This window comes from Mobula birostris, chromosome 12, assembly GCF_030028105.1.
Source record: "Mobula birostris isolate sMobBir1 chromosome 12, sMobBir1.hap1, whole genome shotgun sequence".
In the NCBI taxonomy this organism is placed as follows: Eukaryota; Metazoa; Chordata; class Chondrichthyes; order Myliobatiformes; family Myliobatidae; genus Mobula; species Mobula birostris.
In genome coordinates this window covers 69,941,840-70,230,197 of record NC_092381.1, presented here as the reverse complement: position 1 = coordinate 70,230,197, position 288,358 = coordinate 69,941,840, and the positions used below count along the sequence as shown (strand labels likewise).

The window sequence follows — 288,358 nt, the reverse complement described above, 5'->3', positions numbered from 1 at the left end:
TGCTAGCAAAGTTATTATGAAGGTGGCAAGTCAGATAGCAGCTGGAATCTCCAGCCAATCTTACAAACTAGCTCCTACCCAGAACCACACATACAAAATGCTGGAGGAATTCAGCAGGTCAAATAACATGTTAGGATGTAGAGTGACTTTGGTATGGATGTATGTAGTCCAGTTCTCTTCAGACTCCTCAGAAAGTAGAGGCATTGGTGAGCTTTCCTGACTGTGTAGGATGTGTTCGGGACCATGAAATGTTATGCATTTGCAGGAGTTTGAAACTTTGGAAAGCATCCTCTCCACCCTTTTATTCTCCTCTTATAAACTCAAGTGGCTTTAATGTTCTGAGCATATCAACCTACTTTCCAGCTGGCTACATTTCATAAGCTATTTGTTGTCTGGTCATCTGTAGCAATGGTGTTTCCTGAAGCTAGCAGTGGTGATAGCGATGAACTGCCTTGTGGTGATAAATTTGTAGCACACACTACGAGCTGGAGGAACACAGCAGGTCAGGCAACATCAGGCTGGTACCCTTCATCAGAACAGGAAAGGAAGGGAGAGTGTTGAAGCTTAAAAAAAGATGAGAGGTGGGGAGGAATAGAAGTGTGCTGGTGATAGGTGAGACTGGACCAGGGAGAAGGTGGGTCTGTGCGTGGGGGAGGGGGGGAATGATGTGAGAAGCTGGGAGGTGACAGGTGGAAGAGGTAGAGGATAGGTTAGGAGGTGGGGAACCAGAGGGAGGTGATGGGCAGCTCATGAGAGTGGGGTGGGGGGGGGGAGAGGAGAAGGGATGAGAGAATGGGGAATCAAAAGAAAAAAAGAGGTGGAAGGAGTGGAGTCATTACCAGAAGTTGAAAAAATTGATATTCATACTATCAGGTTGGAGGCTACACAGTTGGAATATGAGCTGCTGCCCCTCCAATGTGCATTTGTCCTCATTGTGACAGTGGAGGAGGCCATGTTGGAATGGAAGTCAAATTAAAATGGATGGGCACCAGGAGATGCTGCCTTTTGTGGCAGACAGCAAAGGTTCTTGACACATCTGCTTCAGGTCTCACCAATGTCGATGAGGCTACGCTGGGAGCACCAGAAATAATAAATGACCCTGATAGACAGTGGTGCTTCACCTGTGAACCTGATGATGTGCTGGTTATGGATGCTTGGTGGTGAGGACAAAGGTAAGGGTTAAGGGGGGTGGAAATGAAGAAGATACAGGTGAGGACAGCTTCTATAGTGGAGGAAGGGAAACCTTGTTTTCTAAAAAAGTGGCATCTCGGGTGTTCTCGAATGGAAAGCCTCATCTTGAGAACAGATGTAGAGGAAATAAGAGAAGGGAATAGTCTTCTTACAAGTGACAGGTGAGAAGGGGCATAGTCTAGATAACTGAGGGTCAGTGGGTTTGTAAAGGGTGTCCGTAGATAACCTCCAGAGGTAGAGACAGAACACTTAAGAAAGGGGAGAGAAGAGTAAAAGAGAGGTGTCAGCGATGGACCAAGTAAATTTGAGGGCAGGGCGAAAGTTGGAGGCAGCATTGATGAAATGAAAGAGCTCAGCATGGGTGCAGGAAGCAGCATCAATGCAGTCATCAGAAAGAGTTGGGGAGTGTTATCAGTGTAGGCTTGAAACATTTGCTGTTCCACGTAACCAATTGAAAAGGCAGGCATAGTTCAGGCCCAGGCGAGTGCCCATGGCTACACCTTGGGTTTGGACAAAGTGTGAGGAGCCAAAACAGTGATTGCTGAGGATAAGTACCCATTCCTCTACTCTACTGCCACAGGGAAACCAAACTCAGATTGGGGAAAGAACACCTCATATTCCATCTGGGTAGTCTCCAACCTGATGGTATTAACATCAATTTTTCAAACTTCTGGTAAGCACCCCCCACTTTCTTGTTTTCCCCCTTCTGATGGCCCTCTCACCCCTTCTCCCATCTCCCTTGACCTGCCCTTCACCTCCCTCCAATTCCTCACCCCCTTCCCTTTACTCCACTGGCCTCTCCTATCAGATTCCTTCTTCCTCGGCCTCTTCAACCTATGACCTCTGAGCTCCTCAGATCGTCCCCCTTTTCCCCAGCCGCCCAGCTTCCCCCTCAGCTGGCCTCGCCTATCACCTGCCAGCTTGCAGTCCTCTACTTCCTCCCACCTCCTTATTCTGGTTTCTACCCACTTCCTTTCCAGTCCTGATGAAGGGTCTCAGCCTGAAGCATTGACTCTTTATTCCTCTCCTTAGATGCCGCTTGCCCTGCTGAGCTGCTCCATTATTTTGTGTGTGGTGCCCACGAATTCCAGCATCTTCGGAATCTTTTATGTCTAGAGCCTGCCCAGGAAGTGTGAAGGTGGGGCATAGGGTGCCATATCATTATTTTACTCTCAAATCCTTCCTTATGTCTTCTTAGACAGAGAATTCTTAAGTTGAATTGTAAACATAGTGGCAATTTAACTTTATTTGATAATGTATTGCAGTAGTAAATAAGCTGAATGCATTTATCCTGATATCAGGCAGTTTATGTGCATTTTCCAAGGAATGGGTTCATGAATAAAATAATCTAATCAAGCCCACTATTGAGATCAATTGATTCCGGTTTCCCTGCTGATTTGTTTATTATTCATTTGTCTGCTGTTTTATGAAAAAAACGATCAAGGAGTTTTCAAGTTGGGATCTTCTTTTGGTCTTTTTCGCACCACATACCCGTACTGTACCCATTGCTTTTAGGGCATGGTCGTACTGGGTATGGCTACCTCCTCCATCTTTAAAGGCCCACCATTGTTTAAAACGTCTGGATGCAGTCAGTGGTTTTTCACTGTGAAAATCTATACAATTCTTTTTTATATATAAAGTGTCTGCACCATTTAGGGCTCATCACATGCATCTGTTGTTTAGACCATCTTAAATCCAAATTTACAAATGGATGTTTCATCGTTTGGTTTCTGGTAAACTGCTCTGTGGCATAATCAATAAACTGGCTGTTTGCTAATGACAAAAATGGAAACATTTTAAAGAACAATTTCAGATCAAGTTTAAAAGAAGTCTATACAATGGTTTCTTCCAACTTCATGGAATAATTTGTAGCAGATGTTACTATGCATCTATCTACCCTTAATCATCTGCAGCAAGAACAAAGAGAAAGTGCTTGTTCTTGCCCTTAAAACATCTACTTTTGCTGAAGTCGAGGTTCAGTTCTCTGATTTGTTCTTTCTTGGGACCTCAAAGCTGAAAACTCGATTTGCTATCTTTCTCCTTGGGACTTCTGATCTCGGGCTTGGTACTCCCACTCACTGGCTTCCAAATTTACCTCGCCTTCTGTTCTGGTTCAGTCCTGCTTCCTTCCTTCTTTTCTAAGCCTTCTTTCACTGCATGTACATTGCAGTGTGTCATGCTGTGTAAGTGACCGGGGTTGATGTGAGCCCCAAAGGTTTCAAAGAGGCTTGATTGAAATTCCGCATTCATGAAGCAAACACACTCAGACTCTTTTCTTTCCCGTGTGGTGCAGATAAAGTTACGTGCCCACCGGACACATTTGGCTGTTCCAGAAACAGATGTATCCCACTTTCGTGGCAGTGTGACGGTCAGAAGGACTGTGGAAATGGAACCGACGAGTTGCATTGTGCAGATGGTGAGTGTGTGAATTTCCTTTGGGGGATTTAGGTACAGCTCAAGCTCTAAACTTAATCCTAGCTTGGACGACCCCCCAAATGTGACTTTGAGTGAGCCAGAGCTGTAAATGTTAAAGGCCTTTGTTCAGCACAAATAAACAGTCAGGTGGAGACCTCCTTGGAAGCTTTTTCTCCTGGGAGAATTACCTTCTAGAATCTTTCTGAACTCAGAATACATCAAGGTTTTATGCTCTTAAAGAAGACAGGTAACAACAGGTGATTGTGTAAATTTCAGTAATTACAACTTCACTATCTTGGGTACATACTGATTGTTCCATTAAATTGTATATTTACAAAGAGAATAAGTCTGAAGTAATGCCACCATCGTACAACTTTGAGATGAAAGGTATTCACGTGAATGGTCCCAAGAGGTTCTGAGGGCAAACACACAAAATTAGTGTTGTATGGTTTAACACTCTGGGTACACAAGTATCCTGATTATTAGTTGATGGAGAAAATATGCAGATTACCATATTTGTTGCACCAATTGTCAAATAACTAGTGCGAAGCCTTATCTTCTTCACAATGCTGTGAAATTGTTTTGTTGAAAATGTTCGATGTAGGCCAGTTAACATAGTTCCATTATTTCGTGTTTAGCAAATGTGTACGAGAACGTCTTGAGCAGCCTCCAGCTGTGAATTCATAGCCAGCTCTCTCCAGGCAGTGCTGCTTTTTCATGCTATTGTGCTTTTGATTTTAAAGCTAATTACTGCTTGTAGCTCACATTTTGTAATAGCTAAATAAAATTGGTTCTCATTTGTATTAATGGCCGCCACCTCCATAACTCCTAAAGGATACCTCCCACCTAACAATCCCAAACAGAGAAGGTGAGTGTGTGACCATCTTTCGGGTGAGTTTTGGGTATGGCTCCAGCTGTAGCCTTAACCTTTGCCATCTGATTTCCCCCAAGGTTCAGCAAGAGAAGTGAACTATCACCCTGCGTAGCTCTGACTGATATACATCTCAAGTTTCCATGTTCCATCGCAGGGTGGTGCTGTGAAACCCATCTTGGCAGAGAGCATTGCAGCTTAGCTAGGAGATGCCAGAGAGGGCATTAAAAGCCACAGTTCTTCCTTCTGATCACTATCACTGACCAGCTGGAAAATAAAAATATATCGATATCTGCTGATGGGATTTGTTTTGGCTGGGGATGTCTTTTGACAAGCAAGCATCAGGCTCTGATGTAAATATCACCAAAGCCAGAGCTGCTGCTTTTCTAAAGGCAAGAATCTATTTTTAAATGACAATTGCTGCAAATAATGCCTCTGGCCTCTGTGAAGCCTTTCCTAACAATTGAACACATACTGACTTTGTCCAAGGCTGAACAGATGGCCGATCAGTTTGTTGCAGTTCCTACAGTTGTCACGGTTTTACCTTGGAGATCACGTTTCTTGAGCAAAAGCAGGATGCCAGCGCTCACAGGGGAAAGCCAGCTCATTTTGAAACCCCCCCCACACATGTTGATGACGCCAAACTTCACTTTTGAATCGTCCTCTGAAGGAAAGTAATTTGTAAAATTAATTAGCTTTGATTAATTGACTGCTCTGTGAACGTGTCATTTTAAAGTTCCCACACAATTTCTGTCTTTGACATTGTGGATTTCCTGGCGGACTTAACCAGCATAGTCTGGACGTTAGTAAACTGAATTGAGATGCAGGTGCTCATGTGGAGTGATGTTGGCCAACTGCAGCTGGGCACCGTAATTGGATTTGGCTGTCCCCAGGGAGAGGGGTGATTCCCTACCGGTAACTCTGCTGGAGAGTGCACATGCAGTGAATAAGGGATTATGTTCGGGTGTAACGGTCCATCTGCTGAATGACCTGCCAACGCTCTGTTCCAACTTTCACGTGCGCTTGCAACTGCTGGGCCCGATATTCAGCATCAGTCAGTGCATTCAGACATGGTAAAGAGATGTTTGAAGCATGGATTGATGAAAAGAGGGAAATAATTGTTTTTTTTTAATTGAGTGCAAGATTTTATCAATTCGTTTGTAATAGTGGCTCTTCCCACATTCCACAGATAAGAAGACCTGCTCGGCCAGTGAATTCTTATGTGATAATGATAAGTGCATCACCATGCTGTTTGTTTGCGATGGGGACGACGACTGTGGCGATGGCACAGAGGAGCGAGACTGCTCTCCACCTACCTGTGGAGCCCATGAGTTCCAGTGCAACAGCTCCACCTGCATCTCCGAGCTGTGGGCCTGCGACGGCGACGTGGACTGTCCCGACGGCTCGGACGAGAGCGTGGAGCGTTGCGGCCATTCGGTATCTCCGAAGCCGACGAGCGCTTGCTCAGTCAGCGAGTTTCGGTGCACAAATGGCGAGTGCATCCACTTCAACTGGAAATGTGACGGAAGCGTAGACTGCAAGGACAGATCAGATGAAACTGGCTGTCGTAAGTTCTCTTATCTCTAAGTTTATCAGACTGGGAGTGTGCCATTTCAGGGCGTTCTCTGTGGTGTGCATGTAGTGAGGCACTTAATTCATGTGTAGCAGGTTCAGAGACTATGATCTCTTCCGCTCTGTGCTAAGTTAACTGACTACAGTTTAAATTGACAACGTGCTGAAATAACCAGCTGTAATGAAAAAGTATTACACGTAAAAGCAAATAGAATTTTTAAGCATTTCTCACCTCAACCCCCAAAGAAAACCTGGAATGCTTACTGAATCTGGTTCTTTAGGTGTCGGGTGCCTTGCATTAGATTATCCAGTTAGCTGGTGTGTGTGTGTGTGTGTGTGTGTGTGTTTGTGTGTTTGTTTATTGGCAGGATACACTCTCAGAGCATTAGCAAACAGAATATGACAGCAGTCCATGTAAGGATATATCAGCAAAATAGAAATAAAACTCAGTGAGAGATAGATTTTATGGAGCGTTTTAAAGGAGTAGAAAGAGATTGAGAAACTCAGGGAAGTAATTCCAGAGTTGAAGAGCCTGCAGGCATGGACAAGCAGTTAAAATATGCAGGAATCAGCATTGGAGAAGTTCAAGGAGACCTGAAAAACTGGGTCTTAAAATCTGAAAGATGCTGGATTTACACGCAACAGTAAGCATTGGTTTGATGAGTGAACAGGATTTGTGCCAATTAGGATATAGACAATGCGATGAATTTATGGAGCGTAAAATGAAACTTGGAGAACCGTGGAGAATATCAGGCAGCTGTACCATCAGGTCCAAAGTGTCTATGATGCTGACTTGTAGAATGCCTCGTGTTAATTCGGACCTCTGTCTCTAAGTTTCTGGTTGAATTTGCTCTCACTATTCTCCACAGAATTTGGAGGCTTGACTCCCAGGAAGTACATACACAAAGTATTTTTAGTAGAAAAGGACAACAGTTACCTCACAAAAGTAAATGCAAGATCTGACCAAAGTACGAATATCCATTAATCCCACAGTGCAACTCATTCAGGGTGGTGGAATGCAATGATGGTAACAAGTGACCATTGAACCCCTCAAGCCTGTTCTGCATGCCTGATAGCAACAGTGGCATTTACAAATAACAATAGGCATGACAGGTACTGTGACTGATTTTTGAGCCTACAGTCTTGTCAATAACCAGTCAGACTTTTGGGTTTGCAGGCTGATATACCTTTATCTCTGGGAAGTTCCATGGTTGAGAAAGAAAATGAGGTAAAAGGATAGAATGGTACTTTCCCTGACCTTGGAATATCTTTTGACACTTAAGACCGTCTTCAAGTTTAGCTGTCTGCCTGTGTGTTCAGTTTTATCCTGGTGGCTTTTGAAACATTAAGATTTTTTGATGTTTTAATAATCTTTCTCCTGAATAACAATAAAAATGGGAACATTTAAAAACAAAGCACGTCTTTTTTTTTCTTAAAGCAAAGGTAACTTGCCAGCCCGATGAATTCCAGTGTGGCGATGGGAGTTGCATTCATGGCTCCAAGCAGTGTAACCAAGTCTTTGACTGTCCAGACCGCATCGATGAGCTAGACTGCAAAACTGGTTAGTGCTGTTTACTGAGTGACGTGTTTCCAAGTAAGTGATGGCGGCCCTTGAGATCTAATAATGTTGTTCTTGGTGTCAAACAGTGAGCCCCTGTAAAGGACATTCAAAGTTTCTGTGTGGAAGTGGAGAGTGCATTGATTCAAAGAAAGTCTGTGACTCTCACAAGGACTGCAAAGACTGGTCAGATGAACCACTTAAAGAATGTGGTAAGATGGATTCAGTGTGCCAGGTGCTTTCTATCAGCATTACAACTCCCAGGTATTCTCCTTCCTGTTTTCCAAGCAAGCAGTAGTGATGAGGGAGTGGAATGTTTCAGGAGGGTAGGCTAGGGCTGAAGTGAAGATTCCTTTGTGTTTCTTGGTATTGCTGTTTTGTTTCAATCTAACAATCCCTTTCTGCCTTGTCCTTTGAATTCTGTGATAATTGAAATGAAGCACAGAGTCTTATTGCCTCTCGGTATTTGCATTGTGAGAAGTGTAGTACTGTTTACAAGGTCAGAACTACTTCTGAAGTAGAGTCATTGATGCAAGGAATAAGTCACCGGTATGCACATCATGAGGTCTCTCAAACAGCCCTGGGATAGCAGTCAGGTGGAAATTGTATATGGTTAAAATGCTCGACAAGATGAGGAGGAAAAATCCACTCTTTCTCTCAAACCGATAGACATTTAATGTAGGAGCTTTGATTGTACATACACTGTTCTGAATTAGAGGTGAGATTTCTACCCAGGGATTAAGGCTGGCACAGAGCTTGAACTGAATAGAACTTTTGCTGCAGACCACAGACTGCACTGGACAGATCAGAGGATGGATGGTTTTCAGTTTATGCTTTCCCAGTTATTCATCCAGTTAAAGGCACCTGTCATTCCTATTAGGAATTTTATAAAACAAACAAGTTACTTTTTATATGAATCACTTATAATATCTCATCCAACCTTTTATCTCAGATAGCTGTTAACTTGTCTTTCTGACTGCTATTCAATCTAGAAACCTGCTCATCCAATAGCAGTTGTGTTTCTATCTGCTGAGGCCTACTGTCTGGAATCTTCACCGCCTCTCCAACTCTATCTTTCTTTCGTACCTACAAATGCCATTTAAAACGTGCCCATTTCATGAAGCTTTTGGTTATCTTCCTTAATATCCTGTAGCTCAGTAGTTCTGTATACTTGAAAACAATCACAAACCATCTTCGGATTTGTTTTTGCAGTGTTGAGGTGTCTAATGGAGGTGAATCGTGCACTGATTAAGTCATTTTCTCAAAAATAGAACATTTTAATCAGGCCTCAACATGTCCTGAGTAACTATTAATTTATAACTGATGTTTACAAAACTTAGTAACTGTCTAAACTCCACTTCTATCCCTCATTTCCCAACCCTCCCCCCCCCAACCTCACTGTTGATTTTGTGATTGAAGAATTGTAATGTTTAACATTTTGGTGAATACCCTTTTAAGTTCATTGTTAGTGCCCTGTTGGCTATGTTTAGTGTATGTGGATTTACTCAACCGCTCCATTGCATAGATCTGGAAAAACAGTCAGCCGTTCCTCACTGATGCTCTGTAATTTATTCCGTCAATGTGTTGATTTTTGTTTTGGTGCCAGGATTGAATGAGTGCCTGACCAACAATGGTGGCTGCTCCCACACGTGTAGAGACTTGAAGGTCGGATATGAATGTGAATGCCCAGCCGGATACACACTGCTAGACTCAAAGACATGTGGAGGTAATTAAAATGCAAGGCAGATCCTCCCCTCAGTCATTTTCGAACAAAGAGCAGACTGAAACGAAGCACACGTTTCAATAATCAGCACTGTTGCACAAATGGCATAGAATTCAGCCAGTTGATTGACTAGTTGAAATGGTTCTTTCAGATATAAATGAATGCGAAGATCTAGACCGATGCAGCCAGATCTGCACTAACATTAAAGGAGGGTACAAGTGCACCTGCTTCCAAGGTTATGAGATGGATCCAATGACCGAGAGTTGTAAAGCAGTGGGTAAGGCAGTCTGCTTCATTTTTGTCCTCTACGAAAGGAGATGACTGCTGGGAAAATTTCTGCTGGTAATTTGCCCATGATCTCAGGTGGTAGGTGGTTTTGGGCACAAATTCCTTTTATCAGTCTTTTCTCCTAGATATTAACATGATCTGTGAAACCTTTTTAATCACTGATGCCACTGCATTGGCCGGTGAGGTGGAGGTAGAGGTGTGACTCTCAGCAGTCTGCTGCTCAACGTAGAGTTGATTTATACAGTTAAAGCAAGGAAGAAACTGACAGCACCAAAACGGCACCTTTGGAAACTGAGCTTCAGGAAGGTAGCTTCTGTGCGGAGGTGAGACGGAGGGTGATGGGTGCTGGGTGGAATCAGATGAGATGATTGACAGGTGGAGGAGGGGAGGGTAGAGATAGAGGGTGACGATGAGGGAGGGATGATGAGCAAATGGAACCAGATAAGGAGGGAGAAGGGATAGGAAAGGTGAACCAAGGGAGAAGAAGCTCGGGATAAGTATGTGGGTGATGGACATGCTGGGGGGTAGGGGGTGGAGAGCAGATAGTGTGATGTTTCTTGGTCATGATGAGGAAGTGGAGGGATGAAGAGAGGAACAAAGGAAAAAGGGAACTGGAGTGGACTGGAAAGAGCGGGGAACAGAGCACAAGGGGAGTCGGATTTACTGAAATTAGAAAATTCACTGTTCACACCATCTGGTTGTAAACTACCCAAGTGGAATACAAGGTGCTGTTCTTCCAGCCTGTTTAGCCTCATTGTGACAGTGGGGAAGGCCAAAGGGCTGAGGCAATGGGAAAGCCGGGTGGGGTGGGGGGTTTGGGGGGAGGTTGAATTACATGCAACCCATTGGCATCATCATTGCAATTTGAAGATTTTTTACTGTCCCCTACCTCGTTCCACCTTCCCATTAGCCTTCCCTTACCTGGTACCAACAATCACCTACCAGCCTCCGTCTCATCACTCCTCTGATTTCTATACAAGGGCTATATTCCCTCCACAGGCTCAGTCCTAATGCACTCAACTCAAAATGTCAATCATTCCTTTGCAGAAGCTGCTTGATCTACTGTGTTCTTCCAACATTTATTTCTTGCCTCAAATTCCAGCATATGCAGTCTCCTGAGTGTCCAGACCTCTCCAGAATACTGTGGTAACTGAAAGATTGTTGCAAATTAAATGCAAGGATAAAATCAGTCTCACTTACAACAGTGAGTTACTGAACTAGACTGGGGTGATCCCCAATCACTTCTATTCCAAGGAGGGATTCGAGCCAATTTGTGCAGCCTCTCTTATACTGTTGCATATTGGGATCAGGAAGTGCTGCATGCCTCCAAGCCAGGTGGTGGCAGTACTTACCAAGAATCAAATGCTGAGCTCCAACGACTAATTCTCATTGCTGATGTGCTCCCCATTCTTGTCCAGTGTTCTGCGGTTATATCCAGTCAAAACTTCTAAAATTAAACACTTTAAAATCACAGTTTTCCTTTTGCCTCTGCCTGTTTGTATATTGAGCATTTACACTAGGAATGAAGGTTCAGTGCAGCCAATGCCATTGCATATTTTTGTACCACAGTTAATCCTTATCCTTATCTCTGATCGTAAGACTTCCCTGACACCTACTTAGATAACAAGACCATTAGACATAGGAGCAAAATTAGGCCATTCAGCCCATCACATCTTCTCTGCCATTCCATCATGGCTGATTTAACATCCCTCTCAACCCCATTCTCCTCTCTTCTTCCTGTAACCTTTGACGTCCTTTCTCAGACAAGGGCCCCAAAACTGCACACAATACTCCAAATGCATTCTGACCAATAAAGCCTCAGTATTACATCCTTTCTTTTTTCCTCAAAATGAACGCTAGCATTACATTTGCCTTCCTTACCACTGACTCAACACAGACTCCCAAATCCCTTTGCACCTCTGATTTCTGAATTTTCTGCCTGTTTAGAAAATGGTCTGTGTCTATATTCCTTCTACCAGAGTGCATGACCATACACTTCCCTAGGTTATATTCCATCTGCCACTTCTTTTCCCGTTTGCCTAATCTGTCTAATTCCTTCTGCACATTCCATTTCCTCAAAACTCCTGCCCCTCCACCTATCTTTGTATCACCTGCAAACTTGGCCACAAAACCATCAGCGCCACTGATTTTTATTGTACGTTGGCAGATTCAAGACATTAACTTGACAAGTTATTTTGTATCACTTACTGAAGTAAAGTGAGTGCCATTTGATGAAGCAACCTTGGTTAGGGGAATTGATTACATATATGATCAAAGAGATGGTTTTGCTGAGCGTTTGATATGAAAATAGTATACAGTGGATTCCAAGCTATTAAATTATTGATCGATGACTCTACAGTTTTAAGATGTGGCAGGGGGAGTGGAGAATGCAATGAAGGCCAGAAAGGGGAAAACCACAGGTAACACACTGAATTTATGATTGGAGAAATGTGTAATCTTCAGTAAGCAGTCTGTGTTCAATTTCTTTTGTAGTTTCATTGCAAATAAATCAGTAGTTGCAGTAAGACCTGAATAACATTTGGGTTTGGGCAAGTGAATAGCCAGACTCTGGTCTGACCTTCAACTCATGAGATCTGAAATAAGGAGCTAAAGAAGTTAGAAAATCTGGGCATGGTAAACTTGTTACAGGGTAGGATGATCTTGAGTTTGTGGTGAGCAGGTCATGGGTGAAGAGAGTAAGGCAATTTTGCAGTCTCTTGTGCGTTAAAAAGGCCATTTGGGAACAATGTGCCTACTTTGAACAGACTAGAATTCGCCAGTTATTATTTCATCTATCCAGTTTTGTCTCAAAAAGGATTTTACTTTTAAAAATTTAATCTTGTTTTCAAATTCCTTTCTGACCCCATCCCTCCCTAGCCTTGAAAAGATGTATGCACCTCTGGAAAGGAGAACACAGCCCCAAGATCTAAATTCTTAAATTCACTCCTTAAACCTGATTCCTTCCCACTGATTCTAACTAAAAAGGAATTTTATTTTATTTTGATATCTGAGATTTGGAAACTTAACACAATGTTGAATTTTGAGTTGTCCTTACTGTAATGCTACTGTGACACTGTAATTTCCTTTGGGATCAATAAAGTGTCTATCTAATGTAAATATTTTGTACATATTTCCACTTTCTCTTGTCCTATAAACAAAACTTACCTTCAGGAGTATGTGTTTTTCTATTCACTGCCTCCTTTCGATACCTAGGTCTTCTGATGGCCCACTAAAACCTGGTGTGGTGCTATGTAATTAGATTTTCCTCATAAAGAATGCGGCGACCAGTCACACAAGATCAGACTAGCATTACACAGGTGTTAATTGAACAATTTCATCCTTCAGGAAACATCTTATGACTTGTTTTCTTTTACCAGGTTATTACTTGTTTGAGCTGTGGCTTTCTTGTGGTTTAGTTACAAATTTTCTTTCATAATGTGGCTGTGAAACAAGTGGGACTTATTTTTTATTTGTCAGTCTGGGCATCACTGGCAAGAACAGCATTTATTGCCTTTCACCAATAGATTTCCCGGCTCTTTACTTCATCTCTTTCCCCCCCCCACCTCCCCACCTCCCACTTCTCGGTTTCACCTGTCACCTGCTACCTTGTACTTCTTCCTCCCCTTCTTACTTTGACTCATCTATTTTCTACAGTTCTGATGAAGGGTCTTGGCCTGAAATGCCGACTGTACTTTTTTCCATAGACGCTGCCTGGCCTGCTGAGTTCCTCCAGCATTTTGTGTGTATTGCTCGGATTTCCAGCATCCGCAGATTTTATCTTGTGTATTACCCATCCTTGACTGACCGTGAGAAAGTGCTGAGCCAGTGCCTTGAACTACTTCTCCTGATGAAGGTGCCCCCACAGTCCGTGTGGATGGAGCTCCAAGATTTAGACTCAGTGACAGTGAGGAAATGACACTATAGTTCCAAGTCGAGATGGTGTGTGCTAGGATACAAAACTACAGGGGTTAGAGGTCAGGATTTTGAGAGGTGTTGTTGGAATAGCCTGATGAGTAACAGTGTACTTTGAACACACTGTAAGTTAGTGTGGGATGAAATAAATGTTTAGGATGATTAATGGGGTGCCAATCCACTGAACTGCTTTGTCCCAGATAGTGTTAAGCATCTTGAGACTTGTTTGCACTAATTTATCGGACTCCTGACTTGTGCTATGTATAGCAGATGGTGGTAAGCTCTCGTAGTGTCAGCGTACAAGTCATTTGCTGCCGGATATCCAGCCTTGGAAATTTTTCCAGCAGCCATAACTCTCATGTGGTATATCCAGCTATGTTTCCGATCGGTGATAATCCTCAGTATATTGATGGTGTATGTGATGATGATGATGATAATGACTAATGATTGTGAATATGGTAATGAAAAACAAACAGAATGTGAGGAGAATGAGCCCATGTTTATAATAGTCAGTTAATGGAAAACCTGTTTAAGCTCTTTTAGGTTATGGCAGATCACTGTCATTTTTTAAGAAAAGTCTTGCTCCTGCCTTTGGTGTTGACTACAGTCACCAGACACTTGTCCAATGTTTCCATGGTGACTGGAAGTCTGGGCCACTGGCAGAGCTCGCTGTTGAGCTGAGTGACCACAAGTATTTGATGAAAGTGGGAGTACTGCAAAAACTACCATTTGACATGCTTCTGGTGAGCGATAGGGTCTGCTAGGAGATCACACTGGACAAGAGTAAGTACAGAGCTATTACTGAAGATATCATTTTGTGGATATTGAGATTTTTTCACTATTTTCACTAATTTTAAGTTTGATTTTTGATGCACCTAATAAAGATCTTTGCACTAAAGTGCTAAGCGACTCCAATCGTGTTGTCTTGGTAAAGTTAAAGGTCATAACCCATGTTTTTAACATATGATGGCGGCAGTGGGACGGCCAGTCACAAAGGGATGTGTTTTAGTGGTGATGGTGTCTCATCAGTAATGTATCCTGTATTTTGATGGGATGCATTTAAAAGGAATGCCATTTTTGCAAAGACATTCTGTGGAAAATTACCCTTTATTTGCATGGGACTCAATAAAAGGAGTGGTATTTCTTGCAAATGGTATAATTTTAATGCCCCAGCTGCTTGTGTGCTGCTCACTTTTGAAAAGGGAGGCAGAAGAGAGAAAGAGCAACTAATGTCTTTCTGAAGCAAAATAGAAATTGCTGGAAGAACTCCGTGGGTCAAGCAGCATCTGTGGAGGCAAGAGGGTACCAGGCAGGTTGAGGCCATATATCTGTGATGGACACTGTTCTACTCTAAAACCCTAATTTCCAGCTCAGAATGTACTCTTGCAGCATTTCACAGGGGTCCAACAACTTGTTTGTTAGTAAAGTACTTGCAGTGCATGTTATGTTGCCTGTGGCATATGGCAATATAAACAGAGCTGACAATTGTGTTTTATTTTCTCTCAGTTCCTCAAGTAAATTTCTCATTCTCTTGATAGGTCAAAGCCCTTCTGTTCTCTTCACCAACAACCATGATATCAGAATGATTAATTTGTTGAAGAAAGAATACACTCGTCTTGTCTCCACATTAAAGAATGCAGTCTCCCTAGATGTGGATGTTGAAGAAAATAAAATATATTGGATTGACCTGTACTACAAAGTGATCTATAGGTAAATGACTTCTTTTTTTATATAATGATTGTCAGAATCTGAATCGAAGTTTAGTATCACCGGCATATGTGATGAAATTTGTTGTTTTGCCACATCCGTATATTGCGATATTGGATGTCAGGTCACTCGTCTGAGTGCTGCTGGTACCATGTAACCCAGTACTACCCGTCGCATGGTCGGGTGGTCAGCAACTAAACCGGTTCCCCCACCAGGCTTGCCTGCTGAGGAGGGTGGCTAGACACACTGCAGGACGAAAAACGCGACCTGTCAAAGGGCGGATGAACCCTCTCGGAGGGTCAACGGCCATCAAGCAAACACGTGCCGTGAGCGCGGAAAGGGCATCCCTTGCATCGAAGCTTGGTCTGGCCTTTCACTGCAACAGAACTTCCTCCAGCCGTCTTGGACCCCACCATGCCGCTGGATCCGGGAGGGGATGTCGAGAGGGTGGGTCTGGACCTGTGCAACCCCCTACTCACCTAAAATCTATTCACGCACACGCTGTTCCTTCCTGAGAGTGGGGTCAACCCCACTAACTGACTGAAAGGAACCATCATCATCCTATGGGATGGATAGCCAGAGAGAGATATTGCAATACGTAATAATAAAACACTGTACCTTGCATAAAGAAGTGTGTATGTATGTGTATAATCTGAGGTCCCCTAATCTGAGGAAAGACATTCTTGCCATAGAGGGAGTACAAAGAAGGTTCACCAGATTGATTCCTGGGATGGCAGGACTTTCATATGATGAAAGACTGGATTGACTAGGCTTATACTCGCTGGAATTTAGAAGATTGAAGGGAGATCTTATTAAAACTTATAAATTCCTGAAGGGATTGGACAGGCTAGATGCAGGAAGATTGTTCCCGATGTTGGGGAAGTCTAGAACGAAGAGTCACAGTTTAAGGATAAAGGGGAAACCTTTTAGGACTGAGATGAGGAAAAACTTCTTCACACAGAGGGTGGTGAATCTGTGGAATTCTCTGCCACAGGAAACAGTTGAGGCCAGTTCATTGGCTATATTTAAGAGGGAGTTAGATATGGCCCTTGTGGCTAAAGGGATCAGGAGGTATGGAGGGAAGGCTGGTACAGGGTTCTGAGTTGGATGATTAGCCATGATCATACTGAATGGCGGTGCAGGCTCGAAGGGCTGAATGGCCTATTCCTGCACCTATTTTCTGTGTTTCTATAAATATAAAATAAATTATATAGTGCAAAAAGAGAGCAAAAAAAAGTGAGGTACATAGTGTGTTCATGGGTTCATTGTCCATTCAGAAATTTGATGGTGGAGGGGAAGAAGCTGTTCCTGAAACATTGAGTGTGTGGCTCTGTACTTACTCCTTGATGGTCACAAGGAGAAGAGGGGATGTCCTTGATGATGGATGCCACCTTTTTGAGGCGCCACCTTTTGAAAGTATTCTCGACGCTGGAGAGGCCAATGCCCATGATGGAGCTGACTGAGTTTACAACTATCTGCAGCTTTTTCCGATCATGCAGTGCCCCACCCACCACCCACCACCCCCCAGACCAGATGGTGGTGCAGCCAGTTAGAATCTTTCCTCGGTACATCTGCAGAAATTTGCGAGAGTCGCCGATGACATGCCGGGTCATCACAAGCCTATAATGAAATATAGCTGCTGTTGTGTCTTCATTGTAATTGCATCAATATGTTGGGCCCAGGATAGATCTTCAGAAATGTTGACACCCAGGAACTTGAAACTGCTCGTCCTTTCCGCTGCTGATTCCTTGATGAGGACTGGTGTGTGTTCTTTGGATTTTGCTTTCCTGAAGTCCACAATCAATTCCTTGGACCTACTGACATTGAGTTCAAGGGTGTTGTTGCAACACCACTCAACCGACTGATGTATCTCTCCCTGGTCCTGTATATCATATTCAGAACATAGAGAAATATTTTGCAGCATTGTGTGCATGCATTATTAGGCTAGTGATGCAACCTGTTTAAACTGCTGGATAAAGCTACCTTATCTCTTGGGTACTTCCAACATATTTTTCCACCTAGACAAGTCATTGTATTCTACTTGGCTGTTCCATTAAAGTGAAGTACGTTCTCTTGTGTCAGGTAGACATTACGTCCCAGTATTATTTTAAAAGGGAAATTTTGCTTTGTAACCTGGGAATTTTGTTGTATATGTTAGCTGTTGTATTTTTTACATTCTGAATCTTTAGCTGCAAAACGTGTTCTGAAAGAGGCATTAAAGGTGTTTAATGTCTACCAGGTTGTATCTGGGAAAGGGATTTCCCGTTACTGATTTGGAATTCTATTTTATACCTTAACTGCCAAGTTAACAGTGAGATTGATTCTCATTTTACACTGATCCTAAGTGATATGGTGCCTTAAATATTTTAATTATTCTTTCCATTTGGGGACTGGAGGGCTGATGATAATGCGTGATAAGCTATGTCATGTGGGTATAGTAGGCTGCAAAGGAATAATTCTGACTTTCATATTCTGTATCTTGAATGATCTACTCAACATGTATCACTGAAATTCTTGTTCCTCTCCATGCCTTGTGGCGCATCGGGTGGCAACCTTACTGTTTCTTTAGCACTTTGTCTTGTTTTTTTTTAACGAGGCCGAGTTGCTAGATCGAAGCTCAACCCAGCAGAGGTGAAAAGTGAGAAAGTAGCCAGCCTCAAAGTCTAGTGTGAGTGCCACTACACCACCAGCTGGCTAGACATAGAAAGACTGGGATGAAATTACAGAGAATAATATTAACACCATCTCTTAGATTGTCAGTATGTTTTAAGGTATAAAAACAGAGGACAGTAGGTTAAGGGGAGAGGGGAAAGATTTAAAGGGAACCCTAGTGGTATGTTTTTCACAGAGGGCTTAGGGTATATGACATTAGGAGCCAGAGAAAGTGATAGTGGCAGGTACAATTACGACACTTAGAAGATATTTGGACGGTACATGGATTGGAAATGTTTCGAGGGATATGGCCCAAATGCAGGCATCTGGGACTAACTCAGGAATACACCTTGGTCAGCACGGACAAGTTGGGCCAAGGGACCTTTTTCAATGCCAACAGTTTCAATATTTCAGTGTATTTGATAAATATTGTGCAAAAATCGTGACGTTACTTCATAAGATGGTAGTCAGCAGCCATAAGTGATTTCCATCAGAGTGAATAGATAGTATGCAGGTGAAGCAGGAATTTCAATCTGTTGTCCCAAATATCTTATGTCCATTATCATTAACCTCTCACTCATAACTACATTCCCAGTCTCTGAAATTATTTAATGTCATTGGTCACATATTTAAAATCAGTTCAGAAATAGAGCATAAATACTCCAATTCCCCTTTGCCTTACATTGGACAGCACTAAGTGAAGCTTTTGTTACCCGATCTGTTTTGCAGTGCACCTTTGGATAAAGGTAGTGATCCTGGCCAACATATCCGTCTGATTGACCAAGACCTCCAAATTCCTGAATGCCTAGCAATAGACTGGATTCACAAAAATATATATTGGACAGACTCTGGCTCCAGCTCTATCTCTGTGGCCACCACAGATGGAACCAAAAGAAAGACGCTTATCAATACCGAGCTTGAGAATCCCCGAGCAATCGCAGTTGACCCAGTTCGAGGGTAAGTAATGGTAAAGCTGTTAATTCCATCTTTATCTTACCACTGTTCTTGTTCTCTCATACCTTTTGACTCTTGTTTAATCAGGTTCATGTATTGGTCTGACTGGGGCAGCCCTGCAAAGATCGAGAAAGCTGGACTAAATGGGGTTGATCGTCAGTCTCTAGTCAAGGAGAATATTGAATGGCCAAATGGAATCACATTAGGTAGGTGGTACCACAGCAATATTTTACATTTTGGTGAAATTATGGGGATAAGGCAGGAACTGGATACTGATAGTAGATGATCAGCCATGATCACAGGGAATGGCGGTGCTGGCTTGAAGGGCCGAATGGCCTACTCCTGCACCTATTGTCTATTGAAAAGCAAAGATAAGTCCCAACAATTCATAATCTACATTGAATGAGTTTTCACATGACCCAAAAATTAAGGATGCAAATAGGTTCAAGGGGATGTAGATGAAATAGATGATTGTACGATTTCTATCATGTTGCGCGATTCAGGAACATTGTAGAAAATTCAGTGGAGAGAAATTAAAAATGTTGAATTGAAAAATGTTCATAGGGACTTGGATATTCTTGTACACAATTTACTGAAAATAAATGTACAGCCACAGCAAGTGGTTAGGATGACAAATAGTATAAGACCATAAGACATAGGAGCAGAATTAGGCCATTTGGCCCATTGAGTCTGCTCCACCATTCAATCATGGTTGGTCCTTTTTTTTTTCTCATCCTCAGCCCTATTTCCTGGCCTTCTCCCCGTAACCTTTGATGCTATGTCCAATCAAGAACCAATCAATCTCTGCCTTAGATACGCCCAACGACCTGGCCTCCACAGCTGTATGTGGCAACAAATTCCACAGATTCACCACCCTCTGGCTAAAGAAATTTCTCCGCACCTCTGTTTCGAATGGACGCCTTTCTATCCTGAGGTTATGCCCTCTTGTCCTAGACTCTCCCACCATGGGAAACACCCTTTCCACATCTACTCTGTCTAGGCCTTTCAACATTCGAAAGGTTTCAGTGAGATTTCCCTCATTCTTCTGAATTCCAGAGAGTACAGACCCAGAGCCATCAAATGTTCCTCAAATGAAAACCCTTTCATTCCTGGAATCATCCTTGTGAACCCCCTGTGGACCCTCTCCAATGCCAGCACATCAGCACAAGATGAGGAGCCCAAAACTGTCCACAATACTCTAGTTGAGGCCTCACCAGTGCCTGATAAAGCTTCAGCATCACATCCCTGCTCTTATATTCTAGGCCTCTTGAAATGAATGCTAACATTGCATTTGCCTTCCTCAACACTGACTCAACCTGCAAGTTAACCTTCAGGATGTTCTGCACAAGGACCTCCAAGTCCCTTTGCATCCCAGATTTTTGGATTTTCTTCCCGTTTAGAAAATGGTCCACATTCTTATTTCTACTACCGAAGTGCATGACCATGCATTTTCTAACATTGTATTTCATTTGCCACTTTCTTGCCTATTCTCCTAATCTGTCTCAGTCCTTCTGCAGCCTTCCTGTTTCCTCAGCACTACCTGCCTCTCCGCCATTAATCATATTATCTGCAAACTTGGCAACAAAGCCATCTATTTCATCATTTAAATCATTGATATACAGCATAAAAAGAAGTGGTCCCAACACTGACCCCTGCGGAACACCACTAGTCACTGGCAGCGAACCAGACACGGATCCTTTTATTCCCACTCGCTGCCTCCTTTCAATCAGCTAATGCTTTAACCATGTTAGTAACTTTCCTGTAATACCATGGGCTCTTAACTTGGTAAGCAGCCTCATGTGTAGCACCTTGTCAGAGGCCTTCTGAGAGTCCAAATATACAACATCCACTGCATCCCCTTTATCTATCCTGCTTGTAATCTCCTCAAAGAATTCCAACAGGTTCAACAGGCAGGATTTTCCCTGAAGGAAACCATGCTGACTTTGTACCATCTTGTCCTGTGTCACCAAGTATTCCATCACCTCGTCCTTAACAATTGACTCAAACATCTTCCCAACCACTGAGGTCAGGTTAGCTGGTCTATAATTTCCTTTCCGCTGCCTTCCTCCTTTCTTGGAGTGGAGTGACATTTGCAATTTTCCTTAAGCTCCCTAATTGTCTCCGGTTCATCACATAACACCCAATCCAGTTTAACTGATCCTAGTATGGTATACTTCACTGCAAAATGATTGAGTAGAAAATTAAGTATGTCTCTGCACTTCAGTAGGATGTTGGTGAGAGAGACCTGGAAGCTTTGTGCAGCTTTGAAGAAATATATAGGTACAATAAATAGAGTGATTCAGAGATTCTCCATACTATATCCTGGGATGGTTGGCCTGCATGTGAGGAGAGATTGAGTAGACTAGGTCTCTGTTCAAAAAATGAAATGACTGCATAGAAATGTATAAAATTCTGAGAGAGCTTATCGGGATAAATACAGGAAGGGTGTTTACACTAGCTAAGGAGTTTTGAACTGTTACATCTCAAAATAAAGGGCAGGCCATTTACGACTGAAACAAGGAGGAACTGTTGTCCACCTAAAAGGTTAGTTAATATTTAGGACTGTCCATGCAGACTTGTGCAGAGCTCAGTCATTAAATTCAAAATAGTAAACAATAGATTCCTAGACTTGTAAAAACTAACGAAGTTAGATTCGTAGATAATCTGAAGAAACTTGAGACATACTGAATTGTGTACATAGTGGGCAGTTAATCTGAGGTTGTCTATTCTATATCAAAAGCTGGATAATATTTTTTCCAATATTCGTTATTAAATTTCGGATTGAAAATAGCTCTAAGTGCTGTCGAAAGGAGCTGAGAAATCTGTAGTAACTGGAGGATGGTATCTACTTGTAGATTTACTGAACCAACGGTTGTATTGGGTTGACTCCAAACTGCACCAGCTGTCCAGCGTTGACCTGAATGGTGGCAACAGAAAAACATTGCTGTTCTCAGAAGAATACTTGACTCACCCATCTGCACTTGCTGTGTTTGAGGTAAAACTTGTACCTCCTGTGTCATTTTAATCTCGTAGCTAGCATCAAAGCCGAAAGGTCACTAGTTTATTTTCTTTAATCTTCATTCAATACCAAAGCACAGTATTTTTGAATTGGACTTTGCTTATATGTTGTCAGTTTCTTTAGGCCTTACTGGGTTTAAATATAATTACAGCTCGCACAGATTTGCTGTAATTCTGATCAGCAAGACTTTAGCCAATGGAAGTAATGGACTTTATTCAGTCTTGTCTGATTGCCCCACTGGCAATCAACACTGGTGCACCTCAAGGATGTGTGCCCAGCACACTGCCCTACTCTCTCTACACGTGAGTGTGTGGCCTGGCCCAGCTCAGTGCCATCTATCCATTTACTGATGGCACAACTATTACCAGAATTTCAAATGGTGACGAGGAAGGAGGTGTTCAGGAGTGAGGTGGATCATCTAGTTGAGTGGTGCCACAACAACAACTTTGCATTTAACATCAGTAAGATCAAGGAATTGCTTGAGGCCTTTAGGAAAGGGAAGCCTAGGGAGCTCACACCAGTCCTTATCGAGGGATCAGCAGTGAAAAAGGTGAACCGTTTCAAATTCTTGGGTGTCCAGATCTCTGAAGATCAATCCGGGATGAACATATTGATGCAATTATTAAGAAGGAATGACGTGTCTATATTTCATTCGAAGTTTGAGGAAACTTGCTATGTCATCAAAGACTCTAGCAAATTTCTACAGATGTACAGTACAGAGCATTCTAACTGGTTGTATCATTGTCTGGTATGGAGGGGCCACTGCAGAGGATCAGAAAAAGCTGCAGAAAGTTGCAAACTCAGCTGGCTCTATCATGGGCACCAGCCTCCCAGCATCAAGGACATCTTCAAAAGGCGATGCCTCAAAAAGGTAGTGTCCATCATTAAGGACCCCATCACCCAGGACGTGCCTTCTTCTCATTGCTACCATCAAGGAGGAAGGAGAGGAGCCTGAAGAGAGACACTCGATGTTTAAGGAACAGTTTCTTCCCTTCTGCCGTTAGATTTCTGAATGGACAATGAGCCCATGAACACTGCCTCAGTATTTGTTTTTCTTTTCATGTCATATGCCAGTAATATCAATCCTGATTCCAGATTTTAGTTTCTCTGTCCATCTTTTCCTATCTGTAAGATAATGACTGGCTGAGGATTTCAGTAAGGTTTCAGAATTTCATTAGTATTGTTGAGAATTTCACAGCCAAATCCTCTCCTCTGCTGTTTGGAGGGGTACAGTTTGAAGCAAGTGACACTTGATAGGTTGACAGGTTTTCCTGCTTGGTTCCTATTTCTTCCTATCTTCGATTCAGAGACAGTTTTTAAGAGCCACAATGTCTTGGGTTTTTACTTTGGTTACTATATTGGCTGTTTTAATTTTGCATCATGATTTGGTGATGTGGTTTTCTGATTCTAGAACAATATTTTTATTTGTGCTGTTTTTGCATATCTCAAAATAATAACAGCTCATAACCGGGATCAACACAGAAACAATTCTAATTTAAAGTTATGCTTGACACAGCATTTGAATTGCATTTGAAATGCGAATGCAAGATGTAACTGCTGCAGTTGGTGGCCCGAAGATCGCAAGGATTCTGCACGGTTTGATCTTTCAACCTTTCAGATCAATGTAGTGGAAGACGTTAATATTAAAGAAAGAGAATAAACTACAGCCACTAGTTATTAATGAGGGAAGGCACCTCAGCATTGCAGATGACTGGAGCAGCATTGTACGAGATCCAAGAAAAATGTGCCAATATTGAAACGTGTTTGATGTTTCGTTCCCATGCCCACTTATTTTGACTGCTTTTTACTACATCACCTTTCTGTTACAGGACAAGATTTACTGGACTGACAATGAGCATGACTCTATCTACTGTGCAAATAGACTGAATGGGGAAGATATTATGTTACTTGCAAATAACCTGAACAATGTACACGACGTCGTCATTCTTCATGAACTAAAACAACCCAAAGGTAACTCCAGTCAGAATCTGCTTCATCAAAATGTTATGCAGGCAGCCACCACATTGTGATGTTGTGTTCCCAGAAAACACTCTGTTTCTTGACTTCCTGCAACACAAAATCTCATCATCTGCACAAATCAAGAAATATGAGTTGAAACACAAATCTCTGTTAATTAATTTCCCCTCTGGTTTCTCCTTCAACATATATTTCATAAGAGCGAATTTTTATTCCATTTCCCAGACTTCCTGGTATTTCCAAATTTTGTGAATTACATAAGGGTTAATTTCAGTAACTGAAACTGCTGCATTGTGGTGGTTGCCTATACAATCTTATGGAGCATTTTTTTTCCAAATTTTGTCTATTTTTTTTAACCTCAACATCTTTCTATGCTTAACCAGCTGTAAACTTCTGTGTACATGGCAGTACGACTAAGGGAGGGTGCCAGTATCTGTGTTTGCCTGCTCCCCAAATCAGCAACCACTCTCCAAAGTACACGTGTGCCTGCCCTGACGATATGGAACTTGGGCACGATATGAGAAAGTGTTACAGAGGTATGTGTATCTTTTCTGCTCATTTTAATTATGCCTTTTTTTCAGCTTTTAAGGATGGAGTGCCTTCACAGGCTAAAGCCCTTCAGGATTCTTTAGGTTTATTAAAGGGTTTGAATAAGGTACTCACTAATAAATGCAATAAAGAATTCATAAACAGCTTTAGGAAGGAGATGTCGAGGGGACCCACACTGGCCCTCATTGAGGGGTCAGCAGTGGAAAGGGTGAGCACTTTTAAGTTCTTGGTTGTCAGCATCTCTGAGGATCTATCCTGGGCCCAACATACATGTAATTCCCTGGTTAAAATTGTATTTCTACCACTATGCTGTTAGACATTTTATTTTGGCAGTTTTCTGCAAACAAGAGCGTGCTCTGTTAGTTAAGCTTCATAGACTACTGTTTTGGCTTCAGCTGAGATGAGGAGCCATTTGCTCAACTTGGGAATGTTGTGTCAGCCAATTCCGTTTCTCTTGGTAACATGTTGTAACATTCTCCCAGTGGGATGGTATGGATCATTCGAGAGAGCTGAACGGCAACAGGTTGCTGAAGGACAGCAGTCTGGTTTTGGTCTTTTGGGTTGGGAGGTGTTGGAAGAGAAGGAGGTGTGGAGCGGAGCACAAGGGAAGATGCTTGCGGAATGCCACTCGAAGGAGAGTCCCCCTTGTCAGGAGTGCTTTGCGCAGACGAATGGTTCCCAGTAAGGAGTGCCAATACTCCTGAATTAGCCAGTTTTTTGGGAATGGTCTTCGAGGAAAGTTCGAACTGTGGCTGGTATCCTGCTGGCAGAACATGGGGTCAGTGTATGAGTAATCAAAGCAAAGTACCTGACTGCTCCAAAAATGAGCTCCAATGTTTATGTGCACGTTTAGTCTGGTTTACCTGTGCTGGGTCCTTGACATTTTCTTGCCCATTAACTGTTAAAGTTGAAATATCTGTAAGTATTCTTCAGAAAAAATCTTCAGAAGTTGTAAACTCAACCAGCTCCATCTTGGGCACTAGCTTCCTCACCATCAATGACATCTTCAAAAGATGATGCCTCAGAAGGCAGCATTCACCTTAAAGACCCTCATCACTCTGGAAATGTCTGCATCTCATTATTACCGTCAGAGGGGAGGTACAGAATCCTGAAGAGACACACTCAACATTTTAGGAACAGCTTCTTCCCTGCTGCCATCAGATTTCTGAATGGATATCAAATCCATGAACACCTCCTTACTTTTTTTGCACTCTTTTTGCACTAATTTAACTTTTAAAATATATTTCTTATTATAATTTACAGTGTATTTATATATTGTACTTACTGCTGCAAAGCAACAGATTTCATGACCTTTCAATAATAGTAAACCTGTATCTGATTAATTAAGGAATGGTTAGAACTTTGCCACTGGGAAGGTTAAGGCACCTTGCACCTTCCCATTTAAGAGAAAGCTTGAAACCAGCAATCAGGAGGTTGTATGAATAAAGGGCTAGATGAAGAGTAACAGAAAATGATTTGTGCAAATCACTGACCTGTTTGCATTGTTATACATTCTATATAATTCATATTGCTTGCAAACCCGACTTGCCTTGTGTAGTTGCTTTGAGCTGTTAACATTGAATTTGAGGTTTCACAGTCTATAGTTCTGTCTACCTTTATCTTATAATAGTTGGAGGGCTTCCCTCAGTGACCAGCAACAAGTCAACTCCAAAATCTGACGCGCCTTTCTCCAGTGTCTGGGGTCCTGCAGATACAACTACAATGCCTGGTGCAGTGGTTCTGAACAGTGTCACAGGAGGCCCTCAGTGGCCTTTTCCTTTTGAGGCAAACAGCACTGACGCAGACAGCTTGATCCGCAGTAACAGTTCCTCACCGTTATGTAAGTCCTATTGGTATAAATCTCTTCCAATTTGCTGCTCATATCATACACTGAGGTGAAGCATGCAACTTGATTTCACACTCCATTCAACTTGGCCACCTGCTTTCTGCCTGTGCAAAGAAGGGGCTGAGGATTGACATCAGCACGTTCCATTTTGGTAGTCTGCTTAATCATGTAGGATATCATTTGGAGTAATAACATCTAGTGTGCGTGTGAGGCAGGCCTGATTTTTAGCATCTATTCCTTCTCAAATCCACTATTTTATTCTTTTAATGGGAAACTGAATTTCTCATCTCCCTTCCCCTCCCCTCCCCTCCACATGTGACTTTTGTTTCTTCAGATAATCTACCATTTCCGCTCCCATATCTTGGAGCTGGTACAAGTCATCCCTCTCAATTTCCCTGTCATGTTCCAAACTGAGCTTTTAAGATCAAAGCTTGATGTTGCCTCACCACTACTTGATCTGCTTCCACTCTCGCTCTTGACAGCTTTTCCAGCACTTTCCAAAAATATTGCAAAACTAAAGCAGTGTCTGCACTTGCATAGGCCTTGCAATTGTTCCTTCTGCACTAGTGTTCATGTACCAACATTCAAATACCCGTTGGCATAGACCTTTTCTCTGCCCAAAACATGGACCTTTTATTCCTCTCCTTAGATGCTGCCTGACCTGCTGAGTTCCTCCAGCACTTTGTGTGTGCTAACTTTTTTTTCCCTTTTCTCACCAGCAGCCAACCAGGGAAAAGACAAGAAGTCAACTTCAACCAATGCTATTGTGGGAATTGTCACTCCTATAGGTGGGTAATTATGATGTACTGCTTCTTGTTTGTTGAATGATCTCTTTCTTGTCTTGCTGAAGAGGAATACAGATTTTAACTTGGTGCACCTAATGTGTCTGTCAGACGCCACTAGGTAGAGACAAAATGAAGCCTTATATATGCCCTATTTCACAGATAACCTTGCAACAACTGCCATCAAATTCAGGTCACAAAGATAAAAGACTTGTCACCAGCTCCCTGTATCATCGAGTCCCTATGATGGAGCAGGAAGTATTCTTTCCCTGAAAACTGAGAATTCCTGTGTAGTGCTAAATGCAGCCATATCAGCTGAGCTACAGCAGTCTGTGGAGGATTAAAAGATTGTGACCATTTTTGTATTCCTTTCTACATCTCCACTGGAATGATAGCACTTCATGTCAACTATTTCGCTTCGCCGGCACATATACTAAAGTTGGAACTATACAGAGAAGGTTAGCATGGCCCCTGCATAAAGATGACGTGCAGATTTGTGAAGCATTCCATATTTTTCATTTACCTTATGAATTACAGGAAGCACGGTTAGTGCAGTGGTTAGCGTCGGCAGTAAGTTGGGGATTGGATTCCCATCACTGTAAGGAGTTTGTACATTTCCCCTGCTGCTGCCTGGGTTTCTTTCGGGTGTTCCAGTTTCAAAGGCGTATGGGTTAGTGTTATTACGATGTAGACGTGCTTTGCTGGTGCTGTAAGCGACACTTCTGAACAGCCCAGCACAATTCTTGCCTATTTGATTTGATGCAAATGACATAGATGTGACAGATAATCTTCATTCTTCACACTAATCTGCGATCTGTCATGCTCTTGGTGATACTTCAGCTGAATGGAAGATGGAATGGCTCATCAAGTAACTGAGTAACTGAGGAGTTGTCTTGTGATTTGAACAAGATGCCCTATACTCAAAGATGGTTTCACTGAATCAGGAAATTCTAAGCACAATTGACAAGAGTGATGACGCAAAGATGTTTCCCTTGGTAGTCAATCTAGGCTAGGGTTACAGATCTTTGAAGTTCTCTGTTCCAGAGATATATGGATGCTGAGTAATTGAATATTTCAAAGATTGAGATAACTTTCTAAACAAGAGAATTGTGGGTTTCAGGGAGCAGGTAGAAAAATGGGGCTGAGACCATAGATCTGATCAGTTTTAATATAGAATGGTGGAGCAAATCTCAAGGGCCTTCTACCCTGCTCCTGGTGCTTATGTGACAGTTGATTAGCTGTGCCTAAACAGTAACTGTTAGAAGAGACTTGTTTGACAACCAGTGCCTTGAAAAGATTCAGAAACCCATATAATCCCAATTAATTTGTGCTGATAATATTGGCCAAGGATAATTTTACTTTTGCCTTCTGTTCATGCCAGATTATCTGCCTCTTTTGTGATGTTATGAGGTACTGATCAAAAAAGTCAAAGTATCAAAATCAAGGGTCTTGATTGCATAAATATAGAGATGGATAACCCAAACATAGTAAATTTAAGCTCATGACTAATAATTTCAGTGGGGAACTATGGGGAGGGGTGGAAATGCAAGTGTGGTTAAAATGTGGAACTACGTGGATAATGTTGGCAAATTACACAAATTCATTTGTGGTGAAGCCAGATTGCACAACAGAGGATGGAACATATGACAGTGGGATTAGCTAAAGTGGTAATGGGAGCAGAGACGTGGAACAAAATGTAGCCGTTTGGTCAAGTGGCTAGATTTGGTGCTGTTAATTTAATGCACATTCTTTCTATGGATTATTTTTCTGATCAAATAAAAACATTCAGATGAATAGAATCAGAAATGTATGCGGGGCATAATGAATGCAAACCTTTGACCCATAACATTACAGCAGGTACTTAAAAGAAGTAGAAGTGTCAGCTAATGTAATATCAAGTGATGGATGTGCAGTGATAATATTTTTGGATATATGATGCCTTGATACTTCAAAATATTGGGATGTCCTGGTAAAATTAACAACTACATTATGTGCAAGTGTTCAAAAATCAAAAATACCAGAATCCATCTTGATATTTTCTCCATATATAGCTGCCCGTAATGGGGGGGAAAAGATCGAACGTGATGTCATATTGAACTATGGTGTGATCACCAAGTGCAAATGATGCATGGGAGGCATTAACATTAAACCATCAGTTTTACAACCTGAGGTCACTCCATTCCTTTTTAGTGTCAACACTTCTTCCTTAATTTTCAATTTAGCTGAAGTTCCTACTGGAATTAAACAGAACCCATTTTAAGTTTTAGATTAGAGGTTGTGACCCACTGACATTTAATGACTTGCATGGATATTAACAGTTAAACTAAGGAAGAAGGTATAGACTTGCTTGAAGGTGCCACAGTTTTTTATTAAATAAAACTACATCTGAAGAATCCTTATGGTTATAACCAGCTCTTTCCCACACCAGCTACCCGCCTCCCCTTCTCTCCTTACCCTGGCTGGACTCCTTTTCTGATTGTGTATCAATGCTGGATCCCATCCATGATCAAAGTGAGATCACAGAAATGAGAGGGTAGTGGCCTACCAGTCTGATTAACTATTTTGTAAAAAGTTGATTGTACTTTCAATTAGTCTGAGTAGATGTATTGAGCCAATCATTTATATTAATCAGTGACACATCTAAGCTTTGAATTTTGTTCTCATCATTGGCTGATCAATTCTATATGTAGTGCTTCAAGGTTTCAAAGGTACATTTAATGTCAGAAAAATGTATACAATATGCATCCTGAAATGCTTTTTCTTCACAAACATCCAAGAAAACAGAGAGGTGCCCCCAAAGACTGAATGACAGTTTAAATGTTAGAACCCCAAAGTTCACCCCCCCAAATCCTCTCCCTCCTGCACGTAAGGGGCAGCAAGCTACGATCCTTAATAAGAAACGATTGCCTAATGTTTCTGACGAAGGGTCTCGGCCCGAAACATCGAATATACCTCTTCCTAGAGATGCTGCCTCGCCTGCTGCGTTCACCAGCAACTTTGATGTGTGTTGCTTAATCTTTCTTCTGTGTTTTGACTGATAAATTGTACTGATCAACTAAATTGTAATTTCTATCGCTCTTTTCAGTGATCATTAGTTTGGTTTGCCTGGGAGGCTTCCTGATATGGAGGAACTGGAGAAAGAAGAACACTAAAAGTATGAACTTTGACAATCCAGTCTATAGAAAAACAACAGAAGAGGAAGAAATAGAGGAGACCCAAATTGGAAGGAATGGGCAGATTGGCCACGTGTACCCTGCAGTAAGTTTTCCCCACCTCTTAAACATCTGGCCATACTGCACCAAACAGACTAGATCTGCTGTTGGACTGCAAAACACTCAGGAAACTAGTTGCATATTTCTTCTTAGTAGAGGCCTACTCATGAAACATCTAAACACAGACACTTCAAACATGTTTCAATCTGAAATCCAAGACTGTGCTTTGTATGATAAACATGTATCTAATGTTTTACTACTTTAAGTTTGAATTTTATTATCCTTCCCAAAGTCATTTAATAGGTTGCCAGCTAGAATGCTCAGTAATTGCTTACGTTCCTCTCTGCAGAATGGCATCTTCTGCAAATGTTCTAAGGAACTTCTATGTTCATTTCAGATGAAGCAAACTCTCTTCTTGATTCCTTCTTAATGCAGCTTTGTATTTTGAGGTTTAACAGCTGTGGTCTAAAACCTGAGTGCAACTTTGCTGGATTTAGCTGGATTTTGCTGACATTGGTTCTGATCTTGGGCAAGAATGTGTTCAATGTGGTTGGCAGTGCCAAGTTCTGGAAAGAAGTAATACTGTGTCTGCCTGAGGTGAGGAAGGTCCCTTTGGTGCTGACAGATGCTGAGGGTGAATAAGGCTCTTTGAATGATGCAGAGTGAAGGTGAAAGAGCACCAATTAATGCCCAGTATCTGGAAGAGGGCAAGCAGTAAATATAAAATCAAAATGCTGCTATTAATTCTACTGAGTTTTACAAGAAGGTAGGATAGTGAGACAAATGAGGCCATGCTGGGATACCTAGTGAGTTATACATACACATTTTCTTTAACTAAAAAATCACCGGAGATAGCAGTTTTCTTGCCATTTTCCTCACCATTTTAAATAGAAAATATACAATGGCCCAGTCTTTGATAAAAAGTCTTTGAAAAATCTGGGGGTATTGCAAAGATGTAACTTTGGCTTTCTCACTTAGTTAGGTTGATCTGTGTGCTTTTTCTAGTTCATTAATATTAGCTGTTTAGCTTTCTGCCTGCTCGGTCTTCGAAGCAGCTTTATAGATCAGTCTGTCTTTTGGTTGCCTGCAGCAGCCAATGTAAGTACAATAGTCTTTGTTTTGATGAAGTGTCTACATTACAGAAGCAAGTGTACCGGGAGATAACTCCATTGTAATAGCTGTATAGAAGCATATGTAATATCCCAAACTTTGACTAAGTTCCCCACCTGCCCCATAGCAGCTGGGGAATTTAAATACAAGGAATTACACACATATTGAATTAAAAAAAATAACCTGGGTATCAACTATCCAGAAACTGACAGTTGTTATCAACTATAACACCCTTCAGGGAAAGGTATCGGTCATCCTTACCCAGGTGCGCAGACAGGCCTCCTGCCACACCAGTGTGATTAGATATGAACTGACCTCATAAATGGCCCAGCAGAGGCAGCTGGAGATGGAGAGTTTGCAGTTTTCTCACTGTGCAAATACCTTTTTAAAAAACCTAATTGCACTTACTAGCCCACAGCTTTATTACAAGACCTGCCGTAGCATTCTTATTGATAGTTTGCCTAAAAAAAGGAGCAGCAATCTGTAAGGGCAAGCCTTCGAGTGAATATGAAAGTAACTACTGTGCTAAACTTAAGGCCACCATGTGCTTCTCACAGTGTATCAACGGAATAAGCTTATCTGTATTTCTGCATAGAAAAGAGATATTCAATACCATTATAGCATAGGATCTTTACACCATAATCTTCAAGAAGATTAAATCTTTGATTTAAACATACCAGGCCCAATTTCAAGATTTCCATATGATGGAAAATATGCAGAGTTTACAAAACTTACAAAAGTTCTGTAAAGAAAAGCTTGGTGATCAGATTAGTGCTGTAGGTGGATATTCAAGGTTCAGTGTTGAGAAGAAAGAGGTGAGGAGAGACCACATAAGCTAATTATTGTTGTTGTAAAGAAGTATGAAGAGAGAATTATTAAGGCCAAGTTAGTAAAGCATATAGAGTGCTGGGTTTTATAAATAAAGAAAGGCACAGTTGTTTGTTAAACCTCTAGTAATCTAATGCTAGGAAGTATATGAAGATTAAGTAGAGGGTACAGTTGACTTTCAGCGATGAGGAATTGGAGTTATTTGGACAAGCTAGGGTTATTCTCCTTATGGTACAAAGATAGAAAATTTGAAGAGAAGTTGAAAAATGAGGATGGGTTTATATGCAGTAAATAAAGCACAGTTTTGTGATTGAAGGGCCAAAAACTAGAGAGCATAAATTTAGGTTAATTGACAAAAGAGCCAGAGATGTTATGAGAAGTCTTAACTCACAATAAATGTAACCATATAACGATTACAGCACAGAAACAGGCCATCTTGGCCCTTCTAGTCCGTGCCGAACTCTTACTCTCACCTAGTCCCACCGACCTACAGTTAGCCCATAACCCTCCATTCCTTTCCTTTCCTGTCCATATAGCTATCCAATTTAAATTTAAATGACAATATCGAACCTGCCTCAACCACTTCTGCTGGAAGCTTGTTCCACACAGCTACCACTCTCTGAGTGCGGTGTTTTCAGGCAAAAAGCAAAGAGTGAAATGAACTGAATTGCCCTTTGATAAAACTAGAGTGGACTTGGCTGCACAACCTCATTGATAACCTATTACTACGGCAACTATGATTTTGCTCAACTTTTCCCAGGAAGCATAGGTTTCTTTTTCTTTCCCGTTTCTCCCTGTGGTGTCAGAACCACATCATGGACTGCATGTTGCCTTCTGCAGTCATCAAACAAGATCTTCAGTCCTAAATGTTATGTTTTGTAAATCCAAAACATAAAGCTAATCAAAAGAAAGACAGGGAAAAAGTGCACGCTTTATTTTTACTTCTAGTGAAGCACGCTCATATGATGTGGTGGCACAGTGACGTATGCCATTTACGTACTTTTACATATAACCCGTAATGAATTATGTAAACAACAAAGAATGCTTAATCAAACAATATATTTACAATATTACTCAAATACTAAATGCTCTTCATTCCTCCCTGATTAGCTATAAAGTCTAACTCAATATAGAATACAGTTCAACAGTATACACAGTATACTATATAATGTTATATATTATATAATGTATAACTATTATATAGTATATAGTAGTAAATTTTAAATTGCCCCATTCAGGCCTAAAGATTTAATTGCTGTGGAAAATTTTTTACTCTTGTGGGAAACTGTCTTTCCTGAAAAGGCCGGGGGTCACGCTGCTTGGTGGGTGAGACTTTGCCGCCTCCATGGTGGTTGTAGGAATTGACTCTGGATCTGCAGGAATTAGTTTTGACACCTCTAGACACCTTTCTTCTGGGCGTGTCGACTTGTGAACAGTGCATGGCGATCTGCTGGTCCATACAGGCCACCAGACAAAGCTTCAAGCCAATGCTTTTGTTTTGACTATGCTGCCTGGATGACCAGCGTGCAACTCCCCCAACACCGTAGCTCATTATGGCAGAAGGGGAGGCTATGGGCCAACATGTCGGAATGGGAATGGGGATTGAAATTAAAATGGAGCCACCAGGAAATCCTGTTTTTTGCAGATAGAGTGAAGGTGTTCAACGCAGCAGTGCCCAATCTACGTTGGGTCTCACCAACGTAGGGTAGCCTGCATCGGGAGCACTGGATACAGTGGCAACCCCAACAGATTCACAAGTGAAGTGTTTCCTCACCTGGAAGGACAGTTTGGGGTCCTGAATGAAGGAGCAGGAGGAGGTGAATGGACAAGTGTAGCTCTTCTGCTTGTGGAGATCAGTCCTACACACTTCCTTGGCTCTGCACTGTTTTCTTTTCATTTCAGCTTAATTTAAATTCCCTTTAGAAACATAGAAAACCTACAGCACAATACAGGCCCTTCGGCCCACAAAGCTGTGCTGAACATGACCTTACCCTAGAAATTACCTAGCGTTACCCAAAGCCCTCTATTTTTCTGAGCTCCATGTACCTGTCCAGGAGTCTCTTAAAAGACCCTATTGTATCCGCCTCCACCACAGTTGCCGGCAGCCCATTCCACGCACTCACCACTCTCTGCGTTTTTTAAACAAAAAACTTACCCCTGACATCTCCTCTGTACCTACTTCTAAGCACCTTAAAACTGTGCCCTCTCACGCCAGCCATTTCAGCCCTGGGAAAAAGCCTCTGACTATCCACATGATCAATGTCTCTCATCATCTTATACGTCTCTATCAGGTAATCTCCCATCCTCTGTCACTCCAAGGAAAAAAGGCCGAGTTCACTCAACCTATTCTCATAAGGCATGCTCCCCAATTCAGGCAACATCCTTGTAAATCTCCTCTGCACCCTTTCTATGGCTTCCACATCCTTCCTGTAGTGAGGCGACCAGAACTGAGCACAGTACTCCAAATGGGGTCTGACCAGGGTCCTATATAGCTGCAACATTACCTCTTGGCTCCTAAACTCAATCCCACGATTGATGAAGGCCAATGCACCGTATGCTTTCTTAACTACAGAGTTAACCTGTGCAAACACGAGGAAATCTGCAGATGCTGGAATTTCAAGCAACACACATAAAAGTTGCTGGCGAACGCAGCAGGCCAGGCAGCATCTCTAGGAAGAGGTACAGTCGACGTTTCGGGCCGAGACCCTTCGTCAGGAAACGTTGACTGTACCTCTTCCTAGAGATGCTGCCTGGCCTGCTGTGTTCACCAGCAACTTTTATGTGTATTGAGTTAACCTGTGCAGCAGCTTTGAGTGTCCTATGGACTCAGACCCCAAGATTCCTCTGATCCACCACACTGCCAAGAGTCTTACCATTAATACTATATACTGCCATCATATTTGACCTACCAAAATGAACCACCTCACACTTATCTGTGTTGAAGTCCATCTGCCACTTCCTAGCCCAGTTCTGCATCCTATCAATGTCCCGCTGTAACCTCTGACAACCCTCCACACTATACACAAAACCTCCAACCTTTGCGTCATCAGCAAATTTGCTAACCCATCCCTCCACGTCTTCATCCAGGTCATTTATAAAAATCACCAAGATTAGGGGTCGCAGAAGAGATCCCTGAGGCACACCACTGGTCACTGACCTCCATGCAGAATATGACCCGTCTACAACTACACTTTGCCTTCTGTGGGCAAGCCAGTTCTGGATCCACAAAGCAATGTCTCCTTGGATCCCATGCCTCCTTACTTTCTTGATAAGCCTTGCATGGGGTACCTTATGAAAAGCCTTGCGGAAATCCATATAGGCTTTACCTTCATCAATGTGTTTAGTCACATCCTCAAAACTTTTCATTTCATTTTCTCTACAAAGGGAAAACTGTATATCCCCATTTTGTATAATATCTAATAAATGGATGTTTTTCTTTAAATCTGAGCTACGAGCCAGATTTTCTATTTTCTTGTTATAAGCTTTTAACTTTTGAGAAAAATGGAGAAGGAAGTGGTACCCTCTGGTTGCTAGCCTCACAGTGTAACTCAGAACTGTGTCCCCTGAAAATACTGGAAATACGCCATGTGACACTCTGAGCCTGAGGCTCCATTCAATGAGATATTCGCTTTAATGTTCTCTTTTGCATAATCTACCTTGTAATAAAGAACAGCAGAAAAGGTGCGATGGCTTATAAGGTCCTTTTATTTCTGCTGTTTCATTCAATGCTTCTGTGTGCTTGAGGGCTTCATATTAACTTGAATGTGACAGTTAATCAGAATCAGCTTTCTTTAGGTCATATTTATAATGGAGGTTAATAAAATCATGATGGGAATGAGGCAACCGGCTTAACAAATACAGGAAAAAATATAATTTTGCCCTATTCCTGCAATTGAATAAAATTGGGCATTCTTAATTTTGCTGCTTTAGACTGAAAAGAGGTGAGAAGGAGATCACCTCTTCAGGTAGAATTTGAATTAATTGTCTTTATTTAAAAAATGACTTTGTTTTCCATTGACAGCGTGTTGCTCTCAGTATGGAGGACGATGGATTACCCTGAGACAAATCGTGTCGCATCTACTTGACCTGCAGATTCCCCACATAAAACGATGCAGCAGCTGTACCAGTCAAGATTGGATGCCCAGTCACCAGAGAGAAAATTTCTAACATCTAAATGATGTGTATTTTTGTACTAGCAGATCATTTTTATACTATAAATGAAACACAAAAAAGGGACTTTTTTTTTTGCACTGATTGAACAGCAGAAAGAAATGACACTGGCTATTAAGTGTCAACTCCAATTCCTTACATTTGTATAGAATAATGCTGCACTTGCACGCAGAACCTCTTCAGAGCTATATTTCTATCTTTTTGTAAATAGTCTTAACAGTACTTGTTGCAGTTTGAAGTTTTGCTGAGAGCTTAATTTGTTGAAGCTCCCCATTGGCATAAACTACACAGGATTGAAAAAAAAACAGGTATTTATTTATGGATTTACTTCCTGGACAGACATGGTTATGTACATATGAAATGAAATAGAAAATATTTTACTGCTGCTGCATTTTGCCTTTTCTGTACAGTGGAGCCTTATTTGCATATGTTTATACAAAAGGAGAATGTATTTATAAAATTGGGAAATGTGTGGATGCTTGCTTCTTTATGTATTTGTCTGACTCAAGCAGAGCAAATTTCTTTGAAGGGACAAACTGGAATGTCCAATTAACTATAAGTGAATGCTCGCTGCATATTTGCTCTGCTATAAATTTAATTTTGTTTTCAAATCTCTGCAATTTTTTGTAGTTCAGTTGTTAAAAGTTTTTCATTTCATAACTTAAATGTAGCTGTTCTGATACTTGAATGGAGAATGGAATAACCTGGTAATGAGCGTACAGAGCATTGGCTAATGCCCCTTTAGGAGGAGAAAGGAGAGGTAAAAAGCAATCAGTCGTAATGCATTCACAGTGAGTACTGTCAGAAATTTCAGATGTGGAACTTGTGCAGCTTACAGTTCTACCTGTGATAAGGGTCATGGGTGAGAAATGGAAATGTGGTAGAAGGGCTATGGGTGATCTCTCAGTACCCTCAAGGGATGTTTGAAGAGCGAGAAGGGTGATGTCAGGAGGAAACACATTTAGTATAAAATGTACATATTGGATCTGCAGTACAGATCAAGTAAAAGTCTGCCTTTTGAGTAACTTTAAGACTGATTTCCTTAAAATAGCCAAAGGTTTTGTAAGAGATGCATTAAAATGGTTTTCTTTTCTAAACCTGATACAATATTTTTCTGAGGTGAGGTGGAAATCTATCAAATTTGTATCTGGTTTCCCTGTATATTTGCATATTTGTAATATTTGATCTGTATTGATGTTGAGAGGGGAATTTTGGTTGTGTTTTTACCTTGATCAGGATATCTTGTAAAGCAGATTTCTATGGCTTGTATTTGTATTAAATTTGAAGTTGGTAACCCAAAATTAAGAACATTAAAGTAGTCACCTAGAACAAGCCTGGCTAAACTCTTTTTTTGGTGTAGTAGCTCATAAGAAGAGCAACTCCTAGGAAGTGCATGTTGCTCATCTCTGTACTAAAGGAGAAGGGGAAATTACAGCCTCTTGGATATATCATCAAAGTACGTTTTCTCCTTGGGTACAAAATCCGCAATAACAGAACCAATCATAATTTAAATCCAGCAAGATCTAACAAATATGATCAGACTTCGATTAGTTACCAGCCCAATTACTCAGCATAACCTGTGATTTACAACGTAACCACTAATGTTCTAAGCAGTATATTATTTCTTATCTGTGCTTGTCTATATTATTAGACACGGGTTGCAGAATTATGCCACTCAGCCCATCAGTTCTGTTCCGCTATCTAATTGATCATGGCTGATTTATTATCCCTCTCAACCCTATGCTCCTACTTTCTCACCGGTAAGACATTATAAAGTAGATGCACTTACTTTGATATCTAGTTTTTCTATCAGCAGGCAAGTGTAATAAATCAACTCGCTGAGGGCCAAGCTATGGCCCTCTTCGCACTAATTACAATGCATCATTTCAAAAATGAGCCACTCTTTCCTGTCTATTTAAAATCCTCACTTCCAGATAATAAGCTCCATAGTCCCATGAAGGCTAACTTTGGATTGTACGTTTTGTTTGCAGCTTCTTATTGAACGCTACTTGAAAGCCCAAACTGTATTCATTGCGTCCTGGAGCAACACAGCATGGGTACAGGTCCTGCCGTCCAATGATTGCATGCCAGCCATGTTGCCCACCCATAGAGTCCCAAATTCCTGCATCGGCCCATATCCCTCTAAGCCCTGCCACTGCATGTACCTATCCAAGTGGTCCTTAAATGATACAATTGTACCTCCCTCATCCGACAGCTCATTCTATATACTCACCACCCTCCATGTGGGAAAACTTGCCCGGCAAGTCCCTTTTCCACCTTACCGCAAATCTACCTCCCCTAGTGTTGGACTCCTCTGCCCAGAGGTAAAGGTTGATATCATTCGCCTTATTTAGGCCTTTCATTATTTAAGATCACCCCTCATTTTCCTGTGCTTCAAGGAATAAAGATCTAGCCTGGCCAACCTCTCAGACCCTCTAGTCCTGGCAACATCCTTGTAAGTCCTTGCGGCAAAGCTGTTTCCCATGATGGGGGAGTCTAATACGAAAGGGCATGACCTAAGGATTGAAGGGTGCCCATTCAGAACAGAAATGAGAAGAAATTTTTTTAGTCAGGGGGTGGTGAATCTATGGAATTTGTTGCCATGGGCAGCAGTGGAGGCCAAGTCATTGGGTGTATTTAAGGCAGAGATTGATAGGTATCTGAGTAGCCAGGACATCAAAGGTTATGGTGAGAAGGCTGGGGAGTGGGACTAAATGGGAGAATGGATCAGCTCATGATAAAATGGTGGAGCAGACTCGATGGACCGAATGGCTGACTTCTGCTCCTTTGTCTTATGGTCTAAATCATTTCTGCCCTCTTTCCAGTTTAACCAAGTCTTTTCTAAAACAGTGTGACCAAAGCTGTACACTGTGCAACTTCACCAACGGCTTGTACAACAGAAATACAATGTCCCAACTCCTCTGCTCAACAGCCTGACTGATTGAAGTGAGAGTGCTAAATGGCTTTTTCAGCACACTGCAGAGTTTGCTTTCAATGACCTACGCATTTGTACTCTCGGGTCCCTCTGTTCCATTACACTTCCCGGTCATTTCTGCACTGGTTTTATGCTAACTCTTCACTCCAGCTTAGACATAACTTTATGAAACTCAATTTTGTTGTATTGAACTTTTACTGAGAAATCTGTGACTCGTTCCTAATAACACATTAATAATAAACTATAGGAAAGTTGTAAACCCAAAATACTCTGCAGATGCTGGGGTCAAAGCAACACTCACAACACGCTGGAGGAACTCAGCAGGTCAGGCAGCATCAGTGGAAAAGATCGGTCGACGTTTCAGGCCGGAACCCTCTGTCAGGACTGTAGAGGGAAGGGGCAGAGGCCCTATAAAGAAGGTGGGGGGAGGGTGGGAAGGAGAAGGCTGGTAGGTTCCAGGTGAAAAACCAGTAAGGGGAAAGATAAAGGGGTGGGGGAGGGGAAGCAGGGAGGTGATAGGCAGGAAAGGTGAAGGAGGAGTAGGGGAAAACAATGGGTAGTAGAAGGAGGTGGAACCATGAGGGAGGTGATAGGCAGCTGGGGGAGGGGGCAGAGTGAAATAGGGATAGGGGAAGGGGGGGGGAGGGAATTACCGGAAGTTGGAGAATTCTATGTTCATATCAAGGGGCTGGAGACTACCTAGTCGGTATATGAGGTGTTGTTCCTCCAACCTGAGTTTAGCCTCATCATGGCAGTAGAGGAGGCCACGTATGAACATATCTGAATGGGAATGGGAAGCATTGTTGAAGTGGGTGGCTACTGGGAGATCCTGTCTGTCGTGGCGGACGGAGTGGAGGTGCTCGACGAAGCGGTCCCCCAATCTGCGTCGGGTTTCACCGATGCAGAGGAGGCCGCACCGGGAGCACCGGATGCAATAGATGACCCCAACAGACTCACAAATGAAGTGTTGCCTCACTTGGAAGGACTTAGAAGTGCTGGAAAGTTGTCCTGCCTTCTCTCTTTGGAAAATTAAGGTTGCATTTGTTACTTTTAATGGGTATAGTAACTCAAAATTATTTATAATTTTTATAATATACCTGCTATTTCCTTACAAAATGTATGCAGTTTATTCTCAATCCTAAAATATACAGCATTTTAAAGAGCAAAACAACGTAATTATCTCCTGTACTAGTTTCTTCTAAAGTTCTATGGGTTAGGACGTGAGAATTTAATTTAATCCTAATAATTAATTTAGTATCACTTATGAACCGCTATTAAATTCTTAATTTTCTACAGATCGTTGATTCCTTTCTGTACTTTGTTACTTCTGTACTGATGAGAATTTTGAAGTAAAACATAATTGAAATAAATCTTTCCACATTTTTTAGGATCATTTTAAAGATACAAAATCCTTAAGGCAATATTGGCAAATAACTAACCAAACAAAGAATTTTAAGGTAAACATATGGTGTAATGAGAGACCAGACCAGATTAATGTTCATTGTAACTGTAACCTTTTAGTAAAGAGTATTTTGTACACCGAAATTAGAAATGTCTATTTAAGGACACAAATCATATTTCAAAGTACAATAGATGATTAAGTGTTGAAAATAATTTATGCAGAAAGTTTCAAACAAGGTTATATCAATGGTCATGAGTTTTTTTTTTGGTTATATACAGACCTTATGATTATTGCCCCAAAAGCAGCACCAGCAAAGTGTATGGTTAATAATTCACTAGTTACACACTAGGCAGTTCATGGAACTGGGGAATAATGAAGCTACTTTATCATCTACCAGTATTATGTATGGTCATTAAAAGGAACATGCTCAGCAAGGCCAAAAACTTACACAATACATCTCTGTGAGAGGTTAATAAACCTAGGCAAAATTCAATCAAAACATAATTTTGGAGGAATATAATAAAAACAAATCATTTCTCCATAAGCATTTACTGTAATACTCAGAAATGAACACTACTCTTTCAGAAGCTCCTTGGAGACTTTGTCACTAATCTTCATTGTCACTGATACTGGAGTCTGTGGGATGGTGCAGCTGCCAGATGGTAACAAAAGTAACTCCTTTGCCTTGGTTTCTTCTGCTCTCGATTTCCCTTTCTTCCACAAAGGACCACCTACATGACAAATTCACATTTTACCAGAAGCATTTTGAATATTTCCCCTACAATTACTTTTTTTTTACCACCACTTTTAATTTCCTCCACAAATTAAAGATCATTGCCTGGTTATAAATCAGGTAGTCCCCCCAGCTGTTCCAAACTGTGTTTAAAACACTTTTTTAAAACTATAAACAGAAAAGGCACTTGGGCAAGTTCAGGCATCCTTCTTTGACAAAAGGCTCTTTAACCTTGTTCTACAAACAACAGGAATTCTGCAGATGCTGGAAATTCAAGCAACACAAATAAAAGTCGCTGGTGAACGCAGCGGGCCAGGCAGCATCTCTAGGAAGAGGTGCAGTCGACATTTCAGGCCGAGACCCTTTGGCCTGAAACGTCGACTGCACCCCTTCCTACTTAACCTTGTTCTTGTTGTTTACCTGATCTTCCAGATCAAGGTCTCACAGCCAGGGAGTGTTATTAAATTTCAGTCAGCATAGCCATACAGCATGATGCTTACCCAGACTGCCCTATGTTTAGATGTGAGCATCAGTAAACATAACCTGTTTGTGATGTGGATTGAAATTCAGACATTGGGGGCAACCACTCTGTTCATTCTCAACTGCTGCATTGGGATTTCTGGAGGGCAACACTCAACACAAAATATGGAATTTCAGACGGTTACATTCCCCAGTTATAACATTAATGTGCGAGTAGAAGGGTTTACTTTAACTAGGTGTGATTATCTGAGTTAGTTTAGCACATCATCACGAGCCAAAGGGCCTGTTCCTTTGCTACACTGTTCCATGTTCTAATGCATCTGTCTTGTTTACATGCTCCTATTTCTGATTCAGAGGCTCCCACTGGGTCAAGAATAATAGATTTGAATCACTATGGGTTGATGTTTATCCTAAAGGACTTAAGCCTTTTGTGTTCTGCACAGATTAATATTATGTGTCTCATTTTCAAGCTGCTGGCCACATCACAAAAATTAAACATTCTTATTCTTCTCAACCTTTGCACCTTTTCCCCAATCATTCTCCAGTTGTCCAGCTGAGTAAACCCACTTTCTCTCGATATTACTTTTCTTTATCCAGTCTTGGCAAAGATTGCCTCCTCTAGGTCTTGGCTCAATCCTACACTATTATATATGATTTCTGCTGGGCCTCCCTCATTACTCATTTGGTCAAGATCATCCTGCAAAAACAGTGCCCATTTCTGCATTTACATTACCATCACCCAATCTTGCCTCCTCACCCCCCCCCCCCAACCTCAATTTCTCCTCCACTACAGAAAATTTCTCTGGCTCTCTCTTCCACCCAAAACCAGATGAACAAAAAAAATTCTGCCAGTGCTATTAGGTATCCCTTTCCGAGATTACATTTTCCAATGTTCTATAGATTCAGGATCAGTTCCTGTGGATTGGAGGGTAGCTAATGTTATCCCACTTTTTAAGAAAGGAGGGAGAGAGAAAACAGGCAATTATAGACCAGTTAGCCTGACATCAGTGGTGGGGAAGATGCTGGAATCAATTATAAAAGATGTAATAGCGGCATATTTGGATAGCAGTAGCAGAATAGGTCCGAATCAGCATGGATTTACGAAGGGGAAATCATGCTTGACTAATCTTCTGGAGTTTTTTGAGGATGTAATTATGAAAATGGACATGGGAAAGCCAGTGGATGTAGTGTACCTGGACTTTCAGAAAGCCTTTGCTAAGGTCCCACATAGGAGGTTAGTGTGCAAAATTAGAGCAAATGGTATTGGGGGTAGGGTACTGACATGGATAGAAAATTGGTTGGCAGACAGGAAACAAAGAGTAGGGATTAACAGGTCCTTTTCGGAATGGCAGGCAGTGACTAGTGGGGTACCGCAAGGCTCGGTGCTGGGACTGCAGCTATTTACAATATACATTAATGATTTAGATGAAGGGATTAAAAGTAACATTAGCAAATTTGCAGATGACACAAAGCTGGGTGACAGTGTGAAATGTGAGGAGGATGTTAGGAGAATATAGGGTGACTTGGACAGTTTGGGTGAGTGGGCAAATGTAGTTTAATGTGGATAAATGTGAGGTTATCCACTTTGGTGGCAAGAACAGGAAGGCAGATTACTATCTGAATGGTGTCAAGTTAGGAAAAGGGGAAGTACAACAAGATCTGGGTGTCCTTGTTCATCAGTCACTGAAAGTAAGCATACAGGTACAGCAGGCAGTGAAGAAAACTAATGGCATGTTGGCCTTCATAACAAGGGGAATTGAGTATAGGAGCAAAGAGGTCCTTCTGCAGTTGTACAAGGCCCTGGTGAGAACCCAACTGGAGTATTGTGTGCAGTTTTGGTCTCAAAATTTGAGGAAGGATATTATTGCTATGGAGGGAATGCAGCTTAGGTTCACTGGGTTAATTCCAGGGATGGCGGGAATGTCATATGTTGAAAGATTGGAGCGATTGGACTTGTATACACTGGAATTTAGAAGGTTGAGAGGGGATCTGATTGAAACATATAATATTATTAAGGGATTGGACACGCTAGAGGCAGGAAGCATGTTCCCGATGTTGAGGGAGTCCAGAACCAGAGGTCACAGTTTAAGAATAAGGGGTAGACCATTTAGAATGGAGTTGAGGAAAAACTTTTTCACACAGAAGGTTGTGGCTCTGTGGAATGCTCTGCCTCAGAAGGCAGTGAGGCCAATTCTCTGGATTCTTTCAAGAAAGAGTTAGATAGAGCTCTTAATGATAGCAGAGTCGAGGGATATGGGAAGAAGGCAGAAACAAGGTACTGATAGTGGATGATCAGCCATGATTACAGTGAATGGCGGTGCTGGCTCGAAGGGCCGAATGGCCTTCTCCTGCACCTATTGTCTGTTGTCTACTACAGGCAACTCTCTCAGATCTGATTGGTCAAGCCTGATGAGGTCACAAACAACACGAGTTCTAAACTATATTTCTGTACTATCATGGAGATTGTACAATTGCATCTCTAGATCTTGCCTTTGCCTCAGCTTATCTGTAGCTGGAACCCTCACTCATGCCGATATTACTTGTAGATCAGTATTCCAATGCATGTTTGATGACCTCTGTTTTATCGTCCTTAAAACTGGTGTATAACCTTGTCATAACCTTATGTCCATTGGCTCATCACACTGATACTCACTGGCCCTGACTTTCTTCAAATTAATCAATATTTGACATCAAGTTTCCAAGACTTGCTTTTAAATCCCTACATAGCCTTAACTAATCCTATTGCTATAATCATCTCCACCCCTTTAATTATTCAAGATTTCTATTCCATTTGGACACCTGAAACTTCTCTGCATTTGACATACTGTCATTGATAGCTATGCCTTAAATCTATAAAGACTAAAGCCATCGAATTATTCCCTTAATCTGTTTATCTACGCTTCTTTTCACGCACCATTTTAAATCTTTCTCTTTTACATTGTTCTCTGTTAGTTTCTTCTATTTCTCAGTATTCAATTTTATTTGGGGTTATTTTTAATTTCAATCATTGAAGCTAATTAGTTGCAAAAGATAAAATCTGGGGAAGGTTGAGATTAATTTGAAAATGGAGTCTCAAAGAAACAATTCTCAATGAGTTGATTATTAAAGTATGAAACGTTTTAAAACAAGAGCAAGTAATTTCAATACATTACCTACACATAAGCCTAGTCTACAAAGAAGCAAATCTAATAAGCAACAAGGTTATATTTACCAGAAGGATATCAACAGGAGCAATGACAGATGGAAACACACACACATAATGCTGGATGAACTCAGCAGGCCAGGCAGCATCAATGGAAAAGAGTTCAGTCGATGTTTCGGAACAAGACCCGATGAAGGTTCTTTTCTGTACTCATTTTCCATAGGTGCTGCCTAGCCTGCTGAGATCCTCCAGCTTTCTGTGTGTATTACTTGGATTTCCAGCATCTACAGATTTTCTCTTGTTACAGATGGAAACACTTTAGTCCAATCTTACCACACAGCTCTGTTATTCCAAGGATAACAAGTGATATGAACATCAAACATACCTGACTTGTTCAAAGCTGTACCTTATAACTAGAATCACTCACTCTGCTGATTAAATAAAGTTCCCAGTTTACACAATGATGCATATTTTTAAAAAATATTATGAACCTCAATGCAAATCATATTTGAAATAATAGATTAATTATTTTATAAATACAAATATTATTAGATCTATTAATGAAGCAGTAAATTCATAAATATGCAACTTTTCTTGTTGGTCTGGCAAAAGAAATTAATGCACTTTGTTATGTTAGGCATTCTAATTTACCTGATATATACATAATAATTTAACATAGGTCAGGCATTTAGTAAAAGAAACTCAGAGCAGGTAAATTTCAACCCCTGCTTTGTACTGTGGAATGAAGGAAAGGTTCATAAGGTTCCCTTTCCAGCACAACCCATAGAATAAAATATCTGCTGGTCCCAAATTAATTTACGATTTACCTCCCAGAATTATTGTCAGCACTACTCATTAATGGCTGAGCTGAGCTGAAGAGCTTATGCAAACAATCCAGGGCTGCTTTGCTCCCATGACTAAATTGATTTAAATATTTTTAAAAATAAAATTCTTCAATGGTAGGAATTATAATTAACCTAAGTAATCTTGGGGATGCAAAGGTGAAAATAAGGGCAGCTGATTTTTATGTAGCAAATAGTAATGTCACAATGAGGCAGATAATCTATTTTTATGATGTTCAATTGCAGGATAAAAATTGGCTAGGGCATCAGGCATAAATAATTTCCCTCATTTTTTTTTTGTCTTTGGTTTCCCTTCTTTGCCTGTGAAAGTAGTTGAGGCCTCTATTCACCGTTTTATCCAATAATATATCTCCCTCAGTGATGTACTGTACCTAGATGAAGAAATGGATCGCAAACTTCCCACTTGGCTATTTTATGAGACCACATCACTTTGAATCAGAACTGTGAAGAATGAGGAAAGGAAGACTGCAAAAGAAAATTAACAGTTTCCTCTTTGCATGCCTGGCCTCCCATCACCCACTGCTCCCATTTTCTTCTGTAGTTCAGCCAAGTCCATCCCATTCCAACATGAAATAAACTGTTCACTTACTGTTTTCTGAGTTCTTGAAACCTTTGATGCAAATTGCTCCTCTTCCACTTCTCTGAGATGATGACAACCAAACCTTTTGATTGCACGACACCAGACAAGCGTGCTAGCCAAGCTGGCAGATAAAGAAGGTAGCTTTTCAATAAAATGTTAGCAACACTCAACACCGCCATGTCCTGAAACAAACGCTATTTGATTGTGAAGCAACAGGGAGTGACGAAGAGACTTCCATATTCAATTATGAAGTGCACAAGTCAATAAACCTGGTGTAAAATATTTTAAACGATCTATAATAGATAAGTTGGAAGTCCAAGTTACTTCTTCTTGAAACACTTCAACAAATGCTCTCACAAACTCCCAATACCGTATTTTTGCCCATTTCATTAAGCAGTTTTTGCAACAAAATTTTTCCTTGGTCTTAAACTCCAAATCCACTACCCCACTCCTTGGATCCCCATTGTGGTGGAGTCGATATTTATGGCAAGGTCCTTCACTGCAGCTTATTTCAAAATGCAGATTTCATTCCTTTCTGTCTTTGCTTTGCAAATGACAGGCTTTTAAAATTCAAGCCTATGGCATCTGGTTGTCAGTTGCTGTTTATTTTTCTCCAATGCCCTTTTCATTCTCAATGATGTCTTTAGTTCTCTAACGAGACTTGTCAAAATATAAAACAAAAAGAGAACTTTAGCAATACCTTCAAGAATTTAAAGGTGAGTACTTTTGTGAAAAAGGACTTGATAATCATTCCCTCATTTGCCTTTGATAGAATGACATGTCATCCCTGAATGGACCAATAAAGCACAAAAAGGCAACCCATGGCAACTCTAATTCTCCTCAAAAAGAGTATTTCAATCACCTTTTCATGAAATAGGATAAACCATGAATTATGTTGGAACTCTCAGCACAGAAGTAGATTATTCTACCAAATTGGTCCAAGCTGCTGGGGAGGCCCCTGAAGAGTCCGACAATATCCTCCTTCATTTTACCCTCTTATCATATCTCTAAAAAATAACCTCTACAAATATACTCCTTTTTCATATTTATCAAGATTCCCCTTTAAGTTTATCTCAATTATTCAATGTGATATCAAGAACCATGTTCCTGCTTCTCCCTGGACAGAGGAGAGCCTGATCGCCTTATTAGTGACCGTCTGTAAGGGATTTCCTAACATGTTCTAACCTCACAATGGCATCTCATTTTCATATTTTAAACACCTCTTAAAAAGTCATTCCAGCCTTCTCCTTGCTAATGAAAAATTGAGTTATTTGATTTTTTTGGTTCATTTCTAGAAGAGCCTAGAAAATAAAACTGAAATGGAGTCAATCAAATATTCAGATTATTACTTAACTTTAAGGTATTCATCATCAATAAGAAACTTGAAAAACAAAGAATCTTGTTTATGAAGAAAAAAATCTAATCAGCTCATAGGAAATTAATGCAAATGATAAAGGGGATCTTATTCAGTTAAATTTCCTTAATGGAGGGAGATGACAACACAATCATTGTTTTTCGTAGACTCTTGCACTGCTCTGTTTAATGTCACCAATAGGCATTGGCTGAAAGTAGACATGATATGAAAAATTTCATTCTCCTGTGACATGAAGGGCTTCTCCCATCCTGTCATTCTCCAGTTGTTGTCTCTTATCAGGTCGGAGTAACTGAACTGTGAATACATTTTCCCATATATCATCCACAGATAAAAATGTTCAATCATGTGTGCTTATATCATTGTTAATTCCTCAACTGCCATTTATAATATCAAAAACTAACAGACAATTCATTGGAATTATGTCCATGACTAAATTCTTTGATTCACATTATTACTTTTGATGTTATACCATAAAATATTAAGCAGTTGTCTTTTTTACTATTTAAAGGGGACACTGCCTTAATGAACAAGTGGCAAATGTATTTTCAAAACATTTAAATTATAATGTGTTGGTGACAGAAACTGCAGTAAAATGCAGATCATGTTATGCAAGATTGACTCTTCAAAATGAAGACTCATTTATTGATTTTATTTCTCCTTCCTTCCCATCTCAGGAAAAACCTTGTTGCAAATTAAATTGTCCATTAATTTCCAGAACAATAGTGCAACCATTATAAAGACATCTTACACACATCACAACACAGATCAAATACACAGACGAAACTTATTTAAAGGGGAAGGAAGTGCAGTGGATTAGCACTCTCTGAAGCAGATTATATTTGTGGGTATTCTCAATTTGAATTCCAAGTTGTTGCAAATTCATGACACAACAGATATGTCTATTGATAACAGTGTGTATCCTTTTCTCATCTTTGGAGATACAAGTGACTGCAGATGCCGGAATATGGAGCCAGATAAACACACTGCCAAAGGAAATTTGCATCTGTGGAGGCAAAGGACAGGTGATATTATTGGTCAACACCCTCCATCAGGACTGAGATTGTGAAGCGGAGAGCTGAGGCAGGAGATGTCAAGTAATAGGTGGATCCAGGTGAGGTTGGACGGGTGGGATAGGGAGGGATGAAGATACTGACCAAGATTGGACAGGTGGGATAGGGAGGGATAAAGATACTGATTGAGGTTGGACAGCTGGGATAGGGAGGGATGTAGATACTGACTGAAGTTGGACAGATGGGATAGGGAGGGATGAAGATACTGACCGAGGTTGGACAGGTGGGATGGGGAGGGATGAAGATGCTGACAGAGATTGGACAGATGGGGTAGAAAGGAATGAAGATGCTGACAGAGGTTGGACAGATGGGATAGGGAGGGATGAAGGTACTGACTGAGGTTGGGCAGATGGGATAGGGAGGGATGAAGATACTGACTGAGGTTGGAGAGATGGGATAGGTATGGATGAAGATACTGACCGAGGTTGGACAGATGGGGTAGGGAGGGATGAAGATGCTGACAGAGGTTGGGAAGTGATACCTGGAGGTGACAATGGGCTGCAGATTATGGAATTTGATAAGAAAAGGAAGTGATGAGTGACATCAGATAAGAAAGGGTTGGTAGGCAGAAGACACAGTAGGGAAGGTAATAGGGGATCAACTGGGCTGATAGTCAGATGGAAGCAGGTGTGAGAGTGGAAAGAAACTGCGTAACAGGGCTGGAAGGAATGGTTTGTGTAACAGGATGTGGGTCAGTCAGAACAGAGAAAGGAACAGATGGACTGTAAGTTACCTGAAATTGGAGAATTCATTGTCTATGCCATTTGGTTGTGGACTACCATGGTGGAATAGGAGATGGTCACCTAGCACAGCATCCAATTGTAGTGGTTTTTTGATTAGGATTTTTATGTAGTTGACTGAGAACAATCTCAATGTTTTAGGCAGAAATGCTTCATATTTCTTTACCCTGCAAATGCCATCTCATCTCCACATTCAATTTGCAGCAGCTCAGATCCCAAAATAATGGTTCTATTGACTAAATACTTAGGCAGCTGAGGTAAAAATAATGAGGCATTGAAATAACATCTTCTTACTTTCTTTACTTTGCAGTCTTTTTAAATAAATAAATTAATAAATTTATTACATCATTACATCAGAAATTAATACATCAAGAAGGGTCCTGATGAAGGGTCTCGGCCTGAAACGTCGACTGTACCTCTTCCTAGAGATGCTGCCTGGCCTGCTGCATTCCCCGGCAACTTAGATGTGTGCTGGTTGGTAAGAACTCCCGTTCCATTCCCTAGTGTTTCTGGGACTGTTGCAACTGTTCTGATGACCACATCGTCTACATTGATGCTTCCTTAAATATGTCAGGGCTCTCAGCTGTATCCACTCAGTTACCTCTACTGTTACTCTCACCCCACTTCTCCCATGTAAATATTGAACCTTCTACCCCTCTAACCCCGATATTCAATAGATCCTATGCAATTTCCACTACACCTATATGTTGGCTCCCCAAACAAATCTTCCTCTCCTGTCCCCTACAGCATTCCTAAAGGTTCAACTACTCTAATGCTCTGATTCACTCTTCTGTCTCCAGCTGAGCCCTCTCCCCAGAGCATCTTTCCTATGCAATCTCACAAGAGTCAACATTGCCCTTTGCCTCTTCCTTTTCCACAATCCAGGAAGACAAAAGGTCCTTCCAGGTGAAGAAGTCATCTACTTGTATTAATTCCAATCTGGTGTGCTGCATTCAGAATCAGGTTTAATATCACTGGTATATGTCGTGAAATTTGTTAGCTTTGTGGCAGTACAATGCAACACATAACAACAGAGAGAAAACTGTTCACACTGTTGTCCCCCCATAAAGAAGAAACCTCTGACAGATTTGGTGACCAGTGTGAAGAACACCCCTATTCAGTTGGCAAGAGCAACCTTGAGGTTCCAGTTGCCTGTCAGTTTCATTCTCTATAATGCTCCCACCCTGAGTTCTCTGTCATTGGCCTTTTCAGCTTAACGAAAGCCAACATTTTAGCCCCAGCAACAGCATCTCACCTTCTAACAAGGCAGAACGCAGCCCTCAGGATTCAACACTGATAACAATCTCAGATAACCAGATTACTCAGTTGTGTCACAATTTACTGGTTATTAATGAAAGGTCATCCTGTAATTTTATCTCAGATTTATAGTGTTTTGTGTCCCACAGTTCCAGTTTTGCTTTTTCTCCTTAGCTTTTTCTCAATCATTTCCCTCTATTTACATTTCCACCAGAGCAATCAGCTGTGATTACCCACTTTTATCAACTCCCCTCTGATAACACTGACACCACTCTTACCATCTGTCTCTCGTGATCTCGACTTTATTCTACACAGCTTGCTCTCTTCTTTCTCTGCAGTTTTAAACCTGTTTATTTCCAATTCTTCTTGGTTCTGATGACAAGTCATCAACGACAGGTGCTAATTCTATTTCACTCTCCCCAGCTGCCTAATCTGCCAAGTATTTCCATCATTTGCAGTTTATAATGTCTTGTTTACTTTGTGAAGATGCATTCAAATAGTACAGCAAAGCTCTGAATAACACAGACACATGGAGAAAATAACTTTCTGCTGGGACTTGCAGGGAAGATAACTCTGCTGGGACTTGCAGGGAAGATAACTCTCTGCTGGGACTTGCAGGGAAGGTAACTCTCTGCTGGGACTTGCAGGGAAGATAAATCTCTGCTGGGACTTGCAGGGAAGATAAATCTCTGCTGGGACTTGCACGGAAGATAGGTCAAACTCAAAATGACTTTACAGTTTTATGGAAGAATTGAGAGGGCTTGACAAATTCTGTGAAAAGGAAAGAAAACATTAAGCAAAATGTGAAGACAAATTTCGGAGACCAACACGCTGTTCTAAAATGAAGAATCAGAAACAATCAGTAAATCAAAACATTTCTAAATCTTTCACATCCATTGCAAGGTTTGTTACCAACTTGTGTGATCTCCATTAACATTCATTACTTTTCAAGAGTTTGTCTGAGTGATTTGCTTTCATTCCAGGCAATTTTACTTTGTTGCTTTAAGTATTTTCCTGGTGTGAGCTCACACAGTAAACACAGACAGAATGGTAGCAGAGAGACATGGGTGTAAATTAATGAAACTGCAGGTCACAGTTAGAAAAACATGGGATCCTGGGATTCTAAATAGAAGCATAGAGTACAAACAAATGGGTATAATGAAATCTCAGGTGCAGATATATAGAATATATTTTGTTTTCTTTCTTAACTCCTTCTCTTGTGAAGACACAGTGCCAAAGACTGTCACACCACGAAGCAGACCTCTCAGTAGCTGCCTTCATTGGTTACCTTGCATGTGTGGGGTTCAGACATTAATCGAAAAAGTTCTTACAAGCTTAAAAAGACATGCTAAACCAGCGCTAGCAAATATTAGGGCAGTCAATTTCTATTCTGCAGACACAAGTTTTATAAACTATACTGGTCCACCCAGTGGTAAATTTTTAATGCTTTATGATTTTACTAGATCCCAATTGGATTATAATTTTAGCAACTACTAAGATATTGAATGCAATAGATCTAATAACAGTGCCAGTTTAGCACCATAATTAGCATATCCTTTTATTGAGTACAGATCTGAGAGACCATTTTCAGTTTTGCCTGAATCTCTGGTTTGTGAACAATGTCCTCTTTATGGTTCATACTGTATGCTCTAATTAGCAATTATAATAAGACTTGTGCCAAGCCTTGACAAAGGATACCTTCAGCAGTGCACAGTCTTGTAACTAACGTACCTTAAGTTATACTTGAGGCTTTATGAAATTGACTTCTAGCCTCTACATGGAATAATTCTCTGGAATTAGCCTCCAGTAAAAGTTATTTATGTTTACTGCATTTGGAAGCTCACTCCTGAAGACAATGCTAAACAGATTACAACATTGTGTGAGTATATTATAAATGCCTCAAGATTTCGAGACGGAATGAATGTGTCCACACAATTATAAGTATATTTGGCAACACCACAGGGGTTGAAGTTCTTGACACTAATGGGGAATGGGATTAATTGTAGCACCCACTTTTCCATAAATTGCAGGTGGTAGTGGAGGAACTTTATGTGAAAACAAAGCAAGTTTCAAAATATCAGTGTATTAAAGTGTAATAAATATTATGTTGCATACAGAATAAGTAATCTGTCTAAAAGTCTACCACATACAGTCTGGTATCACTGCTTGCTAAAATGCAGTGTTTCCATAGAGTAATACAGCACAAAAACCGGCCTTTTGGCTCATCTAGTCCACACTAACCAAGATTTGCATTTAAGCTTTGTTATTGTCCCATTGACAATGCTTGGTCCACATTCTTCTAAGCCTTTCCTATCCATGTAACTGTCCAAATGTTTTTAAAATGTTGTTATTGCTTACAAGGTCAAAGTTGGTCCTTGTTCTGAAATGACATTCCACTTTTTAAAAACGTTCTTAGCTTTACGAATACTGAGTGTTTAAGATTGGTTCATTAAATATCGCTTCTCCTCTTGTGAGTGGCCACTTCATTAAGTACAGCTGTACACCTGCTCATTAATGCAAATTTATAATTGGCTAATTGTGTGGCAGCAACTCAATGCATAAAAGCATGCAGACATGGCCAAGACGTTCAGGTATTGTTCAGTTCAAATAAAATGTGGCCGTGGGATGATTGCTGGTGCCAGGCATAGTAATTTAAGTATCTCAGAGACCTCCTGGAATTTTCATACACAATAGTCTCGAGAGATTACAGAGAACGGTGTGAAAAGCAAGAAAAAGTCCGGTGAGCAGCAGTTCCGTGGGTGAAAACACCTCGTTGTGAGATTGGTCAGAGGAGAATGGCCAAAATGGTTCAAGCTGACAGGAAGGCGACAGTAACTTAAATAACCATGCGTTACAACGGTGATGTGCAGAAGAGCATCTCTGAACACACAACACACAAATTTTGAAGTGGATGTGTGACAGCCGCAGAAGGCCACACTGGTTTCACTGGGTGTATCTAATAAGGTAGCCACTGGGTGTATATCCTAATGGATCCAGTCAGCATCCTCAGAGCTAAAGGAAGACCTGCAGTTAGAAATGCTGAGACTGCAAGTTCTGCTTCTGAGACAGAGGGGACATTTGCTGTCAACTTTTAACAGCAGAGGAACTCAAAACGCACAGCAGAAACCTTATATATTTTTGTACTGTTTTTGAAATGACAGAATTTCAAGCTTCAAAAGACCTTTCAGAACTCATGGAAATAAGCAATCTATTAAAACAGTTTTCTCCAGAGGTGGCAGAGTTGGATGATCTTTGATTTGGCAATCTGTTAAATTAATAAATTATGCTTAACATTATGTATTACATCATTAAGATAACATTAGCACTGTCCTAATCATGGCTTGTATAAAAATTCAGTAAATCTTACCTGAGGGATTGAGGGTACGATCAAGGAAATCAAGAAGTATAAAACTATGATGTCCAACTTCATTAGGAATCCAAGTAAGCTGAAAAATCAAGAGTCCTTCCATTAATATCCTAATTGTGCTAATTATCAATAAGCTGCCTCCGTGAGAGTACTGAAGCAACTAGAAAAAAATAAGGTTAAACTGAGGAGCCAAAAAAGGTCACTTTGTCCCTTGCTGTCATGACTAGCATGTGATACAACAACTATGCAAATGTGGACATTCAAAGCATTCGACCTCTATCAACTAATCCATAACTAACCTATGAGATTGGTGAGGAAGAACACTACATGGTGAACCATAGGTCCAAGGTCATCTGTTCCTCCCACTCATGCTGCAAGGGAGTTCTCCGGAATTGACCTGGTCTCTATTAATTAATGTAAATGAATTGGGGCTCTAGGGACTTTGGAATCAAGTACGGGTCATTTCATAGAGCACTACATTTACCTGGTTGCCTAATTGAAGGAGTTCTAAGGCATGTACATGTCATGTCTCCAATTACTCATGCGCTGCATTAAAAATGTAACAAATTTGCATATAAATGGCTCTGGAGCCCCCTAGGGAGTCTGTCTCATAGATCGAGCTACCCACTGAATTCCTTGTTACACACTGAGGCCACTGCAGTCAGGCTAGACAGGGTGACACATAGAAGACAAATTGTTCTCCAGTGCAAAGGATACAAAAAACAGGAAATGTTGCAGCACAGATCAGTGGAGTTGTGATAAATCCAAAAGGAAATGTCAAAAGTGAAAGCCAACAGAATGGGGGACATGGGTTTGTGGAGTGGGCAATCACATAGTCCTACTGTAAAAATAGATTGACTTCCATGTGTATATCAATAAGAATAACACAAAATAGATGTGGAGCGAACACTCATAGTGTCACTGTTTAAAACATAAAGAGTTCCAGTTTAAGACAGAGTTGAAGCTAAATTTCATCCCCCAGAGAGTTGAGGACCATTGGAATTTTGTTTCTCAAAGGGCAGTGGATTGTTTTTTCAGTCAGAGACAGAAGGGGTGAAAGGTTGAGTGGGCAGGCAGAAATTCAGAGTTGAGGAGATAGTTAGATGTACCATGATTCTATTGAAGTGCGGAGAGGCTTTCAGGAGTCAAGGAACAATTCTCTGCTCCGCGATTGTACACTAGATACGTACTTTTATATAAACAATGTTTGCAACACTCAAGATGTTTACCTGTTTGAACATCACCTTGTCTCTGTCCAAGTACTCTGGAACCTTGATCTCAGTATTCCAGTGCCCCGTTTGCTTTAGCTGCTGGGCAGCATCAATGAACCTTCCATTGTAGTCTATTCCAATGACCTATGAAAGAAACATTTTAAATAATCTATGTAAAGAATGGTGTTGCTGGGTACTCAGAATTGGACAGTTCATGATGAGGAAACATTCCTGGCTCATAGGCTTACTCATGTTGAAAGACTAGGATGGTCAGGGTTTCCAAAACCGGCAATCAAGTTGTATAAATGTTCTTTATAAACACGTTTGGAAGTTTATCACATTACATGCACAAATGTAATTTTTCCCATTATTTCCTTCAGTTGTTCATCACAATGTTCATCACGATGAGAGGCATTGATTGTGTGGATAGTCAGAGGCTTTTCCCCAGGGCTGAAATGGCTAACATGAGAGGTAATCAGAAGTAAGTACAGAGGAGATGTCAGGGGTAAGTTTTTTTTTACGCAGAGAGTGGTGAGCGCGTGGAATGGGCTGCCGGCGACGATGGTGGAGGCGGATACAATAGGGTCTTTTAAGAGACTCCTGGACATTACATGGAGCTTAGAAAAATAGAGGGCTATGGGTAACCTTAGGTAATTTCTAAGGTAAGGACATGTTCGGCACAGCTTTGTAGGCGGCAGGGCCTGTATTGTGCTGTAGGTTTTCTATGTTTCTACAGTGGTCCAGCTTGAAGAATGAAGAAAATTGCTCCCCACCTATGAGAGTTGGCATTCATGCTGAGAAGGGCTGTAGCTGAGAACAGTGGCAGTCCCGGATTCAGTCTCTGATCTACAAACAACCGGCTGCCCCTCATTGGCCGGTGTTTATCAGGCCATAGCGTAAGGATTAATGATGGGGAAAAAGCTTTCTGTTCTGTGGAAAACTGCAATTTCATTGAACACAAACCCCCACCTTCTAGAATAATTACTTGGGTTCAGATAACCACTAATAATGGGATGAGCCTCAGTAACTTCATCACAGGATTGAAATGGAAAGAAACAATTTATTTGTAATTCTAATAAATAAAGTCAATTCAAACAGCACCTTATGAAGCAGCTGTGTCAACATGAACGACAAGAGCCCATTTCCACTGCCCAGGACAAGGCCTGTTGTCCCAAATAGCTGATGTTCCCTGATCACCTGCTTGCACACTCCAAACACCTGGCTGCAGTAACCACTTTCACTCAGGCCTCCGTATTCCAAATCCAACTGTTCCTGAGTAAACCAGACAAAATAGTAAGGTTTTCAGAACTTCCTAGACTAAAATTTCACAAATGTTCAGCAACAGCAGTATAACAGGCTCAGACCCCCTTCTGAGCCTTCCTTGGCATCAGGAATGAAGTATTAAACAAGGAATGAATATTATCACTGACCAAGATTCAGTGAAGCCTCAGACTGACGCCAAAATGGGCAGATTGTAAAAAGGATTAATTTATGATTGTGCTAAATCGTATCCTCCCTATGAATCACTGTTCTGGAAATATATCCACCGATCTTGGTTGGCTTCAAGAACCTTTGTTGAGAATTAATTTCAAAGGTCATAGTTATTCCTCCCTGGACTGAAAAATCTCTACCTTTTCTTTTCTCCTAAACCCCATTTCTAATTTCGGCAAATGAGCTCATTGTAAGAAATGAAATGTGTTTGTGTGGTGAGCATGTGATTCAGCTGGTGTTAAGAACAGGCTTGTTGGGGGAAGCAGTACTATGCTGGACATTACTAGCATTCTCTGCTGGATCATTACAGAGTGGGGATTTGCTCTACTTTGTGCCCAACCGCCCAATGACTCGGCTGCCCACGTGATTATACATGAAGCGTAATTGTGAGATGAAATATGATCAGAGCAAAACCTGCACAAAATTTCTGGTTATGAGGCCTGAAAATATGATAAGAATTTGAAGAAAACTGGTCCTGGAGTAAAACTCAAAAACTTTTAAATGATCTAAATAACATCTTCATGACTTGCTGGACTAAAATTTAGGGTTTGCAGGGCATTTACAGCACTGACCCTGTCAAGTGGTTGGCTTTACACAAGGATATAAGTACAAAGTTAACAATAAGCATTTGAGAGCAAAAGAAGGTATGCTAAACCTTTTTTGCTTCTTGTTTATTAAAGTCAGAGTTGTTTGTTGCTGGTAACCCTCAGATCAGGTACCAGTGCAAGGGAGAGAGGAATGCCCAGTCCCACCCCAACCACAGCTCCTCCTACAGAAATGTGACACCCCATTGTCTCTCCGAGCCGGAATTAATTTAGCTGCAGTTCTATGCCAATCTCCATTAGGTGTTAAGTGTAGTAGCAAAATCATTTCATAATTTAGTTAGCACATTAATGAAATATAATAAAACTATTTACTTTCTCTCATTTTTTCCATCTGGTTTTAAGGTAATGACAAAAAAATTGCTGTTTCATGGTGACTAAATGGAGAATCAGCTCTCTACCAGCATTGACCTCAAGTGCTGTTGTATGTCTCCCTGATGATAATACACACGTGCTTACAGTCACACCATCTCCAGCTCTTCAAAGACTGGACTGGAATTTATGTGAAGGAAGCTTGCACTGATTCTGATACAACGGCCAAGTGGAAGATGCTGCTGTTGGGTTGTGTGATCTTCCTCACCCTTTCCAAGGCTGACAGTAGCACGCAGCTCTTTCTCGGGGTTCATTATTTCATGAAACTCCGAACCAGAACTAAAGGATTTCACTTGCCCAAAGAGTCGGAGAAAGAATGTTGTCTTTCCTTCACAAAGAAAACCCTACCACGCTGATGAAAATGCTAACCGATGATGAGATTCTGAGTTCACTGATTAGGGTTGCGGCTCCTCGAACTCAAGTGAGTATGATACCACTGATTTTATCTGGGGCATCTGTAGGTGACAGTATGAATGGTCTTATACCCCAGGGCTAAGAACAGGAAAATGAGCCAAGTTCACGCGATTGCAGACAATATATATAGTGAGTGAGAATGCAGCTGGGTCTCGGCCACACTCACCCCACTCCTTCTCCCATGAAATAATAGCCTGGCCACAGAGTGAAGCAATAGCTAATGTAGCTTGGTGTTTGATGGGGAGGGTGGATCTGATTATGTGGAGTTTTACATGGGTGTGCCACACTTCAGTGAAAGGAATAAAAGAAAATTTGAGGTAACGGCAGAATATTTTCGTGTCATTTTCTAGTGGTTCAATGAAAGGATTACAGTGAGCTTTGCCTGAAGCATTCCTTCAAAGGGAAAAAGAAACTTGGAATTCAAATACTATGGAATCAATATGCAAAACTTTTTGTTTCCCACTTGGGATTTAGTGTTACAATTATATATGGTTGTTCTACATGGTGCCAAAAGACTTATTACTAACACTCTTAACATTAAACCAGTTCTGTTCAGGACTGTTTGAAGTGAGGGTATTTAATTCATCTCACACAGAAAGCTTGTAAAAGATTTATCTTCAGAGCATCTGGCTATTTTAACTTGTATCAAATGACCTTGTGGACTGTTTTTCCTCATAAGCATGCATGATTGACCTACCTGCACAGCAACATCTGTCTCGTAGTTCAATTGAGTGTTACTGCTGGGAACTGGTATCAGTTGTATGGTCTCCTTGGGGAGAGCGATGGAGTTATCTGCAGAAAACACAAGCTCCTTCAGTGGAAATCTTGTTACTGAGGAAAATGCCAAGTAATTGTAATTCAAAGCGTAAAGGATTCTTTTCTCTGCTAGCTACTTCTTATTTCATAAACTATTAGTACTACCTGTCAGAAATGCTAATCACATTGCTTAACATTTGCACAGTTAAAGGAACACTGAACCATATCAGTATTATTTGAATAAAGTCTACAGTCAAAGGTGCAATGAAGGACATGATAGTCTCAATTTATTGATGATCATTATCATCTGCTGAAGCAACTACCACCAAAACAAACCATAATGTGATCATGTCCTTACACTTCCCATTATCAAATGCAACTTCTTATACCTCTCAAATGATACATAAAGCCTTGATACGAATTGAAGTTAAATGATTGTGGCCAGATTGGTTCCAGTGATGCTCTGTTCAGTGACTTTCTTGTTGTGACTCAGGCACTTACATGGAAAAAAAAGTTTCTCTTGTTTTATGCAAGCAAAAATCATATATCTAATGATTCTTTGCCCTTGAAATTTCAGGTAACCAGGAGAGATGTTTTAATGGTCTTAATAGTTTCTGGATATCAAGACTCAACCTGAGCTGAAATTGTATTTGTTATGCTTTATACAAACATGATGCATTAGAATCATCAAGGGAAGCCGTGGGAAGTGCTTAGAGTGATGAGAGACCTGATTTACTCTGGAGAAATTCAGTAGGTCAGATAGCATCTATGGAAAAGAATAAAGATCTTTTTGAGCCAAGTTCTTTCATTAGGAATGGTGAAGAGTTTTAGCCCAAAACATTGACATTTTATTCCTTTCCATAGATGTTCCCTGACCGGCTGAGCTTCTCCAGCATTTAATGTGTGCTACTTTGGATTTCCAGTATCTGCAGAATCCCTTGTGCTTATGATTACTGTGTGCTTTTACCTGCCATCCCTGGAGCAAATCCTTCAACATTCACCACTGTGACTGGAGTCCGTAACCCATGGCAGGTTCTGGCCAAGCGGAAGCCCAAGTCCTGGAAAAAATGCCTTCTAAAAGCAAATCTCGCAAATCTTGAAGCCTCATCACCTGTTGAAATCCAAGATCCACCCTATGAATACAGAAATAAAATTAGAGAGAATAATGGTACTATGATACGATAAATATTGCAGCATTCAAGGTTACCTCACAAAATCAGAAATCACTAAAACAGTCATTGAAATATTTATGAAGTGTGGACACTTATAGTGGAGGAAAATACTGGAGGAACTCAGTGGACCAGGCAGCAACTGTGCAGGGAAAGAAACAGTTGTCATTTTGCGCTGAGGCTGTTCATCAGGACCAGAAAGGAAGAGTACAGAATCGGAATAATAATATAGGGGGAGGGGGTCTTGGCCCAAAATGTTGACTGCCCATTTCTCTCTATAGATGTTGCTGACTTCCTCCAACATTTTGTGTGGGTTGCTAAAGATTTCAAACCTGCACAGAATTTAAAGACAAGTTTATTTCTGTTCTTTTAATTACTCCATTGTATTTTTTGCCTGCGTTAAGGAAGGAACAAGTCTAATTTGTCAGCAACTTGACAAACACAAAAAATGTAAGCATGGGAAAAGGAAACATGACACTGTTGAGAATGTTTTAGTTGTTCTAGTGCTTGAGGTGAGATTGTGTGCAAAGAGCCTTTATGCACCAGGAAGAACTTGAGGCTACTACTCAATACAATGAAAAATACTTCCCCTCCCAAAACATATCTGTAACCTTAGTGACACTGGTTAATTAGTCTTATCCCTGAGGCATCAACTCAGCAGCACAACTCTGTAAGCAAGGCAGTGTTGGCTTTGATGTTGTGTACGAGACCTGAACCAATTACTTCAGCTGATTCTTGAGATGGTGGTAACATTAAAAACAGGAATATTATAATTATGTAAAGGATCAACAACTCCCCTCTTAAAATGTTTCCCTACCAAATTCAAACTGTCTTTACTTTTAAAGAGGGAAAGAAATGTCAAATCAGATGTAATCTGCTTCATCTTAATTGTCAAATCAAACAATTACACATTTAATCATTTTCTAAACTTCTCCACTTAACCCTTGCCTGCACCACTTGATAGAAAATCCTTCTCTGACCATGCTGCTCAAGACCATATTTGACCGCATCCCACCAACACCTAGTTCCAAAGCGTTTAGCGCATTGAAATGATTTACTTGTTCAGGGAAACATCAGCCTCATGTACTTCATTATGATGAAATGTGAGACCATCTGCAACATTTCTTTCCAGAGAATTTTGTCATATGAACTTTAGTTGTGTTTGAAATCAGCTGTCACCCAGGTGGTACTCAACAAGAGGGAGGGTCAGTTCATCAGGGTCTTTCAAATAAACGTCCAGGATGTTGCATGTGAATTGGTGCAGATTGCCAGGAACTTAAGCCCAGATAGACGACGGAGTCTGTAAAATGTTTTTTTCAGGAATTTCCATACACCTTCAGCCAAAATAATTACAGACATAACTCAAAAATTGGTGCACTTGTGGATAAGAAGGAAGGTTTTCAAAGGATAGTGAATTGTAGATATGAGCAAAGACATGGCAAACGGAGTTTAATCTGGGCGAGTGCGAGGTACTGCATTTTGGGAGGTGAAGTATAGAGGTAACGTACACTTTAATTATAAGAGCTCTTAAAAGAATTGTTGTATATAGGGATCTTGGTGTCCAAGTCCATAGTTCCCTGAAAATCCACAGCACACACAGGTTAGGGAGTAAAGAAAACATACAGTATATTTGCTTACATTGGCTGGGGCAATGACTACAAGAATCAGGGAATTGTGTTGTAGCTGTACAAAATGTTAGGCTTAAATTGGAGTAGAGTTCAGCTCCTATTGTCCCATTACAGGTAGAATGTTAAAGTTTTAGAGAGGTTCACCAGAATGCTGCCTAGATTAGAGAGTATCAGCTATACGGAGAGATTGAACGGACTTAGATTATTTTGTTGGCTCATTGGAGGCTGAGGTTGACCCATAGAGGTTCATAAAATTATGAGAAGCATAGATAGGGTATATAGTCAGAGTCTTTTTCACAGAATAGAAATACCAAATACATGATAGCATAGTTATAAGAGAGGCGGATCGTTTATGATTTTTTTTTTAACACATTGAGACTGGTAAATGCCTGGAACACGTTGCCAGAAATGGTGATGGAATTGAGATCAACACATGAACATGAGGGGAATGGAAGGATATAAACCACGTGCAGGTGAGAATAGAGGGAGTAGTTTCATTTGGCATCATGTCACAGCAGCCACGTTAGATCAAAGGGCTCTGCTGTTCCATGTTCTACTGTCACACCATGTTCATGTGGTGTGGGAAGCCACAGAGGGACAGGTGAGGTTTGTTATATTTTACAACCTCAAAACATTAAACTCATTGCAAGAAAAAGATGGAAGCCCAGGAGATAACATACCTAACTTTGTGTTTACTTTAAGCCAGGTGCGCACGTATCGTGATAACATCATGATGTGTGCCAATCACTTATTTTTACATATAACCCAAAATCAATTATTTAAGCAAAGACCCATAAAATATCACTCTATGCTGATGACTTACTTTTATATATTTCTAATCCCCAAAAATCCATCCCTGCTGTTTTAGAGCTATTAGCACAATTTGGTCTTTTTTCAGGTTATAAATTAAATCTTAGTAAGAGTGAACTTTTCCCGATTAATAAACAACTTCCCTTATATCATAACTTTCCATTTAAATTGATTAATAATTATTTTTCATATCTTGGGATTAAAATTACTTGTAAATACAAAGATTTATTTAAGATTAACTTTTTACCCTTAATTGACCATATTATTCAACTTTCATCTAAATGGTTTCCTTTATATTTAACTTTGATTGGTCGTATTAATGCAGTTAAGATGTTTTTCTGCCAAAATTTTTATATATATTTCAGGCATTACCAATTTTTGTTCCAAAATCTTTTTTTGATAAAGTTGACTCCAAAATTTCTTCATTTATTTAGCAAAATAAAAACCCGAGACTGGGTAAAATACATTTACAGAAAGCTAAGAGAGATGGAGGCTTAGCATTACCTAACTTTAGATTTTATTATTGGGCAATTAATATTCAACATATGAAATTTTGGTTACTTGACCAGGATATACTATCCATTCCTAAATGGGTAGCATTGGAATTACAATCTGTTCAGGGCTATACACTTGGTTCTATTTTAGGTTCCTCTCTTCCTTTTGATTTGAAACGCCTTAAACAGGTGTCTAACCCGACAGTTAAATATACCTTACGTATTTGGTTTCAATTCAGAAAATTTTTTGATCTTAACCAATTTGGGCTAGCGATTCCTATTTTAGGTAACATATTTTTTCCTCCCTCCTTTACGGATCGTGCTTTTCAAATTTGGAAGACTAAGGGTATTTCACGGTTTTTGGATTTATTTTTAGATGGTTCCCTTATGTCTTTTGAACAATTATCTAATAAATATAATTTATCAAGAATACATTTTTTTAGATATATACAAGTTAGAAATTTCCTAAGTACTATACTTTCTTCCTTTCCAATGCTTCCTCCTACATACATTTTAGATACTATAATTAACCTTAATCCATGTCAGAAAGGTGCATCGGCTATGATTTATAATATTATTATGAAACTTAGGAAAGCTCCATTTGATAAGATTAGGTCAGATTGGGAACAAGAATTGGGATCTATTATTTCTGTGGATGACTGGAGGCAGATTTTACAATTAGTCAATACTTCCTCCATCTGTGCTAAACATTCCCTAATTCAATTTAAAGTTGTTCATAGAGCACATATGTCCAAAGATAAATTAGCTCGCTTTTATTCTCATATTAATCCTTTTTGTGATAGATGTCCGGGGCAGATATCCTCTTTAACTCATATGTTTTGGTCTTGTCCTACTCTGGAAACTTTTTGGAGAGACATTTTTAATATTATCTCAAAGGTATTGAATATAGATATCTCTCCTCACCCTATTACTGCTATCTTTGGACTACCTAAAATTTCCAGTAATCTTTCTCCTTCAGCCCGTAGAATGATTGCATTTCTTACTTTAATGGCGAAAAGATGTATCTTACAACATTGGAAAGAGCTTAATGCTCCAACTACCTTTTTTTGGTTTTCTCAGACGATATTATGCTTGAATTTGGAGAAAATTAGAAGCAATCTTTATGACTCCTCATTTAAATTTGAACAGACCTGGAGATCTTTTATCCAATATTTTCATTTAATGTAATATATACCCTTCTTGTTTTTTTTTACTGTTTTTAATGGAGGTCGGGATTGAGGACATGATTTTAAGTTTTTAAACTCTGCTTGGTTCCAAGTTAGCCCATTGCTTTGCTTTTAGTTAGTTGCACAGTGGTTTTTTTTGGGGTTTTTTTTTTCCTTTTCTCTATTGATATATATATAAAAATTAGTATACTATTATGTTACCTTAGTATGTTATGTTTAAATTACATTGTTTGTATCATTTTTTTTGTATTAATATCTCCTGTAATTTAATTATATTCTAACAGTGTATTAGTGCCTATATGGCTTATCTTTTTGTATACTTATTCAATAAAAAGATTTAAAAAGAAAGAATTATTTAAGCAAAGAATTCTTAATCAACACTGTATTTACAATGTTACTCAAATATTACTGAAATACTAAATGCAGAGCACTCTTTCCTGCTTAACTATAAACTCTAACTCTGTGAGGTAATTTTACAGCTATATAAGACTTTAGTTAGACTCTACTTGGAATACTGTGTTCAGTTCCGGTCACCTCATTACAGGAAGGATGTGGATACTATAGAGAGAGTGCAGAGGAGACTTACAAGGATATTGGCTGGATTGGGAAGCATGCCTTATGAGAATAGGTTGAATGAACTCGGCCTTTTCTCCTTGGAGTGATGGAGGATGAGAGGTGATCTGATAGAGGTGTATAAAATGATGAGAGGCATCGATCGTGTGGATAGCCAAAGGCTTTTTCTTAGGCTGAAGTGGCTAACATGAGGGGGCATAGTTTTAAGGTGCTTGGAAGTAGGTACAGGAGGAATGTCAGAGGTAAGTTTTTCACACAGAGAGGGTGGGTGTGTGGAATGCACTGCCAACGAAGGTGGTAGAGGCGGATGCAGTAGAGTCTTTTAAGAGCCTCTTAGATAGGTGGAGCTTAGAAAAATAGAGGGCTATGCGGTAGGACAGTTCTAGGCAGTTTCTAGAGTAGGTTATATGGTCGGCGCAACATTGTGGGCCGAAGGGCCTGGAATGTGCTGTAGATTCTATGTTCTATGTTCTAACTCAATATAGAATGCATCTCAACTTATATACTATATAATATAACTACTATATACAGACATCCACAGCATTGTAAATTTTAAATTGTCCCATTCAGGCTTAAAGATTAATCACTGTGGAGGGTTTTGTTACTTTTGTGGGATAACATCTTTCCTGACAAGGAGAATTACTCTGCTTGGCAGGTGAGACTTGTGGCCTTGAAATATTCTCAGCTACTGAGGCCGCCTCCATGGTGATTGTAGGATTTGTGCCATGAATATTTAGTATTTGACAAAACCCTAAAAAGAACCACAAATGTGATACATCCTTTGGTCTTAGGGCATCCACCACTGCTTGAATTTTCTCAGCACACTTGTAGAGTCCTTGTGTGTTGATGGTGTGACCATAATAAGAATTAAGGAATTCTCACTTATTGCATTGTGCTCTGAGCCCATAATCTTCTAATCTTTTTAATACCGTCTTGAGATTTTGGAGATGTTCCTTGTCATCCTCACTGGTAACAATGATGTTATCGGGGTAGCACTGAGTGCCTGGACAACCTTGTAGTACCTGTCCATAGCTTGCTGTCAGAGTGCAGGTGCAGGTGCTACTCCAAAAATATGCCATTATAGTGATAAAGCCCTTTGTGAGTGTTTAGTGGTGAGAAACACGTTGGACTATTCTGTAGGTAGGCCTCAGCTAAATCAACTTTACTCAAGTGTTTTCCTACAGAAAGGTTTGCAAAGATATCATCTATGCTGAGCAGAGGGTATTGATCTACTTTCACTACTGGGTTGACAGTGACCTTAAAATCATCACAGATCCTGACAGACACATTCTTCTTGGCTACTGGGACCACTGGTGTTGCCTATGGACTCCACTCAACCTTGGACAGAATCCCCTCTGTCTCCATGCAATCTAGCTCACTGGCTATGGAGAACCAGACAGGCTTTGTAGAACTCGGGTGTGGCATTTTCTTTTAACGCAATGTTACCCTTGATATACACACAAAATGCTGGAGGAACTCAGCAGGCCAGGCAGCATCCATAAAAAAAAGTACAGTCTTCATTTCAGGCTGAAGCCCTTCGGCAGGACTGGAGAAAAAAAGCTGAGGAGTAGATTTGAAAGGTGGGGGGCAGGGGAGAGAGAAACGGCAGGCGATAGGTGAAACTTGGAGGGAGAGGGATGAAGCAAAGAGCTGGGAAGTTGATTGGTGAAAGAGACAGAAGGCCATGGAAGAAAGAAGAAGGGTGGGTGGAGGAGCACCAGACGGAGGCGATGGGCAGGCAAGGACATAACATGACAGGGACAAGGGGATGGGAAATGGTGAAGGGCGGGGTGGGGTGTGGCGTGGGTGGAGGTATTACTGGAAGTTTGAGAAATCAATGTTCATGCCATCAGTTGGGGGCTACCCAAAAGGAAAACAAGGTGTTGTTCCTCCAACCCAGGTATGGCCTTATACTGACAGTGGAGGAGGACATAGATGGACATATTGGAATGGAAGTGGGAAGTGGAATTAAAATGGGTGGCCACTGGGAGATCCCGCTTGTTCTGGTGGACGGAGCATGGATTCTTGGTGAAACAGTCTCCTATCTACATTGGGTCACACCGATATACAAGAGGCTGCACCGAGAGCACCGAACACAGTAAATGACCCCAACAAACTCACAGGTGAAGTTTTGCCTCACCTGGAAGGACTGTTTGGGGCCCTGAATGGTAGTGAGGGAGGTGGTGTAGGGGCAGATGAAGCACTTGTTCTGCTCCCAAGGGTAAGTGCCAGAAGGGAGATCAGTAGGGAGGAACAAATGGGCAAGGAGGTCGCGTAGGGAGCGATCCCCGCGGAAAGTGGGTGGAGGGAGGGAAAGATGTGTTTGGTGGTGGGATCCAATTGGAGGTGATGGAATTTTTGGAGAATTATGTGCTGGACAGGGAGGCTGGTTGGGTGGTAGGTAAGGACAAAAGAAACCCTATCCCTGTTGGTGAGGATATGTTTAAGTTTTCCATTGCCACCCTTGAGCACTGCTGTGGTCCTATCCAGTACCTTTCTTAATTTGCTTTCAGCTGATGCTTTTGCAGGGGATGTGGCATGGAAATTGTGTATGGATCAGCCAATCACACCCTACATTGTTGCACCTCATGTGGTATGTGGTATTTTTACCACATACAAGCCCAATGTGGCTTGTTGGTTATAGTATCTCACTGTTACGAATGCCATTCTCAGAGAGGTTATCTATTCTCCTTTGTAAATTCTTAGTTGGATACTTGCAGGCTTCAGTTCAATATCTTTGAAATGCTGTTCTAATTCACTTTGTAGAATGACTGAAACAGCTGAGCCAGTGCCCAACTTAATTTGAATTAATTTGCCTTTCATTTCTGGTGTAACTTATCGCTTGTCTATTGTTGGTTTTCACTTTGTAAATCTCAAGGCTACATAGTCTGTGTCATTCTCATCATTATCAGATTTTTCATTAGCAGCATGCTGATTAGTGCTCTTTTTGAAACTGCAACTTAACTTTCTATCTTTATCTCTTCCCCGGGCAGTCCATTTACTTTCGTTTGTCCAATATGCTTTTCGTATGTGTCCTACTTTGTTGCATTTTCTGAAAGTTTTAACTTTAAACCTGTATTGTTCTGGTGTATGTGAGGCCCTGCCACAACGGTAACACAATTTGCTTGGCTGGGCAGGTTTCTGTTTAGACATTTCAGTTTTGTTCATGCACACTTTCATTCCTGACTACAGCTCAATTACACTTCTTTCTACTGTTTCCATTACTACAGCAATTTCAAATGCTCCTTTTAAAGTAAGTTGTACTTCAGTTAGGAGCCATTTTTAAATGCTTTCTTGTAAGATTCAACAAACTAAACAATCTCTCAGTGCATCATTAAGCTCATTACTGAACTGACAAAGCTCAGACAATCCCTTCAACTCAGCACATACGTTGAAATTGGCTCCTCTTCCTTTTGATTCTACTTATGAAACCTAAAGCACTCTGCCACATCCACCATCAAGTTGCTGAAGATGCTCGGGATCCATGGTCAGACTCTACAGCAAACCATCAGAGCCACATCAGAGGCGTGGAAAGAAGCAGTCAATGGCTTTGGATCAAAGCGAAAGATTCTCTCCTGGGCTCCAAGATTACATCAAGAGTCGGAAGACATAACAGGAGGTGACTCTAGGATGCCAGAAGTCATCATCGAGCCCTTCAGAGACATAGTGGGCTAATTGAGGAAGGAGGATGACTACTTGAAAACCCCTGCATGTCAACCCTTCGTCAGGACTCATCTATAGGACGAAGTACAGTTGATGAAAGGTCTCGGCCCAAAACGTCGACCGTACTTCTTCCTATAGATGCTGCCTGGCCTGCTGCATTCACCAGCATTTTGTGTGTGTTGCTCAGTACTAAATGTTTCTGCTTTAATTTTACAATATCAGCAAAGCTCATTTCTGCTGGTTAGTTAGAGTAGTTAAACTCCTAAGCAAACTGTATGCCTTTAAATCCAATGCATTCAGCAAAATTGGTACTTGCTTCTCATTGGCTATCCTATTTGCTTTAAAATACTGTTCAATTTACTCCGTATACAATATCCAGTTATCTGTTACGTGTTATGTAATGATGATGTAATGTAGCCAGCCATTTCTGCTATTTTAAATTGATTACTATCAGCCAATACTCATTGTTTATGAACCCATGAACCCTTCAGTTTTCTGCCTTACTTTTTGTAAACTTGACCGTATCTTCTCTTCTGAAGAACAAGTGCTCCGCTGCTTTTTATTAACTTGAGCATTTCAGTTTCATTTTAAAAATGTCTTGTCATCACTGTTACGTTTTGTAGCTGCAGAACGTTAAAGTAATTGCACAAAAAAGAAGGGAGGCCAAGAGATAACATATCTAACTCTGTGGTTACTTTAATTGAGGTACCAACATATCACGTGTTGCATCATGACTTATGCAATTCATTTATTTTTATATATGACCTGAAATTAATTACTTAAACAAACAAAGGATTCTTAATCAACAACAGATTTACAATATTACTCAAATATTGTTGAAATATTGAATACACAACGGGGCTGGGCAGGCATGCTTGGGAGAATGTTGCACCTTACCTTTTGCACACTTGCTCATCCTAGTTCATCCAAATGACAGTTTTCTGTCTGAGCATGGGTGCAGATCTGATTCTGCCGATCAGGAATGCCACAATAGGTCTTCCTGAATCCCTGGCGAAAACTTCAATCAAAGTTCTATTGTCACAATGAGATCCTAATAGGCATAATTTTAGGTGAATCTGCCTGCCTTGGGAAGGAATCTCATTTACCACAAGCACGCAATTAATGGGAGTGATCCAGTTTTGAACAATTATGCAGCCTATTTATTTTGAACCTAGTTATTTTCTGCTTTTATTTCACAGGTCCAGCACTGGCAGTTTTTTTCCCTCCCCATTTTCGCACACAACCTCATGGTTTCTGTGATGCAATGGTGAGTTATAATGAATCCTTCAGAGATGATTTATGTAACAATGAACCCACCAGAATTATCGTATGCTTGCCGTCCAAACAGGGGGTGGAGAAGTCATCGTACAGGTATGTAGTTTCGAAGCCTGGAAGCCCATTAAAATGATCTTCTGTCCATTCCCAGACATTACCAAACACATCATGAAAGCCTGTCTCGTTGGGTGGATACATAGTCACAGGCTGCAGGGTAACAGAAGAAAGAACGTCAACCACACACTGAATCTCCACTACAGGAAGGATGTCAAAGCACTGAAGTGAATAAGCACACCATTAGTGAATTTGAAGCTGCTGAATCTTTGGATGAACCTTCATCTCTAATGCATCACGAATCTTCTTGAGGGTTAGTAAAAAATAATTGCATACTCACGATAATACTTAACTGGTGAATCTCATTTCTCTCAGGCAGATAGCAATGTATGCTTGGTGGTAATCTTCTTTTGCCTGTTACACCGCTGGCCTTTAGGGCAGCAATGAAGGGCCTCCATCTCTGACGGTGTTCACGGCTTCCTTCATCATGTCAGTAGGTTCCTCTCAGTTTACTGTCAGCCATGCAAGTCCCGGGTGGAGGCTTGGGAATTCCATGGCACATAAATATACAAGGATTCTTCATTGCTGTTTCTGTGACAGCTTTGTTTGACCAGTCAGCGTTGTTAGCCCTAAGCTGAACCCCCGAACATGGAGGATCGGTGGATCACCCCTAGTCTGGCCTCTGCACTTTGACCTGTTGGCATGGGTGACCCTACCAAGAGCCAAAGCATAAAGCCGTGACTCCAGTCAGCATAGCTCTTCAGGTCATTGAGGCATGCAAGCCTCCAAACCCAGTGACAAGTTTGTGTCCTCTTGGAGGACTTGCTTGTATAACTTGCAACTATTAGCACTGAAAATCTCAAATTTTCCTAAAAATTAATCTTATGACTATTTAGTGTTTAGTTTCATAAAGTATTGAGAAGAAAATAATCTACAACTCACTATTTCCAAGGGATGTAGTGATAGGTGGGTTAGGAGAAAAGTTTTACCTACCGTTGGTGATCCAAAAGTCAGGTTGATGTTGTGTTTCTCCTTTACATTATCACAAAATATTGGATCAGAAGTAACATCACCTCCCAAAGGCTTCTATGAAGAGTGTGTGGGAATGCTATTAGGATAATTGTCTGTATTTTGGCTTTGTACAAATAGAAATTAAAACTCCATACATAAAAGGACAAATGGAATAACTTTGAGCTTGATACAAAAGCGCCAAACGACTAAGGTTAAGGCCTGTTTTACATCATCACCCTTGGCACAATTACCACAATGAGGTTAATTTGAAGTTATTCAGTCAGCCAGCCACAGAGAACAACATCAGTCATTGAAAACAAAGCCTGATATTCATGGCAATGCAAGCATTATATCCTGAGTCCACAGAAAGACTTGATTACCAGTACTATTCAATGTGACAATGAACATTTGAAACGGGGAAAGCTGAGAGTTCAAGCCCTGGTCAGTTAGCTATCCCACGACTTTACACTGTAGATACCTTTTGTAATAGATTAAAAATTGCTATCGACTGATGAACAGCCAGAGAGAAAACTAGACTTTTGTTACTACCCTCTTGCATATATTTAATCTCCTGATAAATTCCTTTCATTTGGTAGAATATTTGACTCCTGCATAGTCCACATAGAGAATGTGCATTTACAAAAGGGAATTACAGGACTTCCAAGATGTAGTGCATGGAAAATGGCCCTAAATGGTTTCCTACATGGAGCCCTCCATCAGAACATAGAACAGTACAGTTCAGGAACAGGTCTTTTAGGCATTCTCCCCATGTCTGTGCAGAGCTCAACGCAAAATTAAACTGATCCCTTCTGCCTGCACATGATCCATATCCCTCCATTCCCTACAAGCCTCTTAAATGCCACTCTTGTTCCTGCTTCCACTACCACTCCAGCATCACATTCTAGGCACCTACCACTGAGTAAAATAACTCAGCCAGCACATGACCTTTGATCTTCACTCTTTCACCCTAAAGCTATGCCCTCTAGTGGTAGAACCTTAGTCCAGCAGAATTGGCGCCACCGTCCATGAATTTGCAGAGATGCTCAACGCAAACACACAGATGAGAAGGAGACATGATAAACCTTGATCTGAAGCAGCCAGAAATACTCGGAAATATTGTCCTTCAACTTGAGAGTGAAATCACAGGGAAAAATCTACGAGAAGCAAATGACCTGGCAGCCATATTTCAGTTAAAGTTTGGACTGCAATACAAGAATCCACATTGGGCCTTGTTTGTGAATGGAAAGAAGTTCTCGAAAGAAATGAGTTGAGAACTAAGTGTTTAATTGTCCAGAATTACATAAAGAGTCATGGTGCAGGGTGAGCTGAGGTTTGGTAGTGTAGGCACGTGTGAGGATGTGAGGATTCGGGGGTGGTGGTGGTCAAGCAGTGGCGATGTGGAGTTGCTGTTTATAAGAAGCATCAACAGGTGATACCATGAACTCTTCAGATTCCAAGCAAGTGACCTTCAGTTCACCCACAGGGCATTTATGTCCAGAACATGAACCAGAAAAATGAATACCTGTACAAGTGAATATTAATGAACTGGGATTGGGAGAAGTTGCATAAAGTACCCAATAGGAGAGAAGTAGCAGATGGAATCACCCGGTAACAGGAACAGGAGGAGGGGAAAAGGAAGGAATGAATGAGAAGGCCGAGAGGTAAAAGCAGTAATAAAAAATCTCAGATCAGGCTCGTGCAGACAGATGGATACATAAAGAATTAGGTTTGCATACTTCAGCAGTAGACTAGAAAACAGGGGATCTCGTATCATAAAACAGCATTGTTATACTTAGTACACGTAGTTCCCTAATATTACAATAAAATGTTACACTGTCTTCACTCAGCTCCCAGGCAACAGGTGCAAAGATTACTGGATCAAAAACCTTTCTGAACACTGATCTCCTCCAGACGGTGTGACTTGCACACTCCCTGCCATCTTTCCATGACCCACTAATTCGCAGGATTAGTTGGTATCTTTACCATCTTCTGCCCTGACCCAAGTATCTGATGGAGTACTTCTGGTGGAGGACACTACTTTCCATACAGTTGTTTTGGAGGCCAGATATTTGAAGCCAGAATCCCAGCAGATAATTTTCTTCCTCAGCAGGTTGGTTGCTGTGGTTTACTGCAACTAGTTTGGATCACTAAATTCTAGGCAGGGCCTGAACTCCAGGGCCTCCCGAAATCTCAATGACTCAATATCTAACACACACTATATTTTCAAGCTGGGCCACAAGGGGAACTGAACTGACAGCTTAAATCTTAACAGTATTAGGCGAACTTCTTTTAACTTTCTAAACCATGATAGCTCCTAGACCTTGGTCTCAATACCTCCTTGTGCAATTGGATCCTCGATTTCCTCACTTGCAGATATCACTCAGTTTGGATTGGCAACAATATCTCTTCCACAATCTCCATCATCATAGGTGCACCACAAGGCTGGGTGCTTAGCCCCTGCTCTACTCACTTTACACTTAATGCTGTGTGGCTAAGCACAGCTCCAATGCCATATTCAGGTTTGCTGATGACACCACTGTCATAGGCCGAATCAAAGGTTGTGAAGAATCAGCATATGGGAGGGAGATTGAAAGCTGAGTGGTGACATAATAACAACCTCTCACTCAAAATGTCAGCAAGACCAAGGAGCTGATTATTGACTTCAGGAGAAGGAAACCAGAAGTCAATGAGTCAGTCCTCATCACGGATCAGAGGTGTAGAGGGTCAGCGACTTTAAATTCCTTGGTGTTATTATTTCAGAGGGTCTGTCCTGGGCCCAGCATGCAGGTGCAATTATGAAGAAATCACAGCAGCGCCTCTACTTCCTTAGGAGTTTGCCAAGATTCAGCATGACATCCAAAACTTTGACAAACTTCTATAGATGTGTGGTGGAGAGTATATTGACTGGCTGCATTACAGTCTAGTATGGAAACACCAATACCCTTGAATGGACAGTCCTGCAAAAAGTAGCAGATACAGCTCAGTCCATTGCGGGTAAAGCCTTCTGCACTGTTAAGCACATCTACATGAAAGCAGATTTCCTGTTGTCACAGGAAAGCAACATTTATTATCAGGGACCTCCACCACCCAGGACATGCTCTCTTTTTGCTGCTGTCATCAGAAAGCAGGTACAGAGCCCCAGGACTCACACCATCAGGATCAGGAACAGTTATTACCCCTCAACCATGAAATTCTGGAACCAAAGGGGACGACTTCTCTCAACTTCACTCGCCCCATCATTGAAATAAGGAGGGGGAGGGGGAGATCCAAAGTGATAGGAGAAGACAGGAGGGGGAGGGATAGAGCCAAGAACTGGACAGGTGATTGACAAAAGGGATATGAGAGGATCATGGGGCAGGAGGCCCAGGGAGAAGGAAAGGGAGAGGGGGGGAAAACACAGAGGATGGGCAAGGGGTATAGTCAGAGGGACAGAAGGAGAAAAGGGAGAGAGAGAGAAAGAATGTGTGTATATAAATAAATAACGGATGGGGTACAAGGGGGAGGTGGGGCATTAGCGGAAGTTAGAGAAGTCAATGTTCATGCCATCAGGTTGGAAGCTACCCAGACGGAATATGAGGTGTTGTTCCTCCAGCCTGATTGTGGCTTCATCTTTACAGTAGAGGAGGCCATGGATAGACATGTCAGAATGGGAGTGGGATGTGGAATTAAAATGTGTGGCCACTGGGAGATCCTGCTTTCTCTGGCGGACTGAGTGTAGGTGTTCAGCGAAATGATCTCCCAGTCTGCGTCGGGTCTCGCCAATATATAGAAGGCCACATCGGGAGCACCGGGCGCAGTATATCACCCCAGCCAACTCACAGGTGAAGCGTCACCTCACCTGGAAGGACTGTCTGGGGCCCTGAATGGTGGTAAGGGAGGAAGTATAAGGGCATGTGTAGCACTTGTTCCGCTTACAAGGATAAGTGCCAGGAGGGAGATCAGTGGGGAGGGATGGGGGGACGAATGGACAAGGGAGTCACGTAGGGAGCGATCCCTGTGGAAAGCAGAGCGGGGGGAAGGAAAGATGTGCTTAGTGGTGGGATCCAGTTGGAGGTGGCGGAAGTTACGGAGAATAATCTGTTGGACCCGGAGGCTGGTGGGATGGTAGGTGAGGACCAGGGGAACCCTATTCCTAGTGGGGTGATGGGAGGATGGAGTGAGAGCAGATGTGCATGAAATGGGGGAGATGTGTTTGAGAGCAGAGTTGATGGTGGAGGAAGGGAAGCCCCTTTCTTTAAAAAATGAAGACATCTCCCTTGTCCTGGAATGAAAAGTCTCATCCTGAGAGCAGATGCGGCGGAGATGGAGGAATTGCGAGAAGGGGATGGCATTTTTGCAAGCGACAGGATGAGAAGAGGAATAATCCAGATAGCTGTGAGAGTTAGTAGGCTTATAGTAGACATCAGTAGATAAGCTGTCTCCAGAGAAAGAGACAGAGAGATCTAGAAAGGGGAGGAAGGTGTCAGAAATGGACCAGGTAAACTTGAGGGCAGGGTGAAAGTTGCAGGCAAAGTTAATGAAGTCAACGAGCTCAGCATGCGTGCAGGGATCTAGAGATAGAGACAGAGAGATCTAGAAAGGGGAGGGAGGTGTTGGAATCTCAGGGTTGGATATGGTGACATATATTACTTTTGATAATAAATTTAATTTGACCTTTGCACCCTTCCCCAAGCCCAACAACAAACAGGTGAAGAAGATTTTATCCGAAGATAAATCCCCTGATTCTTCGATTAAAAAAATTTATCTGAAGACACAAGGAAGGCTTTTGAAATGTGAAGACCCAGAATGGCTGAAGTTTGCAAACAGTGGATAAAATGAAGGCATTATTGGATTAAATTTTATGTGCAGTATCTCCCTTTGTATTTACAGTGACAGCAAATCCTTTATGAAGTCACAAACACAAAAAAGTGCATGGTTATTTTGCATATATTCAACTCCTCAGAAAACTCGATTGCGTACCTGACTGTCAGATCGAATCCGATGATGTTCAGCTTCAGTGAGGAGGCGATATCCATTGCCTTTCCACTTACAAAAGGCCTTTGCTTCGTGATAGTTGACTTCCACTGGCCAATCCCAGGGCATTGGGAGGATATCAAACAAAGCTCTATACCTGTAGAAGTTAACGGGCTTCTCAACTTCTGACACCAGTTTAACATAGTCTTCCCAAAGTTTCTCCCTTCCCACCAAGGAAATGCATACTTGGTCCAGAGTTCGCCAGGTCTCTATACCTCGTTCAAATAGGTGTCCTTTCAACAACAATTAGTAGAAACATTGCCTGATTCTAGTCTGCTCCAGAAGGGAGGTAAAAGGGATACTGCTGAACATGCTAATGAGGATAAAAATTGAGGCATCCCAAACACCTGTTGCCTTACAATCTATCCCTGAGGTGGCCAAGCAGGTATCTTCTAAAATCCTACCGACTTGCAGGAAGGGTTCCTACAAACAGGGTGCAGCAAATGTGATGCACTATCTATGAAAGGATGAAGAGAGAAAGAAGGGAACCAGCAACCTGTCAGCCTGACATTGGTTGTCAGGAAATGCTGGTTATAAAGGACAGAATACGGTGTGTGGAGACTTGGAAAAGAATGACATGATTGAACAGAGTCAGTATGGGTTTGTGAAAAGGAAACCATGCTTGATAAATCCACTTGAATTTTTTGAGGATATATCTAGTAGATGGGAGGGGTGGGGGAACCAGTGACGTGCTGTATTTGAATTTTCAAACAGTTTTTAAATATATCTTCACAAAAAGTTGTTGATCAAGACGGGTGTACATGAAAGTGGGAGGAAATATAGAAGCATGGGTTGGGAGCTGTTTACCAGTGAACAAACAAAGTGAAGGCATGAACGGACATTCTCAGACTGGCAAGCTGGGACTAGTGTGGTACCACAGATCAATGCCTAGGTACTAACTGTATGTACATCAGGAAAGAGTTGAGTAGGATGGGTCTGCGTTCTCCACAAAGGAATAAAAGTTGACCCAATTGAGACATAACAATATATCTGGAAGGCTTGACAGGATTAATGTGAGGAGGATGTTTCCTCTGATTAAGGAATTTTGAACTGGAGGCTACAGTCTCAAAATATGGATTAGGTCATTTAGGACTGAAAAGGGAGCCTTCTTCATTTGGAGATGAACAGGCTTTGGAGTTCTCAACCTGGAGATCTAAGGTTTAGTCACTGACTGCATTCAAACTAGTTGTTGATAAATTCTCTGATTGTGCAATGAATCACAGAATCTTGGGTAGGGTAGGAAAATGGTGTTGGGGTAAAAGACTAACATTTTCAAATCAAATCAAGTTTAAATATCATTCAAACCATACATAGATACAGAGAAACGAGACAGTGTTCCTGAGGGGCCAAAGTGCAAAACATTCAAAATAGCAAGCAAACTTCAAAATAGCTAGTAACATGCAAAATAACGACTAACATAATAGAAGCATACTCAAAAACTAAAACATATATATAGTCCAAGATCTGGAGCGACAATATCTGACAATCGATGGTACAATGTGCAGACAATCCAGCCTGTCATCCCACCACTCCAACACGGGAAGGCAGCACTGAGAGGAGAGGTCCGGCCCGAGCTGAGCACGGACACCTCACTTTAGTGCTTCCGTGTCTCTCACTTGGCCTGCAGCAACAGGCAAGCCCGAGACTTGAATGGAAAAGCAACTAGAGGGGCTGAATGGCTTTCTCCCACTCCATTTCTTATGCAGATTTCATTGCTGTTACTATAACATGTCATTGTTGATGGGCTGGACAAATTAATCAATTAATTATTTAGTCACTTTTAATTGCTCTTCCTCTAATCCTTTCTGCTGTTCACTAACCAGATTCGGGCTCGAGAAGGATTCAAGCTGTGCCCCCACCTCCATAAACCAATGACCTCATGCAGGCACTGTAATTATTACGAGTGCTTGGGGAAATCTGTGGCACAGAGCTTATCCATTACTGACAAGGAACCCACAGGAAAGTAGCTCTTGCATGGGACACTCACAGTTACCAACACTAGCAATCACAAACATGAAATAAATGCAAGGTGGAGACCATTCCATCAAAACAACTAGGAGATAATTGAATGAATAGTCTATGTTTTGTGGCAATGCTGACAGGAGCTTTAGACTTAGAGGAACTTGTGATAATTAATTGCATTCCATGGTAACTACCTGTACTCTGGCAATTCTTCTCCGTTCCAGTTCTTTTCGATACCATTCCAGTGTCCATTTAGACTGTCGCTGTGAGGTTCATCTGTGCGAACAGCTTTAACGTTAGCTTTATCTGGCTGACAATGAGAGTAACCTGCAAGGCTACCACCACAGCCAGACTTGCATCCTATTGAAAAATGAAGTTAAAACATTGTCTGCATTGTAGAAAAGAATGGCCAAATCCAAATCTTTTTTCCCCCTTTTCTGAAGGTGATAATTCATGAAGTGACTGACAAAGACTGTTCACAATTAGTCACATGACTGCTTGTTTTGCAAACATTGACAGAGAACGTTGCTGAGCTATTCCAACATGAGAGGTGACACTGACACTGGCTTCCTCCTTACAAAGGCCTACCCAGGAACCACCGCACTACAGCTTCTGCGAACCCTGCGACACTGCTCCTTCAAGAGGCAAATTATCATCCTCTAAGTTCCAACCTCACTGAGATCAGTTAAGGGTTAATCTTGATATATATATGGCTTGGTACATTTAGTACAGGCAGCATCTATGGAAAAGAGTACAGTCAACATTTCAGGCTAAACCCCTTCAGCAGGACTGGAGAAAAAAAGCTGAGGGGTAGATTTAAAGGTAGGGGAAGGGGAAAGAGAAACACAAGATGATACGTGAAACTTAAAGGGGGAGGGATGAATGTCCCCACCCCCTCTCCTTCACTATTTTCTATCCTCTTTTCCCTCTCTCACCTCATCTCCTTGCCTGCCCATCGCCTCCCTCTGGTGCTCCTCCCCCCTTTTCTTTCTTCCATGGTCTTCTGTCTCTTTCACCAATCAACTTCCCAGCTTTTAACTTCATCTCTGCCCCCTCCAGGTTTCACCTATCACCTTGTGCTTCTCTCTCCCCTCCCCTCACCTTTTAAATCTACTCCTCAGCTTTTTTTCTCCAGTCCTGCTGAAGGGTCTCTGCCCAAAACATCAACTGTATTCTTTTCCATAGATGCTGCCTGGCCTGTTGAGTTCCTCCAGCATTCTGTGTGTGTTGCTTGGATTTCCAGCATCTGCAGATTTTCTCTTGTCTGGGTTAAGCTGTATGGGTCCTAATGCCCTTCCCTTGGACAACATTGGTGTCGTGGAGAGGGGAGATTTGGAGCATGGGCAATTGTTGGTCTTCCACACAACCTTGCCCAGGCCTGCACCCTGGAGAGAGAGTGAAGGCTTTCCAGGTGCAGATCCATGGTCTCGCAAAACTGGAATTCTACATTGTACAGGAAATACTTAACAATGGTCCAGTCATTGCCAGTACTTTCAGTTGCTTCTGAAATTCCACAGGAGACATTCGAGACTATGAGTTACTGACGTTACCTACACTAGATAAGGAAGCTTGCACTTGCATGTTTGCTCACGAACGTAAATTTTATCACTTTAATATGCCAGGTATTTTTAGAATAAAGGGCTTTTAGAGGACAGGAGGGAATAGTGTCTACCTGAAACACAATTTATGAACTTGTACTTAAATAATAAAAATAAATTAGTAATTAAGCATGCACAATGATCTTCTCCATCAACTTCCCAACATATTTTATGCAATGGACTGATACCATTAAGCAAGGGGTCGGTGGACCCTAGGCTGGGAGATCCTGCCCTACAAGGACTATGGATCAACTAATTAGAGTTGTAATGCTAAAGTTAGCACTTTCAAACCTAACTCCATTATATGCGCATTTTCCACAGGGATTGAGGGATCATGGACTAAATTCTGATAAACCAAGTTGCTCAATTAACACACTGTCTAAGTTATTAGTCAGTTATATCCGTTTTATTTTCAAAGTGCCATCCCAGGTGAGTGAATTGCCTGGCGTGGAACTAGGTTGATTAGCTCATTTAAAAACAAACGGCTACCTGGTTGGTGTAGATAGTAATTTTGAATATGGAAGCTGCAAGTAAATTTTTTGTGAAAGATTCCAAAATCTTCCAATTACCTATTGATTCAGAGGCGGTTGATATGGTAAAAATGAATGGGACATGTGGACTAAGTAATCTGAAGTAATAAATACTGATCCAAAACTGCAAATGAGAATTGGGGCACATGTAAAATTATACTCTGAGAATGTTCCCTGCACAATAAACTTTAGGAATATTTAAATTACATTTAAGACCATAAGACATAGGAGCAGAATTTGGCCATTCAAGTCCATTGAGTTTGTTCCACATTCCACCATGGCTGATCTTGGATCCCACTCAACCCCATATACCTGCCTTCTAGCCATATCCTTTGATGCCCTGACCAATCAAGAAACTATCAATTTCCACTTTAAATATACCCCCAGAGGGCCTCCACTGCAGTCTGTAGCAGAGCATTCCACAGATTCACCACTCTCTGGCTAAAAAAAATTCCTCCTTACCTCTGTTCTAAAAGTTCATCCCTCAATTTTGAGGCTGTGCCCTTCAGTTCTGGATAGCCCCACCATAGGAAACATCCTCTTCACATCCACTTTATCTAATCCTTTCAGCATTCAGTAGGTTTCAATGAGATTCCCCCACATTCTTCTAAATTCCAGTGAGTACAGGCCCAAAGCTGCCAAATGCTTCTCATATGTTAATCCCTTCATTGTCAGAATCATCCTCGTGAACCTCCTCTGGACTCTCTCCAATGACAATGAAATAAGGGGCCCAAAAATATTGACAAAACTCTGAGTGCAGACTGACTAGTGTCTTACAAAGGCTCAGCGTTATCTCCTTGTTTTTATATTCCATTCCCCTTGAAATAAATGCCAGCATTGCATTTGCCACCTTTACCACAGACTCAACCTGTAAATTACCCTTCTGGGAGTCTTGCATGAGGACTCCCAAGTCCCTTTGCACCTCCGATGTTTGAATTTTTTCCCCATTTAGGTAATAGTCTCCACGATAGTTCATTTTACCAAACTGCATTATCGTACATTTCCTAACACTGTATTCCATCTGCCTCTTTTTACCCAATCTTTCAACTTGCCTAAGTCCTGCTGCAATTGCTTTAGTTCCTCAGCACTACCTACCCCTCCACCCATCTTTGTTTCATCCTCAAACTTTGCCTCAAAGCCATCAATTCCATTATCTAAATCATTGACAAAGATTGTGAAAAGTAACGGTCCCAATACTGGCCCCTGAGGAACACCACTAGTCACTGGCAGCCAACCAGAAAAGGCCAGTCACTGCCTCCTGCCTGTCAGTCATTCCTCTATGCATTTCAGTATCTTTCCTGTAACAACATAGGAGTTTATCTTGTTAAGCAGCCTTATGCGTGGCGCCTTATCAAATGCCTTCTGAAAATCCAAGTAAATGAAATCTACTGCCTGTCCTTTGCCCACCCAGCTTGTTACTTCCTCGAAGAACTCTAACAGATTTGTCAGGCAGGATTTCCCTTTACAGAAGCCATGCTGACTTTGTTATCATTAGTCTCTAAGTACCCCAAAACCTCATCCTCAATAATAGATTCCAACACTTTCCCAACCACTGAGCACCACACATAAAAGTTACTGGTGAACGCAGCAGGCCAGGCAGCATCTCTAGGAAGAGGTACAGTCGACGTTTCAGGCCGAGACCCTTCGTCAGGACTAACTGAAGGAAGAGCTAGTAAGAGATTTGAAAGTGGGAGGGGGAGGGGGAGATCCGAAATGATAGGAGAAGACAGGAGGGGGAGGGATGGAGCCAAGAGCTGGACAGGTGATTGGCAAAAGGGATATGAGAGGATCATGGGACGGGAGGCCTAGGGAGAAAGAAAAGGGGGAGGGGGGGAAACTCAGAGGATGGGCAAGGGGTATAGTGAGAGGGACAGAGGGAGAAAAAGAAGAGAGAGAAAAAGAATGTGTGTATATAAATAAATAACGGCTGGGGTACGAGGGGGAGGTGGGGCATTAGCGGAAGTTAAAGAAGTCAATGTTCATGCCATCAGGTTGGAGGCTACCCAGATGGAATATAAGGTGTTGTTCCTCCAACCTGAGTGTGGCTTCATCTTTACAGTAGAGGAGGCCGTGGATAGACATATCAGAATGGGAATGGGACGTGGAATTAAAATGTGTAGCCACTGGGAGATCCTGCTTTCTCTGGCGGACAGAGTGTAGGTGGTCAGCGAAACGATCTCCCAGTCTGCGTCGGGTCTCGCCAATATATAGAAGGCCACATTGGGATCACCGGACGCAGTATATCTCCCTAGCCGACTCACAGGTGAAGTGTTGCCTCACCTGGAAGGACTGCCTGGGGCCCTGAATGATGGTAAGGGAGGAAGTGTAAGGGCATGTGTAGCACTTGTTCCACTTACAAGGATAAGTGCCAGGAGGGAGATCAGTGGGGAGGGATGGGGGGGACGAATGGACAAGGGAGTCGCGTAGCAAGTGATCCCTGCGGAAAGCAGGGGGGGGGGAAGGCAAGGATGTGCTTAGTGGTGGGATCCCGTTGGAGTTGGTGGAAGTTACGGAGAATTATATGTTGGACCCGGAGGCTGGTGGGGTGGTAGGTGAGGACAAGGGGAACCCTATTCCTAGCGGGGTGGCGGGAGGATGGAGTGAGAGCAGATGTGCATGAAATGAGGGAGATGCATTTGACAGCAGAGTTGATGGTGGAGGAAGGGAAGCCCCTTTCTTTAAAAAAGGAGGACATCTTTCAAATCTCTCACTAGCTCTTCTTTCAGTTAGTCCTGACGAAGGGCCTTGGCCTGAAACATCGACTGTACCTCTTCCTAGAGATACTGCCTGGTCTGCTGCGTTCACCAGAAACTTTTATGTGTGTTGCTTGAAATTCCAGCATCTGCAGATTTCCTTGTGTTTGCCCAGCCACTGAGGTTAGGTTAACTGGCCATAATTTCCTTTCTTTTGCTCTCTCCCCTTCTTAAAGAGTGGAGTGACATTTGCAAATTTCCAGTCCTCTGGGACCACACCAGATTCAAGTGATTCTTGAAAGATCATGACTAATGCATCCATTATCTCTCCAACAACCTCTCTCAGGACTCTGGGACATAGTCCATCTGGCCCAGGTGACTTATCCACCTTAAGGCCTTTCAGTTTGCCTGGAACTTCTTCTTTTGTATAGCAATGGCACTCACTCCTGCTCCCTGTCACTTACGAACCTTTGGCACACTGCTAGTGTCTTCCACAGTCAAAGTAAAGTACTCATTAAGTTCATCTGCCATTTCTTTGCCCCCATTACTACCTTACCAGCATCATTTTCCAGTGGTCCAATATCAACTCTCACTTCCCTTTTACTCTTTATATAACTGAAAAACTTCTAGTATCTTGCTTTATATTATTGGCTCGTTTGCCCTCATATTTCCATTTTTCCCTTCTTGAATAGCTTGTTTAGTTGCCTTTTGTTGGATTTTAAAAGCTTCCCAATCATCACTCACTTTTGTTACATTACAAGAACATAAGAAATAGGAGCAGGAGTCGGCTATCTGGCCTGTTGAGCTTGTTCTACTATTCAATAAGATCATGGCTGATCTGGCCATTGCCTCATCTCTGCCTACCTGCCTTTTCCCCTTAAACCTTAATTCTTCTACTATGCATAAGTCTATCCAACTTAGCCTTAAATATATTTACTGAGGTAGCATCCACTGCTGCATTGGGAAGAGAATTCCACTGATTCACCTCTCTTTGGGAAAAGCAGTTCCTCCACATCTCCACCTAAATCTACTCCCCCAAATCTTGAGGCTATGTCCCTTAGCTCCAGTCTCATCTACCAGTGGAAACAACTTTCTTGCCTCTATCTTATCTGTCCCTTTCTTAATTTTATATGTTTCTATAAGATCTCCTCTCATCCTTCTGAATTCCAGAGAGTACAGTCCCAGGCGACACAATCTCTCCTCGTAGTCTAACCCCCTCATCTCTGGAAACAACCTGACAAACCTTCTCTGCACTGCCTCCAAAGCCAGTACATCCTCCCTCAAGTAAGGAGACCAAAGCTACACACAGTATTCCAGGTGTAGCCACACCAGACCCCTGTACAGTTGCAGTATAATCTCCCTGCTCTTAAATTCAATCCCTTTAGCAATGAAGGCCAACATTTCATTTGCCTTCTTGATAGCCTGCTGCACCTGTAAACCAACCTTTTGTGATTCATGCACAAGCACTCCCAAGTCCCTCTGCACAGCAGCATGCTGCAATTTTTTTACTATTTAAATAATAATCTGCTCTTCCATTTTTCCTTCAAAAGTGGATGATCTCGCATTTACCAACATTGTACTCCATCTACCAGACCCTTGCCCACTCACTTAACCTATCCATATCTCTCTGCAGACTCTCCGTATCTTTGCTTTTTGCTTTTCTTCTCAATTTAGTATCATCAGCAAACTTAGATACACTACACAGTCCCTTTGTTAGTGTATATCATGAACAGTTGCGGACCCAGCACCGACCCCTGCAGCACACCGCTCACCACTGAATGCCAACCAGAGTAACACCCATGTATCCCAACTCTCTGCTTTCTATCAGTTAACCAATCCTCTATCCATGCTAATACATCACCCCCAACTCTATGCGTCCTTATCTTATGGATAAGCCTTTTATGTGGCACCTTATCGAATGCCTTCTGGAAATCCAAGTAAATAACATTCATCTGTGCCCCTCTATCCACTTTGCTCATTATATAGAAACATAGAAACATAGAAAATAGGTGCAGGAGTAGGCCATTCGGCCCTTCGAGCCTGCACCGCCATTTATTATGATCATGGCTGATCATCCAACTCAGAACCCTGCACCAGCCTTCCCTCCATACCCCCTGATCCCCGTAGCCACAAGGGCCATATCTAACTCCCTCTTAAATATAGCCAATGTACCGGCCTCAACTGCTTCCTGTGGCAGAGAATTCCACAGATTCACCACTCTCTGAGTGAAGAAGTTTTTCCTAATCTCGGTCCTAAAAGGCTTCCCCTTTATCCTCAAACTGTGACCCCTTGTTCTGGACTTCCCCAACATTGGGAACAATTTTCCTGCATCTAGCCTGTCCAATCCCTTTAGGATTTTATATGTTTCAATCAGATCCCCCCTCAATCTTCTAAATTCCAATGAGTACAAGCCCAGTTCATCCAGTCTTTCTTCATATGAAAGTCCTGCCATCCCAGGAATCAATCTGGTGAACCTTCTTTGTACTCCCTCTATGGCAAGGATGTCTTTCCTCAGATTAGGGGACCAAAACTGCCCACAATACTCCAAGTGTGGTCTCACCAAGGCCTTGTACAACTGCAGTAGTACCTCCCTGCTCCTGTACTCAAATCCTCTCGCTATAAATGCCAGCATACCATTCGCCTTTTTCACCATCTGCTGTACCTGCATGCCCACTTTCAATGACTGGTGTATAATGACACCCAGGTCTCATTGCACCTCCCCTTTTCCTAATCGGCCACGATTCAGATAATAATCTGTTTTCCTATTTTTGCTACCAAAGTAGATAACTTCACATTTATCCACATTAAATTGCATCTGCCATGAATTTGCCCACTCACCCAACCTATCCAAGTCACTCTGCATCCTCTTAGCATCCTCCTCACAGCTAACACTGCCACCCAGCTTCGTGTCATCCGCAAACTTGGAGATGCTGCATTTAATTCCCTCATCCAAGTCATTAATATATATTGTAAACAACTGGGGTCCCAGCACTGAGCCTTGCGGTACCCCACTAGTCACCGCCTGCCATTCTGAAAAGGTCCCGTTTATTCCCACTCTTTGCTTCCTGTCTGCTAACCAATTCTCCATCCACATCAATACCTTACCCCCAATACCATGTGCTTTAAGTTTGCACATTAATCTCCTGTGTGGGACCTTGTCAAAAGCCTTTTGAAAATCCAAATATATCACATCCACTGGTTCTCCCCTATCCACTCTACTAGTTACATCCTCAAAAAATTCAATGAGATTCGTCAGACATGATTTTCCCTTCACAAATCCATGCTGACTTTGTCCGATGAGTTCACCGCTTTCCTCAAGGAACTCCATTAAGTTTGTCATACAAGACCTGCCTTTGCTGAATCCATGCTGCGTCTGCCTGATGGATTCATTTCTTTCCGGATGCCTCACTATTTCTTCTTTAATGATAGCTTCAAGCATTTCCCCATCTACAGATGTTAAACTAACTGGCCTATAGTTACCTGCCTTTTGCCTACATCCTTTTTGGAACAGTGGTATGGCGTGATATTTGCCGTCTTCCAATCCCCTGGAACATGCCCAGAGTCCAGAGAATCTTGGTAAATTATCACCAAACCCTTGACTGTAACTTCTGTCATTTCCTGCAGTACCCTGAGATACATTCAATCAGGACCAGGGGACTGATCTATCTTCAGGCCTACAAGTTTGCTCAGCATTACCCCTTTATTGATAATCAGATGAGGGAGGATTTGGCTAGTGTAGACTGGGAACACAAGCTATATGGTAGGACAGCTGAGGAACAGTGGAAGACTTTCGAAGAGATTTTTCACGGTGTGAAAACTTCTGTCATTTCTTTCAGTACCTTAGGATGCATTTCATCAGGACCAGGGGAATAATCTATCTTCAGGTCCATAAGTTTGCTCAGCACTATCTCTTTAGTAATAGCTATTGTATCAAGGTCCTCGCCTCCCATCGCATCCACAACATCTCTCTTTGGTATGTTTGACGTGTCCTCTACCCTGAAGGCCAACACAAAATAGTCATTCAAAGCCTCTGAAAATTCCTCATTACCCAATATCACTTCCCCCTTCTCGTCCACCAAGGTACCCATATCTACTTTAGCCACCTTTTTCTGCTTTATATAATTATAAAAACTTTTACTGTCTGTTTTAATATTTCGTGCTACTTTATTTTCATATTCCAGCTTTCCTTTCATTATTGCTCGCTTTATTAGTGCTTTTTAAAGTCTTCCCAATCTTCCAGTTTCCCACTACTCTTGGTGACTGTACACACAAGCTTTTAGTTTGATGCCTTTGTTTATTTCCTTAGTTACCCATGTCTGGCTCTCCCCACTCTTACTGTCCTTGCTTTTTACTGGAATATACTTTTGTTGAGCACTGCGAAAAATCTCTTTGAAAGTCTTGCACTGTTCCTCAACCATCCCACCATATAGCCTGAGTTTCCAGTCCACACTAGCCAAATCCTCCCTCATCCCATTGTAGTTTCCATTATTAAGGCATAATACACTGGTTTTAGATTGAACTATTGAACCCTATTGAAACTATTGCACCCTGCATTTGTATGAGAAACTCAATTATACTGTCCCCTTTATTTGCCCCTTCCTTGGCTTTTATGCAGTCCTTAATTTCCCTTGTCAGCCACGGTTAACTATCCCCGCCATTTGAGAACTACTTCTTCCGTGGGGTATATCCATCTTGTGCCTTGTGAACTATTCCCAGAAACTTCAGCCGCCTCTGCTCTGCCGTCATCCTCGCCAATATCCTCCCCCAATTCACCTGGGAAAGCTCCTCTCTCATGCCTCTGTAATTCCCTTTATTCCACTGCAATACTGCTACATATATCTTGTGCTTCCCCCTCTCAAATTGCAGTATGAATTCAATCATATTATGATCACTGCTCCTAAGGGTTCCTTTACGTTAAGCTCCCTAATAAGTTCTGGGTTATTACATAACACCCAGTCTAAGATAGCCTTTCACCTAGTAGACTCAAGCACAAGCTGCTCTAAAAAGCCATCTTGTAGGCATTCAACAAATTCCCTCTCTTGCGATCTGACACCAACCTGATTTTCCCAATCCCATTTGCATATTGAAGTCCCCCATTACAACTGTGACACTACCCTTATTACATGCCTTTTCCAGCTCCCTTTGCAATCACAACCCCACATCTTGGGTACTATTTGGAGGCCTAAATGTGATTCCCATAATGTTTTTTTTCACTCTTGCAGTTTCTTAACTCCACTCACAAAGATTCAACATTCTCTGACCCTATGTCACCTCTTTCTAAAGATGTAATTCCATCTCTTAGCAACCGAGCCACACCACCGCCTATGCCTTCCTGCCTGTCCTTTCAATACAAAGTATATCCTTTGATGTTAAACTCCCACCTATGGCCTTCTTTTAGCTACGACTCAGCGATACCCACAACATCATAACAACCAATCTATACTTGCACAAGTTCATCCACCTTATTGTGAATGCTATGCACGTTTAAATACAGCACTCTCAGTCCTCCAGTCTTCACCCTTTTGAGCTTTGCCTTTTTGGCATGTGTTAACTTGAGGATAGCAATGCATCAGCTTTTGTCATTGTGCATGAAACCATAGAAACCATAGAAAAACTACAGCACAGAATAAGGCCTTTTGGCCCTTCTTGGCTGTGCTGAACCATTTTCTGCCTAGTCCCACTAACCTGCACACGGACCATATCCCTCCATACACCTCACATCCATGTATCTGTCCAATTTATTCTTAAATGTTAAAAAAGAACCCGCATTTACCACCCCGTCTGGCAGCTCATTCCATACTCCCACCACTCTCTGTGTGAAGAAGCCCCCCCCAATGTTCCCTTTAAACTATTCCCCCCTCACCCTTAACCCATGTCCTCTGCTTTTTTTCTCCCTTTGCCTCAGTGGAAAAAGCCTGCTTGCATTCACTCTATCTATACCCATCATAATTTTATATACCTCTATCAAATCTCCCCTCATTCTTCTACGCTCCAGGGAATAAAGTCCTAACCTATTCAACCTTTCTCTGTAACTGAGTTTCTCAAGTCCCGGCAACATCCTTGTAAACCTTCTCTGCGCTCTTTCAACCTTATTAATATCCTTCCTGTAATTTGGTAACCAAAACTGAACACAATACTCCAGATTCGGCCTCACCAATGCCTTATACAACCTCATCATAACATTCCAACTCTTATACTCAATACTTTAATTAATAAAGGCCAATGTACCAAAAGCTCTCTTTATGACCCTATCTACCTGTGACGCCACTTTTAGGGAATTTTGTATCTGTATTCCCAGATCCCTCTGTTCCACTGCACTCCTCAGTGCCTTACCATTTACCCTATATGTTCTACCTTGGTTTGTCCTTCCAAAGTGCAATGCCTCATACTTGTCTGTATTAAACTCCATCTGCCATTTTTCAGCCCATTTTTCCAGCCGGTCCAAGTCCCTCTGCAAGCTTTGAAAACCTTCCTCACTGTCCACTACACCTCCAATCTTTGTATCATCAGCAAATTTGCTGATCCAATTTACCACATTATCATCCAGATCATTGATGTAGATGACAAATAACAATGGACCCAGCACTGATCCCTGTGGCACACCACTAGTCACAGGCCTCCACTCTGACAAGTAATTCTCTACTACCACTCTTTGGCTTCTTCTATTGAGCCAATGTCTAACCCAATTTACCACCTCTCCATGTATACCTAGCGACTGAATTTTCCTAACTAACCTCCCATGCGGAACCTTGTCAAAGGCCTTACTGAAGTCCACGTAGACAACATCCACCGCCTTCCCTTCATCCACTTTCCTGGTAACCTCCTCGAAAAACTCCAATGGATTGGTCAAACATGACCTACCACGCACAAAGACATGTTGACTCTCCCTAATAAGTCCCTGTCTATCCAAATGCTTGTGGATTCTGTCTCTTAGTACTCCCTCCAATAACTTACCCACTACCGACGTTAAACTTACCAACCTATAATTTCCCGGATTACTTTTCGATCCTTTTTTAAACAACGGAACAACATGAGCCATTCTCCAATCCTCCAGCACCTCACCCGTAGACACTGACATTTTAAATATATCTGCCAGGGCCCCTACAATTTCAACACTAGTCTCCTTCAAGGTCTGAAGGAATACCCTGTCAGGTCCTGGGGATTTATCCACTTTAATTCGCCTCAAGATAACAAACACCTCCTCCTTTTCAATCTGTACAGTTTCCATGATCTCACTACTTGTTTCCCTTAACTCCATAGACTTCATGCCAGTTTCCCTAGTAAATACAGACAGAAAAAACCCATTTAAGATCTCCCCCATTTCTTTTGGTTCCACACATAGCCGACCACTCTGATCTTCAAGAGGACCAATTTTATCCCTTACAATCCTTTTACTCTTAAAATACCTGTAAAAGCTCTTTGGATTATCCTTCAATAGACAATAGACAATAGACAATAGGTGCAGGAGTAGGCCATTCGGCCCTTTGAGCCAGCACCTCCATTCACTGTGATCATGGCTGATCATCCACTATCAGTATCCAGGTCATGCCTTATCCCCATAACCTTTGATTCTGTTATCTTTAAGAGCTCTATCCATCTCTTTTTTGAAAGCATCCAGAGACCTGGCCTCCACAGCCTTCTGGGGCAGAGCATTCCATATATCCACCACTCTCTGGGTGAAAAAGTTTTTCCTTAACTCCATTCTAAATGGCCTACCCCTAATTCTTACACTGTGGCCTCTGGTTCTGGACTCACCCATCAGCGGGAACATGCTTCCTGCCTGCAGTGTGTCCAATCCCTTAATAATCTTATATGTTTCAATAAGATCCCCTCTCAGCCTTCTAAATTCCAGAGTATACACGCCCAGTCGCTCCAATCTTTCGACATATGACAGTCCCGCCATCCCAGGAATTAATCTTGTGAACCTACGCTGCACTCCCTCAATAGCAAGAATGTCCTTCCTCAAATTTGGAGACCAAAACTGCACACAGTACTCCAGGTGTGGTCTCACCAGGGCCCTGTACAGCTGCAGAAAGACCTCTTTGCTCTTATACTCAATTCCCCTTGTTATGAAGGCCAGCATGCCATTAACTTTCTTCACTGCCTGCTGTATTTGCATGCTTGCTTTCAGTGACTGACGTACAAGAACACCTAGATCTCGTTGTGCTTCCCCTTTTCCTAACTTGACTCCATTTAGATAATAATCTGCCTTCCTGTTCTTACCACCAAAGTGGATAACCTCACATTTATCCACATTAAACTGCATCTGCCATGCATCTGCCCACTCACCCAGCCTGTCCAAGTCACATGGATTCTCATAACATCCTCCTCACATTTCACACTGCCACCCAGCTTTGTGTCATCGGCAAATTTGACTGCCAAGGCAACCTCATGTCTTCTTTTAACCCTCCTGATTTCCTTCTTAAGTATTTTCTTGCACTTTTTATACTCCTCAAGCACCTTATTTGTTCTCTGTTTCCTACACATGTCATACAACTCTCTCTTCTTCTTTATCAGAGTTGCAATATCCCTTGAGAACCAAGGTTCCTTATTCCTATTCACTTTGCCTTTAATCCTGACAGGAACATACAAGCTCTGCACTCTCAAAATTTCTCCTTTGAAGGCTTCCCACTTACTGATCACATCCTTGCCAGAGAACAACCTGTCCCAAACCACGCTTTTTAGATCCTTTCTCATTTCTTCAAATTTGACCTTCTTCCAGTTCAGAACCTCAACCCTAGGACCAGATCTATCCTTGTCCATGATCAAGTTGAACCTAATGGTGTTATGATCACTGGAACCAAAGTGCTCCCCTACACACACTTCCATCACTTGTCCTAACTCGTTTCCTAACAGGAGATCCAATATTGCATCCCCTCTAGTTGGTACCTCTATATATTGATTTATAAAACTTTCCTGAACACATTTTACAAACTCTAAACCATCTAGACCCCTAACAGTATGGAAGTCCCAATCAACATGTGGGAAATTAAAATCCCCTACCACCACAACTTCTTGTTTCCTGCAGTTGTCTGCTATCTCTCTGCAGATTTGCTCCTCCAATTCTCGCTGACTATTGAGTGGTCTATAATACAACCCCATTAATGTGGCCATACCTTTCCTGTTTCTCAGCTCCACCCATAAGGACTCAGTAGACAAGCCCTCTAATCTGTCCTGCCTGAGCACTGCTGTAACATTTTCCCTGACAAGCAATGCTACACCCCACTGCCTCTATCACATCTGAAATATCGGAACCCTGGAATATTAAGCTGCCAGTCCTGCCCCTCCTGTAGCCAAGTTTCACTAATTGCTATAACGTCATAATTCCACGTGTCAATCCACGCCCTCAACCAGTCTGCCTTCCTTGCAATACTCCTAGCATTGAAATATATACACCTCAGAAGATTTTTACCACCACTCACAACCTTTCTATCAGCGGATTTGCTTAAACTTTCAATATCATTTATTTTCACCCCAGCCACACTGTCAGCTCTGGCACCCTGGTTCCCATCCTCCTGCAAATCTAGTTTAAAGCCATCCCAACAGCACTAAAAAACCTCCCTGAAAGGATATTGGTCCCCTTGTAGTTCAAGTGTAACCCGTCTCTCTTGTACAGGTCTCACCTGCCCCAGAAGAGGTCCCAATGATCCTGAAATCTGAAACCCTGCCCCCTACACCAGTTCTTCAGCCACTTGTTCATCCTCCAGAGCATTCTATTCCTACCCTCACTGGCATGTAGCACAGGTAGCAATCCTGAGATTACCACCCTCGAGGACCTGCTTTTCAACTTCCTACCAAGCTCTCTATACTCACTCTCCAGGACCTCCTCACTCTTCCTTGCTATGTCATTGGTACCAATGTGCACCACGACATCTGGCTGATCACCCTTCCACTTCAGAATGTCATACAAGCGATCGGAGACATCCTTGACCCTGGCACCCGGGAGGCAACAAACCATTCTGGATTCTCTGTCATGACCACAGAACCTCCTATCTGCACCTCTAACTATCGAGTCCCCTATCACTACCGGTCTCCTCTTTTTCCACCCTCCCTTCTGCACTGCAGAACCAGACTCAGTGCCAGAGATCCGGCTACTGCAGCTTGTCCCAGGTAAGTCATCCCCCCCAACAGTATCCAATGCGGTATACTTGTTGTTGAGGGGAATGTCCACAGGGGAACCCTGCTCTGCCTGCCCTTTCCTCTTCCCTCGCCTGACAGTGACCCAATTTCCTGTGCTCTGCTCTTTTGGTGTAACTACCTCCCTGTAGCTACTATCTATAATCTCCTCATTCTCCCGAATGATCCGCAGGTCATCCAGCTCCTGCTCCAGTTCCCTAACGCATGCTTAATTACTAATTCCTTTTATTGTCAAAATACTGACTTACTTTGGTTTCATTTCAAATATTTCTTTTGCTAATATATTTTTTACCATTTGCTCCACAAGGTTCAATGTCAGGTAATGAAGGAAAGAGTACAATTTCTGAACTATTGTTCTAACTCTTCTGGAGTTGGAGAATCCAACTGATTCGTACCTTTAGTACAGACCCAGAACGTAGGGTGCTGAGCCTGACGAAACTTCCTCCACTCCCAGCCTTCCTTAGTCCAGTAGTTTTCCTTTACATATCCTCCATCCTGCATAAACTTCCAATATTCTCCATTTGTTATCAGGTACTTGCTAGCTTGAAACTCCGGCACACTACAGGAATGTATTTAGAACAGTTAAAGAGAAATATTTGCATGCATATTGCATACACAATAACTGACCCCTTCCCACCTCACTCATCCTTCTGGAGGACAGAGTCAGACAGCCAGTCAGTCAAGTCTACATGGTCTAAAGAGCAATCCCATTCCTTCATTTATTTTCTCATTTATCTCTTACAGTCGTAGAATACTATAGCATAGAAACAGACTGCTGGCGGTTTGATGTTTATCTTTAGAAGCTTTTTGTATGATGCATGGCTTCGGGGTTGAACACCTAATGGGGGTTTTGTTCTCACTTTTCCTTGCTTAGTAAGGTTTTTTTTTTCTTTTTTGTCACCAAAATTTTTTCAATCTTTAAAATAATGTTTTTTTTCTTGAGACATTGTAAGTGCTGTCTACTTCGATGTACTCTTGTTAATTTTGGATAATAATAATAAAAAGATTTGAAAAGAAAGAAAGCATAGAAACAGACCCTTCAGCCCATTAACATGCCGACCTGGTCTCCTGCCGAGTCCCATCTACCTGCACCTGGACCATATTCCTTCAATCTCCTCTCATCTATGTACCTATCCTGCACCTGGACCATATTCCTCCAATCTCCTCTCATCTATGTACCTATCCTGCACCTGCTACTTCCGCTAGCAGCTCGTTCCAGATTCGCACCATCTTCTGAATGAAGAAGTTTCTCTCCAGAATTCCCTCTGAATATTTCACCTTTCGCGCTAAACCTATGGTCTCTAGTTCTACTCTCACCCAGCCTGAGAGGAGAAGCACCAGTCCTTACCTCTCATAACTTTGTACACAGTACCTCCATAAGACTTCCCCTCATTCTTCTGCGATCCAGGCAATAAAGTCCTAACTGATTCAACCTTTCCCCATAACTCAAGTCTTCAAGTCCAGCAACAGCCTGTAATTTTCTCAGCACTCGTTCAAGCTTATTGATGTTTTCCCTGCAGATAGGTGACCAAAACTGCACAGAATACTGAAAACTCTGCCTCAGCAACATCTTGTACAATGTCAGCATTAACAGCCCAACTCCCGTACTCAACGCACTGCTTTATAAAGGCCAATATGTCAAAAGCGTTTTGACCCTATCTACCTGTGATACCACATCAAAGAATTATGGATCTGTATTCCCAGGTCCTTTTTGTATGTCCATCATCCACGACCTCAACTCCCCTCAGGTCCTACTAGTCACCTGTGCTCTGGAGGCAACTTACATCCATAAGGAACACAGGGCACCAGGAGGAAAACCAAGCAGGCACAGGGAAAACATGCAAATTCAGAAGACAGCACTGGAGGCCGGGATTGAACCTGGGTTGCTGGGACTGTGAATCTGCAGCTCCACAGTTAAGTGCTTTTGGGATGTAGTTTACTTGAGGAAATCAGCGCACAATTTGTTTGCAGCATGCTCCCACAAAGAGGAATAACATTAATTTTATTCACAATGTTTTCTGGTGCAATCAAATTCTGGTGCAGCATAGAGGGATCAGAAGTGGAGAGAGTGAGCAATTTCAAGTTCCTGGCTGTCAAGATCTCTGAGGCTCTAATTTGGTCTCAACATATCAATGCATCTATAAAGAAGGCAAGACAGTGGCTATATTTCATTAGGAGTTTGAAGAGATTTGGTTTTTCACCTAAAACACTCAAAAACTTCTACAGATGTACCATGGAGAGCATTCTGACAGGCTGCATCACTGTCTGGTGTGGGGGTAGGTGGGGGTGTTGGAGGGCTACTGCACAGGACCAAAAGCAGCTACAGAAAGTTATAAAATTAGTCAGCTCCGTCTTGGGTACTATTCCCTGTAGTATCCAAGACATCTTCAAGGAGTGGTGCCTTAGAAAGGCGCTGTCCATTATTAAGGACCCCTGTCACCCAGGACATGCCCTCTTCTCATTGCTACTATCAGGAAGGAGGTACAGAAGCCTCAGTGATTCAGAAACAGATTCTTCCCCTCTGCCATATGATTCCTAAATGGACATTGAACCTGTGAACACTAACTCACTTTTTTTAAAACACATATAGATACACACTTACTGTAATTGAATTATTTATTATTTTTGTTTCTATATTATCATGTTCAACTGCTGCTGCAAAGTTAACTAATTTCACGACACATGCCCATTACAATAAACCTGGCTCTGGTTCTGATTCTGATTAAAATGTGTCCTTTAGGCACAACATGATAATGTTACTATTGTTGCAGCCAGTCCACTTTTAGACAGAAAATGGGCTGTATATGTGGACTGGTTATTCAGAGCTCTTACTAAATCCAGAACCAGTAGATATAATAGTGTCTTTATTATTGATTTATTATGAACTCTGATTCTACACCATAGATGTTGGTTCTTTACTGACCTCCAAACAGACCTGGCAAGTTACTGCAGTTCATCAAACTGACCATTGGTTCCACAGGAACATACCCTGTTACTTAACAATCAAAGAAATAAATCATCTACTTCTCTTGAAAGCTTTATTCATTTGCATGTTTGGCTGCTTGTGCGCACATCTATAACTTCTGGGAAAGGGTTACTCCCAATTACTAGATTCTCACTATATTTAAAACTGTTCCTGAGTCTGCTACTCCTATTCAAAGGCAATCAGTCAATTCACTTTTGTCTCTAACAGGTTTTTCTGATTTCCTTTCTTTGTCCATTTCTTGGCTAAGCATATTGCGTGTGTGTGTGTGTGTGTGTGTGTGTGTGTGTTTAATGCAATTTGACTGTGCAAAGGCATTCTGTGCTATCTAATAGGAAGTTTGCATACATACTCTAGAATCTTTTGTCCATATTCATTGTCCCAGCCATAAGATGGGAAATTCCTTGGTTTTCCAAAAGTAACTCTGGAAGCTGAGACTTTGATGAGGGGGTTGGCCAATGACTGGAAACCTACAGGTGAGAATGAAGATGTAAATCAAAAAAAATTGATGATTGCTACGGGAACACTCATTTCCTTTCTGCTTAAAATAATGACATGTAATGAAAACAAAAGCATTACTGTATATCCAAATCTGTGCAACTTTTAAACTGTTATATTTGAGTTCCTTCTGCCCTCTCTTTCCTTTGATCCTCCCAGAGCACAAAGCGTTTGAAGCCATCTGGCCCCTGCCAGTCTGTTTCTAAAACAGTCCACAGGAAAATGCTTCCTGATTCCTTACTGTTTCTGCCTTGATCTCACCTGAACTGATGCCAAATCATGGGGGAGGCACTCCTTGCATTGTCTAAAGCAACTTGGTCATTGCTTTCGTCACTAACTCGGACAGTGGTTTATACAATCTCATCACCCTTCAGTCCTGTCCTCAGACATGGATGTATTTGTTCAGTTCTTTTTGTTAGTAGAAATGTTCCATTCCTCTTTCTGCAACAATATCACTGTGGATTCCACACACCTTTTTGAACCATCAAATTCTAATTTAACAAAAACATTAAAAAATGTTTTCTTTCCATACATCCTATTATATTTCGCTCATTGGTTTTCCGGTAGAACCAGGCCAAGACTATACATTTCTATTTCAACTGCTGTGATACTACTTATGCATTTAGTCAACATTGCAGTTCAACTATAATGCTGTCTTTCTTGCCAAAAGGCAGTTATTCACATGTGAATCCGCAGTTATTTATTGCATCCGGTGCTCCTCTGTATTGGTGAGACTGTAGGATTTTGCAGCTAAAACATGCGAGAGTCATCTTATGTGCTTAACAAAAGCTGCAGAACTTTACTTCCATTATGAACAAACCAAAAACAGTCACCTTCCTCTGACATCATTACGTCAGACACCGTCTCTTGAAGTGAAATGACTGTGTTTGTGAATTATGTGGAACAGTTTCTATGACTAACAATATGTGTCATCGGTCACCCATTACATTACCCTACAAGACCTGATGCAGATTGGAGGATCACTTCATTCAGCACCTTCGTTCCACCTGTCAGGATCTCCCTGAGCTAGCGCTTTAAATTTTACTTCCCATTCCCACACTGACATATCTGTCTACTACCAGGCTGAGGCTGGACACAGATTTGTAGAACAACACCTCATATTCCACCTTGGTCATCTTCAACGTGACAGCATCAACATCAACTCCTCTAATTTCAGGTAACTACTCCCCTCTGACACTTTTTTTTGCCCCTTGTCTCACTAGCCCCCATTATCCATTCTCTTTCCCCCTCCCCTGTTCTCTTGATCTGCCATCATTCACACATTCCTCCCACTGGTTCCCCTCTTCATATCCTTCCCTTTATCCACAGTCTACTATCAGATTCCATCTTCTTCCGTCCTTTGTCACTTTACTTTGTCACTGTGCTCATCCACCATCATCTCAGTTGGACTTTGCAGCTTCTTCAGAACAATTTCCTTTACCTCCTTTTTATTTATCCTCTCTGGGCTTGGGCACTGATCACTCTAACTTTATGACCAACTCACTAATGTGTCCAGTGTGGTCACAAAATGTAAGACACGAGAGGCCACTTCCAATCACACAAGAGCATAGTGCCAGCCTAGGGAGATATTTTTGCCATCTAGGAATGCTACACTGTGAATATGAGAAATCCACTGACCACTCTTTGACGGGGCATATTTCCAGTTTAGAGGACTCTGAACCAGGTGAATTGGCAGCTGACGAATTAGCACAGATGAAGTTTCCAAATGAATTCGCTCATGTTCAAATCCCATGAAAATTGCCCACTGGAAAAAAAAAGATAAAAATGAGCTGGCTTTCATTTTGTTATTGTCCTTACAAGAAAAGTATTGCAATGCACTGCAGTCTTTGGGAAACAATCTGAAAAAATGCAATAGGTTTATTTTTGCAATTCACTTGGAAGTTCAGTCAGGTTTTAATCCCAAGTGTCACAAACCGGCTCGTCTCAGCATAGCTGGTGGTTTGGACGCTGAAGAAGATCTTAGACCTGCTATATATTGATGCCTGATGTTGTAGTGTGTGAAGGAAGAGAAGTGAATGCAGTTACTGTTACAAGAGAGAAGATGCTCAAAAAGCTGAAAGACCTAAAGGTACATAAGTCACCCGGACCAGATGAACTGCACCCTAGGGTTCTGAAAGAGGTAGCATTAGAGATTGTGGTGGAAGTAGAACTGATCTTTCAAAACCCATTGGACTCTGGCATGGTGCCAGAGGACTGGAAAATTGCAAATGTCACTCCACTCTTTAAGAAAGGAGGAAGGCAGCAGAAAGGAAATTATAGACCAGTTAGACAGACTTCAGTGGTTGGGAAGATGTTCGAGTCAATTGTTAAGGATGAGGTGATGGAGTACTTGGTGACACAGGACAAGATAGTACAAAGCTAGCATGATTTCCTTCAGGGAAAATCTTGCCTGACAAACCTGTTGGAATTCTTTGAGGAGATTACAAGTAGGATAGATAAAGGGGATGTAGTGGATGTTGTATATTTGGATTTTCAGAAGGCCTTTGATAACGTGCCACACATAAGGCTGCTTACTAAGTTAAGAGCCCATGGTGTTGCAGGAAAGTTACTAACATGGCTAGAACATTGGCTGATCGGTAGGAGGCAGCAGGTGGAAATAAAAGGAACCTTTTCTGTTTGGCTGCCGGTAACTAGAGGTGTTCTGCAGGGGTCAGTGTTGGCAGCCCTTCTTTTTATGCTGTATATAAATGATTTAGTTGATGTAATAGATAGCTTTGTTGCCAAGTTGCAGATGATACAAAAATTGGTGGAGGGGCAGGTAGTGTTGACAAAACAGGTAGGATGCAGAAGGACTTAGACAGATTAGGAGAATGGGCAAGAAAGTGGCAAATGAAATACAATGTTGGAAAATGCATGGTTATGCACTTTGGTAGTAGAAATAAATGTGCGGACTATTTTCTAAATGGGGAGAAAATCCAGGAATCTGAGATGCAGAGGGACTTGGGATTCCTTGTGCAGAACACCCTGAAGGTTAACTTGCAGGTTGAGTCGGTGGTGAGGAAGGCAAATGCCATATTAGCATTCATTTCAAGAAGTCCGGAATACAAGAGCAAGGATGTGATGCTGAGGCTTTATAAGGCACTGGTGAGGCCTCACCTTGAGTATTGTGAACAGTTTTGGGCTCCTCATCTTAGAAGAGATGTGCTGGCATTGGAGAGGGTCCAGAGGAGGTTCACAAGGATGATTCCAGGAATGAAAGGGTTATCACATGAGGAATGTTTGATGCTTCTGGGTCTGTACTTGCTGAAATTTAGAAGGATGAGGGGGAATCTCATTGAAATCTTTCGAATGTTGAAAGGCCTAGACAGAGTAGATGTGGAAAGGATGGTGGGAGAGTAGGACAAGTGGGCACAGCCTCAGGATAGAGGGGTGTCCTTTCAAAACAGAGATACAGAGAAATTTCTTTAGCCAAAGGGTGGTGAATTTGTGGTATTTGTTGCCACATGCAGCTGTGGAGGCCAGGTCATTGGGTGTATTTAAGGTAGAGATTGATAAGTTCTTGATTGGACATGGCATCAAAGGTTACGGGGAGAAGGCTGGGAACTGGGGTTGTGGAGGAGATAGAAAAAAAGATCAGCCATGATTGAATGGCAGAGCAGACTCGATGGGCCAAATGGCCTAATCCTGCTCCTATGTCTTATAGTCTTATAGTCTTATTTAAGAAAAGGAGAAGGTTCATCACAGAGATGTCCCTTCTAAGAGCTGAGCTGAACTCTGGGTTAAGGGACATAAAAACGTGCAAAATTACAGCACAGGAAAAGGCCCTTCAAACCTCGAAGTTGTGCCTTTGCTGAAATTTCACATTTGATTAGGTTCATTTTACAAGAAACAAACAACTTGTTTAGTCACAAAAAAAAACTCCCATCCAGCAGCTTTTATTGTTGATTACATCATTGTTAGTGTCCAGAGCCTTTAAAGTGAGGTCATTAGTGTGGGGAATGGAACAGGGTTTTATTTCAGGTACCCCATGCTAGCATAGAAGAATGCCGGTACAAGTCTCCTTTCCCATCCTGTGTCAAACACCCAAGTCAGATATTGCATGGATCAGGTGAAAATCAAGCCTCCTTTTACATTTGTACATCAGACCTTCTCAGGCTATGAAATAAGGTGCAATTAAAGTTGCCTCTATATTGTCCATTGAAGCACTCTCCACCCTGGGGAAGGCTTATTATTAGTAATAAAGTTAATATATAATATTATTAATTATTATTAGTAAAGTTCACTAAGGTATGCCACCAACATAACGTCACCTGGAATTTCCCTGACTTCAGCCTAACTTCCATATTGCTTTATTTTTGTTAATAGTAGCAGAGAGTTTGAATGAGGGATGAACAGAGTTGACTAAACAGTACATTTTCCTCCACCATAGAACTCTTTGTATCTTAAATCAAATAGAAGAATATTTATCTCCTTACCCAAGGACTGTCCATTGTTATTGGAAGCTCTAGTACAGTCTCCTGAATGACTTTACGAACTACATACCGTATCTTCTTCCGGTACTCAACACATTCTTTAACGTAGGCCAGTTGAAACTTCCCCCCAGTCGACAATTCTCCTGATGATATTGAAACAGCTTTTGACAAACTTCAAAGTTATGAAGCATTTGAAAAGGCAATTTGTGCACTTATACTAACTACCAGGCCTCAAAGGAAGGCATATCATCTGAGAGCTGAAACAACTGGATGGCCAGCCTCTGACCTGAGTGATTTGAGATCACCAGGAGAGTGGCGACAACATTGGCAGAGATCTAAAACCAGCCATCGATGCACCCTTTCAGTGTAATTTGGAAATCTTAAGCAGAAAGTGGATGACAGGCAAGGATAGGGTCGGATTTGACTTGATGAACTGCTGTCAATAGAATAGGTGGCCAAGACTGCCTGGATGCACATGGAAAATGCTCATCGAGCTCACTGAAGGTGGAAATATATTTAAACTACATCCTAAACACAAGGGATTCTTCAGACACTGGGAACCTTGAGCAATACACACACAATGCTGGAGGAACTAAGCAGGTCAGGCAACATTTACAGTACATAGGGGAAAAAAAGCAGTTGATGCTTCAGGCTGAGAACCTTCATGAAGATTGGAAAGGAAGGGGGCAGAAGCCAGGACAGGAAGATGGGAGGACAGGAAGTAGTGCAAGCTGGCAGATGATAGGTGAGACCAGGCGAGAGGAAGGTAAATGAATTAAGATGCTGGGAGACGATGTGGAAGAGGTAAAGGGCTGATGAAGAAGGCATCTAATTGGAGAGGAAAGTGGACCAAAGAAGAAAGGGAAGGAGGAGAAGAACCAAAAGGTGGCAATGGGCAGGCGAGGAGAAGAGAAGGGGTGAGAGGGTAACCAGAATGGGGAATGGAAGAAGAAGAAAGGGATTACTGGGATTATTTGAGAGCCCCAAAGTATATCTTCAGGTCAAAATGTTTGGTTTTAAACATTGTCATATCTGAACATTTAACTTTAGAAAAGGAAATTGTTGCTTTACTTATGCACAACTATATTCAGCAGAAGAGATCAGTTTTGCTATCCCTTGGGGAAGCTGCTCACTGATTGATGGTTTGAAGACTAGAAGATAATGACCTGTAGAAGGATGGACTCTGTATTTTATGCCCTACCATTTGGCATAGTCATGACTGGTCAGCCCCAGGCCTCAGCTACCCTTCAGTGCCCGATTGCCATAGCTTTCACTACATCATTTTTTCAAAATATTAGCCATTCCATCTATAAATGCTTCCAGTGCTCCTTCCTCCATGATGTGCTGGTGTAGAGAATTCCAGAGATTCACCACCCTCTGTGAGAAGAAACTCCCGTGGACCTCAGTTTTAAATAACCACTCCTTATAATGCAATGACGTTTCCTCATCTGAGACTCTACCACTAGTGAAAACATCTCAACAACAACAGTACATTGTCACCACCACCTCCTGCCCCCACCCCTTGTATCAATTAGATTATCCTTCAGTTTCTTAAACCCCAAAGAATCCAATATAAATGGTTTATAGATCAAACCATATTTCAGAAATTAGCCCAGGAAATCTAATGTTACTTTTCTTTTACAGTTCTTTATTCACTCCAGAATTACTATTCTCTACTAGTTCTGGGAATTTTTATGTCTTCTACATTTGTTTAATTTCCCAGTGAATTCTTCATTCACTGATACAGTTTTTTCCTCTTTCAACCCGTAAGTGATTCACATTAGTTCTTGCTAATCATTTCCTTTCTCCACAAACATTTGAGTCTGTTTTAAAGCTTCTCACTCGTCTACTCATATTATTCTTCCTATTTTCTTACCAATGCCATGGCATTCCCTTTGCTGAATTCTGAAAAATTTCCAATCCTCATGCTACTGCTCCTTTGAGTATCCACACTGGAACCCAGTCAATAAACTGTAAATAAATACAACTTGACATTTGAAACTTCTGCACCCCAATCCCCGCCCACTATTGAAAATATTTTACGCACCGTGTCATCCCAGGACATCTCATCCACTCCTGCCTCAAAGAGAGCTTCAAAGCTGGGTTCTACTTGCTCCTGTGGACGACAAAACAAACAGCAAATTGTATAACCACGATGTACATCTTCTCATGTTTAAGCATCGAAAAGTACAGCACAGGATGAAACCTTTGACCCATGTTGTTCCGATGCAAGCAATTGCTTGTTCGAATGAAGCAATGAGAGATTTAAAAAGAGCTCAGGGTCCTTTGGGACTTTTTGATGGGCTTCAGTCATAGTGATCTATTAGGCATTTGGTAAACGTCAATAAGAAATTGGGTTTAAGCGGAATGGCCATTGTGGGAGTGATCATAGCTGGAGTTGATCAGTGTTAGAGTGTTTAGTTTTAGGCTTAGGCTCAAGAGGCTTGGGCGAGAAGAGGCAAAGGCCAAGCTAAGTTTACATCTTTCTTTGTACATTACTACATACCTAGTGCCGTGGCAATGAATCCAGGGTCAGTGGTATGTACTTTATGTGAGATGTGGGAACTCTGGGAAACCTCCAGTCTCCCTGATAACTACATCTGCACGAGGTGTATCCAGCTGTAGCTCCTTACAAACCATGTCAAGGAACAGGAGCTGCAGCTGGCCAACGTTTGGCTTTCACTGGAGAATGAAGAGGTGATAGATAGGAGCAATAGGGTGGTAGCAACCTCTAAGTTGCAGGAGGCAGATAGCAAGGTTACTGTCAGGAGAGGGAAAGGGAATAGGCAGTTCTGGATTGGATGTTATGTAATGATCCAGATTTGATTAGGGAGTTTAAGGCAAAGGAACCCTTAGAGCAGTGATTACAATATTCACCCTTTACCTTGAGAGGGAGAAGCTAAACTCAGATGTATGAGCTTACAGTGTAGTAAAAGTGATTACAGAGGCACAAGAGAGGAGGTGGCCAAAGTCGATTGGAAGGGAACACTAATAAGGATGGTTACAGAACAGCAATGGTTGGAGTTTCTGGGAGCAGCTGGAATGTTTCAGCAGGACTGGAAAATTACATATGCCACTCCCCTCTTTAAGAAGCGAGGGAGGCAAAAGACAGGAAATTATAGGCTGGTTAGCCTGACTTCAGTTGTTGGGAAGATGTTGGAGTGCTGTATTAAATATGAGGATTCAGGGTACTTGGGGCGCATGATAAAAATAGGCTGAAGTTTGCATGGTTTCCTTAAGGGAAAATCTTGTCTGAAAAATCTGTTGAAATTCTTTGTGGAAATAACAGGCAGGATAAATAAAAGAGAGTCTGTGGATGTTATTTACTTGGATTTTCAGAAGTACTTTGGCAAGGCCACAGACGAGGCTGCTAAACAAAATAAGAGTCCATGTTATCACAAAAGAGATACTGGCATGGATAGAAGATTGGCTGCCTAGCAGGAGGCAAAGGGTGGGAATAAGGGGGGCCTTCTCTGTTTGGCTGCTGGTGACTAGTGTTGTTCCGCACAGGGCAGGACAGAAAGTGTAAGTATGTGTGTATACTGCATGTATGTAATTATATGATTATACACTTTCATGTCATCTGGTTTATATACATAATTTGAACCACTTCATGTTATTTGTCAATGATTTGGGTGGTAGAATTGATAGGCTTTGTCATCAGGTTTGTAGATGATACAAAGATAGGTGGAGGGGCAGGTAGTGTTGAGGAAGCAGGAAGTCTGCAGGAAGGACTTGGATAGATTAGGAGAACAGGCAAAGTGGCAAATGGAATAGATTGGAAGGAAGGGTGTGGTCCTGCCGTTTGGTAAAAGGAAAAAAGGCATAGACTATTTTCTAAATGGGGGAAAAATTCAGAAATCAGAAGAGCAAGGGGACTTGGAAGTCCTAGTTCTTTATATTCTGAGAATGAAAGTCAAATTTGGAAGGTGTTTTATCCAGATGCACTCTAGTATAACCATGCTCACACACTTCAATCAGCACAAAGATGGACCATCAGGAAAAGAAAGTATTGCCAAATGGATGGACTAGGCTGATAGGCAGTAGGTGGCACAGGTAAGTAATTTTGTTGGTGCCTGGCTGAAACCAAAAGTAGACAACTGGAACTGTCAGCCCCCTCACCACCAGCCTTTCAGTTAAAGACTTGATCAGGCAGAGGTCTTGACCCTATTAATTTGCAACCTGATCTTTTATTGTTGATGCTCTAGAATGAGAAGGCAACCTTTGTTCCACATTTTATTTTTGGTGTGAACTTTGGCTCTGTTGACTGCATATTTTACTCTGAATGTAAATCAGAGTTCAGTGTCCCATTTCAGAGGCCTGAAACCAAAATCAATACTGAAGCTCAAGTCGAAGGCATGGTCGTGCAGACAAAATGCCAAAACATTTCAATGGATGTAAAACAAAATCCCTTTGAGATTTATTCAAAAAAGTAGGACTGTTCTCCTTGGTTGACAAACTAATTTTATACCTCAGGTGACAATTCACAGATTATTCTGTCATTATTACACTTCTTTTTTGTGAGGTTCACTGTGGCTGTGCTTCAGAAAAGTTCTGAGTTGCCTGTTAGGAGTCCTGGGCATCCGGGAATTGCGGTAATGCAACACTTTTCATTTTTATGTAATGCCATTTTCAAACTAAAACCAACTACTGGTGAATGACACATCAAATCAAAATTAAAGCTCACTCAAATTGTCCCCTGGAATTGTCCCTGGAAGCAGTTAATATGAACCATGAACATTTGACTATCGTCTTCTTTCCAAATGGTTCTCTGCTAATGGCAGGATCAGATTTTACAGTGATATTTCTTCTATATTGCATTCATAGAGCTGGATCATTTAGGGGAAAAATTACCACTGGGACGATGGGAGAGTCAGCACAATCAGACCTTGACTGCAGGCATTGCCTTGAGAAAACAAGAGGGAGAATATTCAAAAGAAATGTCAAGTTCTCTCACTGACAGCACCATGCAACATTATTAATATTTCAGGACTTTGATTATTCATGTCAACCTAGCAATCACATTAAGCACAAGGGATTGGACAATATAAATAAAAAGATGCAATACTATTTCTTTCCTTGACCTGATTTTAAATGTGTTTGTCCAAGATTAATGCCATATAGAGCATTTATTCTAGTTTTCCAGGAGGTGATCTGTAATAATCATGGATTTCTGTCACTTTTACCTTAATGAGGCCAGAGAGCAACAGTTTATTGATGTAAAACACGGAAGGATGGCAGAAGTAGAAGATGAGAGGTAGCCGTAGTTGGTCTGGGCACAGGCTGAAGCTGGACTTACCTGGAAGAATAAACAAAACAAAATATTAATAATTCACTGCATATCCTACATCTACACTGGAAAAAAACAGATGTTTCAAGTATTTTTTGAAATACATTTGCTCTTCCAAGAAAATAAAAGGGATCACTTTTAACCAACAATAGGTGGGATTGGCTCAGGTGGTTAACACAGAAGAGGGACATCATAGTAAGTTTAAAACTAGTGAACAAAAGTGAAGAGAAACAAATCAAACTGCAGATTAAAACTGAGTACAGAATTAAATCATTGAATGACAGAAAAATAACCGGAGACCAGGTCTCTATTGTGAAACAGGATTATCCACTGCATTCTTTTTGGACCACAACCAGTAAAACCTCTAATCTCACCCAAATCATCCGACAATTGGTTTATTGTCATCTAGTGCTGTGACTCTTAGAGGGGAAACCAAGGTTATGCACCTTGCCTCTCGGGTGTGTCTCAGCAAACAATTTCTAACACAGTACCAAGAATGGAATCAAAGATGCAACCAAAATAGTTTCAGACCCATGCTTGAGAGGCAGTTTAACTACACCTATAACCTTGTGGTTGAATGGGTCGGTCTGGGTCTAATCTCGTTGGATCTGGCTTGTTGACTATGGTCCCCACCCACTTGCCCTTACCTGGGGGGGTGGGTGGAGCCTCTACACCTGTGAAGGGTGTTGAGACCTCAATGATGACAAGCCACAGTGGGCATGCCTTGAAAGTCCTGCTCCTGCAATCTTTAACAAAGGAGAGGGGGAGAGGGGGAGGGTCGGTGGGAGGGGGGGAGTGTAGACTTGTATACTGTAAGTAAGACTACTTGGTAGTGTTTAAATATCTTTGACATTCACAGGCATTTAAAAATATAAAATTAATGCAACTGGTTAAGAAAAATATCAAAATGAAGTTAACTAAATCACATTAAAACATTTGCAAACCAGTAAAAATATTGAACCTGAGTAAACTAATTCCTTTTCTGTGGACTAAGAATTCTCATTAAAATGATCTTTCCTCAGGTCTAACTGGCACAACGCTGGGGAATCCCAATCAGATTGGACTCTGTTTTTGAGTGGAGTTGCCATGTAGGGTTCAGCAATAGTACAGAGTGAGAGCTGGGAGCATTTGCTACTTAGTCAGTCGTGGATATGAGTAGGAAATAATTCAATGCTTGCTGCTCCCAACATGCATTGAACAGATACAAGCTCAAGCTTAGCCTTTCCTTCCACTGTTCTTTCCAGTGGGAAAAGGCAGGCTGCTCTGAGATTAGTGACTCTGCCACTTCACAATTGCATTGCGTGCTAGAATTTAAACAATCAGACCCAAAAGCGACAATGACAAGTCACTGTTAAATGTAGATAGAGCGACGAAGAAACAGTGCTGTGAAACTGGAACCATCCGCTCATGTTATGCACAATTCCCAAATAAATTAGCTTTCTGCAAGTCAAATCACGCAACCATTCATTTCCCTTCAGTTCAGCACCTTTCAGGAGCCTGGCCTGGTCATGTCTGTTCATGAAGCCCCTGAGTTCACCCACTGACAACATCTCATGCATGTGTTATTGTGCATTAAGGTGCAACTCACAACCTTTGTTTATTTAAGCACAAAAAATACAAAGACTAGACCTTGCAGCAGAGAGGTTCTTGGGATGGCTTTGTACTTGCTTGGTCTAGTTGCTGAAGCATGTTTATGTTCCTTCAAAGAATGTAGCATTGCACATCCCTCAGACTTACACAGTGGATGGGAGGGCTGTGAGGTGTGCAATAAGGTAAAGGGACCTGGGAATACAGATCCACAATTCCTTGAAAGTGGTATCGCAGGTAGGTAGGTTTATAAAGAGAGCTTCTACCGCACTGGGTTTCATTGGAAAGTTCTGTTGAAATTGTATAGGATAGTGATGAGGCTGCATTTGGGGATTGTGTGCAGTTCTTATCATCTACCTCCTAGAAAGCTATTAATAAGATTAAAAGATGCAGAGAAAAATTACAAGGATGCTCCTGGAGGCAAGTTTGAATAGGTTAGGACTTTATTCTTTGGATCACAGAAAAATGAGGGGCGATCTTTTGGAGGGATATAAAGTTATGAGAGGAGCAGTTTAGATAGGGTGAATGCACGCAGGCTGCTTGTTCTCAGGTCGGCTGAAACTAGAACGAGAGGTTATTGGCAAGGTGAAAGGTGAAATATTTAAGGGCAACCTGAGGGGAAGCTTCTTCACTTAGAGAGTGGTGCGAGTGTGGAATGGGCTGCCACCAGAAGTGGAGGATGTGGGTTCAATTGCAGCATTTAAGAGAACTTTGGATAAGTACATGGATGAGAAGGCTTGGAAGGATTATGGTCTGGGTGCACTTATATGGGACTAGGCAGAAGACCAGAACAGCATGGATGGGATGCGCCAAAGGGCCTTTTTCTGTGCTGTGGTGCGCTATGACTCTGTGACTCAGTGCGAAATGCTGCAACATCAGCCATACCTGACAGCGGTGTGGGACCAAACAGCGTACAGGACTGCATTGGCAGTGGCTTCACTCAAGATAGCTGCTTCCTCCCTGATCTATTTTCCCTCATCTCCTTCTGCAGCTGCTCAGTGGCAAGGAGAGAGGTATTTTAAGTTCTTTTCAATGGTCTGTACAGCAATAATGGAGCAACTGAGCATTCCGTCAGGGTGTGCAATATAGAGTCAGCACAGAAGTAAGGCCCTTTGGTCCATAAGTGTCCATTCTGACCAAACAGAAGCTTCATGGCTAATCCCAATTCCCAACACTTGGCTCATATGCCTCAACACTCTTATCTCCCATATACTTCGTAGTGACTGACTAAATCACTGGAGAAGTTGTAGATATGAAAGTCTGTATTCATCACAACAAACAGACATTCTCATAAAGACCCTCAGAATCAGATTTAATATCACTGGTATATCATGAAATTTATTGTTGTATGGCAGCCTGTACATTGCGAAACATAATATTAAGAACAGCAAATTACGGTAAGTTTATATATATTTAAAAAGTTAAATTAAATAAGTAGCACAAAAAGAAAACGAAGTAGTGAGGTAGTATTCATGGGTCCAATGTCCATTCAGAAACCTGATGGCAGAGAGGAAGAAGCTATTCCTGAATCATTGAGTGTGCTCCTTCAGGCTCCTGTACCTTCGGCCTGATGGTATCAATGTGAGGTGGGGATGTCCAGGATGACTGGGATCCTTAATAATGGATGCCATCTTTCTGAGGCATCACTGCTTGAAGATGTCCTAGGGATGCCGAGAGAGGAGTGCCTATGGTGGAGCTGAATGATTTTACAACTTTCTGCAGCTTATTTTGATCCTGTGCCGTGCACCGCCCCCCCATACCCAACGGTGTTGTAGCCAGTTAGAATGATCTCCATGATACATCTGTAGAAATCTGTGAGTTTCTCTGGTGACATACCAAATCTCTTCAAACTCCTAATGAAATATAACCACTGTAGTGCCTTCTTTGTGAATAAGGATAGATCCTCACAGATGTTGACACCCAGGAACTTGAAATTGCTCACACTTTCCACTTTTGACTGCTCAGTGAGGATTGGTGTGTTCCCTCTTCTTACTCTTTCTGAAGTCCACGACTCTCCTGGTAGTTCTTTAAAATCAAAGGCACATCACATTTTAATACTGTATCCTTAAGATCAAAGGTAACAGCTGGTGATTTAATACAATCTCAATAGTTACAATGACATTGTTTACTTCTATACTTTGCATTGACAAATTGTTCCTCTGAGGTATATATTTACAGTGGAAGTACTTTGTAATTGATAAGACACATCTGAAGTTCAAAAGCCCTGTCTGGGAGAAATTAACTAACACAAATATTCAAAAAAAAACTTCTGACAACAGAGAGCCAGATACCCACTGACTCTCACAGCTATCTGGACTATTTCTCTTCCCACCCTGTCTCTTGCAAAAATGCCATCTCCTTCTCGCAATTCCTCCGTCTCCGCCGCATCTGCTCTCAGGATGAGGCTTTTCATTCCAGGACGAGGGAGATGTCCTCCTTTTTTAAAAGAAAGGGGCTTCCCTTCCTCCACCATCAACTCTGCTCTCAAACGCATCTCCCCCATTTCACGCACATCTGCTCTCACTCCAGCCTCCCGTCACCCAACTAGGAATAAGGTTCCCCTTGTCCTCACCTACCACCCCACCAGCCTTCGGGTCCAACAGATTATTCTCCGTAACTTCCGCCACCTCCAACGGGATCCCACCACTAAGCACATCTTTCCCTGCCCCCCTCTCTCTGCATTCCGCAGGGATCGCTCCCTACGCAACTCCCTTGTCCATTCGTCCGCCCCATCCCTCCCCACTGATCTCCCTCCTGGCACTTATCCTTGTAAGCGGAACAAGTGCTACACATGCCCTTACACTTCCTCCCTTACCACCATTCAGGGCCCCAAACAGTCCTTCCAGGTGAGGCAACACTTCACCTGTGAGTCGACTGGGGTGATATACTGCGTCCGGTGCTCCTGATGTGGCCTTCTATATATTGGTGAGACCTGACGCAGACTGGGAGATCATTTTGCTGAACACCTACGCTCTGTCCGCCAGAGAAAGCAGGATCTCCCAGTGGCCACACATTTTAATTCCACATCCCATTCCCATTCTGACATGTCTATCCACGGCCTCCTCTACTGTAAAGATGAAGCCACACTCAGGTTGGAGGAACAACACCTTATATTCCGTCTGGGTAGCCTCCAACCTGATGGCATGAACATTGACTTCTCTAACTTCCGCTAATGCCCCATCTCCCCCTCGTACCCCATCCGTTATTTATTTATATACACACATTCTTTCTCTCTCTCTCTCTCCTTTTTCTCCCTTTGTCCCGCTGACTATACCCCTTAGCCCTTGCCCATCCTCTGGGTTTTCACCCCTTCCTCTTTCCCTTCTCCCTGGGCCTCCAGTCCCATGATCCTCTCATATCTCTTTTGCCAATCACCTGTCCCGCTCTTGGCTCCATCCCTCCGCCTCCTGTCTTCTCCTATCATTTTGGATCTCCCCTCCCCCTCCCACTTTCAAATCTCTTACTAGCTCTTCCTTCAGTTAGTCCTGATGAAGGGTCTCGGCCCGAAACATCGAATGTACCTCTTCCTAGAGATGCTGCCTGGCCTGCTGCGTTCACCAGCAACTTCGATGTGTGTTGCTTGAATTTCCAGCATCTGCAGAATTCCTTGTGTTTACCCAACATTAATGTTGTCAATGCTGTTTCCGAATAAACAAATGTTCTAAGTACAGAAAAATATTGATTGCCTATACCCGTGACCATGTTTGATATGCTAATTGACAACATCAGTCTGGTCTGCCAACTGGAACTCAAGTCACGATGCAGATAACTTAGCCCATGTTGCCTGGTTTGATGCAGGGCAATTAACACAACCCCATTGTCTTAATGTTTCGCTGATGAAAATACAAACATCTCATGGTCACCATTTTGCAAACCATCTCTCTTACGGACAGGATTGTTTATTTGCAAAGCTGTGCTTTTAACCTCAATTTACTGCTTGCAATTTACAATTCACGTTAAGAACTGAATATTGGTTCTTGCTGGATTTTAATATCTGCTACATTCACATAAATACAGGATATTCCCTAACAAACCTGACCACATACTTTTTAAATGTATGTCAGCAGGTATACATTTGCCTCAACCACTTCTTCTAGCAGCTGGTTCATCACTGTGTAAAAAATCTACCCCTCAGGATCATATTAAACCTTTCACCCCTGACCTTAAAACTAACACTCACAACATGCTGGAGGAACGCAGCAGGTCAGGCAGCATCTGTGGAAACGATCAGTCAATGAAAAACTACCTTTAAAACTATGTTTTCGAGTTTTTGACTCACTAACCCTGGAAATAGGTTCACCACCCCTATCTATGCTCCTAATAATTTAATACACCTCAATGAGATCATCCCTCAGTCTCTTGTTCATCAAGGAGGAAGGGCCAGCCTGTGTAACTTCAGTTCCTTGACTCCTGGCAACATTCTTGTAAGTCTTAGCTTTGACTCTTTCCAGTCTAATCACTTCCTTCCTATAACAGTGTAACCAAAACTGAACACAGTACTCTGTATGGTCTCACCAACGCCTTGCACAACCATAACAATCTCCCAAATCTACATTCAGAGCCCTGACTGACGAAGGCAAGCACGCTAAAGGCCTTCTTCACTGCTTTGTTGACCTGTGACTCCACTTGGAGGGAACAATGTACCAAGCTTGGTTCAAGGCTCCTCTGTTCTATGTACAACAATAAGCAGTGCTCTTCTGTTCAATGTCCAACCTTGATTTGACCTTCTGAAATATAATACTTCACGTTTATATGAAAAGTGCCATTCTTCAGCCAATATACCCAACCAATCAAGATGCCAGCGCAATTCCTGATACTCCTTATGACCGTCTATGACACCACCTATTTTAGTATCTATCATCTGAAAACTATTCCTTGTATATTCTCCTACATCCAAGAGTCCCTGCATAGATCTTCATATAGCACCTCCAGGAGAATGTTATTGAAGTGAGGTGGATTCCTTGAATGTCTAGATACTCTCTTCATTGTCTCCTCAGCTCTAGAACGCATCAAATTACACGATGAGAATGTATCTGTAGGTTCTGGAGTTGAAGTCAACTGGTGATCAACTGTGTTTGCTCAACCTAGTGCAAATGGTCAGACAAGCTGGAATTGAGTTAGATGGGTTGAGGACCTACTGACATTTCCTGGATTTCCATCTACCACTGTCCTTCAGCTCCCAAAAAGTCAGTACTTGAGATTCAGTCTATGCAGCCTACCTCCCGAAATATAGATTCAGTCTACATTCTTATTTATGTTTCTCAAGGTCCACCAACCTGCATCATATAGACCTATATCTTTGTCGAATGTGGATTCTGAAATTTTCCTTGGGATTAATAAAGTATATCTATCTATTTTCCAAAATATTAGCAATTAGAATAGAGAAGATACTACCACAAATTGTCTCAGAAGATCAGACAGGATTTATTAAAAATCGTTACTCACATTTTAATGTTAGGAGGCTAATGAACATTGTGTACACTACGTCAGTTAAAACTCCAGAATATGTTATTTCGCTTGACGCCGAGAAGGCATTTGACAGACTTGAATGGGAACATTTATTTGATATACTTGAGAAATTTAATTTCAGCTCAAAATTTATATCCTGGATTCAATTGATATATCGTACACCTCTGGCTGCTGTATTTACCAATAATCAGAGATCCCCATTTTTTAGGCTTTTTCGAGGTACTAGACAGGGCTGTCCTCTAAGCCCTTTACTTTTTCATATTGCCCTGGAGCCTTTGGCAATTGCTATTCATGATTCACCTAATATATTTGGCATTTTTTGTGGGAATGGGATGCATAAAGTATCACTATATGCAGATGACCTGTTACTATATATCTCTAAACCAGAGAAATACATTCCTGCAGTAATAACACTATTTGCTCAGTTTAGTAGTTTTTCTGGTTGTAAACTGAACCTTGATAAGAGTGTGCTTTTCCCATTAAATATGCAAGTTCAAATTTATAGACAATCGCCATTTAGATTTGTTACTGATTATTTTACTTATTTGGGTGTTAAGATTACTAAGAAGCATAAGGATCTATTTAAAGTTAATTTTTTACCCTTAATGATCATGTTAAACAACTGTTTACTAATTGGTCCCCATTGTCCTTATCTTTTATTGGTCGAATTAATACCATTAAGATGATTATTTTACCTAAATTTCTGTATCTATTTCAGGTGGTAGCAATTTTTTATCCCTAAATCTTTTTTTGGTATTATTGATTCTAAAATTTCTTCATAGATATGGCAGATTAAGTAAGAAATATTTACAGAAATCAAAAAAAGAAGGTGGTTTGGCTTTGCCGAATCTTAGGTTTTACTACTGGTCAAATAACATTCGATATTTAACGTTTTGGACACAAGAATTGGACGAAACTCAAATGTCCACGATGGATGAACCTCGAGCGGGAGTCTGTACAGGGTTTTTCGCTGGCTTCTATTCTAGGAACTGCGATTCCCTTAGCACTTACTAAATTGAATAAACAAATGATAAATCCAATAATTAAACATACAATACGAATATGGTTTCAATTTCGTAAATTCTTTGGATTGAACAAATTTATCCTGTCAAGTTCTATTTTTTCTTTCAACCATCTAGAATTGATCAAGCTTTTCTTCTATGGAAAACAAAGGGAATAACATGTTTTCGTGATTAATTCATAGATGATGAATAAACTCAGACTCAGCAGAAAGCAGCTGATTGGGCAGTCGAGGTCAGGTGACCAAACATTTTGAAAAGCTCAAACAGATAAATAGAGGGGTAGCTCAAGCGAAGCGGCCAGAGCGTGAGTGGGCCAGTGAAGGAGTGGAACTTTGAGGCTTTGACTCGAGAGGCTTCGACGAGAAGAGGCGGAGGACAAGCTAGCTCGCAGTTCGTTTTTACAATGTCCCCTGAGACGGTGATGTGCCTCTCATGTGAGATGTGGCAGTCTTGGGGGAATGCCCCTCTCCCGCAGAGTCACATCTGCCAGAAGTGCATACGGCTGGGCGATCTGGAAGACCGTGTAAGGAATCTGGAGCAGCAGCTGGATGACCTTCGACTCATAACGGAGAATGAGGCAGTCATAAATGAGAGCTACAGGGAGGTAGTCACACCTAGGCTGTTGGAAGCAGATTGTTGGGTGACAGTCAGCGGGTGGAAAGCGAAGGTGAGCAGACAGGTTGTGCAGAGCACCCCTGTAGCCATTCCCCTGAATAATAAGTTTACCGTCCTGGATACTGTTGGCGGGGATGACCGACCAGGTGTGAGCCACAGTGGCAGGGCCTCCGGCACTGATTCTGACCCGGTGGTGTTGAAGGGTGGGACGGAGAAGAGGAGAGCTGTCGTCATTGGAGACTCTATAGTCAGGGGAGCAGAGGGGAGATTTTGCGGACGTGAGAAGGACACCCGCATTGTTTGTTGCCTCCCGGGTGTCAGGGTCCGGGATATCTCTGACTGGTTGCACGACATCCTGGTATGAGAGGGAAAGCAACCAGAAGTTGTGATACATGTAGGGACCAACGACATAGGCAGGAAGAGGGATGAGGTCCTGAAGTGTGAGTTTCGGGAACTAGGCAGAAGGCTGAAGAACAGGACCTCAAGGGTGGCGTTCTCAGGATTGCTGCCAGTGCTACGTGACAGTGATGGTAAGAATTGGAGGAGATGGCAGTTGAATGCATGGCTGAGGAGTTGGTGCAGGGAGCAGGGTTTTAGATTTTTGGATCATTGGGATCTCTCCTGGGGAAGGTGGGACCTGTACAGATTGGATGGGTTGCACCTGAACTTGAGGGGGAGCAATATCCTTGCAGGTAGGTTTGCTAGCATGGTTCGGGAGGGTTTAGACTAATTTGCAAGGGGGATGGGACCCAGGGTGATAGAGCAGTGAAAGAAGTGCATGGAGTAAATAGAGAAGATTTGAGGAAAGAGAAGCAGAATAAATGGTGTAAAGACAGTAAGGGAGAAGGGCTGAAGTGTGTGTACCTCAATGCAAGAAGCAACAGGAACAAAGGTGATGAACTGAGAGCTTGGATACATACATGGAATTATGATATAATGGCCATTACAGAGACTTGGCTGGCACCGGGGCAGGAATGGATTCTCAATATTCCTGGATTTCAGTGCTTTAAAAGGGATAGAGAGGGCGGGAAAAGGGGAGAAGGGGTGGCATTACTGGTCAAGGATACTATTACAGCTACAGAAAGGGTGGGTAATGTAGCAGGATCCTCTTTTGAGTCAGTATGGGTGAAAGTCAGGAACAGGAATGGAGCAGTTACTCCATAGGGGGTATTCTATAGGCCCCCTGGTAGCAGCAGAGATACAGAGGAGCAGATTGGGAGGCAGATTTTGGAAAGGTGCAAAAATAACAGGGTTGTTATCATGGGTGACTTTAACTTCCCTAATATTGATTGGCACCTGATTAGTTCCAAGGGTTTAGATGGGGCAGAGTTTGTTAAGTGTGTCCAGGATGGATTCCTGTCACAGTATGTGGACAGGTCGACCAGGGGGAATGCCATACTAGATCTAGTACTAGGTAATGAACCGGGTCAGGTCACAGATCTCTCAGTGGGTGAGCATCTGGGGGACAGTGACCACTGCTCCCTGGCCTTTAGCATTATCATGGAAAAGGATAGAATCAGAGAGGACAGGAAAATTTTTAATTGGGGAAGGGCAAGTTATGAGGTTATAAGGCTAGAACTTGCGGGTGTGAATTGGGATGATGTTTTTGCAGGGAAATGTACTATGGACATGTGGTCGATGTTTAGGGAACTCTTGCAGGATGTAACAGATAAATTTGTCCCGGTGAGGAAGATAAAGAACGGTAGGGTGAAGGAACCATGGGTGACAAGTGAGGTGGAAAATCTAGTCAGGTGGAAGAAGGCAGCATACATGAGGTTTAGGAAGCAAGGATCAGCTGGGTGTATTGAGGAATATAGGGAAGCAAGAAAGGAGCTTAAGAAGGGGCTGAGAAGAGCAAGAAGGGGGCATGAGAAGGCCTTAGTGAGTAGGGTAAAGGAAAACCCCAAGGCATTCTTCAATTATGTGAAGAAAAAAGGATGACAGGAGTGGAGGTAGGACTGATTAGAGATAAAGGTGGGAAGATGTGCCTGGAGGCTGTGGAAGAGAGTGAGGTCCTCAATGAATACTTCTCTTCGATATTCACCAATGAGGGAACTTGATGATGGTGAGGACAATATGAGTGAGGTTGATGTTCTGGAGCATGTTGATATTAAGGGAGAGGAGGTGTTGGAGTTGTTAAAATACATTAGGATGGATAAGTCCCTGGGGCCTGATGGAATATTCCCCAGGCTGCTCCACGAGGCGAGGGAAGAGATTGCTGAGCCTCTGGTTAGGATCTTTACGTCCTCGTTGTCCACGGGAATGGTACCGAAGGATTGGAGGGAGGCAAATATTGTTCCCTTGTTCAAAAAAGGTAGTAGGGATAGTCCGGGTAATTATAGACCAGTGAGCCTTACATCTATGGTGGGAAAGCTGTTGGAAAAGATTCTTAGAGATAGGATCTCTGGGCATTTAGAGAATCATGGTCTGATCAGGGACAGTCAGCATGGCTTTGTGAAGGGCAGATCGTGTTTAACAAGCCTGATAGAGTTCTTTGAGGAGGTGACCAGGCATATAGATGAGGGTAGTGCAGTGGATGTGATCTATACGGATTTTAGTAAGGCATTTAACAAGGTTCCACATGGTAGGCTTATTCAGAAAGTCAGAAGGCATGAGATCCAGGGAAGTTTGGCCAGGTGGATTCAGAATTGGCTTGCCTGCAGAAGGCAGAGGGTGGTGGTGGAGGGATTACATTCAGATTGGAGGATTGTGACTAGTGGTGTCCCACAAGGATCTGTTCTGGGTCCTCGACTTTTCGTGATTTTTATTAACAACCTGGATGTGGGGGTAGAAGGGTGGGTTGGCAAGTTTGCAGATGACACAAAGGTTGGTGGTGTTGTAGATAGTGTAGATGATTGTCAAAGATTGCAGAGAGACATTGATAGGATGCAGAAGTGGGCTGAGAAGTGGCAGATGGAGTTCAACCCAGAGAAGTGTGAGGTGGTACACTTCGGAAGGACAAACTCCAAGGCAAAGTACAAAGTAAATGGCAAGATACTTGGTAGTGTGGAGGAGCAGAGGGATCTGGGGGTACATGTCCACTGATCCCTGAAAGTTGCCTCACAGGTGGATAGGGTATTTAAGAAAGCTTATGGGGTGTTAGCTTTCATAACTCGAGGGATAGATTTTAAGAGTTGCGATGTAATGATGTAGCCCTATAAAACTCTGTTTAGGCCACACTTGGAGTACTGTGTCCAGTTCTGGTTGCCTCACTATAGGAAGGATGTGGAAGCATTGGAAAGGGTACAGAGGAGATTTACTAGGATGCTGCTTGGTTTAGAGAGTATGCATTATGATCAGAGATTAAGGGAGCTAGGGCTTTACTCTTTGGAGAGGAGGAGGATGAGAGGAGACATGATAGAGTTGTACAAGATAATAAGAGGAATAGATAGAGTGGATAGCCAGTGCCTCTTCCCCAGGGCACCACTGCTCAATACAAGAAGACATGGCTTTAAGGTAAGGGGTGGGAAGTTCAAGGGGGATATTAGAGGAAGGTTTTTTACTCAGAGAGTGGTTGGTGCGTGGAATGCACTGCCTGAGTCAGTGGTGGAGGCAGATACACTAGTGAAGTTTAAGAGACTACTAGACAGGTATATGGAGGAATTTAAGGTGGGGGCTTATATAGGAGGCAGGGTTTGAGGGTTGGCACAACGTTGTGGGCCGAAGGGCCTGTACTGTGCTGTACTATTCTATGTTCTATGATTGTTTTATGTCTTTTGAACAGTTGTCTAATAAATATAATTTGTCTAGATCACACTTTTTCAGATATTTACAGATTAGAAACTTTTTGAACGCTACATTATCTATCTTTCTGATATCGCATCAAATTGAAGTTACAGAAAAAATTTTAGGTTTAAACCCCAATCAGAAGAGTTTAATAGCAATTATTTATGATCTGATTATGAAAATATGTCTAGGTAAATCTGATAAAATGAAGAATGAGTGGGAAAGAGAACTTCAAATATCTTTATCTACAGAGAAGTGGGAGAAAATTCTTCAATGAGTCAATACTTCCTCAACGTGTGCCAGACACACCCTGATACAATTTAAGGTGGTTCACAGGGCTCATATGTTCAAGGATAAGTTAGCTCATTTTTATTGCCACAGAAATCCTGTTTGTGATAGATGTAATTCTGAGGTAGCTTCCTTGACACATATGTTCTGGTTTTGTCCTCTTCTAGAAAAATATTGGAAAGATATTTTTGATATCATTTCAGTAGTTCTGCGTATTGATTTTCAACCTCATCCTATTACTGCAATTTTTGGACTACCAGTGATAGACTCTAATCGCTCATCCTTGTTAGCTTGCCATCTAATTGCATTTGTTACATTAATAGCCAGAAGATCTGTTTTACTTAAATGGAAAGATTCTAATCGTCCCACCACATTTCAATGGTTTTCCCAAACGATAGCATGCCTAAAGTTGGAAAAAATTGGGAGTGGTACTATGGATCCTTCGGTTAAATTTGAGGAAACTTGGAGGCTATTTATTCAATATTTTCACATGATGTAAGCTGACCCTTTCTAAATCCTTTGTAGTAATTTTTTGTTCATGTATAGAGGAGCGGAGTTAACAACAAATAATAATTTTAGCCGATGTAATATGAGAGCCCAAGCTTTTTTTTTAGTTTACGTTGTTAAAATATCTTTTTCATGGTCAGTTACTATGAGATTGGGAGGTTAAATTATATTTGTTACTTGGAATCTGTGCTTGTACATGTTAGCTGTTATTATTGTAATCCCGATCTCTATGTATCATTACTATTATTGTTATGTTTATTAATCTTGAAACTTAATAAAAAGATTGAAAAAGAAAGACAAGGTCCACCAACCACCTCTTCATTTCAAACTACAGAATGACCCCTGATTCCCCAACTTCTCCTATCTAGCTATCCCTAAAGAGTTCTGTGCCTCATACACTAAATGCTTGTGAGGTTCTTTGACTCAACATCCTTTTCTTTAGAGACTTTTCTCCAGTTTATCTATTGGATTTATTGGTGAATATTATGAGCAACCACTTTAGATTTGTTATTTTATTCTAGATGCTTTCCCAGATCGAATTTAAATTCCCACTGCAACCCTGAGTATATAATCTGTGTCATTATTGTCTGTTAGACCAGGATCACCTGAAATCTTCAAATTTTTCATAGATAAACATTCCATAGTCCAGACCAACACATAAAAAGCAGCTTCTAAGTTGAACAGCCAGTGTGCTTCCTGTGAAAAAGCCCCTGATTAAATAACTGAAACAAAGAAAAAGACAAGGAAACTGTTAAAAGCAAACTTCTCCCAGGTCTCAACTTTTAGCCAGTCACAATCCAAAGCACATTTGACGGAGGAAAAACAAACAACCCTGAATAATAGCCAGCCTTACCTTTGAGGGCACTAAACAATGTTTCATCCAAATCATAAGTATTCTCAAAGTAATCCAAAATATCCCTGAAACATACAAGTGTAAAACACGCTTATAAACATACCAGCTATAGCACCTTGCAGCAGGATTTTTTTAAATTGTAGCAAACACATCTAAGGATATAAAAAAAATCTTTTAAGCTACTGTTCTAATGCATAGGTACTATACAATACAACAATAAGCCCCGTATCATCAGGAAAAGATAGCAGAACTCCCTCTTCACAGGAGTCAATGCTTGTATATTATTGCCACACAATACACTACTCTTCAGATCTTCAGACAGATACATAAAGCACTACAGATATCAATATACTTACTCTTTTGTGCAGTTGGCAAGATCACAGGGTTTAAGAGAGGTCAAACACAGCTTTCCAGTTAGAACAGAGTTCATTTTCTAGATAGATTCTCGGCACAGCTACCTTGCAGCATAGTGTGGGGTGAGCTTTTATATGAGTGTGGGAGGGGAGGATTTGTAACCTTTATGTCCAGTTTTCATTGACCTATTGATCTCGAGTTTTGTGCTCATTGCAGAGCACCCAGCAATGATTGGACCACATCATGTATGCCTTTGACACACTTTCTTAATCAAACTTCTATTAACTCCCAATGGACCATCTGTCTTCGTATGGATGATAGGGGAATTGGTTTATGCTCCATTACACAGATTCATTCCATTTTGCTCTGGAACTAAAATTATCATATCAGGGCTGGAGAGGAGAACTGTGTTGAGCAAGTGGTTGAAAGAAAGATTCTAATGAGGTGGAAGGCAGAGAATAAATTCAACAGTGGGTTCTTTTTTAAAATCCCAACGTGTTCTTAAGAACTCTATCTGTACAAGCTAGTGTACAACTGATTTGATTTGGTATTGGTGACACCAAGAAATGACTGTCCATAATGGGTAAAGAAAAAGCTTGAAACCAAATGACATCAAGGTGCCTATTAGCCAAGCTCCTGACATGCGAAGTGATAGTATTGCAGCCACCAGGGATGAACTGAGCAAAACTCCATTAATCTACAATACCGCAATTTGAAAACAGGATAGCTCAGCTTCTAGTGTGTGGGGAGCAATCCTTGCAATCTATTTTACACACTGGGGCCCTTGTTCCCTCACTTCCTTTAAACTCACCTGGATCCTGGTGCTCACATCATCTTTAAACTCACACAAGCTCAGGTTCTAAGATTCTCTTTGAAACTCACCTGGATCTGTTTCCCATACTCACCTTAAAATCACCAGACACAAAGGAAAAGCACATTATTCTATTGTGCAACATCTGAAAAGTGTCGTAAAAGGACGTTGGTACTAACATCCAAGAGTCCAGAAAACTTGCTGTTCTGGTACCCAAGTTCTAGGTGTGTCAGATTAATAGAGTTTTAGTGTATTGTTCGTTGGAAACTGTTAAAGAGCAGCAACAATGCTGCCATTTACCAGACAACTTGGCAGAAAACTTCTCAGCATATGCTCTATTTATTAACAGGTCAGTCCAATGTGGCTAATTACCATTATATCAATCTATCACAGAGACCAAAACTGTTGTCCTTTCTATCATATGTCATTTATTTTCCACTAGCTTTTTCACTTTTATGTCAATTACTTTGCTGTAAACCTGGGCACGGTCTAGGTTTGATTAAGGTCTAAAAATGTTGGCTGCTATGGTGAAAACAACTGCCCTTGCCATCAGCAGCTTTTGAGCAAATCTGGCATCAAGGATTTTTTAAAAAATCTATCATCATGTACTGTGGTAGAAGGAATTAAGGCATAGACTATTTTCTAAATGGAGAGAAAATTTAGAGTTCAGAATTGCAAAGGGACTTGGGAGTCCTTGTGCAGGATTCCCGGAAGATTAACTTGCAGGTTGAGTCAATGATAAGGAAGGCAAACTTACAAACATACCATCTATAGTACCTTGCAGCAGGATTTTAAATTGTAGCAAAAACATCTAAGAGTATAAAAGAAATCTTTTAAGCTACTGTTCTAATGCATAGGTACTATGTAACACAACAATAAGCCCTGTATCATCAGGAAAAGATAGCAGAACTCCCTCTTCACAGGCTGAGTCGATGATAAGGAAGGCAAATGCAACGTTAGCATTCATTTTGAGAGGACTAGAATGTAAAATTAAACGATTGGTCAGACCACACTTGGAGTATTGAGAGCAGTTTTGGGCCCCTTATTTAAGAAAACGTGCTGGCGTTGGAGAGGATGCAGTGGAGGTTCATAAGAATGAAGGGATTAATGTATGTTTGATGGCTCTGGGCCTGTACTGGATGGAATTTAGAAGAATAAGGGAAGGGGGATCTCATTGAAACCTATCGAATATTAAAAGGCCTAGATAGAATGCATGTGGCAAGGATGTTCCCTACAGTGTGGGAGTCTAGGATCAGAGGGCACAACCTCAGAATAGAGGGAGATCCCTTCAGAACAGAGGTGAGGAATAATATCTTTAGCCAGAGGGTGATGAATCTGTGGAATTTATTGAAACAGAGGCCAGGTCACTGGATATATTTAAAGCAGAGGTTATTAGGTTTTTGATTAGTAAGGACATCAAGGGATATAATGAGAAGGCTGGAAGATGCTAATGAGAGGGAAATAGAGGGAATAAATCAGGCAGGAAGGAGCAGATTCAATGGGCTGAATGGCTGAATGTTGCTCCTACGTCTTACCCTCTATGGTCAAAATTTCAAGTCAATGGGAAGGAAGGTGCAAACCTTTCACTGGCTGGCCGGTGAGCTGGAGGATGACTGTAGTTATCAAAGTTAATGATTTCAACCTGAGGGACTTTCTTATAGGTAGTGGATATGGAAGTAGCCAAGCTTCAAACAAATGCATCTCCTTCCTCAGTTTTCATGGTGGTGATAATGGGAAAATATTTACTAAGAGTATATGTTGGAATCTGAAATGAAAGATGCATTAACAAACATGTTGAAGAAAAATAAAAGGATTGGGCAGAGTTAGCATGGATCTATGAAAGGAGAACTAACATTTAACCTATTTGCAGATCTTATAGGATATCAGAGTCTGGATCAAATGACGTCCCTGCAGCCCACCAAGTCCATGCCCCTCACTGAACTATCGCTACTTTAACCAAACCCCACCCATCCTGTCCAAGATTCTGGTCCTCACCTACACCCTATGGGCAATTTACAGTGTCCAATTAACTTACTAGCTTATAGAGTGATGTGTGAAGGAGCCAGATCACCCAAAGGACCCTGGTCAGACCCCACTTGGAGTACTGTGCTCAGTTCTGGTCACCTCACTACAGGAAGGATGAGAAACCATAGAAAGGGTGCAGAGGAGATTTACAAGGATGTTGCCTGGATTGACAAGCATGCCTTATGAGAATAGGTTAGTGTGGATAGTCAGAGGCTTTGTCCCAGGGCTGTAATAGCTAACATGAGAGGGTACAGTTTTAAGGTGCTTGGAAGCAGGTACAGAGGAAATGTCAGGGGTAGGTTTTTTTTTACACAGAGGGTGGTGAGTGTGTGGAATGAGCTGCCTGCTACAGTGGTGGAGGTGGATACAATAGAATCGTTTAAGAGACTGCTGGATAGGTACATGGAGCTTAGAAAAATAGAGGCTATGGGTAACCCTAGGTAATTTCTAAAGTAAATACATGTTCGGCACAGCATTGTGGGCCAAAGGGCCTTTATTATGCTGTAGATTTTCTATGTTTCTAAAGCACACAAACCCTACAGAACCATCATGAGAGGTTAAGACTGATCCGAGTTCTGTGGAGTTGTAAGATAGCAGATTTACCAGCATAAAAGGAATCCCGTGAAAATGGTGTATTTGGTTTTTCAAAAGACTTACAGTAAAGTCCCATAAACAAGGTCAAAGCTTGTGGAACTGGGAGTGATCTACTGACAAGGATTGAGAATTGGTTATTGGACGAAAAGCAAAGGCTGGGAATGAATGGATCTGAACTTCTGAGATCGACACGTGTGACGAACAGGATACCCCGAGGCCCAAGCCATTTATGATTGGCCAAAGAATGAAGTAGATTTCCAAACTGTTGACACTAATTGATAGGATTGTCATATGTGTGGAAGGACGTACAAAGACTTCAAATGAATTCATACAAGCCAAATAGGTAGATGAGAACATGGTGGGTGATACAAAACTGCAGTTATTCACCTTACTTACCTCACAGAAAACCAATGTTTGTTAAATATGAAAGATTGGGTCATGTTAGTGGGTGCTTATACACAAGTCACATGCACATGTGGCAACTGATTAGGAGGGTAAATGACACATATTACAGGAGTAATGTGCATTTATCACACATCACAGGAGTAAGGAAGATTTAATACAATTATATACAGCACTGGTAACACTGAAGTATCAGATATAATTTTCTCCCTACACGTAAAAAAGAGAGATTGTAAGATTATATTCCATTAAATCAGCACACTCTACAAAAGTTGCTCTGTGAATAAATCCCTCATTAGGTGTCTTATCCTCAAAGCTGCTGCTGTGCTCAGTAGGTGAATTATGGTTGTCGCTAATGCACCTCCCTCTAGACACAATGGAGATAACCTCGTTGACAATAATGTCATTGAACATCAAGGATTTAAGTCATATTCTAGGCCCCACTAATATTGACAATTGGGATTTTCTTGCAACCTGCTCCTCCTGTTAGCTGCTCAATAATCCACCAGCATTCCATGTTAGATATGATAGAAACGTGGCACTTAGATTTATTTGTGCATCATGAAACCCAGGTAACTAAACTGAAATAAAAGTGATGGCCTTGTCTAACTAAGAGAGGTAAGACAGTAATGGGGAATGCTGTGCATACTCAATAGAAAGAAACCTGAAGGCTAAAGGCAGCTAAGGATATCTAAAGTACAAACAGCATCCTCCGTCCTCAGAGAAAACCTGGTTCCTCACACAGCAGGAGACCTAGTTTTCAAAAGGGATTCTGCTTGTGCAGCAAATTCTTGGTAGTAGGGCATAGGTCTTCCAGGACATAATTAACAGATTTTTCTTAACATCTATGCATTTTGACTAGAGGTTTCAGTATCATCTCTAAAACTGCACTCATTAAGTATCTCAAGCATTTGAGATCCAAGGTTTAATTAACAAACTATGCAATGGAGTGCAAGAGGCTGCCAACAAAGGCATGAATAAAGTTGAGGAAAACCATATGCTCCTCAATTGTTCTGTATTCTTATTGTTGAAATGCTTGTTTAACATTAGGTGAACAACACAGGATGTATGTTGGTTTTAATGTCAAGGAACTCAAGTAACATACAAAAACAGGGAAGGATTTGGGGAGTAGCTTTAACAACATCAGGCATCAGTTAAGACTGAAATCTATATGACCATGGTTTTCCAAATTAATTAAATCCATGCTGATAGGGTCCTATCATTTCAACAGCTATTAAGGCTTAGTATTACTACATTTTAATAGAGTGAGTTTGAATAGGTGTTTGACCTTGAACAGATTATTGATTAACCAGCAGACTGACAGTGGTATGATTTTGTGTATGTTTGTTAGTACCCCACTAAGGTTATATCTGTTTTAGCAACAAACATTGAAACAACAAAATTTAGCAGAGGGTTTGAAGGTCATACATCTTTGGCCTTTGATATTTGTCTTCCTGTTGGTCTGTTCAATTGCTAATTGTCATTGATAAGGTGGAGGAGAGCTGCTGTCAAGCACTATAGTGCATGTGGCAGAGCTCCACCTAAATCACGGCTAGATGATGATTCGAGAACTTTGACTCTCACTTTCTAACTGTGGAAAGTGACTTCAGCAGTCAAAATAATGGCAGATTCTTCAGCTGCTGCATTGGTACTTTGCAGATCACTAAATCCTTATGTCACTTTACAATCTTTAAAAACTTTCTGAAAGCCCATGCTGTGAACGGAAGTTTTGATCAGTCTATGATTCAGCACCCATTCCCTTTCTTCTATCTAGTTTAAAGTTCAAATTACATTTATTATCAAAGTATGTATACTTTATACAACCTTCAGATTTGTCTCATTACAGGCAGCCACAAAACAAAGAAACCTCAAAGATCCCGTAAAAAAGACTGTAAAACACTCAGTGTACAGAGAGAAAAAAGGGAGATCGCACAAACAATAAAGGCAAGCTAACGGAGGTCAGAATTGAAGTCCGCGAAAGAAAGTCTGTCTACTGACACAAAGCGACAGACCCTCAGTTCACTGCAGGGCTGAGTAAACGTGGTAGAGCAGTGAGCCTTGAGCCCTGACACCCTGACCTTCTCCATCTGGCCCTGTGCTTAAATCATCGTCCAACCATTGGGTTCTGTAGCTTCGATACACTCTGGGGCCTGGAACTGGGAAGGCACTTGAAATTTTTGTTATGTTTAAAGATATTATATGGATGTAAGTTGCAATTTCCATGATTCCAGGCGACCAATAATTGTCACATTGGTGATAGGTGGGTTTAGTTACAGGAAAAAGTTGGGTAGGGTAGCACTTTAATGCAATGTGGGAGCTAATATAATTACAGTCGATAAATGGTAACCAGCTATTTATTTGAAGAATGACATAATCTTAATTTGATTTAATGACATGATCTTAATGTATGATTTTCCTCACCTGAGCAGTCCTCCTGTCAAAGAGTGTTTGGAATTGTGATTGTTGCCCGTATACACCATCAAAGTGTATGGTTGCATTTTTGTTAGATGTTCCAAGAAAAGCACATTATTGTTTCTTCTCTTCCACAGACCCTTCCACCCCCACCCAAGTCAAAGGGCAAAGCCTTGTTGTAAAGTTCAATGCTGATGCAGGCATCACTAGTTTTGAAATGTGTATGACAATACACCATCACCTTCATTAAAGTAGTGCAATAGATTGCTATTTTATGATCATAACTACACTGAGTAATGTCAGAACAGTGAACCTCAACTATGATACCCATGTGTTGGAGGGAGAGGAAGGTTTCTCAGGACCTTGCTTTGTAGATTCAGAACTGACTTGCCCACGGAAGGCAAAGGGTGGTTGTAGATGGTTCGTATTCTTCATGGAGGTCGGTGACCAGTGATGTTCCGCAGGGATCTGGTTCTGGGACCCCTCCTCTTCGTGATTTTTATAAATGACCTGGATGAAGAAGTAGAAGGTGGGTTAGTAAGTTTGCTGATGACACAGAGATTGGGGGTGTTGTGGGCAGTCTGGAGGGTTCTCAGAGGTTACTGCGAGACATTGATAGGATGCAGAACTGGGCTGAGAAGTGGCAGATGGACTTCAACCCAGATAAGTGTGAAGTGGTTCATTTTGATAGGTCAAATTTGAAGACAAAATGTAATATAAATGGTAAGACTCTTGGCAGTGTGGAGGATCTGAGAGATCTTGGGGTCTGTGTCGATAGGACACTCAAAGCTGCGGTGCAGGTAGACTGTGTTGTTAAGAAGGCAAATGGTGTGTTGGCATTCATCAACTGTGGGATTGAGTTCAAGAGCCGTGAAGTAATGTTACAGCTATATAAGACCTTGGTCAGTCCCCACTTGGAGTACTGTGTTCAGTTCTGGTCACCTCACTACAGGAAGGATGGAGATACTATAGAGAGAGTGCAGAGGAGATTTACAAGGATGTTGCCTGGATTGGAGTGCGTACCTTATGAGAGTAGGTTGAGTGTACTTGGCCTTTTCTTCTTGGAGTGACGGAGGATGAGAGGTGACCTGACAGAGGTGTACAAGATGATGAGGGACATTGATTGTGTGGATAGCCAGAGGCTTTTCCCCAGGGCTGAAATGTCTAACATGTGGGGGTATAGCTTTAAGGTGCTCGGAAGTAGGTATCAAGGGGATATCAAGGGTATGTTTTTCACACAGAGGTTGGTGGTTGCGTGGAAAGGGCTGCCGGCAATGGTGTTGGAAGCGGATACAATAGGGTCTTTTAAGAACCTCTTAGGTAGGTACATAGAGCTTAGTAAGATAGAGGGCTTTGCATTGGGGAAATTCTACGCAGTCTCTGGAGTAGGTTACATGGTCGGCACAACATTGTGGGCCGAAGGGCCTGTAATGTGCTGCAGATTTCTATGTTCTATGTTCTATGACACTCTGTGTTCCACAGTCATTATCATCCTTTTAAAGCACTACAATGTGAGAACAGACAACAACTAGACCAATTCCTTCTCTACAGTTTCAAGCTGACAGCTGTACAACATGTATACTATGTGTCTTTGAGGTGGCATCATTAAGCATAGAGGAAACAGGACACTAAAAGAAAAAAAAGCTTCCTGATGGAGTCTCTGCACCTTTAATTAAGTCTGCTGAATACAAGAATAGGAAGAGACAATCCCCCATCAGTCTGCCCACACTCACTGGCACTGGTCATGACATCGTCACTTATGAGTTGAGTTTCCTGAGGGGGAAAAATATGGGCACCTTACCCAGTACTACCTTTTAAAGTTAATCAGATGAATTGGAAGCAAAAGGTAAGAAAGTGGTTGGTAGGTGTGGCCTTGAGTGGGTGGGATGTGAAAGGTGACATCCCTGAAATCTTTCATGGACATCTCAAATTCTCAGTAAATTTATCACAGACTGAGATGAAGGAATAGAAGGTTCTAGGTCCAAGTTTGCACAATTAATAGTGTTGATGGAAACAAGTTTGCCATGATGGAAACTCACTGGTTTCCTTGGCTGTGTTAGTCTAGGGAAGACAGTCTCTGGCCCCGCCAAACGTGTCAGATTGAGGCGCGAGCCCACCCCGAACCCTGCTTGTGTGGATGCTGTGTGATTCGTTACCCTTTTACAAACAAGACAGTACACTGCATACAATTAAATGATTTAGCTTTATAATCCTTAATTTGACTAAAGGGTTAAACCATAGAAACCATAGAAAAACTACAGCACAGAAACAGGCCCTTTGGCCCTTCTTGGTTGTGCCGAACCATTTTCTGCCTAGTCCCACTGACCTGCACACGGACCATATCCCTCCATACACCTCCCATCCATGTCCAATTTATTCTTAAATGTTAAAAAAGAACCCGCATTTACCACCTCGTCTGGCAGCTCATTCCACCACTCTCTGTGTGAAGAAGTCTCCCTTAATGTTCCCTTTAAACTTTTCCCCCCTCACCCTTAACCCATGTCTTCTGGTTTTTTTCTCCTCTTGCCTCAGTGGAAAAAGCCTGCTTGCATTCACTCTATCTATACCCATCATAATTTTATATACCTCTATCAAATCTCCCCTCATTCTTCTACGCTCCAGGGAATAAAGTCCTAACCTTTCTCTGTAACTGAGTTTCTCAAGTCCTGGCAACATCCTTGTAAACCTTCTCTGCACTCTTTCAACCTTACTTATATCCTTCCTGTAATTTGGTGACCAAAACTGAGCACAATACTCCAGATTCGGCCTCACCAATGCCTTATACAACCTCATCATAACATTCCAGCTCTTATACTCAATACTTTGATTAATAAAGGCCAATGTACCAAAAGCTCTCTTTACGACCCTATCTACTTGTGACGCCACTTCTAGGGAATTTTGGATCTGTATTCCCAGATCCCTCTGTTCTACTGCACTCCTCAGTGCCTTACCATTAACCCTGTATGTTCTACCTTGGTTTGTCCTCCCAACGTGCAATACCTCACACTTGTCTGTATTAAACTCCATCTGCCATTTTTCAGCCCATTTTTCCAGCTGGTCCAAGTCCCTCTGCAGGCTCTGAAAACCTTCCTCACTGTCTACTACACCTCCAATCTTTGTATCATCAGCAAATTTGCTGATCCAATTTACCACATTACCATCCAGATCATTGATATAGATGACAAATAACAATGGACCCAGCACTGATCCCTGTGGCACACCACTAGTCACAGGCCTCCACTCAGAGAAGCAATTCTCCACCACCACTCTTTGGCTTCTTCCATTGAGCCAATGTCTAATCCAATTTACCACCTCTCCATGTATACCTAGCGACTGAATTTTCCTAACTAACCTCCCATGCGGGACCATGTCAAAGGCCTTACTGAAATCCATGTAGACAATATCCACTGCCTTCCCTTCATCCTCTTTCCTGGTAACCTCCTCGAAAAACTCCAATAGATTGGTCAAACATGACCTACCACGCACAAAGCCATGTTGACTCTCCCTAATAAGTCCCTGTCTATGCAAATGCTTGTAGATTCTGTCTCTTAGTACTCCCTCCAATACCTTACCTACTACCGACGTTAAACTCACCGGCCTATAATTTCCCAGATTACTTTTCAATCCTTTTTTAAACAATGGAACAACATGAGCCACTCTCCAATCCTCTGGCACCTCACCTGTAGACAGCGACATTTTAAATATTTCTGCCAGGGCCCCTGCAATTTCAACATTAGTCTCCTTCAAGGTACGAGGGAACACTCTGTCAGGTCCACTTTAATTTTCCTCAAGACAGCAAGCACTTCCTCCTTTTCAATCTGTACAGTTTCCATGATCTCAGTACTTGATTCCCTCAATTCCATAGACTTCATGCCAGTTTCCTTAGTAAATACAGACGCAAAAAACCTATTTAAGATCTCCCCCATTTCCTTTGGTTCCGCACATAGCCGACCACTCTGATCTTCAAGAAGACCAATTTTATCCCTTACAATCCTTTTGCTCTTAATATACCTGTTAGTAAAGAAAGAAGGAAAAAAAGGAACAGGGCCCATTTTAATGAAACAGTCTAATGTGCACATGTTGGAGCTCACAGTTTCCCCTTCGCCGAACCTCCCTCCATCACCCTAGGCTTCATCGAATCACGGCCCCACTCCGGGCCGAATCCTACAACCTCTTCTCTCTGGTGTCTTCTCTCATCATCTCTCTCTCTAACAAAAGCCCCAAGCCCAACCTTAGTGCTCCTCAACAGAGACACCTCCCCTTAATCTGACCATCCTAATTGGAAGGCACAGAATTCTCCTATTTCTTATCTTCACTAATAACACAAACATAGCAGAAAACAAGCAGCTCGCACAGAACAGCACAGAATGAAATACAGAACAGCAAAACAGCAAAAAAGTATGTACCAGGGCATTACAGGACAATGAAAGATTGACTTTCAAACTGAGAGCATAATATAGTTCAAAGGGAGGAACAATATTACATATCATTTCTAATTAGTAAGGAGAATTGTTTGGAATTAGATTGGACAGGGAAAAGGGAGCAGAATGAAATCACATTTCTAAAGTGGGGCCCAAGAAAGAAAGTTAGAGAACCATAGAGACCCAAGACATGGGACATGAGGGCAGTTATTGATTATCTGGGAAGTTTATGGACAGACATCTTATATACCTCAGAATCATTCCAAATGTAGAACATGTGATTTCACAAAAGTCTTGATTTGCCATCCACAAGTGTTCTATTTTCCCTTTGGGCTTGACCTCCTGTCCCAGGTCCCAAGTCGGTATTGTCAAATGAAATAGAAACAGTGCAAATAGATAGAGATACTGTCATATACTCATCTCCATTTGTGAAGGTACAGCGAAAAAGCACCCAGGCCTGAGTGCAGCAACATTCAATAACATTTAGGCACAGGCTGGTGGGTCCCTTGTGACACGGAAGTGTTTGGCAATGACCTCTCCAACAAGGGGGAGTTCACAGCAGGAACACTAGTCTCAAAAACAATTACTTTTCCCATGCAGTAAGGCTGTTCAACACCTCCACCCCCCCCCCCCCCACCATCGCTACATTATCATTTCCTATCAGAGACACCTTATGTACAGATATTTCTGGGCCTAGTGTCACTCTCTGAACATTCAATCAATCTACATCTGTATATGCACTATCTTTACCTTATTGTGTCTTTTTTGTGCTGCATTGGATCTGCAGTAACAATTAGTTTGTTCTCTTTTACAATTGTGTGCTGGAAATGACATGAAACAATCTTGATTTTTGAATCTTGATTCTAACCACTATTTTGACTTTTAACAGCTTTACGAATACACATTCTCCTAGTGCTATCATCCTGGACAATCCCATGACTAGAAAAATAACAGGGCCAGCTACTCAAACATTCTGCCGAAGTCTGCTGGTGAATGATTCACCAAATGACATCCCAGACCCTTTCTATCATGAGGAGTGAACTAGGATATTCTTCACTAGCCTGGGTAAGTGCAGCTCCAACAACCCAGCATAACGCAGGAAACAGCAGCCAATTTACTGGGACCTCATCGGTCATCAAAAACATTCACCCCCCCATCCCAAAAGCATTGCCTTGGGTGTTTATTGTCCACAAAATTCAGTGTAGAACCTCAGAGGTTACTGTGATCTTGTGACTTTCACCTTCACGAAGGAGAAAGTCAGCAGGTGCATGGGAACTGCCTTCACTCAGAGAACTGCGGTGGTTCAAAGCAGAACTTCACTGCAAGGGCAAATAGGGATGGACAATAAATACTGGGTTTGCTAGTGTTGCCTAGATTCTGTACAAAAAAAACGCATGTAATTGTTAAAATGCAAAAATTCTAGACCATATAGAAATAACCCATCTTCTATCCATGAATTGTCGAAGTACACTCCAACTGTATAGATATATCAGCAAGTGACATTACATCCAAGAAATGATGCAACTCTTTATTATGCAAGAGGAATTACTTATTCATGGTCTATGTTCAATTTTATTAAACTGCTCTATCGCAGAATGAATAGGTTTGTAATTTCATTTCCCCATCTTAATTTCTCAGCTTTCTGGAGTTATTGGCTGAATGTTAACGTAAAACCTCTTTCATGACGAACTTTCCCAGTTCTAGCAAAAGATCAGCACACAGAAACATTAATTCTGCTTCCCTCCTCCTCCCCAGAGATGCTTCCTGACCTGCTGAGTATTTCCAGCATTTTCTGTTGGTGCTTAAGGTTTCCAGCTTTTGCAGTATTTTGCTTTTGGAGCATTTGTTAGCAGTAACACCCAAAAACAATAAAGATAATTGACCACAATTAGAGATGTCTGGACGGAGTAAGTCTGTTCGCCTTGATTTAATGCTGCCATCACCAAAGTAAAATTAGCGCAACAGAAATATTCAAACTTGTTTGTTGGAGTAACTCAGACACCATTTCCATTGTCAGAAGTGGATGTGGATAAGAGAAGCCTAAAGGGTATAGATTTCTGATTTTTTTTTATTTTGAAAACTAACTTTATGGGATCTGCACATTGTTGGTAAGGACAGCATTTATTGGCCATCCACAAATTTCTCTTGAATAGGTAGTGATGAGTTGCCTTCTCAAACTGCTGCAGTCCTTCTGATGAAAATGCTCCAACTGCACTGGTGAGCTTGGTGTTCCAAGATTTTGACTCAGTAATGCTGATTGATCATCAGTATGTTTCCAGGTCTTGCCAATGGGGATCCTGCAGAAGCTGGTGTTGTCATGCGTCTTGTTGTCATTGCCTAGGTGGTAGAAATCCTAGGCCTTGAAGGAGTGGCTGGTATGGCCTTATTAAGTAACTGCAGTACATTTTGTTGATATGAGCCGGTAGAGGAGGGAAAGGATGTTTAGTGTGTTGGATGGAGCACCAATCAAGTAGACTGATTTGTCCTATGTATTGTTGAGTTTCTTAAAAGTTGTTAGCAAGTGGAGAGTAGTCTCTGTCTTGTACGTAGTGGAGAGGCTTTGAGATACCAGATGAGCAGGACACTCAAATTCTGACTTTTTCTTGCAGCCACAGTATTTGTAGGGCTGTTCCGGTTGAGTTTCTGATTAATTGTGACCACCAGGAATTTGACGAAGGATTCTGTGATAGTAACACTATTGAATGTCAGGGAAAGGTGGTTAGATTCCCATGTTGAGGGTGGTAATTTCCCAGCCTTTTCAGCCACATGCTTCTTACTGTTTATTAGCCCATCCCCTTTGATGTCCTTTGCATTCAGTTTCACCAGGATACCTTATTGCCACATTTGGTCAAATGCAACCGTGATGTCAAAGGCACTCAGTCTCCCTTCACCTCTCAAATTCACTCTTTGGTCCAAGTTTGTTCCAAGGCTCCGATGAAGTCTGGAGTCAATTGATGCCCCATTTGGGCTTTGTATCAGTAAGTTATTGAGAGCACTGTCGGTACCAGCTTACATCACCTTACTGGTGATTGAGAATAGATTGATTGCATTTGTCTTACTTTTTGAGAACGGACTTACTTGGGCAATTTCCTATACTGTCAGCAGATGCCAGTATTGTGAATGAATTGGAACAGTTAGTTCAGGGGCACAGATTTTCCTCACCATCTTGTCCAGTCCTATAGCCTTTGCTGTATCCACTTCACTCAGCTGTTTCTTAACATTGTTTGGAGTGAATGCTATTGGCTGAAAATTGTGCTGTGCAAGAGGAAGGTGAGATGGTTCATCTATTTCACAATTCCTGCTGAACATGGATGCAAATGTTTCATCCATTTGCTTAGCACTTGCATGCTGGACCTAACCAATTGTGAGGATGGTACTGTTTTTGGAGCTGTCTCCTCTTATTGGATGTCTATTTGCCTTCCGCCATTCATAATTAGATGAGACAGGACTTCAGAGCTTTCATCTGAACTGCTGGTTGGGATGACTATCAGTGCACTATTTGTGTCTCTGATACTCCTGTGCTGTAGTCCTGTTGCTGCAACTTCACCAGGCGCCATCTCAACATTGTAAGTATGCTTGGTGCCACCTCTGAAGTTACTACTGGAAGAGGACTTATTTTCTTGCTTGGTAGAATGCTAACAGATCTATTGGCAAATAGATTCATCGCAGTTTACACAATAGCTTTCTCAGACCATGAACAGTAAATATTCCGCATATAATCTCATTAAGGTTTCCTCGCCTACTCCAGTCAGACGATGATGAGTTCTCAGCATCAATCTGCTTGGACTGGTTCAGGATTGTGGCTGACTGTGTGTTTCTACTCAAATTATCAGACACTTTTCTTCTCGTTAACTGAAATCTTGCAAACGGAGTGTTAGATGCAGCGTAAAACCTGCCACACTGCTGCCATGACGACAGCAGCTGTTTTGTTTTTGTTCAAATAAAAGGAATGAAACAGCCGACAGTCTACCGGAAAGGTGTGAAGTTGGCAGATTATTATGGTTTCGGAGCTCACTTTCCCCCTGCTGTTGGCCATTCAGAGCCTGTAGTGGAGACTGGTTACTCTGCGACATCACCTTGGATCGCTGGGTGTAATATTATTCAGAATAGGGCAGGTGCATGAAGACTGTCACTGCCAGAGGCAGATACAATAATCATATGTGGACAGGAACATGGATAGAAAAGGGGTTCCCAACCCGAGGTCCACAGACTCCTTGGGTAATGGTAGGGTCCGTGGCATAATGGAGGTTGGGAATCCTGGTTTAGAGGGATATGGGCCAGATGCAGGCAAATGGGTCAAGCCTGGAGGGACAATTTGGTCAGCTTGGATAAATTGGATTGTTACAATTGTAAGGTAACCCCACCTCTGTACTTAAATATGGACCTTGACCAAGCTAAAGCAGAAAGAAATATGAGCATTTACATAGTACTTTTCACAGCCTCAGATTACCTGTACAACTGACGGTGTGGCCTCTGTACAATATAGAAGTTATCAAAATATTAGATAAGGCATTATCAATTACACGAGGTGGCTGGTACAATTGGAACTACCCCAGGATTCCATGCTCAGTACTAAAGGATGAAGAAAGGTAGGAATATCAGTCAAATGTAGATTTGTCTAAAATCTGTTCCTGCTGAGTTTAAGAGTTTGTATGCTCTCCCCGTGACCGTGTGAGTTTCCTCTGGGTGCTCTGGTTTCCTCCCACAGTCCAAAGACATACCAGTTAGTAAGTTAATTGGTCATTGTAAGTTAATTAGTCATTGTAAGTTAATTGGTCATTGTAAGTTGTCCCGTGATTAGGCTAGGGTTAAATTGGGGTTGCAGAGCGGTACGGCTCAGAGGGCTGGAAGGGCCCATTCCGTGCTGTATCTCAACAAATAAACAAACAAATAAATCATTTAAAGTTATCTGTACATGTATTCTTCAACTTCAAAAAGCTTAATTTACAAAAGTTTGTTAGCACATCATTGACTTTTGGCGTACATCTTCTTAGAACATAGAATAGTACAGCACAGTACAGGCTCTTTGGCCCACAATGTTGTGCCGACCCTCATACCCTGCCTCCCATATAAGCCCCCACCTTAAATTCCTCCATATACCTGTCTAGTAGTCTCTTAAACTTCACTAGTGTATCTGCCTCCACCACTGACTCAGGCAGTGTATTCCACGCACCAACCACTCTCTGAGTAAAAGACCTTCCTCTAATATCCCCCTTGAACTTCCCACCCCTTACTTTAAAGCCATGTCCTCTTGTATTGAGCAGTGGTGCCCAGGGGAAGAGGCGCTGACTATCCACTCTATCTATTCCTCTTATTATCTTGTACACCTCTATCATGTCTCCTCTCATCCTCCTTCTCTCCAAAGAGTAAAGCCCTAGCTCCCTTAATCTCTGATCATAATGCATTCTCTCTAAACCAGGCAGCATCCTGGTAAATCTCCTCCGTACCCTTTCCAATGCTTCCACATCCTTCCTATGGTGAGTAAGTTAATTGGTCATTGTAAGTTAATTAGTCATTGTAAGTTAATTGGTCATTGTAAGTTGTCAAAGAAAATATTCTTTACATCACAAAAAGCGCATCACTCTCCACAAATAGGATTTCATGCCAGGAATTTCCATAGTGCATTTCACCCCAAAATTTTAATTTACACCAAAATTTAGCTTGACAAATGTTTCCCAGGAATGCGTCCATTTAATCACTGACAACCTATTTCAGAAACACTGAGGCTGCTGGCTTGGGGAAAGAGGGAGATTGTGCTTATGTAAACCAGGCACGAGGATGAATTAAAAGTTAGATTTCGGATGCAGGCATGGGAAGCCTTACACTGGAGCAACCTGAATATTGCCTGTAATTATCTAGCACCATGCCCTCATATGCTCGATGGGTAGATTGTAAACTGAAACCTCATAAGAACTCTCATTCTCTGGAAATAAGCTCCTAACTCTACTGAATACATTTCTACAAAAGCATTATTCTATCTTCCTAAGTGCAGCTTAACAACTTAGACAGCAAGTCATTTTGCAACATGCAGCAATTCATTTGAGTATTTATCATAACACTTCCCTTTGACATTTGCTGTGGCACCTCAGAGCTCATGAAGAGGAAACAATCATTTGCACAAATTACATTGCTCTTTGTTCACCAAGTCAGCAGGGGATATGATTCAAATGATGAATTTAACTAAAGCATTGCAATAAAATAATTAATATAATAACAAACATAGGTCTGCCTATTTCCTTCACCCTCTGACAGTAGTGGAAACACACACACTGAATCTTAACAACGTCTGTGTCTCAGGAGGTACTGAGCGGGGTTGTAATGTACAAGGTCTAAATGCTCATTTGACTATTTGTTGGCTATCGTCCTGTTAATTAATTTGTTTCGGTAAAAAAGACCAAGAGATACGTGACACACAATGAGATAAAGTGGTGCCTTCCATTGTCCAGAAAGACCTGTTGTTGACATCCTGTCTTTTCCACCCTCAATTTTTCCTGTGTTCACATGATCTCCACTTGAGTAGTTGCATGCAACTCATTGGAAAATAATTGGCAGCAGACTCATTTTCCTTCTCAAGTCAGGAGGTATGCTCCTACTGTTGTCCTAGCAAGATCAGCTCTCAGGGCTGATTTGGAAAGGGTGATAATTAGTTGAACCACACAAACTGGAAGATCCAAAGTTAATATGGCCATCCTTTGTCTTTTAGTTAGGTTGTAGACCTTTTACATAGTGAAGTTAATTCATCCTGGGTCTTGGAGGATGTGATCCCTGCTGGATGTTAGATGAGGACTGGATCGGAGTGGACCAGAATAAACTAAGATGCATGAAGAATGGCTGTTCGAACTTGGAATACATATGCATTGTGGATCCAGTATTTATATCCACAATTCTGGTGGGAATATTCAAAAATAAATGGCATGTTTACTAAAAATACGTATCCCATTGGCTCAGACAATTGACCATTATTCAGTATGACACTTAGATCACAGAACAATGCATAACTTTGGAAAACGTCCCCGGATGTTTCTCAGGGCTATAAGCAAACAATATCGAATGACGATATATCAAGGAAGTTGCTTGGTTATAGTGAACTATAAAGAACATTTAAAGGAGAAAAGATGATGAAAGAGAGGAAGACCTGAAGGCAAAGCTGCTGATGGTAAAGGACTGAATCAGAATACACTTAGTGGAGAAATATTTCTAGAGTGGGGGCATGCAAGGGTTGTTGGACTGAAGGAGAATACCAAGACAAGAGAAGGACAGTCAGTCTGTTTAAAAAATATTAATCTTAATACCATTAGGGTTGTTTAGATTTCATTTCACTACATGGATATGATTACTGTATTAACAAACATTGGTGTATACAATGGCAATATATACTTTATACTTTATTGTCGCCAAACAATTGATACTAGAATGTACAATCATCACAGCGATATTTGATTCTGTGCTTCCCGCTCCCTGGATTACAAATCGATAGTAAATATTAAAAATTTAAATTATAAATCATAAATAGAAAATAGAAAAATGGAAAATAAGGTAGTGCAAAAAAACCGGGAGGCAGGTCCAGGTATTTGGAGGGTTCAGCCCAGATCCGGGTCAGGATCTGTACAGCAGTCTTATCACAGTTGGAAAGAAGCTGTTCCCAAATCTGGCCGTACGAGTCTTCAAGCTCCTGAGCCTACTCCCGGAGGGAAGAGGGATGAAAAGTGTGTTGACTGGGTGGGTCGTGTCCTTGATTATCCTGGCAGCACTGCTCCGACAGCGTGCGGTGTGAAGTGAGTCCAAGGTCGGAAGTTTGGTTTGTGTGATGTGCTGCGCCATGTTCACGATCTTCTGCAGCTTCTTCCGGTCTTGGACAGGACAACTTCCATACCAGGTTGTGATGCACACTAGAAGAATGCTTTCTATGGTGCATCTATAAAAATTAGTGAGGGTTTTAGGGGACAGGCCAAATTTCTTTAGTTTTCTCAGGAAGTAAAGGCACTGGTGGGCCTTCTTGGCAGTGGACTCTTCTTGGTTGGACCAAGTCAGGTCATTTGTGATATTGACCCCAAGGAACTTAAGGCTTTTGACCTGTTCCACTTGAGCACCACCGATGTAAGTTGGGTCATGCGGTCCACTACTCCTTCTGAAGTCAACTACCAATTCCTTCGTCTTGCTGACGTAGAGGGATAGGTTATTATATAGGTTGAGGGATAGCCTGCCTCTTTAAATTAACATTATAAATTAAATTAGAACAGTTTCTACTTTATTGAAATTAAAACACTGCTTAATTAATTTAGTTTCAGATGATATCAATGAAAGGTGGCTTCTTTGAAAAAGTATCAGTACTTGAAGAACAAGTGTCAATGACAGATACTAAACAAATTTATTTTTTCAAGGTCTGGACACAAAATGTGCTCTAGGTCTCCAATTAGTGCCCACTTTTAACAGGTTTATCAACAATGATAATCATTTAAGTGTTTGGAGACATAGTAAAGCAAACCCATACAACCATCTGAAGAGACTAAGGTGATTTGGAAATTCTGATTAAATTAGATATTTTAATACAATAGTTAATGTTTAGCAATTGATCCATAGGAAAAACACGGAGAACATTTTTGGACTGCATATAGTGATGTGGGATTTACTATCTGATAGCTCAGATACTCAATGGCAACGCTCAGAATATAATTTTACTCAAGGACTATTTGCAAAGCTATGGAAAAGCAGAGATGTGTGGGACTAATTGTACGGTTTGAAAGATCTTCCAATTAGTTGCTCTTTAAAATTGCCAGGACCAAAGGGATAAACGGCTTTGTTCCAAAATCTATGACTTAACAAACAAAATCCATTTTGGCTAATAGGCAACATGATCATCCCACAGAGGCGCAGCTGACATTTGCAAACTGTATTCCCAAGTTTGCATGTATCCATGGAATGGGATTAACAAGCAGAGAGCAAAATTGTTATAATTGGCCAGAACCTGTCTTGAAGACAACCTGAAATGATTTGCCATCTTACAGAAATAGTACACACCTTAGAAAGTCTCATATTTCTAAGTAGCAACTAACATTTATTTTATATTGTTTTCCTTTTGTTGTCAACTCAGGCAATTTGAATGAAAAGAAAAACAGTTCAGTTACATTAAAACATTTTAAAGATTTTTAGTGATAAGCAGAGTAGTGAACAGATTGAAAAAGAAATCAATCATTCTTAATTACAATACAAATATCACCTGCCAGTCAAAAGCTTTAGTCATCTCCTATTAAAGTGAAAATGCTTCAGTAACAAATACCTGCGGGAGAAGCAGATGTAGAGCTGTGTGTTAGTTGTGTGAGTGATGTGCATGAGTACACTTTACATCATTTCCATTGTGTGTTTGCAACAAATGAGGAAACGTTTCCAAATACTATTGAATTTGCCATTGTGCTCTCAGCATCGCATTTCAAGAAACATTTCTTTGAATTGACTTTAGGATTCACTGACATTTATACTGAAGCAGAAGACATTTATTTTAATAAGTTACCTTTTACAATCTTTACTTTTCATCTGGAATAGGAGAAATCAAATTGAAGAAAAGGATTATAAAGCAGGATTGAGAAAATAATTCACTGTAATGAAGGAACTCAAATTCACACTGAGACATTTACAAGTAATGGGGAAAGACAGGGATTTTTTTTTGCTCAAAGCAACTGCTGTCTACCAAGGAAGGCTGTTTAAGTCTGATGCATAAATGGGCTCAGAAGGCAACGATGGGTTTCCGTAATTATGTGAGCTGATTTTATATACAGGTATATGAAGTTCTAGCAGAAATGTGGCCCGCTGGTCCTGCATATTCAGAAACTATGGATATGTTATACATGAATTTCTGATTTTAATGAACATAAATTTGTGGTCAGTAAATGCTTGATTTCCTCAGTATAAGTAGATGTTAGGGATAATGTACTGAGAAAGTAATTATGTGCGGATGAAATCTAAACAAAATGTAATTGTTAGATCAGTTACTTCCCATTGCTAAAATTTTTTGAACACGAGATTCTGCAGATGCTGGACATCCAAAGTAGTATACACAAAATACTGCAGCAGCTCACCAGGTTAGGCAGCATCTGTGGGAAGGAATGTCTCCAGCCAAGATCCTTCATCAGGCCTGGAAAGGAAGAGGGTAGAAAAAGGAGAGGGGAGGGGAGGAATACAGGCACACCTTTGCTCAGTCCGAAACAAACAGAATTTCCCAGTTGCCAACCATTTTAAATCCAATCCCTATTCCCATTCTGATATCACAAGCACAAGAAAATTTTCAGATGCTGGAAACCCGAAGTAATACACACAAAATTCTGGAGGAGTTCAGCAGGCCAGGCAACATCTACGGGAAAGAATAAACAGTTAACGTTTCAGGCTGAGAACCTTCATCAGGACTGGAAAGGAAGAGAAGAAGTCGGAGTAAGAAGGTGGGGGAGAGGAGGAAGAAGTACAAGGTGGTAGGTGATAGGTGAAACCGGGAGAGGGGAAGGGGGTGAAGTAAAGCCCTGGGAAGTTGATTGATGAAAGAGATAAAGGACCAATCAGCCTCCCACTCTGACACATCGCTTCATGGCCTTCTCTATTGCCACTGTCAAGTTGAAGGAGCAACACCTCATATTCCGTCTGGCTTGCTTCCAATCTGATGGCATGAACACCGACTTCTGTAACTTCCGGCAATTTCTCTCCTCCCCCAATCTCTCTTTTTCCGTTTCCCATTCTCGCTCCCCTCTTACCTTTTCTGTTCTCCTCACCTGCCTCTCAACTCTCTCAGGTGCCTCTCCTCCTTCCCTTTCTCCCGTGGTCTCCTTTCCTCTCCTATCAGATTCCTTCTTCTACAGCTTTCTACTTTTTCCAGCCATCACCTCCCAGCTTCTCACTCAAACCCCTCCCCCTCAACTGGCTTTACCTATCACCGTCAGCTTGCACTCCTTCTGTTACGTTTTGGAACTCCAGAAAATAAAAACTAACTGCAAGAAAAAGACGGAAGCCCAGGAGGATGGGTCTTACTTTAAGCGAGGAAGACATGTATGGCATGGCAGTGTGATGACATATGCTGTTCACATTCTATGACATATAATCTGTAATTCATTATTTAAGTAAAGATGAGAAAATCTGTTGATGCTGGAAATCCAAATAAACACACACAAAATACTGGAGGAACTCAGAGGGCCAGGCAGCATCTATGGAAAAGAGTAAACAGTCGACGTTTCGGGCCGAGACCCTTCAGTGGGACCCTTCACAAGTGCTGATGAAGGATCTAAGTCTAAGACATTGACTATTTACTCTTTTCCATTGAGGCTGCCTGGCCTGCTGATTTCCTTCAGCATTTTGTGTGTGTTACTATTTAAACAAAGAATGCTTACTGAAACAATATATTTACAATATTACTCAAATTTTACCGCAATATTAAACACATAACACTCCTCTCTTCTTAGCTATAAATCCCAGCTCAATCATCATCAGGTGCCGTGCCCAGTTTGAGCTTTGGCTGCCATGGCCCACACACTCCTGTTTCGGTTCAAGTGGATCAATTCATTGGTATTCATTTCCAGTTCTCTGGCTGCTGTCTCCATCATCATTTGTCTTTGTCTTCCTCTTGCTTTCTTCCCTTCAATCTTTCCCATAATTACCGTCCATTCTAACTCCTCTTTCCTAATCACATGTCCAATGAAGTTACATTTGCCTTTTCATGATCTCATGCATTATTTCTCTTTTTGTTTGCTCTGTTCATGACATCATCATTAGATATTCGTTTCATCCATGATATTCTTTGCATCCTCCTCAAAAACCACATCTCTGCTGCTTCAATTCATTTCCTCATGTTACTAGATACTGTCCAATATTCTGAGCCATATAACATAACTGGATAAATGTAAAATTTCAGTACTCTGAGGCGAGTTGTCATGCCTAGTTTAATATTGGTCAGTATACTCGTCATTCTCATAAAGGTGTCTTTTGCCATCCCTATTCTTCTTTTGATGTCCAAGTTGCACCTGCCATCTGATGTCACCCAGCTTCCTAAGTAGCAAATATTCTGTACTTGTTTTATGCCTTCCCCGATTATTCTCAGCCTGCAGATAGGATTCTCCTTCTTTTTGGATATCACCATACATTCTGTCTTTTTGCAATTGATAGATAGACCCATTTTTGCATTTTCTTCAACAATTATATCAATTAAGTTTTGTAGTTCTTCCTCCGTACTTGCAATTAACACAGTGTCATCTGCATATCTGAAATTATTGATGTTTTCACCGCCAACTTTGACTCCCAAGATGTCTTTTATTTTTTGTAATATTGTTTCACTGTACACATGAAATAAATCAGGGGGGAAAATACACCCTTGACTCACTTCTCCACCTATTTTTACAGCGGCACTTTGTTCCCAGTACAGATTTCTGATTAGGCGGAGGTCTATTGAATCTAAATCTTGAGGTTTCTGTAATATTTCAAATAACTTATTGTGTTTCACTTTATCAAATGCTTTTGTGTAGTCGATAAAACATACAAACAAATCTTTTTGCACTTGAATAGCTCATCCTGATAGTATCCTTAACATCAATATTGTGTTTCTTGTACCTTTGTCTTTCACAAAACCATGTTGTTCTTAACCCATTTCAGCTTGTATCTTACTTTAAGCTCTTGGTGATATAACTCATTAAACTTATGGTCCTATGTAATTCACATTCTATTGCTCCAGGTTTCTTAGGAAGAGTGATAAATATTGAATTTTTTCATCTCTTCTGGTATTATTCCAGTCTCATAAAATTCATTGATTAAATCAGTGAGTTTTTCAATTCCACAATCTTCAAGGGTGATAATTTGTTCTATTACTAATTCATCAGGACCTGCTGCCTTTCCTTTCTTCATCTTATTTATTGCATTACGAACTTCAGATTTTAAAATACTTGGATTTTCAATGTTTTTCTTAATTTCTGGTTTTTCTCCTCGATCATCTTCAAACAATTCCTGTATATACTCAGTCCATCTGTTCATAATCTCATTGTTTTCCATGATAATGGTACCGTCCTTTGCTTTCAAACATCCACCTGAAGAACAGGGGAGCTTTTTACCGGTGATATTCTTGATTTGGTGATGTAACCTTTTTGGATCAGTAATAGGGATTCTTTCTAGTTGCTCACATTCCTGTTTTAACCATTCTTCTTTGGCTTTTTGACATAAGCTTTTAAATTTTTTATCTAAGGACTTATATCCTATAGGATTTGCTTTTTTCTGTCTCCTTTCTTCCATTAGATTTTTGACTTCATCTGTCATTCATTTATTCTTTGTACTTTTTTCTTTTTTAGGAATCACTGACTTTGCTGATTCTACTAAAGCATCCTTTAGAGAGTTAAAGTTCATTTCTACATGATTGCTATCATCTTCAACATTCTTTTTCTAGACTTTGAAATCTATTCCTTACTTCAATTATAAATTTTTGTCTTAAGTTTTCTTTAATTAATTGCAAGTAGTCAAGGGATTGTTCAGGTTTTTGCTTCTTTAGTTTTTTAAGTTTTACTTTTACATGACATAGTACTGGGTTATGGTCACTATTACAGTCTGCACCTGGATATGTTTTGCATTGAGTCACTGAGTTTCTAAATCTTTGGTTTATAGTAATAAACTCAATACAAAATTATATACTCTACACTATATAAGTAATATACACAATTTCACAGCATAGTAAATTTTAAATTGACCCATTCAGGTCTGAAGATTTAATCGTTATGAAGGCTTTCTTGCTCTTGTGGGATAATGTCTTTCCTGACAAGGAGGTCACTCTCCTTGGCAGTGAGACTTGTGGCTGTCAAACAATCTCAGGATCTGGGGCCTCCTCTGTGGTGGTTTTAGGAGTTGACTCCGGAACTGCAGGAAGTGATTCTGGCAAATCTGAATAACTTTCTCCTTTTGAAACTTCCAACTTTCACCCTGCCCCCAAGTTTACCTGGTCCATTTCCGACACCTCCCTCCCCTTTCTAGATCTTTCTGTCTCTGTCTCTGTTGACAGCTTATCCATTGATGTCTACTATAAGCCTACTGACTCTCACAGCTATCTGGACTATTCCTCTTCTCACCCTGTCTCTTGTAAAAACGCCATCCCCTTCTCGCAATTCCTCCGTCTCCGCCGCATCTGCTCTCAGGATGAGGCTTTTCATTCTAGGACGAGGGAGATGTCTTCATATTTTAAAGAAAGGAGCTTCCCTTCCTCCACTATCAACTCTGCTCTTAAACGCATCTCCCCCATTTCACATACATCTGCTCTCACTCCATCCTCCCACCACCCCACTAGGAATAGGGTTCCCCTGGTCCTCACCTACCACCCCACCAGCCTCCGGGTCCAACATATTATTCTCCGTAACTTCCGCCACCTCCAACGGGATCCCACCACTAAGCACATCTTTCCCTGCCCCCCTCTCTCTGCATTCCGCAGGGATCGCTCCCTACGCAACTCCCTTGTCCATTCGTCCCCCCCATCCCTCCCCACTGATCTCCCTCCTGGCACTTATCCATGTAAGCGGAACAAGTGCTACACATGCCCTTACACTTCCTCCCTTACCACCATTCAGGGCCCCAAACAGTCCTTCCAGGTGAGGCAACACTTCACCTGTGAGTTGACTGGGGTGATATACTGCGTCCGGTGCTCCCGATGTGGCCTTTTATATATTGGCGAGACCCGACGCAGACTGGGAGACCGCTTTGCTGAACATCTACGCTCTGTCCACCAGAGAAAACAGGATCTCCCAGTGGCCACACATTTTAATTCCACATCCCATTCCCATTCTGACATGTCTATCCACGGCCTCCTCTACTGTAAAGATGAAGCCACACTCAGGTTGGAGGAACAACACCTTGTATTCCGTCTGGGTAGCCTCCAACCTGATGGCATGAACATCGACTTCTCTAACTTCCGCTAGGCCCCACCTCCCCCTCGTACCCCATCTGTTACTTATTTTTATGCACACATTCTTTCTCTCACTCTCCTTTTTCTCCCTCTGTCCCTCTGAATATACCTCTTGCCCATCCTCTGGGTCCCCCCCCCCCCGTCTTTCTTCCTGGACCTCCTGTCCCATGATCCTCTCATATCCCCTTTTGCCAATCACCTGTCCAGCTCTTGGCTCCATCCCTCCCCCTCCTGTCTTCTCCTATCATTTTGGTTCTCCCCCTCCCCCTCCCCCTCCAACTTTCAAATCCCTTACTCACTCTTCCTTCAGTTAGTCCTGACGAAGGGTCTCGGCCTGAAACGTCGACTGCTCCTCTTCCTAGAGATGTTGCCTGGCCTGCTGCGTTCACCAGCAAATTTGATGTGTGTTGCTTGAATTTCCAGCATCTGCAGAATTCCTGTTGTTTGTGAATAACTTTCTTCTGGATGTGTGGATCATAATGTGTGAGTACAGTGCTGATGCCACTATATCCTTTGCCTTTTGGAAAGCCACCTCGGACTGCTTTATCCATTGTCATTGCTTCCTGATCTGTAGTAATGAGTTTAAGGGGTGGAGCACGGAAGCCAGATTTCACAGGAACCTGTTACAATAACTGACAAATCCTAAAAAGGACTGGAACTATGACACATCTTTTGGTCTTGGGTCCTCTGCCACCCTCTTGAATTTCCTCAGCACCTGGTGCGTCAGTAGTGTAACCACAGTAAGTAGTGCTTGGTTTAAAGAACTCACACCTGTTGTGCATGCCCTGAGCCCATAAACTTCTAATCTTTTTAACAGTGTCTCCCGATTTCAGAGATGTTCCTCATCATCTTCACTGGTAACAATGATGTCGTCCAGGTGACACTGAATGCCTGGTCAGCCTTGCAACACCTGGTCTCTGGCTTTCTGCAAGTGCGCAGGGGCCAATAGAAGCCTATTATAGCAATGAAGCACTTCGTGAGTGTTTATGGTGAGAAACACGTCAGGCTCTTCTTCCATCTCTATCTGCAGGTAGGCTTTCACTAAGTTTACTTTGCTAAAGTATTTTCCTCCACAAAGGATTGTACAGATGTTCACCGTCCTGGGCAGAGAGATAAATCTACTTTCAGTATTGGGTTGAAGGTGACTTTAAAATCACCACAGATCCTGACAGGCCCATTCTTCTTTGCTACTGGAACCACTGGCTCATGGGCTCTAATCAACCTTGAAAAGAATTCCTTCAGACTCCATGTGATCTAGCTTACTGGCTACGTCATCATGGATGATATAAGAAAGAGGGCCTTTGTAAAACCTAGGTATGGCATTTTCATTTAACACCATTTTACCCTTGATATGTTTGAGTTTTCCAATGCCATCCTTGAACATTGCTGAGGCATCATCCAGTACCTTTCTTAATTTGCCTTCAGTTGACTCTTTTGCAGGGGATGTGGTGGATGGATCTCCAATTGAGTTGCAGTTGTCTCAGACAATCATGACCCCAAAATGCTGCCTCTCCTGTTTTTACCACATTCAAGTCCAATGTGGCTTATTGGTTGTTGTATTTCAGTCTTACAAATGTCATTACCACAGATGTTATCTTTTTTCCAGTATAAATTCTTAGTTGGATATTTGTATGTTTCAATTCAGTATCTTTGAAATGCTATTCAAACTCATTTTATGGAATGATTGAAACTGTCAAACCGGTGTCCAATTTCATTTAATTAATTTGTCATTCACTTCTGGGGTAAGCCAAATTGCTTGTCTATTGTTAGTTTGTACATTACAAGCTGAAGGCTACCCAATCCTGTGTTGCTATCATCATCATCAGATTTTCCATCAACAGACTGGAGATTAGTGCTCATTCTGAAACTGCAACTTGCCTTTTTATCTTTTTTCTCTTCCCAGTGCAGTCCATTTATTTTTGTCTGCCTGAGATGCCCTTTGTTTGTGTCCTACTGTATTGCATTTTCTGCAAGTTTAGAATTTAAATCTGCATTGATCTGGTGTACATGAGCCCCTACAACAATGGGTAACACAATTTGTTCAGCCAGGCCAGTTTCTGTTTAGATTCTGCAACTGAGTTTAAGAACGTGTAACTCAATTGCGCCCATCTGCCGTTTCCATTGATACAGCTATTTCAACTGCTCTTATAAATAAATTGTACTTCAGTGAGAAGTCGTTTTTGAATGCTTTCTTGTAATGTTCCTGCATTACTTTCACAATATCAGCAAAGCTCATTTTTGCTAGTTTGGTTGGAGCAGATAAATTTTGAAGCAAACTGTATGCCTTTAAATACAACACATGCAGCAAAGCTGGCACTTGTTTCTCATTGGCTATTCCATTTGCTTTAAAATATTGCTCAATCCGTTCCATATAAAATATATCATTACCTGTTGAGTAATTAAAAACATCAACTTTTCCAATGTAGCCAGCCTTCTCCTGCATTTTTTAGGATTATTATCACCTGATGTTCACTGTTTATACCGTAGAAACCATAGAAACTACAGCACAGAAACAGGCCTTTTGGCCCTTCTTGGCTGTGCCAAACCATTTTCTGCCTAGTCCCACTGACCTGCACATGAACCATATCCCTCCATACACCTCCCATCCATGTATCTGTCCAATTTATTCTTAAATGTTAAAAAAGAACCTGCATTTACCACCTCATCTGGCAGCACATTCCATACTCCCACCACTCTGTGTGAAGAAGCCCCCCCCAATGTTCCCTTTAAACTTTTCCCCCCTCACCCTTAACCCATGTCCTCTGCTTTTTCTCTCCCCTTGCCTCCGTGGAAAAAGCCTGCTTGCATTCACTCTATCTATACCCATCATAATTTTATATACCTCTATCAAATCTCCCCTCATTCTTCTACGCTCCAGGGAATAAAGTCCTAACCTATTCAACCTTTCTCTGTAACTGAGTTTCTCAAGTCCTGACAACATCCTTGTAAACCTTCTCTGCACTCTTTCAACCTTATTAATATCCTTCCTGTAATTTGGTGACCAAAACTGAACAAAATACTCCAGATTTGGCCTCACCAATGCCTTATACAACCTCATCATAACATTCCAGCTCTTATACTCAATACTTTGATTAATAAAGACCAATGTATCAAAAGCTCTCTTTACGACCCTATCTACCTGTGATGCCACTTTTAGGGAATTTTGTATCTGTATTCCCAGATCCCTCTGTTCTACTGCACTCCTCAGTGCCTTACCATTAACCCTGTATGTTCTATGTTGGTTTGTCCTTCCAACATGCAATACCTCACACTTGTCTGTATTAAACTCCATCTGCCATTTTTCAGCCCATTTTTCCAGCTAGTCCAAGTCCCGCTGCAGGCTCTGAAAACCTTCCTCACTGTCTACTACACCTCCAATCTTTGTATCATCAGCAAATTTGCTGATCTAATTTACCACATTATCATCCAGATCATTGATATAGATGACAAATAACAATGGACCCAGCACTGATCCCTGTCGCATACCACTAGTCACAGGCCTCCACTCGGAGAAGCAATTCTCTACTACCACTCTTTGGCTTCTTCCATTGAGCCAATGTCTAATCCAATTTACCACCTCTCCATGTATACCTGGTGACTGAATTTTTCTAACTAACCTCCCATGCGGGACCTTGTCAAAGGCCTTACTGAAGTCCATGTAGACAATATCCACTGCCTTCCCTTCATCCTCTTTCCTGGTAACCTCCTCGAAAAACTCCAATAGATTGGTCAAACATGACCTACCACGCACAAAGCCATGTTGACTCTCCCTAATAAGTCCCTGTCTATCCAAATGCTTGTAGATTCTGTCTCTTAGTACTCCCTCCAATAACTTACCTACTGCCAACGTTAAACTTACCAGCCTATAATTTCCCGGATTACTTTTCGATCCTTTTTTGAACAATGGAACAACATGAGCCACTCTCCAATCCTCTGGCACCTCACCCGTAGACAGCAACATTTTAAATATTTCTGCCAGGGCCCCTGCAATTTCAACACTAGTCTCCTATGAGTTTGTCTGTTTTCTGCATTTAAAAAAGAACCTGCCCGTGTCTGTCCCTTCAAAAGAAACATGTGCTGTGCTATTTTTTTTAACTCGGCTGTTTCTCGCTGCACTTTTTTAAAAAACTTAGGCTCATTTTTAACTTCTTCATTGCCACTGTTATGTTTCATAACTCCACAAAATAAAAACTAATCACAAGAAAAAATGGAAGCCCAGGAGAACAGGTCTTAGTTTCATTTTTACTTTAAGTTAGGCACACATGTAAGATGTGATGCCATTCACTTACTCTTACATATAACTCACAATGAATTGTTTACTACTCCACTTACGACTGTGTACCTGCATTTAACACCAAATTCGTCAAATTCGCAGACGACACAAAAGTGATCGCGTTGATCTCCAACAGAGACGAATCAGTGTACAGAGTGGAGGTACAGAACTTAGTGAGCTGGTGCTCAGAAGACAACCTGTCTCTGAATACAGACAAGACTAAGGAGCTAATTATCAATTTTGGAAAGTCACGGGATGACGAGTACGCTCTAGTCTACATTAACGGAGACATAGTGGAGAGAGTGTCCAGTTTCAGGTTTCTGAGTATACATATCTCAGAAGACCTTACATGGTCCACTAACACCACTACAATAGTTAAAGCACAGCAACGCTTGCTTTTCTTCAGGACGCTGAAGAAAATTGGTCCACCTGAACAGATGCTGGTGACCTTTTACCGCTGCACCATAGAGAGCATCTTAACATACTGCATCACTGTACAGCAGCTGATAGGAAAGCACTTCAGCGGGTCGTCTCTAGCGCACAGAAGATCATTGGGATACACCTCCCAGCCCTGGAGGACACCTACAGCTCTCGCTGCTTAAGGAAAGCTACAAGCATCTGTAAGGACAATACACACCCATGCAATCATCTGTTTGAACTTCTTCCATCTGGCAGACGTTATAAGGTTTTCTATGCCCGCACTTCCAGACTGAAACATAGCTTTATCCCCCAGAGCTATAATTGCTCTGAACCAATCGATCAAGCATCATCCATAAATTTGTTATATTGCTACTTCAATACTGGTTTTATGGCTGTCATGCATCTGAGCTGTGCTTTTGTATTGCTGGACATTACTTGTACTGGCTGGTTACGATTTTATTTATTGGTTATTTATTTTATTTGTTGTTTTATAGCATTGAGTATGAGAGTTGCAAACTCATTTTCGCTGTATTGGTGCATGACAAATTGTACTATGCAATGACAATAAAGATATTTCAATTTCAATAAACAAAGAATGCTTACTTAAACTTATTTAAATAAGATTTTTATAATATTACTCAAATGTAATTGAAATATTAAATAGACAACTTCTCCTCCCCTGACCTTGTTATTCTGACTTCTCCCCTCTTCCTTTCCAATCCTGATGAAGGGTCTTGGCCCGAAATGTCAAATCTTCATTCCTTTCCATAATGCCACCTGAACTGCTGAGTTCCTCCAACATTTTGTGTGTGTGTTATCAAAAATTCTTGAAATTTTATTTAGACTCAAAATAAGGCTATTGCTCTCAGACGGGGAATGGTATCAACCGATTATCAAAATGCATGGAAATATTGTGGCTACATTAAGGGAGCAATGCAAATCTGCATTTAGATACTTTAAAGATTAAAGATCTAAGGATTAGCTTTATTCATCACATGTACATCGAAACATGCAATAAAATGCATCATTTGTGTCAAGTTAAATCAGCAAGGAATGTTCTGGGCAGCCTGCAAGTGTTGCCACGACACCTCTGCCAGCATAGCATGCTCACTACCCTTAACCGTACATGTTTGGAATGTGGGATGAAACTAGAGGAACCCACGCAGTCCTGGGGAAAATTTACAAACTCGTTACAGACAGTGGTGAGGATTGAACTCCCGTTGAATATACAGCTGGCTCTCTAAAGTGTTGTTCAAACCGCTACAGTACCATATCCAACTGAGTATTTTTATATTCCTGGACTGAATATTTTTAGTCACTCTCCCTTAATTATATTTCATGATTTCCAAGATCTGAGCTGTACCTTCATTATTTTGGATTTGATTAAGTGGTGATATGAACTGCATTAAATAGAAAGCCAAAGATCATTTTATAACCTCAGAAGGTCCCAATGAGATAATTTTTGAAGCTTTGTTGTCAGAACAGAGAAAATGTAGCAATTTGCACACAGGAAAATCCCACATACAAGTAACAATTAGAAAATCTGTTTCTGTGATGTTATTTCAGGACAAATATTAGCCTGTTTACTGGGAATTAAAGCCTTGGTTCTCTTTGTTAGGCTTTGCCATCTCGAACTTCCATCAGGGATGGTTGATGGAAGAAATCAGCCCACCTGAACACAGGAAATCTGGATCAGACCTGACCCAAGGATTTGGATTAAGTTTTGATTCCTAAACAATTCGTAATCAACATGGATAATAGAGTCTACATGGCCCCCAATCAGGTGACCAAAGCACAGATTTGATATTTCTTTAGCAAGATGGTACCGAAACAATGCTTTGAAGTATTGAGAGAAAGAAAGAGAATGAGTCAATAAGGGGAAAACAAAAAGGGAGGGAGCAAAGCTGTCAGTGAGGCCTACATGTGGAGAATTAATGACCAACTTAAAGTCTCCTATGATTGAAAACAATCGCTTTTGATAGCTGAAAATATCATTTAATGATTTAATGAAGTTGTTTGATCAGTAATGTCATTTCCATCATTTGTAATATGTAACAGATTATGAAAGGTTAAAAATCAATATGATGGTTGCTACACCTAATTGCTGACTCAAGATCTAGCCATGCAAATTTAGGGTATTCTACAGAAGGTAATCAACAACTTCATTATTTCTTACCATTGTTACAAACAGTGACGGTAATATATTTAAGACTCAGTGTTAGCTGGTGTTAAATAGTGCATCAGGACTCTGACTTTTTATAATACTACTGCAATATTAACAAGATTAATCTCAGGCAAAGCCAACAAAGCCCAAAATAGCATAACACTGTAGTTACTGTCAAAACCAGCTTATTCTAGGCTAATGGCAGTAAGTTCACAACCACGGTCACTTTTCTTATCATAAACAAGAGAAAATCTGCAGATGCTGGAAATCCAAGCAACACACACAAAATGCAGGAGGAACTCAGCAGGCCAGGCAGCACCCATGGAGAAGAGTACAATCAATGTTTTGGGCCGAGACCCTTCAGCAGGACTTCTCTCAGCCTGAAACGCCGACTGTACTCTTTTCCATAGATGCTGCCTGGCCTGCTGAGTTCCTCCAGCATTTTGTGTGTGTTGCTTTTCCTATCATGTTTTGTCATGGACATGAATCTGAAGATATTGCAAGTATATCAATCTTAAAGCAGAAGATTTTTTTGTCCTACAGTGACAGCTGTACTCAATTAATTTTATCAGAATTGAGATGAATGGGATTTGCATAATCTGATATGCAAATTTTCTTTATAAGGTTCTCCACTATAATGGCACTGAAAGGTACAGCATTAACTTGTAACATACATGCACTTCAGAATTAATGTCCTTTCTCTGTGAAGCAGCGTTACAGAAATATTGCATAAAACAGCTTCAGGATTTAGTGTCTGCAAGAGTCAGTCAGGTACACTTTTTGACAGTATCTTTCTATAGCACTAACAACTTCTGAATACGTGATCTCTGAGGACAAGCTAAGGCGTGATTCTCAATACCAGGATAACTTGCATAATTCGAAGGGCTGAAAGACTTCTCCAGTGAGTGATTTGTAGCCGTGAGGAAGCAGTGTCTAGCTGTTAATAAGTGTCATTACTGTTTTTTATCCTGATTGTGAAGTAATTAAGGAAGCGGCAGCGAATGCAAATCAAAGAGTGGAAGAGATATCTCTATTCCTGTGGATGCTCAACAGCTCAGTGATATCCTTCTGACCAGCTTGCAGAGCAATGTTCACAGCAGTGCTGCCGTTCTGTTGGGAAAATGAGAGAGACAAGCAGGGTATGAAACACTGAACATGTGGTAAGTAAATCATCTAGCATTTTGTCAAAGGTCAAAGTCCCTGCCAGCATTACGCTCCAGTGCTGCTCTTAGAAATGTCACAACACAGAGAACAGGTTCATTTCCTCACCTACCACTCGCCCTACGTGTGAAGTTCATGCCTTCAAATCAAACTGTAGCAGCCAATTATTAAGTGATGCTGAAGCTTATTCCCGAAGGAAGAAAAAAATACAACTAAGGGACCAGTGCTTTTAATACATAGTTTAATTCATACTTAATATAATCCTTCCATTTTGATTCATAAAAATTAAGATCTTCTTTCTCAATGCCTTTATTTGCCTCTCTGGGCAGTTTGTTTTTCAAAGAAAAAAGGGAATAATCCTGGTTTGGTCACAGGGTGTGACAAAACAGGTCTGCAGGCGCCACAGCAAAGGATGAGGCAGATGGTACTAGGCTCCTCCTCAATCCTGGGAACGTTATCAGAGTCCCATTGTATGGCACTGACAGCCATCTCAGAATTAACAGAGATGCTTGCAATAATCCCTATAATTAGTTTAGACAGCTGGTAACAATCATAACAATTCTCCCCTGGAATAATCTTTCAGTGGCAATTAACATGTTACATTAGAACATTATAAATTATTGCATCTAATTTAGATTCACGAACAATAAAGTCACTTTAAAAAACTACTAATCATCTTTATTCAACAAAGATCTATTTAATGCATTCAAAAGTCTCTAGCAAGTATACCAAAATGTGAACGATATGTGAACTGTGCTTATGGTGACTTTCTGTACTAATCAAGTTGAGAATGGCAACAGAATATGTTTCTGTTTCAGGCATTATCAAGTACTCTCAGGTCAATGTACCTAAGCACAGTAAAGCTTCTCTCAGTTTGCCTCAGTAACGTCATTCAACTCAAACTTTCGACTCACAATTCATTTACCAGCATTCCAAAGATCCCACACCATATGTTCCTGTGGCCTTTTTGAAGCGACCAGATTGTGTCATGTTGTAGATAATCAGGGGCTGCATGCCTCGACTATGACAGGTGTGGAAACAGGCAATGGGAAAAAATTGTTGAAGAGTGCTCTTCAGGGTCCACAGAATCTTAAGTATGCACTTTGAAGTGAAGTCACTTCTGTGACTTAGATAAGCTGGCTGAGGGGTGAGAGCATGATGGGGATGAGATAGAGAAGCAAAGACTGGAGCACCAGAAGTTCTGTGTTACCCTTGTGAGGCTAGTGGTAAAGCCTTTGGTTTCCTGAATGCAGAAGAGACTACAGCACGAGTATAGAATGCAGTCTGCCACATTGGAAGAAATACAAATAAGTTACTGATTCACCAGGGACCCAGGACAGGAAAAGGGATGAAACAAAAAGGCAGGTAAACACCTCCAGAGCAGAGAAATGGGCATTGCTGATGACAGAAGAACAAGTCTGTTTGGAGTGAAGAAATGGGGAGGACGGTGCGTTGTGCCTGGTTGATGTTATCAACAGCATTCTGCTGATAATGCTTGACTAATGCTTGTTTGAGATCAGGACATGCATCATATAGGTGCGATGTCCTAGCAATGAACTAGTTAATGGTGGAAGGCAGCACCCCAAGTCTTTACCTCAGGAGCAGACTGTCTTGCATTCGAGCACTGGGACATTTGGAGTGACAAGAGAACATTACCATCAAAGAACCACATTTAGTGAAAGTGTGTAATAATGTGCCTGAAGAACTCTAACCTATATGGAGTTGGTTGTAGGAAATAACTTTGTGGAGTACTGCAGGTGAGAATCTACAGACTTGTTGAGTTACGGTTGCATGATAGTGGAAACTGAAACTCTTGGAATAGTTTAAATATTGGAAACAGGGCAGACAGCTTTCATGGAACACACACACACAGAGCAGCATCTGCTGTATTTTAATTGTCCTGTATATCCATTATCAAAACGACAAAGAATAATTATTGTTATAGAATCACATCAGAAGAAAATAAGCCTTTCAGCCCGCCAAGTCCACTCATTTACACAATTTTCATTCTACTCTTCCCACATTTCCATCAATTCTCCCAATTCTACTACTCACCTACGGACTAGGGGTAAAGTTCAGTAGCAAATTAACCTATCAATCTGCACGTCTTTAGGATGTGGGAGGCAACCAGAGTACCCACTTCATATGAGGGTAGCCAAATTCCATGCAAACAGCACCAGAGGTCAGGATTGAGCCCAGGTGGCAGGATCTGCCAGGCAGAAGCTCTTATTAGTTATACAGTGTTCCTTTAATGTAATCACCCCAAGTTGGAATAAAGTTTTGCAGAAAGTTCCAAAAACACACACTTTATTTGAGCTTCTTAAGGGTAAAATCTTTATATTCTATATATAATGTTCGAGTACACAAATCCACTTGCTCAAACATTACGTGCAAAATATAAAAAGTACAGGATCAGTGTGTTCTTGATGGTTGCTGCCATCTCAGTGGGCTAAAGGTCCTGTTTTGTGCTGTATGACTTTGGCACCATCACTAATAAAAGTGAAATGTTGTGAGTATAGAAACATAGAAAACCTACAGCACAATACAGGCCCTTCAGCCCACAAAGCTGTGCTGAACATGTCCCTACCTTAGCACGACCTAGGCTTACCCATAGCCCTCTATTTTTCTAAGCTCTATGTACCCATCCAGGAGTCTCTTAAAAGACCCTATTGTTTCCACCTCCGCCTCCGCCGCTGTCAGCCCATTCCATGCACTCACCACTCTTTGCGTAAAAAACTTACCCCTGACATCTCCTCTGTACCTACTTCCAAGCACCTTAAAACTATGCCCTCTTGTGCTAGCCATTTCAGCCCTGGGGAAAAGCCTCTGACTATCCACACGATTAATGTCCCTCATTATCTTATACACCTCTATCAAGTCACCTCTCATCCTCCGTCGCTCCAAGGAGAAAAGGCCGAGTTCACTCCACCTATTCTCATAAGGCATGCTCCCCAATCCAGGCAACATCCTTGTAGATCTCCTCTGCACCCTTTCTATGGTTTCCACATCCTTCCTATAGTGAGGCGACCAGAATTGAGCACAGTACTCCAGGTGGGGTCTGACCAGGGTCGCATATAGCTGCAACGTTACCTCTCAGCTCTTAAACTCAATCACATGATTGATGAAGGCCAATGCACTGTATGCCTTCTTAACCACAGAGTCAACCTGCATAGCAGCTTTGAGTGTCCTATGGACTCAGACCCCAAGATCCCTCTGATCCTCCACACTGCCAAGTGTCTTACCATTAATGCTATATTCCGCCATCATATTTGACCTGCCAAAATGAACCACCTCACACTTATCTGGGTTGAACTTCATCTTCCACTTCTCAGCCCAGTTTTGCATCCTATCAATGTCCCCTTGTAACCTTTGACAGCCCCCCACACTATCCACAACAACCCCCACCTTTGTGTCATCAAATTTACTAACCCATCCCTCCACTTCCTCATCCATGTAATTTATAAAAATCACAAAACGTAGGGGTCCCAGAACAGATCCCTGAGACACACCACTGGTCACCAGCCTCCATGCAGAATATGACCTGTCTACAACCACTCTTTGCCTTCTGTGGGCAAGCCAATTCTGGATCCACAAAGCAATGTCCCCTTGGATCCCATGCCTCCTTACTTTCTCAATAAGTCTTGCATGGGGTACCTTATCAAATGCCTTGCTGAAATCCATATACACTACATCTACTGCTCTTCCTTCATCAGTGTGTTTAGTCACATCCTCAACAAATTCAATCAGGCTCGTAAGGCATGTCCTGCCTTTGACAAAAGCCATGCTGACTACTCCTAATCATACTATGCCTCTCCAAATATTCATAAATCTTGCCTCTCAGGATCTTCTCCATCAACTTACCAACCACTGAAGTAAGACTCACTGGCCTATAATTTCCTGGGCTATCTCTACTCCCTTTCTTGAATAAAGGAACAACATCCACAACCTTATCCTCCGGAAGCTCTTCCATCCCCATTGATGATGCAAAGATCATCCCCAAAGGTTCAGCAATCTCCTCTCTCACTTCCCACAGTAGCCTGGGGTACATCCCGTCCAGTCCCGGTGACTTATCCAACTTAATGCTTTCCAAAAGCTCCAGCACATCCTTTTTCTTAATATCTACATTCTCAAAGCTTTTCGGTACACTGCAAGTCATCCGTACAATCATTAAACAACAGGAATTCTGCAGATGCTGGAAATTCAATCAACACACATCAAAGTTACTGGTGAACGCAGCAGGCCAGGCAGCATCTGTAGGAAGAGGTGCAGTCGACGTTTCAGGCCGAGACCCTTTGTCAGGAGTCCTGACGAAGGGTCTCGGCCTGAAACGTCAACTGCACCTCTTCCTATAGATGCTGCCTGGCCTGCTGCGTTCACCAGCAATTTTGATGTGTGTTCCTACAATCATTAAGATCCTTTTCCATAGTGAATACTGAAGCAAAGTATTTATTAAGTACCTCCGCTATTTCCTGCGGTTCCATACACACTTTTCCACTGTCACATTTGACTCTCATTCTCTCATGTCTTATCCTCTTGCTCTTATCCTCTTGCTCTTCATATACTTGTAGAATGCCTTGGGGTTTTCCTTGATCCTGTCCGCCAAGGCCTTCTCATGGTCCCTTCTGAATTTCCTAATTTCATTCTTAAGCTCCTTCCTTCTAGCCTTATAATATTCTAGATTCAAATCATTACCTAGTTTTTTGAAACTTTTGTAAGCTCTTCTTTTCTTCTTGACTAGATTTACAACAGCCTTTGTGCACCATGGATCTTGTACCCTACCATCCTTTCCATGTCTCATTGGAATGTACCTACCCAGAACCCCACGCAAATATCCCCTGAACATTTGCCACCTTTCTTCGGTACGTTTCCCTAAGAATATCTGTTTCCAATTTATGCTTTTCCAAGTTCCTGCCTGATAGCCTCATAGTTCCCCTTACTCCAATTAAACGCTTCCCTAACTTGTCTGTTCCTATCCCTCTCCAATGCTGTAGTAAATGAGTTAGAATTGTGATCACTATCTCCAAAATGCTCTCCTCCTGAGAGACCTGACACCAGACCAGGTACATTTCCCAATACCAGATCAAGTACAGCATCTCCTCTTGTAGGCTTATCTGCATATTGTGTCAAGAAACCTTCCTGAACACACCTAACAAACTCCACCCCATCTAAAGCCCTCACTCTAGGGAGATGCCAATCAATATTTGGGAAATTAAAATCTCCCACCACGACAACACTGTTATTATTACTCCTTTCCAGAATCTGTCACCCTATTTGCTCCTCGATGTCCCTGTCACTATTGGGTGGTCTATAAAAACACCCAGTAGGGTTATTGACCCCTCCTTATTCCTAACTTCCACTCACAAAGACACTGTAGACAACCCCTTTGTGACTTCCTCCTTTTCTGCACCCGTGACACTATCCCTGATCAACAGTTCCAAGCCCCCACCTCTTTTGCCTCCCTCCCTTCCTAGTATGGAGCGGGTTTGCCCCAACATAGCTTGATGAATGACGAGGAGAAACAACCAGAAAATAGAGTAGATAGGGATGAGCAATTGATGAAAATCTGGAAAAGAAGCAAAGTGTGAGGTCCAAGATGATGTAAAATTATACTCACTTTATCCGTTAGTTCTGAGTTACATTCGGGCTGAGCCAAAAGGAGTTTAACAATCTCGATGTGTCCATGTTCGCTTGCACACATAAGGGCTGTAGACCCATCGATGTCCTGGACATTCACATTGGCTGCATTGTTCAGCAGAGCTTTGACCATATCAGTCCTTCCGTAACTGACAGCCAGCATTAGTGCTGTCTGCCCTGTCTGGAAAAAGAAATCACATTCGGTTGTTATTACTTTTAAAAGGTTTATCTTGAGCACGAACTGGAATAGCTACACTACACTAGTGCTTAAGGCCAGATGACAAATATCCCTTGACAAATCTATTCAGTCTCACCCTGGGTCAACAATGTAAATCATGGAACCAAATCCACCTACCCAGGAATGAGAGTAACATAAATTGCTCAGCAATACAGTCTTTCATTAACATGGCCAATTTAATACAATTCTCTGAATGCAAGGTTACTTTCTTATCAGTGCACCAGACCAGTTTATTTTAATCTCTATCATGATCAGAAGAATTCTGACACATCTTTGTCTCCTGGGCAGTTTTTGTATGCAGAAGGAGTTGAGGATGCTGTGGTTTGCATGAGGAGGGAAGTGGCAGTCAGGGATTTATTAAATCTTTTGTCTTTTCCGGAGTTCTTTACTACTTGTTGGCCTGGATTTCTGCCAGATTTTTTCTAACTACCCCAACAAACTATGCAATAGAAGAGGGGAAGGAATGAAGCTAAACTAGTTAATACGCAGGATCTGAGTATGGGCAGGTTTGATAGACTAACTCATTTTTTCACAACTGTCACTTCTATATTCCTGTTTTTTTTTTATCTTACAGCTAAAGCTAGAGCTTTACGATGAAGTTCTTCTCATCAGTAACTGTTACCAGTTCTACTGAGTTCCCAACTTGCCAGCAGCCCATGCTTACCATAGCAACAAACTTAGTTTCCTTAAGTCAAAGAATGACAGTGACAGAGTTGCTTCAGGACGTGAGGGAAACAATAGACCCTTGGTGGGTACAGTCTGTAAACGTACGCTCAGTGTGAACCAACTAATCTGATTAACTGGTTTTAAGATTTGTGCAACTGAGGAGCAGCATTCAGAAGTTACAAGATAATTCAATACATGTTGTCAGCTGGATACTTTTAAGACTTTTTCCAAATTTTAAAGGTTGAAAGAAAATTCCTTCAGGCTTTTACTAGTCCTACTTGGATGTATGATAAAGATATGGGTGAGTCTGTGAAGGAATTCCACCTGATTCCTGTTCCTTCCCTGTGGGCTACTTATCACTCTACCGACACCTTTCTGCAGCTGAGATTTGGGATTCTGAAGTGTGAAACATCAGACACATGGCCCAAGATTTAGCATGAATCATGCACATTTAAAACCGAGAAGTCAAGGAAATGGGGACTACAAACCACAGGGACTGATTTCACACATGTTTGAGTCCCAGCATCCCCTTTGTAAGAAACAGAGATTTAGCTACATGCTACAAGATAAAGTTACACCTTATCTCTTGGCAAAGGATTGTACAGAGGATGCCAGAAATAGTTAATTTTCCAGCCTTGAAACAGGATAATTATTCTTTATGAAAGAGGAATTGTCACAATTCTGGTAGCAAATTCACTGCCACCTGGGAAATATCGCTGAAGCCATAAGGTGTGATGCCTACATTACTGTGTAGGAGCTAGAAAATTATAAGACATAACTTGTAAACTACACTACTGTGTAGGAGCTAAAAAGTTATAAGACGTAACTTGTAAACTACTTGCACATAAACAGACGGTGCAGGAAATACTCAGCAGGTCAGGCAGCATCAGTGGAGCAAACAGCAGTGCTAAGGTTTCAAGTCAATTACCTTTCATCACGACTGAATATTGTACTTTACTTTGTTCTACTCTGTAAACTTCTGCAGATGTAGTGGTTGAAACAAAACCAAAAGAATCTCTAACAAGGTTTGTACGTCAGACTCATATGCTTAACCCTATTATAAATCAGCCTCCCTGGAGGGTAGGATTGCAGAATTCTGTAAAGTCACTACAGTTATTGAGCTTTTGGGCCAGCTGGTCCATGCCAAACAAAATTCCCTTCAAAACTCATCCAATTTGTTCCTTAATCCTCTAAACATTTCCTATCCAGGTACAGTATCTGTCCAAGTATCTTTCAAATGTTATTTATGTATTTGCTTTAACCACTACCTTTAGTACCTTATTTGATATACTGACCACCATTTTGGTGAAAAAGTTGCACTTTTGGGTTCTTATTTAATTTCTCCCTTCTCCCCTTCAATCTTTAGTTCTTGATTCACAAACCATGAGGAAAAAGACCGACCCTGTGTATGCCCCTCTTGATTTTATATACTGTATTTCTATAAGATCACCCCTCATTCTTCTATACTTCAACAAAAACAGTCCCAGCCTGCTCAACCTCTTTCCATATCTCAGTCCATCGAGTCCCAGCAACTTGCTCGTAAATCTCTACACTCTTTCCAGCGTAATGGCATCTTTCTTATAGCAAAATGCCTTAAACTGGACCTAATGCTCCAAGTATGGCCTCACCAACAGCTTGTACAACTTTAACATAACATCTAACTTCTAACTCAATGCCCTGACTGATGGAGACCAACATGCCAAAGGCCTTCTTCTCTACCTGTGACACTACTCTCAGGAAACCATATACCTGTTTTCTTAGATCTCTCTGTTTTACAACATTCCCCAAGGCATTACCTTCAACTGTGAATGTCCAACCCTGATTTTTCTTCTCAAAATGCATCACCTCACATGTATCCAAAGTTACACCCCAGAAAGGAGCACTTATTCCTAATCTGCCTCTCTTATACTCTTTGAATTAATGTATGAGTAGTATTTGGGTGCTCTGGGCCTGCACTTGTTGAAGTTTAGAAGGATGAGTGGGCATCAGCAATGGTCAATAAACCAGTTGTTTGGAATCAAAAGACCTTGCCTGGTGCCTCAGGGCTGGATGTGTCTGCACCTGCGACACCCCCCCCCACCCCGGCACTCTTCTCTGCCACCTGTCCCACACTCCTCCCACGCTGCTCCACATCCTTTGCTCCCACCAGAGCTACAAACTTGCTCCATGTTGATAAATAATGTACTGTGCAAAAATCTTAGGCATCCCAACTATATATATGTGCCTATAAGGTTTGCACTGTTCTGTATGAGTTGCCACTTTCCGGGAACAATGGACTCAAACACCAAAATCCCTCTGTTCAACAACATTCCTTAGTGCCTTTCCATTTACTGTACGTCTTACACCTTGACTTGTCAAAATGCTTCACTTCACACTAGTCAGATTAATTCCATCTTCTATCATTCCACCTTATTTTCCGTCTAATTTAGGTCCATCCTTACTCTCCACAACACCATCTACCTTTGTGTCACCCATTGATTGAGTCTTTGATGATGAAAAAAAGAGGCTGAGAAGTGAAAAATTTATAGACTAGATCTTAGGTGCGAAAGACTGGACATCTCAAGGAATGGCTGGAATAATGAGAATCAAGAGTGTGGAAGAGTGCAGTTACCTCAGCAGGTTGTAAAACTGGGTGGACAATTTTGAAAACGGTGTGGTTGTATGATGGATGAACCTGTTGTGAGTTTGGACATTGGCAGTTGGCACACTGGGTAACCTTCAGTTACTGTGTGTTGGGATAATCAAGTCTACTGGTAATGTAACCATTGAAAGGGGGTTCCAGGGAATGGGTGACCAGGATCGAGATGGATTACATTGCAGAGATGAACATAAGAGGGAGTGTGTCTTTAGAAGCTCATGTTATAAACAAAAATATATAAAGGTAAAGTTGGTCTGATTCATTCTCAGTGACCAGGGAATAAAGTTTGAGGATGGGACAAAACAATGTATTTGATCATCCCAATATTTAATCGGAGCAACATTTCAGCTCTTCTAGTACTGGATACCGTAGAAACATAGAAACATAGAAAACCTACATCACAATACAGGCCTTTTGGCCCACAAAGCTGTGCCGAATATGTCCTTACCTTAGAAATTACCTAGGGTTACCCATATACCCATGAAGTTGTCATGTAGTTTAGAAAGAGCAGAGGGATTAAATGAGGTGGGGTATTGAGGTGAAACTTGCATTGTGCTTTCAGATAATGTGGCTGAGGAGTTGGAAGTAGATCAGAAAATGGAGAAATTAGCAACAGAATAAACTCTTCTTCGGCTTCCAACCGGGTCCATGTATCGATTTTAACTGATGTTTCGATGACAAACTCTATCATCTTCATCAGGGACGATGCCCAGGCACGTCTAGCCCTGTGGTATTTATAAACTCGTCGTCCATCTCTCCTGATTGATTAGTCCTCATCCAATTGGTTTCCACTGACCCACCTGCTTGGATGACTAGCCATTCAGGAGGGGTGGATGACAAGGGTATAAATACCACTGGACTAGACATGCCCAGGCATAATTCCTGATGATGATTGCAGAGTTTGCCATCGAAACAATCAATATCTATGTCTGACTGGAAGCCCGAGAAGAGTTTATTCGTCATATACACCAGGAAAGAACTACATCCTTTTTTAGAATCAGAAGTTGGTAGAATAATAAAGGCTGTGCTGGCTTTCACCAAAAGCATTTGATATACCAAAATTCAGAGCAATTTAGGATGATTCTTTGAAAGGAGACTAAATGAATTCCCTGGCACTGATATTAGAGAGCAGCATGAGAAATTTCTTCTGCTTAATCAGAAGATAGCTATTAATTAAAAGCAGAATTCCAGCTCTTTGCACATTGTCTATATGGAACAGAAATTTAAGGTATTGTCCCAAAACTGGATCCATATTCTATAATTATGATTAACTGACAATATCAAAGGTTGTACATTATTAAATGTCTCTACACTTTACATCTAAATACTGGAATGCATGTTTAACTCTCTACCATTTGTTAAATGTTATTTAGAAACCATAGTTCATTCTGGCAGTGTGGACATTGCTAACATTTATATTGATCAACCTTGGTTGGATTTGTTCAAGTGATAGGCCATCATACTGCAGTCCAAATTGTTAGGCAAATATAATGAAGACAACTGCGATATTTGACCAATAATGTTCAAAGTGTAATGATATACTGTAACTGTGCTACCCAGTGAACCTGGAGCTGATAACTTTCTGTACATCCAGCCAGTGGAGGTCACTCTTTTGGCTTGTGCTGTCAAACCCGAAAGCTTTGGTAACATACCGCAGGGTAGACTATAGATATTACATTTTGCAGCCTAAATAGTCCTCAGCATGGAGAGTAGATGTTTAGTCTATGGGAAAAATTGTGGTTAAAATGGCACTGCAACATGAATTTTGCTCCAAGTAATGCCAACAGCCGAGAATATTATTCATCCTCTGAGACTCATGGGCGTAAAGAGAGTTTGATCTCTCATCCTTCATGAACCCACAAGTCATTCTGCTCCACTTTTGTTTTTAAATTTTATTAATAGATCCACGTTCTGGCCTCTGGGGGCACAGGTCACTTTGTATGAACATCATTTCCTGTATGCAAGCTGTGTTTTATATAATTTCTCGCATGGGCAAGTTGATTTGATTTGAAGCTTATGGTGGAAAGACATCCATCTCCATCCCCTCTTTATTTGCTCTTGAAGTAGCAAGATCGATGAGTCTGAAGTTTTTGGTAATATTGGCAAACATTTAATAAGTATATTTTGAAGGAAGTATTATGTTGATGATTTATTACTACTAAGACATCGTTGTGCCACAGTTTACTCTTGTTTACATGACATAGTTATGGAGTGGTGCGTGTGTATATTACCTTGGTTAACACCAATAATCAACAGTATTAGTATATTCAACCACGTAGCAATTCTGTGTTGAATTTAATATGTATTTTACATAGCTTTCTGCAGCTTCACAAGTAAATTCTGATTAAAAACTCTGAAGAAAGCTTTCATCATGGGTGATTTTAGAGAAGGTGTTTCACTGGCTGCATGCACTGTGAGGGCAATAGAATATACTTACTTAGTAGGCAGCTGTCAATCCCAGGGGATCATGGATTTGCACCTCTGTTGGACTGTGTCCTCTCCAGGGCGCAAGCCTGGGCAGGAAGATCTGAAGAACCGGCTGTTGCCCATGCAGCGGGTTCCCCATCTCCACGTCACTGATGTAGTCCAAGGGAAGGGCAAGCACCAGCGTTGTCGCAGAGTTTGCCAGTGTGAAGTTGCAAACAACATCATACTACCTTAGGGACCCGGCTCCAGATTTCTTCCTCTGGGTTTACTTCCGAAGCCTTTCCCAAGGGTGGGTATGGCCGAAAGGCAGTGGAGGTTTAAAATCAAAGTTACCTTTCTCCTAGGCAGGCAGGTATCCAAGATTGACGAGATCCACCTGCTTGAAGTACTTACTTATTCCTCTCAAATATATATCACATTTCTTCATGTTATCATATGCTACCCATGCATCTAACCAATATAATAATCTGTCAGCTTTTTCCTGATGACTTGTCTGGCCTTGAGAGGATAGCCTTAATAGAAGCCGACTTCATGAATCACAGGTGCAAAGTCAATTGTTCCTCCTAAGCATGCAACACTTGCCACACATCACATATTATGTTACTCATATATTCTGTGACAAAATACTAGTTTTCTTTTAAAAAAACATCGAGTCTGCTTTTGAATTAACATGATTTGCTTCACCGTCTGGATAAGAAACCCATTTCGTAGTGTTAAAGCTGGTTGTGTTTGTGACAAGGCTTCTGACAATTAATTTTGAATTTACATCTTTTCAGGGTCTAGATAAATTGAAACATCATTGTGATCTATATTTCATGGTTCCTTAAGAATCCCCTAGATCAATAATCTTTTCCCTCTACTTCTCTTTCAATAAAACCTGCCCTATTTGATGTAAGTGCTTGGCTGAGGAGCCAGTAGCGAGAAGCTACCATCCGTGGAATTATGACTGAATGCCTCTAAGTCAGAATCCCACCTAAATGCAGTAATTCCTAGTACCAGGAATCACTGGCTGGCCTTTACAATCAATATCTGCATCTCCTTGATTCTTCCTAACCATTCTCCAGTATCTCCTCCAGTGGTCCCCACATTCTTGTAATGGCAAGTTGACCAGATTTTGCATAAATGATTCCAACTGTGTCTGCACTACTGGTGAATAAAATATAATTACCTTTCTTCAATCTGTGCCCTTTAATACATCTCATGAAATGATCTCATTCACTGAGGACTGTTGTAATTTTAAGTTAAAGTCTGTCCTGAGCTTTTGTGGCCCATCAGGCAGGTGCTTATGTCGGTTTCTGTGGCGTGAAGCAACTGAGAGTACGAGACAACCCCCCCCCCCGCCCCCGCCAGATAGGACGCCAGTCTATCGCGAGGTTAACCCCCAGCATTTTGCTGGTACCCCATTTTCAGCTGGGTGGACTGGAGCAGTGTGTGGTTAAGTGCGTTGCTCAAAGACACAACACACTGCCTTGGCCTAGACTTGAACACATGACCTTCAGATCGTGAGCCCAACGCCCTAACCACTTGGCCACACAACTGTTGTAATGGCTGCAACATATTCTCCATCAAAACCCTTCATGCTAATTAAATGTGCCATCCTTTCAGTGAGAGGAAACACCTGGTGCTAATGAAGCGAGTGATATATGGATTCATTTCCCCACAATCAATTACCTGACTGGCTTGAATATTAACATTTCCCAAATGAAGAAGCTGCATAACCACTGCCACCTCTTCGTCCGTTTTAACAGTAGCCAGTGAAGTGAGCATGGTGGCAGTGTATCCTGCCTTGTTCTGATGGTCTACGTTGCAAACACCTGATCAACAACAAGAAATTTCAAGATAACATCAATACGTTCATCAGAAAGTAAAGCAAGCTCCTCTTCTCATCCTCTTAAAAGAGTGCAAACTCGCACAAAATCTGAGGGTTCATTCACAGTGACTGGGTGGCAAAATACACAATATGGTGCTGAATAAGGAGAACGCCTAGTGCCTTTCCTCAGTTTTACTGAACTAATTGGTCTCATTTGGGGCTTACTAGATGACTATTTGAACTACGGGTTTTGTATTGTTCTTGTGGACATCCTATTATTCTCATTTGCACTGTGTCTTTTATATAAAAGGTGAGAATGAGGTCCTTGATTGATTCAATTGTTGGACCAAAGTATTTAAATTACAGCGTTAGCAATATTAATGGGCTTTTAGGTCTCTGTGCCCATTGGCTTTTCAAGGTTGATCTTAACTCCACTTACCTACTCCCTTTTTTCCAAACCTATCAAGGATCTGTTGATCTCAGTTCTGAAGTTTTTCACGGACCACACCTCAACAGCATTTTGGGGGGAAAAGTGTCCCAAATTTCTCCTAATCTCTCGAGGAGAATTATTTTTTTTTCCTGCAGATAAAACTGCTTCTATACTTCAGCCCTTCAAGATCAAACATCTCTTTGTACCTGTGTCCAGTAGGAGCTTCACGATGTGGAAGTTGGAGTGGGAGATACTGTAATGCAGAGCAGTGTTCAGATTGTCATCTGTTAAATTCACAATAAAGTGAAGTAGATCTGGTGACATCTCTTGAAGTTCCTGGAGAAAGCATTGAACTCTGTCAGGAGCTGCAGATTTCTGACTGGAAATCTGGAACCATTCCCACTGAACTGTTCTCAAGTTCTGCCTCTGGGGAAATAGAACATTGAACAAAACATATTATAACAACAAAATGTTTTCAGTATTATCAAACACTGACCTTTGCAGATTCCTCCCCTTCTCTCCTGAAGGATTTGAAAATGTGGCTCTCTAGAAAGCAATATAAAGACCACATCTTTCAGTAAGGGGTGTTTTTGCCCTTGAAATGAAAGGTTTTATGTTCATGTCCTGCTAACATGAGGGAATGCTAATGCTGGTGATTAACTTTTTGAAGTAGTGTTAAAGTGAGAGCCTGTGTGCTCTTCAGAACTTCCAAGAAATTCCACGACACAATTTGGAAAAAGGCAAGATCTTAGTCAACACCTTATCTGCCAATCAGAAGATTTACAGCCCATTTATATCACTGCTGATTGTGAGGTTTAGTTATGACAAATAAACTGCCAAATTTACTTTCCTTATGACTCAAAACTACACCACGGACATTACAGATCAAATTCATATTTTGTATTCATTCTTAGGATGCAACTAAAACATACAAGGTCATACTTCCTGAAAATCATGGCAGTTGCAAGATGGTGATCTAAGAAAACTTCAGAGCATTTTAATAGTCTGCATGTATTTAAGTGACTAGCAAATCAGTCACTTGCCTTCGATAGTCACACTTGCCTGTAACTTAGCAAAATCTTACAATGCAGAATTGGCTTCATACAGACTGGGGAGGGCCAGCGTAAGAAATGCCTTAATGATTAAAATTCACAAATTCTACCCTCAGCATTAGCTTGAGAGATCACACCCAGTTACCACCCCAAACTTACTAAACAACTCCGGAAAAGTGAAAATAATAGCATTTATAATTTATTATAAAATTTGTGAAAATACTTACAAAAAATAAGTTCATTTTAATTGCTTAGAAACAGTAAATGCTGGGTTATCTAGAAAGGTTTGTGCTCCTTGACTGAATTGCATGCAAAGTACCATGGCAGGCCAGTCCTGAGTGTAACCATCAACTTCTTGTAAATTTGAAATTCAGTCAACACTCTGTGGTTCCAAAGAAGTTGGGGTGGGAAGGGGGAGCAATATCAGAGTTCTAAGCGGAATTTCTGGCTGTTCAATAGGAAATTACAGTTGCCATATTTGGTCAGAGTCACATGTTGTACACATGACTATCTTGTCCATTAAAACAGTTGAAATTCTGCAATAATCCAGACATTTTTAAACTGTCATCCAAGTACCATCAAGACTTACTCTATTAGCTTTGCAAGCTACGATGGTTTTTTTTGATGCCTCAGTATCTGGGCCAATACCACACTGCCATCTAAGAGTTCCACATATATTGTAACTCCAGGATTTCCATCACACACAAAAAAATATGCTGATCCATTAAGGGGGTCATAAAGAAGGCCTTGGTCAGAAGGGTAGATTTTAGGAGGTGTCCCAAAAGAGAAGGGTAAGGTGGTTTTCAGGGGATGAAATGAATCAGCCAAGATAATAGTAATACTCAGGTTTAAAGATGTCAGAGGCACTTAACAGTTAGCAATGTCACAGCTCAGCCTAATCCCGTTGTCCTTCAAAATTTACTATTTATATTCTAGATTACTGAGTGGCAAACAGGAACTGTGAATCCTCTTTCTCCTCCTCATTAATCTCAACACATTGTCTGATTTTTATGACATTCCTGCTTGATTATAACTTAGAAACAATGACTTTACACACTTTTGCATTTGTCTTGAGAGAGCTGTCTGTGCCTCAAGTTCCTCCCAGATGGTTCTTCTGGGGCTAGTGGCAATGGCAAAATAAGTTTGTTGGCCACCAACAGATGAATTCAGCAGATTTACCTCATTTGACAGGGTCTGAATGGATTTGTCACACATAATGTGCATGTCAGGGACTAATGTCATTCAGACCTCTTCAAAATCCAGTACAAAGGTAATAACAACCCAAAATAAGGGTTAAACCTTGAACCTTTGTGGGCCTTATTACCACAGTAGATAATGAACCACAGACTCATCATTTTCAACAGCAATGTTTAATCATTAGTTAAATATTTAATGCATTCTGCTTTGACTCGAGCAATTAAACATAAAGCAGGAAAAATATCGTACCATGCCTTTGTCTTCTGTGGTTCCCAACTCGCTGAGGTGATGCTTCAGGTTTTGACAAGCCAAGTATAAGCTTGGTTTTGATTCATGCCTGAAAGGAGCAAGACAAACTAAACTGCATTAGTTATAGTGGAATGGGCACAGGATCTGATAACTTTAGCCAATCAAACCAGTGTAATGGTCATATATTTGATGTACAGTATGTATACTTACAAGCTTATCTTATTATACATTGGTCAATGTGGGTTACACGTGGGCTAGAATTGGACAGTCTGTAATGGTCTCACATACCATAAATTTCCAAAAAGGGATCAGGACCAGAATCATCTGGTTATGATATCAGCATTTTCAAAACATTTTCTGAACATGGGACACACTCCATTTGAGAATCCTCAATATTTCTCTTCCCCAGGTAAAGGTATTTGGGTGGGGCAAATGAAGGCATGTCACCATTCTGCATAAGAGGTTGGTGCAAGTGAGTCAGAAGGGTGTTGTCTCTGAAATGTGTAATGTGACAGTGCATCTGAGGATGCATTCACTCGCTGTGAAGTCATGAAATGTTGAGCAACATTGTATACAGCTCTTTAGGACCTTTCTCCTGACAATGATGTCCTCAACTAGCTCTTTCCATGACCAGCTCTGGTGTGAAATGACGGGGGACTTTGTATTCAGTGAGTAAAAGGTTTCATTCTATCTCCAGTGCTCTGCTAGAACGTCAGCTTTTCTGTTCTTGTGCATGCCCTGTCATCTCTTGCAGCAAATGCAAGGACCTCTGGGAACGATTCCAAGGCCAACTCAATGAACAGCAGGCAATTTCATCCATATTAGAACTGTTAGGATCCCTTCTTGCAGACCCTTATTTTCTACAGCATGATTTGGACCGCACATTACTCTGTACCCTGTTTTGAAACCTTGTAAGCATATTCTTTAACCTTTCAGATCTTCAGAAGTAGGCTGGGTGATAATCCTGCATTGCCTAATCCTGTTGTCCTTCAAAATACTGAAGTGCTGGTGGCTTGATGGGTTGTATCTGTAAGTTATAACCCAGTTTACCTTTTAAACAACCCTCTTCCCCCGCTGGGCCCAGACAGATCTCTCTGTTATCAGCAATGCTGTTGACCTTTTCTGAATCCCTCATCATCATCCAGCCACTCATGGGGCCCCAATCCAAATGAGCAAAGAACATTTTTAAAAAGTTTGACAGGAAAAGAGAGAGAGAAATAGAGAAGTGAAAGAGAACCAATAGCAACAGAAAGAAATGAACCTGTCAGACAGAAAGTGTGGGATGGCACAGTACTGTGCAAAGATATATATATATATATATATAGTACTGTAGTAAATTTATGTATTGCACTGTACTCTTGTCACAAAAAGAAAAACAAATTTCATGGCATATGTGAGTGATCTGATTCTGATATGGGTCTCTATTGCGGACTGGGAAGGGGACAGGGAGAGTGGAATCATGGTTAGGAAAATGGGAAGGGAGAGGGGAAGGAGCAGGACATTAGTGAGACATTTCGTAATGGTCAAAAACCAATTTCTCTGAAATCAAATGACCTTGCCTGGTGTCTCAGGGCTGGTTGTTTCTGCACCTGCGCTATCCCCCCACCCCTGGCACTTCTTCTCTGTCACCTGTTCCTCACCCCTCCTGCGGTGCTCCACCCTTGTCGGTCCCAACATCTTTTGCTCCTGCCAGATTTCCAAATTTGCTCTCTGCTCCGCATTGACTAATACAGTACCGTGCAGAAGTCTTAGGCACTCTAGCCATAAATATGTGCCTCAGAGTACTGCATGTAAGGAGAGGAAATGTCTATCAAGCCCCTCGACTACGTTAGCATTCCATAAGCGCATGACTGATCTGTATCCATTCCACCTCTCTTCATGGCCGTGACAAATGGAAGAATTAGTTGATCTTAATCTAAGATGTGAGTTATACCAACTCTGCAGCTTTTGGGGAAAGGACTTTATGTCTGGTGCACACTCTCTCCCATTTTTCAGGTTCCCCATAACTCATCACTGGCCACTTTCTGGGCAGGACTTAATCACTGGTTCAGTGTTATCCTTTTCTCATGGTTAAAACCGATCTAATCGACCACTTTAACTTGCTCATGGCATGGCTGCCAATGGTGAGCTTGCACTTAGGACCAAGTGGTTGTTCCAGGAACAGTCATGTTTGTACAACAACCAACGGCAGATACCATTTATACCCTGTCCAGATTGCTTCGATTTAGAAATGTACTGCAAATTATCCATGTTTCCAAGTGGGAAAGGAAAGAATCCAGTGAAACAGCTGGAGGAACAAAATTTGCAAGTTGTTTGCATGATCTGAACAATTTATGTGCAGATTGTTCTATTACTCAATCTGTAATGCTTCAATAATGTAATATCGGCATGTTATAGGAGTTAACATGCAGGATCAGAACCAGACTGATTCTATTATTGGTCTTTATTCAGCTTCTCCACATCCATCCAGGAAATTGCCTTTCATTCTGATTTTCTCCTGTCGAGAATGCACACCAGCTCACCATTAATTGTGTAACTTGTGCCCCACCCTCTGATCATTTGAATTAATGCTTGGAAACTGAGATTGACTAGCATTTCACACATACATCAGGTAGAACTGAAGTGTGGTAACTCTCTGGGGTTCTGGTTCTTTGTCATCCATTTGATCGTAGTGCTTGATAGTTTTGAATCAAATTTCATCATCATGAATGTCAGAACAATGACTGTACCTTTTAGTGCAATGCTGCGTAATAATGACTGCAGCATGACTTGCTGATGGCTGGACCTCGTCACATCTCGTTCCCTCTGCATCTTTTGATAATTCTGCTTTCTTGTCAGTATCTTGGATTTGATTTCCTTTCTTGATACCTTCCTTTTCCAAGTCACTGTCTGAACCTCCTTCTGATGAGTTGGAATCTTCGCTTGATGTGGTTTCATAACTTGAAAGCAAAAATCCTTGTTCAAGAATTTTTGCATATCACAGGTCTTGAATGACCAGAAAACATTATTTAACATTATTAAATGCTCACCCGCCATTTACCCCAATAAACTGAAGATATTTTTTGGCTGAAGAACCACTTGATTTGATATTTCCACTGTTCTTTTTCATAATAGATTTAAGAGATGCAGATGGAATCGCAGCTATAGATAAGAAAAAAACATTGCTTGGTTATGGCTGTAGTTGTTTCACAACCAAATTAATAATTTTACTTGGCTGTAAAGGGATCAGACCTGTATCACTGATGCACATTTCCAGCTGGAGGTCAGCCCTGAAGTCCAAAGATTCGAAGGATGATGACACTGGCTCTGCATGATGCATGGTTTTGATTTCTGAAATACAATACAATTACTTCAAGAGAAATTTAAGGATCAAAAACCTTTGATGAGCACTGGTCACATTCATGAACTGCAGTCTGACTTGTAAAAACATATGCTAGGATGTGAAGAGGTTTTTTTCATATCTCCACCTCTTCACCTTTCTCCTTCTTCACTTCCCCACTCCTCAGATCTCTCTCATGGTTAATTCAGCCAACTAAATGCGCTGGATTAAAATACTATAATTTTTAATCAACACATATTCCGAGGGGAAAAAAAAGAGCAATCTTTAGAGGCACCAAGTTCAATACCCCATTTCTGCTGAATTATTTACCCTATTTAGGGTGGCAGTTAAGGTATTTAACTTTAGTTTTTAACACTCAGCGCATGTAGAAACTTGTCACTTGTATAAGACGTTGCTAATACCTCATTTGGAGCACTGTGTGCATTTCTGGTCACCATGCTATAGGAAAGATAGGCAAGGATGATGCCAGGACTAAATGGTTTGAGTTATAAGGAGAATCTAGATAGGTTGCGACTGCTTTCCCTGGAGAGAAGGAGAACAATGGGTGACCTAAAACAGGTTTATAAAACCACGAGGGGCATGGATAAGGTGGATAGCAGAATACCTGAGTCTAAAACTAGAGAGCGTAGCTATAAGGTGAGATGGGAAAGATTTCAAGCAATGAGGGGCAAAGAGGGTGGTGAGTAGATGGAATGAGCTAGCTGTAAAAATGGTAATGGAAGGTAAAATTATAACATTTAAAAGACATTTGAACAGGTTCCTGGGTAGGAAAGGTTCAGATGGATAGGGACCACATGGTACGAACTGAGCTAGATTCCTAGGCTGGCAAAGATGAGCTAAGTTGAAGCGTCTGTATCCATGCTATATCACTCCAACACTTGAGTTTTCCATTTCCAAATGCTACATTGAGAATGAGGAAAAGACTTAGTTATGATGTCCATTTTTCTTTAAACAACACATCCATATTTCTTTCTTTTCAGGTGATTAATTTTCCAGTTTTATGTTTGTCCTTCTCAAAACAAAGCTTCCCAGCTCAGCAGAAAGGCCCCTGACCTAAAATGTTGACTCAGTTTCATTCTCCACAGATACTAACCCAGAAAGTATTTCCAGTATTTTCTGTTTTCAGTTGAGATGTTTCAAAGATGGGATTAGAACTACAAGGCACTTATAACCATATAACCATTACAGCATGGAAACAGGCCATCTCAGCCCTTCTAGTCCATGCCGAACTCTTACTCTCTCCTAGTCCCACTGACCTGCACTCAACCCATAACCCTCCATTCCTTTCCTGTCCATATATCTATCCAATTTAACTGTAAGTGACAGCATTGAACCTGCCTCAACCACTTCTGCTGGAAGCTCACTCCACACAGCTACCACTCTCTGAGTAAAGAAATTTCCCCTCAGGTTACCCCTAAACTTTTGCTCTCTCAACTCATGTCCTCTTGTTTGAGTCTCCCCCACTCTCAATAGAAAAAGCCTATCCACGTCAACTCTATCTATCCTCCCTCATAATTTTAAATACCTCTATCAAGTTCCCCCTCAACCTTCTACATTCCAAAGAATAAAGACCCAACTTGTTCGACCTTTCTCTGTACCTTAGCAGATGAAACCCAGGTAACATTCTAGTAAATCTCCTTTGTACCCTCTCAATTTTATTGACATCTTTCCTATAATTCGGTGAACAGAACTGTACACAATACTCCAAACTGGCCTCACCAATGCGTTATACAATTTCAATATTACATCCCAACTCCTATACTCAATGCTCTGATTTATAAAGGCCAGCATACCAAAAGCTTTCTTCACCAGCCTATCCACATGAGATTCCACCTTCAGGGAACTATGCACCATTATTCCTAGATCCCTCTGTTCTACTGCATTCTTCAATGCCCTACCATTTACCATGTATGTCCTATTTTGATTAGTCCTACCAAAATGTAGCACCTCACATTTATCAGCATTAAACTCCATCTGCCATCTTTCAGCCCACTCTTCTAACTGGCCTAAATCTGTCTGCAAGCTTTGAAAACCGACTTCATTATCCACAACTCTACCTATCTTAGTATAGTCGGTGGCCACTTTATTAATTACCTTCCATACCTAATAAAGTAGGCACTGAGTGCACTTCTGTGGTCTTCTGCTGCTGTAGCCCAACCACTTCAAGGTCCAACATGTTGTGCATTCAGAGATGCTCTTCTGCACAGCACCGTTGAAATGCATGGTTATGTGGATTACTGTTGCTTTCCTATCAGCTTGAACCAGTCAGGCTATTCTCCTCCAACTTCTCTTATTAATAAGGCATTTTCACCCACAGAATTGCCATTCACTGGATTTTTTTTTTTGCATTGTTCTCTGTAAGCTCTAGAGATTGCTGTGTGTGGAAATCCCAGGGGATCAGTCGATTCTAAGATACCCAAACCATCCCGCGTGGCTCCAACAATCATTCCACGGTCAAAGTCAGTTAGATCACATTTCTTCCTAATTCTGTTGTTTGGCCTGGATGACAACTGAACCTCTTGCCAATGTCTGCATGCTTTAAGGCATTTTCAAATATCAGGATGTCCACTTTAATGACAGTCAAAAACACATGTTCTCTCTCACATAGCCTACATATAAACACATATAAATTGACAAGATTGATTTCATGCTGGATAGTCAAATGATAAGAGTTCTCAATCTCAGCAAGTATTGAAAAATTTTGGCTGTTTCCATCGAAAGATAATTATGATTCATTTGTGAGAGGTGTGTAGAATTATGAGAAGACAACAGACAGAGTTCTTGCATTAATGGATATACACTGATACACAGTTATCTCCAAGATATTTAGAGCAGAGAGCAGGAGAAATAAGATATACAATGGGATATGGATTAAGTCAGTTGGAATTTTTGAATGCAGCAGAACATGTATAAATACTTTAATATCTTAGAAACTTTTCCTTCATCCATGTCTCTGAGGGAAAATGAGTACTGGGTACAACTACTTATGATGTGATGTTAAATCAGTGGACTGTTTCTACCCAGCACCTCTGCTCACAAGGAATAAATCCATAGACTGGTTCTGTTCCAGCGTTATGATTTCTACATCATTTCATTTAATCTAGCCTGAACTTAAATCATGTTTTCACAGGTAGAAAGTCATTATGCTAATCCATCTGTGCCCCAGCTGGTAGCAGGTCTGCACTCCTTCACTTTTTCCAGATTCTTTGCCATAACAAATCATTTTGACAGTTTAATTGTCAGCAAGGATACCAGATTGTCAAACTTAAAATAACTAAAGCATGATAAATAGATGCCTTGCTGAAACACAATTCATCTATTTTTCTCCCTGGCTCTGCAAAAATGCAATTTTCGTTAATATTTTCCAAAGTTCAAATTAAATTTTTGTATCAAAGTACATATACGTCACCATATACCATCACGAGATTCATTTTCTTCTGGGCATACACACAGGATAGCAAGTTGCTACAATATACGTAATATCTTCGGTGGCAAAAAGAGCAAAAAAGACTGCAGTTGTTGGAAAAGTTTTAACTGCAACAAAAGGTGCTGCAGACACTCATCGGGTCAGGCAGCATCAATGTAGAGAAAAACAGGATCAGCGTTTCAGATTGATAACATCTCATCAGAATGAGGTGATCCTCAGTGACAATCTCTTCTGTTAGATAACATCCTCTCAATACTTCCTTTCCTCATTTGTGTCTGAGATGCATTGTGCCTTGACGTTCTTATGATATTACAAATTAAACAATATACCACAGCAATCTGACATTGCAATTGGATGTCACTAAGTGGAGTAATGTGCCATGTATGAAGCTGCTTAACATTGCAGAAGCCCATGGTATTACAGGAGAGACACTAGCATGGATAGAGCATTGGCGGATTGGCAGGAGTCAGAGAGTGGGAATAAAGGGAGCCTTCTCTGATTGGCAGCTGGTGAGTAGTGGTATTCCACAGGAGTTGGTGTTGGGACCACTTCTTTTTACGTTGTACAGTTTGTCAATAATTTAGATGTTGGAATTGATGGTTTTATGGCCAAGTTTCCTGATGATAGGAAGGTTGGTGGAGGAGCAGGTAACTTTGATGAATCAGGGACTTAGACAGACTAGGAGAGTGGATATGGAATACAGTGCCAGGAAGTGTATGGTCATGCAATTTGATAGCGGGAATAAAGGCCTAGACTATTTTCTAAGCGTGGAGAAAATTGAAAAAAAAATGAGGCACAGAGGGACTTGAGAATCATTGTGCAGAATTTCCTAATGATAATTTGCAGTTTGAGTCAGTGGTGAGGAAGGCAAATGCAATGTTAGCATTTATTTTGAGAGGACTAGAATACAAAAATAAGGGTTTAGTGTTGAGGCTTTATAAAGCACTGGTGAGGCCTCACTTGGAGTATTGTGAGCAGTTTTGGGCCCCTTATTTAAGAAAGGTTGTGCTGACACCTTTTTGGATCAGTAATAGGGATTCTTTCTATTTGATCACATTCCTGGTTCAACCATTCTTCTTTGGCTTTTTGACATAAGCTTTTAACTTTTTTATCTAAGGACTTATATTCGACAGGATTTGCTTTCTTCCGTCTCCTTTCTTCCATTAGATTTTTGATTTCATCTGTCATCCATTTATTCTTCAAGAATATCACTGATAAAAAGCTCCTCTGTTCTTCAGGTGGATGTTTGAAAGCAAAAGACGGTACCATTATCATGGAAAAAGATGAGATTATGAACAGATGGACTGAGTATATACAGGAATTGTTTGAAGATGATCGAGGCAAAAAACCAGAAATTAAGAAAAACATTGAAGGTCCAAGTATTTTAAAACCTGAAGTTCATAATGAAATAAATAAGATGAAGGAAAGGCAAGGCAGCAGTTCCTGATGAATTAGTAATAGAACAAATTATCATCCTTGAAGATTATGGAATTGAAAAACTTTATTGATTTAATCAATGACATTTATGAGACTGGAATTATACCAGAAGAGATGAAAAAAATCAGTATTTATCACTCTTCCTAAGAAACCTGGAGCAATAAAATGTGAATTACATAGGACCATGAGTTTATTAAGTCATATCACCAAGATACTTCTAAGAATTTTGATGACAAGAGCTAAAAGTAAGATGCAAGCTGAAATAGGTAAAGAACAACGTGGTTTTGTGAAAGACAAAGTTACAAGAAACACAATATTGATGTTAAGGATACTATCAGAACGAGCTATTCAAAAGCAAAAAGATTTGTTTTGTTTGTTTTATCGACTACACAAAAGCATTTGATAAAGTGAAGCACAATAAGTTATTTGAAATACTACAGAAAACTCTAGATCTAGATTCGGAAGACCTCCACCTAATCAGAAATCTGTACTGGGAACAAACTGCCGCTGTAATAATAGATGGAGAAGTGAGTCAGTTTATGAAAATCAAGAGAAGTTTTAGACAAGGGTGTGTTTTCTCCCGATTTATTTAATGTGTACAGTGAAACAATATTACAAAAAATAAGAGATATCTTAGGAATCAAAGTTGGCGGTGAAAAATATCAATAATTTCAGATATGCAGATGAGACTGTGTAAATTGCAAATACGAAGGAAGAACTACAAAACTTAATTGATATAGTTGTTGAAAAAAGTGCAAAAATAAGTCTATCTATCAAGTGCAAAAAGACGGAATGTATGGTGATATCCATAAAGAAGGAGAATCCTATTTGCAGGCTGAGAATAAACGGGGAAGACATAAAACAAGTACAGAACTTTTGCTACTTAGGAAGCTGGGTGACATCAGATGGCAGGTGCCACATGGACATCAAAAGAAGAATAGGGATGGCAAAAGATACCTGTATGAGAATGAAGAGTGTACTGGCCAATACTAAACTAGGCATGACAACCCGCCTCAGAGTACTGAAACGTTACATTTATCCAGTTATGTTATATGGCTCAGAATGTTGGACAATATCTACTAACATGAGGAAATGAATAGAAACAGCAGAGATGTGGTTTTTGAGGAGGATGCAAAGAGTATCATGGATGAAACAAATATCTAACGAGGATGTCATGAACAGAGCAAACACAAAAAGAGAAATAATGTATGAGATCATGAAAAGGCAATGTAACTTCATTGGACTTGTGATTAGGAAAGAGGAGTTAGAATGCACGGTAATTACGGGAAAGATTGAAGGGAAGAAAGCAAGAGGAAGACAAATGATGATGGAGACAGCAGCCAGAGAACTGGAAATGAATACCAATGAATTGATCCACTTGACCCGAAACAGGAGTGTGTGGGCCATGGCAGTCAAAGCTCAAACTGGGCACAGCACCTGATGATGATGATGATGTGCTGACACTGGAGAAGGTTCACGAGAATGATTCTGAGAATGAGAAAGGTTTATTGTATGAGGAGCGATTGATGGCACTGGGCCTGTACTCGCTGAAATTTAGAGGAATGAGGGTGCGGGATCTCACTGAAACGTATTGACTATTGAAATGCCTAGTTAGTGTAGATGTGGAGAAGATGTGTCCTATTGTGGGGGAATCTAGGACCAGTAGACACAAATTCAAAATAGAGGGACGTCCATTTAGAACAGAAATGAGAAGGAATTTATTGTGTAAGAGAGTGGTGAATCTGTGGAATACTTTGCCACAGGTAGCTATGGAGGCCAGGTTACTGGGTGTATTTAAGGTGGAAGTTGATAGGTTCTTGATTAGACAGGGCAAGAAAGGTTACGGGGAGAAGGTAGGAGAATGGGGTTGAGAGGGGAATGGATCGGCCATAATGAAATAGTGGAGCAATGTGATGGGCTGAATGACCTAACTCTTCTCCTATAGTCTTATGTCTTATTCTCCAAAATGGCTGACATATGACTCAAAACCTGTCATTTTGGTGACTCCAGGGATAAATAGAGAGGGATAATGAATTTTGTTCTCATTCTGTGTGTTATGCTTACTTTGTTCCCATGACTATATGGCTAGGCATAGCTCAAATACCATCTACAAATTTGCTGATGATACGACCATTGTTGGTAGAATCTCAGCAGGCGACGAGAGGGCGTACTGGAAAAAGATATGCCAACTAGTGGAGTAGTGTCGCAGCAACAACCTGGCATTCAACATTGGCAAGACGAAAGTGGTGATTGTGGACTTCAGCAACGGTAAGATGAAGGAACACATACCAATCCTCATAGAGGGATCAGAAGTGGAGAGAGTGAGCAATTTCAAGTTCCTGGGTGTCAAGATCTCGGAGGACCTAACTTAGGCCCAACATATCGATGCAGTTATAAAGAAAGCAAGACAGTGGCTATACTTCATACGGACTTTGAAGAGATTTGGTATGTCAACAAATACACTCAAAAACTTCTATAGATGTACCATGGAGAGCATTCTGACAGGCTGCATTACTGTCTGGTATTGGGGGGGGGGGGTGCTACTGCACAGGACCGAAAGAAGCTGCAGAGGTTTGTAAATTTAGTCGGCTCCATCTTGGGCACTAGCCTTCAAAGTACCCAGGACATCTTCAAGGAGTGGTGTCTCAGAAAGACAGTGTCCATTATTAAGAACCTCCAGCACCGAGGGTATGCCCTTTTCTCACTGTTACCATCAGGTAGGAGATACAGAAGCCTGAAGGCACATACTCAGCGATTCAGGAACAGCTTCTTCCCCTCTGCCATCTGATTCCTAAATGGACATTGAATCCTTGGACACTACCTCACTTTTAAAAGATATATTATTTCTGCTTTTGCATGATTTTTAATCTATTCAATGTACATATATTGCAATTGATTTACTTATTTTTTTCTATATTATGTATTGCATTGAACTTCTGCTGCTTAGTTAACAAATTTCACGACTCATGCTGGTGATAATAAATTCTGATTCTGATTCCATGAATGACCAGATTTCTCTTTTGCTGGCAATTTATAGTTTAATTAACTTCACAACCTGCATGTATGTAATATCGGGGGAAACTGGAGCACTCAGGACTACAGAGAGAAGGTGCAAATTCCGCACAAACTGTATTGGAAGTCAGAACTAAGCCAAGACTGTTGAGAGAATACCTCTAATAGCACTACTCCCATGTTCCTCACAGTCTTACTGGCAGTTTAATGATTACCTTTCTTCCTGCAAAGTTGTCTCTGATTTTGCTGTCTCCAGAAAATCTTGTTCGGAATCTGGAAATGCACTACACAAGGCGTCCATATTGTGCTCTTTAAATAAATATACACTTCTTGATTTGTGCCAGGAGGGTGATGATATTCTTGGACTTTTTCCAAAATGTTTTACATAACAGGCTTGTATTAAAGACTACAGCACATGGATTCAGGGGTAGATTAGCTTTGTTGATAATAAATCAGCTAAGAGACATTGAAAAGCAGGGAACAGTCATGAAGAGTGGCTACTCAGATTGGAGAAAGAAGAGATGCCATGTTTCACAAGAAAATAGTACTGAATAGTATTACGCACTTATAATTTTATGCTAATAATTTAGGCAAACAATGGTGCCACATCATCTAACTGCAAGGAGTAGCTAACGCTGAGAAAGCATGTAATATTGGGTAATTTAAACTGAGCAACTACACAGCAAATGAATTTAATTTTAATAAATATGGCATGATACTATTGGAAGGAAAAAAAACGTTCATCTACACTTCTGAAGTAAACTGAATGTTTATAAGTGCAGAGTATTCCAGGGAAACAGAATTATGAAAAGCAGCAGCATAGGATGGCAGAACGAATGAAAACAAAACATCCCTATTTATTCTATGGATATACATGAGAAATCAGAAAAATATATTTGCATGGAATCCAAGTCAAGTTTAATGTCAAGTGCGGTGAGGTACAAAACAAGGAAAAACATGCTTGCAGCAGCTTCATGGGAATATACTGTGCAGTAGATTCAGACAACACACAGATCATAAATTATACTGCACGTTACACTGATTTGGTCTCCATGTTTTCATAAAGGGTATAAAAACATTGGAAGATATTCAAAGCGCAAGATGATTTATGAGAGCAATTGTGTAAAAGATTATACAGTCTGTGATATTTTCCTTTAGGATAGGGAAGAATCGAGAGGCTATGAACAGACTGAATATGGCAGATGTAGAGTGAACGTGACTTCAGGTAACATACACAAAATGCTGGAGGAACTCATCATGTCAGGCAGCATCCATGGAAATGAACAGGAAACAAAACAAATGGCCATAAATACAATGTTAGTAACAAATTAGCAAGATAGGGAGAGATTTCTTTTCTTAAAGTGAGAGCAATAATGAAGTTGCTATCAAACAACAGTTGTTGAGGCGAAAAGCTGGATGTTTTCTAAAGGAAACCAGATAAAGCAACTGAGAAGAAATTAAAGGATATCCAAGAAAGGCTGAGCTGTGTACGACAACAAAGAATACCTAGGCGAATGGCCCTTACTATAATAAAACGGGTATATGCATTGTTACATGCCAATGACATTTCACCAGATGCAGTTCTGATTAATGGACATCAGCCTAAAATATTAATTGTTTCTATCATCTCCCTTCAGATTCTGCTGGACTTTGCAACAATTATAACAACAATTATAGTATTTGCAACAATTTTGTTGATTTTTATATTTCAGATACCTAGCAACTGCAGAATTTGCCATACCATGTCTATTTCTGTTGTATAATTAGAGAATAGCAAAATTAGCAAGACAATAGACATTGATCACATGCAAAATTTCTCTTCCAAACTATTGTTTACAAACTTGAGTGAATGATAAGTGTACAAAATGTAAAGCATGCAAAATTGACAAGTTTCCACCCCAACCAAGGAACAGAGCGCCAGAAAAACCATCTAATAATCTGTTCTTTCAGGTATAATACAGTCTGGTAGCGTGGGAGGAGGGGGGAGGATATTGGCACAGAAGCAGAAGGGTGGTATGGTAGCTGAGGGATTAGCCTAACGCTTTATAGTGAGAGTGAAAGGGTTTAATTCCTACTGATTTCTGTAAGGAGTTGGTATGTTCTCACCTGATGATGATGATGATGATGATGATTTCTGTAAGGAGTTGGTATGTTCTTACCAGGACCACGAGTTTCCCCTGGCTGCCCTGATTACCCCCGACATTCCAAAGATGCACGAGTGAGTAAATTGTGGGCATGCTATGTTGCTGCCGGAACATGGCAACACTTGCAGGCTACCCTCAGCACATCCACAGTCTGCGTTGGTTGTCGATGCAAACAACACATTTCACCCTTTGTTTCAATTTAGATGTGTCAAATAAGGCTAATCTTCATTTCATGCTTCTTCAAACCTGGTATTACACATGAGCCTTTTAACTTTTGAATAATCTCCACTGTTATTACAGGTTGGCTGAAATTTTGATGAAATTATTTCAATTTCATTTTAATTGCCTTACCTTAATTTTAGTCGTCTTATTTTAGGTTAACCAACTTATTTTATTTTAACTGGGTTACAGTTTATTGTTACTTATGCAGTATTTTCCATCACTTTATGTCGACCTGCTGGTTGGGATGCTTACTTAGTAGGCTTAGGTTAAACAACTGCGATGGGACTTACTGGGAGTGGTGAAATCCAGAGCGAATGCTTTATGATGACTCACCAGGCAGAGATTCCTCCTGGGATCAAGCAATCTGGCAACATACAGCAACAAAGTTCACTCATTAGGAATGGTCAATTGGCAATCATGAACAGGCTCCCATATGGAACTAGACCTCATTAAGGAAAGAAGGGCATTGAAAGAGACAACTAGAGCATTTACTTGAACAGTTGATTTGGATGAAAATCTATTATTAGTTATGTAAATCTGTCAGACTGATCTCACCTGGTTCACACTCCTTTTTAGCAGAGTTCCTTTCTGATTGATCAAGCATGGGAAGTGATGGAGTCGATGGCTGAAGAGAACTTATCAGCTGAATGCTGAGGGACCCTATACTCGAACAAAGTTTTTTGAAGTTCTGTGCCAACTCAGGGTAGTTTTGCTCCAAAAAAGACTGCTGTTTGCATAAAAGACCCTCGATTGTTTTAATACTGTGGGCTAATTCAGGCTTTGTTGAAATCATCTGGGATTCAGGCTGAGGGAAGTCATGGAAAGCATCTTGGGATTCATATTTTTCACATCCACTGCCTTGGCATTTGACAGCAACTGGACGTTCTATGTCATTATCCTTCGTGGCATTGCTCCCAGCAGCAGAACCGCTCTGAATGTTCTTCAGACCGTCAGAATCACTCTCACTATTGTCGTCACACACCGCACTGCAGTCTTTGTTCACCTTGCTGCTGCTCACATGACGCATGCAGCGCAGTGATAAGTCATGGTCAGTCTCAACAGCCTTGCTGCATACGTGGACTGCAGCATCTGTCGCTTTCTCACTTGTTTCAACAACTGCCATAACATCTGCATTACTGACGGCGATGTGATCTGTACAGACCCCTACACTGCGTGTCTCTATTAGATTTGTGTGTGCTGCGCTTGCACTGCACTCTTCGCGATGTATTGACCTGGTGACTGGTTGGAGGCCTGGCTCGATATCATGCTTGCACATTTGTTTTGATTCACTCGGTTCAAGGAGTCCAAATTCGAGTTCAGTGATACCTCGATTGCTTTGATTTGTAGGCTGGGTAACTGCACCGGGTACCTCAGTTTGGTCTTGTGTACATTTCCTTTCAAAGTGTACAGCTGGATCTTCCAGATTATTTGAGGAGACAATATTTCTATTATCCTTGGGGACTACAGTTTCCTCTGCCAACCTGGGTTCTTGAGTTCCACCATGAAGCTGATTTTCCTGTACGGTTCCTGGTTCTTTAATGGAAAACTTCTCTGTGCTTGAGTGTGGTACAAATACCAGCCCCAACTCCCCACTGGTAACTTGAATACCCATATCCCTTGTTCTGTGTTCATTGTCTTCTACAGTGCAGGAGTTCTGAAAGGCTTCCTTACGGATACTGAAATCAACGTTTTCATTTCCACTTACAGTAACGTTTGAAACAAGTTTAATTTGATCATCAAGGTTGGTCACTTTTTCACTTTGGAATTTTTCATCCGAGCTGAGGAACTCAGAGGCTATACTTTTGATCGGGAGTGATGTCCGACCTCCTACTGTTTCTGATCCACCTGGTGTGACTGAAGAACTGCTTTGGTTTCCTGCTGTGATGTAGTTGGTTTTGTCTCCGTTATTATCAAATTTCATCTCTGGGACAGAAGTCTGTGTTGCATTCTGATGAATTTTCAACTGAATACAGAGCTGTTCTTTTTCTTCCTGTAACACACGTACTTGCTGCTTGAGTTCAGTAATGGTCTTTACTTGCTCTTGCATCTCACTGTTTCTACCCTGAACAAGTTTTACTTGCTGCTGTAGCTGACCGACCTCAGTCGACGGCATGTTTAACTGTGGTGCAACTTCAGTGATGGTGTAGTTCTCCCGGATAACTGCATTGCCCAGCGTACTGAAGCCACAATTTTGTGATGGGTCTAATTTTTGCTGGGACGTGGAAAGTCTTTGATGTTGTTCTTCAGAACTCCGCTCCTTGAAATCAACTGGTACACTGGATGTCCTTAGAAGGGGAGGTTTTATCCAGCTGTGGGGAGTCAGTCCATTCTCCACAAAACTTTCCCTGGCATTAGATAAAGTCTTTCCTGATCTGTAATCATACAGTTTAGGTTGTGATAGTGATGGTTCATAGTTACACAGAGAACTTTTAAATAGCTCCTGGATGCTGGCCCCTTTACATCTGTTGTTAGGTGCCTGGGAAGAAGTGATCTTGCATTTGTCCCCATACCTTCCACAAGAATGAGAATCAGCTGAGGAGAATTGAGTATTGGTGATACTGAAATTTCTAGGCAATGTGCTATATTTTGGTTGCTTGGTTTTCTTCTGGATGTAAACCTTCTTGATGGTATTTCCTTTTTCTATATCATCAACATATTTCAGGAAGTCCAGGTCCAGGTGGAATCCATAAGGGGTTTCCACTGAATATGGGGATTGCTTTGTATTGTCCTCACTGGCACACATCTCAGACAACTTGATGTTGGCTTTAAAAAAAAATAGATTTTAAGAAAACATCTAAATACCAAAAATTTTAAACTTCATATTACGAGCATGCAAATCCAACTAATTCATTCCATAATGTCAAGTGACAACCTTGAGATAAGCTACCAAAACAGAATTACGCTCAATTATGCCCTGTCCTCTACAACAGCTGTTTTTCACTAATATTAGTGAAGACAAATGAATTGATAGACCAAGACCATAAGGCATAGGAGCAGAATTGGGCCATTTGGCCCATCAAGTCTGCTCTGCCATTCCATCATGGCTGATTTATTATCCCTCTCAACCCCATTCTTCTGCCCCCTACACGTAACCTTTGACACCCTGACTAATCAAGAACCTATCAACCTCCTGTCCTGAAGTCCACAATCATTTCCCTGGTCTTATTGAATTGGGTGAGAGGTTGTTGTTATTACACCACTCAGCCCAGTTTTCAATCTCCCTCCTGTACGCTGATTCATCACCCCGTTTGATACAGCCCACACAGTGGTGTCATCAACAAAACTGTATATAGTGTTGGAGCTGTACTTAGCCATACAGTCATAGCAAGTAGAGCAGGGGGCTAAGTACACATCCCTGCGATACCCCTGTGCTGATGGAGGTTGTAGAGGAACACACATAAAGGTTGCTGGTGAACGCAGCAGGCCAGGCAGCATCTCTAGGAAGAGGTGCAGTCGACGTTTCGGGCCGAGACCCTTCGTCAGGACTAACTGAAGGAAGAGTGAGTAAGGGATTTGAAAGTTGGAGGGGGAGGGGGAGATCCAAAATGATAGGAGAAGACAGGAGGGGGAGGGATAGAGCCAAGAGCTGGACAGGTGATAGGCAAAAGGGATACGAGAGGATCATGGGACAGGAGGTCCGGGAAGAAAGACAGGGGGGGGAGACCCAGAGGATGGGCAAGGGGTATATTCAGAGGGACAGAGGGAGAAAAAGGAGAGTGAGAGAAAGAATGTGTGTATAAAAATAAGTAACAGATGGGGTACGAGGGGGAGGTGGGGCATTAGCGGAAGTTAGAGAAGTCGATGTTCATGCCATCAGGTTGGAGGCTACCCAGACGGAATATAAGGTGTTGTTCCTCCAACCTGCGTGTGGCTTCATCTTTACAGTAGAGGAGGCCGTGGATAGACATGTCAGAATGGGAATGGCATGTGGAATTAAAATGTGTGGCCACTGGGAAATCCCGCTTTCTCTGGCGGACAGAGCATAGATGTTCAGCAAGGTGGTCTCCCAGTCTGCGTTGGGTCTCGCCAATATATAAAAGGCCACATCGGGAGCACCGGGCGCAGTATATCACCCCAGTCGACTCACAGGTGAAGAGTTGCCTCACCTGGAAGGACTGTTTGGGGCCCTGAATGGTGGTAAGGGAGGAAGTGTAAGGGCATGTGTAGCACTTGTTCCGCTTACACGGATAAGTGCCAGGAGGGAGATCAGTGGGGAGGGATGGGGGGGAACGAATGGACAAGGGAGTTGTGTAGGGAGCGATCCCTGCGGAATGCAGAGAGAGTGGGGGAGGGAAAGATGTGCTTAGTGGTGGGATCCCGTTGGAGGTGGCGGAAGTTACGGAGAATAATATGTTGGACCCGAAGGCTGGTGGGGTGGTAGGTGATTTCCTCACCTACCACCCCACCAGCTTCCGGGTCCAACATATTATTCCTCACCTACCACCCCACCAGCCTCCAGGTCCAACATATTATTCCTCACCTACCACCCCGCCAGCCTCCGGGTCCAACATATTATACCTCACCTAATCCCTTACTCACTCTTCCTTCAGTTCGTCCTGATGAAGGGTCTCGGCCTGAAATATCGACTGCACCTCTTCCTGGAGATGTTGCCTGGCTCGCTGCGTTCACCAGCAACTTTTATGTGTGTTGCTTGAATTTCCAGCATCTGCAGAATTCCTGTTGTTTGCGTTTTGAGATTGTAGAGATGTTTTTGCCAACCCGAACTGACTGGAATCTACAAGTGAGGAAAGCCGGGATCCAATTGCACAAGGGGGTACCTTCTTCTCCTCTGCTATGAATACCTCCTCAGTCCTGTCTTTTTGCATTACTATTGAATATTTTTAATAAATACTACTTATTGTAATTTAAATTTTATAATACTATATATTACAATGAACTGCTGCTGCAAGACAATAAATTTGACAATGTATGTTGGTGATATTAAACCTGATTCTGAAGAGATGCTTCTCTGCTGCTCCCATTCTCCGGCATCCAAATCCCCTCCGGATTCTCAGTGGTAGAGGCAGATGCATTGGACGTGGGTGCCAGGGCCGTCCTCTCCCAGCGAGGACCAGGTGGGATGACTCACCCTTGTGCCTTCTTACAGTCATAGAAAACTACAGCACAGAAACAGGCCCTTTGGCCCATCGAGTCAATGCTGAACCATTTAAACAGCGTGGTCCCACTGACTTGCAACCGGACCATAGCCCTCACTACCACTCCCATCCACATACCTATCTAAACGTCTCTTAACTGTTGAAATTAAAATCCCATCCACGACTTGCACTGGTTGCTTGTTCTACACTCTCACCACTCTCTGAGTGAAGTTTCCCCTCATATTCCCCTTAAACATCTCATCTTTCACCTTTAACCCATGACTTCTAGTTGTAGTCTCACCCAGCCTCAGTAGAAAAAGACTGCTTGCATTTACCCTATCTTTTCCCCTCATAATTTTGTATACCTCTATCAAATCTCACCCAGCCTTCTGTGTTCTGGGGAATTAAGTCCTAAACTGTTCAATCTTCCCTATTAACTAAGGTTCTCCAATCTCTATACTCTTTCAGTATTAATTATATCTTTCTTGTAGGTCGGTAGCCAAAACTGCACACAATACTCTAAATTAGGCCTCAGCAATGTCTTATACAACTTCAACACAACATCCCAACTCATGTACTCAATACTTTGATCTATGAAAGCCAATGTGCCAAAGCTTCCTTTATGACCCTATCTACTTGTGACACCACTTTCAATGAATTTTGGACCTGTTTTCCCAGATCCCTTTGTTCTGCCGTACTCTTCAATGTCCTACAGCTCACTGTGTAGAATCTACCCTGGTTGGTCCTCCCAAAGTGCAAGACCTCATACTTGTCTGCATTAAATTCTATCTGTCATTTTTCAGCCAACTTTTCCATCTGGTCCAGATCGTGCTGTAAGGTTTGAAAGTATTCCTCGCTGTCCACTACACTCACAATCTTGGTGTCATATGCAGATTTGCTGATCCAGTTAACCATGTTATCATCCAGATCATTAATATAGATGACAAGCAACAACAGACACAGCACCGGTCCCTGTGGTACTCCACTAGTCACAGGCCTCCAGTCAGTGAGGCAACCATCGATTACCATTCTCATCCAATTTACTACCTCATCTTGAATGCCAAGTGACTGAACCTTATCGTGCAACCTCCCATGTGGGACCTTACAAATGCCTTCCTGAAGTCCATGTAGATAACATCCACAGACTTGCCTTCATCAATATTCCTGGTAACCTCCTCAAAACACTCTAAGGTTGGTTAAATATGACCTTCCATGCACAAAGCCTGCTGACTATCCCTAATTGAATTCTGTCTATCTAACTACACATATCTGGTCCTTTAGAATACCTTCCAGAAACGTTCCCACTACAGGTGTCAGGCTCAATGACCTATAATTTCCTGGTTTATTCTTAGAGCCTTTCTTAAACAATAAAACAACATTAGCTATCCTCCAATCCTCTGGTACTTCACCTGTTGCTAAGGATGATTTAAATATCTCTACTAGGGCCCCTGAAATTTCTGCACTGGCCTCCCACAGGGTCTGAGGGAACACCTTGTCAGGCTCTGGGGATTTATCCACCCAGATTTTCCTCAAGACAGCAAACCCCTCCTCCTCTGTAACCTGTGTAGGGTCCATGACCTTACTGCTGCTTTGCTTCACTTCTATTGACACTGACCGTCTCCCAAGTAAACACAGATGCAAAATAAAAAAAAAAATCCATTTAAAATCTCCTCCATCTATTTTGGGTCTGGTATTCTAGTTCCCATATCGTTCAGCTCCAGGGGCAGCATGGTAGCATAGTGGTTAGCACAACATTTTATAATACGTTGCTACCACTGCCAGTCTGGAGTTTGTATGTTGTCCCCGTGACCACGTGGGCTTTCCTCTGGGCGCATCAGTTTCCTCCCACAGGCCAAAGATGTACCAGTTGGTAGGTTGATTGGTCATTGCAAATTTTCCCATGACTAAGCTAGGGGTAAATCAGGGGTTACTGGGCAACATGGTTAGAAGGGCGGAAGGGCCTGTACAACACTGTATCTCAAGTTTTAAAAATGCATCCATGCAGAATGAGCAAACCTTACCACTAGGATATTTGTCCCCTCCAGTTTAGGAGCAAACTTTCTCTTCTGCACAGATTCCACCTTCCCTGGGAGAAAGTACAAGGATCCAAAAATTTGAGGCCTTCCTTCCTGCACCAACTCCTTGGCCATGTGTTAAACTGCATGATCTTCATATTTCTGGCCTCACTAGCACGTGACAATCCTGAGTCCTGTCCTTCAACTTAGCACCAAACTCCCTGAATATTTTGCAGAACCTCATTCCTCTTTTTATCTATGTCATTGGTATCTATATGGACCATCACCTCCGGCTGCTCGCCCTCACCCTTAAGAATGCTGCGGACGTAATCCGAGATGTCACGGTCGCTGGCACCCAGGAGACAACATACCATTTGGGAATCTTGTTCTCGTCCATAGAACCTCCTTTAGTTCCTCTAACTAATGAATCCCCTATCATGACAGTTCACCTCTTCTCCCTCCATCCCTCCTGAGCCGCAGAGCCAGACTCAGTGCCAGAGACTGAATGCTGTGGCTTTTCTCTGCGAAGTCACCCCCCAACAGTATCCAAAGTGATATAGCTGTTGTGAGGGGGATAGCCACAGGGGTGCTCTGCACTAGCTGTTTAACCCCTTTTACCCTTCTGTTTGTCACCCAGTTTTCTGTGTCTTGTACCTTGGATGTAACTACCTCTTCATATGTTCTACCTATCACCCCTCAACCTCCCGAGTGACCCAGAGGTCATCCAGTTCCAGCTCCAGCTCCTTAACATGGAGTGTTAGAAGCTGCAGCTGGATGCACTTCTTGCAGGTAAAGCTGTCAGGGACACCCTGCCATCTCACAACCCGCAAGAGGAGCATTCAGCTATTCTGCCTGGCTTCCCTACTGCTCTATCTGTGCAATTATAAAGAAGGAAACAATAAATAAACTGAAAAGATCTACCACAGCTTTGCGCCTTTTCTCACTCAAGCCTCCAAGAGCTAAAGCCTCAAATCCCCATTCTAACACTGTCCACTCCAACAAAGACCACTCCAATTACCTCTGCCTTAGTTTTATTTGCCCTTGCTAATGAATCACGCATGTTCAACTCTACACAATGCCGTTATCAAGTAAGAGACAGGAAGTTACTCACCATTAAATGGAGACATTGTCGGATGGGAAACACCAAGCGCTTTCTGGTCTGTACTGACCACCAGAACCTCGTATTCATACAAAAGATCGGCCAACTCAACCCACATCAGGCTCGTGGGCCCTCTTCTTCCAGCAATTTAATTTCACCATCTCCTAATGACCCAGTTCCAAGAAAACACTAAGGTGGATGCCCTGTCATGATGGTTCGAGCTGAAATTGAGATCAACCCATCATTCCATCCCTGCAGATCCTCACCTCAATTGTCTAGGATCTTGAGAACCAGATCTTCCTGGCCCTACTGCACGAGGCTACTGCAGCCAACACACCTGACAACTGCAGGTATGTGCCAATGGCAATGGGACCACTCCTCACCCGTCTGGCCATCCAGGCATGAGGTGGTCTCTGGATTTTCTGCATTGCCAGTCCTGATGGCCCACCATGTTCACAGATGAATGTCAATTTGTCACTGCCTACCCTCAATGTGCACAGTCCATCTCCTCCAACAAGGAATCCTCTGGTCTCTCGCGACCCCTGTCAGCCCTTCACCACCTGTGGTCACACATTGCCTTGGATTTCTTCTTGGGTTTGCCACCCTCCACTGGGGCCATGGTGATCATGATGGTGATGGACCAGTTCTCCAAGGCAACCCACTTCTTTGCTCTCCCCAAGCTTCCATCAGCCGCTGATTCATCTGACCTGGTTCTGCATCATGCAGTTCGCCTCCACGGCTCACAATTTTCCAAGAACAGGTGGGCAGCCTTCTGCTCCCTCCTCTACACCTCAGTGAGCTTGTCCTCTGGCCATCATCCACAGACCAACGGACAGTTAGAGCCAATCAGCAAGTAGAAAAGTTTCTGCAATGCCTCACCGCCTCAAGTCTTTCCATGTGGAAGAAGCATATGCTCTGGTCCGAACTGTCCCACAATCTACACACCTCCTCCATCATGGGGATGTCACTCTTTGAAGTACTTCATGGCTACCAACCCCAGTTGCTACCCCCACCCGCTGGAGGAGCCAATGGTGGAGGTTCTGTCCACCAAGCTCTGCTTCACTGCTGCCAGAATGCTTGGATGACGATAAGAAAGACTATCCTAGCTGCGAACCGCGCCTATAGCCACTGGTGCTCAGCCAGACTACTCCAACCGAGGGCTGTCCACCCAAGATCTGCCCTTGTGCACTGACTCCTGGAAGCTCTCACCCTGATTCATTGGGGCCTTTAAGACTGCTCATCACATCAACCCAGACACTTACTGTCTCCAGCTGCCACAGTCCTTCAGGATCACACCTATCTTCCACGTGTCCTGCCCCAAGCCTGTTGTCCATGGACCACTCAACCCATATAGGCCTGAACCTCTGGAACCAAAGATGGCGGATGGTGGTCTGGTGTACTTGATACACCAGTTGATGGATTCACACTATCATGAGCAGGGTGTGCAGTCCCTGGTCAGCTGGGAGGGATGGAGCCAAGAGGAGAAATTATGGGTTGCTGGGGCCAGCTGTTTGGGGTGGAGGGCTTCCTGTCAGGCCTTCACATGCAGGCTCCTCCTGGTCTCCACTCAGACAACAGGAACCACCTGCCACTCATTTCCAACTCACCACCCGCAGCCTATTTAAACCTTACTCTCAACCACAATCCTTGTTCGCTCAGCCTCAACCAGTTGCACCTAGCCTCCAGTTAGCTTGCTGCCTTGCCATGTTAAATATCTGATTTCTCTTGCTTTGTGGCCCATTGTAGCACGTTATTTTGCAGTTTATTAAAGTTATCGCCTACTGATAAAATAATCTCTGTTCTGTGCGTGGATCAAGCCTTCTGTATGTTTCCTGACACCAGCTTCAGGAAGTGAGTGATGGAATGGAAAGGAAATCAGCGGAAAGATTAAACTGACGGTCACCTTCCATTCCCATCCCTCTGTAATATTTGTGAGATTTGGGCATTTATTTACCCTGACACCAGTGATACCCCTGAAATTAATTTGCATCAAATGTTGAAAAATAAATGTTCTGACTTACCTGGATGATCTGGGGATTGTAAAACTTCTGACATTCTGTCTTAGCAGAACGTGGCTTGATAAATTCAGTGAAACTGACTGAGCTGCAAGCAAAAGTAGGCAAATAAAATTAACCTCTTAAATTTTAAACTATTGGTCTATTTAACTTAGGAAGCCATTGCTTGATATTTTGTACCTCTCCAATAACACATCAATGATTCATTACAAAGTAGTTTTTCACATGTAGTATTTCAGCTGCCTCTTACTCTTTCCCAGTTCAAAAGAAGGATCTTTGACCTAAAATATTAATTCTGCTTCACTTTCCACGGATGCTGACTGACCTGGTGAGTATTTCCAGCACGGCTAATTTTATTTCAGATCTCCAACATTTGCAGTTTGTTGATCTTCACTGTTTGGTATCAGTCTCGGCACAGGAACTAAAGGCGGCCTATATATTATCCATTAATCTTTGTATTAGTGTATCATTTAACATAAGGAAATAGAAACTTGACAGTTATCACTACATGTTTTATTGAAGCAATCCTAAAGACATAAGAGTATCAAATCTCTGAAAGTTTTAATGACTATAATTTGATTCACAGCTCCAAATTCAACAAAATTTGGGTATAACAGAAAAGGATTATGTTATGACAGGGTTACCCAAGCTAAGAGGCAAGGAGAAAGAAATATTATCGAAAGCACTGTCATATAATTATTGTAATAACAATTTAAACGTTCTATGTTGTCTGACCTCTGGGAAGCAAACTCCTAATACTAATAGGCCAGCAAAGGAAAATCAAAATATCTTCTATGATAGAAATCCAAAGCACAAATAGGATGTTTTTTGGGGGGAAAAAATCACTCTACGTTTCAGTCTCTAATCTCATGTGAAGGCTGCAGAGGCAAATTTAGCTATTGCAGCCTCTTTTCCATTGACCAAGAACTGATAGATGAAGAGATGATGCAATTGGAAGAGGAAAGGATAACAATCGAAACTGAATGCAGTAGCGAATGGACCGAACGTAAAGCAACTACATGAGATTTTTGCTGCAATGATTCCAGAAAAGTGTGACTTTAATTTTGAAAGGGTATGTAGGTTTAGGGCATATTTGCAGGATGGTTTGAGTGCTTACAAAGAACTGTATGATAGAAAAATGCGCGAGGCTAAGCACTCAAGCATACTGTCGTTTTTCAAGCCTTCCACGTCAACCACAGCAGACGATGAACCTCGACCTTTGACATCGAGGCAGGCAGACATAGAAGAAGATAACCTGCCTGCCCTGATGGAAACAGACGACGATGAGATGACACCACAGTGTCCCTCCACCCAAACCTCCGACGACTCAGCCTAACACACCATCATCAGTGTGCTCGCTGTCTTCCCGATTCCAGTAAGTGATACTACACTGTACATACATTATTTCTACATTATATAGGCTGTGTATTTTTATGTGTTATTTGGTATGATTTGGCAACTCCATAGCTTGAAGGTTACTGGAGAGAGTGTTTCTGCCAAGAGCATTTGCGCCAAGTGTTTCTGCTGAGAGTGCTTGCGTGAGATTTTCGTTACGATGGACAGTGCAATGATTGCAGAGAAGTATTTCTACTTTATATAGGCTGTGTATTTATCATATCATTCCTACTTTTACTATATGTTACTGTTATTTTAAGTTTTAAGTTTTATGTGTTATTTGGCATGATTTGGTAGGTTATTTTTTGGGTCTGCGAACGCTCTCAAATTTTTCCCATATAAATAAATGATAATTGCTTCTTCACTCTATGACATTCTGGCTTACGAACTGTTTCATAGGAATGCTCTACCATCGGATGGCGGGGAAAACCTGGTTTTGGGGAGGAACTCAGCACGCTATCTAGTGGTGGGGGTGGGGGGGGGTGTGGAATGGAATTGTTGAAATATTTCCAGTGATTTGCTTATGTCTACTGAATAGGTTGAGAAAGCAGTGAGTTTTCTCAAGGAGCTCAAGAAACATTCTCTCTCATTGGATAAGGTCAGTAGAAAATAAGGCTTTGGTAAAAAAAAATTGCTAATAATCAGCTTTAATATTAATCAAATGTGGTCACAGGGAGAAAGGAAGGAACCTGTGAGCAAGCTGAAAAAAAGTTTCATTTACTAAAGTTGAACCTTGTTGTCTCTACAACCGTGAATCCTGAGCATTCATCCCTACTTACTCCTTCTTAGCTCGTTCTCTCTGTTCAGCTCATTGACTGCTTTCTGTCTTCTACAAGATTTGACAAGATTTACTAAAATGCTACAAAAATAAATTAATGCAATTCATCTGCTGTGACCTTTATGCAACTTTAGAAACCTTGGTTAAGTATATAGCTGTTGCACATTTCCATCAACAGATAAATAAACTGTCTCTGCAGTTTTAGCAAATGGTTTGGAGTCCAGATTTCAACCATACTGGAAAAAGCTGCTCACGGGCCATCAGGAATGTGGGCACTTTAAAACTGCTTGTGGTACATTAACCACGATGGAACTTACAAGTCTTGTTGTGCATTTGGTGAGTTGGTTGCAGTGACAACTAAATTCAGCTTAATTAAAGGACCAACAGTGTACAACAGAATATACTTCTGGCCCTGTTCATCCATGAATAATTCTGTGCAATTTCTGCTTGTGATTATATTAATCAACACTCAAAGATTAAAAATAAGTGGCAATATTTAAACACAAGGTGGAGTCTTGGTTTCTGATTCAGCTAACAGCATTCACTATGAAGCAGGGTAACTCGAAGCCCATGTGAGCTATAATGATCAGCAGCGATTGTGGGCAGGACATACTGCAGGAAGAACTGGTGGAATATAGGAGCTCAGCTGAAAGAAAACTAAAATAGATTTAGTCTAAAGACGGAGAAGACCAGTGTTAAGAGGTGGAATTTGGGTACTTCTGGTTCTAGAATACTGGGATTGAAAGCTCGGTCTGAAGCTGAATATGCGATGATCTGAACAGCCTTATGCAGTGAGATATGGCAGTAACTGTCAGTTTCAGAATGAAGCTTGTGGCAGGGTTCATAAAGTTGAGGCAACGGTCAATTCAATGTTCAGTTGCAAAGTGACAGCTTATCTAAAATTGCACACCAGGCATGTATTTTTTCCCAGCAGAGCAGCAACAAAGGACAGAGGTGTTATCAGCCTTTGGTGATCCCATGTCGGAAGATGACATTACCAAGAAATCAGATGGGGAGGAATGAGTCAAGGATAAATGCTGAGAGGTTTCAATGCACAGGTAAAAGCTTTGACTAAGACTTCAGTCATTGCAATTTTCCAAAATACCATAAATACATGTTTGACCTTTGCAACATTTGGTATTTCCAGTCAGCTATTTTCAGCCTCAGATCAGACCACACAGCTCACTGTGTCCGAAGCATGGACACAGGCCGTTAAACACACTGGGACTTCCTTCTTCAGTTGCATTTCTAAGGAAGGAGTGAATAACATATAGCACAAAACCAGAGAAGATTATGAATGGCTATATAATACAACTGTTCTCATTGTTCTGACAGAATAAGATTGTTTAGCCAAACCAGTTCCTATTATTACCACCATCTTAGTATTAAAACAATTCAGCACATGTTCCAAACCAAAACCATAGAGCCAAACGTGGGATCACTTGCCTAAAGAGATAGGAAAATGAGACAATTTGCATTCACTAACCTCTTGGAAGTATCTGTTCAGAAGGAAAACTGTGCAGTCTCTTTCTTAATCCAAGAATTAAGAATCCAAGGACTACAGACCCAACTGTTTTGCCTCTCTTGATAGAACAACGCCTGCTCCCAATCGCAGAATTAAACCAAGCAGAAATGATTTAGAACATAGAACTTTACAGCTGAAGAACAGGCCACTCGGCCTACCATGTCTGTGCTGACCATGATGCCAATACAAGCTCATCACGTCTGGCCTGCACGTGATTTCTATCCCCCCATACTCTGCGTGTCCATGTGCCTATATAAATGCCCTAAAGTGCCACAATAGAGTCTGCTTATTGGCAGTACATTTCATGCACCTACTATGTGTGGAAAAGAAACTTACCCTACACATCTCCTTCAAACTTTTCCCCTCTTAACTTAAAGCTATGTCCTCTGGTGTTTGACGTTTTTAATCTGGTAGAAGAAAAGGCTTCTACTTATGTCTCTCAATTTTATAAACCTCTGCCAGGTGTCCTTTTGGCATCTGAAGCTCCACAGAGAACAGTTCAATTTGCCCAATCTCTCCTCAGAGCTATTATTCTCTAACCTTGGCAGCATCTTGTAAATGTCTTCTACATTCACTCCAAAGCCTTCACATGCTACCTGCAATTGGAACTAAGAACTGCACACAATTCTTCAATGCAGCCTAACCAAAGACTTATGCACAAGAGAGTCTGCAGTTGCTGGAAGTCTTGAGCAACACACTCCCCACTTTCTATAGGGATCTCTCTCTACACGATTCTCTTGTCCGCTCATCCCTCCCCATTGATCTCCCTCCTGGCACATCCCGGCAAGAGGGGCAAGTGCCGCACCTGCTCCCTTACCGCCTTTCAGGGCCCCAAACAGTCCTTCCAGGTGAGGTGATCTGGGAGTCTGTTGGGGTGACCTACTGTGTCCAGTGCTCCCAGTGAGGCCTGCTCTACATCAGCAAGACCATTTTGTCAAGGACCTTCACTCCATCCACCACAATAGGTGGATCTCCTGCTTCAACTTCTCATTCCAACGTGTCCGTCCATGGCCTCCTCTACTGCCACTCAGGTTAGAAGAGCAACACCTCATATTACATCTGGGTAGCCTTCCACCTGATGGCATAAACATAAATTTCTTTAATCCAGTAATTTCTTTCTCCTTCCACCTCTCTTTTTTCATTCCCCATTCTGGTTATCCTCTCACCACTTCTCTTCTCCTCAGCTGTCCATCACTTTCCCCTGGTGTGCCTCCTCCTTTTCTCTCTTCAATGGTCCACTGTCCTCCCCTATCAGATTCCTCTTCAACCCTTCTCCTTTTCCACCTATCACCTCCCAGCTTACTTCATAAAACTCTCCCCTTCGCCTATCACCCGTCAACGTGCACTCCTTACGCCCCCTCCAGTCCTCTTATTCTGACTTCTGCCCCTTCCTGTCCAGCCACAAATGGGGTCTTGGCCTGAAACATCGACTGTTCATCCCTCCTCCGTAGTTACTGCCCGACTTGCTGAGTTCCTCCAGCATTCTGTGTGTGTTGTCAAAGATTTCTGCAGCTGCAGCATCATTTCTTGACTCTTACTCTAGATGCCTTAATCAACAAAAGGTAAGCATGCCATATGCTTTCTTTACTATGCTGTCTACTTACAGTACGTTGCCACTTGCAAAGAGATATGGACTTGAATTTCAAGATCCCACTGTACTTCAATATTTCTAAGGGCCCTGCCATTTATTTGAATTATTTTATTTAAATGCAGTTAAGCCAATTTCAGTTTAATTATGGTCCATTAACACTGATATTATAGATTCATTATTGAGAATTAAGTTCATGCTAATGACATGTTTCTCTTGTAACTCAGTCTTGCTGTAGAGTATAAGTGTCATTATTTGGTTATATGAATGCTGCGGGCAAGACACTGTAGTTAGTAAGAACACTTTTCACTGTTACTACAAATTGTAGAACATTATGGTTAAAAATTAGATCACATAGCTCAATTTTTGGGTACCAAAAGTAAACTTAGTTCCCAAAAGTATGCAAAGACCTTTTACAAAAAGGAAACAGAGCAGGCAGATCATAATATCAATCACTGCAACACTGCATCTAATACCAGTTCTGTCATTCTAGAGCTCAGTGCTGACTAACAACGTATTTTAATCTCCTACAGTGAACATGTGGAATATTGATTTAGTTTGGTTACGGGCCAATTCCTTCTGGTAGTTACTATGAGTCTGTAACAGATGTTTAAAGACTTCTTGTTGACTTGTCATCAGCACCAGCTGATTGATTTATGAGAAGGTGTATTCATGCACAGTTGGCCCTCCTTATCCGCGAGTTCCGCATGCGCGAATTCAACCAACCGCGAATCGAGAAAACCCAGAAGTGCTCTTCCAGCACTTGTTGTTCGAACATGTACAGACTTTTTTTTTCTTGTCATTATTCCCTAAACAATTCAGTATAACAACTATTTTACATAGCATTTACATTGTTTTAGGTATTACAAATAATCTAGAGATGATTTAAAGTATACAGGAGGATGTGCGTAGTTTATCGTGGATCGGGATGAAAAAAAACCAGTAAGTTCTCTTACTAAGTCAGATGGAACAGGTCCATCTGGTATTATTTAGCGTCAGTTAGTCAAACATTTGTCTTAGTATATAGTATATATTTTACCTTTCTATGCATATAAAACACTTAAGAAAGGTATGTTTCAGTGCCGGGCTCGGGAACAGAAATTCCCGAGTTCGATCCAGTGACAGACCACTCCCGAGCGCACACTCCATCCATGCCGGGTTGATGTGGAGGATCAAAAATCCAAAACCCCAAAACCCAATAATTAAACCACTGGGTTGCTTAGTAATAATTGTAGCTTTCATCAGAGCAGGGCCTTTCTCACTTTACCCTTTAAAATTGTTCTGATTGTTGACCAACTGTAGCCTAATGCTTTTCCAATGACCGATGGCGTTTCACCTCTTTCCGATCGCTTTATTATTTCCACTTTATTTTCAATTGTGATCATGATTATTTTTGTGAACAGAAAAACTGTGGATTCAGAGCTCCACTGCCGGGTCCTAATGCCCACTGCACTGAGACAGGTTAAATAAGGTCTGGGGTTCCGCTGGGTCCTAAGATCCACTGTATTGAGACAGGTTGAATAACGGACTTGAGCATCCGCGTTTTTTGGTATCCGCGAAGGGTCCCGGAACCAATCCCTCACAGATGAGGAGGGCTGATAGTACACTTCCTTTTAGGAATGGCATTCCTGGGAGAATGAACAGGACTGTGGGCAGAGGGGAGACAAGAAGCAAGACCTACACAAAGCTGTCAGGGAGTTTTCTTATCTGATCCTCAGCAGGAAACAATAAGTGGGATGTCTATGTAGCGAAAGGGCATGTTTGCCAGAATTTGCCGCTTATAGCCATCACAGCAATCCAGACCAAAATAGAGGGATGACTTTCCAGAGGCTGTCAAGATGAACACGTGTCTGCCCTTGGCTCCTTTCGAGTTGGGATTGAGAGACATCTGCAGCATCACACTGATAGGTTACTGCTTAAGGCAAAACCACCATAGTTCCTACTGGAAACACTCGGCAGGTTATCTATGTAAAAGACAGAGTTAATGTTTCAAATTGAAGTCCTTTCATCAGGAGAGACTAAATATTTCTCCCTGAACAAGTGTTGCCTGACCCAAACACTTCCTGCATTTTTAGGTCTCAGCCCGAAACGTCATCCATCCAGTTGCCGCTGTAGATGCTGCCTGACCCGCTGTGTTCTTCTAGCATGTTACGTGTGTTGCTTCAGATTTCCAGCCTCTGTGTTTCCTTTCTTCATTTCAGACTTCCAATAACTGCAGTACTTTTCATTTCCTTCCATCCTGAGACAGGATGGTGGTGTGGTGTTGAAATACGGGAATTTATGGAACAATTCTGGAGATTGGAGTTAAAGATACTTTCTCCTTTAAAGATGCTTTCCACATGGAGCCAAATGGTGTGGCACCACAGATGGAGAAAGACAAGCTACATAAAAGCTTGAGTCGGTGTTCTGGTACAAACAGCCCTTGGCTCAATATGTTATGATTAGACACTTTTAACAGACTATCATCACTTAGACTATATAGGCTGATGAATTCACACGCTCTTGTGGTTGGGAAGGAAAATTAAATAAAAATAGAAAATGTTGGAAACACTCAGGAGGCTGGACAGCATCTGTGGAAAGAGAAATAGTTAAAACATCCTGAAGCTTCATCAGAGCAGCAAGTTAGGAATGTTGTTGCTCGCTTCTACTGTTTGCATGCTGTGGTTTTTCCCATTCCTCTGTGCATAAGGTGTTGGTCTTTTTAATTGTTTGTTTAATTTGGTTCTTTCAGATTTCTTACTGTGTGACTGCTTGTAAACAAACTTATCTCAAGGTTGTGTAATATATACATTTTTTTGATAATAAATATATTTTGAACTTTGAATTGGTCAAACATTGCTTGGTGTCCACAGACTGCAGGTCAGTAACATGATAATCTATTAAGTATGGTCACCCAACTCTGCAAAATGTTCAATAAATTGACTCCAATATTAGTGTTTCATCAGGTTTTAAGCACTACTTAAAAGGAGCAAAGTATCAATTTTGGAATCTTCTTTGAGTTCAATTCCTGCTTCTCTCTGTAAGGAACTTTTACGCTCTCCCTGTGGCCGTGTGGGTTTCCTCCTTGTCCTCCGGTTTCCTCCTTGTGCTCCAGTTTCCTCCCACATTCCAGAGATGTATGGTTTGGGTTAGCTAGTTGTGAGTGTGCTATGTCAGTGCCAGAAGCAAGGTGACACTTGCACATCTTGGACTGTGCTGGTCATTGACATAAACAACAAATTTCACTGTATGTTTCGATGTTTATGGGACAAATAAAGCTAAGATTAATCTTATAAATTTGCCATCTTGAGATAAACTGCTTTGTCATAGCTTCCCTTTGTTCTGTATATGGGTTCTTCATACCTCTTTTATATGAATTGATTCCTGAACAATTCGTACCTGGTCTCTGATTTATCTTAACCCTTCTCCATTCAATGTTTTGACTCATACTTCACCTCCCCCCAGCTTTGCTCTGAAAACTCCAAACCACCTCCCCACCCAAGTTCTTCACCCAGTGCTGAAGAACGGTCACTGACTCGAAATGGTAACTGGTGTCTCTTTCCACAGATGCTGCTTGACTTGCTGAGTTCCTTCAGTAATTCCATTTCTGTGTCGGATTCCTGCAACTGCGGTTTTATTTGTTTTCCCAACTCATGCTACCCCACCACTGCAGCTGGTAAAACTGGCAAGTCTGTCCACATTCACAATCAACACAATTTAAATATGACATCAGGTTTGGGTTATTGAACACATAGATCAATGTGAAAAGGTTAATGTTGTCGTCAACACCACCACTAGCTGCAATGTTTTTACCTTTACTATTGCAATCTGTGAAAAGACCATCAGCAAATTGACCCATATTTCTGGCAATTTCAAAGTAGCCTTGAAGTAAAAAATCCAGGAATTCTTTATTACATATTGTGACTTTATTACATCATCATGTGCCCTGTTCTATAACTGGGCGATCATGGTCTTGGCCATGATTGTTCTTGGCAAATCTTACTACAGCAGTGGTTCACCATTGCCTTCTTCTGGGCAGTGTTTTTACAAGACAGGTGACCACAGTCATTATCAATACACGACAGAGACTGACTGCCTGGCGTCAGTAGCTGCATAACCAGGACGTGGTATGCACCAGCTGCTCATACGACCATCCACCACCTGTTTCCATGGCTTCATGTCACCCTGATGGGCAGGGTGGGGTGCTACACCTTGCCCAAGGGTGACCTGTAGGCTAGCGGAGGAAAGGAGTGCCATATACCTTCTTTGGTAAAGACATATCTCCACCCAACACCCTTTCATTATATATGTAACTTCATTACATTCGGTGAGTGTTTTTAATAGTTTACTCAGTTATATTTACTGCTTTGCCTTTCTTCTGCTAATCCTAAAAAATAGTACATGGATTGAAATTTTTGAGAACACAAAACTAGGAGTATAAGTATCTCTACCATCTAATAAATTCATGTCATTTGACTGAAAATTCCTCTGTAAAAAATATGAGGTGCTCTCAGTATTTCATCTCCCGAAGTTACCAGTGAATAATTAAGAGTATTTATTTCCTAGTGCATTTCTAGATAAGTGAAAAATTTCACAATGTTTCAGCCTTGTGCTTTCAGCTCATTACCATCAGTAAAAGTCCACAGCACCAAAAAAATCTACAAACCTCACAGCACTTGAAAGTTTATCCTAAAGGCATTCCTCTGATGGCTCTGGAATCAAGAGACTTTTTTCTTCATCGTAACTAAATCAGAATCCTTCTCTTATAGATAAACCTGTTCCTTCACTATGTTCTCCTATTTATCTACTAGTCAACCTATTACTGAGCCTGACATTATTTCCAATCCTTAAACCGAGCCAACCAGTATATCAGAACAAACAAAACTGCAGCTATTTTCCAGCCTTATTCCCACATTTCCTGATTCCATAGTATTTGTTAATCTATTCTGAACAAACACAGTAATTGAGCATCCATAGCCTTCTCGGTAGAGACGTCCAAAGATTCACCACTCTTTGTGTGAGGAGATTTCTCATCTCTGTCCTAAATGGTTTCTCTCCTTTTTGGAAACTCCAACCCTTTGTTTAGCCAAGAGAAAACGTCGTCCTTCCTGTATTCGACCTGTTGAGCCCTGTCACAGTTTTCAGTAAGATCTCTCATTTTACTAAAATTCAAAGAAGACTTTGTTCACTCAATCGCTCCTCATTTCAAAAACTAAACATCCATTCGACTGATTTACTAATTATGTATTTGGGAATACTTTGAAAGCTCGCATTCATGCAATGAGAAAAAAACCCTAAAAACAAAGAGATTATATTCAATCACTCTTTCAAAGCTAATTAGTCTATGCACTGACCAGGAGAGCAGATGGAGCTGTAGAATCAGCTCCTGTGAATCCTCTCTCACCCTCCAACCATGTCGGCAGTGCTGAAGAAACTGGGGAGAATGGAATCAGTGTGGATCTGTGATACATAGCTTACCACATAGTGACCCATGCTGAAGGGTGCATGGGTCATGTGAAGCTGTAGTGCCCTTTATTATCACTAGACTTGCAATGTGACTCATAGCCACTGGGTCAGTTGATGCCTCTGCAGAGAAGTCTCCCTTTATAGAGTCAACCTCTGGATAGCAGTGAAAAAACTTTTATTGGAGGAGATACAATGAGAGTAAATGATCAACTGAAATTAACTACAGTTTGTTTAACAGTTCAACAACCTTCTTTCCATCCTTGATCTCACCTTTCAGATAAAGTCTCTCAGCCTGTTTTCACAGATAACTTATCAACTCTGCTTGCACTAGACATCAGTGCTGTCACTCACTCTTCACAGGCAATGCCTGTTCTCCTTTCAATCCTACTTCCTACTGTGTCCAACCCTGAAACAATTTTCTTCTATTTCGTTGATGAAAGCACTTTCAAAATCTCACCACAGTCTGTGTGGACTGGTGATAACATATCCTACTCGCTAACAATCAACACTGGCGCACCTCAGAGGTGTGTGCTTAGCCCACTAGGTATAGCTCAAATGCCATCTATAAATTTGCTGATGATACAACCATTGTTGGTAGAATCTCAGGTGGTGACAAGAGGGCGTACAGGAGTGAGATATGCCAACTAGCGGAATGGCATATCCCACAGCAACAACCTAGCACTCAACGTCAGTAAGACGAAAGAGCTGATTGTGGACTTCAGGAAGGGTAAGATGAAGGAGCACATACCAATCCTCATAGAGGGATCAGAAGTGGAGAGAGTGAGCAGCTTCACACTCCTGGGTGTCAAGATCTCTGAGGATCTAACCTGATCCCAACATATCGATGTAGTTATAAAGAAGGCAATATAGTGGCTGTACTTCATTAGGCGTTTGAAGAGATTTGGCATGTCAACAAATACACTCAAAAACTTCTATAGTTGTACTGGGAACAGCTTCTTCCCCTCTGCTATCCGATTCCTAAATAGACATTGAAGCTTTGGACACGACCTCATTTTTTTTAATATACAGTGTTTCTGTTTTTGCATGCTTTTTTAATCTATTCAATATATGTAATTGATTTACTTGCTTATTTATTGTTTTGTTTTACTTATTTATGTATTTATTTTTCTCTCCGCTTGATTATGTATTGCATTGAACTGCTGCTGCTAAGTTAACAAATTTCATGTCACATGCCGGTGATAATGGACCTGATTCTGATTTGGTTACCACTTAGTCCAACTTCCCCCATAGCTGCTCATCTGTGCTGTGTCACACATCCTGATCATCCTTCGGGAATAGATTCCATCTGCATTCCTACACATCAGGAGTGATGACTTGAAATCAAACTGTGGTTCTTCATGGGGGATGAGTTCTGGCTCCCAGAGCTCATCGATTAGCTGTTTGTTGATATCCCCAGGAAGGTGCTTGGAAGATGAACACCTTCAGGGTGTGGCTCTGCGGCTCGCTGGACGAACTGATTCCATGCCAGTGTCGCTGACTGAGGCATTGCGGGGGAACAGAACATCACAAAAGCAAATGTGGCTGTCGGAGGTCTCTGCACTTGGGCAATTGCGCTCCCTCACTGTTTCCCTCAATGGTGGGGAAGAGTTTGTGCCATTTCTTGAGTCAGAGAAACTCGGAATAAAAGCAACATTGTAGGCTGTAATATCATCAGCGTGAGCCCTTTGTTATTGATCCCCTCTCTTGCTGTGGAAGGGGGCAACATCTTTCTGGTGAGAGCGAGAGAGCGAGAGAATGAGAGAGCGACAAAAAGGGGGGGGAAGAGAGGATGAAATAAAGGTAAGCTAGCCAATAATATCAAAGAGAACAGCAAGAAAGGATTTTTCAGATATAAAGGGTAAAAGAGAGCCAGGAGTGGATATTGGATTGCTGGAAAATGATGCTGGAGATGTAGTCATTGGGGACAATAAAACAGCGTATGAACCAAAGTATTTTGAATCAGTCTTCACTGTGGAAGGCACTTGTAGTATGCTAGAAATTCAAGAGTGTCAGATGGCAGAATTGAGTGTAGTTACTACTACTAAAGTGATGGTGCTTTGGAAACTGAAAGGACTGAAGGCAGAAAAGTCACCTGGACCAGATGGACTTTCAGGTTCTGAAAGAGGTAGCTGAAGAGATTGTGGAGGCATTAATAGTGATCTTTCAAGAACCACGAGATACTGGAAAATTGCTAATATCACTCCACTCTAAGAAAGGAAGGAAGCAGAAGGAAAGAAATTATAGGCCAGTTAGCCTGACTTCAGTGGTTGGGAAAATGTTTGAGTCCATTATTAAGGATGAGGTTTCAAGGTATTTGGAGGTGCATGATAAAGTAGGCCAAAGTCAACATGGCTTCCTTAAGGGGAAATCTTGCCTGACAAATCTGTTGGAATTCTTTAAGGAAATACCAGTCAGGATAGACAAAGGAGAGCCAATGGATATTGTTTATTTGGATTTTCAGAAGGCCTTTAACAAGGTGCTGCACATGAGGCTGCTTGACAAGATAAGAGTCCACGGTATTATTGGAAAGGTACCAGCACGGATAGAAGATTGGCTGACTGTCACTCAAAACAAATGGGGCCTATGGTTGGCTGCTGGTGACTAGTGGTGTTCCACAGGAGTCAGCATTGGGACCACTTCTTCTCACATTATATATCAATGTGAAATGATACATTGATACATGTATTAATGGTTGATGGAATTAATGGCTTGGTGGCCAAGTTTGCAGATGATACAAAGATAAGTGGGGGGGGGCAGGTAGTGTTGCAGCAGCAGAGAGGCTGCAGAAGGACTTAGACAGATTGAGCAAATGGGTGAAGAAGTGACAGATGGGATATGGCGTATGGTCGTGCACTTTGGTAGAAGGGATAAAGGCGAAGACTGTTTTCTAAATGGCGAGAAAGTTCAAAAATCAGAGGTAAAAGGGGCTTGGGAGTCATAGAAACATAGAAAACCTACAGCACAATACAGGCCCTTCGACAATGAAGTTGTGCCGAACATGTCCTTACCTGAGAAATTACCTAGGGTTGCCCATAGCCCTCTATTTTTCTGAGCTTCATATACCTGTCCAGGAGTCTCTTAAAAGATCCTATCGTATCCGCCTTCACCACTGTCGCCAGCAGCCCATTCCACGCACTTACCAGTCCCTGCGTAAAAAACTTACCCCTGATATCTCCTAGTGTTCTTGTGCAGGATTTCCTAAAGGTTAATTTGCAGGTTGAGATGGTGATAAGGAAGGTTAATGCAATGTTAGCATTCATTTCGAGAGGACTAGAATATCTGGAGGCCCTCTGTTGGTCAGGGTTCACCATGGATGCTGTGTTCCAGCTGCAGGATGATATGGAGAGCAAGCTGTTACCCATGTAGCGGCTTTCCCCTCTCCACGCAGCTGATGAATCCAAAGGAATGGCAGAGACTGATATGGTTTGATACCAGCAGCGTCGCCATTCAGTGTTGAACAACGTAGGGCTGCGTTAGGGACCCCAGCTCTGGATTTTTCCCTCAGGATTTACTCCCAAACCCGTCTCCATGAGTGGATATAGCCACAAGGCAGCGGAGCTTTGATTTCAGAGTTTTCCTTCTCCTAGGTGAGCTGCCAACAACAGCTGACAAACCCCATCTGCTCGAAGCAACTGGCTTTAAGGTGCCAGTAACCCACTCTTGCCCCTTCTCCTGTCAGTAGAAACAGCTCTGGCAGGCTTAGCAGACCAGGAGCTGAACTTGGTTTTCAGAGGCTGTTTGAGACTCACACCATGGGAGCATTTACTAGAATATAAGAGCAAGATACAATGCTGAAACTCATAAGCATTGGTCAGACCACACTTGGAGTCAGCTCTTAGGGCTTGTGCGGGAAGCTAGAGAGCATTGGGCTCTGGGTTTTTTAGAGCTCCTGAATTGGTTAATTGTTGTTTAATGACAGTTTTAATTGTTTAGAATTCCTTATGTGTTTTCTTAAGTGACTCACTCTTTGTAATGCAGTCTCCTGGTGCTTTCTGTTTAAACTCGTTAAGTTTATTTTGATAGGCTCCAGGATTCCATATTACTTGTATTATTTAAGTGGATGCTCAAATAGTGCTAATCATGGGGTTCTAGTTTTGAGAATGTTATGTCTTGTGGAGTCGCTCAATCAAGTCACTGATGTTCTGTTGGAATTATGAGTTGCCGTCTCTACAATAGAATCTGTCTTTCCTCCACACTTCAGTTCCAACGTTGCCAGCGCACATCATGACATTAGGAACAGTTTGAGCCTCCAATCTGAGAAAAGATGTGCTGTCATTGGAGAGGGTCCAGATGTGGTTCACAAGAATGATTCTGTGAAAGAAAGGGTTAAAGTATGAGGAGCTTTTGATGGCTCTGGGCCTATACTCACTGGAGTTTAGAAGGATCGGGAGTGGTCTCATTGAAATCTATTGAATATTGAAAGGCCTAGACAGAGTGGACATGGAGAGCATGTTTCCTATAGTGGGCAAGTCCAAGACTAGAGGGCACAGACTCCAAATAGAAGGACATCCATTTAGAACAGAGATGAGAAGGAATTTCTTGAGCCAGAGAGTGTCGAATAGGTGGAACTCATTGCCACAGATGGCTGTGGAGGTCAAGTGACTGTGTATATTTAAAGCCGAGGTTGGTGGGTTTGTCGGGGCATCAAAGGTTGTGGGGAGGAGGCAGAAGAATGGGGTTGAAGGGGATAATAAATCAGCCATGATGGAATAGCAAAGTAGATTCGATGGGCCCAGTGGCCTAATTCTGCTCCTATGTCTTATGGTCCTGGCCCATCTCCGTTATGTACCCAATAGCTGAACACACCAATTCCCTTCCTGACCCCCACATTAGCTGACGTTGTTGCTGTTTCACTCGTCTCAGGTGCTTCTGATTTCCTTCAGATTTGCCACCATCTCCCTCTTTTTCAAAAAAACCAACACCCTTGACCATGCTTGATTGGTCATCTGCCCTAATACTGCATGATGTGGACAATGTCAGTAAACAAAAATATCCTAAGGAAAGTTAAAGTATAAGTTGCATTCCTTCCACCTGATCCACAGATGTAAACAGGGACTCACTGAACAACGGTGATTTTTTGTACTGCAGATGGAAACAAACAGCTGCCTTGCAAAGTGACAGATGATTAAACAAAGAACAGTATGAACTACTTAACCTACTCTACAATCAATCTAACCCTTCCCTCCTACATAACCCAAAACACTCCTCTCTTTCGTCCATGGGTCTATCCAAGAATCTCTTAAATATCAGACACTACGACAACACAGGCAGTGCACCCCAGGCACCCACCACTCTGAGTAAAAGAAGAGCCTCACCAACATCTCCCCTAACTTTTGGCCACTCAACTGAGATGACCTCTGGTATCAGCCACTACCACCTTGGGAAAATGGGACTGGCTGTATCTGTCTGTGCCTCTTATAAATACTGGCCATGTAATGGAAGGAGAAAGATGGAGTGCAAGGTGATTGTCAGTCACCGCTTCATGCGATGACTGATGGGGTATTCTGTCACGAAGAATGTGCGGTTACCACTTTGGTTGCAAAACCAGCATATGATTTAAACTGTGTGAGATGACTAACTCTGCAAAATCTGGGTGAACTTAACTAAGCACAGAAAGATAGCTGGAGTAGTGAGCAATTAGGAAGGCAAATAAATTGTCATAAAGGGAATGGAGTCTGTAGCTTTGTTACCACTGAACACAAGTCTTGAGAAAGCATTGATAGCATTTAGTGTACAGTTTTGATTTTCTGATTTATGAAAGTAGCCACCACTTGCCTTGGAAGGTGTTTCTGCAAAAGTTCGTTAAATAGATTCTTGGATATCCTTTTGAAGAACTAGAGTAGAATGAATGATTTCAGTGGTTTAAAAGAATGAGAGGTGATCACACTAAATCATGAGAAACCAAAAGGGTGTGACAGAGTGGATGGCATATCCCCTGGTGGTAGATGTCTAGAAGAAACGGAGGATCATGAATCTTTGGAATTCTTCACTTCCATGGAAGATTATGATTTAACTATAAAATTATATTACAACTATAGTTATATATGAACTAATATATTATGTTCTAACTATAAAAGGACCTGCAGTGCTATGACTCAAGTGCTGGAAGGTGAGATTAGATTAAGTGGCTGCTGTTTTGACCAGGATGAATGTGGTAGATGAAGTAATCCTTTCAGCGTTGTACCTTTCCATTAGATTCCACAACGTTTAATTCAGTTCTGTTATAACCTTATTGAATGGTGGGGTAAAATCTCAATTTTTATGTCTGTTTGATATTAATTCTGCATTTAAATTGTGTGTCAAATGGTTGCTTTGATGCATCTAGTGTGGTTGTAGAGGAATTGAGTACTGGATTCAGTTTGCCATTGGTAACATCAAATAGTGGGAAAGGTTTCAGAGATCAGATAGTCAACCCTGCTCTATTTTATTGTGTTTTATTGTCTCACCATCACTGGTGAAGAGCAGGTCCACCTTCATGTTGAGGTCAGAAAGTAGGCACTTGTAGCCAAATTCGCAATCAGATTGTTGCATGTAAATGAAAAATCATCCAAATTTCTACCACATCCCTGAATTAAATATGTAATCAAAGCAAATGCATGCCAAGTTAAATACAAGGGCATCCTGCAGATAGCAGGCCACTCTCTGAGGGCAGATAACACTAATTTGCAGTGGTGAAGAGATATTGTTTTTCAGCTCTGGTATAACCCATTGAAAAGTTTGCCTTCTCTTCATAAAGTTTTAAATACAGCCCAGGTTTATAAGATAAAAGTTGACTTTGGAACAAATTTGAATGGACTAAATGCAGTTACTAGTTGGAGTGGACCCAATGCACAAAACTCCACCTAATTCAGTAAACTTACTAAGACCACAGGAATGCTATGTGGGAAATTAAACCTTGTTCCAGAAGGGTGTTTCTCTAAAAATACTTTTAAAATACTGTTAAGGCATGAAGAATCCACAATTCAATCTGACTGAGATGATTTCATTTTCAACACATGACAAAAAAAATCTTGTAGCCATGCTTACAAACAACAAATTATTATTTGTAAGATTTAGCAAATTAGTAATAGCTGAAACTTTGCCCCTAACTGAAGGGCTCATTAACCAGGAGTGGATTACACAGTTTTCCAATAATTGGTTCAATATGTTACTGCAACATATTCCTAAGCTTTAAATGTGCAGTTCTGGTAATCAGAATCAGATCTTTCTTGGAATTAAATTACATAGAATTTGTTGTCTTGCAGCTGCAATTCAGTGAAAAGACAAGAATTACACTGAATTGCAAGATGAATAGTGAAAAGGAAAAGAAATAGTGAGGTAGTGTTCATGGACCATTCAGAAATCTAATGACAGAGGACAAGAAGCTGTTTCTAAGTCGTTGAATGTGGGCCTTCAGGCATATGTACCTCCTTCACAATGAGAAGAGGGAAGGACCCAGAAAGCGAGCACCCTTAATGATGGATACCAACTTCCTGAGGCACTGCCTCGTGAAATGTTCTTGAAGGCAAGGAGGGTTGTGCCCATGATGGAGTTGCAAGAGCTTAAAACACTCTGGAGCTTCTTGCGATCCTGGGAATTGGTGCCTCCATACCAGGCTTTGAGATTGTCACTGTTACACCACGCAACCAGCCAAAATACCTCATTCTCATAAGCCTTCCTGTCACTTTCTGAGATTTCACTAATAACCGTGGTGAACTTATAGATAGTGTTTGAGCTGTGCTGACTAACATAGTCATGAGAGGAGAAGATTGAGCCATGGGCTAAGCACACATTCTTGAGGTGTGCCATGATGTTATTATTGAATCTCAGTAACAATGGTCTCCCAATAAGGAGTTAAACATCCAGTTCAGAGAGAAGTACAGAGACCCAGGTTTCGAAGCTTGCTGATTAATACTGAGGGGGATGATAGTGTTGAATGCTGACTGTAATTGATAAATAGCAGCCTTACATATGTTTTACTATTGTCTAGATGCTCCAAAGCAGCCTGGAGCGCCAGTAAGGTTTCATGTGAAACTGCATCAGTGCCCGAGAAGAGATGGATGATTTGCCTCAATGACATTGCATGGTAGCACTCACATCAACTGTGATGAACAGCTTTGACAGATTGTTCATGACTATAATTAACTGCTGTCTGAGCAAGGCCTAGGACCCGTTGCAATTTGCCTACTGTCACAATAGTCTACAGCCGACAGAATCTCACTAGCTCTCTACACCGCTCTGGAGAACCTAGAACACAGATATACATGTCAGGCTGCTGTTTATTGATTACTGCATGGCATTCAACAATATCATCCCCTCAGAACTAATCAACAAGCTTCAAAACCTGGGCCTCTCTACCTCCCTCTGCAACTTGATCCTTTAACTGGAAGACCACAGTCAGCACAGATCAATAATAGCATCTCCTCCTCACTGACAATCAACACAGGCACGCCTTCAGGATGCATAATTAGCCCACTGCTCTACTCTCTTTATACTCTTGACTGCATGGCTTAGATACAACTCAAATGCCATCCATCAATTTGCTGATGACCCCACTGCAACTGGTAGAATCCCAGATGGTGACGAGGAGGCTTAAGGAAGGTGAGATAGATCAACTGGTTGAGAGGTGTTGCAACAACAACCGTGCACATTAGCAAGACCAATGAACTAGTTCAGACTTCAAGAAGGGGAATTCAAGAAGACACCCTCCAGTCCCCATTGAGAGAGTCAGTGGCAGAAAGAGGGAGTGGCTTCAAGCTCCTGGGCATCAACGTCTCAGAGGGTCTATTCTATTGATGCAATCATGACAGAGTCACACCAGCATCTCTACTTCAGGTCTCCTGCAAATTTCTACCGATGAACAGTGGAAAGCATTCTGACTGATTGCTTCACAGCCTGGCATGGAGGCTCCTTTGTGCAGGATCACAAGAAGCTGCAGAGGCTGCCAGATCCACCCCAGGCACAATCCTTCTCACGATTGAGAACATCTTCAGGAGGTAGTGTCTCATAAAAGCCGCATCCATCATTAAGGATTCCCACCATCTGGGACATGCCTCCTTCTCATTACAACCATCCGGGAGACTGGGACATGCCTCCTTCTCATTACAACCACCCGGGAGACTGGGACATGCCTCCTTCTCATTACAACCATCCGGGAGACTGGGACATGCCTCCTTCTCATTACAACCACCCGGGAGACTGGGACATGCCTCCTTCTCATTACAACCATCCGGGAGACTGGGACATGCCTCCTTCTCATTACAACCACCCGGGAGACTGGGTCACGCCCCCTTCTCATTACAACCATCAGGGAGACTGGGACACACCCCCTTCTCATTACAACCATCGGGGACACTGGCATATGCCCCCTTCTCATTACAACCATCAGGGAGACTGGGTCACGCCCCCTTCTCATTACAACCATCAGGGAGACTGGGACACGCCCCCTTCTCATTACAACCATCAGGGAGACTGGGACACGCCCCCTTTTCATTACAACCATCAGGGAGACTGGGACACACCCACTTCTCATTACAACCATCAGGGAGACTGGGACACACCCCCTTCTCATTACAACCATCGGGGACACTGGCATACGCCCCCTTCTCATTACAACCATCAGGGAGGCAGACACACCCCCTTCTCATTACAACCATCAGGGAGACTGGGACATGCCCCCTTCTCATTACAACCATCAGGGAGACAGGCACACCCTCTTCTCATTATTACCGCCAGGGAGACGGACACGTCCCCTTCTCATTACAACCATCCGGGAGACTGGGACACACCCCCTTCTCATTATAACCATCAGGGAGACTGGGGCACACCCCCTTCTCATTATAACCATCAGGGAGACGGTATAGATGCCTGAAAACTCCACTCAAAGACTTAGGAACAGCTTGTTCGCTCTGCTATCAAAATTCTGAACAGTCCACGAAAACTACCTCTTAATCCTCTTTTGTTTTATTTATTTATCTATTTATTTATTCATCTATCTATCTATTTATTTATCTATTTATTTATTTATTTATTTTTGCAAATTTTAATTTTCTTGCACACTACTGCCAATGCACAACAACAAATTTCACAACATGTCAGTGACGATAAACCTGATTCTGATTTATTTTTGGTAATGAGCTGCATATCTAACCAATACTTAAGTCCTAGTTTCTTTTTACTTACATTTTTCACTTTATGTCGTGGCTTCACTAATTAGATATCAGGCTAAACTGGCTCATTTAAAAGTTTGAATCTACAGATGCACACAAGAGAACATTTCACAGCCATTAATGGCTTTCTAACTAACTACTACAAATGGAAAGGGAAATTCTGCCAGTAGTACAAAAAGTTAAGCTCACTCATTTGAGTTTAAAACCCAGTCAGGGAAAGCCACTTGCAGTGTCAGATGGAAAATCCACATCACAATTCATTGGGCACTGGGTTTTCTTGGACTCCCCGTAAACCATGCCTGTGGCACAACACATAATACTCTGAGCTCTCCTCCCATCTTCCACTCTATGTGCTAGCCCAGCTACCTGCTGACTATACCTTTACTCACACCATGTTCTGCTCACACATGAGCCTAAGCCTACTGGCCTACACAGACCCCGAGTTTAACAATCCTCAGTTTAAAAGTACTGTTCTTGTATTTCAATCCTTCCATGACCTCTGCACTCATTTCCCTCTGTCTCAACCCTACAAGCCTTCAGTTCTCCTTTTCTGACACTAAATACACCCTGAATTTTAATCATTCTACCACTTTGTGCTGCTTTGATCCTATGCTCTGGTATCAGGGCCAAGACTCTGATGCCATCAAACAGCTTACTCACCACAGAGTAAGAATCACCACTTGTCTAAAATGTAGAGGGCTCCAGATGACATAGATTTAATTCCAGAATAGTCCTTTTTGCTAAAGAGATTAAACAAAAAGGGAGAGACCAAAAACTTTATATTTAATCAAGATAATTTTGACTGTCACACTTCATACACTGAAAGAAAACATGCTTTACCTATGACCCAGATTAATATTTTAAAAAATGCTGTGAAAATTCCTTCCTATTATTGACAGTTGGGTAACTAAGATTGAATTAAAATTATGACTGCATACTCATGAACTGATCAATGTTTTGTTTTTTTTGTCATAAACAATCCAACAGATGAAATGGACAAGTGAAAAGTAACACAACAGTTTGAAAATGACTTTCAGCCTCCCATCTGTGACTTACAAATGCATTGACATGTCTCTTCTCATCTGTCCCATGCATGAGGAAATTTATTTTTACCACTAATTTACATCCAGTATATCATGCTGTGAGCTACTTCCATAACAATGTCTCTTTCAATGCAGACATATCATTCAAGTATCCCTGGCAGGGGAATGCACGAAAGAAGATATGGGTGGGGCTGGGCCTTCCTCCATTCCCAGCTAAATGTTTCCCCAGAGTCCTAATTGTAGGGGTTACATTGGATGAAAAGGCAGGAAGCCATTCTACTTCCATTATAAATTAATACAGTTTCACACTTCGGGACACAGAATGGAGGACATAATCTCCAGAGAAACAAAAATATTTCAACTCACTGCCTTCGTAGCCTGAGGGAGGCTGAGAAATATCCTCTGTAACATTATGATTTAAGCATCTTTTGTTATGAAAATGTTCAAAACAATTTCAATTCTCATTTACTTTAGGAAAGGAATTCATTATATAAGTGCAGCTGAGCATACATATCTCCCACATAGGAATATGAACTCGCATTTATTTTTTCCTGTGCCAGTCATCAAAACTAAACAGATTTGAATTTTTCATATTACATCAAAATCAAGTATCCACAAGTATTTAATCACCACCAGTCTTTGGTTTGCAACAGCCATCCAAAACAACTTAATATTCCTCAGGAAGATATATCCCACCCATCTGCACATTTCGTACACGACCAAGTGACAAGAGTCACATTCAATAAAACGCCTGCAGCAAGGACTCCACCTCTGATGAAAGACAATGTCATGTCACAAGCAGGGGAAGTAATGATTTCTTAAATGTTTCAGCTGGAAGCAGTTCTTTAAAAATATGGTGTGTTTCCTTCTGTTCTGGCCCCTGTGTATCATTATCAACTGATCATATCTTCTGAAAGCCTCTGCAAAATTTCCCTTATTATTAACCTCTAAACAAAAATTACAATTTGCACTGAAAAGTATGTGACCAGAGAGTCAGGTTTGCAATGGCAGTTACAGATGACCTGCAGCCTTCGACAAGTTGGGGAGGCATCCGTTGCAGACTGAAAACAGCAACGGGGATCAAATTGTGTGGATGAAGGCCATGGAGTAGCCTTAAATTTGGGTGTGGCTGGAAGGATCATTGGAGTTGTGGTGAGATGAGTTAGAGAAATGTGTGGAGAAGGGTGAAAGACAAGTAAAGACCAATGTTATAGGGGTCCCTATGTAACACTGCAGCACAAAATCCTCATTGTATCGGGAATGCCCAAGGAGGATTTCATCCAGAATAATATGATCATTGCTCCAAAAACAGGACTGCATTGGGACTGACATCAGCCTGTACATCAGGAACCCCAGCAGGGTTGCAAGAGTGATTAATGCTTCCCGGAAATGTTTATTCACTTTATGGGATAATGCAAACCACCCCTTCATTATCAGGTTTCATTGTGGGGTGGGAACATCGGTATTTGATAGAAATGCTGAATATAAGTAGCATTACCAAACCTCGATTCATGCTTTAGCTTGACTAGTTATTGGTAGGGAAAGTAACATCCTGATCATTAAGAAGCTCCACAGTTTTTGTGTACAAGAATCTAGAGGCTTAGAGGAGATCTGAGGAAGATTTTTTTCCCACCCAGAGGATGGCTGGAAACTGGAACACACTGCCTGAAAGGATAGTGGAGCCAGAGACTCTCAGAACATACAAGTACTTAGGCACAAGACTTGAAATACGAAGGCATGGAAGGCCATAGGTGTGATTGCACATACGATGGCTGGCATTGTCATGATGGGTTGCAAGACCTAGCTCTGTGCTCTATGATACTAATCAGTTCTGGAAGCAGCATGAGGCTGTGCTTGACCCCATATGTTGTGTATTTAATATTTCAGTAATATTTGAGGAATATTGTAAATATATTGTTTGATTAAGCATTCTCTGTTTAAATAATTCATTACGGTTTATGTGTATGTGAATGGTATATGTCATTATGCCCCCATGACACAAGTGTATCTCACTAAAAATAATGAAGCTTACATGTTCTCCTGATCTCCCCAAGCTTTTCATTCAGCAAGTTTAGTGTTTTAGAGTTACAAAACACAACAGTGCCAATGAGAACGTTTTAAATCAACCCCAGATGACTACCTACCTGTTGAAGCTCAGCAAGAAGTTAGAGTTTTTAGAAAATGCAGGAAGACATTTGAACTTCCCCCCAAAGAAGCGCAGCATGCTTTCTTCACAAGAGAAAATGGTTGAGTTTAAAAAAAGGCATAAAAGAACAAATTCACGGGTTCATAAATGGTGAGTATCAAGAGATAGTAATCATAAATTCAAAAAAAGCAGAAGTGGCTGGCGACGTCAGAAAGACAGATGTGTTTGACTGCACAATGGATAACTGGTTCGTATACTGAGCAAATTGAACAGTATTTTAAAGCAAACGGAATAGCCAATGAGAAGCGAACACCAGTTCTGCTGTGTGCAATAGCTGCAAAAGTTTACAGGAAGTTTGACTGTTCCCACCAAGCCAGCCAAAATAAGCTTTGCTGAAATCATGAAAGTAATGCAGGAATATTTAGAACCAAAACCATTGTTGATTGCAGAATGTGGCAGGTTTCATAACTGGAACCACAAGGGAGGGGAATTGATTTCAGCTTACATTGCTGAATTGAAGAAGATACTTGAGCATTGTCAGTTCAGTGATGGGCTTAATGATACACAGAGAGATCATTTAGTGTGTGGAATCTTTCAAGAAAGCATACAAAAAATGGCTCCTAACTGAAGCAAAAATGCTAGCTAAGAGCTGTTCAAATGGCTGTATCAATGGAAACAGCACCCAGAGACACAAATGAGTTGCAGTCAGGAATGAAAGTGAGCACGAACAAAACTGCAATGTCTAGACAGAAAGCAGCCTGACCAAGCAAATAGTGTTATCGTTGTGCAGGGGGTGACATACATCACAGCAATGCAGGTTTAAAAACAAAACTTGTAGAAAATGCAACAAAGTAGGACACATACAAAGACAAAAAATAAATGGGCTGTGGGGTGGGGTGGGGGGGGGAGTGGGAGTTTGCAATACCTTTTTGCTATTTTCTGTCAGTTTGACTTTTTAAATAGATTGAGTAAACACCCTTGCACAAAAGTGCCTAGCTTCTCAAAGTCCAACTTTATGTCCCCATCGTGAGAGGTAGAAATGGGCAAGGCCAGCCAACATGGCTCTGGTGAAGCTGTATAGGCCAATCCCCTGTACGGTGGATGCAATGGATTGCAGAAGTGTGGATGAACTCCAACTGTACCATTGCCTTCAGAGGTTGATAGAGACTGGAGGTAATTGATTGCCTATGCTCTAAGAGCCCAAGTAAGTAAGTTGACTCCAGCCATCATTTCTTTGGTTGTAACCCACCTATTGTAATGCATGGTCGCCTCTTGTGTGCTATCAGGCTACCCTCACGGTGAAGGAGCAACACCTTATATTCTGTATGGGTAGCCTCCATCCTGATGACATGAATATCCATTTCTCCTTCCGATAAATAAAAACTTTCCCTTCTCCTCCCCTCCTCTCATCTGCCCATCACCTCCCCGATGCCTCTCCTCCTTCCCTTTCTTCTCTGGTCCTCTCTTTTCTCCAATCAGATTCCTTCTTCTCCAGCCCTTTACCTTTCCCACCCACGTGGCTTCACCTAGCACCTTCTAGCTCTCTTCTTTCCTCTCCCTCCATCTTTTTGTTCTGGAGTCTTTCCCCTTCCTTTCCAGTCCTGAAGAAGGGTCTCAGCCCGAAATTGATGTTCCTGACCTGCTGAATTCCTCCAGCATTTTGTGTTTGTTGCTCTGAATTTCCAGTGTCTGCATAATTTCTCGAGTTTATGATTTTTGTCACTGAGAGTTGGCAAGAAATAAGCAGTAAGACAATTCAGATCTATTTTGCTCACCAGGATTTCAAGCATTCAGGCTTGGAGATGCAAGAAATGGCCATGAGTGAAAATGAAACAATTTTACTACTTCAACAAGTTATGAAGGTATTGACAATCATCTTGAATGTAACGATGAAAGTGAAGATTTGGAGGATGCAATCATCTAAAGTATTGTATGAAGACAGCCCATTAGCTGCAATATATCCATTTCTCCTTCCGGTAAATAAAAACTTTCCCTTCTCCTCCCCTCCTCGCATCTGCCCATCACCTCCCCTGATGCCTCTCCTCTTTCCCTTTCTTCTCCGGTCCTCTCTCTTCTCCAGTCAGATTCCTTCTTCTCCAGCCCTTTACCTTTCCCACTCACATGGCTTCACCTAGCATCTCCCGGACAATGCTGAGGATGTTCTACGAGTCTGTGGTGGCCAGTGCTATCATGTTTGCTGTTGTGTGCTGGGGCAGCAGGCTGAGGGTAGCAGACACCAACAGAATCAACAAACTCATTCGTAAGGCCAGTGATGTCATGGGGAATGGAACTGGACTCTCTCACGGTGGTGTCTGAAAAGAGGATGCTGTCTAAGTTGCATGCTATCTTTGTCAATGTCTCCCACCCACTACATAATGTACTGGGTGGGCACAGGAGTACATTCAGCCAGAGACTCATTCCACCGAGATGTAGCACAGAGCGTCATAGGAAGTCATTCCTGCCTGTGGCCATCAAACTTTACAACTCCTCCCTTGGAGGGTCAGACACCCTGAGCCAATAGGCTTGTCCTGGACTTATTTCATAAATTACTGGCATAAATTACATATTATTATTTAACTATTTATGGTTCTATTACTATTTAATATTTATGGTACAACTGTTAACGAAAACCAATTTCCCCCGGGATCAATAAAGTATGACTATGACTATGACTATGTGTCTGCACTGATTTTGTTCATTCACAGTCAAACAGAAGCACGCAGCAGATCAGTTCCTTCATTATTCATTATTAGGTATACAGCTTTATAGTGCCGTAGAGGTATTGGTTGGGTGGCAGGGTGGAGATATGTCTCTACCAAAGGAGGTGTAAGGAATTCTTCCCCTTCACTAGCCTATAGGTCAAGGTGTAGCACCTGCTTAGCCCCCAGTCAGGGTCACATGAAACCATGGGAGCAGGTGGTGGATGGTTATATGAGCAGTCAGTGCATATCACAAGTCCTAGTTATGGAACCACTGATGCCAGGCAGGCAACTTCTGAAGAGTATTAATAACGGCTGGGATCACCTGGCTTGTAAATACACTGCCCAGAAGGCAATGGCAAACCACTTCTGCAGAAAAATTTGCCATTAACAATCATGATCATGGCACATAACCAAAGAGAGGTATTAGTAGTGTTCTACTTTGTTCTGTATTACATTTAAATACATAAATCGTTGCTCAGTTAAATGGCAATTTGTCTTTTTTTATACATTTTTAACCACTGCATGAAACTTCTGCTAACTGGGGCAGCCACTTAATTGGATGAAAATGTACTGATTGCGATGTGTCCCAATGAACCAGAATCCACTGTAGTGAAGGGACAGGTTTCTGCCTGACGGTTGATGATCAGTGGTATTCAAAAGAGATCTGCTCTGGGACCCCTACTGTTTGTGACTTTTATGAATGACTTGCACGATGAAGTGGAAGATTGGGTTAGCATGTTTGCAGATGACATGAAGGTTGTAGTACGTTACAACAGGATGTAGAGAGGGTGAAGGGTTGGGCAGAGAAGTGATTGATGGAGTTCAATCCAGAAAAGCATGCAGTGATACACTTTATAAGATCAAACTTGAAGGCAGAGTGCAAGTCCAATGCCAGGATTCTTGGCATTGTGGGGGACCAGAGAAATTTTTGAGTCCAAGTCCATAGATCCCATAAAGTTGCAGCACAGGTTGATAAGTGGTTAAGAAGGTGCACAGTGTGCTGGCCTTCATTGGTCTGGGGATTGAGCTAGTGAGCCACAAGGTAATGTTGCAGCTTTATAAAACTCTGGTTAGACCACACTGGGAATATTGTTTTCAGTTCTGATCCCCATAAGAATGACACGGAAGTTTTTGAGAGAGTGCAGGAGGAGGCTTACCAGGATGCTTCCTGAATTAGAGAACGTGTCTTATGAAGACAGATTGAGCAAGCCAGGGCTTTTCACTTTGGAATGACAGAGGATGAGAGGCAACCTGATAGAGATGTGCAAGATTAGGAAAGGCACAAGTAGAGTGGATAACTAGCACCTTTTACCCAGGGCAGCAATGACCAATACAAGAGAACACCCATTTAAGGTGACTGGAGGAAAGTTTAGGGGAGATGTGTGATTTTATTTTTACACAAAGTCATTTGTGTCTAGAACACTCTGCTGGGAGTGATGGTCAAGGCTGATACAATAGGGACATTTAAAAGGCTCTTAGGCACATGGAAGTAAGAAAAATTGGAGGGCTATGTACTATATAGGAGGGAAGGGATAGCTTTGTAGGTTGGTACAACACTGAGGGCCAAAACTGTGCTCTACTGTTTTATGTTCTACATTCTTTTTTTCCATTTTAGGCCTTGTCATTTTTTATTGCCCTGTCCTCAAACTTACCAAAATTGATGTACTGATAAAAGGTTGTATTAAATATGGCCATGTGAAACAAAGCAGATTTCATACACTGTGCCAGGGATTTGGAAACTCAATTAGTTTTCACTACATAATCCCATTTCCTCCCCTCCCTGCTTTCTCCCCATTCTGCCAAGCAATTGTTAATTTTTCTATGTCTTTCGAAATGTTCTCTGTGGAACAGTTATGGCCTTTCTAAAAGCAATCAAGAGAAGCACTGGAATAAAACTGCAACAGTATGTAGTGATGATCTAATTAGCTGTATGCACGATTTCTTACTAGTGCATGGCACTGCTCAAGGAGTATTATCCTGTAGGAATACTGTTTTCTGCATGAGTATATTTAATCTGGATAAAAAGGTAATATGCATTGCTTTAATTCACTATAATTGACACTGCTAATAGATGGCAAAGTATTATCATCTCAGTTGAGTTAAATAGACCTAGAAATCTGTTTGCACAATTCCAAACATGGATTGCGCCATTTCAAATTATGTTAACTCAGTAATTCTACACAGACCTGACAGCGTCTTTGCACCTGGCGGGAAACTTACAATATTATTTTTCTGCAAGATTTTCGCTTTTCATGGAACGAAGCTCCCTCAGTGATGTTGCTATGTGCAAAATTCATTTGTAGTGAGACTTTCAACATCACTTGCCTTGCAAACAAAATTTCTTATTCTGAAAACATGCTTTCTAAACATTCTAAGGTCATTTTGTGCTGGAGATCTGTGACCTCCAATAACTTCAAAAGCAACCTCACATTCTGACTGCTTTGCCAGTCACTTTCAGTCTCAGGACCATTCCAGGCTGCTGCTGCTGCTGATTTCTGCCATATTCCACCATTTGCTGCATTCTACTCCATTATGGAGCCATCAAAACTCCAAATTCAAGAATCTATACACTTTTCCTTCAGCGCAGAGGAACAGACAGAGCAGAGGTAGATACTTTCTAGCAAAGCAAGCTTCCTAAACTGCAACTGCACACAAACCGCACTCAAGTATTGTTTATTCCTTACAGAACTCTCCCTCCCCATCTAATGCAAGAAGAGCCTGGCTGTAGCCTAGAAGGGTCTCTCTGACCCCCTTGCTCAAGCAATTTTCTGATTGATGGCACTACTCTTAATCAGCTTGCTCTAGTCCAACTGAACTGGATGCGCTGGAGCTTTTGGAAAGCATCAAGTTGGATAAGTCACCGGGACCGGATGAGATAAACACCAGGCTGCGAAGGAGATTCATGAACCTCTAGCAATGATCTTTGCACCATCGATGGGGACGGGAGAGGTTCTGGAGGATTGGAGTGTTGCAGATGTTGTTCCCTTATTCAAGTAAAGGAGTAGAGATAGCCCAGGAAATTATAGACCAGTGAGTCTTACTTCAGTGGTTGGTAGGTTGATGGAAAAGATCCTGAGAGGCAGGACTTATGAACATTTGGAGAGGCATAATATGATTAGAAATAGTCAGCATGGCTTTGTCAAAGGCAGGTCGTGCCTTACAAGCCTGACTGAATTTTTTGAGGGTGTGACTAAACATACTGATGAAGGTAGAGCAGTAGATGTAGTGTATGGATTTCAGCAAGGAATTTGAGAAGGTACCCCATGCAGGGCTTATTGAGAAAGTAGGAGGCATGGGATCCAAGGGGACCTTGCTTTGTGGATCCAGAATTGACTTGCCCACAGGAGACAAAGAGTGGTTGCAGACAGGTCATATTCTGCATGGAAGTTGGTGACCAGTGGTGTGCCTCAGGGATATGTCTGGGACCCCTTCTCTTTGCGATTTTTATAAATTACCTGGATGAGGAAGTGGAGGGATGGGTGAGTAAATTTGCTGATGACACACAGGTTGGGGGTGTTGTGGATAGTGTGAAGGGCTCTCAGAGGTTACAGTGGGAAATTGATAGGATGCAAAACTGGGCTGAGAAGTGGCAGATGGATTTCAACCCAGATAAGCGTGAGGTGGTTCATTTTGGTAGGTCAAATACCATGGCAGAATATACTATTAATGGAAAGACTCTTGGCAGTGTGGAGGATCAGAGGGATCTTGGGGTCTGAGTCCATAGGACACTCAAAGCAGCTGCGCAAGTTGACTGTGTGGTTTAGAAGGCATACGATGCATTGGCCTTTATCAAGCGTAGGATTGAGTTTAAGAGCTGAGAAGTAATGTTACAGCTATACAGGACCCTGGTCAGACCTCACTTGGAGTATTATGCTCAGTTCTGGTCACCTCACTACAGGAAGGATGTGGAAACTATAGAAAAGGTGCAGAGGAGATTTACAAGGATGTTGCCTGGATTGGGGAGCATGCCCTACAAGAGTAGGTTGAGTGAACTTAGCCTTTTCTCCTTGGAGCAATGGAGGATGAGAGGTGACCTGATAGAGGTGTATAAGATGATGAGAGGCATTGATCATGTGAATAGTCAAAGGTTTTTTCCCAGGGCTGAAATGGCTAACACGAGAGGGCACAGTTTTAAGGTGTTTGGAAGTAAGTACTGTACAGAGGAAATGTCAGGGGTAAGTTGTTTGTTTGTTTTTATGCAGAGAGTGGCAAGTACGTGGAATGGGCTGCTGGCAACGGTGGTGGAGGCAGATACGATAGTGTTTTCTAAGAGTCTCCTGGATAGGTACATGGAGCTCAGAAAAATAGAGGACTATAGGTAACCCTAGGTAATTTCTAAAGTAAGTACATGTTTGGCACAGCATCGTGGGCCTAAGGGCCTGTATTATGTTGTAAGTTTTCTATGTTTCTATGAACGTTGGGGACACTTTACACCCTGTATCATTATGGTATCTATTCAGGAGGTAGAGACACCAATTATAGCTGGAAGTGTGCTTTCCCTTGAATTACAGCATCTCCCTACCAGAGCAGCTCCTGAGATCAACCACACTTAGAATCTAAATGATTGCAACCATGAGAACTTGCAGGAGATCAGTGGAATGGTACACACAGAAAATAACAACATGGATGTTGAAGCCATGTGTCTATTTATTGTCTGTATTGTGCATCCTCACTCTGGGTTAAGGTAATTTGTCAAGTGGGTTTGGGTGGCAGTAGAAATAAATGAATACAGTCACCTGTTCACCCGCATGGGTAGGGGTGAGTAGGAAGCACATACTTTTTATTGACTGCTCGTCTTTGTTCGAATTTGATCCAGTTATGCTTGTCTCGGTTGTTTTTGTTTTACATGAATTACCGAAGGGTCGAATGATTTTATTGCTGGTTTGTAATAAAGGATTAAACATACTTTTTTTGAGTTGGAAGCGCATCGTACAGTGGGATACTTCCTCACTCAGCCTCTCAGCGATTTTTAGTTTGTTTTCAGGTAATCGCTACAATGGCATTACACCACCACCACAACAGCCACATTTTCATGCATGGACAGCCTCTGTCTTCGCGAGGCAGCCGCTGCAATAGGCTGGCACTCAGCACTCCTTTAACGCCATTAACATAGAGCAAAAGAGTTTCAAGGCAATACAACTGAAATTGTATCCTTTTAATTTTCTTGTGCAATTTGTGCTGAATCATAAAGAACATTTTTCTGACAATCTGGATGTTTAATTTATGATCCTATTAACCTCGATCACAACACTATTAACAGTTAGGAAAATATACACTTGAGAAATTCAATTTCTTAACAACATTTTATCTCCTCGTGTTTCCTCTTCATTGGTCATGGCACCACGCTAATGATCAATCCCTAGACAGTGAAACTCAGCAGGCTACCTACCTGCTGAGCAAATCACAGCCAGACCCAATCAAACCTTCATCCAGATTCTCTCCTGGCAAATTACTCTCCCCTTAATTCAACTGCATTGAAGGTTCTTGAGATTTGCATTCGAGGTCTTTCTTCTTGAGAAACAAAAGACAAAGTGCTAACTGCTAAAGAATATTTAGCTGTTCGTCAACTGAATGGCACTGATGTATCATGGGATACTACCCCCAGCTACAGACACAATCACAATTCAGTTAACCGTATCACGCTCACAGAAAAAGATCAAGCCCAAGCATTAGTTATGATAGGCTCTGAGGTACTTTCATGAAGGTATTTGAAGTTACACATGACAATTCAATTAATAGATGTAATGGTGTTTTTGTTAATGCTCACTGATATTTAAATTTTATATTGCACACTAGAAATTTTAAGTACTAAAAATATTAATGCCTTATTTTTTCTCATGTATCATCTTGATGGGAGATGAAATAAGGACAGGAGATATGTGTGTGTTTTTTTATTGCCACTGCTGGGTGATAACTGGAAAACCCAAAGTCCTGTCACTGTGTCACCTCTAGGGATACACATTACTGCAGAAAATATGGATCATTGTGATATTTTCTGTTACAAGTTTTTCAAAGCAGCTTCCAATGGAACACAGGCCCCACATTACAAACGTGATGTAGTATCTATTGGACATAAATGATTAAACACATTCTGTGCATCCCCATATTCTATAGAATAAAAAAAAATCCCTCAAAAACATACAAGATAATAATCTGGAGATCCAAACTGACTACTCTTCATAATCTACCAGACAAATTCAACACAATTTTAAAATAAAATCACCTATTCAAAATTCACCCACCCTCTCGAATTATCATCATGTGGAATGACGATCTGCTGTGTTACTACAGTTTCTTCTCTATGACTAAGTTTTAAACTCATTTTATACAAACTTGCTATGAATTGAAATTCAGAAATGAATTATGCTTATGAATCTAACTAACCTTTTCTCCCAACACTTGATAGTAAGCTGCAAATGCTGCACATGTATTTTTCACCGCAAAATACATCATTTGTTGCACACAGAGATAAATGAGTACCAGATGTACTGTCAGAAGTCAGCTACCTACATTCAGGTTAACCAGACTGATTTTCCTGCTTTACATTCCAACATCAACACTTTTCTATTGTACAGCTCTTTCCAGAATTGTGCCAATGCCCAGGACTTGTCTTTAGTATGCAAAATACAGATGCACAGACTCACAAAGTGCAGTTTTGAAGGTGCCAACCACCATTTACTGCCCCGTGCAAGTAAGTATACACAGGAAGCATCACCCATTTAAAACTTCAAGTTGCTAGGCAAAAAGAACTAATGATGAAAGTGAATCAATTATGCTATTGTGCACTTCAGAGTTTAAGGATGAATTACTTAAGTTATTTTAAGAATTCAAAATAAAGAAGCACACATTTCTGACTAATTCAAAGAACTCCCCTGGAGAGAATGTTATTTTGCCACATACAGCATTCTTTTTATAAATTGGAGCATGGGAATGTTATAGTTTACTGAAACTGTTTGTCAAAGATCTGGTCCCCAAATTTTACCGGAATTATTTATTATGCATATCCAAATTACATAGAATTACTCTGCAATGAAAGTAACTGCGTATCGAACCCTTCATTATTTTACTCAGATTCCTCTCCAACCTGAAGATCCTGGCTGAGATTTTTTTTCTCACAACATTGGGGAAAGTGGGACAGCGCAACCGAAAATAGGCTTAACCTGTAGCAAAGCAAAACTGGATCCATTGTGGGCAGAAAATTCAACAACTGATTTTCCATTGGGTTTTTCCATTAACAATATAAACAAGATTCTAACACAAAACTCCTCTAAATGATGTCAATAATACTGTCGAGGCCGGTGGGTATCTTCAATGTGATTTTCAACTTTTCTGAAGTCTGTTTATTTACTATAAATTGCAAGTTAATGGACCATAGATGTCACAAAGATCACAGGTGGGTACATGAAAATTGTTGGAGGTGGCATACAAGGGACCCTCACATAAGACCTACTGCATCCAAAGTTTCTAGGGACACAAGCCCTATAGCTAGATGCGCTTGAGGGCAATGCTACCCACCAGGATACTTCTTGTTGGCCTTACAATTGTACAGAACAGAATGAGTCCCCTGCCAGACATCAAGTACTAAACACTTCTCCCAGTACTTCAGTCTGTAGCCTTCTTTGCCATGACTTTTCAAGTGTTCATCTAAATACTTCTTAAATGTTGTGAGGGTACCAGCTTGCAGTCAAGAAATTTGTTCCACATTCCAATCAAAAAAAATCTTCCTCAAATCCACTCAGTTTTTTTTTACCCTTTACCTTAAGCTGATTCCATATGGTTTAAGACATCTCTGCCAGGGGCAAGCCTACTCATTACCTACCCTAAGCCCTTTATAATGTTTTTTTTTAAATAAGTGCACCCTAGTGTGGTCCTGCTTTACAAAGGAAGCAAACCCAGCCTGTGCAACACACACAAAATGCTGGAGGAACTCAGCAGGCCAGGCAGCATCTGTGGAAAAAAGGTACAGTCGACATTTTGGGCGGAAACCTTTCCAGCCTATCCAGTTTTTCCTCACGGTCAGAATGTTCCACCCAGGCAACATCTTGGTTTTGCTCTCTGGCAATATTGCTCGCTGTTTCATTTGGCAGATCACCCTACCTTCACACTCCAAGGAGAGGACCTTTACTCCGTAGGAGCAGGGGAGAGGAGACACCACAATTTGCCATTATTGCAATCTTCCCCAAAATGCACCTGTTCAGCAGACAATACTGATTCAGATTTTAACTCTTTTCAGAAACCTCCCCATAACCTGGTGCACGATGATGTGGTCCCTGAGCATGTCCCTATGGCCCCCTTAAAAGAACATGTCTTGCTCTCATTCATGCAGTATATCTGAAGTACCAGTAAAAAAATCACTGCTTAGGTGGTGTGTTCCTTTTAAGAGCTGGTTCAATAGAATCATCCAAGAACGTTTTCTCAGCGGGGTCACAGTGCAAAACTAAAATGGAGCCAGATGCAAGATTTGCCATGGGGCAACACAATAGCATGCACTGAGCCTGACACAATGCAACTTTGCATGGAGAAACCCAACAAAGCTGTCCTGAGTAGCTAGTATTAAAGGATTGCATTTCTGATGGGATATGTATAAACAGAGTCAACATTATCATAGCTGCACCTATCAAAAAGCAACATTGGAGAACATATATATATATAAAAAATAAATAACAGATTTCACTATAGGATCTGCTCCAGGATTACCTTATGATGTCAGCTGTCAGTGACGGCACACTTTGTCCGTTAAAAGAAAAACTTGAAATTATATACTGCTGTTCGTAACCTCATGGAATGTTTTACAAAGATTACAGTTTAACTATGATGAGAGTGCAGCTGGTTCTCTGATTTTCACTTTGTTAACCTGGCATGGCTTCTTTCCTTACCAATCTTTAATTGCCCCAATAAAATTTAAATATCTTTTCTTATGTGATTTCTAAGCCACTTCAGAAGGCATTGAGAATCAATCAACCATATAATTGATTGGAGCCACGTATAACTTAATCTAGGCTTGTGACCGATTCCCTCCCTTCACAGAAGTTGATTTTTTAAATGAGATCAGCACATTTTTTAATTGAATTTTCTTACCTTGCTGCAGTAACTTGCCAACGAGCTAGTAGGGACTTCAAGTTCATTTATTGAATATCATATACAAGCACTTTCCATTGTGTGGTTGCTAGTGTTCACTTTTCCAAATGGCATACTTTGAAGTCTTGGGAGCTTACCCCTTCTCTGATCTACTTTCATATTCTTCAGCTTCCTTTTTCCCTACCGCCCCAACCCCCATCCTTCCTAATACATACACCCCTTTCTCAGCTAAGCTATGAAAATAAAGTGTGCAAAAAAAAATCATCTGCCAAAGGTCTCATGGCAGAATCGTGCAATCAGTTTCCCACAGCTATCAGCCCCCCCCAATTGTTTAAACAATGGTTTATTCAAACATCTATGAATTTCCTATCTGATAATTAAAGTCTATTTAAGTATGAGCTTAGTGGAAAGTAGTTAAATTCAGCCCAGGAGCCACCATTCAGGCTCACACAAATCAGAAAAGTATCAAGTTTAGTTCTTTCCCTGCTCCACTTAACTGGTGTCCGTTGTTGAGATAGCAAGTGAGCTTTTGCAATAATTTCAGGACATGGAGAAATAGATAAAATATTAGCTCAGAGTCATGTTCAGTTATCATCCAACATGGCTAGGCTGAATGGAAACTGAAGCAAAAAATATAGATTACCAAGTGATCTGGCAGTGTTTTGTGTATGAGAAAGTATTGATAAACAACATAGTAGACCAAGATGACACGAAGCAAGCCAGAGGCCTGGGTGAAGAGATGGCAGATGAAACTTAAAGCAACGATGAAGAAAAAAAACACATTTTGGTATGAAGAATAAGGCACAACATCATTACGTTCAAGATGATCAAGTTTCCAGGATGAAGGATCTCAAACCCTCACAGAAAGTTTGAGAAAGATAGATCATGGATTTCAAATAATTGAGAAAGAGACACGATGGGAAGTTTTGGATATGGAACGTTCACTTTTGAGGAAACTCAAAATCAGATTCAATTTTGGAAACAGCATCAAGATCATAGGGAAATAGCCAGTCTAAAGCAAGGTAAGAATCTACACTTGCAAAAAGAAAGCAGGTACTTGATAGACTGAATGGCATCATTCCGTATTGAAATACTTATATCTTTAAGAACTGGACTGGAAAGTGCAAATGGACAGAGCTAACTCAGCTGCGATGCCGAAGAAGTTGCTTCCCAGATTTTGCACATGGAGAATCAGCCAGCGGGCAAGGAATCAGGAGCTTATTGGTGTTTACGCTCCAATTATCTCTTCTGGACAGGAGGAAGCAAAAACATCTTCTCAAGCTCACACGGAGCCCGAAATTATAGGGCATAGATTATGGAGAGGAGAAAGATTTAAAGGGCAAGCCTTTCCAATGCAGAGGATGCTGGGTTCATGGAACAAGCTGCCAAAGAAAGCTGTACAGGCAGATGAAATCAGTGTTTAAAGTTCAAAATGACCGAAAGCAACCAAATGGGTGTAACCTCGGTCACCATGGACGAGTTAGGCCAAAGGGCTCATTTCCATGCTGTTATTATGTACAGCAAAATAAAAGTTACTCATTCAAAAAATGGCATTTTAGGTTCATCACACCTATGGAGTCATTGGACTTTCTGCCCAGCTCACAGATATCGTAACTATCGCCAACAAATCTCATTCTGTGATACCTTGTCTTCAGCCTAGAAATTATACTCACAGTATCCTACTGTAGCAGTGCACAGAAAGATGTGAATTTATGATGCTAACTTCTGTTTAAATAACGTTTTATTTTTAGGCTCAAGAACAGCATTTTCAGATCAGTCTTATTTGAGATTCAGACAGCCCAGGGGAGGAGAGTACAGGTGCAACACAAGAAAGCAATCATCCACAGCTCCAAAGCCTAATGACACAATTCTACAAAATTAGAAAACACATGAGCCTAACTGTCAAGAAAAACAATGTACACGAGAAAGGCAGATTATTTTCCAAACAACAGTTATACAACTACCAATGCAGTACATTCTCAGGGAGAACCATGCAGTGTTAATGTCATTTGGTAAATGCAAGGAGTTATGTTGAATATTCAATGCCTTGTTAAATGCACCTGTTGTGGTGAAACTGTACAACAGAGAGAGAGAAAGTGAGAAAGTGAAAATATGGGAGCAGGAAGACAGTTAGGATCACCTTTAATATTTGATGTTATTAGATTGGATTAGATTAAATTCAATTAGATTAAAACTTTATTGTCATTGTGCCGAGTACAGATACAAGCCAATGAAATGCATTTAGCATCTGACCAGAAATGCAAAGAATAGTGTTATTTACAAAATAACTGCGAATTAAAAAAGTTCTACAGTACACAAATATAAAAGTACTGAGACAGTACAATATGGGTGCAATACTGCTTAGCGCTGTGATGTGAGGTTCAGCAGGGTCACAGCCTCAGGGAAGAAGCTCCTCCTGTGCCTGCTGGCGCGGGAGCGGAGGCTCCTGTAGCGCCTACTGGATGGGAGGAGAGTAAAAAGTCCATGGTTAGGGTGAGATGCATCCCTGATAATGTTTTTCGCCCTGCCCAGGCAGCATCTATAGTAGATGTTCTCAATGGTGGGCAATTGGGTGCCGATAATATTCAGTTATTATTCAGCAAGTCCTGTGAAAAAGTACATGTCGACGCGGGCTATTAGTGATGCCTAGATTCACCAACCCACCCTAAGGTATGTTAGCGCTCACATGCCACATATATAGCGAATATATTTGAATGTACTGTAACATGATGCAAGATCCCTAGTTTGGCAGCCGTTCATGGATTCTGTTAAAGTTACTATTCTTTAGATTTGTCAAGTATGCCCACAAGAAAACTAATCTCAGGATTGTACATGATAACGTCGGTGTAATTTGATAATAAAATTTACTTTGGGCTTTGGATCAAGGTAAAGTAAACAATTTGCAATTGTGGACACATCACCTTCAGGAAGTGAAGTGAGCAGAGAAGATGTTAGAGAAAATATAGATACTTTTCTTCAAATAAATTCTGATGACCAATGGACTGATTATTTACTTTCAAGCTGTCGGGACTGTCCATACATACAATCTCTTGTGTTGTGTTTGCTCGCCTATAACTACAGATGAGAATCAAAGCAGGAGATAGGACAAAATCAGAACTCAAAATAAGTAAAACATGCAACTACAAAAATCTCAAAACCAATCAGCACATATCAAAGCACAACTATTTAACTGGTTTACCCAAGAACATTTGAGATGCTGATAGGAACAATGACCAATCAGTGAAAGTCAGCTTAGATTGGTTGTCAGCTGACCAATAGGCATTGGATGTTTCGGCTTGCTGTAACACCTCTTCTTGAAGATGACTACCTATAGCAATTGAACCAGGGGTTGATTTGAATTGGAACAATGGGCTTACACTGGCGATTAGTACCTCTTGGTGGTTGCAGGCCATCACTTATCAGTGGTGGTTGTTTTGGATGGGGAAAATTGAACTCTTCCAGGAGGAGATGAAGGTCTAGTTCTGTGTTTGAAAATCTGTCTGACAAATTTGTTGCGTCTTTGGGAGCACTAGGCCACAACTGGTAGATGTGGTGATGCCTGCGATGTCTATCTATGATAACTTCGTAGGGCATTTGACAATCTGACCTGGTACCCAGGAATTTTGCCCATTGCAAAACTGTCTGGCCCACAATGCAGCTCCAGGCTTTAATGATTTCACCTCTCGCTGCCTTTGTGCACCTGGCCATCTGCTGTCTTAGATGTTGGATGTTGGATTGCATCCAGCCCTGTGCACAGTTCTCTTCCCAAAAGTGCTTCAGTTGTAGACTTCCCCTTGAGGCCTGGATGTGGTGTAATTCAGTTTGTCTGCAGAGATGTGTTGAGAGTCTCGACTGATGCTGCTTCCCCTTTTGATTTCAGAAACGATTGTTTGAAGGTATCCACATACTCTCCCTGCTTGACCATTGGATTGTGGATGATACGGGTGAGCGGATGTGAATAATTCCACTGTTCTGGCAGAATGCAGCAGAGTGCTGTGAACGGAATTAAACGACATTGTCTTAAACAATAATTTCTGGCATCCCAAGGCAGCTGTTGAATGGTAGCCTCTGCTATTGTTGAATTCATTGATAATACCTCAGGCCATTTGGAATAGGTGTCAACCAGGACAAGGTCGACTGGGCCAGTGAAGTAAAAATGAACTCAATTCCAAGGTCTGGTAGCCTGCGGCCACGGTTGTAGATTGGCTCAACTTGGATTCTTTGGTGCTGAGTTCACTGCTTGCATACGGATATACCCAGCCAGTGCACAGTTTCTTGTCAGAGTTTTCATTTGTTGACCACAGAGGAACTTTCAGTACTTTTGGTTGAGGTGTTCATAGAATCACTATTTCATTTCCAAACATTAGGCAGGAGTCCACAGTTGAGAGTAATGTATAACTTTGTTAAAAAGGTTCGACTTCTTCCTCAACCTTGACTAGTCATCCGTCAATGAGGTATCTGGACATACACCGAAGAGGATCTACAACGGTTTCTGCTCTGATCTTGTCAACTGTGACAAGGATGAGGTCCAGGCATTGGCATAATTTTGTCTGACCCATGCCTATCACAGTGATACTGTTGAAATAAGCAACAACATCATCAATGCCACTCAGTGAGTCCATAAGCTGTTGGAAAAATGAAGCAGCCACTTTTACCCCATAAATTTTGGAAATACTGTAAATATTTTGTCCCTTCTACCTGGAGATAGGCTTCTGCCAAACCCAACTTTGCAAAGTAGTGACCACCGTTCAATTTTGCAAGTCGATCTGCTGGTACCAGTAATGGGTGTGGGTGTGTCTCCAGAGAGACATTAAGTCCAGTTGGAAAGTCTGCACGCAACCTCACTACTGTTGACTTTCTTGACAATGACTATTGGAGCTGCCCATCGTGAACAGTTGACAGCTTTGCTGCAGGTGATCTAGCTCTTGCTCCATGACTGGTAAGCCTGCATACAGTGCTAGTCTTTTGGGACAGAAGATTGGCTTTAGGTCTGGATGGAGATGGAGTTCTGCTTGCAGTCCGGTGCAGCAACCTAAACCTTCTTGACACACTGCTGCATAGCACTGGTGCAGATGTATCCACTTACTGATGGCGGTGTGGCATCGACTGACATGATTTGAAGGGTGAATGTCTTCATACGGACCTCATCCAGAGATGAAGCTTGTCCATCCAGTCAATACCAAGCCCATTCCAACCTGGCTGGTCCGTTAGGTAACACACACTATTGACTTGGTTACGGTTCAGCTTCACCATGCAGTGCAGTTTGCCAATCAGTTGGAGTGTTCACCCGATGCACTGTGGGTGGCGTGAGGAGTTGATCTGACTGGTGGGACCCAAGTGCCCGCCACATCCATTTGGAGATAATGGTAGTGTCTGACGCCATATGGAGTTGTAGCTGGACCAAAAGATTGTTGATAAATCCATTGACGTATCATCTCCTGGGAGCAAAGACAACTTTGAATGTGACCATTAATTCTTTGTAGATTTTGATGGCTTTTGAAACTTCTTGTCCTTGTGTTTCACTAGCTGAGAAGAGAGTGAAGGATAGCAAAAGCCCTCGTGATCATGCATTGGCATTTCTTGTATTGGCAGTTCCTTGTGTGATGCCACACACCACAGTTCTAACAAGCTGTGCCTGGCTGATTGGAGATATGCTGAGTGATGACGGCTGGGCCACTGGAAACTGCATTGACATGGTTCTGTTTGGTCAGGTTGGAATCATGTTTCAGGTTGATCAAACGCTGACATCCTTCAGTGACAGCTCGTACATAAGAACATAAGAAATACGAGCAGGAGTAGGCCATCTGGCCCATTGAGCCTGCCCCGCCATTCAATAAGATCATGGCTGATCTGTCCGTAAACTCACCTCCATCTACCTGCCTTTTCCCCATAACCCTTAATTCCCTTACTATGTAAAAACCTATCTAACTGCTTCTTTAATATATTTAGTGAAGAAGCCTTAACTGCTTCCCTGAGCAGGGAATTCCACAGATTCACCACTCTCTGGGAAAAACAGTTTCTCCTCATCTCCGTCCTAAATCTTCTCCCCTGAATCTTGAGGCAATGTCCTCTAGCTCTAGTCTTACCTACCAATGGAAACAACTTTCCTACTTCTATCTTATCTATCCCTTTCAAAATTTTGTATGTTTTTATAAGATGCCCTCTCATTCTTCAGAACTCCAGAGAGTAGGTGACTCAATCTCTCCTCATAGGTTAACCCCTTCATCCCTGGAGTCATATCCAGTCTGGCCAGGAGCCTGAAGTCTACAAATAAACATCAGACATTCGGACTGTGATTCAGTCATGTTACCCAGTTTGAACTTTTCATATTCGCGATTGATGACATGGTCATATGCGATGAAGCCATCGGTATTGTGTTTAACAAGTTTTAGGCAATGCTCGCAAACGTTGAAGAGAGATGACTGCTCTCCAAAATGCCTGTTAGCTGTTGGATAATTTCGTCAAATGGTAGGTCACGCGGTTTTTAAAGGCGGACTGAAGTTGAAATAATGCTCATGTTCAGCAGTACCCTACTTTTGTAGCAAACTGTGTGTTTCCAGGAGTCGTGTTTACTGGCGAACTTGACCCAGAATATATCTTCATAATGCTTAAATGCTGTTTGCGGAGCTGCATTGAACTGAAAGTTGATCATGGACACAACAACTGACTCACATGAATTCTGCTCAGTGTTTGCTACCAACGTCATTTGCATTCACTGATAACCTGCGGGTCACGAATTGAGCTTGCAGCAAGACTTCCACTGGAGGGCTTCCGGTAGAGCTCATGGAGTGAAGTCGTGTTCTTGACTCGCTCCATTACCTCTGAGCTTTATCCTATGATCAGCTACATTTAAGCTAAATTTTAAGGCACCGACTTTTACAATACCTTGCAGCGGATTGCTATTATATATTTGGATGTTTTTAAGGTCCGCTATGTCTAAGAACGGGAAAGGTGGCAAACCTCTGGTTAAACTGAAAGCTACCGACCCCCCTCCGATTGAACCAGCGGTAACTATGCAAGTTATATCGGATCTGATTCGTGTGGAAATTTCAACTAAACTGCAGAAAATCATCGATGAAATTGATAAAATGAAAACATCTATCACGGAACATCAGACTGCTATATCTAATCTCCAAGTATCCAAGCAACAGAATGAACTCAAGATGGGGAAAATTGAAGAAACAATTAGTACAATGAAGAAAAAACTTGACTTTCTTACCTTTAAAAATTCTGATTTAGAATGCAGAATGAGATGTCAAAATATAAGGATTCTTGGTCTTCGTGAAGCTGCCGAATCTGATGACCCTATAAAGTTTTTCTCTCAACTTTTAAAAGATTCATTTCCCACCTTATTTCCTGATCAACCACCACTATTGGATCGGGCTCACAGAGTCCCATTATAGTCGCCTAAGTCAGATAAACCTCGGCATGTTATTTTACGATTTCATTATTTTCAAGACAAGGAGAAGCTGCTTCGCTTTGCTCGACCTAAAGGGTATATTGATTTCTCAGATCTCCATTTTTGATTGGTGGAGGATTTTAGTAAACAGGTTCGTGATCAACGTGTCTGTTACAGATCTGTGATGTCGGAATTCTGCAAGATAGATTTAAAACCAGTGTTGCTTTATCCCGCACGTTTGAGGATTCGATTGTCTGATGGGTCTTCCCGTTTTTTCGACTCTCCGTTGGAAGCCCAGAGTTACCTGGATCAACATTTACCTTCAACATCCTAATCACACTACTAAATCATCTCTGTTTGATCGGAGGCTGTTAATCTGTTGGGTTTAATTTCTTTCTTTTGCTCTATATGAGGGCAGAAATGTTTTTTTTTCGGTTTAATTAACTTGGCTGTCAAACTCTTTTTTAACTGCATCATTCCTTTCTTCTTCCCTGGGGATTCTGGGTGGCCATTCCCACAGCATCATTTTACGCACATTCCTGGAGGCCTTAAACCTTGTAGTTTTTAAATGTAGTTTTTGTAGTTTTTTTTGGCTAGTCTATGCTGATATTTCATTTTCTTGTTTAATTATACAGTCTGTTGTAGGTTAACGGTTTTCTTTATATATACCTGTTTTTTCTTTGTATTATATCATTTTCATTTTAATCGGTGTACTTTTTTTTACTCTTCTACTGTTTTATAACTTTAGCTGATCTTTTTATATATACACTTTTTTTAGTGAGCGTCTATCGGAAGTCATGGGGGTAGATCTAGTGCTCGCTTCTTTCTGGCTAGTCTATCTTAGATTTAGCTTTGGGGTTACGGGGTGGGGGTTGGGGGGCTTCACTTTTTAGTTTTTCTATCTTCTTGGGCTACTTATATTATTGAAGTATTTGTCGCATCCTCTTTCTCGCTATCTCATGTTTATACTGTTCCCTTTCCGGGTTCGTGGGTCGAACCTATTGTCAATCCTCCTTTATTTGAGGGTTGACTTTAGGGATTATGGAGTCTACTATTAATTTTGTCTCTTGGAATACTAACAGTCTTCATCATCCAGTTAAAAGGAAAAAAATCTTTAAAGTATTCCGGAGACTTAAAGCAGATATTCTATTTTTACTAGAGACCCATGTGCAGAGGGGGGACAGATTACATTTTTTTAAGTTCTGGAAGGATCAGCACTTCCATTCGAATTCCAACGCCAACATTCGGGGATTTTCTATTTTTATAGATCCCTCAATCACTCTTGTGCAACACAATATTATCTCTGATCCGAATGGGAGATTTCTATTGGTTAGTGGTTTACTCTTTAATAAAAAGGTAGTTTTGGTTAACATCTATGCTCCAAACCTGGACTGTCCGGAATTTTATAAATCATTATTTAATTTCTTCCCGAATTTGAATGAGTTTTCACTAATCTGGGGCAGAGATCTTAATACTTGTTTATCCCATTATTGGACCGTTCGGCTCCTATATGGACTCTACCCAGTAAATCAGCAACCTTGATTAATTCATTTCTCTCAGATTCCGGGTCGACAGACATTTGGCGATTTTTGCATCCCTAGGAAAAAGACTTCTCTTTTTTTCACATGTTCATCATTCCTATTCAAGAATTGATTATTTTTTTATTGACTCTTGTCTTATTTCTTCAGTGGATAAATGACTCTATAGCCATTTCGGATCGTGCTGCACTTAAGCTTTCTATTAAAATATTGGCCAATACACAAAATAATAGACAATGGCGTTTTAATTTGCTGTTGCTTCAGGACTTGGATTTTGTTAACTTTATGAATGAACAGATTGATCTCTTTTTTACAATCAACTGTACAGAGGATATATCCATGAACACCATTTGGGATACTTTTAAAGCTTATATTCGTGGCCAGATCATCTCGTACTCTGCTGTTTTGAGGAGAAGATTGAAGGAGGAGGAGCTGGTTCTTGTGGACAAGATTAAGGAAATTGATAAGAAATATGCTACAGCTCCCTCTGAGAAGTTGTATAAACAAAGAACTGAACTTCAAATAGAACACAGTTTATTACTTCCGTCCTCTATTGCAAATCAGTTAATGAAAACAAGAAGCAAATTTTATATACATAGCGACAAAGTTGGTAAACTGTTGGCTAATCAGTTGAAGACTAACTCTACTAAATTTCAAATTAATCAGATTTATAATCAAAAAGATCAACTGACATTTGATCAAGCTGAGATTAATCAATCCTTTTTTGACTTTTATTCCTCTTTATATCAATCAGAGTCTCCACGAGATTCTAAACATATGTGTGACTTTTTAGATAACCCAGATTTCCCCAAAATTTCACACGATATATGTTCTATGTTAGACATTTCCTTTACCACTGATGAGATTAAGAACGTTATTTTTTCTATGAACCTGGGGAAAGCTCCTGGTCCTGATGGATTTACCATGGAATTTTAAAAATTTTTTGCATCCTCATTAATCCCTTGGCTATTCAGGGTTCTGGAGGCCTCATTAAAACTTGGTAAACTACCCGAATCCTTTTATAGCTCATCGATCTCTTTAATATTAAAGAAGGATAAAGACCCCGCTCAATGTGCATCTTATAGACCAATATCCTTGTTAAATGTTAACTCTAAAATTTTTTCTAAATTATTAGCAAACCGACTAGAAAAAGCACTTCCTTATATTATCTCGGAAGACCAAACGGGTTTTATTAAAAATCGTTATTCTTTTTATAATATTCGTACACCTTTAAACATTGTTTATACCCCGTCACAAAATGATCCTGAATGCGTCATTTCCCTAGACGCTGAAAAAGCCTTTGACAGGGTCGAATGGCCTTACTTATTTAAGGTGCTTGAAATGTTTAACTTCAGCCCGAAATTTATATCCTGGATCAGATTGTTATATCATTCTCCTATGGCCTCAGTTCGTACTAACTCTTTAAATTCACCCTTTTTTCCTCTTTTTCGAGCTACCAGACAAGGTTGTCCTCTTAGTCCTTTATTATTTGATATAGCATTAGAACCTCTTGCAATTGCTATTCAAGAATCTCCTAACATTATTGGTATAACTCATGGTTTAAAGTCTCATAAAGTATCACTTTATGCTGATGACTTACTTTTATATATTTCTAATCCTCAAAAATCTATTCCTGCAGCTTTAGATTTATTAGCACAATTTAGTCTTTTTTCAGGTTATAAGTTAAATCTCAATAAGAATGAACTTTTCCCAGTTAATAAGCAAGTTCCCTTATATCAGAACCTGCCGTTCAAATTGGCTAATAATCATTTTTCATATCTTGGGATTAAAATTACCTGTAAAAACATAAGGATTTATTTAAGCCTAAATTCCTACCCTTAATTGACCACATTACACAACTTTCATTTAAATGGTCTCCATTTTATCTAACTTTGATTGGTCATATTAATGCTGTTAAGATGTTTATTCTGCCAAAATTTTTATATATATTTTAGGCATTACCGATTTTTGTTCCAAAATTCTTTTTTGACAAAGTTGACTCTAAAATTTCTTCATTTATTTGACAAAATAAAAACCCAAGACTGGGTAGAATACATCTACAGAAAGCTAAGAGAGATGGAGGTTTGGCATTACCTAATTTTAGATTCTATTATTGGGCAATTAATATTCGACACATGAAACTTTGGTTACTTGACCAAGATACACTATCCATTCCTAAATGGGTAGTATTGGAATTACAATCTGCTCAAGGTTATGCACTTGACTCCATTTTAGGTTCTTCTCTTCCTTTCGATTTGAAACGCCATAAACAGGTTTGTAACTCGATAGTTAAACATACCTTACGCATTTGGTTTCAATTCCGAAAATTTTTCGATCTAAATCAATTTGGACTAGCGATTCCTATTTTAGGCAACATATTCTTTCCCCCCTCTTCTACGGACCGTGCCTTTCAAATTTTGAAGACCATTGGTATATCACGGTTTTTGGATTTATTTTCAGATGGCTCCCTTATGTCTTGTGAACAATTATCTAACAAATATAACTTACCAAGAATACATTTCTTTAGATATCTCCAAGTTAGAAATTTCCTAAGTACCACACTTTCTTCCTTTCCGGCGTTACCCCCTACATATATTTTAGATACTATAATTAACCTTAACCCGTGTCAGAAAGGTGTAACGGCTATTATTTATAATACTATCATGAAACTTAGGACAGCTCCATTCGATAAGATTTGGTCCGATTGCGAAAAGGAATTGGGCTTCACTATTTTGGCAGATGACTGGGCGTATATTTTACAACTAGTCAATACTTCCTCTATCTGTTCCAAACATTTCCTAATTCAATTTAAAGTTGTTCATAGAGCACGTATGTCTAAAGATAAATTAGCTCGTTTTTATTCTCATATTAACCCTCTTTGTGATAGATGTCATGGGGAGATAGCTTCCTTAACTCATATGTTTTGGTCCTATCCTACTCTGGAAACTTTTTGGAAAGACATTTTTAATATTATCTCAAAGGTATTGAATACAGATATTTCTCCCCATCCTATTACTGCTATCTTTGGATTACCTAAAACTTCCAGTAATCTTTCCCCTTCAGCCCGTAGAATGATTGCATTTCTTACTTTAATGGCGAAAAGATGTATTTTACAACATTGGAAGGAGATTAATGCCCCAACTAAGTTTTTTTGGTTTTCTCAAACGATACTATGTTTAAATTTGAACAGACCTGGAGATCTTTAATTCAACATTTTCATTTAATGTAACTTTTTTTTTCTCTTTGACCATATTTACATTCCCTTCTTGGTTTTTAACTGTTATTAATGGAGGTCGGGATTGAGGACGTGATTGTTTAAGTTGTTTATGTCTACTTGGCACCTAGTTAGCCCATTGCTTTGCTTTGCTTTTTAGGTTAGTTGCACGGTGGGTTTTTTTAAATGTTTTTTTTGGGGTTTTTTCTTCTCTTTATTGATATATATGGAAAATTAGTATACTACTATATTACCTCATTATTTTATAACTAAACTGCACTGCTTGTACTGTTTTTTATGTATTAATATCTCTTGTAAATTTATATCGCAACAGTGTATTAGTTTCTATATGTTTTACCTTTTGTGTACTAATTCAATAAAAAGATTTAAAAAGAAAGAAAGACTTCTGCTGAAATTAGCATGTTGATATAATACAGCATCCTGTAGCTAATTTCTTGTGTTCGCTCGCCTATAACTACTGATGACACCCGAAACCAGCAGATAGGATAAAGCTGAAACACAAAATAACCCTTTATTCAGAAACACCACACAACTACAAAAATTGCAAAACTAAGCAGTACATCCCAAAGCACGACGATTTAAATGGTTTACTCAAGAATATTCGAGGTGTTGATCGGAACAATGATCAAACAACCTGGGATTGGTTGTCATGATCAATAGGCGTTGATTAGATTAGATTATGAGAACACTCAGTCCTCTTTTATTGTCATTTAGAAATGCATAAATGCATTAAGAAATGATACAATGTTTCTCCAGAGTGGTATCACAGAAAACAAGACAGACCAAAGACTAACACTGGCAGAACCACATAATTATAACAGATAGTTACAGCAGTGCAAAGCAATACCATACTTTGATGAAGAACCAACCATGGACATGGTAAAAATAGTCTCAAAGTCCCGAGTCGATTAACTCCCAAGTCCCCGAAAGCAGGCGGCAAAAGGGAGAAACTTCCTGCCATGAACCTCCAGGCACCGTCAACTTGCCGATACCTTGGAAGCAGCTGACCACAGCCGACACTGAGTCCATCCGTCCAAAAACTTCCAGCTTCCGACCAGCCTCTCCGATACAGCCTCCCAAACGTCATCCTCTGCCGAGTGCCTTCAACCTCTCCCCGGCTGCTGAAACAATCAAAGCCGAGGATTCGGGGCCTTCTGCTCCGGAGATTCCGGTTACCACACAGTAGCAGCGGCAGCGAAGCGGGTATTTCAGAAGTTTTCCAGATGTTCCTCCGTGCTCTCACGTCTGTCTCCATCAAATCAGAATTGTGCACGGTCCCCTACTTGACAGATAACAGATATTCATCACCGAAGTGGCCGCGCGCGCTGCCGTCGCACCGCCATCTTCTCCCTCCTCCCGAGGAGATGCCTTGCTGTAACATCTTTTTAATTTATTACATATAAAATATTTACGGCCTGTTCATTTATGGTGGTGGCCTTTTTTCCCAGCTGGGTTGCATCTTAACACAGATTACAGACTGGAATAAAGACTACCATGCTTTGAGTGGTGAATAAAATCTGACTTAATCCTGTTTCCTTTAAGGTCAAAGTTGAGTTGATTGTACTGTCGTAGATACAAAAACACCTATGCAAAAGAGCAATGAAGAACTTACTTGCAGCAACGTAACAGACACATTGTATCAGATACACAGCATTCAAAGAAAAACATAAACATATATCTTACACTATTTTTACAAGAAAGAACACAATTAGAACAAAAGAAAGTCCATTATAGTGCAAAGTGATCAGAGAGGTCACAGGGTTGCAGTACTGAGTTAATGGTTAGAGTTGTGTACGTTGGTTCGAGAACTGAATGGTTGAAGGGAAGTTGCTATTCTTGAACCTTCTTCTTATCCAAGAGTTGTGATTTAAAGTTCAGAACATTCAGTTGTGACTGAGGTGGTAGCATCCCCACCTCAAGCCTTAAGGCTTATGTCCTGCTCCAGAGGCTCGAGGAGATATAGACGGCAACTCCACTGCAAGACGGATAAAAGGTGATGATCGGATTGAAATAGGATAGTGCAGGGAACAGTGAATATCCAAAGATAGGTCAGGAGATGATGAATAATTATCTAAAATCACCAGTAGAAAAGAAGAAACAAGAACTGTGAATGGTTAAAACGTGAGATACAAAGGCTGCAATTGCTGAAAATCATGTTGAGTCCAGAAGAACAATATAGCTGAGATATTTATGTACAATTTTGTTGGAGAAGTACAGAAGATTGTTTGGAATTAAAGTGACTGGAGACTACGGTTCCACTGGCAGGCAAAAGGAAATGAGGAGAAAACAGTCATGCTGTATCTGTATTTAGTTTCTGCACATGGAAGAAACCTACTGTGAGCCCTGAGTGCCTTACACCTGCGAAACATTGCTGGGTATAATGATAATTGCTAGAGATTATTCTTCAGTTATGAAATTATGAAGAGCAGATATTAATAAAAATAAGGACACAAGTGACTTCTGCCCTTTCTGTCTGGAGGGGGAGGAGCACAAGCTGATAGGTCATAAGACATAGAAGCAGAATTAGGCCATTTAGCCCATTGAGTCTGCTCCGCCATTCAATCGTGGCTGATCCTTTTTTCCCCTCCTCAGCCCACTCTCCGACCTACTCCCCGCAAGCTTTGATGCCGTGTCCAATCAAGAACCTGTCAAACTCTGCCTTAAATACACCCAATGACCTGGCCCCCACAGCTGCCTCTGGCAATAAATTCTACAAATTAACCACTACAGGCGAGTCCAAGTGAAGGGAAAGATAGGTGGGTGGGCAACTACGAAATAGTACAGACCCATTAATTGCAATCTCATTTCTGAAACCCGGATTTCTTTGAGAATCTAGTTTCTGGCTGTAGCCGAGGAAAGATGCATTGCACGACCTCTGATGTCATCGGCAGTACAAACAATGCCCAACAAACGCCAGCCGTGTGAAAGTGAATTGTGCTAGGAGAAGGTATGTTAATGCCCAGATGGCTGCTACCCGATGCCAGGGAAAAAAAAAATCACTCATACGATCTGACAGGCATAACATGGGCTCCTATGAGAAAAAATGTGCAAAATATGGGGTGTTGTAGTAGTACAGCTCAAGACACTGTAATTAAGAGTTCAGTCCCAGCATCCTCTGTAAGGAGTTTCTGTACATCGTCCTTGTGGAATCTGTGGGTTTTCTCTGGATCCTCGAGTTTCCTCCTACCGTCCAAGACATGGCAGGTAGGTTAATTGTTCATTGTAAATTGTCCTGTGATTAGGTTCAAAATACATTTATTATCAAAGTACGTGTAAACTTAGGGTTAAATTGGGGTTGTTGAAGGTTGTTGGATGGTGTGGCTCGAAGGGATGGAAGGGAGTTTTCTGCCCTGTACCTCTAAATAACAATAGGTTCAGTTTCTACTGAGCAATCATGATTTAACAGGGTTGTAATGGAACAGAACGGCTGTAACACAGACTGACCACCTGGCAGCTAGGCCGGTTCTGTGATGATGTTACACCATTTGTGACCCCTGCAGACTCTGAGTGGAAACCAGGAAACTTGGGGTCGACTACAGGCCAGTGCGAGGATTTACAATTTTTAAGCACAGGACTTTGAAAATAAAGCAACTATTTCAGTGCTGAAAGTGAAGTGGCTAGGGATGAACATACTCTCAACATTCTGACACTCTGAATCAATTCTGCAAATGTGCTCTAAAACACAGAATTGTCACATTTAAACCCATCAGCCAACTACCTGCTCATCCATCTTCTATATGCCCATGTTCTTTTGATATTGAAGCCATAAATGAGACAACCACTCTGCTTAATGAGCTATAACCACCACTGAAACTGCAACTAATGAGAAACTAACTTTGAATCCAATTTAGATCCACGGTTGAATACCTGACTTCACATCAAACATTTCATAGCTAAATGTGCTTCTTATAATTAGCTCTGTGTACTTAGAAGCTTCAGGAGCACAAGCTGATCATTCTCCCTAGACCTGCACAGAAAAACTTTGCCGGGAGCGTACCCAGGGTTGCCCTCATCATGATAACAAACTTCATGTACGATTGTATCAGATGGTGTGTAATTCCAAAGTATGTGGCCACCAAGTGTCACTATATGCTGGGGTTCTACCTGTTCGCGTTGTTGTGAAAAACAGGCCTGGCCCCTCTGAAATGCACCACCCCAGTCAGCTGCATGTTGCCACACTATTCTGTGGAAGAGTACTTCCAAGTAAACGTCTTCGACCACAAGTCCATCAGGCAGTGGACAGTGCAGAACATACGGCAGGACAGGTTTACCATGGATTCTGTGGGTTAGTTCCCTGGTCAATACCATCTGGCAGATAACCTCATCGCCCGCTTTGACCAACAAGCACTGAGGTCTTACTTGGCTGGCAGTGAGAGGTGTCCTAACAGTCAAAGCTTTTCTCAACAGATAATATATTACTCCCAAAGGACTTTGCCCTCGGGACAGCAGTGGTAGGGAGGAAACAGTTAAACAATTCTTTGTAGATAGTAGATTTTATGAGAAAATGTGGAGACAGATACAAGAGATTGTGTCCTAGTTCAGCTACATAACAGTCCAAATGTCTCAGTCTGTCCAATACACACCGAGACAGACATCAAGTGATGCTGGAGGGTCATCAACTCACTGAAGGACACCCTCTGCTGTACCCAATCTTTGACGGTATTCCAACACAGTGAGCTATCTGTAAAGGAATACAACCAACTAGCACATTCTAGACACCAGGAGTATGTGTCGACGTATGCATTGAAGCTTGGTGCAGCCAATGCAATGTCTCTGTGGGGAAGGACCACAGTTTAGGGTCCTTGCACTACCACACAGAGGGCAGAGTTGGGTGGTGAAACCCTCTCGAACAAAGAAAGGAAGAGCACCCCAGGGAGCCATGTGAGAGGCAATGGTGGTGTTTGTTATTTTATTTTTAAAAAGGGTTTACATTGAATGTTACAACCATATTTTTTCTTTTCCCAGTTTCTTTGTATATATTTCAATCATGAATATTCTTTTGAAATAATAAGAGCTTTGCTGGCTGGCAGCAATCTGCAGCACCTCAGGAAGGTTACACCGAGAATCAAACACTCTTTGGCAAACTACAGGCGCTCCCACAAACAGAATAAGATTAGGAGAGAGTGTAAGCTGTCTTAGTCAGAAAACTGGGAATGGACAAAGGAGGAAGAATGTGTGGAACAGTGTTTTAGAAGCTTCACTGAATTGAGGAAGTAGAATTCAGACAAGCAACAACCGATGTCGAATTAATAAAATACAGAAAGTAGAAAACATCTAATAGTGTTTGGGAGCTATTGTAGCTCTGAGAGTGTTTTTATTTTTGTCTTGTACAGAATTATAGCAATGTCAACTATACAACAGTTTCTAATGTAACCCAGATGAAGATATTCCCATCTGTATATTTAAATAATCTAATCAAATAATTAATTTGCATTAGTTTTTACAGCTGAGGAAATGCAAATCTACCTGATATCCCCTGGAAATTGGTAACAATTCAAAGAATAGAATTCAGGAGCTAATGTAAGCAAGGAAAGATAACACTTGACAACAATTTTTTTCAGAAGTGTTGCTTCCTCAGAATTGTTTTTGTTTATGATAGAGCGCTTGAAGCTGAACACAAGTATAATTTCAGCCTACTTGTATCACGTAAGAATTTAACTTTATTTGAATAAAATGCATTTAATTGCAAAACAGTGCTGATGCTTTGCAATGGTTCAACTAAGCTAAAAATGTTTTGTTGACGATTTTCATTTGTATTCAGTGTCTGAGGCAGCTCGCGAAGCGTCCAACAATAACCTGCCAGCCAGCATTGATGGATTCCAGTTGCCCTGAAAATGTTTTTCCATGACCACAATGTCCTGGTGAAACCTTTCATCATGCTCGTCACTGGCAACTTCAAGATCTGCAGGGAAGAAATCTAAATGGGAATGCAGAAGATGTATCTTTAGTGACATGGAAAAGAGTTTTGACCAGCGGCCAATCTGGACATCGGAGCTTTGAGAGGAGGGGACCACTGCCCAAGGATAAAAGGTAGCAGCAGATCAGGACAGCGAAAAAGATTTGATTAGCAAGAGTAAATTAAAGAAAGGCAGGGACAGGGGCAGCAGCCATCGTCATAGTGGCCAGAGTTGTTGTAGTCAAGACGGTGATCTTGAGGCTTTAGCTCTTTGAGGCCTCAGTGAAGAAAGCCTTCAGTCAGAGAGAGCAAAGCTCAAGTTTTTTTTTCATTCTCTTTTTTATATCCGCTCAGCTAGGACATTCGAGATTCCTGACAGGGTGGTTGAATGCTCCTCTGGGAAGGCAGGGGGACCTCCAGTGTCCCTGGCGACTACAACTCTGAGAAGTGCATCCAGCTGCAGCTTCTAACAAACCGCACTACGGAGTTGGAGTTGGAGCTGGATAAACTCCGGATCATTCGGGAGACTGGGTGGGGGTGGGGGTGATAGATAGGACAAATAGAGAGAGGTAGTTACACCCAAGGTGCAGGACGCAGGAAACTGGGTGACAGTCAGGAAGGCGAGAGGGGTTAAATGCAGAGTATCCTTGTGGCAACCCCCTCAACAACAGGTACATCACTTTGGATACGCTCGGGGTGGGGACTACCTAATAGTGGAAAGTCACAGTGGTCAAGTCTCTCGCACTGGGTCTGCCTCTGTGATGCAGAAGGGAAGGGGGAAGGAAAAGCACACTGTGTTGATAAGGGATTCATTAGGGGAATGGACAGGAGGTTCTGTGAGTGACAACGGGATTCCCGGATGGTATGTTTCCTCCTGGGTGCCAGGGTCCGGGATGAGTCCGCGGCATTCTTAACTGGGAGGGTGAACAGCCGGAAGTCGTGGGCCATGTAGCTACCAATGACATGGGTAGGATGAGTGACAGGGTTCTACACAGGGAATTCAGGAAGTTAGGTGCTAAATTAAAGGGCGGGACCTCCAGGGTTGTAATCTCAGGATTGCCACCCGTGCCACATGCTAGTAAGGCCAGAACGAGGAAGATTACAGAGTTTAATATGTGGCTAAACAGTTGGTGTATGAGGGAGGGCATAAGATTGTTGAATCATTGGGCTCTCTTCCAGAGAAGGTGGGATCTGCACAAAGGGACAGCTTACACCTAACTGGAGGGGGACTAATATCTTAGAGGGAAGGTTTCTTAATGCTGCATGGTGGAGTTGAAGGAGGATGGGAATCAGAGTGCCAGAACAGTTAGTGGAGAGGTTGTGGTGGCAGATGTTGGTAAGACCTCAGACAAAGTTAGGAATCAAAAACTTGAGAATGCATGACTGGTATCCCGCACTGCATATATTTCAATGCAAGTAGTATCGCAGGAAAGGCGAACGATAGTGCTGAAGATGAGCTAGCTGGTTTACAAACAGAGGCAATGTGTAGTGAGGAGAGGCTGTTGATAGGGAAAAAATTGCAGTCAACGGGATGAGTTGCAACGTAAAAGGCGGACAAAATTGAAGGTGGTGAATACCGGACTGAAGGTGTTGTATTTGAATGTGCGCAGTATACGGGAGAAGGTAGTTGATGCAGTTTCAGGTCGGCAGGCGTGATGTTGTAGGCATTGCTGAATCATGGCTGAGAAAAGATTATAGCTGGAAGCTTAATATCCAAGGATAAACATTGTATCAAAAGAGCAGGCAAGAAGGCAGAGGGGACTGCATTGCCCTGTTGATAAAAAAACAAAATCAAATCATTAGAAAGAGGTGACATAGGGTCAGAAGGTGTTGAATCATTGTGAATAGAGCTAAGGAATTGCAAGGGTCAAAAAAACCCTGGTGGGAGTTGTATACAGACCCCCAAACAGTATTAAGGATGTGGCCTACAAATTAGAGTGGAAGATAGAAAATTCAAGACAAGACGACAATGTTACAACAGTCATGGGGGACTTCCACATGCAGGTAGATTGGGAAAAGGAGGTTGGTTCTGAGTTTCAGGAGGGGGAATTTCTAGAGAGCCTATGACATGGCTTTGTAGAGCAGCTCATGGTTGAGCTCACTATTCTGGACTGGGTGTTGTGCGATGAACAAGAATTGATTAGAGAGCTCAAGGTAAAAGAACCCTAAAGGGGAAAGTGATCATAATATGATCAAATTCATCATGTATATTTGAGAAAGTGAAGCTAAAGTCAGATGTATCAGTATTGCAGTGGATTAAAGGGAATTACAGAGGCAAGAGAGAGAAATTGGCTAGAATTGATAGGAAAATAACTCAGGCAGGGATGATGGCAGAGCAGCAATGGATGGAATTTCTGGAAGCAATTCAGAAGGCACAGGATATATACATCCTAAAAAAAGAAATATTCTAAAAGAAAGGTGGCACAAATCTGGCTAACAAGAGAAGTCAAAGCCAACATAAAAGCCAAAGAGAGGGCATATAATAGAGCAAAAAATAGTAGGAAGTTAGAGGATTAGGAAACTTTTAAAAACCAACAGAAGGCAACTAAAAAAATCATTAAGGTAAAGATGGAATATGAAAGTAAGCTAGCTAATAATATTAAAAACGATACCAAAAGTTTCTGCAGATACACAAAGTGTAAAAGAGTGGCGAGAGTGGGTATTGGATTGTTAGAAAATGATGCTAGAGAGGTAGCAATAGGGGACAACAAAATGATGGAGAAAGTGAATCAGCATTTTGCGCCAGTCTTCACTATGGAAGACACTAACAGTATGCTAGATGTTAGGGGCCATGAAGTGTGTGAAGTTACCGTAACTAGAGAGAAGGTATTTGGGAAATTGAAAGGTCTGAAGGTAGATAAATCATCTGGACCAGTTGGTGTGTACCTTGGACTTCTGAAAGAGGTGGCTGAAGAGATTGTGGAGGCATTACTAATGATCTTTCAAGAGCCACAAATTCTGGAATGGTTCTGGCAGACTGGAAAATTACAAATGTCACTCCACTCTTCAAGAAGAGAGGGATGCAGAAGAAAGGAAACTATAGGCCAGTTAGTCTGACCTCAGTGGTTGGGAAGATGTTGGAGTCGATTATTAAGGATGAGGTCTTAGGATACTTAGAGGCACAAGTTAAACTAGGCCATAGTCAGCATGGTTTCCTCAAGGGAAAATCTTGCCTGACAAATCTGTTCTTTGAAGAAATATCAGGCAGGGTAGACAAAGGAGAGTGGTTTGATGTTGTATACTTGGATTTTCAGAAGGCCTTTGACAAGGTGACATACATGAGGCTGCTTAACAAGCTACAAGCCCATGATATTACAAGAAATATTCTAGCATGGATAAAGCAGTGGCTGATTGGCAGGAGGCAAAGAGTGGGAATAAACTGAGCCTTTTCTGGCTGGCTGCCGGTGACTAGTGATGTTCCACAGTGGTCCGTGTTTGGACCAATTCTTTTTATGCTACGTATATGTCAATGATTGGATGATGGAATTGATAGCTTTGTTGCAAAGTTTGCAGACAATATGAAGATAGGTGGAAGGGAAGATAGTTTTGAGGAAGGGAAAGGCTACTGAAGGAGTTAGACAGATCAGGAGAATGGGCAAAGAAATGGCAGATGGAATATAGTGTTAGGAAGTGTATGGTCATGCACTTTGATAGAAGAAATAAAAGGGTTGACTATTTTTTTAAATGGAGAGAAAAATTTGAAAAAAAAATGGATGCTCTCTCCTTCCTGTACTCCAACTCATCTTTATTTGAGATACTAATTGAGTGGAGTTGGAGGCCAGAGTGCACCCCTGGAGCATAGTTGTGAGGGAGGTATTGTTGCCATCCTTACTGATTGCAGTCTGTGGGTCAGGATGTTAAATATCTAGTTGCAGAGGGAGGTATCAACTGCTAATCTCTGAGTTTAGTGATGAGGTTGCTTAGAATTATAGTAGTGCAGATGGCACTATAGTCAATAAAACAACAACCTAACAGAGGGTAGGTTTCAACTGTTCAGATGCTCCTGCTATGAATGTAGAGCCAAGGAGATGTAGACCTGTTGCAGTGGTAGGTGAATTGCAGTGAGTCAAGGTTGTCTGGGAAGCTGGAGTCAATGTGTGCCATGACTAGCCTCAAGCATTTCATGATACTCGGTGTCAAAGCTACAGGGCAGTAATCATAAAGACATGTTACCTTGTATTTTCTTAGGTCGTAGGTTGAAATTGGATTCTGAAAGCATGTGGGAACCCTAGGCAGAAGCAGGGAGACATGAAAAATGTTTGCAAATACCCCTCCTAGCTGATTTGGACAGAATCTTCTGCTTGTATTACAAAATATTAATAGGATTAGTTTAATGGTTTTTAGGATAATGACAAGAGTTGATAGGAGACCCAAGGAGAAATTCCTGTGGGAAATGTCTGATCAAAGGGATATTGGATGTAGACTACAGAGAAGTTAGCAAACTTCTCTACATACGTAGTGTTAAAAGTGTGGAACAACCTTTATTGGATACATGTATTAACAGCTATAGAATTATGATGGGTAGATATGAGCAATAATTGTATGCCAAAACTGGCTCAAAGACTGAATGATCTACTGATATTCCTATGCTGTTGGTGCTGATATCACAGCAGAACGGCCAAGAGTTCTGCAACTTTACAAACATCTTCTGAATGGATTCAGTATCAGGAACCTTAAAACGTATTGCCATGAATAATTAATAAATTTACTTTTTAAAAACCACACCAATAAAAACCTTGTAAAAGAACTGGTTTTTTTTGAAATAAGATTCATCTTCTGAAGTGCTTCCTTGAAGGTGCCATCTTTCTGGTGCATTCCAGGTATGAAGACTACTGGACTGGAAGACATCAAACCTAGTCCCAGTCGGCATCCAAAAGGACCACTGATAAACAAAACCTGCCCACAGGCACCAGGGCCCACACGGTGAAGCTAAATGGAGATTGGTGCCTTGGCTTTGACCAGCAGGGATTGAAGAAAGGGGAACTGTGTACTCTTTTCAGCACACCTTTTAAGTTTCACATGTCTTACATCCTACAACACAGGCAGGTCACTTGCTACAGAAGCACAGTAAATCCATGGAAAATCCGAGATTGGAAAAGGGCAGAACTGTGCTGGAGAAGATCTAAGACAGAGGAAGAGGAGCTCAGAGGAAGAATACCTCAGCCTCCTGAACTCAAAAGGAGGTACGAAAAGTTTGAAACGTAGCATTCCTGGCATTGAATTGACCTGGAGGGAAGCTCATTGCCAATAGTTCAACAATAGGAATGTCGAACAAATATGAGCAGACAACTGCCTCAACGCCATTAGAACCCAATGTGCTGGACAGGAGCCTGCCAGCTTCAGGCATAGCTGTGTCAGCTGCTTATTAAAGCATGTAAAAGATCAAGGAGAATTTGACCTTCCATCTACTTAACTTCAATGTGGATCAGAGCTCATGGAATATGAAATAATATACAGTACAATCCACCATTATGTATTAGACTGATTGTCCTCCTAACGCAGGTTAAGAGCAAAGTAGAAAAGGCACATGCATTTCAACTATTTGAAAATTGTCACTTAATTATATAGATGTATAATGGAATTTATAAATCAAAGCAGTAGAATAGTCACAAGCACAAGAGATTCTGCAAATGCTGAAATCTCGAGCAACACTCACAAAATGCTGGAGGAACTCAGCAGTTAAGGCAGCGTCTATGGAGGGAAATAAACAGACAACATTTCAGGCCAAGATCCTTCATCAGGACTGGAAAGGAAGCAGACTAACACTCCACATCCTCCTTTACAGCAGTCCTTTTTGTAGTGTGATGGTAAAAATAAAAGTCAACCGGTTTTGCAAGCCCAGCAAAATGTAAGAGGTTTCATTCCCTTCTTACCTCCCTCTCCATTGCAGAACTGCTCAGCTCTGAACCATTTTTGGCAGTTTGCCAAAAGACACATTCGCATTCTCTTAAAAAATGTATTCTACTGTCAAACTATCTTTGCTGCAGTCAGGTGGAACGGAAGATAAAAAAAAAGGAGAATCGAACAGGAATGTCATAATCTAAATCCTGCTGACTATTATTCCACAAGGCATTTTCTCCTCTGCCCCTCTGGATTTCTGCTAACCAGTAGGGAATCTAAGCCATCTGTCTCCAAAGTCAAAGATTAAGATATACCACAGAAGAAATGCCATGACTTCAGCACACTTTCTTTTAACTGCAATGGATTCTTCTTTGAAGCTGCTTGTAATTCAAAACAAAACTCTAATTACATTGCTGTTTGCAATTGAACAGTTTCTTTTGAAGAAATTTAAAGGCACTTTGAAATGCAAGTTACTTATCGCAGTTAAATGGTACAATGTTTTCCACAAAGTTTCTCATCCTAAACAGCGCCACACCCAAAATCTAAATCCCTATTCCCTTTCTGATGCTCAAAGATATTTCCACTGGTGTTTGCATGTTCATTTGTGTGGGGTCATGCCAGCCCTCATCTTCAAAGTGTGACACTTTGCAGTAGGAAAAATCAAAGCCATTGTAAAACAAAATCTTTGAGTAGAAGTTTAATATTATTTAATGTATCATTCCCTTGATTTTGCATTGACCTGCTGAGAATCATTGAGTTTATTGAAGAATGTTATGAAATGGGGGCCCTGGAGTTACCAGCTTCTATGTAATCATCAAGAGCACAATGTGGAGCATCCATACAGGAAATCACAAAGGAAACCTGGTACCCACGACCTTGACTTGTTCATTTGGATTGAAAGTAGTTTCCCATGGACATAAGGAGTAGAATCAGAATCAGGTTTATTATCACTGGCATATGTCATGAAATTTGTTTTTGCTACAGCAGCACACAGCAAGACATAAAAAATGACTATGTTAAAATAAGAATAAAATAAATGGTGCAAAAGATGAACAGCGGGTAGTGTTCATCGACCATTCATTAATCTGATGGCAGAGAGGAAGAAGCTGTTCCAAAGCATTGAGTGTGTGCCTTCAGGATCCTGCACATCCTTGATGATGGTAATAATGAGATGAAGGCGTGAAAACAGTAATACTTTACAGGGGTAGGTAGTGCTGAGGAAGCAATGTGATTGCAGTAGGACTTAGACAAATTGGAAGAATGAGCAAAAAAGTGGCAGATGGAATACACTGTTGGGAAATGTACGATAATTCATTTTGGTAAGAGAACGATAGTGCAGACTATTAGGTAAATGGGGAGGAGGTTCAAACATCAGGGGTGAAGAGGGACTTGAGAGTCCTCATGAGAAACTTCCAGAAGGTTAATTTACAGGTTGAGTCTATGGTAAAGGCAGCAAATGCAATGTTTGCATTCATTTCAAGGAAAATAGCAAGGAGATAATGCTAAGCCTTTATAAGACACTAGTCAAGCCACATTTGGAGTATTATCAACAGTTCTGGGCCCCAGATCTCAGAAAGGATGTGTTGTCACTGGAGACCGTCCAGAGGAGGCTCACAAGTATGATTCTGGGAATGAAGGGGATAACAAACGAGGTACGTTTAGCAGTTTTGGGCTTGCACTCATTGGAATTTAGAAGAATGTGGGGGGAGGGGGGGTGGAATTCTCATTGAAACCTACCGGATATTGAAAGGACTAGCTAGGGTGGATGTGGAGAGGATGTTTCCTATAGTGGGGATATCCAGAACTAGAGGGCACAGCCTCAAAATTGAGGGGTGACCTTTTAGGTCAGAGGTAAGGAGGAATATTTTTAGTCAGAGAGTAGTAAATCTGTGGTATGATCTGTCACAGGCTGTGGTGGAGGCCAGGTCCGTGGGTGTATTTAAGGTGGAAGTTGATCGTTTTCTGATCGGTCAGGGCATCAAAGGGTATGACGAGAGGTGTATGAGGTCGAGTGGGATCTGGGATCAGCCATAATGAAATGCTGGAGCAGATTCAATGGGCTGGATGGCTGGATGGCTGGATGGCCTAATTCTGCTCCTATGTCTTATGGAAATGTAGTCAGTAATTTGCTTTTGTCTTTCTTTCCCTCCCATCTCTCCCAAAGCAGTCGATTGCTCAGGTACACTTTCACAGGTGCTTCCAGATGGGCATTCTTTACATACTGACTGGTGTGTGAACATCGGTATGTCACTGTAGATGCTACCCATTCCGTGGCTTCAAAACTGAAAATCTCAGCAACAGTTGATGGAAAACGACCTTCCTTTATTACTGAGTATGCCCACAAGAAAATGAATCTCAGGATTGTATATGCTGACAACTGCACTTTGATAATAAATTTACTTTGAACTTAACAACTTTTTAGCCTTTCTTATCTGATTGTTGGCCCACCCTCATTTACACACTTTAACAAGGCACAGATAAGATACTGAAACTGAAATTATTTTAATTATTCATGACTTCTTTTGCTGTGAATTAATAAATCTTGTACTGTTAGCTTCTAATCATGTTGTATCAAGGGTTAAACTGGACTCCACTCTTGCCTTGACATCAATCTTCAAGCCAATAGATGGCTCAGTTTCTGGGCTGTGGTTCAACAAAAAGATGGGGAAATGTAAATCAGCCGAGCTCCAGGGAGATTACAGCTGTTCCTATCTGCATTTTACAAAGACTTCGTATTGTATTGTATGATGGCAATACTGTATTCAATTTAGCGTGATATGAGAAACGATTTCATCTTTATTACTTTGAAATGCAATCCCAAGACTTAAGAGGGATGTGGAGCTAAAAAGTGGATGTTTTGTTTTGCCAGTGGTAGGGATCCCTCTGGGAGGGACAACCCAGAGTTATCACATTGAAGTTGGAAAGAGGTCAACTGTTGCATAACACCCCTCTCGACAGCAGAAGCAGATGTGGAAGATTAAGGAAATTGTCTGAATAAAGTACAAAGCAATTTATCACTTCAATTTATCAGATTCTTTTTCTCTGAAGATCTTCCCTATTTTCAAATGTTGATCTCTGGTAATTGTTGAAAAGCAGAACGATATCCCTTTTTAATGTGCATGCATTCAAGACAGCAAGATACAGATGAAATTATTGGCTTTTATGTTTGCTTCAATGTATTAATTTCAGGAAAAAAAACATGTAGATAAATGTAGCTGACAACACTGATCCTGTTTTCTATCATGTGTTCACTGCACAAAGCACTGGAGATCTGGAACTCCCACTCAAGTCATTGTAGAGGCTTGGTTAAAAGAAAGTTCAAAACACAAACTGGTAGATCACTATTGTATAAATGCATGAAGGAATATGCATCAAAGGTGGGTAAAAAGAATTGAAGGACGTTAAGTATAGCCCCTTCAAACCATTAAATAACAACACAGCTGATCTCTTTGGTCTTAACTACATTTTCCTGTCAATTTCCACCATTCTGGATTCCAAAACCATATCACTTAGTTACAGTCACTCGGCATCTACGGTCCTCTGGGCTGTAGCATTTATGACATGCTGCTCTGCACTCTGAAGTTCTCATCTGTTTGACGCCCACTTTGAACTCTCCCTGAATCTGTGCACTGATCCTTCTCTCAAAAATTCCCTGGCCATGGATTCCTGAAATTCTGTGCAGTAACTCCCTGGAAGAACATGCTGATCCTCACCATTCGCTGGAATCATTCCTTGGTAAAATGGTGAAACGTTCAGATGCAGCGGCCTCTCTGGGTCCAACCAAAGGTGCTACTGTCTCTTTTTAAAGTCTATTTATTTTTTACAATCAAGGCAATTCTGAACATTAAGAATGTCAGGAACTACGGGTCTACCCCATCAGCGGGGTGCGTGTTAGCGGGGGAGCTGCACACTGTGTTATTGCCTGCTACAGAAAGGCAACACGGTTGGTTTACAAAGGTGGTGTACCATCTAACAGCAAGTGATTGTCTTGGACTTTCTTCTTGTGATCTGAAGACCCCGTTGGGCATTGGTAATGCAGAATACTGCAAGTACTGTTCGCTGGTTATTAGTGAGACTGACGGCGAGGAAGCTGCGTGGCCTTGGTTGGAGCACGGACCATGCCTCATGCCTCAGTGTCACCTGTTGCAGCTGCCCAGAGGTGGTTTGAGCGGTGTCCATGCTGGATTGAGGTCTGGTTCCTCCCACCAGTGCTTCCCTCCAGAGTTCGCTCAGAGGAAGTCAAACTGGGTTGCGTTCATCTGCAGGCTGCTACGTGCTTGTTCTTGCTGACAACATCCATGAACCATCAATCTACATGATGGCACTCAGGGACTTGGGCTATATTATATATTTTTTTGTGTGGCTGTACCTTTACTGCTATCTTATATGTGTGATATGTTCTTTGTGCTGTGTATGACTGTTGGTACTGTGTTTTGCACATTGGTTCCAAAGGAATCCTGTTTCGTTTGGTTGTACTCAGACTATATGGTTGAATGACAAGCTTGAACTTGAACTTGGCCATAGATACTGATCCCAGATATTTACTATGGAATCATTCCCTGATCTTTGAAACTGAATCCTGACTTTCTTTCTGGAGATGTTCCCTGAAGTTGTAAACCAATGGACGGCTGATACTTTATCTCTCAGTGTTGTGGCTTAAACCTGCTGATGTCGGTCCTCCATTAGTTTGCACCAAGTTTGAGGATCAGCTTGGAGGACATTTTGATGATCTGAGCCCATTTATAAAAAGTGATCCAAAACAAAGGTCCAGGATAGATCCAATCCCAGGTGCAGACTGGAGTCAAGCAAACAGCACCAACCCTCTTGTCAATCTACTATACTGCAGTCCTGAACTTCAGCTCCCCCAAGCTTGCATGTGGAGCGAAGTCACTCGATAAGATGAACAGGAACTGTTCATCCTTTATCATCTGCACTCGAAAACCAAGATCACTCCATCCTCAGTCATTGAACTAGAATACACAGTTGATGGTTGTGTATTTATACAGAGGACAAACTTCAAGGTGTTGTAAATTCCTCTACCAAAGCACATGACAGGATGGGCCTTACAATAAGCACACGAGACACAATGCAAAACAGCATCCCTACAATCGAGCTCCATAACCAAACCCTGAAGAATGTGGATCACATCCCACTTTTCAGGAAGTGCTGCTCAGTGACGGCAAACATCAATAACTAATAAGCTTCATCATTACGTCCTACTGACCAAGGAAAAGTATTTAAATAGCATGATCACAAACCGAACCTCAAGCTCATGGAGAAAGGAGAGCAGTGATCTCCCTCTTCCCAGGTACTCTGTGAAGATGGAAAGCCTACAGTAGAAAGTAGAAGTACCAATAATGCTACCGTCACAGAATCAAAATCAATTGTCAGGATAGGTGAACCAACTTTAGCGCTCTTTCCCAGACCAGCATCCTGACATTTGAGACCTTGGTCACATCTCACAGCTTTGGTGGATGTGCATATTACTCACATGCCTATCAGCAGAGTCCCCCAAAAAAGTTTCATTTGTTGGAGCCTCATAGGACGAGGTCTCCAGGATGACAAAAACTACTTCAAATGTTCTCAAAGATTCTGTAAAATGAAAAAGTTACATCCGCACGAATTCACAAAAAATCCCAACATTCAAAATTGAGGTACATGCAGGAAGGTACAGAGCACCCTGCGTCACTACAATGGGAACATATGGACTAGAACATAGAATACTACAGCATGACCGGGCCTTTCGGCCCATGATGTTATGCTGACCTTATAACCTATTCTAAGATCAATCTATCCTTCCCCCTCCCACATAGTCCTCCATTTTCTAACATCCATGTGCCTATTTAAATTTCCCTGATGTATCTGCCTCTACAAACAGCCCTTCGGCATGTTCCAAACACTCACCACTCCGTGTGAAAAACCTACCTCTGACATCACCCTATACCTTCCTCCAATCACCTTAAAATTATGCCCGCTCGTATTAGCCTTTACACCCTGGGGTTAAAAAAACCCTGGCTGTCTACTTGATCTATGCCTCTTACCATCTTGTACACCTCTACCAAGTCACTTCTGATCCTCTGTCATTCCAAAGGGAAAGCCTAGTTCACTCAACCTTTCTTCATAAGACATGCTCTCAAATACAGGCAGCATCCTGGTGCGCATTTCATCTGTCGCCTCTCTAAAGCTTCCACATCCTTCCTACAATGAGATGAACAAATCTGCACACCATACTCCAAGTGTGATGTAATAGAGCTGTAAAATTATCTTGATCTCAATCCCCTGACTAATGACAGCCAACACACCATACGCCTTCTTAACTACCCTATCAACTTGTGTAGCAACTTTGAGAAAGCTACTGGCATGGATCCTAATATTCCTCCATTCCTTCACACTCCTAAGAACCCTACATTAACCCTGTACTCTGTGTTCAAGTTATGATTTTCCAAAGTGTATCACTTCACACTTCTCCAACTTGAAATCCATCTGCCACTTCTCAGCTCAGCTCTGCATCCAGTCAGTGTCGTGTTGTAACTTGTGACAACCTTCTACACTATCCGCAACACTACCAACCTTCATGTCACCTGCAAACTTACCAACCCATCCTTCCACTCATCCAAGTCAGTTACATATTAAAAAAGAACACAGAAAGCAAGAGTCCCTGAACAGTTCCCTGCAGAACACCACCAGTCACCAAACTCCAGGCAGAATATGTTCCATCTACAACCACCCTCTGCCTTCTATGGGCAAGCCAATTCTAAATCCACACAGCCAAGTTTCCTTGGATCCTAAATCTCTGGACTTTTGACTGAAATCCATATACACCACATCCACCACCCTACCTTCATCAATTTGTTTTGTCACTTCCTCAAAGATTGCAATCAGGCTTGTGAGGCAGGACCTGCCCTTCACGAAGTCATGCTGAGCAAAGGGAACAAGCCACTCACCTGCCAGCCAGGCCAGCATTCAAACGCCTTGTGGCAGAGTCTGCAAACCAGTGTGGGACTCATCAGTCACCACAAATCTGGAGTGGAAGCAAACCACCTTAACCGAGGACTGTCTAAGATTTCCAGCATCTTGTTTTTTCATCCATCACATTAAATCACTTTAAAAACAAGACTCTTGTCCTAATTTATGGGCAACATTATGTTGCTCTTTTGAAACAAAGTCCATCATCAGTTTGTAGAGTTCATACTTTAAACTAGAGAACAAGTACCAGATTCAGATTGTTAGAATCCAAATTTAAAATCTTACCTTTGTTATGGTGAAGTTTGTACAAACAAATATTCAGATGGACAGTGATACAGACACCATGCGAGATGTAGTGCGAGTCTTGCAATGCTGGAATTTGTATTGAATTGCAGTATTTAACTACAAGTCAACACTAATTGTTGAAAGTAATTTACATTCAGCCAAACAACACAAAATATACCATTTGCATCTAATGCAGACTGACTTAATTGTCTGGTTACTCTCATTTCACTACGTACTAGTGGTGCATATTTAGGCTTGATCCAAAACAACCATGGAATTAGTTGCCTACTATTCAAAAAATATCCCCCATAGGTACAGCTCTTTGCAGAGTTGCTTCATGTAACTGTGAACAAATTCTGCTTCAAGACAACTGGATTGGTCATTAATTCGACTTCAGAGTCACTGGCCTCTGCTTCAAACAGGCAAATTGTGAGAATTTGTTTAAACAACTTATTCATAAGTTGCAGTAACAATTACATGGGCTAATATTATTTACAAACTGTTATTGCAATGTTCAGTACGGTATTTTACTCATGTATGAAATACTTAAAGAAATCTATCCTTTCTCAACGGTGGAAAAGCATTAAGTGCATCACCCAAGCTGCAGACATGTTTCAAGTTTCGACAATAAGCTTGACCAAAATCACTACTATTTAAATGTGATGAATAATTTAAAGACCCCCACACCCATACGAAGCAACAAGTTGCCTTACCTTCAAAAGTTCCAGTATTTATTTCCTACACTAGAGAAGTCAGTTATGTGAAAACTCAAGTAAAATGTTCTTAATCTAAACAGTATAGTTTCAATTATTCTACTGATGCAATCAGGAGGTCGGATGCCTCTCCATAAGGGTCTGTTCACGTACGCCAAAGTCAACAGGATAAGTCTGGTTAGTTTGCAGCTATTTGTCCATGAAAAAAATGTCTTAAGAACACACCCCCGGTGAACACAGACACTGCTTGCCAGTTTTAGCATTCATCACAGATCATTTACTCCTTAACTATTACGATACCAGGCATTGTTCAATGATATTGATTAACAGCACACTCTTCCTTCAGCTCTTTACCAAAGAATCAAGTTAGATTTAACTTCTTGCAATGCACTTGCATTTAACTTACTAACTGTAAAATGAAACAGCATTCCTTGAGGGTTTGTCTACACATTATGAAAACCAAATGTGGGTTTAAGACCTAAAGGAACGAGTGCTGTTTCAAAGACAAGTTCAAGTATTCTTCGCTGTTCAAAACAAGTTCACCAAATCGAAGCCAAGTTTAGCTTTATTGTACAAAGTGGAAAGCTTTGAACTCAACTGGTTACATTGACCTTGACAGCGCTCCTAGGGTAAATAAAAGATAAAATTTAATAATGAGCATTAGCAAGTAATGATATTAAACATAAAGTGATTATCATAATCCAACAGTGCTTGGAATCATGCCAACTGTATTCTGACTAGTGATTAATTGTTTGATTTATGGACAGAGCAAGAAGATTTGTTTTGATTCAGTGCTTTTCACGTGCCTTTCAGCATGCCCTGTGGCACTTTGTTTTCAATGGAGTGTCTCTAAAATTGTGTCAAAGTTATGATGTGACAAATGTGATGAGCTATTTGCAGATAGTAAGCTCCCATAAACGACATTTTATAGAATAGGACACCCAGTTGAGTTTCTACATGGGCACAATTCTTGTTCATAAGTCTTTCTATTTTCACAATGTTGAACATGCTCTTTTGTCAACAATTTTCAGCTTAACTTCTTTTGCAGTTACTTCCCACCCAACTTTCTTTTACTAGCTGTCACTTTGTCATTGCACATTATGGCTGATTTTTCTGATTCTTATCAACCAAGGCACTTCAGTTCAAGGCATTTTGCAATAACACCTTTGAAAACTCTTATCTCAAACTTTATTTCCCATTCTTTCCAGAAAAATGTTAATTTGGCTGAGATACCATTCATATTACCTACTGCACTCTACAGCGAAGACAAGCTACCAATGCACACAGCAAAAATGAGACAAGGTAGTTTCCCTGCCCATGTGTTTCACATTCTCCCGTGGCTGTTTCTTTATTAATGCAACAGTAAGGGAAACATTCAAGTTTCAGAAGACATTTGTGGACAGAAACTTCTCAATACGGAAGAATGGTGTTGTCCTGGGATGAGGCATTGAAGGAAACTTCCAAGTAGTTCCAGACTCCAATCTGCTTTAGTTGGCATATCATTAATGAGGTGGCCTAATTGAATTGCTGCCTTATAGTGATCCCATGATATTAAATCAGTAATGATAATAGGAAGTGGTCAGAATCTCTGCTGTTGAAATAGTTGGTCACCATCTGGCATTTGGGTGGCAGGAATGTCGTCGGACAGTTACCAGCCCCTGCCTGGATGTAGCCTTGGTCCTATAGCATGCTCACTTTCTGAGCAGTTATCAACTGAGCATTCTGCAATCATTAGTGATCATCCCCACTTTTGACCTTCTAATAGAATAAGAACAGGACTGAAATTAAGGAAAGCTTTTAAACATACGGCAGGACATAATTAACCGAGGCTCACTGAGGCAGAGTGATTAAGTAATTGTGATTGTTATAGGAGACTTGAAAGACAAGCTTGTATCCTGAAATTAACACTTATCTGAAGTCACTGGAACCCTTGCAAAACACAGAAGGAAAAGCAATGGTGAAAGCTGCAATAGTACTGCCAGCTTAATTGCATGATTATATGAGCAGTCCTCTTTGTCTTAAAGATGTTCAGACAATGACAAGGAAAGCACCCAGTAACAATATATATTAAATTGATAATTATTCCTGTTTTTACTACCATGGAAATCAAACTGAAGTGAAGCTAAAGAAGGAACAGGAGGCGGTTCAGGCATTAAAGCCTACAGCCTGGCAATAAGGAATTTAAATTAACAATCAGGTTTGATGCTTCAATATTAGTGGAAAACATGTTTGACAAAATGGAAGATATTAACACCTCCCTCACAGTATGGTAAAAACCAAAAAAAATGTCGGAGTGGTTCAGAAGGTCGTTGAAGGGTTATTGGCCTGAAATACGACTCTGGTTTTCTCCCCATAAATGCTGAGTATTCCCAGGATTTTCTGATTTTACCAGATTTCGAGCAGCTGGAGGATTTTGTTTACTTTAACTTGCATGTAATTGCTGATTTGGTACAAGGCCATAACAAAGGGATCAATGAGGAGCCAAATGGCACCACTATCTGAGAGGAAGCTCAACTCACTCAAGAAGCTTGAGCAAACCACCTACTTTGGGGAAGCAGCCTCGTAAGTGTTACCCTGAATATAACGGCACCATTGTGTGTGTGAAATGCATATGGATTAGCACAATGTGATGCAGTTTTAACAAACTGGAACAAAACGTATTAAAGAGCAAGGAGTGTTGGCCGACCATGCCTACTTTCACCTGTTTTATTTTTCACATACAACTTCAGTTCATTCGGATGAGATTATATTCTCCTGTCTGAATGTGGGTTTCTGGTGCCAACAAGAAGCATGCATTTTGGAGGCACTTTGGTCAACAATTTAGCAGCTGTTTCCTGCATCTGGCCCCTTCAGAGGGCAGGCAACCAGGAGTGCATCCAGACCAGGCAACAGGCATATAACAGAGAAACTGAATATATCTATTCACCTAAGAAAAAATCTATACAGTACCTATCATGACTTTAGAATGATTCAAAACACTTTACAGCTAATGAAGTTATTAATGTAAGAAACTTTGAAGCCACTTTGCAAACAGACCTTGATGAAGATCAAGTAATCTTGAGGCACTGTACTCACATATTCACAGAGCTTTCAGGTGTTCAGGCATTTACCCAAATAGTAAAATCTATCCTCATCAGAAGGAAGTTAGCTAGCACTGAACATGGGCATGTGTAAGATTAACCCACATCTGCTCAATGTTTTGCAGGCTACATGTTAATTTAGTGTTCCCCGCTGTTTTAAATGGAAGCTATGCGCAGCCAACCATAGCCACAGAGTTCATTGGTTGCAGGCAGATCAGCAGGGGCCAAAAATCACAGATGACTGGTGTTACTTAAAGGTAGCCTGCACTTCTTAAAGGCAAGGTGTTTTTGTCCTCCATAAAAAGAGGCAAGATATTTTTTCCTAGACTTTTGAGATTTAGCTGACAATGCAGTTAGTTTTAGACACAGAAGAAAAGAAATTCTAGTCTTCCTGACTTGTGGACAGCAGACAGAGATAAAGTTGCATTCGAGGTTAGCGTTGGGGCCATCACCTAGACATAACATCTCCCATTTTTTTTCAGGAGATGGTGACACACTCTAGGAGGCAGCATGTAAGAACTGAAGAAGGATATTTGCAGGTTTAACCATGAGGCAGGTGAAAGTATTGCCCTCATGGAGAAGCGTGCTGCCGGCAGGGAGGAGACATTGATATGGATATCTACATTTCCTTCCCTTTTTCATCATGCTTCTCTCTCACCTTACAAGACACAGTTGGCCAGTAGGCCCAAGCGCATATTCCTTAACTTTATCCATCAACTCCAGTTTTGTCACTTTTGAACTGCAACTTTGTCAAAGGGGGAAGAAGAGGAAGTTGACAGCAGAGGCTTTAACCAATCATACACATCCATCACAGGTCAAGCTCTTCCACTACTGAGCACATTTATAAGAAGCGCTGTCACAGGAAACCAGCATCCATCATCAAGGGCCCCTGCCATCGAGGCCACGCTCTCTTCTCACTGCTGCCATCAGGAGCCTCAAGTTCCACACCACCAGGTTCAGGAACAGTTATTACCCCTCAACCATCAGGTTCTTGAAACAGAGGGGTTAACATCAATCACCTCAACAAATGGAGTTACTATTAAGGACTCTACAACTCATTTCATGACATTTATTGCTTATTTGGTTATTGTTTTCCCTGTCTTTTTATATTTGCACTGTTTGTTTTTGTTTTCTACATTGGTTGCTTGCTGTCACTGTCATGTGCAGTTGTTGATTGATTCTATTATGTTTTTCTTATTTACCGTGTATGCCTGCAAGAAGATGAATCTCAGGGTAGTATATGGTGACATATATGTACGTTTACTTTTGAGCTCAGAGGTGGGTGATGCTATCCTTTAGAGGTTAGGATGTTGGGGAGACCCACACCTGATGAGATACCAGGGAGAGGTACAGGATCCAGCTCGTGGGGAGAACTTAGCTCCCAGGCAGGTGAGGTCTCAATAATTCTACAGCAGGAACAGCAGGTCAAAGAAAGCTGCAAAAGAGTATGCATTGCCTGGGATGGTGGTGGAGGCAAATATTAGAAGGGCAGTCAAGATGCTCGTACATAGGCACATGAATATGCAAGAAATGGAAAGCTGTAGACTTTGTGTAGGCAGAAGGACATTTCGTTACTAATTTAATTAGTTCTGCACATTGTAGACCAAAGGGCCTGTTCCTGTTCTATGTTCTGTTATTAATAGCACAAATTGTTCATGCTCCATGAACTGAGTTTCCAACAAACACTGACATTTACCATTAAGTGCATCTTTTAAAGTAGTCACCAAGATCTTTGATATTTTTATATAATTCAAGTCTAAAGCTATTGATATTTCAAACACCATCTCCCTATGACAGTTCAAAAATATTGTGAATATTGTGCAACTGGTAAATGTACAGGCTAGCTTAGATCAGGAATCCTCTATAACCATATAACCATTACAGCACGGAAACAGGCCATATCGGCCCTTCTAGTCCATGCTGAACTCTTACTCTCACATAGTCCCACTGACCTGCACTCAGCCCATAACCCTCCATTCCCTTCCTGTCCATATAGCTGTCCAATTTAACTGTAAATGACAACATCGAACCTGCCTCAATCTCTTCTGCTGGAAGTTCATTCCACACAGCTATCACTCTCTGAGTAAAGAAGTTCCCCCTCATGTTACCCCTAAACTTTTGCCCCTTAACTCTCAACTCATGCCCTCTTGTTTGAATCTCCCCCACTCTCAATGGAAAAAGCTTATCCACGTCAACTCTATCTATCCCCCTCATAATTTTAAACACCTCTATCAAGTCCCCCCTCAACCTTCTACGCTCCAAAGAATAAAGACCCAACTTGTTCAACCTTTCTCTGTAACTCAGGTGATGAAACCCAGGTAACATTTTAGTAAATCTTCTCTGTACTCTGTCTATTTTGTTGACATCTTTCTTATAATTCAGTGAGCAAAACTGTACACAATACTCTAAATTTGGCCTCACCAATGCCTTGTACAATTTCAGCATTACATCCCAACTCCTATACTCAATTGTCTGATTTATAAAGGCCAGCATACTGAAAGCTTTCTTCACCACCCTATCCACATGAGATTCCACCTTCAGGGAACTATGCACCATTATTCCTAGATCCCTCTGTTCTAATGTATTCTTCAATGCCCTACCATTTACCATGTATGTCCTATTTTGATTAGTCCTACCAAAATGTAGCACCTCACATTTATCAGCATTAAACTCCATCTGCCATCTTTCAGCCCACTCTTCTAACTGGCCTAAATCTCTCTGCAAGCTTTGAAAACCTACTTCATTATCCACAACTCCACCTATCTTGGTATCATCTGCATACTTACTCATCCAATTTACCACCCCATCATCCAGATCATTAATGTATATGACAAACAACATTGGACCCAGCACAGATCCCTGAGGCACACTACTAGTCGCCGGCCTCCAATCTGACAACCACCACCACTTTCTGGTTCTCCCATCCAGCTACTGCTGAATCCATTTTACTACTTCAATATTAATACTTAACGATTGAACCTTCCAAACCAACCTTCCATGTGGGACCTTGTCAAGGGCCTTACTGAAGTCCACATAGACAACATCCACTGCTTTACCCTTGTCAACTTTCCTAGTAACCTCTTCAAAACATTCAATAAGATCTGTCAAACATGACCTTCCACGCACAAATCCATATTGACTGTTCCTAATCAGTCCCTGTCTATCCAGATAATTATATATACCATCTCTAAGAATACTTTCCATTAATTTACCCACAACTGACGTCAAACTCACAGGCTGATAATTGCTAGGTTTACTCTTTGAACCCTTTTTAAACAATGGAACAACATGAGCAATATGCCAATCCTCCAGCACCATCCCTGTTTCTAATGACATTTGAAATATTTCTGTCAGAGCCCCTGTGCACCACTATGATTGGTGAGTTTAGCTATGTTTTTGTCTAAAATTTGCACACAGGATTTGACTGGTGCTGACAAGACCAGTATGGTCAGGGGGCTCCACTCCTAAACTGCTGAGGCCCGAGTGGTGCAGGTACCTGTAGGACTGATGGATAGGGCGTCCTAGGAATTCGATGCAAGGACAAATAAAGAGCAATATATTTTAAGTCTATTCAATAAAGAGATCTTGATCAGTCAGTAGGAATAGTCACCTAGTTTCGGCATGTTCCTAAGAGTTTGTGATGTATAAAGAAGGACTCTTGAAGGTCCCTTGGGTGATGCTATGATGGGGCAGTGTGCTAGTGGAGAGGGAGTAAATCTTGCCTTATTTTCCACTTTTGATCATTATTGACAGCAGAACTAAAGAAAAGAATATATGAGGCCAAGAACTTTCATTGTAGAGTGAAAATACACAACAGTAATCTGTAGTCCTTCCATAAATGTATCTTCAAATTAACTTAAATAATTTTGGTTGTGATCGTAAGACAAGAGATGACTTAGTGATGAATTTTTAAGGGCACTCACTAATGCTGTTAGTTCCAGGAACAGAGACAGAACACATTTTACAAATTTCAGATGCACTGAAAGGCATTTCTGATGAAGCCAGCCTGACAAGGTGCTACAGATCAGGCTGTGCAGTGTACATCTCCTCACAGAACCACCAAAATGCATCTTCCTGCTTTTGAACCAGTTTGGATCCAGAGATAGTCATTCGGCTTTGAAAAAAATATGCTATATTCTGAAAAAAATAGCAAGTTTTCTTTCGAACAACAAAGCTCATCTATAATTGATAGGCGGATTCATGAAAACTTGATCTGATGTGGCTAAACATAGAACGAAAGACTTCTTATCTGAATTTGATGACTCCATATGGGTTCCATTGACTGACCTGAACTTTCCTTACGTTAGTAAGAACCTGCCCATCAGAATTAGAATCAGGTTTATTGTCACTGGCATGTGTTGTGAAATTTGACCACCACTGACCTGCTTCCTCCTGGGGGTTTTGTGGGTGGATTAGAAGTAGCAGTATCATTGTCTGTGAGCTGTCAGCAAAGGAGAAACAAAAAAACACAGGCTCTTAAATATGAGACATATTGCAGAGAACAGAACATTTCTGAAGGACCTGCAAGAAGATTCCCAGATATAGGTATACAAAACTGAGGGGTATAGATAGGGGAAATGCAAGCAGGCTTTTTCCACTGACATTGGGTGAGACAAGAACCAGTTGAACGAGCGGCCAGCCAAAGTGCAATTTCAATGTCAGTTTTTACAAGACCAAGGGGAGATCTGAAAGAGGATTATAGGATTATGGGAGGCATAGATAGAGTAGACAGACAGTATCTTTTACCCCAGTGTTGAAATGTATACTACCTGAGTGCATGCATTTAAGGTGAGAGGGGCAAGTTTTTACTCAGAGAGTGGGGGGGTGGGCGCCTGAATCTGTTGCCTGGGGTAGTGGCAGAGGCAGACACTTAGATAGGCATTTGAATATGAAGAAAATGGAAGGATATGGACATTGTGTAGGCAGAAGAGATTAGTTTAGTTGGCCATTTGATTATTAATTGGTTCAGCACAGTATTGCGGGCCAAAGGGCCTGTTTCTGTGTTGAACTGTTCTATGTTTTAAATTTGGATAGGTACATGGATGGGAGGAGTTTGGAGACTATGGTCTGGGACTAGGTAGAATAATAGTTCAGCATGGACTAGATGGGCCAAAAGGCCTGTTTCTATGCTGTAGTGTTCTATGACTCTATTTAGACATATTGCTGAAGGTTATAAAGACACAAGTTAAAATAAAACATAGTCTACAAATCATTTTTATATGGATGGTGTATTGCTTTGCTTTGTTACAGTAAAGTTTCAGGGAAATGAGTTGTAACGCTGGGCATGCAGGTGGTGACAGAATGGGAATGTGAACAAGAACTAATATGAGAGGCAACGGGAAACTCGGGTCTCTCCATAGATTGATGCAGGATCAGCCCTTCATTCTCCATTTGGACACATTGAAGCCTACTGAACTAAATAACAAAGCCCACAATTTCTGATAATTCACTTTCCCTGTCAACTGGCCATTCTTGCTGCAAGTCATTCTGACCTGCTACTTGCAACACTTCACACTGCTTTGGCACCCCCGAACAGCTCCATTAACACTCATCCCACAGCATTCTTGCCTCAACCATCTGCAGATATTCATCCCTCCCCCTCAACCATCACCGATCACCTTCTTTACAACTTAAAATTCAGTTGTTTTTCTCTCCGTCCCAGTTCTGATTGACCAGTCCTCTTTCCAAAGATGCTGTTTGACTTGCTGAGTGTTTCCAGCAGTTTCTAGTTTTGTTTCAGATTTCCAACATCTGCAGTATTTTAGTTTTCATATCCTTACTTCCCCCATTTACTAGCTGCTGCACCAGGAAACCAAGATTCAGAGCAAGACGCAGATATCCAAAACTAGAGAATTAAACTAATTAAGCACCCCAAAGCAGCTTAATTGTGTCCACTGTTATTTGTAGAATTTGGGTGCAGTGCTCTTCGTGTTCTTGCTGAAGATCTGCTCACACTGTGTTCCTAGTGACACATTACGCTCTTGTATTCAGACTAATTGAGAAATATTATTCTAGTGCTGGAAGTACAGCACGACCGTTAGTGGATAATCCCAGAATTATTGCAGGGCCAAGAAGTTTTGGTGTAACTCATTTTTCCAACTCATTGTTTTGGACTCCAGCGGTAAAGTCAAAGCAACATATCCCCTTTGGTTGCTTGAATAATAGTTGAGGCACTTGTATGCTATGAAGAAAACTACATACAATTACAATAAATATTACTGACATAGCATGACATATCATTAATAAGTTACCACGAAAAGACAATTTTCGAAGTTCAAAGTGAATTTATTATCAGAGTACATACATGTTGCCACATATAACCCTGAGATTCTTTTCCCACAGGCACCCTCAGCAAATCTATAAATTAGTAACTATAACTGGATCAATGGAAGTTCAAGTAGCGCCTAGAAGACTGCAAATATAAATAGATATAAATAATTAACAAGAGCATGAAATAACAAGATAAAATGTCCTTCAAATGAGATCATTGGTGGTAGGAACACCTCAATAGATGAGTGTAGTTATCCTCTTTTGTTCAAGACCCTGAAAGCTGAGGAGTAGTAACTGTTCCTAAACCTGGTGTTGTGAGTCCTGAGGCTTGTGTACCTTCTACCTGATGGCAGCAGTGAGAAAAGAGCATGGCCTGGGTGGTGAGGGTCTTTGATGGTTGACGCTGCTTTTCTACGGCAATGTTTCATGTAGATGTACTCAATGGTTGGGAGGGCTTTAGCTGTGATGAATCCACCTCCTTTTGTAGGATTTTGTGTTCAAAGGCATTAGTGTTCCATAGCAGATGCAGCCAGTCAGTACACTCTCCACTGCATATCTATAGAAGATAGTCAAAATTTTTCATGTCATGACAAATTTTCATAGACTCCTGAGGAAGTAGAGACACTGTCATGCTTTCTTTGCAATTACCTTTATATGATGGGTCCAGAACAGGCCCTCTGTGATAATAACACCCAGGAATTTAAAGTTACTGAACCTCTCCACCTCTGATCCACCAATGTGGACTGTTTCATGGAAACTTCTGGTTTCTCTTTCCTGAAGTCTACAATCAGTTCTTTGGTTCTGCTGACATTGAGTGAAAGGTGGTTGTTCTGACACCACTCAGCCAAATTTTCAGTCTCCCTCCTGTTTGCTGATTCATCACCACCTTTGATACAGCCCACAACAATCATGTCCTCAGCAAACTTGTACATGGTGTTAGAGCTGTACTTAGCCACACAGTCATAGGAGTGAAGTGAGTAGAGCACACATCCCTGTGGTGCACCTGTGCTGATGGAGATTGTGGAGGAGACGTTTTTGTCAATCCAAACTGACCGGGGTCTGCAAGTGAGGAAATCAAAGATCCAATTGCACATGGAGGTATAAAGGCCCTGCTCTTGGAGTTTACTGGTTAGTTTTGAGGGGCTGATGGTATTGAATGCTGAGCTGTATTCGATAGAGAGCATCCAGATGTATATATCTTTGCTGTCCAGATGTTCTAGATTTGTGTGAAGGGCAATGAGGTTTCATCTGATGCTACCTGTTGCTCCGGTAGGCAAATTGGAGCAGATCCAAGTCACCATTCAGACAGGAGCTGATATGTTTCATCACCAGCCTCTCGAAACAATTCATCACTGTGGATGTAGGTGCCACTGGGCGATGGTCATTGAGACAGCTACCACACTCTTTTTGGGCACTCGTATGATTGAAGCCTACTCAATGCTGGTGTGTACCACACACTGCTAAAGTGAGAGGTAGAAGATCTCCATGAACACACCAGCCAGCTGGTCTGCACAGGTCTTCAATATTTGACCAGGTGCCCCGTCCAGACCAGATGCTTCAATATTCGACCAGGTGCCCCATCCAGACCAGATGCTTCAATATTCGGCCAGGTACTCCGTCCAGACCAGACCTTGAGTTCACCCTCTTGAAGGCAGCCCCCATGTGTCCTTCAGATACTGAGACCAAAGGATCATTGGGAGATGTGGGAGGTGCGCAATGGTTCCTCCATCTTCTGGTGGTCAAAGCGAGCATAAAGGCATTGAGCTCATCTGGAAGTGAAGCTCTTGATTTAACTTTGTGGAGGTTATGGCATTCAAACCCTGCCTCAGCTGTCAAGCATCCCTCGTTGATTCCAGTCTCATCTGGAATCTCCACTTCACCTGTGAGGTGGTTTTCTGAAGATCATACCTCTTGTAGCATTATTGACCTCCTGTCTTGAATGCCTCTGATCTGGCTCACAGCAAGGTTCAGGTTTCGTGGTTCACCCAGACCTTCTGACTGGGGAAGCTTCTGAACGATTTCATGGGGACACACTCATCTACAGCTGTTTTAATAAAGTCTGTCACGTCCCTGATGTAGCGTTTGAACACGGCCCTGTCCGCTAACTCAAAGCAATCCTAGGATTGCTTGCAGACTAGGATTGTTTTAGATGAAACATTATAATGTAATTGCCACTGGATTTGAAAGGATAAGTTCACATAAATTTGTTGGAAAGAATGTTTACTCATATTTATGGAAAGTGAAGTGTTTGATAATTCAAGTAAAAAGAACTAGATGTTGTAATTAGTCTACATTTCAAAGCATGGAGTTTGCAGAGTATACAAATCATATTTAAATTTTACAAGAAAAAAGATAGCTCAGAATTCCAAAGAATACAATAGTATTATTACAACAAAGACAAGAAGCCTAGAAGCAGAAGATATGTAATCTGGTACATATTTATATCCGCAAACTGCATAAATTAATTATAGTTTTAACATTAACATCATGTATAATTCAGTGATTTCATTTCATAATCAAATTTCTCATATCCCCCAGCAATAGACAATGATATGTTTAATAGCAAGTAAACAATTCTTGTAAATAGGTTAGCTTGGTTATAGTTCAATACTTTTACCGAGCTCTGGTATTTTAAATATGACTACTTGCATAAAATTAATAATTTTCATTGTTTTATGCTTTATAAAATGGAAGACTTATTCCCAATTTCACCACTTTGCCAATGATCCACAATTACCTTTTATTTGTAAAATGAATCTCAACATTTCAAGACTTCTTGACAACAATTCAGCAATTGTCGGAGGCTATTCAGAAAATTCTTAGGATTTCGTAGGATGTTGAAAAGTATGAAGCTTTTTGGCAGAAGACCATCACGGCTTTCTTTTTAAACAAAATCAACAGAAGATGCCTTTGTTGACCTGAGTGACTGTTTGGTATTTAATATTCTAACTTGCTGTGAACTGCAATATTAACCCTGAAGATTGCGATCTTGTTGTCTACTCCAAGGATGGAGTAAATTAGGAATTGGTCTTTGCTTTGAGGTTGTCTGGTGTGTTGGAAACATAGTAGTGGCCATGGAATGATACACTGCTATGGAAGACAGTGAGCAAGTGTGGACACAAGGGAAGAGTTGACAAACAGGAAGAATTATCCCTATTCATGAATATCCAAATAGCATATCATTCCAAAAAGTCCATGAACTCATCACTACCTCACTACTCCTCATTTGCATAATTTGTTTTTTTGGAACTCATAGTAATTATTATGCCTTGCACTGCACAGCTGCCACAAAATAACATCTTTCAAGACAAATATCCATGATAATGATAAACCTGATTCTGATTTGCTCTTTTAACTTCTTTTGTGATGTTGCATGGCATTGTCGAATGAAAGGAAATATTTAAAAAGAAAGAGTTATACTTTATAAAAACTGGAAGAATATAATAGTCTCTGTGTTTCATTTAAAGCATTACTCCCACGCTAGTTCCCATCTGTCTGTAGGCCAGCAATGCAATGGAGAAAGCAGAGTGCTCCAATTCCCCAGGTGAAGTTAGAGCACTTTTTCCATTTGCCACCCACCATCATAAAATCATGACATTTTAAGGTGATTGAAGATAACAATCAACTTTTGATTAACATTTCACTAAAAATGAGCAGATTCCTGAACATGACAGTTTTCAAAGTTAAATTTCAAAAGTCAATAAGCTCTTAATAACAACTAGTACCACTTACTGCACAGACAACAGCTGATTAGCAGAACGAAAAACAGAGACAGATCAAAAATGTCTCAGAAATAAAAGTAAGTGTCAGCAGGGACAGGAAATGGATAATGTGATTAAGCTATCCAGAAACTGCTAGAAAACATGAATACATAATCAGAGATTGAAAAAAACTGGAGAAGATTCTTATTTGAAGCTATTAAAAGTAGCAACTACTTGTTTGAGATTTAAATATAAAGATGACTTCATTTAAAACCTCATCAAATTCAAAACAATCTCGGAAATACTTTCTAAACCAGAACAAGAGCAAAGGTTCAGATATTTTGAAAGGATGGATGAGAGCAAGTGTATTTTCTAACCCAGTGCAAGTTGTTTTAAGTCAGTTGCAAATTTGATGGAACATGGAAGTAAACAAAACAGTGGAGGGTGAGGATGGGAGATGGAGGGTGAGGAATCAGGGGAGTGAAGGATGACCACTGGGATCTGACTGTGTGGAGTCAAGCTGGCTAGGTCAAATGGAAACCCAGCAACAAATATATGTATATCAGGGATTCTACCCTTTATAAGACAGTGATAGTTACTTGGAATTACAGAGGCATGAGAGAGGAGTTTGCCAGAATTGATTGGAAAAGAACACAGGCAGGGATGATGGCAGAGCAGCAATGGCAATTTGGAATTAATACAGAAGGCACAGGATATATAATTCCCAAAAAGGAAGAAGTATTCTAAAGGAAAGATGACACAACCATGACTAACAAGAGAAGTCAAAGCCAGCATAAAAGCCAAAGAGAGGGCATAAAATAGAGCAAAAAATTAGTGGGAAGTTAAAGGATTGGAGGATTGGAAGCTTTTAAAAACTGACAGAAGGCAACTAAAAACATCATTAAGAAGGTAAAGAGGGAATAAGAAAGTAAGTGAGCCAATAATATTAAAGAGGATACTAGAAGTTTCTTCAGGTACATAAAATGTAAAGGAGAGGTGAGGGTGGATATCGGAACCCTGGAAAATGATGCTGGAGTGGTAGTAATGGCGGGAAGGGTGGGGGGGGGGGGAACAAGGAAATGGCAGATAAACTGAATAAGTATTTTGCATCAGCTTTCACTGTGGAAAACACTAGATGTTTGGTGGAAGTTCCATGTGTCAGTGATCATGAAGTGTGTGAAGTTACTATAACCAGGGAGAACGTTCTTGGGAAACTGAAAGCTCTGAAGGTAGATAAATCACCTGGACCAGATGGGGTATACCCCAGGGTTCTGAAAGAGGTGGCTGAAGAGATTATGGAGGCACTAGTAATGATTTTTCAAGAATCACCAGATTCTGGAATGGTACTCGAAGACTGGAAAATTACAAATGTCACTCCACTCTTCAAGAAGGGAGAGAGGCAGAGGAAAGGAAACTATAGGCCAGTTAGTCTCACCTCAGTGGTTGTGAAGATGTTGGAGTTGTTTATTAAGGATAGGGTCTCAGGATACTTGGAGGCACAAGATAAAGTAGGCCATAGTCAGCATGGTTTCCTCAAGGGAAATTTTTGCCTGAGATTTTTGAAGAAATGCAAGCAGGGTAGACAAAGGGGAATTGGTTGATGCCGTGTACTTGGATTTTCAGAAGGCCTTTGACACGGTGTCCTGCATGAGGCTGCTTAACAAGCTGTGAGCCCATGATATTACAGGGAAGTTTCTAGCATGGAGAAAGCAGTAGCTGATTGGCAGGAAGCAAAGAGTGGGAACAATGGGAGCCTTATCTGGCTGGCTGCCAGTGACTAGTGTTGTTCTACAGGGGTCTGTGTTGGGACCAATTCTTTTCACATTGTACGTCAATGATTTGGATGATGGAAATCATGGCTTTACTGCAATGTTTGTAGACAATATGAAGAGAGGTGGAGGGGCAGGTGGTTTTGAGAAAGTAGAAAGGCTGCAGAAAGACCAATTAGGAGAATGGACAAAGAAGTGGCAGAAAGTCAGGAAGTGTATGGTCATGCATTTTGTTAGAAGAAATGAAACAGTAAACTATTTTCTAAATGGAGAGAAAAAACAAAAAAACTGAGGTGCAAAGGGACTTGGCAATCCTTGTGCAGAATTCACCAAAGATTAATTTTGGTGAGGAAGGCCAATGCAATGTTAGCATTCACTTCATCATCATCAGGTGCTATGCCCAGTTTGAGCTTTGACGGCCATGGCCCACACACTCCTGTTTCGGGTCAAGTGGATCAATTCATTGGTATTCATTTCCAGTTCTCTGGCTGCTGTCTCCATCACCATTTGTCTTTGTCTTCCTCTTGCTTTCTTCCCTTCAATCTTTCCCATAATTACCATGTATTCTAACTCCTCTTTCCTAATCACATGTCCAATGAAGTTACTTTGCCTTTTCATGATCTCATACATTATTTCTCTTTTTGTGTTTGCTTTGTTCATGACATCCTCATTAGATATTCGTTTCATCCATGATATTCTTTGCATCCTCCTCAAAAACCATATCTCTGCTTCTACAGTTTGTTTCCTCGTATTGCTAGATATTGTCCAACATTCTGAGCCATATAACATAACTGGATAAATGTAACGTTTCAGTTCTCTGAGTTGGGTTGTCTTGCCTAGTTTAGTATTGGTCAGTATACTCTTCATTCTCGTAAAGGTGTCTTTTGCCATCCCTATTCTTCTTTTGATGTCCAAGTCGCACCTGCTATCTGATATCACCCAGCTTCCTAAGTAGCAAAAGTTCTGTACTTGTTTTATGTCTTCCCCATTTATTCTCAGCCTGTAGATAGGATTCTCCTTCTTCTTGGATATCACCATACATTCTGTCTTTTTGCAATTGATAGATAGACCCATTTTTGCGCTTTCTTCAACAATTACATCAATTAAGTTTTGTAGTTCTTCCTCCATACTTGCAATTCAAGCATTCACTTCAAGAGGAATAAAATATAAAAGCAAGGATGTAAAGTTGAGTCTTTATAAAGCACTGGTGAGGCATCACTTTGAGTATTGTGAGTAGATTTGGGGCCCTTACCTTAGAAAGGATGTGCTGAAACTGGAGAGGATTCAAAGGAGATTCATGAAAATGGTTCTAGGATTGAATGGCTTGTCATATGGAGAGTGTTTGATGGTTCTGGGCCTGTATTCACTGAAATTCAGGGAGTGTGGGGTGACCTCATTGAAACCTATTGAATTGTGAAAGGCCTTGATGGAGTGGATGTGGAGAGGATGTTTCCTATGGTGGGAAGGTCTGGGACCAGAGGACACAGCCTCAGAATAGAGGTCTCTCCTTTTAGAATGGAGATGAGGAGGAATTTCTTTAGCCAGAGAGCAGTGAATCTGTGGAATTCATTGCTACAGGCAGCTGTGGAGGCCAAGTCTTTATCTATATTTAAGGCAGAGGTTGATAGATTCTTGATTGGTCAAGGCATAAAGGGATATGGGGAGAAAACACGAGGCTGGGGCTGAGAAGAAAATGGGATCAGCCATGATGAAATGGCGGAGCAGACTTGATAGTCAAATGGCCTAATTCTGCTCCTATATGGTCGTATGGTCTTACTTTAGAAAGCAAACCTTTGCAGAGAAACAGCCTATCAACACAACTTCATTGTACGTACAACATTGCAGGGTAGTATATCTGAGTAAACATGAACAATGATCACAATCCAGTGCTCTTGGGTTGAGGTTTATTTCTATTATTTTCTGCATGCAAAAAGAAACATGTTTGTATTGAGTGAGGAAAGCTTTGTCCCATCTGATTGCTCCTGTAGACTACCAATATCTGAGAGACATCAGCCAGAAAGACTAAACATTTCAGGAAACAAAGAGAAGGAAGTCATGAACAAAAAAGATTCTGATCCTGGACTCAAAAGATAACACCCCCTTTCTGACATTTAAATACATTTGCAAAAATTCAAAGGTACAGCTGATGTAATGTGACTCACCTCCAGATTCAACCATGTGGTAAACAAATCACCAACTAACTACCCTTCTTGCCTACAGCTGTACTGCTAGGAAAACCCATGGGATGATTCTGAACTATGCTTAGCAATAACAGGAGGAAGTCATACCGAAGTAGCTTATGTGCTAAGACCCAGATCATACATATTAAATTTTAAAATAATTCAGAATTGTATATTTCTGAAATTTACCAGAAAGCATTAAATCTTTATTGCAGTACCAAGCTAAAAACGAGTAGCACACAGCCATTACTGTACAAAAATATAGGATTTTAGTGAAAAACAGTAAATGAGGAATTTGACTGAGTTTGGTTTACCTGCCAAGCAGGAACATAATCCATCTCTGAATGTTAATATTACAGACGTACAGTACTTGTCTGGTACTCTATTCAATTACTAAATCCAGTTACTGAGGCAACTCTACCCTGGGGATTCTGTGGTTTACACTTAGCACAGCAACAACTCTGAAATAATGAAGGGCAATTGGATTTCTGTCAGAATTTGTTTCTTCTATAAAACTGAGATCCTGGCAGCAGATATAATGGGCATTATTTTATGAGGTTGGAACTCAGCTAACCAGGATGAATATATTTTCCAATATTGGACTAACTCACTGAGGTGTGGAACATTTTGATTGTATTTCAAGATATTGTGTCAATGCGCAAGTGAGAGGAAAGTATTTATAATAAGAAATTCCAACTCACAAAACCCATCAGAGAATCTAAAATTAAAACTATTGTGTTTAAGTATGGTATTGAGGGCACCAGTCTACCAATTTATTCCTTAATGTTGTTCATGGGAAATCTAATGTAGAAGCAGTTCCATCACACATCGTTTCAAAAATATAACCTGAGCTCACAGTTGTCAGAAATCTGCTGCTGTTCAAGAACATTCTCATCTTAAATACATCTTAACCAGTCATTAAGTTTGGCTGCATTCCTGCCTGAAGGCATGATTCTGGAATGACCCTGTGGGGAGTAACACTTCCATCTTCCTCTCAAAGGGAATGCATGACAGTGTTTCCTCAAGATGGAGTAAACAGTCCTTACCTCTCTGCTAGACCACCACGGTGGTTAGAATCATTCTGATTTTTGATATGTAGCCAAAAGGTGGAGGTGGTCCTACCCAACGTTCAAACCAGCATCAGCAACAGCACCCCTAGACTCTGTGAGGGAGTGCAAACCCTGATGCTTGCCTTAACAACAAAGGAAGTTTCCAGTGATTTCTTTATCGAAAAGTTCTAAAAATGTTTCCCCAGAGAAAGGCTACAACTTACATCTTTAGGTGTTTGGGGATAGATTTATTGATTCACTCTGGCAGTTTCTGCTGCACCTTCACCTTGATCCTACCAATTTTCACAGATTCATGGGACTAGCTCAGTAGCAGACACATCGCAACACTGAGAAATGAATGTATTTCCAAATTGTTTATTGGGTTCAACATTATATGCAACAAAAATCACAAACTGCTTACACAGGGAAAAAGGCTATTTGGCCCATCAAGCCTCTACTAGTTTCACACAAGAGCAATACAGCATATCCCCTATAGCCTGGAAAGCACTTTTCTTCCAGATACTTATCATCTCCCTTCCAAATGATAAAACTGAATCTGCCTCCAGTCAAACCACAAAAGCACATTTCAGACCTAATCACTCAGTTCATAAAAATGTTTCTTCCCATCTCAGTATTGGCTGTTTCATCCATCACCTTCATTCCAGATCTACTGATTCTCGACAACTCCACCAACAGCAATAGTTTCTCTCCACCTACTCTGCTACACACTTGAACATCTCCATCAGATCCATGCATACATAACTTTGATGGTCCCTTCAGCTCTGTTTATGGAATGCACATTTATGTAAAATGGGAAAAGATATTTTTCAATGCCTGCAATGCACATAAAGTACATCTTGCAAATTCCCACAAGTAAAGTCTGCAGAAGACAAATGTCTCCCTAATCCTGAGGAGACTCAAAAAATCTACGCTGCAACATCAACCCAAAGCAAACTTTGCAACCTACGTTAGGTAATGATACAAATTACTTAAGACCATAAGACATAGGAGCAGAATTAGGCCATTCAGCCCATCAAGTCTGCTCCACCATTTCATCATGGATGATCCTGGATCTCTTTCAACCCCGTACAGCTGCCTTCTCGCCAAATCAGGAAACGATCAACTTCTGCCTTAAATATACCCACAGACTTGGCCTCTACCATAGTCTGTGGCAGAGCATTCCACAGGTTCACTACTCTCTGACTAAAAAAAACCTCCTTACATCTGTCCTAAAAGATCATCCTCGATTTTGAGGCTGTGCCCTCTAGTTCTGGATATCCCCACCATAGGAAACATCCTCTCCACATCCACCATATCTAGTCCTTTCAACATTCGGTAGGTTTCAATGAGATTCCCCCAGATGAGTATGGGTCCAAAGCTGCCAAACGCTCCTCATATGTTAACCCCTTCATTACTGGAATCATCCTCATGAACCTCCTCTGGACTCTCTCTAATGACAATACATCCTTTCTGAGATGTGGGGCCCAAAACTGTTGACAATACTCAAAGAGCAGCCTGACTAGCATCTTTTAAAGCCTCAGCATTATCTCCTTGCTTTTATATTCCCCTTGAAATAAATGCGGACATTGCATTTGTCTTCTGTACCACAGACTTAACCTGTAAATTAACCTTCTGAGAGTCTTGTACAAAGTCCCTCTGCACCTCTGATGTTTGAAACTTCTCCCATTTAGATAATGATCCACACTATTACCAAAATGCACGATAATACATTTCCCAACACTGTATTCCATCTGCCACTTTCCATTTTGTCTAAGTCCTGTTGCAATCATGTTGCTTCCTCAGCACTACCTACCCCTCCACCTATCTTCGTATCATCAGCAAACCTTGCCACAAAACCATCAATTCCATCATCCAAGTTATTGACAATGTGAAAAGTAGCAGTCCCAATACTGACCCCTGAGGAACACAACGAGTCAACGGCAGCCAACCAGAAAAGGCTCCTTTTATTCCCACTCACTGCCTCCTGCCTGTCAGCCATACCTCTATCCATGCCAGTATCTTTCCTGTAATGCCATAGGATTTTTATCTTGTTAAACAGGCTCCTGTGTGGCACCTTATCAAACGTCTGCTGAAAACCCAAGTAAGTGACATCCACTGCCTTCCTTTATCCACCCTGTTTGTTACTTCTTCGATTTGTCAGGCAAGACTTCCCTTTTCAGAAACCATGCTGACTTTAACTTAATTTATCATTAATCTCCAAGTACCCTGAAAGCTCATCCTTAATAATAGACTCCAACACTTTCCCAACCACTGAGGTTAGGCTAACTGGCCTACAATGTATAAATTACTTCATTGTTTTTAATTTATTGAGATACAGTGCAGAATAGACCCTTCTGCCTCTTTGAGCCGTGTTGCCCAGCAATCCCCGATTTAACCTAATCATGGGACAAATTACAGTGACCAATTAACCAATCAACTGCTACGTTCTTGGACTGTGGGAGAAAACTGAAGTACCCAGAGGAAACCCGTGTGGACACAGGGAGAACGTACAAACTCCTTACAGACAGTGGCAGGGATGACAACTCCATGTAGGTCAGACTAGATTATTGAATAATTATTGAGTAAATTAAGTATTTACATTTACAGTGCCCCCTTTGGAAGTTCTCATTTTTTACTGTTTTACAACATTGAATCATTGTGGATTTAATTTAGTTATTTTTGACACTGATCAACAGAATAAGTCTCTTTAGTGTCAAAGTGAACTAAATTAATTACAAATATAAAACACAAAATAATTGATTGCATAAGTATTTACCCCTTTTTAATATGACACACCAAATTATCATTGGTGCAACCAATTGGTTTCAGAAGTCATATATTTAATTAAATGGAGATCACTGGATGTAGTCAGGGTGTTTCAACTGATTGTAGTAAAGATACACCTGTATCTGGAAGGACCACTGCTGGTGAGTCAGTATCCTGGCAAAAACTACACCATGAAGACAAAAGAACACACCAAGCAACTTTGCAAAAAGGTTCTTGAAAAGCACAAGTCAAGAGACGGATACAAGAAGATTTCCAAGTCACTGAATATCCACAAGAAATGGAAAGAATATTGGACAACTGTAAATCTAACTAGAGCAGGCCGTCCTCAAAAACTGAGTGACCGCAAGAAGGAGACCAGTAAGGGAGGCCACCAGGAGACCCATGACAACTCTGGAGGGGTTACAAGCTTCAGTGGCTGAGATGGGAGAGACTGTGCAAACAACTGTTGCCTGGCTGCTTCACCAGTCCCAGCTTTATGGGAGAGTGGCAAAGAGAAAGCCACTGTTGTAAAAAAGCTCACATGAAATCTCAGCTAGAGTTTGCCAGAGGGCAGGAACTTGCAGGCACAAATTGGGAACAGATGTTCTCAGGGAAATGTATGGCAGAAATGTGGCAAATGTTCAGGGGATATTTGTGTGGCATTCTGCATAGGTACGTTTCAATGAGACAGGGAAAGGATGATACGGTACAGGAACCGTGGTGTACAAAGGCTGTTGAAAATCTAGTCAAGAAGAAAAGAAAAGCTTACAAAAGGTTAAAAAAAACTAGGTAATGATAGAGATCTAAAAGATTATAAGGCTAGCAGGAAGGAGTTTAAGAATGAAATTAGGAGAGCCAGAAGGGGCTATGAGAAGGTCTTGGCGAGCAGGATTAAAGAAAACCCCAAGGCATTCTACAAGTATGTGATGAGCAAGAGGATAAAACGTGAAAGAATAGGACCAATCGTGACAGTGGAAAAGTGTGTATGGAACTGGAAGAGATAGCAGAGATACTTAATGAATACTTTGCTTCAGTATTCACTATGGAAAAGGATCTTGGCGATTGTGGGGATGACTTACAGCGGATTGAAAAGATTGATCATATAGACATTGAGAAAGAGGATGTGCTGGAGCTTTTGGAAAGCATCAAGTTGGATAAGTCACCGGGACCAGATCAGATGCACCCCAAACTATTGTGGAAGGCAAGGGAAGAGATTGCTGAGCCTCTGGCAATGATTTTTACATCATCAATGGGGATGAGAGAGTTCTAGAGGATTGGAGGGTTGCTGATATTGTTCCCTTATTCAAGAAAGGGAGTAGAGATAGCCCAGGAAATTATAGACCAGTAGTCTTACTTCAGTGGTTGGTAAGTTGATGGAAAAGATCCTGAGAGGCAGGATTTATGAACATTTGGAGAGGCATAATATGATTAGGAATAGTCAGCATGGCTTTATTGAAGGCAGGTCGTGCCTTATGAGCCTGGTTGAATTTTTTGATGATGTGACTAAACACATTGATGAAGGTAGAGCAGTAGATGTAGTGCATATGGATTTCAGCAAGGCATTTGATAAGGTACCCCATGCAAGGCTTATTGACAAAGTAAGGAGGCATGGGATCCAAGGGGACATTGTTTTGTGGATCCAGAATTGGCTTGCTCACAGAAGTCAAAGAGTGGTTGTAGACAGGTCATATTCTACATGGAGGCTGGTGACCAGTGGTGTGCCTCAGGGATCTGTTCTAGGACCCCTTCACTTCGTGATTTTTATAAATGACCTGGATGAGGAAGTGGAGGGATGGGTTAGTAAATTTGCTGATGACACAAAGGTTGGAGGTGTTGTGGATAAGGTGGAGGGCTGTCAGAAGTTACAGTGGGACATTGATAGGATGCAAAACTGGGCTGAGAAGTGGCAGATGGAGTTCAACCCAGATAAGTGTGAAGTGGTTCATTTTGGTAGGTCAAATATGATGGCAGAATATAGTATTAATGGTAAGACTCTTGGCAGTGTGGAGGATCAGAGGGATCTTGGGGTCCGAGTCCAAAGGACACTCAAAGCTGCTGCACAGTTTGACTCTGTGGTTAAGAAGGCATACAGTGCATTGGCCTTCATCAACTGTGAAATTGAGTTTAATAGCCAAGAGGTAATGTTGCAGCTATATAGGACCCTGGTCAGACCCCACTTGGAGTACTGTGCTCAATTCTGGTCACCTCACTACCGGAAGGATGTGGAAATTTTAGAAAGGGTGCAGAGGAGATTTACAAGGACGTTTCCTGGATTGGGGTGCATACTTTATGATTGAGTGAAATCGGCCTTTTCTCCTTGGATCGGTGGAGGATGAGAGGTGACCTGACAGAGGTGTATAAGATGATGAGAGGCATTGATCGTGTGGATAGAGGCTTGTTCCCAGGGCTAAAATGGCTAGCATGAGAAGGCACAGGTTTAAGGTGCTGGGGAGTAGGTACAGAGGAGATGTCAGGGGTAAGTTTCTTCCACAGAGGGTGGTGAGTGTGTGGAATGGGCTGCCGGCAACGGTGATGGAGGCAGATACGATAGGGTCTTTTAAAAGACTCATGGATAGGTACAAGGATCTTAGAAAAATAGAGGGCTATGGGTAACCTTAGTAAGTACATGTTCAGCACAGCATTGTGGGCCGAAAGGCCTGTATTGTGCTGTAGATGTTCTATGATTCGATGTTTCTATGTTAGAGACTCTGAAGTCAGCTGGAAAAAGGTTCTATGGTCTGATGAAACCAGAATTGAGCTTTTTAGCCATCAGACCAAAAGCTATGTTTGGGCGTAATCCAAACACTGCACATCAGCAAAAACACACCATTCCTACCAGGCTCTGGTGATGCTTCACTGCAGCAGGCCTTGGAAGGCTTGTGAAGGTAGAAGGTAAAATGAATGCAGCACAATACAGGAATTTCCTGGAGGAAAACCAGATGCAGTTTGCAAGAGAGCTGCAACTTCGGAGAAGTTTTGTTTTCCAGCAAGACAATGACCCCAAGCATAAAGCCAAAGCTACACAGGAATGGCTTAAAAACGACAAAATTAATGCCCTGCAGTGGCCAAGCCAGTTTCTAGACCTCAATCCAATTGAGAATTTGTGGCTGGACTTGAAAAGGATTGTTTATTCACAATCCCCATGCAGTCTGACAGTGCTTGAGCAGTTTTGTAAAGAAGAATGAGGTAAAATTGCAGTGTCCAGGTGTGCAAAGCTGATAGGGACCTATCCACACAGACTCAAGGCTATAATTGCTGCTAAAGGTGCATCTACTAAACACTGATTTGAAAGGGGTGAATAATGATGCAGTCAATTATTTTGTGTTTATACTTGTAATGAATTTTTATCACTTTGTAAAGATGTTTTCACTTTGACACAAAACAGTATTATTCTGTTGATCAGTATCAAAAAATAAATCCACTGTGATTCAGTGTTGTAAAACAATAAAACATGAAAACTTTTAAGGGGGGTGTTGAATACTTTTTATAGGCACAGTATCTTTTTAATCCTCTCAGGTCCTTCCAGAAACATCAGCCAACAAAATAACAGTTGTTTTCTCGGTAGCTGAATGCACCTTTTATTCTGTAAAATAAACAAAACGAAGTCCTATGATCTGCAGTCATACTTGAGGATTGCTCCTTATGCCTTTTACAACTGGCATCACAGTTAAATAACTAATTTACATTCTGATAATATTTTTGATCAGAAATATAATAATAGCACACCCCTTTTAATAATAAACTGCAGAAGACAGGGTTTTAGGATGGTGCTACCTAATGCATGCAACAGCTCACTGATAGTTCAAAAGATTAAGAAATTCAACTTAAAGCATGATTAACAACACCTTTTCTGAAGTAAATTGTGGTATACTATCACTGCAAACAATGAAGAAGCAAGAGGAGGTGAAGCTGATTCGAAGGATGGGCTGTGCGGGTGCACCGCAAAGCTGAAACGCAACACGTTCAAGACGAGGTCACGGTCAGAGTCGGCGTCGCTGTTGGAGTTGAAGTAAGTGATCTGGAGAGGAGTCAATGTGGAAAATTCTCAATGCCCGTCCACTTAACCTAGCTGCAAGGTTCTGTGGGCAAAAATGTGTTCTTAATGAGAGAGGTCAGAGGAGAGAGGCCAGATTGGTTCAAACTAACAGGAAGGCGAAAGTAACTCAAATAACCATACGTTCCAACAGATTCATGTAAAGGAACGTCTTTGAAAGCACAATACATCAAACCTTGAGGTGGTTGGGCAACAGCAGTAGAAGACCATGAACATACACTCAGTGAATACTTTATTACGGTTAAGGAGATACTGTACTTACACACGACAATAACCTTGACATGAGCGCAATAGTGTCACTGGTGCGGAGAGGCTGTGTCTGAATTAGCTTACAATAAAGACTATTCAATGTATCCCACTAAATGATGGGTGCAGCTTGGAGCCATGCGAGAGTTCCTAACTACACCTTTGATTTGAAGGAAGTGATTGGAATGAAGGAGAAGATATTCAGCACAATAATTGGTTCAACCATGTGCAATTAAGCATTGGTGGTGAGGAATTGGTTGTCTCCCTGTTCAAGGAAGAAGAGGTGGTGGAGAGGAAAGGTGGCTCCAGACTAGGTTCATAGCACTGCATGGAGGAGCAGCAAGGGTTCAAGGATTATAGCCATTACAGACTCGATGGTGAAGGGAAAAGGCAGGTAGACAGAAGGCTATGACAGTAGGAAAGTACAGGATGAGTGTTGCCTAACAAACACAAATGCTGGAGGAACTCAACCTGTCATATAGCATCTATGGAGGGGAATAAACAGTTGATGTTTCATGCCAACCTTCATCAAGATTGGAAAGGAAAGTGACAGAATTCAGAGAGGGTCAGAAGTCTGGCTTCTGACCCCTTCCTTTCCAGTATGTGTGTGTTACTCAACATTGCAAAATCTCTTGTGTTCATGCGTGTTGCCTCCCTGGTTCCAGGATCATTGATGTCACAGAATGGCTGCAGGTGAGCTGCCAAAGGTCAGAGCCCACACTGGTACAAATGACATGGGCAAACAGAGATGCAGCTCTGTAACATGGAGTTAGATTGGAGCTGAAAGAGCAGGGCTCCTAAAATTGCAATTGCTGGATTCTTCATGTGCCATGTGTCAGTGAGAATAGGAATATGGGGTGAGGTCGTTTGAACATTTGGCTAAAAGAACAATGTAGACAGAAGGGCTTTAGATTTCTCAATCATCAGAGGCCCTGCTTGGAAGTGTGGGACATCCACAAGTTGGACAGTTTGCATCTGAACTGAAATACCTCCAAACACCTTGCAAGGATATTTTCCATTGCTTTTGGGGGATGATTTAAACTAATCTGTCAGAGAAATGAGTAAATGTACATTAAGGGGAAGGGGTGATGGGGTGGGAGGTGCCGTCAAATATAGAAAAAAACAGTCAGTTTTATAGGCAGAGCCGGATAAGGACGTGATAAGGCACATGGAAGAAATATTAAATTAAATTAAATCAATTTTAAGGAGTCAATTTCAAAGGAGTCTGACCAATAATAAGA

General features: G+C 41.3%; 2 protein-coding genes and 1 non-coding gene across 10 annotated transcripts in view; 2 read left to right on the top strand and 1 right to left on the bottom strand.

The window, feature by feature from the left end:
• The window catches only part of lrp8 (low density lipoprotein receptor-related protein 8, apolipoprotein e receptor), a 121,252-nt gene extending 83,568 nt beyond the window's left edge, over positions 1-37,684 (top strand). For 2 of the 5 annotated variants that reach the window (XM_072274045.1, XM_072274050.1), the window contains 16 exons: positions 3,485-3,607; positions 5,667-6,044; positions 7,488-7,610; positions 7,697-7,819; positions 9,214-9,333; positions 9,482-9,607; positions 15,069-15,240; positions 18,619-18,846; positions 18,931-19,049; positions 21,699-21,838; positions 23,692-23,833; positions 24,223-24,375; positions 26,019-26,228; positions 26,954-27,022; positions 30,102-30,274; positions 36,188-37,683. In XM_072274045.1, coding sequence (XP_072130146.1) covers positions 3,485-3,607; positions 5,667-6,044; positions 7,488-7,610; positions 7,697-7,819; positions 9,214-9,333; positions 9,482-9,607; positions 15,069-15,240; positions 18,619-18,846; positions 18,931-19,049; positions 21,699-21,838; positions 23,692-23,833; positions 24,223-24,375; positions 26,019-26,228; positions 26,954-27,022; positions 30,102-30,274; positions 36,188-36,226 — 2,438 coding nt within the window. In that variant the 3' untranslated portion in view covers positions 36,227-37,683. Of the gene's footprint in view, positions 1-3,484; positions 3,608-5,666; positions 6,045-7,487; positions 7,611-7,696; positions 7,820-9,213; positions 9,334-9,481; positions 9,608-15,068; positions 15,241-18,618; positions 18,847-18,930; positions 19,050-21,698; positions 21,839-23,691; positions 23,834-24,222; positions 24,376-26,018; positions 26,229-26,953; positions 27,023-30,101; positions 30,275-36,187 lie in introns of all 5 variants that reach the window. The other 3 variants (XM_072274046.1, XM_072274049.1, XM_072274048.1) reach the window with 3 other exon arrangements.
• LOC140206477 (U6 spliceosomal RNA) lies at positions 27,428-27,532 on the top strand. Its single transcript, XR_011888168.1, has one exon. It is a non-coding gene; the product is annotated as a U6 spliceosomal RNA (small nuclear RNA).
• Positions 37,685-153,413: 115,729 nt separating the features above from the next.
• On the bottom strand, positions 153,414-265,162 carry LOC140206354 (KN motif and ankyrin repeat domain-containing protein 4-like). Of its 4 annotated transcripts, XM_072274717.1 has the most exons (12): positions 262,003-262,165; positions 261,290-261,376; positions 194,288-194,369; positions 184,612-186,819; positions 173,706-173,804; positions 173,504-173,615; positions 173,204-173,413; positions 170,475-170,562; positions 168,183-168,402; positions 167,408-167,550; positions 159,748-159,948; positions 153,414-154,082 (listed from the first exon to the last, which is right to left on the bottom strand). In XM_072274717.1, the coding sequence occupies exons 3-12, from the start codon at positions 194,319-194,321 to the stop codon at positions 153,981-153,983; spliced, it is 3,417 nt and encodes a 1,138-aa protein (XP_072130818.1). In that variant the 5' UTR covers positions 194,322-194,369; positions 261,290-261,376; positions 262,003-262,165; the 3' UTR covers positions 153,414-153,980. The 4 variants fall into 4 exon arrangements, with proteins under 4 accessions (XP_072130818.1, XP_072130820.1, XP_072130819.1 ...); XM_072274719.1 differs by lacking the exons at positions 261,290-261,376; positions 262,003-262,165 and adding an exon at positions 265,078-265,162; XM_072274718.1 differs by lacking the exons at positions 261,290-261,376; positions 262,003-262,165 and adding an exon at positions 265,039-265,096.
• Positions 265,163-288,358: the final 23,196 nt, after the last annotated feature.

Bases quoted from the DNA above. Each gene is read 5' to 3' on its own strand.
- LOC140206354 (XM_072274719.1), bottom strand. From the start codon at position 194,321: ATGTCAGAAGTTTTACAATCCCCAGATCATCCAG. The intron at 173,805-184,611 runs GTGAGATCAGTC...ATTGTATTTCAG, and splicing joins TAAAAAGGAGTGTGAACCAG to AAATCAAAACCATGCATCAT. The intron at 154,083-159,747 runs GTGAGTATAATT...TTTTCCCAACAG, and splicing joins ACTCAGAACTAACGGATAAA to AACGGCAGCACTGCTGTGAA.